The 224,576-nt window shown below is 43.6% G+C and overlaps 1 protein-coding gene across 1 annotated transcript; it reads right to left on the bottom strand.

Moving 5' to 3' along the window:
- Positions 1–22,575: 22,575 nt before the first annotated feature.
- Positions 22,576–179,016, bottom strand: DGKG (diacylglycerol kinase gamma). Its single transcript, XM_087439893.1, has 24 exons — positions 178,732–179,016; positions 166,172–166,248; positions 158,191–158,356; positions 157,538–157,600; positions 150,244–150,414; positions 146,536–146,585; positions 143,098–143,172; positions 142,275–142,397; positions 137,801–137,918; positions 136,140–136,228; positions 132,986–133,102; positions 131,885–131,977; positions 130,259–130,318; positions 127,698–127,777; positions 126,426–126,500; positions 123,828–123,913; positions 119,191–119,280; positions 116,940–117,100; positions 109,611–109,675; positions 80,531–80,621; positions 59,632–59,809; positions 38,217–38,337; positions 35,912–35,972; positions 22,576–25,412 (listed from the first exon to the last, which is right to left on the bottom strand). Exons 1-24 carry the CDS (start codon positions 178,796–178,798, stop codon positions 25,314–25,316), a joined length of 2,376 nt encoding a protein of 791 aa, XP_087296019.1. The 5' UTR covers positions 178,799–179,016; the 3' UTR covers positions 22,576–25,313.
- Positions 179,017–224,576: the final 45,560 nt, after the last annotated feature.

The following is a 224,576-nucleotide window of genomic DNA, read 5'->3' as shown; positions in this document are numbered from 1 at the left end:
ATACATCTCATAGGTGCTTAAAAACAATCAACCTGGGCCGGCCCCGTGGCTTAGTGGTTAATTGCGCGCGCTCTGCTACTGGCGGCCCCGGGTTCGGATTCCAGGCGCGCACCAATGCACCGCTTCTCCGGCCATGCTGAGGCCGTGTCCCACATACAGCAACTAGAAGGATGTGCAACTATGACATACAACTATCTACTGGGGCTTTGGGGAAAAAAAAAAAGGAGGAGGATTGGCAATAGATGTTAGCTCAGAGCCGGTCTTCCTCAGCAAAAAGAAGAGGATTAGCATGGATGTTAGCTCAGGGCTGATCTTCCTCACAAAAAAAAAAAAAAATCAACCTAAAGACAAAGACTGCTTTTAACATCATATCCTCTGTGATGCCTTCTATTAAAGCCTATATTACATCATTCCTGTGTTCTGGGCCAAACTCCTCTAATCGGGGCCCCCTTGGGTGCTTGTCTGAATTACCCAGCCTCAAGCACAGCACCTGGTCATCAAAGGATGAATGAATATGTGACTGAGCAGCAAGTGATTTCTACTACACAGCAAAGCACTGTGCTTGAGAAAGGGGGTGGCTGGGTTACCTTCTCCTTGTGGATTTGTTTTTATGCATGCCCAGCTTCTGCCTACCCACATGGTGGGAGAGGAATGAGGAGCTGGTAACCTGGCCTCTGCAAGAGCTCAGGGTATGAGCTGAGGGGAGTGCTTCATCTCCTTAGCAGCAATGCCTGAGTCCTCAGACACTGAGTTTCATTTCCATCAGATTTGGGATGGCATGGAGCTTGGTAAGTCCCTACAGCCTCATCTCAGCCCTTAGCAACCCAGAGGAATTCATACTGCCCCAAAATGCCCAAATCTCCCATTTCCACTTCAGAAATCCAACCCTGTTTAGAAGGAGGGGATCAGCTTTCTCATTGACTCATTCAACCCAGATCCTCCCCTACAGGTGCCCCCTTATCTACTGGGCTGGCAATCTTGAACAGGTTGGAAGAGCCGCTTTCCACTTCTCTTCTGGCCTACCTGGTCCCCCTAAACATGGCCAGCTCTGTGGGATAGACCCCAGTCCACCTGGAGGGTGCCCTTTAGGCAGCCAAGAAAGATAAACATTTCGGCCTGACCATCGAGGAATTATTTTCCACCAGGTAGCATTCTGGTTGGGAGAATTTTACATGCCCTTTGACTTGAACTACCTTTGAAATCTTTCCTCACTCTTGTTGCTCCTTTCTCCATAACCTAATTGCTTTGTATATTTATCTGGGTTTCATCTGGACTTTCCCACTTAGGAATGTTCATCTGGAACCTGGCAACTGACCTCAGGGCCTGTTCTGACAGAGTCGTCTCAGTCACAGTAGAATAGAAAAGCTAAATATGGTCTTCCTCTTCCTCCCTGTGTGTTAAACTGCCTTTAATGACAAGATGTAATTTTTCATTACAGGATCCCTGATTTACCCTTCCCAACTTGCACATTCCAGACTGGAATGCGGGTAGCGTTCATTTACAACTAAGTGTACACCTTGCAAATGTAAATGGTAACGAGGTAATCCATACGGTAATATGATAATAGCTCTATAGACTCATGTCTGGAAGAAGCTCTTTATTTATTCAAAGATCTTCAGTGGGTTAAACTACCTCCCCCTGCTTCCCAGATTCGCTGCCTTCTCTTGCAGCTACTGATTTATACCTGTGCTCCCTTGTGTGGTGAACAGAGGGTGAACCTGGAGCCAAAGCCTCTGTTCATATCTCAGCTCCAACACTACTAACTATGTCACTGTCAGTGCAGCCATTGCACTTCTCTGCACATCAGTCTCCCACCCGAAAAATGGGAATAATAACTCCTGCCTCACAGAGCTGTTTGACTATTCAGTGAAAGTGTATATAAAAATGTCTAGTGCCCCATAGGTGTGGGCAGTGAACCCAGGTTTCCATCATGGCTCTGCCCCTTGCTAAGTGGGTGAATTTAAGCAAATTTTACCTCTCTGAGCCTCAGTTTTATCATTTGTAAAATAGAGATAATAATGTAAACCTTAAGATTTCTGAGGAGGAGTAAATAGAATATTTGAAAAGCATCTAGCAGAGTGTCTGGCATAGAGTCGAAACGTAACACATCCTGCTCCCTCCTCTCTTCTCTGCATGAATTCAGGCACTAGGTGCTAACCTTTCATGACCACTACTGACCTGTTCAGTATTCCCTGGGATAAGTTAAAAAGTTCCCAACATCTTCCTTGTCAATGTGATGTTTCCTACCTTATAGATTTCACTTAGTATTTTCTTCTTAACTACTGTTCTCTGATGTCTAGTGTTTCTCTCTTCTTCATTGATTTCTGAAGGAACCAAAGGAGGTCTGTTGGATCTCAGGAGAGAGGGCAGACAGCCTTCATGGAGGATGTGCTATTCGAATGGGACCATACAGAATGTGGAGGTATTCTTTGGCAGAGAGGGGGGTGTGGAGATCACAGGCAGAACAGCATGAGAAAGGCACAAACATGCGTGAGTGTGTGGTATGTTGGGGGAAGAGAGGTGTCATGTGTCTGAAGCAAGGGTTTGCAAAGTCACTCAGGTGTCCTGGCTCATGGCTGTCATAATTTTCTTAGTAGACCATCAAGATTTTTTTTAAAACACTACCACAAAAGCATACGGTATATACTTCAGTCACATGAACCAAGCACAATTTTCTTAGTAGAAAAATGGGGATTTATTTTATGTGTATGTGTAAAACCGCAACCATGAGCACGTGTCTGTGAAATAAACAAGCTGTCGAAGACACGTGACGGGGTGTGCCTGAGGCTTTTCCGTGATTTTTACCAGAGACTTGTTTTTTCGCTTTGCCATCTGTGGGCTCTTGCTAGAGATAGGCAGAGCTGCTGGTGCCAAAGGTTTAACAACAGCTGATGGGAGAAAACTTAACATTGAGAAAATTGTATCTTTGAGCATAATTTGGACAAGACTCTATTATTCTATTTTAGTGAAGGAAGGAAGATTTCTTTGCAATTGATGGGACTTCTGAGGGCCACTGAAGTGCAGCTTGCGGGACAGACGTAGAGGGCTGGGCTGGATATGGGGTCGGGGGTAGGGAGGATGGGGGACTGGGGGGAGGTGTACAGCAGAGGAAGGTGAGTTTGGAGGGAGTTGGACTGTGTATTGGAGAGCTGAGGAATCTGGATCTGATTCTTTGAGCAAGAGGGAGCCAAGGTAAGTTCTGGAGTAGGGGTGGGTAGGAGAAATTTGGGGAAGACAAATCTAATGGGTGTGAAGGGTGGCTTGAAGGACATCAGAGCAGAGAGATAAGAGAAAAATAGTGCAGATTCCAGATGAAGAGATGGGGGATTGGAAAAGCATTCATTAGATGCCTTCTCATCCTGGACCAGAACACTCCAAAGTGCAAATGAACAGGATTGGGTCCATGGGAAGAATGGGGGAGGCTGTCCATGGGCTATTGGCACTCTGAGGGCCTCAGAATGATTGGAATTAACCCAGCATGTCCTGCTGCTGCTGCTTTCTGCCTCTGCGAGCTTACCTAGAGGAGGCAGAACAGAGTTCTAAATTCCTTCAGTGAGTAAATGACTAAGCTCACACCAGGCTGGGGAGGAGGCTCCAATTTGCTCACCCCCCTACCCCCCTTGCCCCCACACACCAGGGATCTCTTCCAAGAGCTGTTCATCAAGCCTGACCGTGAATGGTCGAGTCAGTTCAAGCCATTTTGAGCCCAAGTCCACGGTTGACAAGTAACAGAATTCTGCAGGCTGTTACATTTGTTATTTTAAAAGACTTGGTACTTGTAAGGGAGTAGGATCGTAAGTAGAAATTGTTCTTTCAACTGGCAGTCGTGTGAATCTATCATGATACTTTAAAAAGTTTTGAATTTATGGCCCAATTCTAATCAGAGAGCTTCTGATATTTAATAGTCTCACTTTTTTACAGTTTCCTGAAAATTAAGTTTTTTTTATTAGTCTTCTTCATTCACCCAAACTGGGAATTTCATCTTTGAAAAGTTTTAAAAACATTTCAAATTATAAAATCATTATATATCCATTGTATACAATTAGGGAAAAATGATTACAAATAAACTAACAGGCACCCATAATTCTAGAAATGAATACTGTTAACATTCAAGTATATTTCTTCCCTTTTTTCTTTGCTGTTTTACATAATGGAGATATATTTTTAATATTTAACTTTACATTTTGCCTAACATTATAGTGTAGGCATATCTGGGCATTAAATGCTCTCCATAAACTCCATTTGTAAGGTTTGCCTAATATGCCTTCATACAGCTGTAACATCATTTACTTAACTGTTTCTTTGCTGTTGGATATTGGTCTGTTTCCAATTTTTTGAGGTTAAAAATAACACTACCATGTATGTCTTTGTGTGTGTGTGTGTATGTTTCAGCACAGGTATGACTGTTGGAGATCTGGCCAGACTTGGTTGCCTATTTCAGATGAGGGTTGACCATCTCCTTCCCATTGTGAATGACAGCTGTCAGGCAAAAGGAGGGCTGCACCAGAGGCATCCGTCTGCTCCTGGGAGAGGCAATAACACTCAGAGCACAGGAGTGTAGCAAACACGCCAGAGAGATCTTGCAATCCTACTCTGTAATGGGGGAATCTAACAGACAATTCATTTTCAAAGCAAATGTAGAGATTTTCAAAAAGTCTTTTGAATTGATTGGGTTAGTATTGTATGGCTTTTCAATTACATTACATGTGTTTAAAAATAGAGGATATAATGAGATAGAGAGTAGCAGTTGCTTTGAATAACAAACTAGTAGGAATAAGCAGACATGGCTTCTGTGCAGGCTGGCTTCCTTGGTGAAGCAGTCCTCTGGGAAGGAGCTTTGGGGTCAGCAAATCAGAATTCTGACTCTAGCTGGGCTATCTTGGGCAAGTTGCTTGGCCTCTCTGAGCCTCAGATTCCCCACTTACAAAATGAGGTGATGATGACACCAATATTTTTCATCTGCAGTTTGTTGAGAGGCTTCAAACACCAAGTAAGGTTGAGTAAATGGCAGCTAAGACTGTGCCCTAAGGAGTAGCTGAGGCTTGTTCTTGACCCAGAATTCTAAATAGATGTGCCTGTCCTCAGGACAGCTCAGCCCGGAAGACTCGCACTTATAGAACATGGAAATGAAGGGGTGTCCTGGGTTGTATTTTCAGAATCCACTGCAGGGATCTTAAGTGATGTCTCTTCATGTGTTTAATAAATAGTTTAATTTGCATGCACTGGATTTCCATAACTGATAGTTCAATGCTGTGGGGTTTTTTTGGCCCAGCCTATAAGTAGGGACAGGGCTGGGCTAAGGGAACACTGAAACATTGCATTCCTCTGCCAGACGCTTCAAAACCCTGCAATCAAACCTGAGGCCATATTCGGAAACAACTGTATCCGATGACAGCTTATTATGGAAGGTTCTGAACTTCTAAGAATCCCATAGTAGGAAACAAACAAAATACAAAGATCTCTTCCTAATTTTCTGCCACTGGGAATTTTTGTCTTCGTGACTTCTCCAACCATTCTGCATGTTTGTTCAAATGTAGGCACACAGGTTGACGACACGTGATGCTTGGGTGGGCAGAAGGCTAGCTTTGGTGGGCCAGGGAGGTGGACGACGTTTGGTTCAACTCATTCACATTTCTGGGAGATGGACTTCTCCATCAGTTCACCATGGACATCAAGTAGATGTTTCTGGTGTGAGTGTGTCAGTATGCTTTCAAATCACAGGTTTGGCACTTCTGAATCTGTAGAACGATCGGAAAGAGAATCTTGTGATCACCTGTCATGTCTGGGATCCTGACAGGCCCACAGAAGGATCATTTGGAAATGTTCAGAGGGAAACTTGTCATGCGGTCTTCGTTTGCCCTTCTCTCTGGGAAGGAAAGAGTTACTCTCTTCCTGCCCCTGCTGTAGACATTTTATTTTCACAGTTCTTTGAAGTGCCCTCAGAGAGCTAAGCATCGGCTGAAGGCGGCTCTGTGTATCTTTGCAAGAGATTAGAACATATTCACATTTTATTTGCTCACAGAACAAATATTTCCCTGGGAATGAAACGGAGGCAGCAGAGAGCAGGATCAAGCAGGACAAGCCACCAAAGACGGCACGCTCAGCCCCCAGGGCCCGGCCGGGCTCGGGGCCTACATGATTACTGTTCTCCTCCATTTAGGCCCTATAGACCCATATTGATTGATTGATTGAGTCATTTATTCATTCATAAATAATTATTGAGCCCCAATCATGAACCAAGCACTGTGCAGGTTACAGAAATAAAAGAGAAACAGATTCTGTCCTCAAGGGGCTCATAGTCAAGTAGAGGAGATAAGAGATGTTTGTATATGAATGACTGTAGCCAAAGTGAGAAAGATAAGTCTTCAGAACTCAGGAAATCGAATGTTCTGAGGTGGGGAATTATTCTGTTTGTGTGTTGGGTGTGTGTAGGGGTGGGGGGTCTAGTAGAAGGTGTGTGGCACAGTCGGTCATGGTGGGTATGTGCTTCTATGTGTGTAGGGTATGTGTATGTGGGGGATGTGTGTGCGTGTGGTGTGTACATGTGTATGAGAGTAAGTGTATGTGTATGTAGTAAATGATAACAAATACGGGTGTCAGTGTGTGGTAGGGTGGTGATGTGTATGCATGTGTGTGATGGTGGTGAGTATGTATACGTATATTGTGACTGTATGTGTGTGTGTGTGTGTGGTGTGCATGTCTATTGGTCATGGTGGTGGTGGGACTGAGAGAGACAAGGCCTATTGGCACGTGAAGATGTGAAGTTGGGAGGAGTGGGACTGGTGGTGACAGGGGAGGAGGAGGCCCAGCAGCAGAGGAGCTGTGCCAGCAGAGGCATGGAGATGAGAAAAGTCTAGAGGGTGCGTGCAAGGAGAGGGTAAATGGTGGGAAGAAGGGAGGAGGGAGTGTTTAATTTTGATAAATACTTTCTGATCAAGACAATGGCAGTTTTGCACCCCTCAGCAGTCCCCTTCCTAAGCTCATGTGAGGAACCTGGGTTAAAGGAGCCGTTTCCTTCTCAGAGGATCAAACTCCAGCTGGGACTCAGGCCTCATGACTGAACCTCTGAGTGTTACCTAGGCCCCTTCTCCACCTGGGCTGCTGCACCAGGAACGGTTCTTAGAGTTTCTAGCCTCTCGAGCTCTCAGAATAGCAAAGGTGGATTCTACTGGGCTTGGGGCAGAGGAGGTTTAAATGCTAGAATCCCTGAGGCAGAGGTCAGAAGAGAGTGGACTGTGCATCTCCCTGCTGGCCAGTCAAGGCGATCTCTTGCACCCTCACACATCACGGGCTGCCCTGGCTAGATCTGCATTTTGTGGAGCTTCTTAAAGAACAAACAGGGAGGCAGATGGTAGGAGCTGGCTCCCTTTCTCAAATTTTGGTTTGCTTTTCATTACTTTCCCCTCTCTAGATAGGGTCAAAGCTGCTGCATGATTAAATCTTGGCCAGATAAGAATGATTTATTTCCATTTTACTGGACAAGGAAACGAGACTAACATTTGTAGAAAGTCTAATGTTTGCAAGATACATGTCATTTCCTAGTTATCTGGGAGGTAAATATTACCATCCCCATGTTACAGATGAGAAAATTAGCTGAGAGAGGTAAGGTAATAGCATAAGATCACTCTAATAACCTCTGTGCTGAGTTCCCCGTCCCTGGTCACCTAGCTGAAATTTGAACCCAAGTCTGTTTGGCGCTGAAGACTATGCTCTTTTCATAAAGCTTCCTGAAGTTTTGGAGGCAGCGTGATATAGTGAAGTGATGACGGGTTTCACCATCAGATAGACATAGGTTCAAACCCAAGCTCCTCCCTGTACTGGTCAGGTATGTGAGCTTGTATTCTTGCCTTCCTTGGCAAATGTTCAAGGTCCCATTATATCCATGTCTAGCACTGAGCTGGGAACTGGGAACATAATAGTTAACTCCACAGTCCCTGCCCTCCCAGAGCCCAAGTCTGATGGATGATGCCGACCATGAAACAGGCAATTACAATGTAGTTTGAGATGTACTATGAAGGGAAAGCACCAGAAGCACCAAGTGGGGGCTTCTTTGTCCACTACGGGAGCCACTGACCCCAGGCTAGTGCTATCAATATAAAATAAATACTGGATTTTGAAGACTTAGTACAAAGAAATAATGTTAAGTATCTCATTAATAATTTTAATATTTATTACATTATATTGAAATGATACTATTTGGGATATCTTGAGTTAAATAACATATTTTGTTAAAGTAAATTTCACCTGTTCCTTTTTACTTTTTTTTATGTGGCTACTAGAAAATTTAAATTTACAAACATGGCTCACATTATATTTCTATTGAACACCTCTGCTCTAGAAGAGTAAAAACAGGGGATGATATTTCCTATCTTAATGCAACGATCCAAGAACATTTATCATGTGACTTTCCCAGGAAGGCACACAAGAGATGCTTAATAAGTAGGAGTTTTTCTCCCTTCCCACATCATTTCAGTGGTCACTGGAGAGGGGGTTCCTCATTGTGGGACCTTCGGTCCCCTGATAATGTGGAGAAGGTATCAGGTGACAGCTGCAGAGCTTCTTGTCCAGCCCACTTGAGGAGATCTTAGTCTTTGGGTCCTTCATCTTGAGAAGTAGGTGTTGTAATCCTTTCTGCCCCTCCCTTCCAAAAAAACCAGGGCTAGCAATCAGATGAAATAAATATTGCTTATTGCCATGACCGTATTTGCTTTTCTTTATTTTAGCAAAAGAAAGTCATGTGAAATATTTTGAGTAAAGTCTGATGTTCAATATCTCATTAGATTAAAAGAGAAGAGGAACCATTGGATTAACCATAAGGTCTTTTCTACCTATTTGATTCACAAAACTGGGAAAGGTCTTGGGAAATTGACTGGTCTTACTCAGATGCCTCCTCCTCAGAAAGTGAGGCTCTGAGAGGCTAAGGGTCTTGCCTAGATTAACAGAGCCAGCCAAGGTAGATGGGGCCTGGAACCTGGTCTCCTGATCCCCCTATTCAATGTGCATCTCCCACACCACATTGTCCATTCTTTTCTGAGATGCTTCCTTCCCAGCTCCTCCTTTCCAAAGGCTCCCCCTGTTTGGTACTTAATCCTCTTCTGCTACCTTCTCTCTCTGACCCATTGTCTTCCCTTTATTGGAAGTCAAAAACATCTAGATAGATTAAAGGATGGGCAGAAATTAACAAGACAAAATGGAATAGGAGAAAAAAGATTTTGAATAGACACTAACAAATGAAGCCAGGGAGACTTTCTTGGCCTTAACAGAGGTTCAAGTGGAAAGACAACATGGTGTGTTTGCAGGAGCATGGATTTGAAATCACAGGCTCAGGGCTTTAGGCCTGACTATATGGGCTTGGAAAAACCTTAGCTCCCTCATCTTTAATCAACCTCACTGGGTTGTCATGAGGAGTAAATGAGACCATGTTTCTGAGAGGACTTTGTAATCTGTGAAGCACCATACCAATGGTATTATTAGCATTCATTAGAGGCTGGGAGATGTCGGCTGTGAGAGAAGGATGAACTAGCAGGGTGATACAGTTGCCAAAAAAAGCTAACGTGGCAGCCAGAGTGAGGGATGCCGCTCTGCACTTGTCCGCCCGTTTCTGGGGCACTGTGCTGTATTCTGTTGTGAGAATCGCATTTTAAGAGGGACCTTGGCAAACTGTTGTTGTTCCAGAGAAAGTTGCAAGAATAGCTTAGAGTCTGAGAGTCATGACATATAAGGGATGATTTAAGGATTTAGAGGCTGTTTAGTCTAGAGGGAAAAAAAAATAAAGACTTAGCTAGGACGAGGTAGCTGTTTCTAAATATTTGAAAGCTGTCCTGCAGAAGAAAGGTGAGATTTATTTTGTATTGCTAGAGGCCAAGCCAGGGCCCAGTGATGGGAGTTAATGGGAGGCAGATTTGGGTACAATGGGAGCCTATTTAAGGCTCAGAGAACTGCTCCCAAATGGGTATCCTGGGAAGGTAGTGGGCTCCTCACCCTTGGAAGCATCTTCAAATAGAGGTGGCTGCCCCTGGCCCAGGTGCTGCACCAGGGAGTCTTGCTCTGGCTGAGAGGGTATGCCGGGTGCTTACTCTCTGCGATTCCTTCCATTCTGAGACCACCATTATCTCCCGATCTTTCTGATCTTTCTTTCTAATCTACTTCCATTGCCATTTTTGCTGACCTTGACTTTCTGCTCCCTCTGTGAATGGCTTTAGGATTTTAGGTTCATAAATATTTCTGTAATAATTGATAGTCTGGTTTAATGGAAAGGAGGAAGGAAAGACATTTAAAAACAAAGGCAGCTTTGTTACTTTTAAGGGTATATTGTAACCCGTTAAGTGGAGGAAGGAGCAGGAACATGGTCATATGTGTTCGAAAATGTTGTAAATGCCACAGCAAATGGCTTATTCTTCACTATTGTTTAAAATTCAAACACAGCTGCCAAAGACCTTTGCTCTTAAATGGACCGGCATTTTCCTTCCTTATGCAATTCTTTTGTTAGCGACAGAGATTCAAGAAAATTCTCACCATAAGAGTTCTAGATCATAAACTTTCCAGATTCATAATTTAAGTGTTTTGCTGATCTTGTTATATCAAATTCTGTACAGGAGGTGTTTTCTTGATTTCTTGACTCCAGAAAAGCCATTTTCTTGAGGAAAATATTTTTCACGCATAGTTAGTGTTGCAGCTGGGAGGGTGAGAGGATGGCTGAATCTCCCCAGTTGAGTAGGCAGCTGAGCTATTTCCAGTATTTTGTTCTGCCCCCAAGTAGCAATTATGCATCTGTGTCACAGTGCCCCATCTCAGACATCCCAACCACCATTTCAGAAACCTCCACCTAGACTCTGAGGCACAAAATAGAACTCAGCAGATCCAGGTGGAAGGGGAGGGAATGGGTAGGAGTGAGTAACACTTTGGTTATGTTCTCTGAGGCCAGAGTCCTTGCCCATCGTTGAGGATGACAGCAGAGATGTGGAGAAGACAGGAATTCTGGGGAGGGGGGCCAGCCAACTCTAATGTGAAGTCCATTTGAGCTTTCATTCTAGACATTCTTCCTCTCCAGGTCTCTTCTGTCTAAGGATGCTCTTCTATAGGCTCTGTTTCTGAGTTGTTCTAAAGCCCTGGCTTGTCTCTGCCCTCCCAGAGTGGTCCTGCCAACCAGCAGGGTGAGGTGTAGTGGTTCTCAAACTTTCCTGGGCACAAGGATCTATCTACAGCCCCAGATTATAAAATAGGAGATTTCAGGGTCTCACTCTCAGAGATCATGATTCAGGAGGTCTGAGTGGGACCCAGGAATCTGGACCTCAGGTGTTTCTGATGTAGGCAGTCCATGCGCCACACCTGGAGGAACATAAGTTGAGAGGAGAGTATGATTGTTGAGGAATGAACGAGACAGAACTGAGTTACTTATTGTGTTACCTGTTGAGCAAGTTAATTTCCATTTCTGAGCCTTTGTTTCCTCATCTATAAAATGCTAACCACTTCGTAGGGGAGTTTTCAGATGTCAATGAGATGATATATATAAAATGTTTAGCAGGGGCTTGTTTAATAAGAGTTTTGGCTTTCTCTCCCTCTCCTTCAATATCAGAAAAGTGGCAATAGAGAGTTTCAATTCTTCCCAGTTCTGGCATATCAGTGGAACTCTCCCTGGCAGTGGGCAACTGTGGAAAGTCTACAGAATAGTCTAGAGGAGCATGCACATCTCCAGTGCTGTATGGCTGATCAGACAATCTGGATTTCTCAAGCAATGTCATGAAAAGAAACCGCCAGGAGGTCAGAGGTCAGCCATTGGCTGCCATTTTTATTTGCAGGAAACCACAGAGTCAGGACACACACACACAGTACGTTACAGAACAAGTCCATGGCACTCTGTGCAGGCAGACAGGCAGGCTCGAGCAGGCAGCCACCATTACAGAACGACACATCTATGGAGGGGAGGCAGTGGGGGTGGAGGAGCAGGGGAAGGCTCTGGACTCTGGCACTGTGCTAACTAGTTCCTGCCTCAGTCTCGGCTGGTAGAGTCTGCATTTATGAGCCACAGTGGTGGTGTGTTAGGACCTTTAGCCTCACCCTCAAAACCTGAGGTTTAGCTAAGTTCTCTAAGAGGAAGCAGTGCATTTCCATCAATGGGACTGAGTTCTCTCCCAACACACTTGCAATTAGAAAGGGTAAAATGGGTTTGATACACAGAAGAGAAAACGCTCACACTTCGGGGATTGGGTATGTCTGTTTGTATGTGTGTGTGTGAGTGTGTGTATTGATGGAGGGCTTATCCAAGAGTTTCCCTGTAGTGTTTTTTTCATGTTGGCCCCCCAAATCAGCTGATTTCTGAGGCTGATCAATCCTCAAGAGGGAAGGAAGGTAGATTCTTGGCTGAGGGGTTAGGAGTAGCCCTCCAGGGTCAGCAGGGCTGGGGGAAGCCTTGGGCCTGGTGGGAGACCCAAGAGAACAAGGACCCTGCCCTCTCTCCTATGGCCGTAGCATTTACCCTGGGTGAAGGCAAGATCATTGAAGATCGAAAGTCTTTGGAACTCCACTGTTTGATAGATGGAGAAAGAGAGGCCCTAAAAGGCTGAAGGCCACATCCAAGGCGGTGTGGCTGAGACAGGACTGTAGCCCCTGCCTATGTTGCTCTTGTTTCCCAGGCAAGGTTTCATCTCTCACACCATCATGGGACGTGGAATCACTCTCTTCCACAGCGGCCTCTATGGAACATTTGTCAGACTATTCCAAGGTAGAAGGGTCTCACTTGTTTTCTGCAGAGAGAAAAAAGCATCCATTAGAACCCCCTTAGCAGGTGGCTTCTTGGAATTATGATTACTTGCTAACAATAACACTTTCTCTGAGATATCTACCAAGCATTGAGGACAATGGTACAGGGAGGCACAAAAGGTTACTTCTTCCCATTCTATGGAAGAGGGCAGCTGTGCCGGAAGCTGGGTCAGCAACTTTCTGTAGGGACCTCTTCTCTTTAGTTGGGTCTCCTGCTTCTTGCCATCTGGAGAAGAAAGAATATGCTGCAGGTTTTGAAATCTGCCTCTTTGTCAGGTGACCTACCCACTAGACAACACTGCCTCTATCAAGACTGTAAGCTACCTTGGCAGGTTTGCACAGATCAAAAGGGGCAACATCTGGAGCATCAGACCCTGTCCACGTGTAGACCTGACTTGTCCCCTACCCAGGGGCCTGGGAAAATGGCTTTGGAGAAGAATTCTGTATATGGTGTTGTAAGAACCAATGCTGAATAACCACCATTCATTATTAAACTATGATCAACAGAGCACAGACATTATGCTATGCTGGCTACCCACTTGACATGAAAGGTTGGACTCGATGACATCTAAGGAAGGGCTTTTCTGACAATAGGGTCTATGATTCCAGAATTCCCTGTGCAATGGACTTTTCATATTAATTGTGATAGTCTATCAGAAACTGACTCCAGTAAGGTTATGCATGTGGGTTTTTGCTTGTTTGGTTTTCATTGATTTTACAGAAGCCAAACCCTCTTAATGCCATGGCCTCTAGTTTCTTCTTTGTTCCTGATTCTGTTGTTTTTACACTGAAACTAATATCCTTATGTTCTGGATGTTCAACTGTGTCATTTTAGGTTAAACCTCCCAACAATTCCGAACCCACAAAGGTTCTTTATGCCTGAGATGTGACTCAAAAGGTAAAGAGAAAAAGGAGAGTAGTATTGAACAGAGGAGTTTAAGTTAGACATTGAGGACAATTTCTTGATGGGAGAAGTTGTATGATGCTGGAATGCATCCTGAAATTGGGCTCTGGGCTGTGTCCTCTAATCTTTCCTGGGCCTTTGAAGCACAGACTTGCCTGGAGATAACAAAGTGGGCAGATATCCCCTTAAGATCCTTTTGATCCTCTGATTTTATGTATGAACACTCTAAAAATAGAATCATGGGGGATGGGGGAGAAATGAAGATAAATATCATGAGGATAAAAGAAAGAAGAAAAAGTGGAAGACACAGACACTGGGGGTGGGTGGAGGCTGAGAAAAGCAGAATGCAATGAGAAAAGATGGAGAAAAAGTAAGAGACCTGCACTGAAACATGTTATGAGGTTAGAATACAGAGCCTGGCAAATAGACATCGTTTAATAACAAAAGATTTATTGATGAGTAAATGAATAAATGCATTAATTATTCTTTCCAGCTCGATTTTGCATGTGGGAAAACTGGGATATAACATGACTTGCCCAAGTCCCTACTGCTAATTGGTGTCGGGGTGGGAAGTAGAGTTGGCCCCATGAGAGAAGGAGAGCAATGCTGAGCAGAAGGAGAAGAGTGCGTTTCCTCAGCTGATGCTGTGTGGGTAGGAGGTGCCCTTGGGTCGTGGCTGGTGATGCTCAGGAAGGAGAATGTGAACAGCCACAGGCTGAGACCCCAGTCTTCTCTGGGACTGCCTTGAGCTGCCCAGGCCTGGAGTAACTGAGGCAGCAGCGTGGAGCACATCCCTGCAAAGGCCTCACAGGTCCTCCCACTCCCTTTCCTTTCCTCAAGGGCAGGAGGAGAACCAAATGCTGGCCTAAGATCTTCCCCTCTCCTCTTGGGAACCATGTAAAACATCCACGGAATTTGAAGATCGGGATCAAGGCCTTCTCTTGCTTTCTTTGTCTCCTCACTTCTCTTCAAAATTCCTGAGTGCAGTAGCCAAAAGTTTCTTTGCTCCCTCAGGAAAATGGAGTCTAGGAAAGGACGGGAGTTCTTACCAAGTCAGTTGGAGGCAAGATCAAAGGCACATGACCTGTCTTGGAGAACATCTGACAGATTTCTATAAATGTCATTTTTCTCCCTTGGGGGAAGATAGGAATTCCCCTCTATTTTTTCTCTCCATCTGCCCTAGACCTTGCTCACAAACATCTCAGGAGGGACATTTGAGCTAGAGTCCTCTGAGATGTCAAGGAGGCTTTGACCTCTAATCCTATTTTATTTCTCTCATTGCTCCTCTGCAGTGGGACAAAGCACTGTGGCCCCATCATGGAAAAGAGCCGGGAAAAGGGGCAGTGCCACTGTGAAGGGGACTCAACACATGAAGTGAACTTTGTCTTTTGAATACTTATTTTCCCCCCTCAGGAAACTGCCAATTTTAATTACTGGGATATAGGAGGGAACATTGTGCTTCCTCTTTCCTGCTATGAAACGACTCATGAAGAGTAGTACAAATGGGCCTCTCTGTTCTGAGGAGATGGAGAAAAGGAAAATCACATTGCCTAGACAAGGCAGACACAAGTGCGCTCCTGGGAAGGGCTGCCAAGAGCTCTTATATAAGCTGCAGTGAGCTCATGTGTTTTCACGCCCATCAGCGGATCCTGGGCTTCAGGGCCAGGGGTTAGGCTGGAGGAGGGAGCTCAGAAGAGACTGTGTTCTTCCAAAGAGGGGGCGCTCTGGGAAGAAAACATCTTCCTACTCTGAGGATGATGAAAACAATTTGCATTTTCATGTCAGTCAACATAGACTTTCATTCCTCATGGCAGCAATGTCAGGAAAGGAAAAGGTGATGATGGTCTTATGAGCCCCATGGTGTGGGGGAAGGGGTTAAGGAGTCACAGGTATGCAGATGTGCACTGGGGGCATGGATAAGAGAGCTTTCTCTCCTGATGTGGGGGAAGCCAGATGGGTGCTCAGTTAGATCCATCAGCTACAGGCTGGGAATGAGGCCTCGGTTGCCAGTGGTTGCAGCTACCTAGGCTGTTCTTGAATAGGAACCTTATTTCATTTATTTGACTGAGACAGGCTCAATATTCTGGAAGCTTGTGTCACTTATTTCACCAGCTTCCCTTTTGTTTGGCAGAATCACTAAGCCGAGAGACTTTTGCAAGCAAACTAACCAACTACCTTGCCCGCCGTCTTGCCCAGAACATCTGCAGTCAGCCCGCTCTGACCCCAGCAGCTAAGCACAGAGCAAGTGGAGTGATACCTGCTTCTCTTACACTTTGCCTATTGAAAATGGTACCTCACCATGCATAAATGAGCCAACACGTCTCAACCAGATGTTCTCTCGGCAGTTGACACACTTCCAGTTCAGTTAAGCCCCAGTGGAGGCGGAGGATCTGTCTGTACATCTCAGCAGCCTGCCCCCTCCCTCAGTTAGCTTCACATTCTTCACATGGTGGGGGCAATAATTATAAGTGTTTTCTTTATATGATTAACTGAATCTGCGGAGATAATATTTTACCTGTCCAAAATAATACTGTGCCCAGCCTTTCTGTAAGTACTAATGCTTTAAACATTTTTATTTCAAAAATAAGAACATGCATTGTTCAGGTAAATTTCTAACTCCTCTAAGTGCTTTGCATTTTCTCTCTGGCATCATTAGTGCTTATAATACTTCCCCATTTTGTGTCTTTTGAGAATTTAGTGTCTTTTGAGAATTTAGTTAATGTGCTCTTTACCTTCCTCTTTCCAGATTAATCAGGAACATTTTGAATGCAACTAAGACCTTCCTTGGGTTCCACCCAAAACCTTCTCCTCATAAGTGTTAGAGTGATGTCTTGATTAACTTCTATTTGTGAAAACTGGATTCAGTCACTTGAGAAATGACTGTGCTCATATGTACAACACCCAGAAATCTTCTTCCAGCAATGTGGACTACCTTTAACATTTAAGAAATGATCCACCATAATGACGTATGCATAAGTATTTTGGTGTGAGATGTCATAACTTCTATAATTTACTTAAAAATATTTCAAGGAAAAAAAGATGAAACAGATATGGCAAAATGATAATTCTTGGATCAAAGTAATGGGTATATGGGTTCTCATTAGATTTAGGTCTCTACTCTTCTGTATGTTTGAAAATTTTCATAATAAAAAGAAATTATTCCAAGGTATTCTAATTCCAGGAAGTATATTTAACCTGGAGGAGGGTGGGGGAGCTTCAGGAGGCTGACAGGGAGAGGATGGGTGGTGGGAATTGCTTAATCCTCTTGGGTTTATTATCATTACCTTAATGCCTGGAGGTAGCAGAGTATGAGGATAACAAACCCCAAACAGCAATTAAATGACATCCTCTTTATTAACATCCTCCATGCACATATGTTTCTCTGAGTTAAAAGATCTAGTTCTCAATCCTTTTACTTCAAGGATATTGGGGAGATAGGATATATTCATCAGGAAAAATTTTCTTTTCTTGAAGATCATGTCATTTTCTGGTAACCAACTGGTACCAGTTTTCTTAAAAAAAAAAAAAGATAAAAAAATAAGTTCATTAATTACTTTGAAAGTACTGTTGTTTAATCCCTCAGCAGAAAATGCAGACTTTCTGGATTCTTCTAGATTGCCACTTACACTGTGCAGTTCATAAATTTATTTCCTTTTATATTGTCTAAGGTAAAAAGAAATTTCCAGGGTCCAGCCCGGTGGCTTAGTGATTAAGTGTGCGTGCTCTGCTACTGGCGGCCTGGGTTCGGATCCCGGGCGCGCACCAACGCACCGCTTCTCCGGCCATGCTGAAGCCGCGTCCCACATACAGCAACTAGAAGGATGTGCAACTATGACACACAACTATCTACTGGGGCTTTGGGGAAAAAAAGGAGGAGGATTGGCAATAGATATTAGCTCAGAGCCAGTCTTCCTCAGCAAAAAGAGGAGGATTAGCATGGATGTTAGCTCAGGGCTGATCTTCCTCACACACACACAAAAAATTTCCATTTTATTATCCCTCACCTTGTCATTCTTCCTAAGATTCCATTTTAAAAAGGATTTTTTTTTTTTTGGAAAGGAAAAAGTTCAATTTTTCCCATCATTCCAGAAGCAGTGTGTTTACCGCAAATTATGTTTCACCCAACAGACTTTTAAAAGGATACCTCGAATCTCCTTTCCACCTTTAGATATCAATTACTAAATTCTGATGTTTGAGTACCTGACCTCATCTCACTTGCACATGATCTTTAATATGGTCTCTGTATCTTTTACTATGATCTTTAATATTAGGTGAACACTCTGATCTCGTTGAGTCCTTCACCAGGTGTTCATTGTTGGCTGTTCTCTGAGTAGCATCTTAGGAGATGGGCCAGCTGGTACCTTGGAGAGAAGACCTAAGAAGGAGGGAGGTGTGTAAGGTGTATGTGGACTTTCTGCTGCCCAGACCTGCTCCTTCTCCTAATGTGCCTCTGCGCCCAGGCAAATGAATGCTCTTTCTCACTCTGGCTCTGTGAAAGAGGGAAGAGAGGGATTTGGATTTCCAGTTTGAGAAGGAATTAAGTCGTGGACAGGGAGTAGTAAATCCCTGTCACCATGCTTGAAGCTCAGAGGAATCAGTGATGGCATTGCAGGCATGGACAAGGGCTTTGAAGGCAGATACTGAAAGATCAGAATCCTGGATCTGCCGCCATGAGATTTGCTGTTTCTCCGTCCTCATTTGTCAAATGGGAACCATATAGCACCAACTTCATAACGTTTTTGTGAAGTTTAAAAGTGGTCATAAAAGTAATAAGCTTTGGACTGGACGATAAATGATAGTTGTTATTTAATAACAATTTTATTAATGCCTGGACATTTCCATTTTGCCATTAATTCAACTTTAAGCTTTTTATAAAAAAAGATTTCTCAGTCCTTTCTTCCATTTTTGGACTGTAGTGTTCAGCTCATCTCCCCGGCCCCAATACATCTGTTAAAAAATCCAGTTCTCTCTCTCTTTTCATCTCATGCATCTGTATCTTATTATGCTCATCTCTTACTGTAACTCCACTTCTGCGCTGCCTTTTTATTCTCTGTCAATTCTGACCTGATCTCTAAGAAGTAGATTGCAAATATTTCTGTCTTTCTGTCCAATTGAATTTCATATTTTCTGAATCATGAAGCTGCCCTCCATGTGACCTAGAAAGCCCTTTGATGATCCATATTTAGCTGTATCCATCACTCAACAGATGTCTGGATAGTTAAAGGCCCCTATGAGCTCCCTCTACGTCCTGTGGTTTCAAGTTCCTGAGTTGTTAGTTAAAAAACTTTCACCCCCTCTACCCTCCTTCCCCTACCCATTCCAGGGTAGAAGGACAGATACCCACATGAGCTATTCATTCATGCAACAAATATTTACTTATTACCTACTACATGCTTGATACTGGGTTAGATGTTATTCTCTTTGTTTCCAAATTGCATTTTCCTAATTCGACTCATTTAGAGTAGTCCTCCACGTTTTCTGATTATTTCTTCTAGGGAATGCAATGGATTTCGTTGAGCATCCAGTTAAATGGTCTCTTCTATCTGCAGTGTTTCCTGACTTGGAGGCTTAGCTGCAAACTCTAATGCCTTGCTATAATGCACCTGCCACTGCTTCCACAGATTTCAGGAAAACATAGGTTCATTGTGGGCTCCATTTAAGGGAGTTTAGTTAGCAGATGAGGCTGCAGAGTTCTGCTTGTGGTCCTGCACCATGGACATAAGGAAGGAAATGGTAGCAAAGGTGGAATGCCCAGCAAGGTAAGCAGCTAATTTTCAAAATCTCTTGGTTTTCTGTGTCCCTGGCTTCCCACAGAGATGCCCTTGGAAAACACACTTGGTTTTCTGTGTCCCTGGCTTCCCACAGAAAAGCAGGAAGGATGCCTCTCTGCTTTTTGAGCTCTCTGGATCTTCCCATTAGATAGCATCTCTTGGCATCTGAAAGGCAGCCTGCCATTCTGTTCTCTTGTGGAACACAGATGGCCCAGCCCACGCCTATCACTAATGAGGATCACATGCAGAGCCTTCTTGCTGGAGGCTCCCTGCAACAACCCTAGCCCTCCTTCCCCAAGCAGGTCAGTCACTGTTGACCATGGCATTTAAGTCTGAGAAGGCTGCTTGTGGCTCTCCCACTCACAGAGTTGAACAGAAAATCCATTAGGTAGGCCTGGGGAAATGAGTCCCATTCAGCTAGAATTTGAAATGTTGAGGATTAAGGGATGGTTGCCCATTTCATTGCAAGGGTGAGGTTTTAGGTTCCAGTTGTCCATGGAGGCTGTTGAGTTTTAATATGACCAAGCACTGGAAGTTCTTCACTAGGAACATGATTAGATGGCTATACCGAGGTTGACCAGATAGGAGACCGGTCTGTCAATACCATGTAATCTCACCCAGGATGATAGTAGGGTTGGAAATAGTTATATAATAATGTTAAAGGCACTAAAATATGGTAGAAAAAGCATAAATTTTGATGTGAGGCAGACGCATGTCAAGTCCTAGCTCTACCACTTGCAATGTGTTTGACTTTGGACAAGGTACTTCAACTTTCTATGCACCAATTCCTTTATCTGTGAAATAAGTGCAATACCCATATCACAGGCTGTTTTGAGGATTAAGTGGGACAGCACATGAAAAGACCTTGACACAGTGCCTTGCACCCAGTAAGCAATAAATGGGAATTCCCTTTCCTGTTTTCTCTCTATAGTAGAAAGTTGAACGATACATTCCAGTATGGTGGGACATGAAGGTGAGCTAAAACAATGGCCCCATGTGAAATTCTATACAATTCTGCTCTTTTGTTTGATCTAAAACTTGATTGAGATTTGAGATGTGAGATAGTTTCTTTTTCATTGTCATTGCGAGTCGGATGCAGGTCTGGTATTTGTGACTAGGAGAAGAATTCCAAACTGCTAATATGGACCTCAATAGAAATGCAAAATCTCTTTTGGTCTTGATACTGTAATCCATTCCTTTAACTCTCAGAGCCGCCGAGGAGAGATCACCACCACCAGTGATCTTGAGGGTGCCAATGAGTTTGGTCAATCCTGCCATGTATAAATGTGGTCTAACTCGTCAGTACCCACTGATTCAGAAATCTCTCTGGGAGTCATTATTCATTCCTTCAGAAAACAAGAGACGTTGTGGTATACGTTCAAAAGGAAGTAACAGACCTATTGATTTAACATGGATGCCTACAAAAATGCTTTCAATAGCTTTTTGGACAAGGTAGATCAAACACTGCTTGTTCCCCACCCAACCAGGTTAAGGCTTTTTCTGTAAGAGCAGATGGCTGTTCATTTCCCCACAAGGCAGCCCTTTCTATATTAGGCCAGCTCTAAGAGCAGATATTAGATTGAATAAAAATTGACCTCCCTACAACTGTGTTCTTTAGACCTGGTTCTGTTCTGTGGAGCTCCACAGATGAAGTCTGATCCCTGGCAGCTATCAGGTTTTCCCCTTAATTTTTCCCCAATCCCTTCCTCACTTAGGGGACAAGGAGTTCAGATCCTTAATTCTTGCTTGAAGATATGTAGAGGGGAGCAATGAAAGTCGTTAAACAATCACATAGAAGAAACTAGAAAGAATGTCTTAAGAATGAAACTCCTTATCCTAGAAAAGTACTTTTTGGAATATTATTGTAGAGGATGGTTACTTGCATGTTCCCATCTCCACTGAGAACAAAAAGAAGAAATGGTGGGTTTAAGGCAGTGTTTCTAATCTATAGATGTTGACAGACAAATAAAGGCTTGTGTGGTTCTTTACAGTGAGTTCTTAGAATTAAGCCTCTCTATATATATCGCCTAGTAGGGGATCTAGTACTTGACCACAGAACTCTGTTTTCATGGAGCACTTTATGGATACTAGTATTTTGTGAAACACATTTTAGGAAATTATGGTTTCAGATATGTTGTGGGGACTTAGACTAGACATTTGAAATAACTGATTATTGTTGGACCCTGGAACTGGTAGCCAAGGAACACCACATGCAGTTTCCTTCATTGGAGGATTGGTAGCCTCTTCCTCCCACTCCCCCTTCCCCCCACCTTCTAACATTAGCTTTAGGCACCCACCTGGCTGGGAGTGTTGAGGTGTAGGCCTGTGACAGCAGGAACCTGGGAGTCTAGATCCTTCCTAGCCCCATGATTCTATTTTTATGGATCCCAATTGTGGTAGTTCCACAGAAGGTACAGCCTAGCTGGGATAGGCAGTAACTGAGGGTTTTGGGCAAGAGGAGAGGGGGCTAGAGATGGGAAAAGTTGATGCAATTATTTTTGGCAGGAGTTGGAACCAAAGCAGCAGGAGAGAGTAAGTTTTAAGACTCTCTGGCAAAGTAACTTCCTAATCTGTCACTGAGTATGTGTAAAAAAGTGATTAGTGGGTCTCTATATTTATCATGATTACTCACAAATATGTAATTTACATAATATATACAGCACATTAAAGTACTATGTCACCTTATATAATGTGCATATGTATAATGTATATGCATGTTATGTAACGCCAGTCTGGAGGCTCTTCCAGATTCTGCCAAGTATTTCCTAATTTATTTGGCAATTTTAACATATCTTTTCCATCTGTGGAAAAACTCTCATGAGAGGAGTTGGTCTCTGACCTGAAATATAATCATCCTACTAAGTTTATCTCCATTCTCAACTCACTGGAGGAAACCCACAAAGACCAAGCCATAATGAGGCACAATTCCTAGCCCATTAGTCCAGGGACAACGTGATGTATCGAAGATTTCCTGTTTCATTCTTTTTATTGCTAGTGGGATAGAGGCATGGGGGCAGGTGAGAACACGTCTGTGGCATGGTCAGGATCAGAATAAGATGAGGAATAAGGGACTGGATTCTCCCCTGACTGCCTAACTGTGTGACTTCAAGAAGTCACTAAACCTTCTTAAGCCTGGTTTTCCTCATTATTAAGATCGGGATAGTAACACCTTCTCTGCCAACCTAGAGGTTGCTGAGAGGACCACTATGATGAGGTACTCTATAGGAAGAAACCACAGACACAGCAGTTAAAGGATGAGTTGCAAGGTCATATTAAACAACAACACTGGAGTCACTGAGGTTACCAAATTGCGAGTGCAGTTCCACCCAAGTTTGTTATGCTCTGTGGCTCTAATGAAGAGTTGGCACATGTCTCTCAAGCAACATTGCAAGTCCTGTGCACTGGAGCAGAGCAGGCAGGGGCCAGTCTCTGACTTGTGAATCTCTGAGAACCAGTTTCACCTGTTGATAGTGCCATGTCTCAACAGCTTCAATTTTGGGGATCAGGGCTGAAACACAGGCAAAAACGTCTGTAAAATGTCTCAGGATCAGTGACCCCAAACCTGAACCTGAGTTCATTTCAGAATCAAGTGACTTCCATGATAGTACCTGTTGTCATTCTGAAGCTTGTTGGTCCCATTGCCAAGGATCCCATCATTCAGGACATTCTTCCAGTGGCCTGATTTTCCCCTTGCCCAGTGTTTTGCACTGTTAGGTTGAGCAGGATGGTCCTAGATCTCTGTCCTAAATGTCCTAGATGACTGCTTCCTTCAGGGTTAGGATCAATTTGTACACACTATCTTAATTTTTCCTTCCTTATGCAGAGCTCCTGATGACCCAGTGCAAGGAGATTAGAGGGAGCTCAGTGGAGCGATGTTGAGTGGGCTCAGATTTCCTCTTGAGAAATCTCAGAGAGGATGGAGGCCTGAGGGAGCAAAGGCGCTGAGGCAAATGTTTCTTTCTACTAATGGAGCTCTACACAGTCTTGCCCATGGGAAAAGAAGGTAACGCTGGCACCAGCTGAATAAAGCCCACTGAGCTCTGCTGAGACCCCTCTGGATACTGGCTGGCAGCACCTTGTAGAAAGTACCTCAGTCCTCCTTGTGACTCTCCATTGAGTCATCCTTGCAGCCAGGGTGGTTTCCAGACTAAGAGGCTATGATGGCCATGATGAATTGACATGTGGAGAGTTTAATTTGATGATCTGTCTAGTGCCTTCAACCCCAGGCCAACTTCTCACCATTTCAGGCCAGACAGAATCTCTGGGAAGCATCATGAGGCCCTCATTTTCTCGCGTGGGCTTGTCCCATCCACACATGTGCTGCACATTCATTCTTCCCTGGCACCTGGATCCAAATAGAATCATTTCTCAGTGACCAGAAATGACCCTATTCCAAGATGTATGGGTTCTTGTCTCTATTAAATATCTTCTTAGTGGCACTTATTCCCAAACCACATTAGCCAAGATACCATGGACAAGTCTCTTAACTTTTCTGAGACTCTGTTTCTATATCTGACGAATGGGAGTGTAAATCCTGCCCAGCATATCTTTCATGGTTTTTTTTTTTTGAGAATCCAGAATAGGAATTCTCAGTCTCTTTATGATAAGAAGCTACTTTCATTTCCCTTAAATTCATCTCATGATCACCATGGGGAAATTTGTCTTGACAACGAAATGGTGAAATTGAGAGTAAGAACCTTCTTTTTCTTTCTCAATTTCTGTTCCTATACTACATAATTCTTTTTTCAATCAGGAAAAGTCCATCAGTAAATAAATATTTATATATATATAAATATATATGCTATATATATGTACACACACTTTAAGACCATCAGAAGGGCCTTCAGGTCATACTCTAAGAGTGGTGGGTGCAAAGAGCAGGAGGGAACCATCTGATGGTTTGTCTCCTGGTCTCCTTAGCAAAAAGCCCTTCCCTCCCATCTTCTCTGCCTTCAGGAATAGTCTGCCACCAGGGCTTGGAACTCAAACAGGAAACACGCTTTGGCTTGAAAAAGAAAGAAGCTGGGGGTGTTTTTTTTTTTCCTTCCCTTTTTACACAATATTATGACACCAATTTGAAAAATAAATCCCAGTTTTTCTGCTTTCCCTCCCAGGTGTTCACAGAACTAAGAAAATAAATACCACATCTAAGGTGTGCTGTGCAGGCAGCTCTGGGGGCTCTTGGAGCCGTCTCTAAACAAACACACAGCCACCAGGAGAAGGCTTCGGGAAAATAACAAGTGCCCACTGACAGAGCGGAGAACCAAGAATGGAAACACAGCCTTCCACAGCCCTTCTGCCTCCTCGGCAAGTTCAGAGAGAAACTGTCGCTCAAAGGACAACCAAGAAACCAACGTGCGCTTGCTGGGCCCTGCCAAGGGTGTTGCTCTGAGAGTCGGAGGCTGTTTTGTCTCTGTACAGAGGGACCTTTGTGCAAGTTCTCTGGAACAGGAGTTCTTTTCCTTGGGCACATCCGATCTCACCATAGGCAGGAAACCTGCAGCTTGCTTCTTGCGAGCGTTCATGAGGAAACTTGCAGGGCTGGTGGGAAGAAAGGGGGATTGCTCTTTCAGTCTCAGAAAGTCCCACTCAGGGCCTTCTGGGAATGCGGAGGTTGCTGCAGGAGCCAACCTCACCCTGGTGGGCCCTAAGTCCATTCAAAATGTTCTGTTGGCACTGGCTCTGTTGGGATGTGTCCATTGTTGAAATAGAACGTATGTCAGGGTGAAGGTTTCTTCCTAAAGGGTGGCTTTGCTTCCACTGGTTAGAGAAGAGTGTGTGTGTGTGTGTGTGTGTGTGTCTGTGTGTGTGTGTCTGTGTGTGTATGTACTACAGTTTCTTGTTTTATCTCTTGGTTTAACTGGCGTTTGACACATTGTCTAGTCTTTTGAACGGCTCTTCCTCCTCAGTGAAAAGAAGCTGCTCTTCTGGGGAGGCCCCATCATCATGGGCGCTTGGTTCTTGTGAGTAATTTTAATCTAAAAGCAAAGAGGTAGAAATGAATTAGTGGCATGCAAATCCCAGTAGCCTATGGAAGAGCGAGTTGCAGACAGAGGAAGGAAGGCCAACTTCGGGTTGGAAGGAGCCCCATGCAGAAGGACGACTGTCCTTGAACAGCTCAAAATTGGCAACTGGACCCTGACTGGGCCTGGAGTTTGGCACTGCTGGAAGTGAGGGGCGGAAACACTGGGGAGAGACAGGTGTGAGCTTCCCACGTGCTGATCAACTTGCACCTGTCTTGTGTCCTTGCTATTCATAGACTCTCAGAATGTCACAGCCAGAGGAGACCTCAGGGACCATCTCACTCAACCCCTCTGCATGATGGATAAAGGAACAGAGGCCCAAGGCTCTGTTGAGCCTTAGATTACCCTAAGGTCACACAGAGAAGGGCAGAACAGCTAGAGCCCAGTTCTTCGGATTCCCAACCTCCATCGCTCCTGGCCATTCCTGCTGAGGCAGTGCAGAGATGTCACCAGTAACTCAAAGTTGACCTAGAAGCTACAGTCTGACCTCTGACCCAAGCAACACCATGTGGAGAGTTTGCAAGTGAGTCTCTTAGATGTTTCCTCTTTTCTTAGCCTTCCAGGAAAGACCCAACTTTCTTTTAAAAGCATATACATTTTTCGAATTTAGGTTTTATGAGTATTTTCTCCTGCAAACTTTAAGTCAATTGGAAGTGAAAGACACTGGTGAATTCTCATTTTCGCCTTTCTTCCCAACCTTATCCCCAGGGCATGGCTTCAAGATGCTTAATCCCTATTTGAATGTGGCCTGGTGACACTGTCACATTAATAATCTGTATTACCAGTCCATCAACATTTATCAAGTATGACACATGTTCTGAGTAGGAAGATGGTGCTGGAACAAGAGGCACTTAGGATTCAAAGACCTGGGTTTGGGTCCTAGAACTCCCACTTCTTTGCTGTGAACCTTTGGACAAATCATTTAACCTTCAAAACCAGTGCTTGCTGAACTGCAAAGTGAGGATAATAACATTTGTCCTATTTTGCTCGCAAAGTTGTTGCGAAGTTTAAATGATAGTCAGTGAAAGCCCATTGTACAATGGAATATAACAGTTAAATAATTGTTATCTTATATTGGAGGAAGAGAAAGATGTATGTCGAAAGAAACAGAATCCATGAGCCCATTTTCATGGTTTTTACCAACTTCTTGGAACTGATAGTGTGACCACAGAGAACAACAGAACTCTTAAAGATAGAGACCCATCAACAAGTTTAAATTAATGGAGGATAAATCAAGTGGTGTCAAAAAGAGGTTAGGTAAGGAATGAGAAGAGTCTGAACGAAGCAATTGAGGAAGAATTTTAAGATTTGAAAGGAATGGAAGGAAATGTGTTGGTGAAATGAGAAAGAGAAAGCACTGCGTAGAAGGGCCACATATGAACTGGTTGGGTGTGGGGCAAAGGATGAGAAATGAGGGCAGGGATATCGGTGGGGCAGCTGGTGTAGGGCTTTAGAGGGGAGGTGGGAGAGATTGGGTTTAATGAGAGGTAATGGGGAACCATGATAACTTTTTAAGCTAGAGACTAACAGGATGAAAAAACGAGTTTGAGGGAAATTATTCAACAGCTGTTGTCAGGGCAAGCTGGAGTCAGGGTTAAGAGGGTACTAACTGCAAACTAGGTTTAAATTTATAAGGCCCCAGGATATGGAATGGAAAAGATGGGACCAAAAGACATTGTGGAAAATTAGCATAACCTGGGTGAGGAAGCTGAAAATGACTCTTTTCTTGGTTTCCACCAGCCTGGAGATCTAGAAAGGGAGTAAGTCTTTCTGTTTTGTGGTAGTCACCAGAGGAGCAAACCAAGAACCCATCAAGCACCATTTTGTGTTATGTGCCTTATTATGGGCATTATGTTTATTCTGGAACTCATGGAAGTGAGGCATAGACTGGGGACTCTGACAGCACTTATCTGTGGCATGTAACTTGGCACTATCTAATGACAGTGATTTGTGGCACATTTCCTTGGGGTAAGCCTTCTCTCACTGGAGCACATGAGCCCCCTGAGGGGAAGAACTTCATCTTAGTCACCCTGGTATTCCCTGAGCCAGTGCAGAGCCCATTCAGAGCACATGCTGTGGAAGTACTGACTGATTAGCACAACCAAGGAGAAAGAGAGAACGTCCTGGCAGTGGAGATGGCTGTGCTTGGGGCAGAGAGTGGCAGCTGGTGCGCTGAGTACATTTCCCGCTGATGGAGCCCATTTTTTTAGACGACAGAAGACCCTTGCTTCTCCTTTTTCTCCCTATAGCTGAGCGATTTATTTGCTTGTTAGCACCTCCAGGGCAAAGAGGAGGAAGTGAAACTCAAATCCCTCCCACTTGGTTTTTCAGCAGTTTTGACATAGGTCTTGATGGGGTGGAAGTTTGGAGCTCCCGGGTAACATGAGATTCTGATGTGGTTTGTGGATTCTAGTACTACAGATAACTGAGAGTTCACTGTATGTACATACATTGAAGGCAAGAAGTATGAGATCATATCCTCATTTTGAATCAAAGAGATGTCAGTCTCGTACCCCCAAATTAGGAAGGGCTAGTGGGTTAAATAGTTAAAATTCCATTTTAGTAAGTAATTGGATGTGGCTAAACCTGCCTTTTCAAATCCTGATGGAAAGAGAGCATCCCACATTTCTGTAGTTAGAACCCAAACTTCTCTGGTAATTGGGTAGGTCAGGCAATTAACTAAAGTCTCTATGATTTTCTTAGAAACCTTTCATAACATTTACAACTTATGACAAGCACTAAGGACAGCAGCCCCATGTTCTTCATTCTCTGCTCTATTACAAAGAGAATTGATACAGTAGACTGGTGTGTGGTAGCTCAAAATTCACAGAAGTACCGCAGCATATAATTTCTCCTTTAAAATGGAGTAAATTGTAAAATTTCACTAAGTGCTGGGGGTTGACTTTGTTTTGGGGGGCCAGTTCACGCAAACCAACACATTTTTATACTTTAAGAGAAGCAATAAACTGAGGGACTCCTTCCTCAAAGTTGCCCTCTCAGGGCAAATGATTCAGATTCTGCCCAGCAATATGGCCGATTACCATAAGTATGGACCCTTCCCAAATCATTCAGGAAGTGCCGAGTCTGCCCTAATTTCAGCTGGAGATAAATAGAACGGCACAGACCTGAAAGGTCCAACTAGTCTCAGTGATATCTTAAAAAGTTAAGGAAATACTCCTGCTTAAAATGAGCCTAGGGGAGGGCCGGCCCCGTGGCTTAGCGGTTAAGTGCGCGCGCTCCGCTGCTGGCGGCTCGGGTTCGGATCCCGGGCGCTCACCGACACACCGCTTCTTCAGCCGTGCTGAGGCGGCGTCCCACATACAGCAACTAGAAGGATGTGCAGCTATGACATACAACTATCTACTGGGGCTTTGGGGGAAAAAATAAATAAATAAAAAATTAAAAAAAAAAATGAGCCTGGGGAGAGGGATGGGGCTTGTGCAATCTTTCAGGTCTTAGCTATTTCTGGGTTCTCCAAGGTTTTAGGATGCCTTGCTTCATGAGAATGTTTCCTGCCATCAGAGGCTTGCAAATGTAGCTGGACAATTGGGTTTTGCTAGGGGTAGAGGAGAAGTCTGGGATTTATTGATAAATTAGGAAGTTTGCCTAGATTATTGGTTCTCCAAGTGTGGTCTCTAGACGAGCAGCATCAGCATCTCCTGGAAGCTTGTCAGAAATGCAAATTCTCAGGCATCCAGATGTACTGAATCAGAAACTCAATAATCTGTGTTTTAAAAGCTCTCCAGGTTATTTGGATCCATACTCAACTTTGGGAATCACTGGAGTAGATAACCAGAATCCCTTTCAACGTTGAGAGCCTACTATTATCATACTCTAGGAGAGGAAGATTCTTAATTTTAAGGCTCAAATTATGCCACCTAACTGCGGTGGTAAAGTGTGAGAGGGCATCTTACAGTGCTGCAAGCACAAGGCAAGTTTTCTTAATAATATATATTTTATATACATATATTTATAATTCTAAACAAATATATGCTCATTTTAGAGAATTTAGAAAATATTGAAAAATTTAAAAATCACCTAGAGGTAACTGCTATTAACTGTTTGGTATATATCTTTTCAGTTTGTTTCTATGCTTATATATTTTTAATAAAATTGAACTCAGCATCTTAATCTGCTATTTTCACTTAACATTATTTTATAAGTATTTCTGATGTCATTAAATATGATTTTCAATAGCTGAAAATTATTCCATTTGATAAATATCACATAGTTTATTTAACCTTTTCCCTAAATGTCGGGCTTTTCCGCTCACTTTTTTGCTACTATTGATAATATGGAAATTGACATTCTTATACATCAGTCTCTGTCTGTATTTCTGATAATCTATATTTTACTTAAAATTAATTTTTTAGAAGTATAATGAACAAAATTTTAAGGATCAAAGTAAATGAACTGGATCAATGTATATTAATATTTGTAAGGTTCTTCTTAATATGTGGCTCCAAATGCTTTCCAGAATGGCTGTACTAGTTTATACTCTTACCTCACTACACCCTTGACAGCAATGAATATTATCTTAAAAAGAGAAACAAATTGTACTAATTTGATAAGTGAAATGTGGCATGGCCTTCTCACTATTTTAATATGAAATTCTTTCCTCCCCTTGTTTCTTAACTTGTGATACTAAATAGTATTTCACAGCTTTATTAAGCCCATGGCATTTCTTCCTTGAATTGTCTGTGTACTACTGCACTGTTACTATTTTCTCCTGCTGGTTTCTAAGAGCTCTTTATACGTTATGGGAATTAACCTGTTCTTTGTGATTGCTATTGCAGACATCTTGTCCTTAGCCTTTTAAATATCTATAGTGATTCTTGATGTGTAGCATTTTAAATTTGTTACTAGTCAAATATATCACTTTTTCCTTAGAATCCATGCTCACAGTGTGATTATACTCATTTATTTTTCCTCCTACTAGTCACAATTATTTCATTGAATTGGAGTTTTTTTGTTTTTGTTTTTGGAGTATGGTTTGAGGTGAGAGGTTGGTACATAATGAGATTTTCCCAAACAGGCAATTCCTTGGATACCATATGTTAAACAGTCCATTCTTTTCAAATTAGTTTATGATCTTTCTTTCTTTCTTCATTAGTTTTTACGTGTACTAGGGTTTCTTAGGGCTGTCTTCTGTACTATTGATTTATCTATCCAATATTGTGCCACTTATTGTGGCTTTATAACTATTTTAATAACTTGTGGGAAGTCCTTCCTCACAGTTCTTTCATAAAATGCCTTAGCTATCGCATTGTTTCGTCAAGTTAAAAAAACAATTGCATTGGGATTTCTTTTGAGATCCCTATTTAGAAACAAATTCAAATCTCTTTTTATACTGGTTAAGTCTTACAGACATCACCTATTTTTCACAATTGAGTTTAGGATTTTGTTTTTGGTTGTTGCTATTATGATATCTCAACCTTTTTCTATTATATTCTTCTGATTGGTTATTGCTGGTATATACAAAGCTATTAACTTTTGTCTATTTATCTTTCTATAGGGCTTTACAGAAATAATTTAGTCTATGAGGTTTTCAGTTGGTTACATTAGCTTTCTATATACAGAATCACATTATCTGCAAAAAATGACAGTTTTGACTCTTTTCCAAATAGTTATATTTCTTTTCTGCTTCATGGATATTGCACTGGACAGAACTTCCAAACAATGTTAGCATACATGTCCATGATTTTAATGAGAATTCCTGTAGTGTTTTACTATTAAGTAAAATATTAGTTATTGGTTTAAGAGAGATATTTTTTTATTATTTTGAGGAAGTATTTTTCTGGTCTTAGTTTCCTAAGATTTTTTTTTTTAATCAGAATTGTTGAATATAATTGAATATTTTTGGGTCATCTATTCATATTATCATGTAATTTTTCTATGTAAACTAATATTAGAAGACTTCTTTGCATTCTTTTAATATGCTCTTCTTGAGGAGTGAATGATTCTTTTAATATATTGCTCAATTCTATCCATCAATTCTTCAATTAGAATTTTTGTATCACGTTCATATTTGAGATTGGTCTGTAGTTTTCTATTGTTAAGTATAATTTTTGTTAGGTTTTTGTATCTGTCTTAATTTCATGAAATGGATTGGGTAGCTTTCTATTTTGTTTATGCTATGGAACAGTTTACATAAATATTTATTTCCTAATGGTATGGAAGAACTCATCAGTAAGACCATCTGTTTTAAGATCACTTTGGATATAATTGTTTGAAAGCATTTTCCATTTCATTAATGGTTACCTAGGATTTTCATAAGATGTTCAAGTTTATCAGAATCAAGATGATCATATATTATACATCATATTATATAATGTCTTATAATTAAATAAAACCATTACCACATTTATATTTATAATTTATTACATTTATTATATATTTTTGCATTTTAATATCTCTGATCTCTGTTAGAAAAACAGATCTTCTAAAAATTAGGTTTTCAAACATTTGACACGTTTAAAGAACTAGTTCTAGATTTTCCTGTTTTTTAGTTATTTAATTTCTACTTTTATCTATATTATTTTCTTCCTTCTGCTTCTGCCAAGTTTGTTTTATTATTGTTCTTCTAATTTTGGAATTATTCATTATATTTTTTCCTTTTTAAATGCTGGAAATATATGACACTTTGAATTTACTTCCAAATATAGTTTAGGTTATATTATGTAAGTTTTGAATGAAAGTCTTCCAAGTTTTATTTTTTAAATAGTCAGTAATGGTGGTTTTGATCTCTTGAATCTACTGTTCTTAAGGAAAATTTGAAAATCTCTGAGTGATTGGATTTTGTTTGTTTATTCATTTACTCTTTTATTATTAATTTCTGGTTTTGTTGCTTTGTGGTCAAATAAAATAACCTTTATAATTTCTACTTCTGGATTTTATACAGGTTTTTTCTTTGTGAACTTTTTATGATTTATTTTAGTAAATATTCTGGATCCTTGAAAAAATGAGATATTTAATTTGTTTATAGGTTATAGAGTTATTTCATCCAAGTTTTATGATATTTATTTTTTTGCTTCTTGACCTCAAAGGCAGAAACAAATATTTTAAAGCCTCTCAATACTCATATATATATATATATATATATATATATATATATATGTATATTTTTTTTTGTGAGGAAGATTGGCCCTGAGCTAACATCTGCCAATCCTCCTCTTTTTGCTGAGGAAGACTGGCCCTGGGCTAACATCCATGCCCATCTTCCTCTACTTTATATGGGACGCCACCACAGCATGGCTCGACAAGCGGTGCGTCAGTGTGTGCCCGGGATCCGAACTGGCGAACCCCAGGCCACTGCAGCGGAGTGCGCGCTCTTAACCACCTGTGCCACCCAGCTGGCCCCAATACCTATCTTTTTGCCAACTTCTTATATATCTATTTTTTTCTCAGAATATATATTGATACTGTTTCTCACAGTACATATTTTGATTCTGTTATTAGGTACTAAAATTTTAGTATCTCATAATTGAGTGTGCTTTTTATCAAATAAAAAATGACCTTCTTTATTCTACTTTATGCTTTGGCATGTTGGAAGGTTAGTTTGCCTACAATTAACATAGTTAACAATATCATTTCTTACTTTTAATTTCTCTATGCTTGATGAAGAATAAAATTAAAAGATATATATATTCTTTTGTTTTATACATGTTTACATATACACTTTTTATACACCTGTTTATATATACACCTTTGTTTTAGGTATATCTCTTATAAGAAGTATAACCCTGGATTTTAATTTTTAACCCAATATGAGAGTACTGCTCCTTTATAGGGGACTTTAACACATTTACATTTTTTGTCATTATTGTCCATATATTTAGTCTTAACCTCTTTCATGTTGCTTCAAACTTTTTTTAAATGTTTATTTGCTTTCTGTCTTGTGCTATATTGAACAAATTTTAAATTTTCCCAGATTTGAAAGGTGTGTGCCTTGTTTTTAGTTTTACTAGTCGCTATCTAGTTACTAAAATTTTCTTCTGATTTATACTTTTTAATTATCAAAGTGAGGAAAGGCAATGAAAAATTTAGCATGTTTTTACTATTCCTTCAACAATGTCTCCCGTGTGCTTTCAGCCTTGGTTAACATAACGTTTGGTTGGGGATCTAGGTTACTAATGTTTACATTATATATCTTCTCATTCAGAGAATGATTTTCACCATTTGTATTCAGTCAACTCTATTTAACAGTTTTTGTTTTACTTCATTCTAATTTAACTGGTTTCAATTTTTACCAAAAGTTCTTTTGTGCTGTGATGTCCCGTCATTATGCCTTTAATTCTGAATCACTTCTTAGGTGGTGTGTGCCTCAGGAAAATGTTTCAACAAGGGTACTTTTGTTTTAACTCTTGCAAGTTTAAAGAATGACTTTCTCTTACTTTCTGTTATGGACTGAATTGTGTCTCCCCCAAATTCATATGTTGAAGCCCCAACCCCCAATGTGATTGCCTTTGGAGACAGGGCCTTTAAGGATGCAATTAAGGTTAAATAGAGCCCTAATCCAACTGGAGTGATGTCCTTATAAGAAGAAGAAGAAGAGACATCAGGACTGCTCATGCACAGAGAAAAAGCCACGTGAAGACACAGTGTGAAGATGGCTGTCTACAAGTAAGGAAGAAAGGCCTCACCAGAAAGCAACCCTGCCAGCACCTTAGTCTTGGATTTCCAGCCTCCAGAACTGTGAGAAAATAAATTTCTGTTGTTTAAGCCACCCAGTCTGTGTTATTTTGTTATGGCAGCCCAAGCAGACTAATACACCTTTACGTATGGTTTCCATGGACTATACACCATCAAGTCATTGGGTCACAAATTTTGTCATAATGAGTTGTAATCTCTGAAGGGTGGTGTAGAGAGAGGGTAGGGGTGGGGATAAGAGGAGTATTTGGCTATTTCAAAAACCAGTGCTTGGATTTAGAGGAATGGCAATCTGGTTTTCAGATATTACTGAACCAGGTGGGAGAGGGTTTGATTTCTTCCGACCTTTTTTTTAGGAGACAGGAGGAGCTTGGATAGCTTTTTCTCAATTCAGCTCCATCAAAATTATAAACAGTAGAAATTTCCTCCATCTTTCCTGATTCTAACAAGGTGGTAAGGTATTATTAGTTTTTGCTATAGTGTGTTTTCATCTTTTTCTTAGTCTTTGTAGAAGCCAGAAGATTGAGGTAAGACTTTGCAGAAAAATTTCTACTTTTGATAACCTTTATAGAAGACGCCATCTCTAGAGTTACTGTCTCTATAATTTGATTTATAATTTGTAGATGTTTTATAATTTTATAACTTTTATTATAATTTTATAATTTGCATAAGTTTTGTAATTTGTAGAAGTTACATGTTTTATAATTTGTAGAAATTACAGGGAACAAAGAGTCATAGAAATATACCTAGAATTTACACCTGGTAGAAATTTCATGAAAACCCTTTACCTGGTAGAAGAAAACCCGATGTTCTGAAGGGCACGAAATAGCCAGTGATTGAGATATCTGAATACTCCACCAGAGTGAGGAAGCTTAGAAACACTACTTTTGTCTTTTGAGATTTGCACATTCACGATGGTATTGAGGGTGTTGCTAATGTAACAACCCAGTGAACACCCTGGGGCCTGAACACCAGGACAGTGTGTCTCTTCACCACAGAGTTTTTAACTGGGTTTCTAACTGAGAAGGGACTAAGAAGAAAGGATACCTGACTCTTGGAGTAGTGCCAAATGGAGAGCTCACATAAGTATGGTGAGTCAGGGAATGGGGATGTTCCCTTTAGTTTTGTTTGTTCATTTGTTCTGTCCTTTACTCATTGTTCAACAAATATTACTATGCAACTGCTACAAACTAGGCGCCGTGCTGGTGCTGGGTGATAATGCCATAAACAAAATAGAGAACTTGTGTGGTTACCTTTTCAGTGGAGTTTTCAGGTAGGTCCCCGGGGCTGTGGGTGCATCTGTGGTGAAGTGTGTCTGTGCACTGTAGGAATTCTCCCCCAGGAGCTCCAGTGGTCACAGCCACTGGGTGGAAGCTCTAGGGTAAGTGTGCAGATTTGGCTTCTACATAAGGAAACACTTTCTAACAAATAGACTTGTCCATCAGCACAACAGTCTTCCTTTTGGGGTGGTAAGTTCCCTGCCACTTGAGAGCCCTGAAACCCTCAAAGATACTGTAGATAGAGTCTCAGAATTCTCCAACTAGAACTGTGAGCTCTTTGAAGATGAGTCTATGTCTCATTTCGTTTTGGAACTGGTGCCTCCCAGTGCCTGGCACATGGCAGGAATTCCATAAAAGCTTAGCAGGTAAATCAATGGATGGATGAATGAAGTGGAAGAGAGGCTGCACTAGATGATCTCCCAAAGCCCCTGCAGCTTTGAGATTCAGTGATTTCATATTGTCAGTGCCCAAAAAGGGCCAAAAATAAAACTTCTCACCCTCAGCTCAAAGACTGGCAAAACTTACCGTGCAAGGTGGCTGCATCCAGGGCTCTCCATCCACTTGCATCGGCAGCAGCTTGTTCGTCCTGGAACCCCGAGAACCGAGACAACACAGTTAGTTTCTCGGAGTCAGAGAATCAGAGTTGTCCCCACCAGGGAAACAGAAATGGGAAGACCTATCTGCCCGTCTAGGACTGGTTCTCTAAGACTCTCCTAGGGGGCTTGTTAAAAACAGATTTCTGAGCCCACCTCAGAGATTCTGACTCGGCATGTCTGGGGCCACGGCCAGGGGTCTGCATTTTAATAAGCACTATGGGTAATTCTGTTGCTTTGGACCTCAGATCCTACTTTGAGAAACACTGCCCTGGGTGAGCAGTGAAGTCCACAGAAATCTAGAAAACAGTGGCCAACAAGTATGGCACCACTGAGCAGACCCTCAGTCAAACAATCAGCCAGAGGGCCTGCAGATCATGCCAAAAACTCTACTGTGAAATGGGAAGGATTATGAAATGGGAAAAGGCCTGGTTTCTATGTTGAGTGAGAGGTTGCATCATGTCAATGAGGTAATGTCTCCAACCTATACAAGGTACAGCTCAGGTCTGAGTGTGTCTTGCCTTGCCCCCATCCTGACCAGCCCCTCTTTTATCTCTTGAACAACAGTACACTCTGTGGTTGAATGGACTGTGGACCTTGCTTAGCTGGGAAATGGGGTCATTGGGAATATTGTCCCTATGAGTAGGAGGAGAGGACAAGAGAAAGTGTTGCTTTCTTGCTTGGGACAAGGCTTCTCTGGCATATGGATTCTTAAAAGGAGAGAGATAAGGTCTTCTGACTTCCTTCCATAGAATAGTTGTGAATTCATAATACATTGTCTTTAGGAGAAAAGGCAGGTCCTCTGGAGGCCTCTGGTCTGGGCGAGCAGGGAACAGTTGCCACCCACTGGCCAGGAAGCCCTCACCTGGGTTTGGCGTCTGCCCTGTTTTTGAAATTATAAAAAAAGCAAGCTGTGTTTTGATGTAGATGATTCTCTGACTGACCCTGAGGATACTTAATAATGAAAAACAATAAACTTAATAATAAAACAAATACTGAGAGGAGAGAGTGGCATTATGGTTCTTGGGGCTGAGGAGAGTATCTGGGAAATGCCCAGGAGAATGGGGCTCCTGGCTCACTCCCTCTGTTTCTATCTGGAAATAGGTCTACTGAATATGAAGAAAAAGTCCTCCTTCTTATACATGGCTTTTTTGATTCCTCTGGGATCAAGATGTTATCTTCTCTGTGGTCTACATAAGTTATGGCTTAGATGTGCTAACAGACGGGGTCTACTCAGTGTTAGAGTCATGGAGAATGGACAGCGAAGGAAGTACAGAGATTAATCTGGAAAACAGGAGCCCCAGTACAACAGCCCAGAAAGAAAGAGGAGCAAAGCTTTGGGGAATAATAGAAAAGACAGAGAAGACACAGAGAGAGGATGAAGAAAAGGGGTTGGTGGGCTAGACCTTCAGTGAAGAGGCCACAGGGAACCAGCTCTGGGGACCTTTCTGAGGGATGCAGTGTAGTGCCAAGAGCAGAGTTTCCCTAAATGTGCTCTAAGGACACTTGCCCAAGAGGTTCTGGGAGAAAATGTTCTGTGGTCAAATAACTGCATGCTGTGGTCTCCTCTAGGAGATCCCTAAGGCACATTAATAGATTTGATCTGCAAAAATTGAATGGAAAAGGAAAGGAATAAAGACTTCTGAAATAATCGGGTGGAGAAGAAATCAGAGGATCCCTCCATTAGACTTCATCTCTCCCAGGAGCCTGTAGTGGCTGACATGTGTGGTCCATACTCTGAAAAATCATCAACTTCTTAGTCAATTAGGATAGATTTGCTGATGTTGATGGTTTAGCTCTACAAATGCATATAGGAAATAGTATTTCTAAGGCCACTATTCAAGAAAGAGCAGAACAGAGCAGAGAACCTGGTTTTTGTCAGAGTGTATCCTTTGGCATATATTTAACATTCTAATTTGTAGAGCTAAAAAAGGCAAAGAGTTGGATCTCTGATCCTCTGAACCTCATAATCTTAAACTCTTGTTTAGAGAATTTCACCAATTCATTCTAAGAGAACTGTAAACTGGTTGTGGTGGACCCTCTAGTTGAGGTGCTGGATGGCTGCAGTATATCCAATTTGGGAAATGGTCTCCAAAGACATTCTTTATAAACAGTATCAAGTTTCTGTCCCCTACTCTTCCTGCACTGAAATCCAAAGATGGCTTCCTAGCTGTTGTCTCTAAGAATATTAAGGGAGATGAGGAGAGTCGGAGGCTGCTGGATAATGAGAAGCATACCTGATAGTGACAGAAGAGCACTGGGCCAGCCTCTTGCCTGCACTCTTCAGGCCAGTGTAGATCTGCCCCATCTCCATGGCTCCCTCGAGCCCCACCACTTCAAGGAGCTGGTCACTGAGGTCTGCAGAGTGAGACAAGCAAAACCAGTGCATACACATCTCTCCGTTCCTCAGGCTGGTTCTGGCCAGAAGGTCTGGTCCTTAGATAGCCAACCTAGATCTGTTAATCTCCTTTCATCTCCCATCAAACAGCATTTTCATGCTCATTCTGAATAGGGAATTTCCCCAAAGGTCAATAAATGTACCTTTTCATGAACAGAAACCCAGTTCTAATGAAAAAAGTTTTTGATTCATATGATTAAAATGCATCCAATGAATAGGTTGGCATATCAAGAAACTTCTTCAAATGAAGAATAACATAAATGATGGACCAAAAATTTCTGAAATAATTTTCAACTCCCCAGCGCAGCTAAAGACACATTGGTTTGGGATTAGCAGAGGAAGGAATGTTGATGAAGGTCGTTATTCATAGCTGGATCAAGTTCCTCTTCTCTGAATGTCTGAATAACATCTTGGCCCCACTGATGATGACTGATAGTTAATTAACCTCAAATTTGGCATGTGGTAAGCCAGTGGCGAGCCAAGCTCCTTGGACATCCTTGGGGAAATCAGTGACCTCTTTCAGGACACCAGGTGCCTAATCCGAGCCAAGGAAAAGAATATTTCACCTACACCAGATTATTCTGGGTCCACAGTAGAAGAAGAGGAGCAGAAAATATGAGTCTCAGGCTCAGAGTCACATAGGATGGATGGCCTCCCACAGTGGCAGTTGCTTCTGAGTCAGCATCTAGAAGACGTCCTTTTTTTTGAGTTCCTGAGGCTTGGATTGTGCTGGCCCAATTTCTTGTGAAAGCAATGGCAGGATTAAGGTTTGATGTTGGGCCCAAGACTCACTTTTTTTGTTGTTATTGAGGAAGATTAGTCCTGAGCTAACATCTATTGCCAATCCTCCTCTTTTTGGTGAGGAAGATTGGCCCTGGGCTAACATTATGCCCATCTTCCTCTGCTTTATATGTGGGACGCCTGCCACAGCATGGCTTGATAAGCAACGCGTAGGTCCACGCCTGGGATCCGAACCTGTGAACCCTGGGCCGCTGAAGCGGAGCGCATGAACTTAACCACTACGCCACTGGGCCAGCCCCCCAAGACTCACTTTTACAACACAATTTTTATTTATTTAAAACAGTAGCAAAATTAAAAAGCAGATTTAAAGAAAACTTCCATTCATTCCTTTGCCTATCAAGGCAAAGGCACTTTTCTCATAGGTTGTGTTTAATCACTAACATCCTATTAATAGAATGTGTCTATGAAAATTAGACTAGAAAATTGTGTCTATGTTAATGCTTTTGTTTATTTAACAGATAGCTTCTGTCTTCTAAGGTGCCTCCTGGTATAGTGTAATAGTGCTTGTTAAGATTTGCAAGGAGATATTTGGGTTTGTCTTTACTTTTCTGTTTAGAAGACTAACTATTGTTTAAAAAACATTCTCTTGGTGGATGTATTTCTAATGAAGATAGCTAAACAAACCGTTGGGCTGACCACAAATGCACCAACATTGCTACAGTCTAACCTACTGATGATCACTGATGGACATCAGCTGCCCAGATACACAAATTGCATTAGTCTTTCTGTGACAGGCCCATAGCTTTCCCCCTCTACATCTGTCGACACTCCCAATCTCCTTCTCTGGTACTCCTTTTTTCACATCTGTGAATAGATATTGTCTCCTTAAACTCTCCATCTTATTTAGACTTGGAACAAGAAGCCACAGAAGGGCAATGTTTGTTTAGGAGAATGCTCCATGCTCTCTTAAGGAGTTTAGATCCAATAAACAACAAATGTCTAAACCTCTAGTCACTTAATTAGTTCCCTTCTTACCAAAGAGTGTTGAATCACCATTGGGTAGTCTTGGCTTACTGTGCCACTTTAACTGTGATATCAACGCAGGTTACGAATGAGAGAGAGAGAGAGAAAAGGAGAAGGAGGAGGAGGATAAGGAGCAGGAGGGGGAAAGACCGAGGGCAGGGAGGGGAAGGAGGAGGAGAAGAAGGGAGGAGAGAAATGTATAGAGTGTTTCTAGGGGTGAGGAGGATGGGGGAGTTACATTGGAGTAGGAGAAAGGAGGAGAAAAGAGAAGCAGAACTTTTTAGAAGTTTCTCTAGTGGCAGAGAGACAGATGTCTTGTAAAATGGTGCTCTTTGTACTAGACTTTGGTATCTGACAGTGCTGTGATAGTTCAATGTTTTCCCTCCTTGAAACATTCCCTGGTAACAAAATGTTCTGAGAAGCAAGGGACTTAATAGACTCAATGTTTCAGCTCTTACAATGTCTTGGTCTCTTAACAGATTTTCCTGTTGAATGGCTTTAACTTTAAAGTTGTTATCACTTCCCACACATTACCTTGCAGCTATCACTTCCCACACATTACCTTGCTTCCTGGCTCTAGAAGAGAAGTAATGAAGGCTGATCTCAACAGCATGGTGGGTGGGTGGGGGGCAGGGATTTACACAAATGTGGGACTGAGGAGATAAATGTAGGGGAAGAGGTTAGGATCTTGGTATACTTTTTACCATTCTGCTTTGAATTTGTATTCTGAATCTTCCCTAGCATAAAGAGGCTAGGATGACTCCTGTCTACTACTGCGGGAAGACTTGACTGCTCTTCTCTTTCTCTACCATTGCCTAACTGATTTTTTTTTCAACTTCCCAGAATGCCTTCCAGAAAGTCCTGAGGTAAAGAAACCTATTTAACTTTGTTTCCCAAATTTATTGGACCATGAGACTCTTCTTTTGTGTGATACCTATAAACAATCCACGGTAGTTTTCTTTGGAATGTACTTTGGGAAATTCTGGCATTAAATCCTTTTACTTGCTCTAGCACAGAGATACTTATGCACAAATTAAATTTGGAGTTAAAATGAAACAGAACAGAGTGTAAGTTAATGTCCAGGCACACAGAACAATCACTGTTCAGAACTTAGAATCCAGGATCAGGACATCTGGTATACCAGGTGTCTGTTTTACCTTAGGTACCAATGATTTAGAGTTTGGTTTTGGCAATTCATGTTAGCTCCATATTGTCTTTACACTATTCAACTCATTAGTATTTAAGATGGAATGTCTATGTACCTTAGTAAAACAGGAATTCATTCATTCACTCGTTCATTCATTCAACAATTATACTTAGTAAGCAACCAAGTGCCAGACACTGTGTTAAAAACTAGGGATACAAAAGAACTTGAAAACACCAATTTGCAAAGGTACATGCACCCCTGTGTTCATTGCAGCGTTATTCACAATAGCCAAGACTTGGAAGCAACCTAAGTGCCCATCAAGGGACGAATGGATAAAGAAGATGTGGTATATACACACAATGGAATACTACTCAGCCATAAGAAACGATGAAATCCAGGCATTTGTGACAACATGGATGGACATTGAGGGTATAATGCAAAGTGAAATAAGTCAGAGGGAGAAGGTCAAATACCGTATGATTTCCTTCATTAAGTAGTAGATAATAACAACAATAAACAAACACATAGGGACAGAGATTGGATTGGTGGTTAACAGAGCGGAAGGGGGGAGGGAGGAGGGGGTGAAAGGGATAATTCGGTACGGGTTGTAATTAGTATTTTGGTGGTGAACATGATGTAGTCCATGCAGAAATAGAAGTACAATGATGTACACCTGAAATTTTTACAATGTTATAAACCAATGTTACTGCAATAAACAAAAAATTAAAAAAAAAAAACAAAAAACAAAAAACTAGGGATACAAAATGTTCTACTCTTGAAGAATTCTTGGCCAAGAGGGAGAAACAGAGTTAGGTACAGAAAATGAATAACAAGAACAAGAAAGCTTGAGTAACTGATTCCAACTAGGCAAGGTATGGAAGGAAGGTGTCATAGACATTTAAAGAAGGTCTTGAAGGATGAATGCCAAGGTAATTTGCTGGGTTAAGAAGAAGGAGGAAGGACATTCAAGGGACAGAGATGATCATTGTAGGGTTGGATAGTCACAGGATGCAGAAAGAAATTAATTTAGCAATAAACCCACTTGGCAATTTCATTGGGAAATATAAAAAATATTTCTCCCTAAGGAGAATTACTGTTCAGAGACTCTTTTTTGACAGAACTATAAAAAAGAGGGTTTCTGTGGGGCTGGCCCCACAGCCTAGTAGTTAAGTTTGTACGCTCCGCTTCGGCAGCCTGGGTTTGTGGGTTCGGATCCCGGATGCAGACCTACACCACTCATCAGCCACACTGTGGTGGCAACCCACATACAAAATAGAGGAAGACTGGCACAGATGTTAGCTCAGAGAGAATCTTCCTCAAGCAAAAAGAGGAAGATTGGCAACAGATGTTAGCTCAGGGCGAATCTTTCTCAGCAAAAAAAAAAAAAAAAAAAAAAGAGAGGGTTTCTGGGCTGGGCTCAAGCTTGTTGCAACCACAGAGCTAGGCCTTTCAGCACTGCTCTTGGTAACAAGCCTTGTGCAGTGCTTTGTGTGCAGCGAACACTTAGCACACACTCTCCAAGAAAGAACAAAGATGAAGAATGGGAAAATGGAAACAGGAGAATGCGGAAGCAAAGGAGGAACAGCAAGGACAACAGTAGCAGTTCCAATCTGGCCCACTCAGTTCAGCCTCTAGTATGTGATTTTATAAATGCAACTCTTCTCATGTCATCCTCATACCAAAAATCTATCAGTGGCACCAATCATAATACCAAATGCTGGGAAAAGAAGATGAATGTGCATTCTTTCATACTTATGATGGGAGTGTAAACTGGCAGAAAACTTTTTGGAAAGAAATTTGGCAGTAAGAGTCTAAAACTTTCATACTGTTGATTCATTAATTTCTTCCTTGGTCTTGATCACAAGAAATCATTGACAGAATCTAAGTTCATACAAATATGAACATTGTGGTATCATTTATAATAGTGAAACCTCCTTCTCCCCCATTTCTACCTACATGAGAATAGTTAAATAAATTATATGGTATCCATACAATAGAATTTTATGCTGCCATTAAAACATTTACAAAATTTCAAAAACATTAAATATACATATGTTATAAAGTTAAGTGTGATGGAGGGATATAAACTTACTGATACAGCATGCTCTCAACTATATAAGAATATGCTTAGAAGAAAAGGGCAAATTCCCCTAAAATCTTAATAGTGGTGAATTCTGGGTAATTAGATTAAAGGTGATTGTTATTTTCTACTTTATGCTTTACTAGGTGTTTTGTATTTTCTGTAAGTACGTATTAATGTTAGAATTTAAAAGTCATTTTAAAAAAACCTATCAACTGCTCTTCATATTTGTAAAGATGATGTAAACACCCTGGCTTAATGCCCAAGGCCCATCCCCATCTGGCAAGAGGCTGCCTCTGCAGCTTTATTTCCTGACACGGTAGGGCCAGGTACCTGCTCCAAACACACACAACAACATGTGGTTCCCCAGGCAAATCCTATTGTCTCCTTCCTTAGTGCCTCTACGTATGCTGTAGCCCTGCTTGAAATGCCCTCTTCCACTTGTACCTGCCCAATAAAACTCAGCTCAAGTGTCATCAACTTCAAGAAGCCTCCCTGGACCTCCATGCCTGCAGTTTGATTTAGATCCTCTCCCTCCAACCTTCCCAGATAGAGATGGTCAAAGAAAGAACAAGGGGGTTGGTGTATTGGCTGCGGGCAAGACATGGTTGTAGTAAATTCTGTACCACAGTAATTTCTGTACCACAGTAATTTCTGTACCACCCTGTACCACAGGGTCTGGGTTGAATAGGGAAGGAGATGCAGGACTGGATGAAAAGGGAGAAGGCAGGTAAGAGACTTGATGAGTTCTAGAAGCAGGTGTTCTGAGACAGTGGGAGAAAGAGGGTTGGAAAGAAGTGCTGTGAGCAGCGCTAGTAGATGACAAGTTCCACTCATGGCCCCAGTGGTGGGCAGCTGAAGTAGAGGGTGGTGATGGGGATTACAGTCCAGAAGTGAGGCTAGGCCAGTGGTTCCTCAACTTTGCTGCATGTTAGAATTACCTGGGGAGGTTTTTCTTACAAATAATGATGCCCAAGATGCACCTATACCAGTTAAATCAGAATGTGTGGGCCTGGGGGCTAGGCATCAGTATTTGTTTTTAAAGATCCCCAGGTGATTCCGAAATGCAGCACAGTTTGGGAACTGCTGGGCTAGATTATTGGGCAGGTCATTCCCATAGGCCAATGGTTCTCAAAGTGTGGTCGTGGAGCAGCAGCATCAGCATCACTCGGAAACTTGTTAGAAACACAAATCCTCAGGCCCCACCCAGACCTACTGAGTCAGAAACTCTGGGGGTTGGGCCTGGCAGTCTGTGTTCTAACAAGCCCTCTGGAAGATTCTGAGGCATGCTCAAGTTTGAGAACTTGAGCCTTAGGCAATAAAACTGCCCAAAACATATGCAGGAGTTTGAGTGAAGAAGAATATAAACAAGTTACTTCCTGACTGCTTTGATCTAGAGCTTCTTCACTCGAACATTAAGAGTTAGGAATAATAATACTGACCTCAAAGTATGGTTATGAGATTAAACAGCAGAGTTGTATGTGAAAGTGCCTGGCACAGAATGGGCACTAAAAATGTGTTAGTTTCACTTTGCTTTTCTGCCACATTCACCCTGACAACTCCCAATAGTCTATCTACCTTCTTAGAGCTGTGTATGAGTCCCCAAACCATAAAATTTGGGCCAAAACATTTTTCGAAATCTTCAGTGTTCCTCGTAGTTTCACACCTCCACACAGAGGCCACAAATCCACATGAGCTTTAGATTAAGTGGGCATCCTGTTCAGTCTGTTTTTTTCTCCTTTAATTTCTCCCCTGACTCTGCTCCTTTTCCTCCTCCTCTGATCTCACAGCTGCATTTTGCTTTATTTCCTTAGTCCTGTCTGCTGTTGAGAGAAGGCGTTGGAGCTCAGTACCGACAGGTAAAGGCTGGCAGAGCATTCGTATTGAAGGGCACATCTGACCTGTCACTCCTCTCTTTGGACCCTTTGGTGGCTCTGGAAGCCCAAGGGACAACATCTTAGTTCCTTCGCCAGGCGTGCAAGATCATTTGCTTTCTAACCCTGTTCCCAGCACAGGTATCCCTCTGCCTGGAGAACTCCTGTGTACTCTGCTGGGATTCCCCAGGTACCATGCTTCTTCCTTCTCCTGTGCTCAGATAGTGCATCTCACCCAACAACAATTGTTTCTGTACATATCATTCTCCCAACTCCACTGAGAGTTGAAGGCAGGGTTGTGTTCTTGTTTTGTTTATCTTTGCATCCCTAGCAACTAGGCCAGCCCTTGGCATATAGAAGGCTCCCAATAAATGTTTGCTGGATAAACTGAATAAGATACATGCTTTAGTGCCAAAGACCTTGACAGGTTTGGCCTGGAAGAGGAAAAAAGATAATGATTAGTAATAATAATAATTACTTGCCTAGATTGAACTGGGTAACAGGCTTTCCGTGAATTAACAAATTTAATCTGCATATAACAGATAATGATGATCCAGTCTGGTTTTCGCTTCTCTCCCTTAATGCATAATTTTTACGTTCATTCTTATCCTGGCTGCTGGTTCACATTAATGAAAATTTAGTCATCTAAGATGCAAGGGAAACTCAGGATATATGGGTGTCCTGATTTGGGCTCCTCACTTGCGGGGTCCTGGGGAGGCATGGGAGATCCTCAGCCTAACAGGATGCCTTGCTACCCTCAACCCCACTCCCACCCCTTCTCCCCCTTCCATCAGCACTCCAGAATTTAGTGTCTGAGGGCTGCAAGGGGCCAGCCAGGGAATCAAGCAACCTTCAGTGGAGGTGCTGAAACCCTGACTATGTGATGGCACCCAGATAGTTTCGAACCATCCCACCATAGTGGTGAGGAAGCCCATACCCTAGGGCATCCATGTAATATGATAAAACGTGTGGGCACCATCCCTTTACCTGGTGACAGTGGCACAGGTGAACTGAGATGTCAGGTGTCATTGCTGTGGGCTGGAATCCTATTAGGTCAGTGGGTAACATTAGTCAGCTAATGTTGATCTGAAGCTCTTACTGGCAGGGGTATACGTCTGATTAATTAGAACTGCAAAAAGAAATTTGTCACTACTTAATAAATGGCCTCTGATAGACAAATCTAGAGTCACAGGGTTCAAGGAAAAAGCTGAGAAATTCTGCACAAGTTCTTGAGTTTGGGTTAACAGCTTACTCTCTGTGTCCATATCGGGCAGGTTATTTGTCTTCTCTGGGTCTGTTAGTTTGCTAGGCTTACTTTAACAAAATCCCACAGGCTGAGTGGCTTAAACAACACAAATTTATTTTCTCACAGTTCTGGTGGCTGGACGGCCAAGATCAAAGTGCAGGCAGGGCTGGTTTCCTCTGAGGCCTCTCTCCGTGGCTGCAGATGGTCACTCCCTTGCTGCCTCTTCACATGGTCTTTCCTCTGTGCATGTGCATCTGGTGTCTCTCTCTCTGTGTCCACATTTCCTCTTCTTATAAGGACACCAATCAGATTGGCTTAGGGCCCATCTTAACTGCCTCATTTTATCTTAATCCCCTCTTTATAGGCCTTATTTCCAAATACAGTCACATTCTGAGGTACTGGGGATTAGGGCTTCAACATATGAATTTTGGCTGGGAAAAAATTTCCCCCACGTCCCTGACCGTAACAGGGATAATAATAAAACCTACTTCATGAGTTATTTTGAGTACAAAAGAGAGAAAGAATGTGAAGGTGCTCTGTAAACAGTAATTAGAAACGTCCCTTATCACTGCTCCAGAGAAGCTGGCATGCACTGGGGGTGTGTGGGACCTGCTTCCTCTCCTCAGAAAGAAAGGACGCAAGCCCAGCTCTGCCTTGTGGTGCGGCCAGTTCAGTCCCCACAGTCTAGACAGGTGAGTGGTAGCTGGCAGGCCTCTCTCAGACTCAGCCTGCCAAGGCTGCGGCAGGCCTTACCTTGGGCTCCTCTCCTGCCTCGAAATTTCCATGGAGATGGGCCAGGTGCCCTTGGCGGCTCAGGCACCCAGAGCCCAACAAAGCCGGGCACTGATCAGCCCGTCTAAGCTTCCCACTGGGTCTGCTCTGCAGATGAAAGACTGCTCCCAGCTACAGAGCTTCAAAGCCTGCTTAGAAGCATGGCAGCCTGAAAATAGCCTGGGAGTGAGGAGATGGAGAGAATCCCAAAAGACTGTTTTCTGATCTTCTGCAGAGGAGGGGGCTTTGGGTTTCCTTGGACACAAAAGGGTGAGTAAGGAACGAAGGCTGTAACTGGGCAAACAGGATCTCAATCCCCCACGTTCCCACCTGGCCTCTCAAACACCAGGCCCTCAAGTATCCCAACACAACTAACCTGAAGAATGATCTTTGACCAATGCTTCCCCTAGAGACCCTGGCTCAGACATGGGCTGGGGGCAGAGGGTCCCTTGCCAGCAAACCAAACAGGCAGGAGGGCTCATTCCCTGGCATTCCATAAACCCAGCATAAAGAATGTGCTCCCGAGACAAGTTGTGAAGCACAGAGCGTGAGATTTTAGGGTGACTGCCCCTCCTGGCAAGTGAAGCATCCCTATTTCTACTTCTTTTACTCTAAAACAGGGAGGACACTCAGCTTTTTATTTGGAAATGAGTTCCTTTAGTTGCATTTGTGTGCCTGTGTGTGTGTGTGTGTGTGTGTGTGTGTGTGAGAGATACAGTCCTATGACGATCCAGGTTGCCTTTCCTTGTTCCTGAGCTGAGCAATGAGGGAGCAGAGTAGGATATGGAGATCTTTCAGGCATGGCTTTGACACCCCTGGTCCAGTGGGGCACCCCCTCTGAGGGGAGTTTCCTTTGTGTCCTGCCCCGACCACAGGTTTCTTCTATTCCCAGGAGTCTGTAAAGCCCCATCAGGGCATAAAGTGGCCAGAGGGATCAAGTGGTGGTCTTCAACTCTGGATAATCCAGATGGACGGGTAGAAAGGAGAAGCAGCTGAGAGCCACTACTTTCTGAGGAGGAGAGAGGCCGCAGGGTCAGATGGAGAGGGAATGTGTTGGCCCAGCAGGCAGGGGCTGGGAGTTTTGTCTCTGCTCGGGCTGTCTAGTTGTGTGACCTTGGGCAAGTCTCTAGCCTCTTCAGGGCCTCCATTTTCCCTTATTGGGGGTGGGGACATTCTATCCTTAAGTCTGTTTGAGCTCTTCCAACAAAGGTGGAGGCTGGATTTCCTGACTGTCTGGGTCAGGAGCAGATTGGCACCAGTCCTTGCCATTCCTCACATGGGGCAGAAGACAGAATGTTCCGCACAGCCCTACACTGAGGCAAGAGAAAGAGCAAGTGCGGGCTCACAATGGCCATTGTTGTTGGTTCCTGAAAGCCTGCTTGTATGGTGTGGTGGGGAGGGAAGAGCGGGGCCTCCATTCTGTGCGGCTTTCTCTTCCTGGGTTAGGCAGGGCTCGGATGAAGGCTCTGTACCTTGCAGGTAGGGGGCTTCTAAACCTTTCTGGGCATAAAGGTCAGGTGATTTAGCAGGGGAGACACAGTGTGCTGGCAGGGTTGTGTGGTGGGGAATTTCTCAGGAAGAAGTGACCTCCCGGAAATGGCTCTAAAGCGAGGGTCTGCCATCATCACGTGTCTAAGAGAATCCAAGGGTAAGAATGTCTTATAAGGCCTGGGAGGCAGTGGAGCTTCAGGTAAGCTTGACCTGGTGGTCCCAATGAGGACATGAAGAGAATGATCATTCCTGGGCACAGACTCTAGGCCAGGCCTAGAGCTTTACAAATGTTATTGCTTTTAATCCTTGTGGTGACTCTGTTAGGTAGAAACTATTAACCCAACATAAAAAAAAAAACAAAAAAAACCCCAAAAACCTTGAGGCTCAGAGAGGTTGAGGAACTTGCCTAATGTCATGAAGCTGGCATGTGGTAAAGCTGGAATTCAAACTAAGGCCTGTCTGACTCTAAAAATAAGCTCTGAATGAAAGACTCAAGGCAGAGACACAATATCTTGGAGTGATAGGGTGTCTGACGGCAGGGAAGTGAGCATGGAGTGGGGTGAGCCTCTTCTCAACTCCTCTCGGGTAAGACTTCTCGGCAACACAATCTTACTAAATGAAATGCTGAGCTTCTTGGCTCGAAGGTAAAATACTAGTTGGTGTATTATCTGGCATTACTTTGCCCACTGAGCTCAAGAAGCTTCAATTCCAGGTGCAGTGTATGTAATAAAATAAATCAATTAGGGGTGAGATTTTCCAGTTCATCTCAAACCTGATTCCCAGGCATGACACATACAAGGTACGTTGCAGACATCTACCCGGACCGAACCAATCACAGATCTGAGAGACACACACACCATCCCTGCCCCAGAAAGGCAAAACCAGAGGAAAATTGAGATCAGGAGGGACTTTTTCTGGTTGTTGAGTCAGGATTGGCCAGAAATGGGGAGGTGGGGGAGGGTATTGTGTTGTATATGGAAAGAATGCCATGTTTGGAACACTAGGACTTGGCTCTAGTCCCAGATCCACCAATTAGTGTGGTCTTGGACAGGTCAATTAACCTCCCCAGGCCTCATTTTTCTAATTATAAAGTATCTCTCAGGGGTGCTGTAGGGGATTAAAATGAGATAATGAATGTAAAATATTTCTAGCATCTAGTGCTAAATTCAAGTAGGTGCTTAACAAATGTGGGATGAATTGGCCTGAAAATGGGAAGAGATGGGTGCTGGCAGCACGCTGGAGATGGAAAAGACTTCAGTCCCTGCTTAAGGCATTCATTCTGCCAACAGAAGCCACTGGTAACGGGGAGGCGCTTGGGTGTGGAGGCAGACAGGAGAAGGCTGAGCTTGTGGGTAGAAGCTGGGATCCTGTTGAGTGGTTTATGTGGAGGGAGGAATCACCTATGTGGCAGCATCCCCTTTGTCTGTTCCTACTTCCTGTTGGCTTTTGCCCATTCTTCCTTTTGGGCCACTGACTCCCAATTCAAGGCCTTAGAGTTGTAAGCCTGTCTTCTGCATTAGCCTCCTAACTGGTCTCCTTGCTGCCAGTTCCTCTCCCTTTCCTCTAATCCAAATTGCACACTACTTTCACATCCTACTGCTGGTGGATTAAAACCCTTCATCTCTTCCTGTTATGCAAAGGATCACAAGCTCTGTGGCACAGTACTCAAGGGTCTCGATCTTTCCCGTCTTTCCTTTTCCTGGTGCTCTGGCCCATGTTCCCGTTGTCTCATTCACTGTCTTTTCAAATCCTTACCAGCTTCAAGTATTAGTACACACACATTCTATCTTGTCATTCATTCATTCATCAAATATTTATTGATCACCCAGTACATGCATGGCGCAGTGCTGGGCAGCTGCCCCTCCTCTTCTGGCTTCCCACACTCTTATGATACATTGTCTCTGCCACTCCATGGAGCTTGCCTATCATGCCAGTGTTAACATGACTGTTCTCCCTATATTTCTTATATGTTGACTGTGACCAACTGGAGGGCTGGACCATACCACACTCTTGCTTGCATCCTTTACAGCACCTGGAGCACCGTAGGTACTTGAAGGCAGGTCTGAATCCAGACTCTATCGTGTATTGTCTGTGTTCTTGGGCCAGTCACTTTACCCCATTAGCCTCAGTGGCCTCAGCCATAAAATGGATTAAATAATTAAATACGCAACAGGCTTGGCCCATAAGTAAGTGCTCAGTAAATAACAGCCCAATACATATGTATTGATTAATTAAGAAGAGGAAACATTTCTTGCACAAATTAGGAACAGATCAAGAAGAACACCCACATTCAGGCTGTGCAGAGTGTGTGGCCAGCATGGAGTTTTGCTGGGGGCTGGGGTCTTAGGAGGCACCTGATATTAAATGGCTGAAGAGTTGCTACAGGGGAACAGGGGCTGGTGTGTGGGCCAAGATGGGGCAAGCAGAAGAAGGAAAAACCTAAGATGTCTAGGCCTACCAAAGAGCCAGTCTGGAAGTTTCTTCTGTATGTGAAAAATGAAAGGTTCCTTGGCTCTGTGATTCTATTTTGAGCAGCAAATCTCCTAAGGCAGGAATTAAGTTAGAGTTTAACTCCAGCTTGAACCTGTGTGAGCAAGTTTCCCTCTGCAGATGCTGAGCAGCCTCCAGGGGCACAATTATACCTCGCAAGCCTCTCCCAGGCCTTGGGGAGGGGATGCGAGGGGAGGGGGCAGAGACACAGCAGGAGTCAGAGTCCTCTTGATTCAGAAGTCAGCTGAGGAAGAATGAAGGATTGCTTGAATTTCCAGTAATTTCCAGTGATTTCCAGTCAGGTCAGGGAAAGCCAGAAATGGGGAGGCTGGAGTGGTACTCTGGTGTGTACAGAAAGAAGTGCATATTTGAAATACTAGGACCTGGGCTCTAGCCCCAGATCCACCAATTCATGTGACCTTGGACAGTTCATTTAATCTGCCTGGGCTTCATTTTTCTAATCTATAAAGTTTCTTCTTGGCATTCTTAGGAGGAGCAGCCTGGCCCACCAGTGCAGTGCTCCTCAAACTTTAGTATGCACGCGACCACCAGGAGATCTTGTTGAAATGCAAATTCCGCATCAGCAGGTCTGGCCTGGGACTTGGGAGTCTGCGTTTCTGACACTCTCAGGGGATGCCCTTGCTGCTGGTGGTGGACCACATGAGGTTCTAGTGCAGAGATGGGCAAACCAGGGCTCCAGGGCCAAATTCAGCCCGCTGCTTGCTTGTGTGAATAAAGCTGCATTGGAACACAGCCATGCCCATTCTTTTATTATTGTCTATGGCTGCTTTCACGCTAAGTGGACAGAGTTGAGTAGTTGCATCAGAAACTGTATGGTCCCCAAGCCTAACTATTTTAATAGTTACTATGTGGCCCTTTACAGAGAAAGTTTGCCAACCCCTGCTCTAGGGGACTGGGGGCTGGCCTGTGTGAGCTAAAAGACCTGCATTTCAGTCGGGGTTTGACCAAGGGCAAGTAACTTCACCTTGTTGCTTCTCACTTTCCTTTTCTAGACGACAAAACGATCTCTAAATTTCTGAGAGACCTATGACTCTGGGATTTAAACACTACATAGAAAATATCATAGTTTCTACAGAAACAGGCATCCGAGAACCAGGCTGTGTGGCCTTCATCTGGAAGCTGCAAAAACATACCTGGCCTAACCTACAGAGTCCAGCAGGCAGCCCTGCCAGATGCCATGCGAGTGACTGCCTGATGCAGAGTCAGCTGGAAACAGACAAGCGCTTGGGAGAGGACAGGTGGCCGAGCTCCTGGATGTTGGCGTGGGGCCCTGGAACATTGCACACCAGCATCATACACACAAATTCCATTTTGCTGAGAGACCAACTCAAACACCATTCCTTAACTCACCGCTCCATGTGCCCCCGACTCTGGGTGCTTTTGGTCAACCAATATGAATAAGCCCTTTTGAGGTCTCAGAGACTGTGCCAGGCACAGGGATATAGAAGGGACTATGACATCTGGGACTCCCTGAGGAGCTCACAGTCAGGTGGAGAGACAAATAAATAATTATAGGAGAGTTGGAGGAGCCAGCAGTGAGGGGGAATGCATGACTCTGGGTCTCTAGCTTGGGCAACAGGTGATGCCTTTTACAAGGCAGGGAACATGGTGGGGGAGGGCAGTGAGCTTTAGGAGAGGGGGGGAGGATGTGTAAAGAGAGGGAAGATAATGCTTCATTTGGGGCATGTTGATTCCAATGTGGGCGCTTGAAGGACTGAATGAAAAAGCTGTGATTTCCTGTGAAAAGCAAAGCAGAATCTCTCTGTGGGCTTGCAACCATTTAAGAGGAATGACATGTATGTTGCTATGGTTACATCCCAGCACTGAAGGAAGTCCCAGTGTATCCCCCAGGCTCTTTAGGGGTCACCCACCTTGCTCTATCTCAGCCCCCAGGAGAGAGAATGGCCAGAGAGACCTCTGTGAAATGCACACTTTCTAGGAACATTTCTATCTTCTCTCAACCTGAATAAGCAGTAAGTGGCTGATTATTGCACACTATGACTGTCTTTCTGGTCAGATCTCCACTGAATAGGAAAAATGGGAACCTACAACCCTGGACAGCTCCTGAACCCGACAGGCCACTTGCTGTTATGGTTTCATACAAGTGAAAACAAAGTACCGAGGAGCAATGAACTCACGTGCTCACAATTATTTTGGTGTTCATCTGAGCTCTAGCTCACCACCGGGAGTGTGAGTCTGAGATGGCTAGAGGGAGTCCCATTCCCTTGCTTTGGGACTCAGGATATGGTCCATACAATTAGTGAAAACCCACACGGGCACAGTGCACAGGCAGATTGAACCACGTGTGCCCGGAAAGTAGTGGAGTCAACTGACTTTGAAGTGGGAGGGTTTTCCCCTTCCTAGGCATGACCTCAGTACCTGGGCAGCAGATTTGACGACTGTATTCATTTACCAGGAGGATGCCTGTGTGAGGGCCTGCTCAGTTGGTTTGAGTAACCAGGCTAGTGAGGTGTACCTGTGAGCTACATACTGGCCAGCTGGCCATGCTAGGGTCCTGGGTAGCCATGTGACTCTCCTTCTTAGCACTTATCATGGACCCTAATTTTATCCCTATCTGTGGGATTATTTTGTTAAGGGCTGGCTCCTGCCCTCTCTAATAACTACGGGACTATGTTTTTGCTCATCATTGTTCCCTGGTGCCTGGCACTTGGTATGTGCTTGTAAGTGTGTGTTGAATAAATGACAGAATGCCTGTCCCCACTGAGGGAAATTGCCTCAAAGTGTACATTCTACCAATGGTGTCTGTCTCCTTGTCTTTGTTTACCAGGAATTGCCAAAATTATCTAGCGAAAGTCTGGGGAGATTTTGTCCTCTCCGTTTAGAACCTTGTCTAGGGCACCCCATTTGTAGTTAAAATGGGATTGACTAAGAAATCACTGAGACGGATATTGCTTTAGTATCAGAGAGCCAGAGCAGCCAAGCTTGGTGACACAGCCTCAAGGCTGCAGCAGGCTCAAGGCTGAAGGCTGGATTGGGGCAGATAGGAGGCTCAGTGAAGAGTTTGAGAAAATGTATAGGATGCCCCTGCATTCATATCTAGAGTGGGGCCAAAGAGAAACAATGGCCGAGCTTCCCAGGGCTTTGCTTCCCAACCTCATGGGGACTGATCCAGCTCTGTGTCATGCCCCTGGTGCTTCACCTGGATTTGAGACTTGGCACCCTTTACCTTGATCTTGCTTCACTGGACAACCAGCTCAGGTACAAGCCCCACACTGGCAGCAATAGCCAAACACACTTAAGCACAGTGCCAACAAATAACCCTAGAATTACAAGTCGTTAGAGCCACAGGTAATTTAAAGATAATCTAGACCACATTCCCAAAGCAGAAGTCAAGGGAGTGAAATTCTAAATTTGGCCTATTTCTTATCATATACTAGATACATTCCACTTGTCACCTAACAATAATTCTGATTACTATTGATCAAGCGCTTACCATGTTCTAGGCACTCTGTGAAGTGCTCTACATGGAGGATCTCATTTAACCCTCAAAATGACACTGAGGGAGAGAGACTATAATTGTTTCCATTTTGGAAGGGTTAAAATGGAGGCTTGGAGAGGTTCAATGGCTCAACCAACATCACACGGTTGGTGGTGGGAAGGCCTGGGTCTTTTAACTTCTAGTTCAATGTGTCCCTTTCTCTACACTGACTCTCAACTACAAGTTCTCTGAGCTATATTTGAATTACTTATTTGAAGATAGCCAGCACATCTTACTTATCACATGAGTTTCTAATGGTTCTATGAAAGGAAATTCTCAGCCTTACAAATACTCACATTTAACTCTTTAGAAAACTACTTTTTCCAAGATTTTTCACTGAATGCCTGTTCCTGTCCAGCTCCAGAATCTACTGCCCACAGCACTGGCAGACAAAGGCAAGATTCCTTCCCCCTCTCTCCCTCCTTGTAACAAACATTTCTGTAGAACAATGTGAGCCAGATAGGATGTTAGGCTTCGAAGGGGACACAAAGATGAATATGTGCTCCTCACTTTCCAGGTACTGGCAGGAGAAAGACATGACAAAGATATACATGCCTATGAAACAGGGCAACCCATAATCAATGGACTTTCAAGACAGAAGGCAAAATTAAGTGCTCTAGGAATTCAGAGGATGGACTCACTTCCAGAGGGGTCACTGTAGGCTCCAGAAAGGAGATGGTCCTTGAAGTAGGCTTTCCAGGAGGAGCAGAATTTCAACAAGTATATGTGGAGCCTTTCCTTGGACTGGGTCCTAAACTTTCCCATTTTCTGAGTGCCTGGCTTGTGCAACACACAAGGTAGGAACTCCAATAAATTTTTAATTGGACATTAGCCACTCGGGGCTAGGCTAGGAAATGTGGACTTGATTCTGATGCCATCCCTGGACATAAATTGTGTAAGTCTTATCCCTTCTCTGGGCCTCTGTTTTTCCCCAAATATGAATTAGGGATATGGAGGGGAGTGGGTATAATCTTGCTCATGGGTTTCTGGTTAGGATTACATTAACTTAATACATGCAAAACTATTTGCAAACCAAAATGAAATATAAATACAAAAGACTATCTGTCACTATTCTTATTGGTGTTAAAAAAATGAAAAAAGAACCAGTGCCCAAATACTTCTCATTTATCAACAACCTTTTTTTGACAAACTACACTGGGTCAGGCGCTGGGGATACAAAGATGAATAACACCCAGCCTCCATCCTTGGAATCTGAAAGGTCTGGGAAAGGAGACAGTAAGTGCAATTGATGGTATATGTTTAATATGTTAGGACAAAGGCTGGGCTAGAGTTTGGCAGGAGCTCTGCCCTTTCTCAGTGATAATGCAGGTAGAAGGTAAAGCCAAAGATAAGAACTTCAAAATCAGGAATTCAGCTGGCATACTCCAGCATAAAATAGGATTAAAGGTGAGGAGAATTATGAAAAACAACAATGTTTGAGCTTAAACTATGTTCCAGGCACTTTCACATCTACAATCTTCATAACAAGCTAGGCATTATTATGCCCATTTTACAGATGAGGAAGCCGAGACTCAGGGAGTTTGGGTAACTTCCCAAGGTTTATAAAACTAGAAAGTATAAAGTCTAAATTTAAACCCAGGTCATTCAACTGCAAGCTTGGTGCTTTTCCCAGTACCCCTTATTGCTTTCTAATCAGCTAACGTTTTTATAGAACACATTCCATGCTAATCTTGAATGACCTTTTTTCTTGGATTGCTTTTTCAAGGAGAAAGACTGATCTGTGATGAGAGAGATTTGGCAGTAACCCCTTCTGTTGTCATTTCCTCTTACACTTCCTATGATAAATCCCTTCCCTCCTAACACTCTTTCCTGACTTCTTCACCTCCAATCCCAATGAAACCGCCTAGGAGTAAAGAATCCCAACAAATGAAGACCCTGCGGAAAGAGATTCCTACCTTCTCAGCCGCCAGCCCATAAATCGTGGGACAAAATACACTGAAAGAAGGAAGAAACTTGCCATACACTTCTGTTAAAGGTGTCCAACTAGAGCAAAACCTGCCATGCCTTAATTTTGTGAAGTTGGAAGGAACCTATGATCTTATAGGAACCTATATGATTGTCAGACTTGCCTATTTTACAGATAATGAAAACTGAAACCCAAGAAGGTGAAAGGACTTGCCCAACGTCACACACTAGTGAAAGGCAGAGTCTGGACTGGAACCCAGGTCTCCTGACTCCCGGGCCAATGCTTCTCCACTAAAATAGGTTGCCTCTTTAACTTTCTACCATTAACATCTCAACTTAAATGAGATCATGGCCCTTTCAAAAAGAAAGCTCAATGTTGGTGTCTCTGCAAAGCCCAGAAGCCAAGGCTTCCTTCTTGGCCTCCACTCTGATCAGCTCATGTCCTTCTCTAAAGAACAGGAAGTAGCTTCATTTTGGCTCTGAAAGCACATTCTGGGGGTGGGAAAGGGGGATTTGAGGAAGAAAGTTCCTGTACATGATGGTCAAGAGCGATCAGCAGACACATTACTCTTGCTTGAAGGGGAAGATATACGGTCAGACATGGAAGGGGAAGACGAAGGTTATCTTTGAGTCTTAACCAGAACATGTCCTCATCAAGAGCTTCCCCAAGAAGGAAATCATTCCTTCTCCATAGAAGGAAACTAAGCACCCTGATTTTGTTCTGATGGGGCTGGATGCCAGAGTGGGGGTTGGGGTAGGCGCACCAGGGTGGGAAAGTTTGCAGGAATTTTTTACAACCTCCAATGCTTCCCCCACCCTCTGCTAGCACCCACAACTTCCCTTGCCAAGGGAGGAAGGAGGAACACATTATTCGGTTTAATAATTTATACAAATTGAAAAGTTTACTGTGTGAAATAAAGGGGACTTAAGAGGGCAACAGAGAAATAAAAATTCCTGAGTCTTCTCTTAAGGGATGGAGGTATGGAGATGATGCCTCTTGATTACTTCGCCTTGGAATATAACAATCTGATTGTCTAATAATTGGGTCTGAAATAAGCAAAGAACCCCTCCCTTTGATGGCCAGCCAAGTTTTGTCTCCTTCTACTGGTGGGATCACATCCAATCTTAGCATTAACAGCCCGGGATATCAAAGAACACAGACCCAGAGTCATGGACACTTGTCTGTGTCAGTGGTTCTCAATCCTGGCAGCCCATCAGAATCGTCTGGGAAGCTCATTACACATTTAGATTCCCAGGCACCAAGCCAGAGATTGATTAGGCAGATCTGGGTTAGGGCTCAGGAATCTTCATTTTCAACAAGCAGTGATCTGATTCAACCCCATCCATTCAGCTATCAAAATTTTACATGAGATGCTGGTTTTACAACAAAAAAACCTGAGATGCTAAAAAAGTAGGTGAGTACCAGCACTCGGACTCGAACCCAGTCTCCTGCCTCCTAGTGTGGTGTCTTTGCCAATGTCCTCACATATGGCTTCTCTCCCCCAGCTCACCAGTCCATTGAGAACCCCTGAGGATCAGTGGGGGCCATTCATCCAGTCTGCAGAGAAATCAGAGCTGCCAACTCTGACTGAGTCCTCACTTGGTTCATTGGTGGAAAAGGCTAGTAAGGGGGTAGAGTGAAGGTAGTTTTAAGCGTACTCTTAGAGACCTGTAGCCTGGTGGGTTAAAAGGGGAAGGCCCAGCTGATGGCCTCTAAGGCACATGACCTGGTTGTTCCAGGCAGAAAGAATAGTGGTTCACGGAAGGAAACTGCTGTGTTAGACAAGCCAGGGTGGTGGACGTGGAGTGAGTGAGGGGGAGAGTAGTAGAGGATGAAATCTCAGAGGTGACAGGAGGCTGGATCATCTGGGGCCCTCCAGGCCACATGAAGTTCCTTGGCTTTTACTTTGAGCCACTGCAGGATTTTGAGCAGGAGAGTGGCATAATCTGACATTATTTTCCTAGGCGTACTCCAATACAGTGGTGAGAATAGACTATATAAAGCAGGGGTAGAAGCAGGGAATCCAGTTAGGAGGATTTGCAGTAATCCAGGGGACAGAAGATGGCGGCCCAGATCAAGGTGGTAGGAACACAGTGGTGAGAAGTCGTTGGATCCTGGATGTTTTTTAAAAGTAGAGCTGACAGATTTTCTGACGGATTCTATGTGAGAAGTGAGATAAAAGGAGGAGTCAAGCATGGTGCCAAGTTTTTTGGCTGGAGCAACGGGCAGGTTGGAGTTATCACCAACTGAGATGGAGAAGGCTGTGGGTGGAGAAGGGTTGGGGGAGGGACATCAGGAGTTCAGTTTTGGACATGCTGAGTCATCAGCACTCTTGTGGTATTTAAATAAAGTCTCAGGACTGGATGAGGTCATCCAGGGAGTGAATACAGACAGAAAAGGGAAGAGGGTCGAGGACCCTGCCTGGGAACCTGCCAACATCAATAGGTTAGAGAGAAGATTAGGAATTGGCAAAAGAGACTGAGAAGGAGTTACCAGTGGGGTAGGAGGAAAATTAGGGACGTGCAAAGTCCTAGATGCCAATGAACAGTGTTTCCAGGAAGAGGGAGTGACCAGTGGGTCAAATGCTGCTGATAGGTGAAGCAAGATCAAAGTTGAAAACTGACTATTGAATTTAGATATTGGAGGACACTGGTAACCTTGATAGGAGCAGCATTTGACTCTTGACCTCATGGAGTCCCACATTTTGACTAGTGACTCTCATTTAGGGCTCTGTTATTGTGAATGTTCTCTTCTCAATTAGGTTGTAAACTTCACAATATCAGGGATGATGAGTCAGCACATCTCCAGAGCACCAGGTCATTGTCAGGCTGTGAGGCCTCCTAGAGCCTGCTGTAGGCCCTGATACAGTTTGCTAACAGATCCACCTGACTGCCCTTCCCCATGCGGCACTGGCCTAGAGCAATTTTCCTCATGCCTGGCTTACCTTGGATGCAGAATTTCAGTTCCTTGGGGTCAGTGACGACCTTCCTGCTTTCCCGAATCACAGTGCGGTTCTTCTTGGTTTCTCCCCAGAGATTGGTGCCACCATACATGCTGGGAATGTTGAGAATGGCAATACCTTCAAGGAAGATGTTGCTCAGGTCCACCCCAACCCCGTCACACTGGGAGGTAGAGAGAAAAGGTCATCTGTTAGTGTGCTCAGTGTATCCCGACCCAAGGTGCTGTGTGTGTGTGTTTGTCGGGGGGGGTTCTCAGGAAGGATGTGACAGACCCTCAGCCACCAGCTTGCCTCTGTCAGAAGCTGAATCTTGGGCAAAGTCGCTCAGGCCTTTGACCACTTTGTGAGATGGGTCCAGGACCCTCTACAGATCTAGAAGTGCTTTAGGGATGGTTCACAAGGCAATTGGAAAACTGTTCTCCAGTCTAACCTCAATATCACCAATTCTGCCCCTTCTTAACCATTGTGAAGATTTGGTGGGACACTGAGTCCAGAACTGAACACGCAGTAGATTCTCAACAAATGACAGAAAAGTTTCATTCTACCTTCTCTTATTTTGTCCCTCCTGTGAGACATACGAGACTTTAAGATTTGGAAGGCTTTCAGATTTTGCCTGTCTCCCGTGTCTGTATCGTAAGTGCGATTTTGGCACATGCGCTTGCTGATGTAGCAGAATTTCTTTAGCCAGTCTCCACTCCCCGCATCCCCCGCCAGGTACAAAAGGCCTGAAGGCTTGAATTTGCCTGTCTCACATATCTATAAAGCCAGCCCTCTTTGGCATAGTGTTTACCAACGCAGCAAGAAATAAATTAGCTCTGATCCTTGTTCCTCAGGATCTTAGGTAGTTTACTTCATCTACAGAAGAAAAAACTGGACCCAGAGAGGTGAGCTAAGTTATCCAAGATTGCACAGCTGATAAATAACAGAGCAGGGATTCAAAATTAAGGAATCTAACTACAAAGCCTGACCTCTTTATCTTGCTTATTGTGAGGTAGGAAAAACCAAAAGCATGCAACAAAAATCCACTGTCTTCGAGGTTACCTACAAATCCAAACTTCTAGAGATTTCTCAACAGAGAAGGAATAGAAAGGTAGGGTTTGTTGCCATTCCTATTGGCTTAACAACCTGATTTCTTCGAAGCTCTTAATTGATGGTATCTTATCATTCCCGTGGCTCGTTTCCCCAACTACAAAACGGAACCGAGTGAGCTTCTCTGGTAACTGGGAACTAATTTCTTCACTGGGAAGTTCTGATTATTTGAAAGGTCTCTTTATGTTGAACCAGATTCTCTTTCTTCCTGCTTCCACCTATTGGTCCTATTCTCCTTTCTGAAGCCAGATGAATGACTCTCCGTCCTCCTCCATGGGGACAGCCCACCAGATACACGATGACAATCACCATCATCATTGTACATATGTATTAAGCATTGCCATTTACCAGGTAAGCTTTTATACACATCTCACTTATTACCTTCATCATAATCTTATAAATTAGTTACTATGACTACCCCCTCTTTACGTTTGGGGAAACAGAGGCACAGAGGTCGTTAAGTAACTTGCCCAAAGTCATACAACCTACTAATGGAAGTACACAGATTTGACAGCAGGCAGTCAGAGCCTAAGTCTTAACCACTCCTTTATTCTCTTCCCTCTCACACCACCACTTGGTTGTGCCTCCTCTGGGTTGAGCACTGTCAACTCTCTCAGCCTCCTCCTGCGGGACTTGGTTTTAAGACTTTCCCCATCCTGGGTGCCCTGTTCTGCACACACTACAGTTTGTTACTCTCCTTCTCTGTAAGACTCCCAGCATTGAAAACAACATCAACGACAGGATCTGATGGCGCAGGCAGCAACGGCACCAGCACGTCCTGCGCTGGGATCCTAGGACACTATCATGCCGCAGAAATGAGATAATGTGGGAAGCCCATGTAAGGACTCAGCACAAGTCACTATTATCATCATCTTTGTTGTTAAATATGATCAGAGTTGCACTACTCTTTTGTTAGCAGCTAGATAATGGCTGAATCGCTTCAGCTTGAATGGATGGTCATCTCAGTCATCCAGACCCTCATCCCATCATCTACTTCTCAGCCAGCTCTTCCCTACCCTGAGCTTGTGTAGGTATTTTTTTTAATAACTTAGACATAGAGCTTTACATTTATGTCAATTAACTTCATCTGGCTTTCAGCCTAGGCCTCCTCCAGTCCATCTAGTTTACTTTAAATTTTCATTCTATGACCCTTTGCCATAGCTCTCCTATCATTTGGGGATTAAGTCATTAATACAAGTATACAAAGGGCAAAAACAGGGACCAAGCCATCTCCTTGGTCAGTTTAACACACCAGATATCATGCATTAAACAGCCCTTGGGGTGTGGCTGCACTATCAGAGTTGCATCCTCTGGACTGGACTGTCACTCAGCCCACTTTTCATTACAAGGGGGGATCATGGAACTTACAGACGAGAGGGACCTAAGACAACATGCCCCATTTTCACAAATGAGGCCCAGTGAGGTTAAGGAACTCGCCTGTGGTCACCCAACTTATTAATGGTGGAGCCTGACTAGTACCCAGTTCTTTAAACCTCAATCCTGTGTTCTTTCCACTAAAATATAAGACATTGTGCTGAGATCAAATAGCATTTCCAAGGCTACACCCTACAACCTCGATCAGAAAAGGAATAAGAGAACTCATAATAAGTCACTAATATCTGTGTGTAAAGGGCAAATACTTGGTTAATAATCTATTCCAGAATCTTGCCAGGGATAGGATGAAGTGTATCAGTCTGTGGTTTCCAGAATGTACCCTTTTCTAATTTTTTGAAAACTGGAGCGTTTGTGTTTGCCTCTTATCGGATGGAACCTACTCTGTTTTCTAGATTTGTCCAAGTGGCCCCTGAATGACATCTATAGGCTTGTCCAGCAACTTGGATTCAAATGTGTGTGTTTCCCAAGGCCAGTTCTCCATTGATCTACCTTGGGCTCTGGTACTCACCTTTAGCATCTGTTCTTCCATTTTTAGTTAGAGCTGCTCTCTCTGGAAAAGATAAAAACTCTTTTGGAATGGCCAAGTCCTAACGAGTTATGCTTCCCATGTTCTTTTTTGCTTCAAACCCTGTCTTACATTCTGCTTAGTCTTCAGCTTGCCTGAAGCCAGGCTTGCAGGTGTGAGCTGCTTTTGTGCATTCATGCCTGGTTGCATGCCCACGCCCTGCCTTTGCGTGCATGTGTACAGTCCCCTGACAGCATGCGCGCCACTCAGAGCTCCCTGTTGCTATCACTGTGATTCTTTTTTTTTTGAAACTCTTTTTCTTTTTCTTCTCAATAGGATTAATGAATTGTTAGAAATTTATTTTGGAATGTCTTCCATCCTTTACACACATATTCTTATTTAGGGATTTAGGCTAGAATCCCACTGGTCAGACTTTTCTTTTCTCCAAACCCTCTGAAATGAGCTTTGCTCAACTCTGTGCCCAGCATTGTCTTCTCACATCCTTATCACCTCCTAGACAACACAGTCATTTTTCTTCTTGGTTGTAGTTACTTCCACCACATCACCTCAATTTATTTATTGTTAATCAAAATGCCCTCTCCCCTCTGAGAGGTAAAAATAATTATATTAGCTGCTCAAGCTTGGCAAGAGCTTCCTTGCACACTCGGCTGGTCCTTCACCTACACGGTCTCTTGGGGTCCTCATGAATGCGATGAGGGAGGCACTACTGCTACCCTCAACTGAGAGGGTCTCACAGGGGTTACCGTGCTTGCTCAAGGCTACACAACTTCCACTTTACAAGCTGGCAGAGGTAGGATGCAAACCCTGGCAGTCAGATGCCAGGTCCTACTTTGGAGACAAAAGTCAATGAGGCAAACTGGGACTTTTGCTGATGCTAGACTTATAGCAAAATTAAACTTCCAGCTGTGGTTTGAATAATTGAGATCTCCCACCATTACTCTGTCTTGTGGGGTACTTAGAGCAGTGCCTGGCACATCAATGTTGGATATCAGTGTTATTATTGCCTCTGTGCTAGCTTTGTGAAAAAAAATGTATACCGCTAGCAAAGCACAGTCCTTTGCACATAGTATTCAACAAATCACCTTTCTTCCCTAACACATTCTTATTTTTGCTAGGGAAGATTGGCCCTGAGCTAATGTCTGTGCCAATCTTTCTGTATTTTGTATGTGGGTCACTGCCACAGCATGGCTACTGACAAATGGTGCAGGTCCATGCCTGGATGGAACCAGGCAGAAGAAGCAGAGCGTGCCTAACTTAACCAGTAGGCCACATGGCTGGCCCCCCTACTGCAGTTTTAAGTGAACCCTGTCCCCTCCCTCTCCAGTCAAAACAAGCTAGGAGTGTTAGCTATTAACTTGGTAAGCTGTTAACCTCTCTCTCTGGAAGAGCAAACAATCCTCATTCTGCTTTCTGATAGATTGTCCCCTTCCCACATTATTTCATTGGGTGGTAAGCAGACTGGGACAAATAGAATAGAAAAAGTAGGGGGAGCCTGGAGACTGTTGGATGGAGATGCCCCCACCCTTGGAATGCACCTATTTGAAAACTGAGAGGCAACAGCAGTGTCTTGGAAAGAGCATGCCTGGGCTTGAAGACACAGAGATATGGGTTTAAATCTTAGCTCTGTCACTTGCCGGCTGTGTGATCCTGCGTTCGTTCCTTAACATTTTTGAGCTTTAATTTGTAAATTTTGATTCTACAAACGTTTACAGAATTTTAATTTTTTCATTTGTAAAATGAGGGTAGGGATGGGGGAATAACATCTACCTCAAGGTGTTGATTGGCCTCTGGAAAGCAGTAACATTCCATAGCTGTCTGCATTATTATTACCATTAGTAATAGTATTACCTGCTCCATGAGGCACATTTTGGCCTGAAATCATTCTCCCACTACCGAGACCTTGCATGAAGAGTTTTAATGGGCTCTCGGCCCGACCCATGCTAGTGAGAGCCTTGCCAGCCCACGCCTATGTGCCCATTCTCCGGGGTTCTTGGCCTAGCCATCACACACTGATTTCCTTCAGAACCCCAGGCCCGCTTAGGTCTCAGGAAAGGTGGAAAGTTGTCGTGCGGGTTTGGCAAAGTGGAGCCGAGAGTGTGGTACGCTGTCGGCTTAAATGGAACACCGGCCCCGGGACCGCTCCCGGGCGGGTTTCTGAGCTAAATCCTCCAGCAGTTCCATGACGTCATCCGGCCCCTTCCCACGGCTCCGACCCGGGGCTCCTGGGGAGAGCTCAAGGAGGGCGGCGGTTCCTGCGCGCACCATTAGCCATCCCTAACCTAGGACTGAGCTAGCAGGCTCCCCTCCAAGCCGAGGCTGCGCTGCAGCGGAACCCAGGTATTTATAGCCCGGTATGAGGCTGAAACAGAGAGCTCTTGTCCCGGGCAGCGAGCGCGCACACGCCCGGAATCCAGCTCACGGTGTGCGCGGGCGGCGAGGTGCCGGACGGCGGGCCGCCCGGGTCCGAGGCGGCGCTGCAGGCACCGGGTCGGGTGGGGTGCATCGGCATCAGCCCCGCTCCTGCCTCCTTGGAAGCTGTTCAGGAATCTGCCGGAGCCCAGGCCGGGAGCGGCCCGCGCCCGCCTCCTCCCAGGCCCCGCCGCGCCCGCCCGCAGCTGTCGGCAGCGTTCAACATTGGTCCCCCTTGCGAAGACAATACCCATAGTTCTGGTTTCTTTCTGAGCCAGGGTGGGTTGGTTGGTTTGGTGGAGGGCCGGGGCGTGGGTAACTAGAGACTGCGTCAAGCAGCCAAAGCGCATCCATGTGCAAATGAAACGCACTGGGAATTCGTATTCATCAACCCCCCACCCCCCAGCCGCATCTCTCGGATCCTTAAAATCCCCATAATTCTGGGCAGAACTAGGACCTGCCAAGCCCTCCGTGCTCCCTGAGACGGACAGAGAGCAGAGGAGGTGAGGGAGGGCATTGATGCTTCCCGGCCGCGGCTGCGGGCTTTTCCGCGCCCCGGTGCCGGCCGGCCTCGGTGACCTGAAAAAGGCGGCGGATCTGAACCTCCTCCCTCCCGAGCGAGGCCGCCTTCATTTCAGCCCTGTCGATCCTATTTCTGTAGGTCCTCAGAGAAGGAGATCCCGTAATTTATTTGATGACCTGTTTCAGTTTTTAGCAACTAGGAAATTCTCCCTTCTTCTAACCTCGATTCACGGTGCCACGGATTACGTTGATTTTCTCTGGTTTAGAACGCAGACGGTTTGGTTCATTCTGTCATTGGACTGTCTGCTCTCTGGAATGACCGCTTCCAGGCCAGATGGAAGGTGTAACCCAGGCCTCAATGACTCTGGGGGCATTCGTCCCCTTTCAGCTTGATATTTTCTCTCTTGGGTTCCCTGCCACTGTGTTATTTGATTCGTCCCTCCCATCTTTGATGACTCCTTCTTGGTCTTTCTTTTTAAATCTTTTTCTTATGGGTATTTCCAAATATATGGGAAAGTACAGAGAATAATAAATCCCATGTATGTCAAATTTCAGCTTCAGCAATTAGCAGCTTGCAGCTGATCTTGCCTTAACTCTACCCCAGTTTATTTCCCCACCTCCAGACTGAACTATTTTATAGTAAATCCCTGATATTCTGTCATTTCATCTATAAATACTTCTGTATGTATCCTTAAATGATAAGACTCTTAAAAAAGGAATTACTCCAATACTATTATCACTCTTTAAAAAGGTAATAATTCCTCAATATCAATAAATATCCAGTAATTGTTCAAATTTCCTCAATAGTCCCATTTTTAAAAATAATTGGTTTGTCTGACAGGTCTACAGATTGAATTTGGTTGGTATGTCTCTTAGATTTCTTTTGATCTATAAATTCCCCGAATTTTTTTCCTTGTCTTTTGATATTTATTGAAGGAAATGGGTCATTTGTCCTGTACAACAGTGCTTCTCCAACTTCAGTGTTCCTACAAATCACTTCAGGATTATTCAAATGCAGATTCTGACTCAGGAGGTCTGAGGTGGGGCCTGAGATTCTGCATTTCTACATGCTCCCTGGTGACAGTGAGGCGGTGTCTGTGATGGACCACACTTTGAGAAGTAAGGCTGTAGCCTTATTCCAGATTCTGGATTTTGCGAATTGCATCTCTGAGGTGTCTTTTAAACATATTCCCAGTCTATCTTGTATATTTTCACTAAATTGGTACTTTTAGATCTAGAGGCTTGATCAGATTCAGGGTTGACTTTTTGGCAAGAATTCTTTATCAGTGGGGCTATTTCCTATTGCATCTCATTAGGAGGCACATAGTGTGTTTGTCTCATTTTTTTCTGATGTTCAGATTGGTTAGTGGTTCAGGTGTTGTCAGTCTGAATCTTTCATTATAAAATTATTGATCGGTGGATGATGATCCTGTCTAGACCCATTATTACAGTCTCCTAGTGGTAGGAGACCCTGGAGGACACCCTAGCATCCTTTCTGTGCTTTTGTTCCAAATCTCTACACATGCCATTTTCTCCATGAATTCTTCCCTATCCGCTCTCCAAAAAGGATCTCTCTCTTTCTCTCTTCTCCTGATTTGTGTTCTCATGGAATCAAAGACCCGGAGAGTCTTGAAATGTTATTCAGTCCAATCACCTCATTTTATAGATGAGAAAAATAGAGGTTAAAGAGGTGAAAGGCATGGCCCAATGTCCCATAGCTAATCAGAGTCAGCAGATCTGGAATTAGACCTTTGGTCATTTGGATTGGCAACCATGAGGTTGTGAGTGATTTTCTAAAGACGCAGTTTGGCAGCTGAATGAGGGCCAAAGCACCGAATCTTAGAATGGTAAAGCCAGATGGAACATTAGATTTGGTAATCTCTAATTACCAAAATGAGAACCATGAGGCCTGGAGTTGGTAAGTGACCTTCCTGGATTACACAGCTATCTCTTGGAAGAGCTAGGGCTTAACTAGGGTTTCTAGGGTGAGTCGGGATGGTAGTGAAGGCAGAGTGAGAATAGCTATGTGATTAGGTGGCAAACGGGGCTGGAGAAAGAAGATAGGATCTAAAAGGGTAATACAAATGAGGAAAAGGTTTTTCATGGATGTTTAAGGCAGAGGAGATACTCAATGGATAGGGGGAAGGGGAAGTTGAGAATGCCTAGGATGAAAAGTAGATGGGTGGAGGAAAAGATGCTGAAGGTAGAGGCGGGACATTGGTCTGGGGATGATACTGGAGTCCTTTCTTTCCCTAGCGAGTGAGAACTGGGAGGGGGCATCTTTTGAAGAGGGGGGTAGGGAAATGCTGAGCAATGTCTAGAGAAAACAATATTTCAGTTACAGTGGGAGGAAGAGAGAGGGCTGAGGAAGAGGTGGACAACATCTGGACACACTTGAATAGGGGTTCTGATGGGCTGAGAGGGGGATGGGCAGGAGGAGAGGGTGGCCTCCCTTGATACCTAGGTTCCATGTCAAAGGCTCAGATATACACTCAAGGTCAGAGGGGTGGCTGACATAAAGACCTGGCCAAGATCCCTAGCCCTTTTTTGAGGGAACAGGAGGCTGATAGGCATTAGGTGAAGGGAAAGCACTGATATGCCACCCTGTACAACCACAGGGTCCTGTAGGGCCCAGGTAAGGATGGGAGTGGTAGTGCTCATTTATAGTTGGAGCATTTCTGCTTTGGTAAGTGGGGAGGATATTTTCTCTGTGAATTGGCCTGGCAAATTGGAATGTAAGTTAGATGATGGGGAAGCCTGGGCTGGTCCAAGGTACCCTTTGGTTTGGGAAGAAGAGAGTAGCTGAAGAAGAGGATTAGGTGGGCCCTAGCAAAAGCCAGCCGTGGTAGCCCGAATTGGTCTGCATATTGGCCACAGAGTTGGGCCTCCTTGCTTTTGTTCCTGCCTAAACTACCCATCAGCTCTTTTGTGCCTATTAAAATCCTACCCTTCCAACTCAAAAGCTCTCTCCTCTATGAGGCTTTTCCCAATGCTCTAGCTAGAAATTGATCTTCTCTTTCTCTGAATTTTCATGGCTTTGTTTTTCTCTCTTATATGGAATGTGTATTCTGCCATGTATTCTGCATATTCGCCTGTCCACAGGAGACTTTAGGCCCCCAGAGGGTAGGGGCCATATGTGGCACAGCTCTGTGTTATCCATAGTTCCTAGCAGGTCTTATCCATACCAGATGTCCAATATAACTATTTGTTAACTGAAAGAAAGAATGTGTGGAGAAATTCCAAAATGGAAACCAAGGTGTTCCTTAAAAAAACCGACAAGGTTTCCTTCCTTTCAGATGAATTCCCATAATGCCCCAGGATGAATATATTGACTGAATGAAGTGGACTGAATGTCCTGATTAGGGAGAGATATGGAGGGTTAATCCAAGTCTGCGAGAAGTGGTCCTCTGATAACAGCAAAGGGAAATCTATATGTGAACATCTGGTAACAAGAATAGGGCACATGGGGTACGACTTATATGAGAGAGACATTATAAGAGATGGAAGACAAAAGCATTCATTCATCTATCAAGAATGATGAGAACCTACTTACTCTGTGCTAGACCCTGGGGATGGAGCAGAAATGGGACACAGGGGCTGTCCTCAAGGTGCTCACAGCAGGTCAATGCTAGAGGCAGTAGTGTGCTGCTAAATGCTTAACAGCAGGATCTCCAGGAAAAAAAAAAAGAAAAAGAAAAAGGAAGCTCTGATTGTGGTGTTCCATGGTGTAAATACTTCCACTATGGCCAATTTTAAGCTACCGATGTGACATCACTGAAAGCGGAATTGGGAAGAGATGCACCAGCAAGCGAGCTGGTTCCAGCACACCACTGAGAAGGAAGTGGATATCTGCCCAGCGGCAGGGCCTAGGGCCAGGATCGAGAAACTTACTGGGAGTGAAAGAAAAGCAGCCAGGGCAAACAATGATGTCTATTTTCCCTAGAGAAGAACTAGAGAGAATGTTTTTAGTGTTAATAATCTGGTGTGTATCCTGAGGGAAGAAAAGGCGATAAATTGAGTGGTGTTGATGAGTGGTAATAGCATTATTGGAAAGACAGTCCAGTACTATCTACATGTACAAAAAAATTGGCCTTGCACATAGGTAAATCTTATAGGACAGTGGTTTCCTCTGTATTCAGAGGGGCTGTTTCATATCATTTTAGGAGCTGATGTCTGTCATGGGCAGTTAGATACTAATTTAATACACACAAATGTTATATGATAATATTAATATATATCATTTATTGAGTAACTATTATGAACAGGGCACTTCATATATTTTATGTCTAATCCTTACAACCCTGCAATGTTGGTATTTGTATCCTCATTTTTACAGGTGAGGAAACATTGACTCAGTGAAACTAAGGAAGGTCCTTCTTTTCCTAATTTATCTAGGTTCATGGTAGGCTTCATGAACCTTCAGCTTTCTTATATGAGATGTAAATGACAAGATCAAGAAGACAGTCCAACTTATAGAGCATGTACTTGATGCCTATTAATCTTGTTCTTTGTTACCTACAAGACCATTTATGGAGTATTCTAAATACAGGAGATTTCATTCTTCATTTTAAGGAAGACGCTGGAAAGAAATGGAGTCTATCAAGAGAAGAGTGGTCAAGATAGTCATGGGTCTGTACCCCAAGTGATATAAGGAACTAGGGATGTTCAGCTCAGTGAAGATCAATAGGGAACATGGAAGATAGATCTTCAGCCCTATGAGGGGCAGTCACATGAAGGAGCGAAAAGGCATGTTCTGTGTGCCCCCAAAGTGTGGAAATAGGCCCAATGGAAGGAGAATTCAGTCATGCATCCCACAAACACTTATCGTGCACTCATTTTTTCCCAAGCATTGTGCTAAGTGCTGATAAGGGAAGGATATGAAGAACATGCACCCCTGTTCAACATTGGGAAGAATTTTCTGAAAGTCAGAGCTGTCCAGCAATAGAGCAGGTTTCTTTTTTTTTTTTTTTTTGTAAGGAGATCAGCCCTGTGCTAACATCTGCCAATCTTCCTCTTTTTTTGCTGAGGAAGACCGGCCCTGGGCTAACATCCGTGGCCATCTTCCTCCACTTTATCTGGGACGCTGCCACAGCATGGCTTGCCAAGCTGTGCGTGGGTGCGCGCCCAGGATCCGAACCAGCGAACCCTGGGCCGCCGCAGTGGAGCGTGTGCACTTAACCGCTTGCACCACTGGGCCCGCCCCAGGAGTTTTTGGCAAAGTAGTGAACTTTCTATCCTTGGAGTATAGTCATGCGTCCCTTAATGACAGGGACATGTTCTGAGAAATGCATTGTTAGGTGATTTCATTGTTGTGCGAACATCATAGCAAGTACTTACACAAACCTAGATGGTATAGCCTACTACATGCCTAGACTATATGGTACTAATCTTAGGGGACCACTGTCATATATGCGGTCTGTCGTTGACTGAAACATTGTTATGCAGTGCATGACAGGAGGAGGCTGGATGTGCACTTACCAGAATGTGCCAGAATGAATCTTTCTGTTGAGTGTAAGTGGGACTAAATCTCCTTCCAGTTCAGAGATTCAGAGTCTATGTTCAGCCTTGCTTTGTCAGGGTAGAGTGCTGTACTGAAAAAGTGTCATCATGACCCCCCTCCCACCAGCCTCGCCCACCCCGTTGTGTACTCTGCATTCTCTGACAGTAAGCTGTGGTGGGCCAGTTAGACTGGAAAGGGGCTGCCATCTGTGACAGGGATGATGGAGTTTTGGCGGGTTTGTGTGGGCTCAAGGAATGCAGCATTGAAGCCATGTACACACAACCTGCTTAAGAACATCCCATGGGCAGAAAATGTTTTCTTCCTCTTCAGCCCTCCTCTGTTGCTGTGCCAGAAGGGCACAATGGTGCTTTTGAGAGGGGCAGCTGGAAGGGGGTGTTGGCAGGGAGGCTGGAAGTAGAGCATTGCAGTTGTGGGGGGGGGGGGCAAATTCATTTCCAGGAGCGAGCCTGCACTGGGTGCCAGGTTCCAAAACAAAACTGCTGTTTCTCAGAGCTCGTGGTGGTGGGTTGCCTCAGAGTTGGACAGAGGGCAAAGCCATTTCCTATCCGCTGCTCCACCTTCCCCAAGTTAAAAAAACCTGTTGAAGCATTCTTGCTCTGGGTGCAGATTAACAGGCTCTGCTGTCTGTCTGGGGAGCGCAGATCAACTTGGGGTGGATGGGGCTTTCTGAGGGGGCAAACTTTCCTGCAGATGGAGCAGGGCTGATGGCCATAGGGACTGGCAGGGCTCAAGGGCAGGTAGGCTTCTGGGCCATGAGAGAGGGCTCAGAATGGAGACCTCTTCTGCCTTTCAGGGCCACTTCCTCTGACCCTGTAGCCACCAGGCACCCTTGCTGCCATATGGGCTCTGCCCACTCAGTGTCTTAACTCTCGTCAGTGGGAAAGAGGTGGGAGAACTCTGGCATTTCCTGTCCTGGGTTCACAGTTGTCCCAGACCCTCTGCTGCTTTCAAAGGTCCCAGCAACAGCTCAGAGATGGGCGTGGGAGGTTTTCCCACTCACCGCACAGTTAGGAGAAGGCCTGAGTGCAGGGCTGCAAGCTCAGCCATCGCTCCCTTTGTGTCACAAATGGAGTAAGGGGGGTCTCTTTTACTGTGGAGGCTCCCAACAAAAAGGTATCACTTGAGGCTGGTCAAGTGGTAATTTCTATTAGTGTTCACTCATGATGGGATTTTTCACACTTCGGTTCAATTTTACAATTAACAACTATAGAGCAATTACTTCATTTTAGGCACTGTGTTAGGCCTGGGGGTACAGAATGAATAAGATAGAGTCCTTGCTTCAGACAGCTGACTGCCTAATAGATATGCCAAGTCCTGAATGGAAGCCCGCTGCCAACTCAATAGACACATGCATTAGGAGGAAAGCAGAAGTGTAATGCAGAGGCCATCTCCGACAGATGCTGTGGCATTGGGGGGCACGTGGGCTTAAAACTCATCTGATCTTGGAGTACTTACTTATTTTTAGGAGACTCAGTGTCCTTGTGTAAATTGTGGGAATAATACACACCATGCAGATTTTTTATGAGGATTAAGTAAGACAATGTATGAAAGTGCCAGTATAGAGCTTGTCACAAGATAGGTGCTCTGAAAGTGGCTGCTGTTGTCATTAATTTGTTGATCCTAATGGACTTGAGATAGAACATGTATGTATGCACAGTGGTATTTATCTGAGCCCTTGTTAGATTATATGCCCTTTCTAAAAGTCAATTCTTCTACCTTTTTAATTCCTCTTCTATAGAAGACTGGGATCAGCAAGTTGATGACCTCCCTGACTAAGAAAGATAAACAAAGACCTATCTACTATAGCCAACAGGACATATTGGTATATAATATTCTCTGTCTGTTTCATAACCCAGTTGTAGAAGCAGAAAAGGAATGGAATGGTTCTCTTCCCCAAGGTCCCTAAATCTCCTAAGTGTGGAGAGGAAGACCATGAATTCTTTTCAATATTCTAAAAAAATCTAAGAGAAATAATACATTTCCTACTGACAGGGCCTCACAGTTCCTTATTACCTAAAAGATGCATTTGTCTGGTAGACATTGCTTGGGGAAAGTTATTCTTTCACCAAAGGACATTGGTGGTAGAAAAGTTAAGCTCACTGGGGTAGAGGTTAGCCTAGAGAATCTTCCAGGAATCTGTCGTGAGGGTGCCTCGGTCTTCTGAGACCTCCTTGGGCCTCATCGATCCCATGTGCTGTGTATCTCTCCACTGCTTTGTGAAAATGTAAGCATGAGAATTCATCCTTAAAAGTGATTCCCAAGTCCTTGGAAGACACCAAGTATGTATAGCCAGGAGTCCGAAGACAAAGAAAATCAAATCAATTCACAAAGAACAAAGGAAATGGAAAAGAACAAGAAAATAAAATCATATGGATGAATGGAGGCTTGAAGTGCAAGATGGGGTACACATTTGTAGGAAGTAAAAATGAGGGTCATTTAAGAGAGAGAAAAAGTTACGTGTCAGAACTGCAAGCCAACAACAGGATTTTATTAGAGAAAATTGACAGAAACAATTTCTTCTTAGTAGGCCGAAAGATTTTAAGGATCAGTGAAGGAAACTTGTAGTCAGCGCATGGCTGAAAGAGGTAGAGAGATAGGGAGGCTGGAGCTGTGTTTAAAAATGGATAATGTAAGAAATCAAAGAATCACAGAGGTCCTCCAGAGGCCTGATTTTAAAGGAACAAGGGCTAATATTATTACAGGATTGAAACAAGGCTGTCATTATAACAGTGCTGATCCCTGGTTGGTGATATTGTGGATTACTTTTCTTTTCTTTTTGCCCTTCTATAGTTTAAAATGTTTTACCATGAATTTGGATTACTTTTATCATCAGGAAAAGGGTTTAGCGCACATAGTAGGAGGAAGCAGGAAGAACCTGAGGTAGGGGCGTCTGGAGCAGTGAGAACTGTAGGATGGGCAAGAAGAAGTCTGAAGCAGCAAGAGCTGCCCTGGTGGTCTCACAATGAGGATAACGCTGGAATGATGGACCCGCTGGACTTGCTGGAGGAAGGGAATACACTAGAAGGAGGATGTTTCTCTGAGGCCCACTCCAGCCTTCCTTTTGACTCTAGGGTTTGATGCATCATCAGGTTGCCACCTTTTGTTTTCCAAGAACTCAAAATCCCTCCCAGCTCTCTTCTCAAGTTTCCTTTCCTCATGAATATGTTTTCATTGCATCTCCTTCAGAATCTCTGTAGCTGGGTTGATGGGAGGAGCCTTTGGCCAGTTCCTACCTTCATTACTCCAAGCTTTCAAAGGCTCTACCTGCCCAAGCTGAGAAAGTTTAGGTGATGCCAGAGGAGGCCAAGGTGCTTGAAGATCTCTTCCCCTCCGATTTAAGAGTGTGCAATATCGTAGGTGGATACCAAGGCAGAATAAGAGAGCGCCCCTCAGTTGGAGCTTGAGGCCCATAGATTCTCTTCTGCCACTTACTGGCTGGGTGAACTTGGTCAATCAACTTAACCTGTAAAGTCCTTGATTTCTCTTTTTGAAAAATAATGGTACTCAGTTGGATTGGAGTAGCTAAGGGTATCTGCCCAATCTTAAAGTAATCTGATTCAAGTGTCTTTACATGCACATGGCTGTTCTAAATGTTAGTTTTAGAATTTGGGATTCTCATAGACAGGGCCCATAGCATGATATGGATTCAATATCCCTAGCACTGTGCCCAGCGCACTCCTTTTTGTAAAATTAAATTTTCAAAAATCGAGATGAAATTCACATAACACAAAAGTAAGCATTTTAAAGCATATAATTTTGTGGCATTTAGTACTTTCACTCACACTGTTTTTTTCAAGTGTTAGAATAACACAGTCATTTGGGTTGGTTCCATTTTGTTGTAATAAAAGAATGCTGCACTGCACGTCCGTGCTCATCCTCTCATGAGCTCACGTGCAGGAAATTCTCTAGGTCTGGGCTGCGAAGAACCTGCTGGGTCATATGGTCTACAAGTGCATCTTCAGTTCAGTGTCTATTGCCAGACTACTCTCCAAACTGGATTACCACTAATGTTCCCACTTCCAGTGTCTGAGAGTTCCCATTCCTGCTCCTCCTCACCCTCACGGGGGGGGGGGGGGTGTTCTTGGAGCACTACAGAGCAGTTAAAGGAATGAACTAGCTCTACGGACATCCCCACGGAGAGATCTCAAGAACATACTGGTGAGTGAGAAAGGCAAGTGGCAGAGCATGATGGGATTGTGGGGGAACTCACTTCATCTGTAATGTTTTATTTCTTTGATTTAAAAAAATACTTGAGGGGCTGGCATCGTGATGTAGTTCGGCGCGCTCTGCTTCAGTGGCCCTGGTGGCTTGGGTCCGCGGATTTGGATCCTGGGCGTGGACCTACACCACACGTCAGTCATGCTGTGGCTGTGACCCACATACAAAATAGAGGAAGACTGGCACAGATGTTAGCTCAGGGCTAATCTTCCTCAAGCAAAGAAAAGGAGGAAGATTGGCAACAGATGTTAGCTCAGGGCAAATCTTCCTCAGGCAAAAACAAAAACAAAAATACTTGAAGGGAATAAAACAAAATATTGACAAATATCGATTATAAGTGAGAGGGAAATGGGAATATTTGATATACTGTTCTCAAGACTTTTGTATTTTTTTAAAAAAATCCTCAATTAAAAGGGCGGAACTGATGAGCAGAGATTCCCAAGATATATTGGATAACAGATTTTTTTGAGCAGCTTCCAAATTTGGACTCACTGTTCCCCATGCAGAGGTTCATATTAGTGGAGTGGGCCAGCTTTCCCTTCTGAACATTGTTTTAAAGCAGATAAAATATCAAGGAATTTTGGAAGTTTTTATTTTTAGCTAGTAAAGTGAAAAATTTCCACAGCATGTAAAACAAGTGCTCGAGTTGAAGCCTGCCTGGTTTGCTCCACCTAACTGTGATCACTTCTAAAAACCTTTGCAAGGCTATTCTGGGCCTGGGGTGGGGGAAGTGACTCAGTGCACACCTCCCTCACCCCATCCCCCACCTGTTTATTTGAGTGAAATCAGATTAGAATGAACATCAAGGGTGGCTTTGGAAGGGAACAGAAGTCAGAGACTCCAAGAGATGCTGAGAGACTGCCTTAGACCAGGGATGATGACAGTCATGTGGGTGACATGCTGGCTTCTTTTTTTTTTTATTTGGTGAGGAAGATTGGCTCTCAGCTAACATCCATTGCCAATCTTCCTCTTTTTGCTTGAGGAAGATTGTCACTGAGCTAACATCTTGTGCCCATCTTCCTCTATTTGGTATGTGGGATGCCACCACAGCATGGCTCGATGAGCAGTGTGTAGGTCCAAACCTGGGATCCAGGCCCATGAACCACAGGCCGCCAAAGCAGAGCAGGCGAACTTAACCACTATGTCACTGGGCTGGCCCCACATGCTGGCTTCTTAATTGGAGTCAACCACGACTTACTGAGCACCCATTTTCCAGAAGAGCACTAGCTTTCACAGGTCTTCCCCTGTGTTCCTTAAAGGAAGCATTTAGAGCGAGCATTTGCAGTATTTTTTTAGGCTCTCTTCTTGATAAACGTAAAAATCTCATGCTATCTGAAATGTTAAATGGAAGTATGTGAATCAAAGCAGATCAGATATGCCCCATACATGGTTGAGAATCTATGCTCTAGACTGAAGAGCCAGTACTGCTCTGAAACTCCCAGGTTTGGGGTAAATCTGGATTTGAAGCCTGACCTAACCACTCCTAGGCTGTGGACCTCAGGTGAGCTTGCCTTCTTTCAGCTTCTGTCCCCTTCTTTGGAAAGGCAATTACGACACCTGCCACTTGGGGCTGCTTTGCAGATTCCATGAGGCACTTAGTATCATTGCCATTTACTTAAAAAAAACAGAAAACCTGAAAACTTGAATCTGAATAATAGCTTTGGTCAGGAGCCTAACCCCTCCCCATTTTATAGATGAGAATACTGAGGCCCAGACACACAGTTCAGCAAGTTACTTAACCTAATTGCAGAACAGGGCTAACCTCCAGGCCTTATGCATTCAGGCCAGGCCCCTTTTACTGTGCCAGCCCTGACTGCGTGTCTGCAGGTGAGCAGTAGATCTAGAGTCACCTTCTCCCCTACCTGAGTATCTGAGCCCCCCAAAACAGTGTCCAGTGTGATCTGGCTCCCATGGCTCCCCAGGACCCCTGGATCCAGTTTCCTTAGCACTAGTTAAGTGAGTACTATATTAACTAGATCTTGCGTGTTCTGTCGACTGGGCTATAAGCTTTATTTCAGAGAAGGGACCAAGTCTCCTAGTTCTTCTCAATAAGACACTGCCTCAGAGAAACAGGCTGTATTCCATGTGAGAGACTTTTAATGGACACCTTCCCTGCATTACCTCATTTTAGTTTTAAGTTTCACCATCCAACTTTTTACCAGCATCACACACACCTATACACACGAAGAAACTAAATAGACCTCCGTATCTGTTCCACTGAACCCTTACCTTTGTGCCCCTTCTCAAGTCGCTGAACCTCTCAGCCTCCGGTTCCTCACCCATAATGTGAGGAAATTAATATTTGCCCTGCGTGTTCTAAAATGCCATGCTGTGTGGGAAAACCTTTTGTAAGCTTTAAGGCAGTTTTTCTCTCTGACCCTCTCTCCTACCATCCATTTCTTCCTCAAATGAGCAGTAGGACTGTGTATTCTGTTCTTTTAAAGCATTTCTCAGCAGACCTGCCCAGCTGCCCTGGTTCCCAGCTGAAAGGGAACCAAATGGTCCCACATTCAATAAAGGAGGAAGAGATAGTGCATCCATGCTGAAGAATTCACTGGGTTCTAGCACTTGTTAGGCAAATCTCTATTTATTGGGTTCTAAGCTAAATTCATTCTGGGAGACCTAGAATCTTCCCTCTTACCAGTTTCCAGCAATGAAATCTTGGTAAAGTTACTTAATGTATCTGAGCCTCAGTTTCCTTGTTTAAAAAATGTGCTAATACTTGCCTCACTGGGTTACTGTGCCAAATGAGGACACGTTCTGGGAGGCAGTCAAAGCATGTGACTTTTTCCTCTTCCCTTTTTACTTTCTCTTCCTTCTGTTTACTCTGCTAAACCTCTGTGCCTCAGCTTGCTTTTCCATGAAACTGGGATAATAATACCTGGCCTACTTAGCTCACAGGGTTGTAGTGTGACTAGGGAACAAGGCTGCGGTGGGGCTTTGAGAACGGTGACATGTGGTATAAATACCTGTATGGAGTTATTCTCGGGATCGCTGACCTTGAACTGATGAGTGGGCTGGTCCTCAGAGGCCTGAGCTGTGGTGTGCAGTGGCCACATTTAGAAGGTCACTTAACGTGGCTGCCCTGCCTGCTCTTCCTGAGGCCCCTGATGCTCTCACATCTACTTGTGGTGCTCTGCTGCCTCCTAACACCTGTCACTCACATGTCTCACCCCCTTCTGTCTCTGTCTCCCTCTGGATCACAAAGCACAGGACCATCCACCCACTGCTCTCTGGATGCAAAAATGTGCCTGCCCCAATCCTGCGGCCTGTCAGAAGCTGCCTGTCACATGATCCCCCCCCTTACCCTCATGAATAAATACTAAAAAGACCCATTATGGGGAGAAGAGGGAAACAGGAAGTGCTCCAGAAAGCCCCCAACAACCTACAGTGTGAACAACCCATCCCCTCCAGACGCCACCAGCATCCTTAGCAATGAGGCCACCAGCCCCCTCTGCGGTTGAGGAAGAGCCTTTGCGTCTGGGACCAGAGGGGACCTTTGGCATGGCCGGCCTGGAGCCTGGAGCTGGGAGGGCGGGCCACAGAGGCAGGAGAGCTGAGCTGCTCTATTCTGGGCACAGTTTCAAGGCCAGCTGCAGGGAGAACAAGCAGCCGCTGTGTGCCTGCAGCTGGCAGTGGTTAGGCCAGGGCTGTCCCTCACTGGGGGTATATTTAAAGAGAGCCCACCAGAGGATCATGCCAACAGGAAAAACGCACACATATCTCTGTTAGCCTAGCTCTGTCTCCTGCCCAGCCCTCTCCTCCTCTCTGCAGCTCCCAGGCAGTGGATTTACCTATCAATAGAGGACAGCTGGCTCCTCAGCCCCTCCCAGGTGGGGGTGGTACCACCTGGGGACACATGCCCCTGGCTCCTGGGCCTCTCTGCTCTCTGACTGAGCTGGCCAAAAGTTCAGGGGATTAGCCAGGATCGGATCCTCCCACCCCGGGGTTGGTAACCCAGCAACCGACGGGGAGAGGCAGGCAGATGAGTCAAATAGAAGCACAGAATCTCTGGCTTTGTGTTCTGTTTGTGAAAACTCCCTGTGAGTGCAGGCTCCCTTCCGGCAGGGAGTGGTGGGGCTTTCCCACACTGCTTCAGGCCAAATGCTCCTCCTCAAAGGGATGCCCAGGCCCCACTTGACTGCTAATGCAGGCTTAGGGACAAAGCCGGTGGGCCAGGAGGAGCCCACCCTGGCTCAACTCTTCTCAAGTGAAAACAAGACTATGGCCCCAAATCCCACGGGAAGGTGGGTTTGTAGCTGAGAACTAAGGGAATTGATGGGCCTGAGGTCCTGCAGAGCAGAGACAGAGCTGGTGTGCGTGGCAGTGTGGGCTTTCAGGAGGCCAGAGGCCAAGGAGACCTTCTCACAGCAGTGAGAAGACTTCATGAGAGCAACTGAGCAGAAGTGGGGTGAGGGGTTGGGAAGTGGGCAGCTTATCAACCAGGGAAGGGAAGACAACAGGCAAACTGTCTGAGGCAGGCTGCTACAAGTGCCGGAAGAGGTAGTAAAACATGAGTGCACCAACAGGATCAGCTACATAATTGAGGGGCTCAGTTCAAAATGAAAATCCAGGGCCTTTGTTAAAAAATTATCAAGAATTTCAAGATGGTGACAGAAAAGCATTAGACGGAGGGCCCTTCTGAGTGACTGCACAGGCTGCACACCCACAAAGTCTACCTAGGTACCTATGAGTTGGCTCCTTGAAGCAGCTATGAAAGTGGAGGTGGGGTGAGCTGGGGGATGTCTAGTCACCTCTGGCCTCAATCCCCATACCCCTCACCCCTGCTACTGGCCATCAGTTCCCAGGCTTTTACCAGGCTTGGGACATGGCTTCTACCCAACAGCAGCTCCTCTCTCTGTGCTGGTGGCAACTAAGTCTTCGCCTCTCTGAAAAGAAGGAATTGTAAAGCTGTGGTGGGGGGAGGGCTGAGGGCAGGAATGGACTGTGGCCCTGGTCTTCTGGACCTCTAGGCCCCAGAACCCCAAGCACTCCCTGGACAGACCAAGAAAGGCAGGTCTAGCAATTGGAGCCTCCTCTGAGTGAGGTTGTAGAGGTGTTTGGGAACAGATTGGAGGTACAATAAATGGACTACACTCTGGATCACCTCTTAAAAACCCAAGGGGACATGTCCTGTGGGTGTATGTGACAGTCCAGGAGCAGAACCAAGATCCAGGAAACCTTCTCCTTACTTGGGAACTTACCTCCAACTCTATGTGGTCATGGAGTTTCTTGCAGGTGGCTGCAAAGGTCTCCGAGGTGCCAAATTCAAAGTACCACAGCTTGTTCTTCATCCTGGACCACAAAACAGAGAGATGGCTTAATAGTCTGTATCTGAAATGGTCGTGTAAAATAGCTATGCTACTGGGGCTGGGAGGCCCAAGTCCTCAGCATTCCCCAGTCTTATGTTTTCAGCACTTGTTAATCAGATGATTAGGGATGGAAATGTTTTACCAACTGTTCTTGCTATGAACTTAAAGAAAAATCCATTCATTTCTTAGACATCATGGCTACTCTGGGTGAACTGCCAATTGCCCTGTGAACTTGTTGGTCAGAGCAGAAGAGAGACCTGCTTGCCTCTGTATCTGGATCAAGGGAAGAGTTCCATGAAAATTAACCAGAGGTGGCAAGTGACAGCATGCTCTGGTCACTGTCCTTTCTACTACTAATGCAGCAGAGCCCTCTCTTGGATATAGTTAGGGTACAAAGGGAAGATCAGACAGCCTTTTGAGACTTAAGGGATGTACAGTCTTGGGACAGAAGAGGAATAGCCCTACACTAAACCAGCCAAAATATGTGCTACTTTGTGCTCTGATTAGGGGGAGCAGAGTGAAGAGAATTAGACACAGATTTGCAGGCAAGGTGGAAAGAGAAGAAAAAAAAGTGACTTGTTTGGTAGCAATAGTTCTCTCCACTGCTTTCTCAATTGTATTTGCTTAAGCCATGAGAATCCTTCATTTAGGGGTGGACCTTGTTGTATTTGCTTCAAAGTAAGAGTTCACCATTTTAAGTTTTAAAAATTTTCAACATTACCCTTAGCAGGGAAAAAAACAAACAATGGGGTTCCCATGTAGCTGGGGGCTTTGCAAGTCAGATGGTGTATCCCGACACTTGGTCATTTTGATCAGATGGTCTCACCAGGAAGTGTTTCTGAAGGTATTCCATTCCTTCCATCCCAACTGTTGTCCCATTATCAGGGGCTGGTGAAGAGAAGGGACACCTGTCCAGTTTATAAGCTGGCAGATTTTGCTAAGGAAGGATTAAACAAAATCACATTCTTCTTGGCACCTTCTTCAGGAGAAGGGAAGCCACCTTGCATATTGCTAATCCTGCGTCCTCAGATTTGTGGACTAAGAGGAAAGGAGCATTCCTCAGAAGGAAGAAGGCTCTTATTTCTTCCTAGTATTCTTTAGGCCGTAGCAGATGACTCTTCAAAATAACAGACACAACTTTTCTTTCTGCATTTCTGAAAGAGTCCACCTAGAGCTTGAAGATGAGACTGTGTTCTTCTATTGCAAGAAGATTTCTAAGATCTGGTTGATTGGGAAGTAGCCTTTCCGACTCTTAGTATACATGAAAAGAAATGATAAATGATGAAGGAAGTAAAAAGGAGCAAGATTTAGGGAGTTATGTCTTATGAAGAAAGTCAGAGGAACTGGGTGTTCTTTAAGTAGACCAGCGCTTCTCAACCAGTGCGCTGCGGCACTGGTATGCCTGAGACACCCACCTCCTCAGCCTTCATGGGGCCAGGCTGAACCCCGATGTCACAGCAGGCATTCTCACCTGTATGCCAGACAAATGGTATTGTTTTTTGTGCATGCCACAGTATGAAAAAATATCAGGAAACACTGTTCTAAATCACTGGTTCTCTGTGTGCACAGTAATGTGAAGACAAATTGCCTGGGGATTTCATTAAAATGCAAATTCTGATTTGGTAGTTCAGGATTGAGACCCAAGACTTCCTTGTTTTCTAACAAGCTGCTGATGCGGGTCCAGGGGTCACACTTGGAGTTGTGAGGATCTGGAGACTACATTTGTGCTTCTGAAACACTAGTGATCATAAGAATGACCTGGGGAATGTGATTAAAATGCTGCTTCCTGGGATTCAATCTGTAGAGATTCTATGTGATAGTTGTGGGATGGGGCCCGGGAATATGCATTTTATGAGTGACTAGGTGATCTTTATGTAGGTGGTCAGTTGTCAGGACTTTGAGAAACATTGCTCTAGATCCCAATGAAATGATAACCAAGGAAGAGGACAGACCGATTAAACTTGAAAGAGGATTTCTCAGGGAGGAAAGAATGAGGGTCAGTGCCTTTCAATAGACAATGATGGCAAAAGACCCAGTAACAGGAAAAACACAGATTGTCATAAATGTCAAGGCTGAGCATTCCTCTCCGGCAGTGAGAGCATTTCTGTAACCAGGAGACCTGCACTGTGATTCCATTTTCAAATATCACTGCTGGTCTGAATCATGACTTTTGAAAGTTATTGCCAGGAGATTTAGAGTTTTAATAAAAATTTCCGGAAGCCACAAGCTATTTTTGCCCAGAAGTGGCTCTTCTGATGATCTAATAAGGTTAAGAGGTCATGGTTAGGTCAGTTTCACAGAATGACTGAGAGTATCAAACAGACTACTTGTCCATTGCTGGCTGTGTAACCTTTGGCAAGTTTTTAAGTCTCAATTTGCTCCTCTGTAAAATGGAGATAATAAAAAGATCTGCTTCAAAGGGTAGTTAAGAAGATTAAATGAGATGATTGCAAAGCACTTATAATGTTTGCTGCATAGTAAGCTCACCAGGAATGTTAGCTACTTACATAGTAGCTATTATTTCAATGTCTTGAGTTGGCATATTTGGATAATGTCGTAAGGCAAAAATGACAGATCAGGTTGGGTAGCCGTAGATATTATATATTCAAATTTTTCTGGGACAGAAAAACGTGTGATCATATTTGTCAGATCATGTGTCTTGACTTTTGGTTAAAAACATATGTTCCCCACATTTCTAATCTAATAGACTTGCCCAGAGTCATAGACCACAGCCTAATCCTTGGTTAATTATCTTGTCTGGTCACACAATTGTCTAAAGATGTGATGTTGATTGCGAATATGCTTCTGAGAAAGTGCCTGTTTGGTGTGAGACAAAGTGTTCACCAATTCAAGAAACATTCATTGTGCCAGGATTAGATGGGGGTGTAATAGGTACAATGAAGAACAAAACACAGGACTCCATGAGCCAGGTATCTGCGGAGGACAGACAAAGAAACAGACCATAGTCTTGGGCTAAGGACTAAGCACTGGGAGTATCTAGGAGGAGGGACATCCAATTCTTAGTGGGCCAGGGGCAGTTAAAGAAGCATCCTAGGGAGGTGATGCCAGGCTTGAGTTCCGAAGGATGTGGAAGGGAACAGAGAAGGTGGAAGAAGAGCATCCCAGGCAGAGGAAGAAGCCCAAGCAACGGCACAAGGCAAGAAAGAACATAAACCTGCTGGAGGGGACCTGGAACTCAAGGGGGGTACGGATTGGCCAGGTAAGGCTGTAGAGGCAGACAGGAGCAAGATTATAAAGGCTAGGGATGCCATGCTTAGGTGTTTGGGCTTTATCTTAAAGTCTATAGTGTGTCATGGACCATCCTTAAGTGGGGGTGGTGGTAGGCAGGTGGCAGTAGTGACCTGATCAGATTTGTGCTTTTTAAAGATCACTCTGTCCCAAGTGTGGAGAGTGGATTGGAAGGAGTGGGTACAGACTGGAGGCCTGAAGAATAGTTTGGAGGTGGTGTAGAAATCCAAGAGAGAATTGGGAAGGGCCTGAACAAAGGTAGTGACAGTAGAGTTTGGGAAAAGAGAATGGATTCACAAGCTAAAATTTATGAGGTAGAACTGACAGGGTTGGTTGGTTGTAAGGAGTGAGTGAGAAGGAGCAGACAAAGTGACATGGAAGTTTTTGTCTTAGACTGCATGATAGATGACACGTGCCATTCGCTGAGAGAGGGGCACAGGAGATCAATTCTCCAGTGGCAGTCCTCTTTGTAATTTAAGGATAGCTCTTTTGTTTTTTGGCCCATCCATCCATCCATCCATCCATCCATCCATCCATCCATCCATCCATCCACCCATCCATCATTCTATCCATCCATCCATGCATTCATTCATCCATTCATCCATTGCTCCATCCACAGAATATCTACTGAGCCCTACTACGGGCAAGGCACTGCGTAGGGCCTGGAGATAAGTGATAAATATTAAAGGCAGGACCTGTGCCCTCATAAAGTTTACATACTTTTAATAGCTTTACCAAGGTGCTAACATTTGACCTCTGACCCACATGAGACTACGTGTTCAAAATCTAAGAACTTTTATTTCTTCTCTTTTACCTCAGCGACGTTTTAGTTAGAAGTGAATACATTCTATTCCCATGGCCCTTTAGTTTTGCACTCTGCTAAACATTTTGCATACATTATCTCTTTCAGTTCTCAGAAGAGCCGTATGAGGTAGGTACTGCTGCTACAAATAAGGAAACTAAGACTTGTGGAGGTTAAGTAACTTTCCTGAGGTTGCAGAGCAAGTAAATGCAGAGGGGGCACCCAACCCTGACTGTCTGACCTCAGAGCCTGTGCTCTGCTACCCTGCCACCCCATCATAGGATGTGTTTGCATATTGTATAGTGTGGTGTTGTGCACTCCTATTTCACTTACTAGACTGCTGTGGTTCTCCTTTGCCAGGTAGTTAAACGGATGCGCTTCGGGGCCTGGGATGTTAGTGGTTGCATCACATCCTAGGAAAGGCTGTCTGATGAAGATTGTCAGGCCCTCCCAGCTCCCAGTGGCTAGGGGAGTTCTAGAGGAGCGTGAATCAGATTTGTCACAGAAACTCCTGGTTTTGAATCTACACAGTTTCAGAGAGTCAGGAAGACTAGAGTTGATTCCTGGCAAAACCAGATGCTCCTAGGATGCCCTGTACCTTTTCTTCTCTCAGCTCACCCAGAAATGGGGCAGAAATTGTGCCCTTGAACCATTCCCAACATAGAGTGGAACAGGGAAAGCCGGGAGACAAACATAAATTGCACTTTAGGTACCTCCCACTTTAGGTTAAACATGGGCCATTTTCGGCCACTCATAATAAGACAGGGCAGTGTTGCCTAATGCAGAGACCCCAGAACAGAATCAAAGAGCCCTGGGTTCAATGATGAATGCCCTTATGGGTCGTGTAACTTTGAGCAAAGTTTTTACTTTTCTAAGCCTCTTTACCCATAAAATGGGCTAATACTTAACTCACAGAGTGTTGTAAAAATTAAATGAGATATGTAAAATCTTCTAGAACAGGTCTTGGTCTATAGAAAGCCCTCATCCCCTATACACATTAAAAATTTGTTGACTGAATGCTCCTGATGCCTTGTCAATAATCAAAATACTCTCTTCCTAATGAAGGTCACTTATCTGGTTACTCAGAAAAATAGCCACTAGCCTTTATTTGAGATAATATAAACGGGGATTATTTTGGTTGCCTATGTCCCAGCCACCAAAATGGTTGAATGTACAAAGGAGGGGCCATGAGGGTAGGGACAGAGACAGGAAGAGCTTCCTATTGGGATAAAGGCTGATCAGGTAAAGATGGCTCCCAGGGCCCTGCAGGACTGAGGTCAGCCATTAATGGTGGGCCCTGAGGTGGAGGTTGGCTTCAGGCCAAGCGACATAAGAGAAGATAAGACAGAACCTTTCTTTGTATATGTTGGGATGTTGTTGCCAAGGACCTCACTGACAGGCTGATCTGAGGCGAGGTTCCCTGCAGGTTACTGGCTGCCCGTTTTCTCAGCTGCTATGAGATCAGGAAGGAAACCATACTCCCAGCCTACTGTCATTGCATACCAAGACACCTGGGGAGCAGTAATCTGGAGTCTTTGTTCTGTCTACACTGGCAGAGCAGATCTGTATAGCAGGGAGTGCTGACAGGTTATTTATTGACCTGGAGGTAGAGAAAGCCTCTGTCAGGAAGGGTTTGGCCTTTTGGTTTTGCACTCTGCTAAACAGTTTACATATATTATCTCTTTCCACTCTCAGAAGAACCCCTATGAATAGCTACTGTTGCTACAAATAAGGAAATTCACAGATGCAAGTGAATTCTCCTCTGTCTCATGTTGCCTTTCCTCCTCTTCCTTTACTAGTACCAGCACCTTCCCAAAGCCTTTGGTAAGAGCCTATCGGCATGTGATACCTTATAATTTGAGGTGGGAGACGCAGCCCCCACTCTCTCTGCCAACCAGAGAGCGTGAATACCAGTGTTTCTTCTTTTTTGAGGATGTCTCTCCAGCCATTTTACTCTTAGCCCTTACTGGAGGATTGCTGCTGCTGCATGGACACTGACTGGCTTTTGTCTGTTTCACCTTCAGTTGTCCAAGAACATGGCATTCGCAATCTGAGAGGCTAGGGTTCATGCCTGGCTCTGCCACTTTCTGGCTTATTTAAGTTCTTTGAACCTTCATTTCTTCTTCTACAAAATGGGACTATTATTCTCTAACCAACAAAGTCGTAAAGCTCTAGTGGCAAAACGCAGAGCCCGGAGCAGGTGTTTCATGCATGGTAAGTGCTCACTAACTGTTCTTTCTTGTTGCTAGGAGACACAATCACTGGGAAGGAAACTCATCCCCCAGCGGCTCCAGGGGGTAGGGGCAGGAGCAGTGTGGGGGTCGATCCCAGGCAGCCAATATTTTTTGAAGAAACTAAAACCAACAATGTTTTAATGACTTCTGGAATGCTTTTTCTGCATCTCTCTTCCTGAGTTTTTTTTGGCCCACCATTTCTTTCCTTCTCATAATCACCTTTCAGCTGGAGATGACTAATCCTTAACCAGTTGTCTGAGGCTGATTTCCAGGTCCACGAAACTCCTAGGGTCACTGTCAGGCTCTACACTACCTAGGTGAACCCGTTCTTGAGGCAGAAGACCCTAATCTGGGCTCCAGGGGACTTTCAGTCACATGGAGGAGTGGCAAACAGCAGCAGTGACACGTGGGTTGACTCTATTTCTGGGTTTTCTCAATTTCCCTCTGCTTTATAAGAAAAATAACATCGATTGCACACTAGTTAGTTGAATCTTTTCATTTGACAGATGAGGGAAAAATGAGACTAATTAAAAATGTTCTTTTATATTTGTCAGCAAATTAGGGCTGGATTTAGTCATTATCCTGACAGCCTACAAATAGCCTGTTTTCAAGGATGTCCACAAGTAAAACCAAGCTAGCTGCTGGGCATTTTTACCAGCAAAGGCAACGAGCCTCTGATGGCCCTTTTTTGATACTCTAGAAGTTTTAAGAGTGATGGACTTTTGAAGTCATCAAAACATGAAACCATTTCATTGAGCTTAAAAGGCTCCAGAGAGGACACTACAGCTATTTCTAGAAATAGGAGCCCTTGAAGTGAAGGTATTCCTCTTTGTGGTTTGGACTTTGATAATCAGATTCTCTGAGTGGGTCATGACTCAAACAGTCAGGCTTCTGTGTCAGCCGGCGAAACAGATTCTACCCACAAGATGGTGTTCTGTGTTGTGCTGTGGAGGCAGAATTAAGTGGTGGAGGCCATGCTAGGCCAGCAGGCAGGAGACCTGCCTTCCAGCCCCAGTTCCTATACACACTAGCATGTGACACCATAAGTTACTTGGGGTCTCCTGGCTTCAATTTCCTCATCCTACATTGAAGGGCTCAGAACAGCTGATTTCTAAGGCTTCTTTAAGCTCCCTGAACAAGTGGAGATAACACAATACAGGACAGGGTGGGAGGGCCCATGTGCCCCACAACTGCCGCCAGGTAGAAGGATGGGCTTTTTTAGAGAGAAGCCAGAAATATGTGTTTTTATGTAAAATCTCCTGATTATTAGAGTTGGCAACTAATTCAACTTTTTAAAAGAACACTGTATTGGCCAAAAACTACACACCTGGGGAAAACTATGCTTAGCCAAAAGGCTACTTGGGTACATTAATTATAAATTTTCATAAGGTTCATCTCAACTGAAAAACAAAACAAATGATCTCACTCAAGACTCTTATGGGTTTGCTGGGTTAGTGGTAGTGTGATTGCTACTCCTGCTGAAGACAGTAGACTAGTGTCAGGTTACCAATGTAAATAATAATCTAGCAAAACCAAACAGGTATGATAGTAACGCAGGAAGGGCAAATGCTACTTGAGCTGAATTATAATTTAATGATCAATGTTAGTAATAACATTGAGAATACTTTCTCTGTTATCATTTTACATTATTTGAATCCCAAGTGCCTTTGGAAGTTTAGTAATTATGTTAACGGAAGTTTAGATCAAAGATTTAAGAAAGAAAAACAACAGCCAAGGCAGGTGGGCTTGGCTCTAAGGCCAGGATGTCGAGTCCTGTAAGGGGCCCGTGACCGTCACTCACAGGTGCTGCAGGGGCCATCTGTGTCACCCGCACACCCAGCTGCCCTGGCCCATCAGAGAGCTTGTCACCACATCTAATCTACCCTGCATGCCGTCCCCTGTTCTCACTGCTCATTGGAATGGGCACTCGGTGACCCTCAGGCACGGAGCTGTGGATGGAGGAATCTTTTCCAAGCAGGGGCAGTAGCCCCTTTGGTCAAGGGAAAGCGAACCCCCAGCGATCAGGAAGGAGGCTTTATAAATAGCTGTTTTTGTTCTCCGAGTGTGACTCTTGTGCCCGCTGTTCCTGCCAACAGATTTGTCTTGGCTCTGTGTATTTCAGCTTCAAGGGGCAAGGTATTCCCTGGCTTTTTTCCATACTCGAAACAAGACTGGTGTTCATGGCACTCAGAAAATCTAGGGTGGTGAATGGATGGAAGGACTCGAGACTAGAGAACAGGAGGGGGTGGGCAGAAACATGGGGAACAAAAGTGAGGGGAGAGCGCAAGAAGGGGCTAAAGAAAAAAAAAAGACCAAGAAAGGAGAGAGAAACCTGCCTAGGGGTATTTTATAGTATAAATATGGAATCCTCTTGATAACCTATGAAGGCACGTCTTAAGTCATTTTCATGTGTGAAAAATTACCTGTAAAATCGCAGATGACAGATTGTTTGCACTTAATGGGATTTTGGGGTCCAGGGATTCCCAGCCAGGGGATCACAGGTTCCAAGGAATCTTCCAAAGGATAAAAGTAGTCAACATTTCTTAATGTGGAATAGTATTTGTGCATTTACTCATAATAAAGACTGCATAGACTAACTAGTGGGTAAAACTTTTTTGACATGGAATGGAATTAAATCAATTACATTGGTTACCTTTTGGTAACCAGAGGCACTGGCTGAATGGCAAATGGATGTTGAATAATAAAAATGGCAAAACAAATTATTACTTAGAACAACTTTTTGGTTGACAGAAATCTTATTCAATATGGCACCCATGTGAGGGGTGATGAGGAATGAACAAAAACAGTGCACTATTTGATAGTAAAAGGGTGCATGCAGAACTACTACTCCGTGCCAGCTCCAGATGGTGGGTCTCTTCTAAGCCATAGCAGCCTTCTCACGGCACAGGTTGGGGAACTGACACCAGTCCTTGATGTGCTGGGAGGTGCAGAGCTGGAATTCAACCCCCAGCTCCCGACTTCCAGTCCTTAAACCTTACCTTCCCACTCCCTCTGGCCCCCATTGCTATGCCCCAGAGGCATCTGAGAGAAGTGGAAAAGTCAGCCAAAGCCACAAGAGTTAGTGACTGCAAAGCTGCCGGCCATTCTCGTTCATGCTTGTGGGCTGGGTTTGCTCACATCTACCACTCAGGCCACGGGCATGGCCACGAGATCCCAGCATGGCCACGAGACCCCGGCTCTGGCTGCTCAGCACCCTCTGGCACTCTTTGCAGTCTGTGGTTTGGGCCTCCCCATTGGTCTCTGGTCTCTACTCTTGCCCCAAAATAGCAAAGAGCCAAACCCACTGGCCTCATGTCCAGAGCAGCCTCTCCAACCCTTCCAGGGTAAGACTGGCTCCAAAGAATCTACTCCTTCTGAACAGGGACCCTTCTCTTCCACATAAGACAGTTTGTTTCTATGGACTGTGCACATATTCTCCTTTGATAGCTCTCCCGAATTCTGTCTGACCCTGACAATATCTCCTGCTAAGGGCAGGACTCCAGCACAAAGTCTGCCGAAGTCTGAAATCGGATCCTCCCCCACTGCAGCACCCGGGGACACACGTGTGCACCAGTGGGCACACACACAGCCTGAAACTGAGAGGCTTCTCTGATTCTCTTGAGCCACGGAAGCTAAGCGTGCTCACAGACACTGCCTATCTGTGGCCACGGGGTCTCTCTGAGGCCCCACAGCCCAACCTGAGAACTGCCGCAATGATGTGAATGCCACCACATGGTCCTGCCTCTTTGGGGGTGACCCTCAGGAGAGACAGCTGGTGAGGCAGCTCGAGTTTTCCTCTCCCGAGGGCCTGAGTCTCCAGGGTGTTTTTCTAGTCAGTATCTGTCCTTGCCAGAGAAAATATCTCCCTTCCCCCACCAAAAAAAAAAAAAAAAAAAAAAAATCTCACAGAGTTTGGCTGCTCCTTAGCAATCCTTTCTCCCTTTGAAGATTTACTCGTGGAAAGAAAATCCCCTTCAGGCCGATTCGGCTGAGGCTAGAGGGCCCTGAATAAGCTGGCTCTCACAGTTCTCAGACAGCCAAGTCAAACACGGGGACAAAAAGAAATCCCATGCTGGAGGGAGTGGGGCAGAGGCAGACGGGTATGTGTGTCTTCAGGTTCTGTAATGATTGCTTAGCTGTCGTGTAGGTTTTTGATTCTGAACTAGGCTTTCCCAGCATTCAGGCATCCATCAGCCCAGGAAGCTGGTATTTGAAGGCAGGCGGGGACCATTAAGGCCCAGGTGGGCGAGGACGGCTGATTAGATCATAAGCCCTGAATGCCTAGAGAAGGTGGGCCACTTTGCTGGAATTGAGCTCTTGCTGAGAAAGGCCACTTCCTGAGTTCTGACCAACCAAGCCTAGAAACTAGGAACTGTCTGGGTGAGCAGAGGCAACCCCAGAAGCAGGCCCACACTCTCCCCCTACTGTAATTGCCAAATGGGTCCCGAGAGAGCCGTCCCTCTCCCATCCCTCCCGCTCCAGCTCAGCCCCCAGCTATTGGGAATCATCTCAGTCCCCACTTATCCAATGTTTATTGTGTGCTGGAACTGCACTAGCTGCTTTATAAACCAAAGGGTCCCCCTCATGTGGTCCTCACATCTACCTTCTGTGGGAGGTACTACGGTGGTTATTTTGTAGTTGCATTTGAGACTGTTGTTCCTTGAAAATGCAAAGCTAGACTGGAATGGGATCATGACGTCTGAGGGGATGCAGGCTGAATGAGTCTCTCCCTCTCACAACCAGCCTTTCTGGGCATGAGGCAGCGCCCAATTTATGATAGGTCAGGTTACAAAAGTTCCTTGGTTAAGCCGGTTGTTGTCACTCTGAGCACATTTCCCCATAGAAACACTGTTATGTTGAGGTTGGATTCCCAGGCTAACCTCTAAGAGCCAACTAACCCATTATGTATCCAGTGTCTAGTTTTGGAGACAGCTTGGTGGAGCTGAAGAAGCTCTGGTTAGAAGTCAGAAAGGCCTGGGTTCAAGCCACAGGTCAGTCACTTACTTGCCATGTGGTCTTGGGCAAGTTATTTAGTCTCTGTCCCTTAGTTTCTTCATCTTTGAATTGGGATGATATTACCTACCTTGCAGGGGTTGTTGGGAATATAAATCGAAAATGTATGTACGGGTCATATGATATACACTCAAAGCATGGTGCAACAGATCTTCACTGCCATGTATAAAACTGGCTTTGTGGCCTCATAGATTCTGAGTTCCAACTTGAAATACAAGTGGCTTGTCTTTCCTGCTGAATTGAGATTGGGGAATCTTTGCTTTCCTCAACTTACTGGGAAATAAACATGGTGACTCTTTCCCCCTAAAATCCCTGATGGCCACCCTGAAGACTGGGCTGGAGTTCTTTTTTTTTGTGTGTGTGTGTGTGCTGAGGAAGATTTGCCCTGAGCTAACATCTGTTGCCAACCTTCCTCTTTTTTTTCATTGAGGAAGATTAGCCCTGAGCTAACACCTGTGCCAATCTTCCTCTATTTTGTATGTGGGTTGCCACCACAGCATGGCTGACAAGTGGTGTAGGTCTGTGCCCGGGATCCAAACCCGTGAACCCGGGCTGCCAAAGTGGAGCGCACTGAACTTAACCACTACACCACGGCACTGGCCTTGGAGTTCTTATTAGGATGGGACTGGAGGTGCCAGAGGCAGTGAGAAGTAGAGGTGGGAAGGGTAGTAAAGGGTACAGTGTAAGGATCCCTCATATTTCTTCCTTTTGCTATCATAAGACTACATGATGATCTGGTTAATTGCTTCTAAGTTTCCTGTGCCTTCCACACCATCAACCAGTTGGATGCCTCCTCATCAGAATTAATAGAGTAAGTCGTTCCCTCCATGCTTCTTCTACCTTTTAAGTCATGACATTGTTAGCGAGGCAAGTCAACAATTCATTAGATGGGGCAGATGCCTGGGTAAATACCCCCTTCCCATCCCTATTCCATCTTCTGCCTGTGCCAGTTTGAAAAATCTTAAATAGGAAAGCATCAGCCAGAGCCTCACTCTGCCTGAGAAGACTGTAGTAGACACCGCCAGCAAATCCTTTCTATTTTGCCCTTTTGAAAATCTCATCCATATGCTCTCGGCTTTGCTTCCACTCTGACGTCTGTGACTTCTTATCCTCGTGTATACACTCATAACACCCATTTCAGTGACTGCAATCATGTGACCTTGTTGCCCCCACCTAGCCTGGTATTTAGGTCATGGGTCTACCCCACGCAATCTCTGCTATCTCGGAGGTCGCTCTTTTCCCCTAATGAACACGACCTGTTCACTCTGCCCCCTCACTATGCAGTTGGCAAACATGTCCTCACTGTGGATGTGACCCTGCTGCTCCTCCCTGCCAGTTCTTTGGGAGAGCTGCCAGGCCTCTTATTTCTAGCTCACACCTGCTGCCCCTCCGTGGGCTGTGATTTTAGAATTTCATGTGAACATTCTACTTTATCCCCTTTAAACCTCACTTTAAAGCTCTCCTGTTTGGTCTTCAAGTCTCTGGCCAAAAATTTTCCTCTTGGTTTATTTGACAAGCTCCCAATGCCTTGCCAGGTGCCTGTCATTCCAGTACCGAAATCCATGGTCCAGAAGAACAGTCATTCTCAGATCAGCTACAGACCAACCAGCTCTGTGTTCCCCACATGTGCCTCTTTCTTCTAAAATTATGACTCATGGCGGAGGAAGAGACTAGAGCATTGCCTCTGCCCTACATCCCTTAGTTTCCTACCCAAGACACCAGAATTGCTGGAGATGCTCACCAGGATTCTCCTGGAGGTGTGACTTGCCCCCACACCCACAGCCAGAGGGAGAAATAGTTTATGGCTTATGAGTAAGTGCACTCCTTTTTGTCTCTAACGCAGGGGTTTTACCAATGTGAATTCAGCAAAATACTGGTCTCATAAGATGCTCTGGTGTAGGAGGATTCTGTGGTCAAGTAAATTTGGGAAACTAAATATTTACCCTGCTTTTTCAAGGTCTCAATAGGTTAGAATCTATATTAAAGGCTCTACAATATTGTACAAAAAAGAAATTTATTTAACTTGGACTTTCCCAAGTGTCTATAAATATTGAGTTCCTCCTCCTCCATCTTCCTGTGAATTTCTTTTTCACATCCCATGGAAGGCACTTTAACCAATGCTACTTTGATACATGCTTGAAGAAGACAACCTGGGCAGCTATCTCCATAGGCTCTCATCAAACCTTATGATGAGTCTGTTAGCTATTCTGCTTTCCCTTCTCCAGAAGGTCCAAATCTATCCTCCTTGGGTATAGTCTCATATTCTTATTTTTTCTCCCCAAACAGGGATTGGGCATTTCCTCTTTATTTTCATGTTATGTCTATTTATAAACCAGACTCTGACTTTGCTTTATGTTCTCTTTGACCTTCTGAGTCCCTTTTCATTCTGGATCATTTCTTTTAGGACATCTAGGAACCCTTCATCAACGCAAATACACTGGCCTCTTAAGTTTCCTCAAGCCGGCTCATTCTCAGCACCAATAATTTGTGACCAAGGTCAAGCAAGAAAAATAAATAATTGGCCCCCATCCCATCCCTAGGGTAATATTTCCTGGGCATTAGTGTGACAATTGGAGACCCACGGATCTTATGAGGCCTGGAAGTGTGTTTATTTGACTTGCACAGTGGTGTTTAAAATTGGAAGATTTTATGTACACACCTGGAGCCCAGCTTCTCTTGAGAATTTAGATCTGTTAATACTAGGTTGCTTTCCAACCTGGCAACAATTGGCTGGAGCTGAATATTGGCTGTTCCCATTACACAAGGCACATGCTCTCCACTTTGCTAGAGTCCCCACCACTCCTTAAAGCCTCATATCCACCCACTTCCCTTATTTACATTAACTGCCTGGCCTCTGCTAGCATTTGGATTTGTGACCTCTCATATAGACCTTTGTAATTCCCTCCTGGGAATTTTCCTAGACGCTGCCTCAAAAACGTTTCCCCACTTCCATCCCAATGTGATCCTTCCCACCTGAGCTGTTGGTACCTTTGATTGTGAGTCCTAATATGTGTTTGATTTCAAGGGCTGACCAGCTGCAGCAGGGTAAGAGCTGAAGCTGTTGCTATTTGCAAAGATCATGTGCACAGAAATAAAATATAGTCCCAAGTCCACATTTTCTGGGGAAAAATATTTTCAGTTTCTCTGTGTTTATAAATCAGGCACAACCTTGTAGGTTTATCAACTATTCAGCAATCATGGAACACCAAGTAATGAACTTGGAGAAGTAACTTAAGCTCATGTTTACCTTTCCTCTGAATTTTCCACTTTGCACTAACAGGTGCTTATTGTAAATGTTAACATTATACTATCAAGTCTTGATTATTAAGGGACAAATTATCCAGTCCTCAAATCTCTTCTTTTCTAACTCATCGACTTACTGTTGACTATTTCATGTTTCTTTAGTACACTCATCACCAGTTGGGTAGGGAATAAGATATAAGCACAAATCATGAACCAGGCCGTCAGCTCAAATCAGAGGGCATCCTGTTGTATTATCTTCACCCCAGCCCTTCACATGACTGCCAAAACCCTGAGTATGAGCAGCCTCCATCCCTCTCCCTGCCCAAGTTCAAGGGCAAGGTGATACAGAAAAGGAAAGGGAGAACTTGATTAATTAGAATGCTCTGTGTTGACAGCTCCAATAAAAGTTTCACTAAGACCAGCAGTTTGGGGTTTTAATTTATCCAAAACGTTTCTACCCCCTCTTGACCTGTGGTAACCCAAAGCTGGAGATCACACACACACTTTCAGCTCATTGAGTTCAAAGGCAAGGTAGGGTACTTGGCTTGATTGGCACTTTGAAATGCTCTCCAAAAAGGTCCACTTTCAAGATTAAAGAGACTCTTCATTCAACAGAATAGAAAACATTTTGTTACTAGACAGTGAGGAATTTCAATCTCAGTGTAGGTTCAATAAACATGAATATTCAGCAATTATGTAAGTCGCTGATGCTTTAGCAATTTGAGGGTTTAAGTACATTCTTGAAATGAAGAGAGCCCCTCTTTGATTCAAGAGCATTAAAAGATCCAGAAAATGCTTTCTTAGTAAAATGTAAAGTGGTAAGGGCAAAAAAAAAAAAAAAAAAAAAAAAATTTAAACAATTCCACAATCTTCAAAGTAGAGATTTCTAATCTTCAAAGTAGAGATTTGATGACCCCCCTCAGAGAGGTGTTTATAGAAGATATGCTTATACTGGGAAGGGGGCTGAAACCTAGAGGCCTGTCCAAAGGTAAGATTCTATAAGTTATTATTATAAATAAGAATCAACACTGTAGATTTAAATTAGAGATTCTACAACGTACTCACTCATACACTGCCGCATGTTCTCCTCACAAATTCCTGCAGTAATTAATAGCATGATACCAACATCTGAAACATTTCAAATCCATTTATCTACTCTAATACTCATGAGCATCTTGTGAGATCGTTGTAATTTCCATTTTACACACCAGAAAATTAAGAATCAGAGAAGTGAGTAACTTCCCCAAGGATACCAGTTAAGTAAGAGACAGGCTGGGAGCTGAAAGTCAGTTCTTCTGATTTCGAATGCATCGAAACCCAGGGATTAGTATCTACATTTCACATAAGGGTGACACAGCCTGACATAGGGAGTTGTAAAGCCATTTGCCCAGGGTTTCTTGAGAGATAATTCACTTATTTCACTAAAGAGAGTTACGAGTGTCCTGAAAAGTACAGCAAAAGACAGCTTTCAAACTTTGCTTTGGTGAAATAATAAGTGCATTAAAATTTTCTTTAGTAAGTGTTGATTTAAAAGAGGAATTAAAAGTAATCACTTGAATCTTTCTTGAGAATATCTACTACTCTTCCATCTTGCTTTTCAATCTCTTTTTAAGAAAACGTGCAAGTGTGAATAGTTTAAGGAAAATATATTGGAGTGAATATGCTAATCACATCAGCTCTAAATACAGAGCAGAACTCTGTTGTGTCACAAAAACGCCCCTATGCAAAAGGACAATAATTTCCCCAAGTCCTAATTAGTAAAGTACAATAGAGAGTTAACAAACTCTGATATTCTGTTCTCTGGAGCTAAAAACAACCAACCAACTAATCAACCAACCAACCAAACAAAAACCACGTTAAAGCTAAGTTTAAAAGCCACCTAAGTCAACTTCCGCATGAGAGAGTCTGAAATCGTGGCGACGAGGAAGAGAGAATGTCATGTGGATTTTTTTTTTCAACATGGATTTCTACTTCTACAACCAGATACCATGCATCAAAGCTCAGGGTTTGTAAGAAAGCTGTGTGGTTGGTTCCATAGTTTTTCTGGCCCTGGTATGTACTAACTCCCCCAGGCTGGCAGAGCTGGCTCTCCTTCTCTCTCTCCTGACATCGCCTCTCCTTTCTGTTTCCTCTTGGGAGTCACCTCTTTCCCTCTCTCCCTGGGTCTCTGTTCAACCTACACCTCGTACTATTCGAACACTCCAGCAAGGCTCAGTACGTAAAGGTCCTAGTGTTTCTAGGAGCCCTGAAATTTTGGCTCTGGAAATACTTTGAAAGATAATTCCTTCCTTCATCGATCTATTCCAAAACCATTTGCTAAGGGACTACCTCACTGTCCACTCACTCACCCATTGGAGAAAGTGCAAACTCTTGGGCAGAGGACCAAGAACTTGCTGTAGCTCCCTCCCACTCGCCTTTCTACCTCACCTTGGAACCGCTTGCCTTACTCTCACATCCAGCATGCTCTCACACTTCTGTCCTTTGCCCAGGCTGCTTCTTTCCTTGGTGAATTCCCATTCCTCTCTCAAGCTTGCTCTCAAATGTAAACTTCTTTCTGAAGTCTAATCCCATTTTCTCAGTTAGGTGCTCCCACAACACATTCACTATTCATGTCCCCTTATTAAAACAAAGCTCACCATATTATATTGTATTTCTTCCTTTGTGAGGGTCTGAGGGAGAGTTGGTGTTGTGGGTTGAATTGTGTCTTCCAAAAATTTATCTTGAAGTCCTAACCCTAGTACCTGTGAATGTGATTGTATTTGGAAATAGGGTCTTTGCAGATGTAATCAAGTTAAGATGAGATCATATTGGATTAAGGTGGGCCAAATCCAATGACTGGTGTCTTTATAAGAAGAGAGAAATTTGGACAGAGACAGAGAGACACAGAGGGAGAACACCATGTGAAGACGGAGGCAGAGATTGGAGCGAGGCAGCTACAAGTCAAGAAATGCCAAGGATTGCTGGCAACCACGAGAAGCAAGAAGAGAAGCATGGAACAGATTCTCCCTCAGAGCCTGGGGAAGGAATCAACCCTGCTGACACCTTGACTTCTAGTCTCCAGAACTGTGAAAGAATAAATTTCTGTTGTTTTAAGCCACTCAGATTGTGGTAATTTGTTACGGCAGCCCTAGGAAATTAATCCAGTTGATAATAGGTTCTGTACAAGCTCATCTTCCCAGCTAGAACCATGCACTTTTGGAAACAGGAGCTGTGGAAATCCGTATTTCCTCTCGGCTCTGACGTGACGCTAACACAAAATAGATGCTCAAAGTGTTTTGGTTGAATGAGGGAACACGCTCGGCACCACCCTTCTGGTTTTAGGTCGGTGGGTCCCAAACAGGGTTTGGACCCTTCTCTGAGTGAGCAAGGTTAAGAATGAGGTGGGGCGATCACAGTTTAGCACCAAAACAATGACTGTATAGAAGACAAAGACGAAAAATCAAAGTGGGAGAAAATATCTCAAAAACCTTGTAGCTGGATTCTAAGAGAAAATAGAGGCCAGGGCTGGGGTTGGTTGGGTAAGGAGTGTTCAGAATATTTTGGACCGCATTTTGCCACTAGTAATAGGTGATGATTAGGCCCCAGAAGGAGATATCATACTAGACTGAGGAGTTAAGGGCATGTGTGGGGGAGGTGAGAGTAATGGAGGAAGAAAATGATAAGACTGGATGGCGTTGGAGGAGGAGAATTTTATAAAGGGCGCTGAATGCAAAGCAGGTGACTTTAAATTCTATAAAATTTATACCTTGTGGCAGCAGGTTCTTGTGTGGCAGCAACAGGACAAAAAGCACAGACAGCTCCAGGTAGGGTGGCCCTGAGAGGGCAAAGCAGCAAGATGGGCCAGGGGGCTGCTGAGGACATCCTGAGGACAGGCCATCTTGGGGACCAGTTGGGAACTGAGGAACAAAGGAGGTAAGAGGTCTCATGGGGGACACCCAGTCAGTTGTGGGGAGAGAGGCAGAGGGCTCCCATTTGGTGGGTGCCCTGGGCTCACTCCTGGGCTTAGAGAAGATGATGTATTAGCCATCCCAGATGAATGAGGCCATCTTCTGTTTTTAGAAACCTTTGCAAGACATTCCATAACTTCTCTCAATAACTCATTTTAGCCTTAAATATGTCTCCAAGCCAGCAGATTCTTCCTCCCATCCCAAATGGCAATTCTTCACTGTAGAAGCACATTCCCCCTCTCATTCTTTCCTGAGCCCAGATGAAGCATAAGGAGGTGTGGTTACTATTTCCTGTTGTGAATCCTTCACACACTTGAGGCCCATTGCCAATACATTCTCTGCTCTCCTCTCCAGGAAAAAAAAATGATTTTTGTGTATTTAAAGTTTCCTCATGGGTCCCATTAATTTTCTCTGTGGCTCTTCTCTGGTCTCTTTCTTGGGTGCTTCTTTGGTCCCAGGGCACCAAACTGGGCATTCAGGGAGGCAGGGAAGTGTAGCAGGATGGGTGGAGGCTGTGGAGTCAGACAGACCTAGGTTTGAATAGCAGCTCCCCTGCTAACTAGTTGTATGTTCTTGAGCAAGTGGCATAATCTCTCTGAGCCTCAATTTTCTCATCTGTAAAATGGATCAATAATATTTATCTTATACTTAGAAAGTTGTGCCAGTTAAAAATAATGTACATGAGGATGTTAGCTCAGGGTGAATCGTCCTCAGCAAAAAAAAAAAAAAATGGGGGGGGGCGGCCCTATTTTTGGTGTAGTGGGTAAGTTCGTGCGTTCCGCTTTGGCGGCCCAGGGTTGACTGGTTTGGATCCTGGGCGGGGACCTACTCACTGCTCATCAAACCATGCTGAGGAAGCGTCCCACATAGAAGACCTAGAAGGACCTACAACTAGGATATACAACTATGTACTGGGGCTTGGGGGAGAAAAAAAGAAAAAGAGGAAGATTGGCAACAGATGTTAGCTCAGCACCAATCATCCTCAAGAGAAAAAAAAGTAATTCTCAAACTCAAAAAAAAAAAAATAATGTACATGAAATTCTTGAAAGCATTCAATAAATGATGGCTGCTATTGTTTGTATGAGTTGTAGCAATGCTGATTATATTGGGAATACCGCCTTTCTAAGCACTTGAATAAACACCCTGATAGTCGTGCTTGCTTAAAAAACTACGCCACTGCAGAGTTCAGATGGCAACTCTTGCTACCTCTGATGGTTACAAGAAACACAAACTGGTCTTTTTCAGATACAGCAAAACTATATACAGGACTGGGAACTGTGCTAAGAGAATCAAATCTTTCTATTTACTCTCCACAAAAGTAGAGCTACATAACATATCGAATAGTTATTTCACTTGCAAAGGGACTTGAGTAATGATATCTTTAAAACTCTCATACTGACTGAACAAAATCATTGGGATTTTTTTTTTTAATTGGAAAAGACTACTAAAACTCCCACTGCAGATAAACTTACTCCAGTCAGCTCCTTTATATCATTTGCCTTCCATAACCTGTAGTTGCTACTATGTTAATAATGTTTTACATCAGTGTATACACTGTGATCTCAAGCAAATAAAATTGTGCAGTGAAAGTGCTGAAGAAAAATACGTTATAATGCTAAAAGTGTTTATTTCTTGGGGGGACAATATGATTTACTTTTCTACAATAAGCCTTAATTACTTATATAAAGAAAAGTTGCTTAAAAATAGTACATACAACTTTATAAAAACATATTATCACAAATATTTTAAAATATGTATATCAAGAAACTGCTGAAATGCACCAAAATGGCAATATTGTGTTTCTGATAGGTCTAGGAGTGATTGGTTTTTCTTACTTTAACTTTTCTGAACTTTACAAATTATTTATAATGATATTGCAATATACTATGTAATCATACTGTATGATGATGTACTGTTAAATTATATAATGATAAATGTATTGGCATTTTATTGAAAAAGCTTTATTAGGATAAATGAAGAAAAAACATGCCATATATTGCTACATTGATGACTCATACCCTATTACCAATAGGTATTTATCTGTCCTCTTAGAGAATCATCAAATCTCAGAGTTTTAAGGGCCTTTGAGTCATCTAATACTACTGTTATCTGATGTAGGATCTGTCTTTGTAATAATAAGAATATTAATAATATTAATAATAATAGCTAGCAATGATGTGCCAAGCCTCTGTAACAAGCACTTTAAATGCATTATTTCACTGGATCTTCAAAATAACTCTACAAGGTAAGGTACTTGTGTAGGTAGAATACCGTCCTGAAGATGTCCATGTTCTAATCCCCGGAACCTGTGGATATGAAAATGTCAGGTTACATGGCAAAGGGCAATTGAGGCTGCAGATGGAGTTTAAATTGGCAGTCAGCTGACCTTGACATGGAGAGATTATCCTAGATTATCTGAGTGGGTCCAGTGTAATCACACGGGTCCTTTTAAGTGGAAGAGGGAGGCAGAAGAGAGACTGTCAGAAGGATGAAATGTGAGAAAGACTTGACAGGCCATTGCTGGCTTTAAAGAAGGAAGCGGGGCACAAGCCAAGGAATGTGGACAGCCTCTAGATGCAAGAAAGGGCAAGGAAATGGATTCTCCCGCAGAGTCCCAGACAGGAATGCAACCCTGATGATACCTTGATTTTAGCCCAGTGAGACCTATTTCAGACTTTTGACTTCCAAAACTGTAACCTAATAAATATGTGTTGTTTTAAGCCACTAAGTTGGTGGTAATTTGTTACAGCAGCCATAGGGAACTAATGTAGTATTTTATTCCCATTTTACAGGTGAGTAGACGGAGGTTTAGAAGAGTAACTTGGTCAAGGTCACACGTAAGTGGTTGGTAACAACTCCAGCATTTGAACCCAGGTTCTAATAAGAACGTGCACTCTTGGGCATTTGGCTCCACTGGAGCCTCAAATGATTGTCCAGACCTGCCTGAGCATAAAATGTGAAAACTCACCACCCCTTTCCCCCCAATAGCCCCTTGCACTGAGGATGGGTCTAATTGGTGGAATTGATGTCCTTTATTTGGGGCTCAAATTGGTCCATCCAGTCATTTTTCCCACTGACTTACCATGCAAAATAACCCAATCCCTCCTTTATGGAAACACTTTTCAAATATTTGAGGCCACTAATCATTTCTCCCTAAGTCTTTTCTTGGGAAACAATCCAAAACTCAGCCCTTCCTTAGAAGACATGGTTTCACGTTCCAGCACTTTCCCGATCTCTCCCTCCTGGAAAGCATCCAGACTGTCAACACCCATTTGAAGAACGAGCCAGCTCCTACCTCACTTTGAATTTGCCTTTTGATTTTCTTTCATGAGGTTATCATGCTGACCTTAACTCTTCTGAACTTGATTATATTCTACATCTTGAGCTCTTTGATGGAAGCAGTTCCAGAGATCAATCAATCAATAAATATTGATATCTGGCCTTATAAAGACTTAAAAACATAGCTTGCTTTCAAGTTCCTTCTGATAGTATCACAAACTGATTCCACTCTTTGTTGACATGAATCATATCGTTCTTGTTCTAGCCTGGCAGGGGCTAGAAAAAAAGGCCTGGTAAGCTACAGTAAGGAACACTTCTGGGGAAACATCAACTTTGTAGGGAGCCTTGAGATACAGGCTGCTTGTGTGTTTCAGTCTGAGAAGTTCGGCTGTCCATTCCAACATGGACTGGGGAGCCAGGAGGAAAATGAAGGAAATGTTAAGAGTCAATGTGATTTCATCATATTATTTAAAATATTGTGAATCTTTAAGGCAGAGAAACCTGCACATGAATATTAATAACAGCCTCCTAAAATCTTTGACCATCCACAGTTTTAAATGATTTGTGGTGCTGTTCCCTCGTTTCTGCAAATAATCAAGGGCTGACTGTAAACAAATAAGACAGCCAAAAAAAAACCTGGGCTTTGCAGTTGCGTAATGATGAACGCCTGGTGAAAAAAACATGAACCCATATTTCATTCATTTTATTCTTGCATCTCTCCCCAGTACGGGTGGGGAGGGTGAGGGATAAAACATTTTTGTGGGCTAGTATATAAACACTCAAGTAATTAAGTAAGTTGTTCTGTCAGAACTGACTTGAAGAGCCAGAGGTACTTGAACACAAAGCATAAGGTTTGCATTTCCTTTGTAAATACCTCAAGGAGTAAGAATAAAAATAGAAAATGCCACAATCAACTTCATTTGGGGCTTTTCTGAATTCCAAATATTTGAAAAAAATAGTTTGATATATAGAGGGAAACAGGTGCAGACAGCTTGGACGTCTGGGTACCTAGGAGTGCTGGGTGTTAGATGAGGAGAGGCAAAACCCAATTCAGGGCACAGAATGAAGACTCCAATGGCGAGGATTGTAACTCTCTGTATCTGCTGCTGTCATCCCTTTATGCTTTAGGAAAGTCAAACATCTGGGCTGTAACATTGGGCTACCTCACAGGGCTCCTGGAAAGAATAACTTAGAATGGTTTCATTTTTAGATTAAAAAAAAAGAAAATCTTATGTAAATGGTGATACCATTTATGCTGTGACTGCAGAACATACCACAGGTATTCAAGAGAGGAGGCCCTTTCATTTCCAGAATTGTATGATTTGATCTATTTCACCTCCTACAGAACATCTCTGTGTTCACCAAAAGTGGGGGAAGAGGTGTTGGGTGGGTGAGGGGAATGAGCATCAATGAAGGAGGGGTAGTCACATTTCCGCTGTCTGACTGTTCTGGGACACCCACCTACCCACCATTTGTGTACTCCATGGCCCTAGTTCCTCCCATTACCATGTCAGCTGGGGTCTGTGACCCCCTACTTCGATCCTGCCTCTACCCTCGACTTGGCATTTGGACTCAGACTCTCTGGTCTTCAGACTCCAAACCTCTGCCTCTTGGATACCCATGGAGCCAGTGACAGGAATTTTCTCTATAGCTCCAGTGCTATAGAATCTAACCCAATCCTGACTAATGGGTGCCATCCTCCCACCCCCTAAGAGACGGACTTGGACAGATTTAATGTATCATAGCTGGGGTCTTCTCCAACTTTCAGTTGCCCTCCAACTTTTCAGTTCAAGGGCCATGTCATGTCAATGAAGCAAAGACCCTACAATAACTGAATCCCACTTGCCACTCCATCAGAAAAGCCTTTTATTGGCAATTTAAGGCAATGCTTTCCTCATGCTTGTCATTCAACAACGTTCAATGACAAATGGTTATTGAGAACCTACTATGTGTCATGAACTTACATATGATCTCATTAAATACTTAGAGCAACCTTGCAAGATTTTCAGGGGAGGAAGCAAAGGATTAAAGAGATTAAGTAACTTGCCCAAGGTCACACAGCTAGTAAGTGGCAGAGCCAAGTTTTGATGCCAACTTAGACCATACCCTGCTGCCTCATACTATAAATATCTACTAAGTGCTTAGTTATTTGCAAGATGTATTTCCAATCTCTTAAGGACTCAGCCTACATTAGAGCTTCTGGGGAACCCCTCATCAGCTACTCTATGGGCCTGGCTCCAAGAAAGCTAACACTCCAGAGCCTGTAAATTACCCAAGGGCCTTTGGGAAAGGTGGTCAGCTTCTGGGAGGAATGAAGCACTGTTTCGGTCCCTTTGAATGGCCTAACAGGAAATATCTTGCCACAGCCTAAACTGCTGAGGGACATATTCAAGTGGATGGCACTCAACAGGTTTAGAATAACACATTCCTCAAGTGCTCTGAGTCTCTGACCAACAACGAAAAAATTCCATAGTTAGACTTCTCTTTCTGGACACTCACTAACAGTGACACTGGAATTAGATAGCTTTTATGTATATATTCCATATATACAAAAACCTTTACAGAGAGTTAATCCAGAAACTTCATGGAGGACTGGTTCTTGGGTATCTGGAAGACTTTAGTGGCATCCTCAGTTCATCTGCTAATGCTGACTACTACCCGTTTGGGGGACTGATAATTCCTCTCTTTCCTCCCCTAGTTGAAACACACTTTCCTCCATTCTTTCACCTTTACTGCAAACTCCCCACTTTATGAGCCCTGGCCAATGTGTCTTCTTTTTATTAACTCCTCTCTCCTTGCCAGATCACGGAAGCAAGATCTGTGTAGTTGCATGGGGTCCCACACCTAGAAGGGCCCTGGGCTTGGTTTAATGCTCTGCTGTCACCAACTTGAAATTCTTAATAATTTTTGAACAAGGGGCCCCACATTTGGCACTGGGCCATGCAAATCATGTAGCTGGTCTTGCTCCTTGCTGTGGACACTGAGATGGGGAGAAGAGTTGTACCACACAATGTAAGAGTGGGTGGTGTACCTGTGGTCCCCCTTTAGAACTCAGCAGGCATTTTCCCACAGAAACAATCCATAAAGGTGGATGAAGCTGATAAAAGCTCCACCCTCCTTAGTCTCAATGTCTTCATCTCTAAAATGGGGACAGTAGCACATACTCGTGCATGTTATTGTGAGCACTGAGTGAGATCATGTATAATAAGTACCCAAGAGAGTGTTTGATATACAATAGGTGTTTGCTAAATGAAATCTATGGGAGACAGTAGGTGCAGTAAACAGAGTTTGAATTCTGGAATTAGGACTAGATTAGAATCATATCAGACTTATTGTGGTGATCATTTCACAATATATACAAATATTGAATCATTATATTGTACACCTGAAACTAATATTTTATGTCAATTATATCTCAATTTAAAAAGAAAGAATCATATCAGCACCACTGCTTAAAAAGATGTATAACCTCGGTTAGGTGATTTGCCTTCTCCCAGCCTCAGTTCCTTTATCTGTAAAATGGAAATGCTAATATTTACCTTGTAGGGTGGTTTTGGGATTTAAATAATCCAATGTATTTAAAGAATGTAGTTTATCACCTGGCATGTAGAGGAGCTCAAAAAATAACAGTTCTTAGTTTGATTCCCTTATAACTATTTCTACACTCTTAACAATTCATTTACAAGCAATGTTGAGATACAACCATTAATAAGTGTCTTATACTATACAACTTTATGTACACTATATGACCCTCAAAATGTAACCTCTTTGTATGTGATATCATTTTGTAAAAAATATTTGAGGATTATTTTTCCTTCTTTGCTAAACTATGAATTCCTTGAAGTCAAGGACCATGTATTATTTACCCTTGTATCCTAGAACACTAACATGTTAGAATCTCAGTTGAATTAAATCTCTCTTCTGTTGTTTATGCCAACAATGAGATGATAATTTTCATAACATTCCTAAATTAGCAATTAATAATTAGCCTATCAATGATTAGGAAGTAGAATGTACCAAAAATAGCCCCATCTCTGCCATTAAAGGTCTTTCTTTTCTTGCCCATCACACTTGGCTCATCTTCCTGCATCCCTGGGTCTGGTTCCCGCTCCATTAACAAAGCCATTCCACCAGGGAACATAACTTAGTTTTGTGCAACCTTCCCTGGCAACAACCTGTGTAGAGAGGCCACTGGGAAAGAATTTCCTGAAACCCCAACAGTTGAGTCATAATTTGATGCCTCTTAGGACTCAAAGAGGCCTCAGAACTGTGACTTTTAACCATGTGAGGGTTATGAGTCCCTTCATGAACCTGACAGTTACAGACACTCTTTCTAGAAAAATATATTCAATATCTTACATATAATTTCAAGATGTTCTCAGAGCTCCTGCAGCCCTTGTACTTCAGGTTAAGAATTCTTGTTAGAACAGCTCAGAAAACTGAATGAGCAATGTGAAAGAATCAAGTTTCCTGATAAATTCTAGCCCTGACTAGTCACACTCCCTTGTTCAAAACAAAAGAAAACAAAACAGTTACAACTCCCTAGATTTAACCTCAGGGTTATCCCTAAGGGCCCCTTCCCGGGCATTAACGGTAAGGGCGTCCAGCCAAGCAGGGACTGCTCTTTGGAAAACCGAGTAAACCAAGGCCTTCTTTGATAATATCGTTTACATTTCCAAATCCCGGGTATCAAGCTTTCTTCCTATCCCTTGTGGCCCTTCCTAAGTTTAGCTGCTGGTGTAATGGGGTAACCATGGCAACAACCACCTGCTTATTTAAAACCATCTCCAAAGCTAAATAAGGAAGCCTGGAGAAAGTGGCTGCTTGCCTGCCTCTCAGTGGACAAATTGGGCACTCCTGGGTATTTTCAACATGAGCAAGCAGGCAGGGTAGAAGCAGTATGGATTCAAAGTTCTTAACAGGAAGTGTTCTGGGACGTTGTGAAACAGGGCCTACCTCTATGCCACTCTATCTTCACTTATTAGCAGGCACATGGATTTACATGCAAATCACTGTGTCTGTTATCCAGGCGACCACACTACCTTGACCTCAACCAGGTGAATGAAGGCTGAGGTGTGCATCTAACGGCAAAGAGTAGTCTTGTTAATGGGAACCGGAAGTGGGAAGGAACAACGGTCATTCAGATCACAGTGAATTTGTTCATACTTTGCACTGAAATGCACAATTACAACTTCTTTCTGACTGAGGTATCTTTCTGGTTATACTCAATCATGTGGATGATTGATGGTTGCTCTATGTATGTCATATGGTGAGCTGTCTATTGATTTTTGGAATATGGAGACATTTCTCTCTCCCTCTGCTTCCTTGCTGTCTACAAACGACAGAGTTTTCGCTTCTTTCTGTTCCAAGAGACCACACAAGGGACCTCACTGAAGAGCTTGCCCTTCCCCAAGCATGCTGCTCTTTCTCACTCCTTTGGATCTTTTTGTACGTTTGGTTCCTTCTCCCCGGGTTGCCCTTCTTTTTTTGTCAACCTGGAAAATATTTCTTTTCTGTGTCTTGGTTCGGGCGTCTCTGTAGTTGAAGACCCTCCACACCATGTTCCACGGCCTTGCTTTGTGTTCCCATAGGTCACCTCAAATCACATCACTCGATGCAAATCACTATGCACGTCTGCCTTCCTGTCTGTCTCCACCACTGGACTGTGAGCCCCCAACACATGTCTATCCAAAACACCTACACAGCTGTGCCTGGGATGTAGTAGGTTTTCAAAGGATACATTCACCGAATGAATGAACAGAACCCCCATGGATTTCACAAGCATATGGCATCTTAACAAGCATGTGTGCATGAGTATGCATAAGGGTACCTGTGTGAAAAGTCTGGAACGGATGGAAGAGGAGGAGGATTTTTTAAAAAGTGATTTTGTGTATATAAGGGAGTGAAATTGTGCGATTGTGAGAAGAGCATCAATTGATTTGTAAGTTTGTGACTACTGTAGGAGTAGTGACTGAAAGTACACATATTAATAGTGTTTTGTGAGTGTGCAAGTCTGTGTGTGAGAGAAAGACGGAATATGCCTGTGACAGAATGCACGTCCTAATAAGGTTAGTTCAGCTGCTATTAGATCCCACAGATCGCTTTTCCTGAAGCCGAAGCAGCTTCATTATGTTCAGTTTCTGATCCCTAAAAAGAGTTTCTTGTTCTCTGTTAACCTCCCAGGCGGGGCGGGGGGTGGGGGGGGGTCAGGGGCAAGGAGTAGGAATGAAACGATGGAGCTCTTCGGAGGTGCTGGCTTTAAATGAAAGCCTGCAGATAACAGAGACTTCTGCTTTGAAGAGAAGCAAACAAAGTCAAGTCCTTCAGGCTCACTCTGAGTGCAGATTAATATCCACTCTCCTCCCCACCTGCCTGAGGGTGGGGTGGGATCCAGTGATCACCTTGTAGTGGTATGACAAAGAGGAAAGAGAAAGGATGGAAATCAACCATGGAGAAGGAAAAAAGGAAGAAGGGAGAAAGGTAATTGAACAATCTCAGGGTTGGCTACATGCCAGTCACAACTCACATCTCACAAATTCCCTCCCGCCAGCAAGAAGGGTTTGATTTTGTTGCAATTGGTCTGGTTTTCTCTCTCCTTTCATTTTTGGACCTAACGTCCAGACTTCACCCAGGGTGCAGGCTGAGGCTGGGATCTGGTGGGCTCCGGGTCTCGCCGCCTCCGCAGGGGTCTCCCTCTGCTGCCCTCTGCTGTCGGGGGAGGCGGAGGCGACTCCCTGGCTCCGGAGCTGCCGCCCCCTCCCCTTTGAGACAGAGAAGCCGAGCCCGCTGCCGCCCTGCCTTCCTCTCCCCAGAGAAATCTCGGGGCTGGGAGTGGGGGAGCTGTACGTTTTGAGAAAGCGGCCGAGCCCTAGGAGGGGGTTCCAGTCAGCCAAGAACAGATGCCTCCCCCTCCACACAAGGCGGGTGCACCACGCCCTCCTTCCCGCCCCCACTCCCTCCTTCTGCACATCATCCTCTGGGAGGGGACAGGAGGCCCGGCGGCGGCAGGTTTCTGACATTGTTTTCTTCTTGGAAATGGAAGCCCTCCTTCCGGCAACGTGGCAGGAAAGCCAAGTCCCTGGGCGGCCCGGCCAAGAAGGCCAAGAACACTCGGGTGAGAGCAGGTGGAGGCCTCGCACTGGCCGGCCGCGCGGGGCGGGGCGGGCGGCAGGGCAGCTGGGGCTGCAGCCGCATGGCCTTCTTACCTGCTGTTGAATTTTTCAGGATGTTTCTCTCTCATCATGTGGAATCTGTGTGCAATGGAAGCATCCTGAAAGGGAAAGAGACAGAAAGCAGATCCCTGGTTAGCGGTCACGACTGTGGGATGTGGAAGGAAGGGAAGCACACTTTTCACTGAAATCCCCCAAACCCTGAGAGTCCATCTCACAGGGGAGAACAGGGAGGCTCCCACAGAGGCTGGATACAAGGTCCAAGGTTAGGGGCTAGTGCCACCAATGCTTGTAGAGCCTATGCCAGTTGACTCCTTGCAATATTCACTGTCTCCCAGGCCATAGCTCAGGGTGAGTGCAAGGCGACAGCCGCTGCCCTTTGAAGAAAGAGGGTGTCTGGGTCTGAGCAGTGACAGTGCAGAAGCCTGTGTGTGGAGCTGAATGTGTGTCTTTGGAAATGCCTCGCCATATTCACTCTTTTTAAAAAAAATACTTTTTATTTTGGAATATTTTAAGACTCACAAGAAGTTGCAAAAATAGTACAGAGAGTTCCTGTGTCCCTTTCAGCCAGCTTCCCCCAATGATAACATCTTACATAACTATAGTACATTGTCAAAACCAGAAAACTGACGTTGGTAGATGCTGTTATATATTAACTCTTAATCATCCGTAACAGTAGAAATAATTGGCAGCATTGGATAACATGCTTAGTAGATAATAAAAAATATATTTAAACTTCTGGCTTCTGCTTCTGGATCACTCCACTGGAAATGATTCTCCCCAAGTCAATGAGTCTCATGACCACATTCTATGGACACTTTGCTATCCTCCTGTCAGCACATCCCTTTGCTGCACTATTGGCTACCTGCTCCTCAGAACTCACAGTTAGAATGGCTCCCATGACACCATGCTCCTGGGCTCTCCATCCTCTGACAGAACTTCTTAGCCCTGAGTCCAGTCTGCAGCCTACACTTCACATCATGAGTTCCTTAGTTGTTACTAGCATCTAGAGGCTGATGTCTCCACAATGTATATCTTTAGAAGCAACCCTGAGTTTCAGACCTAAAACTGGACTCATCTTTCCTCCTCAAACTTGGTCGTGTAATGCCCCTTCCCCTCTCAGGCCCCATGCCAGTATTTTACGTGCAGGTGGTGGACTTTAGAAATAACCAGGCTAATTGGGCTGGGGTGGGGGGAGTGACAGAAACAAGGGAGCTGATTCAGATTTGTGCAGGGGGAAAAGAAAAACCCAGAAACTCACTTACTGGAATATGTGGCTAAAAGAGAACTGAAATTTCATACGGTGAATTTTCAGCTAGTGCATATTAATTCCTTTTCTTGATATGGAAACTCTACAAAAGAAAACTTATGAATTTTTTTTTTCAACATTAGGAGGTATAGTTCAGAGAAGAAGCTTGTTTTTGAGCATGTGCTGTGTATGGTGAGGAAAATATAAGCTAATGGTGGGGACAGAAAGTCCAGAAGCAAGTTACAGGGCAAAGAAGAGCTTCTGTAATATTTGCACTTGGCAGAGGAGTGAATCCAGTCAGCAGCCCGCTACTGAAAAGTAGAGAGCAAGTCAAGGATATGGGCTTACTCTACGGTTGGCAAGGACTCCCTGCTGAAATAATGTCTTGGGAATTTAACATTTAAACTCTAGTTGTGGATTTAGTTTTCAGTTTTTAGTTTAAGACATATTAAGGTTGAAGGTCTTGGTTAGGCACCCCTGTGGGGACACGGTGGGAGACATGCAGAACCTCAGAGGCCTCTGTCCCCTGGGCCTACACAGCCTGCACGGCTTCTCCAGGCAGAAGCGCTTCCTGCTCCCAGACTGCACCCACCTCCCTCTCTGAGCAAGTTTCAGAGAATCCTCTGAATAAGATTCATGTGACATCTGTCAAATGCTTCTTTAGAATTGAAGAAAACATTCCATCTACTTGTGTTCCTTTGAAGCACTAATTTTCTTCTGTCAGGAAAAAAAAAAGAAAAGAAAAAAAGCAATCACGTGTTGCTTGGCACGATTTGTACTTCACTATCTCCTCGTCACTCCCCCCCCATGCTGCTGTTACTGGCTCCTGGTTTTTTAATTCTCTGGGATATGTGCACAGGCCCTCTCCTCTGTACTTCTGATTATCTTTGATTTTTTCATAACCAGGTTTTGCAAAGCTTCTTTTCACAAAGACCAGCCTTTACAATTATTAGTTAAGCATGTGCTTCCTAATTTGACAATGTAATCCCTTGGGAAATACACAAAGGAGCAAGGGAGAGTTGAGAGTTCCTTTGCTGTTCAGTTTTGAAAAGGCAATGCTGGTAAAGACTCTGACCATGTGTCTCTACCTGGGAATTAAAAAGGGAGTCAAGATTCACCCTCTGCTATGCTTTTCTCTGTCAGGCACTGAGCTGAGTGTACTTAAATTCATTGGTTTATTTCATTTAAAGTTTGGAAACCAGTGCTACAATGGTTCAAACCCTTTCTTGGTAATAATTATGGCAAAATGAGTCTTCTGTTCTGAAGAGGGGGGTGGAGATGGGAATTGCAACCTCTGGAAGTGATGATGGCGTTTCTGACAGCCTCCCTCTTGGGGGTCCTTCCCATGAGGTGCGGGGTGAAGAGGAGATGATAGCAGTGTGGACACGTGGCTACTCTTTCCTGAACTAGAACTCTAAGAGCATAGTTGGACAAAAGATTTTTGTGCCCCTTCCACATATAAGCAGCAGTCATTTGGACTCTGAGATATTTGGATGTCTGGGCCAGTGCTATCTAATAGAAATCAATTGAAAATTTTCTAGTGGCCACATTAAAAAAGCAAAAAGAAACATGAAATTAATTTTAATAATATATTTAATTATTAATTAAATTAATTAATAATAATAATTAATATTATCGCTATAACATGTATTTAATAGAAAAACTATTAAGATGTTCTAAATTTTTTCATACTACATTTTTGAAATTTGGTGTGTATTTTACACTGACAGCATCTCTCAGTGTAGATTAGCACCACATCATGTGCACATGAGCCACATGTGGCTAATGGCTACCATATTAGATAATGCAGGTCTAAGTCACTTTGGCAGCTTATGGAGATAAAAAGACAGAGAGGAGACAATAAGACAGATTATTTGAAATTTGGATTGTTCTGAAAAATTATGGTAGATTGGGGAATTAAAAAGAGCGTAGGCCCCTTGTCCAAAACACATCTCAGTGACTCCCATTGTCTTAGTACCTCCATGGCTCTCACAGGGGACAGAGCCTGAGGCTGAGGGAATCCGAAAGGTTGCAGGGAAAATGATGACTTGTGGATACATTCCCTAATGGGTAGGAGGCTTATCATGGTGGAAACTTGGCTGGTGAAGTCTGATGAGTACACTCTGTGAGGTGGAAAATGGTACATGGGTTAGCGTGATGACTGTGGCCTCTCCTTGGCCCCTGGGTCCCTTACCATCAGAAATAGATTTCATTGAATCAAGGGATTAGCTGTTCACTCACCCCGTTAAGGCTCAGTGAAAGCAGAGCCTTTGAGGCGTTCAGAGTTACACATACCCCAGGAATTATTTTGCAGTCCCAAACTTCCTGTCACTGATACCTGGCCATCCTGACATTTCTGCAAATCCAAAAATAAAGAGCAGGGATGAGGAGGCCAGAGAAGTCAGAGGAAGTAGCATCCTGAATGACTATGTTTAAAATCTCCTGCCAATGGATGTTATCAGTTCGGGGGAATGAGAAGGCCAACTATCTCAACTCTTCACTGGTGGGAAGCTGGCGTGTATGTGGGTGATGGGAATGTGGTGGCAGTGATGCCATAGTCACTCCCTGGATAGGCTAGGAGAGTCTGCTCTGTTTACCCCTCCATCTAGTAAAAGGATTCTGCTGGCACCAAGGGGACAAACCCATCAGGGTAAATTCTTTACCTTCTAGGGGCACCACAGCAGCAGTCATTGTCATCACCTTCATAAATGCAAGGCAGGAGACATTTGATATCAATAAGATATTCCAGGTCCTTCAAAAGCAGCAAAGACTTGCAAAGCTCTCTTTGCCAAAGGAGTCCAACTCTAATCATCTTAAGGAAGTAAAACGGTGGGTTGGTTTACATACTTCTTCTCTTACAAAGTTTGGGAAGTCAAATAGGGAGCAAGAGCTTCTGCAAATGTCAGCCCCAGAGTCTGCTGGGGTCACGTATTGGCAACTTGTTTTCTCAAGAATTTCCCTTTCCAACTTTTAAAGAGCGAGCACACAAACCCTGCAAACATTTTGTTGAGAGTAGGCTAAGGGCACATCAAGGAGAAAAAACACAGTCCTGGTTCCTCGCTGCTTCGCAATGAAATATTAAACATGCCCAAGCCAAAGGGGTATAAAAAAACATGAGGAAGATACTGTGAAGTTCTTCATAATTTGAAAGATGAACAAAGTGGATTATTATAAGTCAGCCCAGGGCAAATAAATATCTTGACCACTGAGTGTGGTGGAGAATCTGTGTGTATGCATTTCCCTGGGGGGCAATTAACTGGTCTTCCTTCCTTCCTTCCTTCCGTCCATCTGTCCTTCCTTCCTCCCTCCCTCCCTCCCTTGTTTCCCACTTTTTTGCAAGAATGAATTAAAACTATGATCAGTCTTGGCTCTTGGGATTAGGCTTGGTTATCTAGTTGAGGGGACGTTGTCTGTTCCCTTTTAGTGTGTTCATCCATTTGGTCAGCTAATACTAAGCGAGTGCCTTTTTTTTTGTTTGCATATGGCACTGGGTAGAGATGGACAAAGAGGTGTCAGGAACCATATTGTTTTTGGCAGCCAGAGCCGGGTGTGTTCAGAAAGAGATTTGGGGCTGAAAACTCTGACGGCAGCTGTGGCTATAACCTGCTATCTAGAAGTTCTAGGCGGATCACCCAGACCTGCTGCTCAGCTCTCACTTGTGGCTGTCTTACCCCCCCCCCCCCTTTCCTCTCCTTCATCTATTTCAGTTCTGGTTTCTGCTCCTCTGAAGAACCACTTCCTTTGACCATTGTCTGCTGTAACGGGTTGTCTTCAGTCACTGAAGACTTGGACGGGACCATGGGCGTCAGAATTATCTCAGGGTCTTGTTAAAAATGCAAATTCCTAGAACTTGCCCAGACCAACTGAATCAGAATACAAATCAGGATCTGTCATCAGGGTGGAATTTTCATTTCTGACAAAGGGCATTAGTGAGCTATCACACTAAATTTTGAGACTCCCCCGCCCCCGCTAAATCCCACTGCGTTTGGCAGCATGAAGATGGAGGGGGCTGTGCAGAAGCTGCGTGGCTTATGGTCCACAGCTCAGTGGGCTCTGGAGCTCGACATTAGTGGCTCCTGGCTCTACCACTCACCAGCTTGGACTTGTCTCTGTATCTTTCTACAGTTCCTTCTAACAAAATGCAAAAGGATGATGACTACACGTCCTAGTAGGGAAACTCTGCCTGGTGTGTAATAGGGACTCAGTAAATGTTAGCAAGTTACACTCTAGTTATTATAGGCAAAAGACACGAGTTTTTGTAGAACTACAATAAAGAGAAGCCCATGCTCCAGAAACCCCTTGAACGCCAGACTGTCGATCATATCTGATTTGCAGGAGCTGAAGGCTGCATGTTCCTGTTGGGTGAAGCAGACCCTGAGCAGGTGGCCCAAAAAGGAGAGAGGCCATAGAGCCAAGAAGAGGAGGGAGGGGTCTGCCTAGGTCACTGGGGGCAGAGAAGCTGTAAGAAGCCTGGGAAAGAGGCTCCCCCGACTGAGGCCAGGGTTGCTGAGAAGATACACCATATCCGGGCACAGAGACCCCTGAATTTGCTCTCAGTCCAGTCCATCTTCTCAGAACCTGATCACGGTCCAGCAAGGCCTCTCTCTTCTGTTTTATTAATAGAAAAAGAGCACTGGATTAGGAGTCGGAAAATGGAGCCAAACCCCTTAATCTCACTGTTTCCTCGCCTATAAAATGGAGCTGATACTACAGCCCTTCAGTGTAGCTGTAAGAATCAAAACACCTGTAAATATGGTAAATTTTAAATCTTGTAAATATATGGTACTATTATTATTAATCCTTTCCTCTTCCATGGTTCTCCTTTTAGTCTTCTTATTAAAAAACAAACCCTTTCCTTAAACCTGCTCTTCCCTCAAGCCACCTATCATTTCTCCTTCTCTTTCCTTTTTTTAAACCACCAAAATTTTCAGAAGAGGCACAGGCGAAGATGGTTGAGGAGTGCAGGGTTCGCACAGTCTTTATCTGGAAGGACTCACATGTATATGAAACTGGGCAGCAAAATTCCCCAGACAGGGAAACAGAGGAAAGAACCTGGCTTCAGAGTAAGGCACAGTGTGCGTGTGCTAGTTCTCCCCCTTACTAGTCAAGTGTCCTGAGGTCCCATCTGTAAAATGGGGATAGTGGGGACAACGATACCTGCAGAATTGCTGTGAGGACCAGAATATATCAAGTCTGGCACAGTGGAGAGCATACAGTAGGTGCTCAATAAATGCTAGTGTCTTTGTTGTACCTCTCTCCCAAACCCCAGCTCTACTTATGGAAATGATCTATTCTTTTTCTCCCTCATCTTGTCTCCAACAGTTTGGGAAGCAGGGTACACCCTATCCTCTTTGGACAGAAGCTGAGTTCAGCGAAACAAACTAACTGAGCAGCACTAGATGTGCTGGGGGCTGTGAGAAGAAAGAGGAGCGTGGCACCATCCTTACACTGTGTGTGTGTGTGTGTGTGTGTGTGTGTATTCTGGGAGCAGGGGTGAGACAGGCACATTAAACCAATCCCTTCAATCTAATGCAGAGAGTGCACTGATGGGGTGAGCACAGAGGGCTATGGGAGCACCAAGGAGGAGACTGAGCTCAGCCCGAGGGGCCAGCATCGCCCAGAGATTTATGAGCACTTGGAGTGTAGGGAATGAGGATGAGATGAGGGGAAAGAACAGAAGAGAAGGAATTCTGAGAGCTAAGCCAGCTGAGCCAGCTGGGGACCACACGGTCCTCCCTGGAGGATCACAATTCCCAACTCCGGAAGCTCACATGAGAGTCTCCTCCTGACTTGGTTATTTCTTGGCATTGCTTTTCTTTAACTGCTTCAAATTATCCAAAGGGTAAATATGTCTTTTGAAAAATGTCCTGTCTTTTCTTGTGTTAGTTAAAATTATAGGGGAAAGAATTTCCTCCATAATCCAGGATGGCAGCTTGGTGCAATCGTGGTGTCCCCGCCCAGGCCACATGCAAAGATGCGTGGACCCAAGTCAAGGCTGGGGGCAGTCAGGACAGGTAAAGAGTAGGGACCCAGAGGGGACAATGGAAGACTAGAACCCTTCCGGCCCACCCAGGCATTTCTCTTCTAGGCAGAAAGGCAATCGCTGGCCAACTCACCACACCAATGGAGAAATAATTGTTCATGATGTTGTATGGGACCTGGTCCCCATTCTCCACCTCCTCTCTGGGGATGACTTCCAGGTGCCAGCGGTCCAGCATCACCAAGGCACTCTGCTCGATGTCCTTCAGGATTTTTGTCAGGCTGCCCCCTTCGTAACCTGTGGAGCACAGCATTGCATTTGCCCCCAGAGCAGGAAGGCTAAGTTGTTGCTGATGCATAGGTAGCTGTCAGGGCAGGGAACTCCATGGGCATCTGTGACCAGGAGACTCCCCAGTGTGTCTGTGGGCCAGAGACGCTTAGGTTCCCTGAGCCGCGGAGAAAGAGAGGACAATACGGAGTAATTAGAAGGAAGTTGGAGAGATTTGGAAGCCAGAGTAGCAGGGGTAGGAGTGAGTGTTGGCCAAAGATGGGCAGGCCTGTGTAGCTGAAGCAAGCCCTTAGAGAACTGGTGGACTGGGTGGTTGGGAAGCTGCACGTGGGGGAGGAAAGGATCTGTTGCAGAACCATGTCATTGCCATGCTGGAGATGGATAGTGTGGTAGGCAGGATTTTAAGATGGTCCCCACGATTCCTGACCCCGGTGTATACACCCTGCAACCCCCCCAGGATCTGTGAACAAGATGGGATGGTCACCATCATGATTAGGTATATTATATGGCACAGGTGACTTTAAGAAAGAGAGATTATTCTGGGTGGATCTGACCTAATCAGGTGAGTCCTTAGAAAGGACTGAGCTTTTCCTTAAGAAATAGAGCAGAAGCTTGAGAGGGATTCGATGTGAGGGAGATTCTCTGTGGCGGGCTTTGACGATGGAGGGATCCATCTGGCAAGGAATGTGGGCGGCCTCTAGGATCTGAGAGTGGTCCTGGCTGACAAACAGCAAGGAAACAGGGGCCTCAGTCCTACAATCACTAAGAACTGAATTCAGCCAACAACGTGAATAAACTTAGAAGCATATTCTTCCCCTACAGCCATGAGGGAGGAGCACAGCCTGTCCGGCACCCAGATTCCAGCCTGTGAGGCCCCAAGCAGAAAATCCGGTCACGCCATTCCAGGATTTCTGACCTACAGGACTGTGAGCTAATAAATGGATGTTTTAAGCCTCTACATTTACGATAAATTGTTATGTAGCAATAGGAAACTAAGATAGAAAGTGAAACGTTAAGGGATGGGAGGTTAATGAGAGAGACAGTCTTTTCTTTCAAATAACACTTCCAGGTTCCTGCTTACCTTTGGGGTAGGCTTGAAGAGTATTTTCATGTTGTCAAGGCTTTGGCCAGCTCCCTAGGGGATGCCTCACACTATAGCAATGGTAGCAACTATGTAGCTGAGGGCCTTGAGAGCACAGGCCTGGTTTTCCTGCAAGAAATTTGTGTTTCGCTAGGTTGCCTAGATGCCCAGAGCGTGGGGCCACTCTCTGCCTGTCCCTCTTGAACAGAGGGCTCTTTCCTAGCTTCAGTGTGTGGCTGAGGACCCTGGCAGCTCTTTCCATGCCTACTGACTTCCTTCTAGGGCTGGCTCCTGCTTGCTCTGCCCCTGCCCACCAAGCACATATCGATCTCTGAACACTGACCAGTGTCCTTCCCAGTCTTGAGTCATTCTCTGAGTTGATCAGCCATCTGGGGTCCTACCCCAGTTCTGCCTGCCAGACCGATCTGTCCATTCCATGCTGACCTGAAATTGCCCGCTCGCTAGAGCATGCCCAGCTCCACGGGGGCTGTTGCAGTTGGCACAGTTCTCCTTAGCTACTGCCCATTGTCCTGTAAGCTGATTACCACTCTGTGTTCCCCCTTAGGGGAATTTCAAAATGAAGGCCCATGGCCATGGGGGCCTAGGATGATCTGGATGTCCCTAGTAGCTGGTGATGTGGCTTTTTGGTCTGCATCCTGAGTCTTCATTCAGAAGAAGATCAGTAATTTGGAGAGAGGGAATTTCATGCAGAAATCACCTACATGGGCCCCTACTGGGATGAGCAGTGGGGAGGAGACAAATGAGACTGTACCCTAAAGTTGACTATGTTCAACTGGGGGAGGCAAGTGCTAAGCTGATAGTTTCAAGATGATCATAAATATAGAGAGGGGTAAGCACAGGCCTTGGCATGCAATGGAGGGCAGGGAAACAGTCATGGAGTAGATATTGACTCTGTGGAACGTGATCCCTAAAAGGGAAGTTCAGCCTAGCTCTGCAGAGCATCCCTATAGATTGCAGTGCTTGTCCCCAGGGTTGTGCCACTCACATGCAGACTCACCTCCTCCCCAGCGGAGACAGCGGGCCAGGTCATTTCCTGTTCCGAGAGGCAGGACAGCCACTGGTGGATGCTTTGCGCAGTTGGCCTTATCTGCAAACCATGCAGAAGAAGAGAGAACCATATGCCATGGGATTAAAGAATGTTTGGGTTATCTAGTTATCCCTGATCTGATGCTTGAACCACTCCAAAGCATTCTTTGTTTGAATAACTCCTATGATGGAGAACACACTACTTCCTAAAGCCATCTTTTCCGTCTGCAGTGTAACCACTACAAAGGATTCTTTCCTATTGAGCAAAATCTGTCTCCTTGTAGCTTACACCTCTTTATCCTCATTTCATCCTAATTCTTTCCTTTGGGGTGACAGCATATACCTCAAAACATTAGTTTGCACGGTTTTGATCCTTAATGATAACCAGCAGTTATTACATTTATCCCTCAGACCAAACCTGCAGGCTATTATCACTGTCCTCATCGATGAAGAAACAGAGGTTCATAGAGGGAAAGTAATTTCAGAGTCAGGATCCAAATCCAGATCTCTACACCTCCAAGTTCATGCTCCTCCTTTCTTTAGGGGCTAGGCAGGTGCACAGATAGTAAAACAGGTGGGTCTGAGATAGCAGAGGATGGTGGGCCATTTGGAAAACTGAACGTGCCTCACCTAAAGTCATTCAGATTCAAAGATTTAAAAATAACATTGTGTCTAACAAGCAAAACCTCCAGGTGTTATCTGGCACCCAGGTACCAGTTTGCCACTTCCAGCACCTCCCAGACTTGCAAATTCCTAATCTTATCTGACAGCTAGTTGTGAAGGAGCATCAGATTGAACCATCAGAGAAAGCACAACAGAATTTGTATGTTTTAATCTGGCTACAGATCTACAGCAGCATCTTGGCTGAGCCGGGGAAGCTGAAGGAGGCACAGGCATCCAATGGGCTCCAGGGGGCGCCATTTACATAAACCTCAGCACACTCGGTGCCGGAGGAATGTGAGCAATGTAACTGGGGAGTGCAGAGGGCAGGGTAATGCGGGAATCAGCATCCTGCGTGAGGCTCGTGCTAGGGCTGCCCCAGCAAAATGGGAGTTCATAGGTCCCCCAGGTTGTCTGACTCATGCCAGAAGTGGCTGAGCTCAGGCAAGACCCAGGGCTGAGATTAGCACCAGGAGGGTTGAAATGGAAGACAGAGCAAAGCAACGGACTCTCTCATCGTTCCAACTCTACATGTTAGAATTGGAGCCTGTGTTTATGCCTCCTTGCTTTTGTACATGCTGTGCCCTTTGCCTGGGAAGCCCTTGTTTCCTTAGGCCTGCTCCTTCTTCTGTGGCCCCCATGTCAGCAGGTCAACCATCCTCATGGTGTTAAGTCTAGACACCTGGCTGTCATCCTAGGTTTGCTCTCCCCTCACCCCGCATCCATTCACCCATCAATTTCCATGTGCTGTCTCCTTACTAGATCTCCAAACAATCTCTTCTCTCCATCCCCATGGCGACGCCTGAGTGCAGGTATGACATGATTCCTTCCCACTGGTATTACTGCAACAGCCTCCTCTCTGCCCTTTCAGCCTCCAGTCCACCCCCTACCTAGTGTGTCCTCCGCACTTCCACCAAGGAGGGCAATCCTTGAACCACTAGCCCAATCATATTAGCCCACTGCTTTCCCTTCTGTTGTGGTTCCCATCACCCTTTAGCATGGCATACTAGGCCCTTTAGGGTCCAGGCTCTGCCTTTCTCTCTAGCCTCATCCTTCTCACGTCCTACCTCCCACTCAACATGTCAACCACGCTGAAGTGTTTTCAGTGCTTAAATCACAAGCTATCTGTTGCTCAGTTCAGATGCCGCCTCTGGGAAGCCCTCCCTGGTTGCCCTAGTCTGGACCAGGTGCCTCTCCAGAGTGTTTCTTTAGCACCAGGGATGCTCTCAGCACACTCTTGTAATTGACTAATTATTTGTTCCCTGAGTGTACTGTAAACTCGCCGGGGAAACTATATCTCATTCACCACAGGATCTCCACATGTATTTACTGAAGGCCTACTATGTGCCAGATGCTGTGTTAGCTGCTGTGGCTCTAATAACAGGCAAAAAAGCTGTGGCTCAGGCTCTCATCGTTCCTATAGTGAAGAGGGAGAGACAAATATTAATGAAGTCTTCATTTAAATGAGGCATAATTTCAAATTCCTACTGGAAAGGAAAGGAGTGTGGTCCTATAATGAGGTGACTGAGGCTGGAGGGTATGTCAGGGAAGGTTCCCCTGAGGAAGCCACACTTTGGCTGAGATCTGAAGTAGAAACTGACCAAGCAAAGGCCAGACAGGAGGAACAACTTGTGCAAAGGCCCTGTGGTTGAAGGGAGACTGGTACATTCAAGGGTCTGAGAGAGGGACTGGGTGGCTGGAGTCTAGAGAGACAGGGATGGAGGTAGGAAATAAGGCTGGAAGGGTGGGCAGCTGCTAGGCCACCCAGAGCCCTGTAGATTATTTGAATGATTTTTGTCATTATCTTAAAAATAATGTGAAGCCACTGATGTGCTTTATGCACATCATGAACGCATTGACATTCAGGGAAGACCACTCTGGCTGTAGGGGGAGAACGGAGAGGGGATCAAAATGGGTGGCAGAGAATGCTGGACAAGTGCTTCGATATTTCTTGAATGAATGAATGAACATTTTGCAATTATTCCTTTTACCACTATTTTTTCTCTTTGGGCCACTAATCTGTCATAGCAGACAATCACACGTGACCTTCTTTCTTTCTTTCTGTTTTGAGCAGCTTCTATCACCTGTGTCCTCTGTAGATAAATTTTATAAAACTTTTCACCAAAGCCTACTTTCTTCTTCATGATGGAGAGGGAACCATGAGAGCAGCTCCCAGTCCTGCAGCCATCCACCCTCTGCTGATCAGCTTTTCCTTCCTCAGCTCCCAGAGGACGCTACCCTCCTCCCACAAACAACTCCAGAGCCCGAGGTGACAGGAGAGCGTGGGTGGCTGCTTGGCAGGGCTGTGTCCATGGAAACCAGAGCGCCTGTGGGGGAGCAGAAGGCGGCAGGTGTGCCGGGGCGCTGGTCCACCCCTCCAGGTGGTCTGCTTAGGACCCTGGAGACCCAGCCTTCTCTGCCCTGTTCAGGGTCTATTCTGACCCATCCTGGACTCCCCACTTCCCCTCATCTCCCACATCCACTCTGTCAGCAAATTTTGTTGGCTCCGCCTTCAAAAGAGATCCAGAATCCGACTACTTCTCACACCTCCTGTGTTTCTCCTGTGGTCCAAGCCACCGTCACCTCTCACTTGAGGCTCACTGCAGGAGCCTCCTAACTGGTCTCTCTGTTTCTGCCCTTTATTCATAATCTGTTGTGTCCCTTCTTTGCTTGAAACCATCCAGCATCTTGGGACTCTCCGAGTGTGAAAGCCGTATTCCATATAAAGTCCTACAAGTCCTAGTGGCCTGGCCCTGCATTATCTCTGCTTCATCCCCTGCCTCCCTCACTTCCCAGCACGCTCTGCAGCCTTCCTGCTGCCTTCCGCAGCCAGGTCTCCTCCCCCTGAAGGCCTTTGTATTTGCTGTTCTTTCTGCCTGAACTGCTCTTCCCTCAGCAATCCGCCTGGCTCTCCCCTCCTCCAGGACTCCATCCAAAGGTCATCTGCCCTGCAAGGTCTTCCCTGACCACTCGGTTTAGATTGCAACTCCCGCCCCACCACTGAGCTCCCTCTGCCCCTTCCCTGCTATATTTTCATCACTTTCTGACATACTGAATATTTTGCTTATTTCTTTATTTCCTGTCTCCTTCCTCTAGAGAGAAGCTCTATGAGGGTGCGATTTTTGTGTGTTTGTTCACTGCTGCAATGCCTGTGCCTCAAGGAGAGTGTGGCACATGGAGTATTTGTGGAATGAATGACGGAAAGACCAAAGCAGCCCTGGGCTCGTCTGGATCCAGACTCTGACTTTGATGACAGCTCTTGCCTTTCCTGTCCTTATGTTCCACATCCCTGTGTTTTCTGGGTTCTCCAGGGCTAGATCTTAAATATACCCCCCATCCAGAATTTCAGAGTCAGCCTCCATCATTTACTGGGGATGATGTGTCCAAGGACCCACAGATCCAGGTAGAGCTGGACTAAAACCCAGGCCTCCTAAGTCCCAACCTGGGCCCTCCCCACTGCCTTTTTGACCGAGGCATCCTGGACACAGCCCAATATGGCCTTTCTTTGCTTACACTGATCTGCACTTTCTAGATGTGCTTTCTGGGCTCAGGCTCCAAGGGTTCATCTCAAGGTGATTTGCCCTGGGCTATGCATCTGTGCTTAGTTCTCTGGCCTTTATCTACCACCCTGGATATGCCTGGAGGCTCCTCCTCCACCGCAACCCCCCAATCTGGCCTCCTGCCACTGCCCAAACTCTGGCCGTGTGAGATGTCTTTGAGGCAAGGCCTAAAACTAAACTGTTAGATCTGTACCTGCGCGAATCCTTCCATTGTCTTCTTTCTTTCCTTTTTTCCACCCAAAGTAGATATTTAGTCAAGCATTTGTCTGGGAGTAGAAACAAGGATGAACAAGACATGGCTCCATTTCTCTTTCTTTTTTATCACCTTCCTCTGACTTTAAATATACTCACTATAAATGAAAAAAAGGCCATCCCAGCCCATTCTTACCAATGCAATCCAAAATCCAGCCAACTGTCCCATCACCTCCACAGGCCAAAACACGGAAGTCTGGAGTATCACGGAAAAAGTTCAGTCTGGGAAGGAGAAGAAAGGCCAAACAGTCCCATTTACTAGGTTGTGGCTGACCTTGGACACTCCCAAGTCAGAGCTCCCCACCCTCCACCCCTTCCCTGAGAGGATGTTTTGACTTTGATTCTTTTTGGGATTGAAAGGGTTACAATGTTCTGAAGCCAGAACTTATGAAGCAATGCCAGTGAGTGTGAATCCCAGGGAGCATCCTAGTATAAGGAGAATCTGACTCACATTCAACACAGAAAATGGTTTTCTAGAAATTCTCTATTATTTGTGCAGAGGAATCCATAGTTTGCTTATTTTGGTCCCAATACAACTAACTCCCAACATTTTGACTCTCCTTTGGCTCTCCTGCCTGCTCTGTCCTTACAACATCCCCTTTACGTCACATGCACTGAACTAACTGGATCTTCATCCCGCTCTCCTGTGGGTCCAGACCCAGTGGGCTGGGCACCATCTCCCCTCGGGGGCCTTAACCCTTTAGTGCAGGGCTCTTAACCTGGGGTCTGTGACCCTCCAAGGGGTCTGTGGATAGAATCCAGAGGGCTATGAACTTGGAGAAGAAAATGTTACATTATCTTCCCTAAGCTCTAACTGAAATGTAGCATTTCCTTCAACCATGAAGGTAGGCAACAAATCACAGAGGTATTAACAATACCCATGACTTTGCGAGCAGTTGAAATCACAGGTATTTTAGCGTTTTATTACAGTTGTGGCAGATATCTCCTGCTATCATTTATGCTCATCGTTGCTTTCAATTTACAATAGTTATTAGACCTGCCTCTGAATTTGCTATATAATGTGTTAGTAAATTACATATATTCCCATATCACAAATTTGTTTTTTAATATTTTGATAGCTGTTTTTTCAATACAGTGAGCTTCCCTGGTAATCCTCTATATTTCATCTTATGCATTGAGAAATATTATTCTGAGACGGGGTCCATAGGCTTCATCAGATCGCCAAGTGCATTCCTGGCACACAAAGGTTAAAAACCTCTGCTTTAGAACAAATGTGACCTGTGGACACGTTGGGCTGGGACTTGGGAAGCTGAAGCTCAATATTTCCTCTTGCCCAGCCTGGGGTCTGAGAAGACCCCCTGGTGCTTACTGAGTCACTGATGCCTGTGCAGGCAGATTAACACTCTCTCTCTCCCCTCCTCTTGCAGAGCTCTGCTGTCCTACAGGCAGTGAGTTCTGAATGGAGGCTCTGCTCAGCTACACTTACGTCAAGATACTCAGGCACAGCAGCCCTTGAAGTAGCCACCCAGGGCAAAAATTTAGGATAGATAATGTTAAACTAGAGCACTGCATGCAAGTATCAAAATGCCCTAGAAAAGAGTGGGCTGGAAAAGGTGTTTGTGGGCTGCTGCTCAGTCTCAAATCACAATAGAGCAGGACTTGGGAATCATGGTGACAGTGGTAGCACCCACAGCGGTATAGGTGGGCTCTGTTTTGAAGTTAGTTTTACAGGTAAATCGTGGCAGAGAGGCTGAATCAGCACCCATGTTTCTTTCTCCTTTTAACTGGGTCTTGCACGACCACTACCATAAATAATGGCTTCGTGTCAAACAGCCAAGGACAGGAACAAATTCCCTTTTTAGAGTCCTTACTCCAGTCCCTCTGAGGGTCTTGCTGAACCCAGAGTAGAAGTGTGGGTTAGGATGTTGGGCAAAGCGGCTGTGTGCTGGAAAGCCCAGCCCAGCGTGCACATATCTGAGGACCTGGCACCAAGACAGCCTCAGGGCTGGCCAGCAGATGTCTCTAGTGCACTGGCTCTGTCTGGTAAGAAGCTCAGTCTTTGGGTGATTTCCAGCCCAGATGCTAGAGGGGCCTCTGATTACAGGGACCTGCAGCTCATCATGTTAGCCACTAACACGAGGACCAGCTCCTCCCACTAGGCCTTCAGTCCAGCTGCAAAGGGGCTGCCTTGTCTCCTCTCATTGCTCTCCCTCTCTTCAACCCTTTGCTAACGAGTGGTGAAACAGCCAATAGGCAAATGACAGGAGGAGAAGAGCCAGGGGGAGCTTAACAACCTCTGAATTGGTTAATCGAAAAAAAAGTGATTTCATTGAATAACCAATTGTCTTGATCCTAAAATGCCCCCAAAACAGAACATGCAGCAGAACTGACTGGCAGTGATAAGAAAACTCTTTGCTCCTCCCTGATGATTCAGTATGAAGATACCAGCTAACATAGCCTTGAAAATAAGTTAAAATAATTTACCCACCCACCCTTCCTGTCAATCAAATGAATAGCATATGTGGTTTTCCCCTCTTATAAAATCAACAACTTTTTCTGGGATAAAGTATGGGAGGCTACTTCCCAGAGTTAGCCATACGGGTGTATCTGAGTATCTCCAGGAGGAAGGAAAAGTAGATGTGAAGAAAAGAAGACAAAAGTAGTAAAATGGGAGGAAAGACAAATCCACAGATGAAAGAGACAAAAAAGGTATCTTTTTTCAGAGCTTAAAGGGGGAGGGGAGAAACAAGAAGTAAAGATTGTATCTCCATACCCTGGAGTAGGCCCCCCATTTTCCAGGTTGAAAACTTGTTTGGGGTTGAGCAGATAGTGGAATTTCCGAAGAATTCTATGGAAAAAAAAGAAAGAGAGAGAGAGAGACAGAGAAGGAGAATGTCATCGTGAGAAGTCACAGTAGGGCAGACATCTCTGGAGCCCATTGATGGTTGGGAATGCCGGTCCATTTAAACACGAGAGGGGAGAAAACTGAATACAGGCTCTACAGACCCTGAAGTCCCAGGTTCAGCCGGCATCACCCACACCCTCCCATCTGGTTCAAGGCCTCCCCACCATCCGAGACTCTAGCCCTCAACCCCAGGAGTATCACCCCTTACAGAGAGGACATGGCAGAGAAACCCAGAGAACAGAACTTCCATTCTGCTAAAGCTTTTTCCTTCATGGAGACTTGCTTCCAAATGTTCTGTATGTTCTAGGTAGAGCAATGCTGCTCTTTGTCGGCTATACAAAGGCATCAAGGGACCATCTATGGAAAGGAACCCCAAATCCTGGGATCAGAAGGAAACTCAGGAGGTAGGGTTGGGGCAGAGGAGGGCTGGGGCAGTGGCCACATCTAGGCTTGGTTTCAAGGCTCCAGCTCGAGACTAATCAGGTCAATTCAGGATGGGCGCTCTGCCCCTTGGACTGGGTGGAGGTTCTCATAGTTCTTGCTCACACCCTACTTATTATTTTTTTAACCTGGATTCCAGATCAGCATGCCATCTGTTTATTCCCCCAGAGCTGAACAGGACTGGAAGGCAGGGCTGCTTTGCCCATTCTCCCTCTCTCCTCCTACTCTCTTAGTGCTTCCAGCAAACTGAGTATTTCCTTCACTAATGAGGCAGGTGCCCTGCTTTCTCAGAGGTTAGATAGGCCAGAAGGTCCCAATCAGGTGAGTCCTGCCACATCTCTTAAATTAAGAAAAGACTTGGGAGGCTAGGAAGGAAACAAGCATCTCAGAATTTGGTCTCACTCTGGGAGCCATAATAATGGCTCATGTGACAGGCCCTAGGCTAAGCACTGTGTCTATTTTAATCCTCACAACAACCCTATGAGATGAGAAATTATTATCATCTCCATTTTACAGAGGAGAAAACCATAGCACAGGGATGTTAAGTCACTTGAACCAGGTCATCAAGTGGTAAGTGGTAGGGCTGGGATTTGAACCCAGGTTTGAATCCACAGTCCACTCTGTTACAGAGACTGTGGGAAAAAAGGACCTGAGGGAGGCTGTCCCAGCTTCTCTACTTTGAAAAAGAAGAGAACATACCTTTCTCCTTGTCTCCCTCCACTCTTGGGGTTCACCAAGACCAGCAGGGGGTGAGTACCCGGGGTGGGGATGATCTTATACTTAAAAAGTAAAAAAAAATGAAATTAGCTCTGTTTCAGCCAATAGGGGGAATGAGATGAGAGTTGATGCTATGACAGCTGTGGGGAGAAGTGGATGGGCAGCAGTTTCAGATGTGGAGGAGAGGTGGTGGGTGATAGGTCTCTGTCCATTGGCTGAGTTTTCTCAGGAGTTAAGCAACTGAGTGTCTCCAGCTTGAGTGGCCTTCAAGTAGTGTTAATGGCGACAAGAGTTTGCGATCAGGACCAGAGATGGGGCAATGGCACCATAGCTTAGAATCATTCAACAATGGTGTGGCATTGTGACCACAGCACAAGATTATATTTTGTGAGGGATACAATTGAATATAATCTTAGAAGGTATACCCATCTTGTCATACACATAAATAAAATAACACTCATGGATTTAACTATCACTTGCACCCTGGCATCTTCCAAACCCACCTTTCCAGCCCTAATTTTTCCCCTGAGCCCTGCTTCCACAGTTCTCATTGTCCAGTGGGTACCTTCAACCAGATGTCTCACCATCAGTGCAAACCCAACATGCCCCAAACCTGACCTATTTTCTTTCTCCATAAAACTGGTCCTGTCTCCTGGCTCCCTGTTTCTGTTAAAGGTCCTATTTGTGTTCATCCAGTCATCCAGGGAAGACCCCGTCCCATCAGTTCTTTCCTTGGGATGTTCCTTTATCTCTGGCAGCAGTACCCACACTGCTCAGGCCTCTCCCACCTCAGGTAAGTTCTGTGCGCTGCCCCTATGGAGTTCCTTCCCAGGAGAACACATTAGTCATGCTACTCCAGCTCAAAAACCTTAACCACACCTTGTTGCCCAGAGGATCAACTCCAAATCTCACCTGGCACCCAAGGTCTTTCAGCGTAGCCCCATTCTACCTCTTAATTACTCTCACCCTAACTGCAGATCCAGCCAAGCCTGGCTCTTACTCTCTAGTGAGTGTGTCTCCTGCATTCCCACCCCGTGAGTCTGCTCACACTGGTTTCTTCTCCTCTTCGATGCCCTGAAATGCCTACTTCCTTCTTTGCAATCTCTTAAAAAAACTTCTCACTCTCAGGGCCCAATTTAACAGCTCGTTCCTCTGTGAAGTTTCCCTTGATTATTGCAATGAAAACTATTGCCCTTGAAGCACGTAATATCATCTGGGTTTCTTTTGCTGTTGTTCATTTGTATATATATATATTTTTTATTTTCTTAGGTAAATGTCTCAAAGTATCAACTGGATTTTAAATGCCTCGGGAGCATAGTGCGTATGTGTATAACCGTCCTACCAAGGACCCCACAACACCAGATACAAGAGTGGGTACTCAATATACTTGCGGATTCAGCTGAAGGACAGATGGATATGGAGACGTGGCTCTGCTCTATATTCAATATCTCATGTCTATTTTTCTAGATATCAAACTAAAAATTCAGCCAACACAGTGCCATGTTCTTTGAAATGGACAGCAGCATTCTTTACGATTTTTAAGAATTTTCTTATCTACCTAGGTGACTACTTGTGTGACACCCAGAAAGATCTTGGAGCCTGAGGAGTAATTCTTTACCACTGGAGGTGACATTAAAAATATTTAACAACTTGTACAGCATGGGCACTGCCAATCTGAACAAATGCAGGATAACCAGATGGATGCCAGCTGTAAACAACTGGTATGCCTGCACTGTGTGTCTGTGTGTGTGTGTATGTGTGTGTGTGTGTGTGTGTGTGTGTGTGTATGTGTCTGCTCCACCTGGTTTTCCGCCCTTCTAGGTGTCTGGAGCTTTCCCACATATTAAGATTCCCCCATCATTATTGCTTAAGTCTTAATTTTCAAAACATGCTAATCTGCATGTTCTCATTTAATCTTAGAGCATCTCTGGGAGGTGGGCAGTGCAGGCATTGCTATGCCCCTTTTTCAAACAAGGAAACTTAAGGCTCAGAGGCAGAAAAGGAGGCTTTAGTTTCTATTTCCTTTTCTGGTTTTCTTTGTACTTCGGCAGGCTGCCTTTCCTGCATTCCCTGGAACTTTGTGGAATGTACAAAGAGAAGACGTTCATTGGTGAACCCAAGTGAAAAATGAGCTCTTAAATATACATTTAAGGATGAAGAAGAACTTTTGGATCTGGTTAGCTTTGTTTTGGCAAATCACATTCTGGAGACAGCTTGGCAGTCTTGGAAAACCCACTGTCTATTTTTAGGCCACACTCTTGTTATTATTTAGGAGGTGTGCATATTGAAGGTTTATGTAACTTGTTCCTAAAAAGGTGATAAAGCCAATTTAGCCAGCAATGGGATCAATCAACCTCCCTTCTCACCACTTGCCTAGTGTGGTGGTCAAAGGTAATCCCAGGGGCTGGAAATAAAGTGTCCTCCTGTGTGATATAATCGATCAAATGTTGAGATATGTTTCTCTAGAACCCAACCTTGTCCTTCCCTCCATAGCCTTAGGCCAACTTAGAATGAGCGATCAGACTCGGGGCTTGCTGAGGTACCTGCATCACCAGTTCACCCTTGGCCGACATGCTGCCATCAGACTTCCCACCTTGCCTGTCCTGTGAGAAGAGAGGAAAGACAAGCACCTTTTGAAAAAAAAAATTCCCTAATATAAAAAAAGAGATCAGAAGAAAAACAAATGTTTAGTAGAAAGAAAGAGAAAACTAGTACAGTGTGGGGAGATTTTCAAAGTGGGGCATTGTACCTAGAAAAGAAATGCTCCCCTATGGGTTTCTCTTGGCCTCTCCAGGCCTCTGTCATCGCTTGCTCTGACTTGAACTTGGAGACATGGGAAGGGAGGCAGGGAGAGGAAGCAGTGAAATTGGCAGAAATCTACTTTGTTGATTTCGAAGCTTGAGCTCAGAGGAGCCAGGTCTTAGATCTGGCTTCCTTGCTCAGCACTATCTAAATGATGTGATATTAAGTCATTTTCTTAGTTTTGTCTGTCCTCTTTCGTTTGCTCATTTTTCAATGTTTATTATTTATTTTATTGAGGTTTATTTTACATATAGTAAAATACTGAAATCTAAGTCTACAGCTATATGAATTTCGGCATACATATATATACATGCCCTTGTAACTACTGCCTCTTCAGGCATCACTCTATTGTGACTCCTGATTCCATGTTGGTTTTGCCTGGCTTTTGAATTTCGTACAAATGGAATTATACAGCATGTCTTTTTTTGAGTCTAGCTTCTTTTGTTCAGCGTTATACCTTTGAGATTATCCATGTTTTAGCATCTCAGCATAGTTCTTTCCCATTGCAATGTAATATTCCATTCTATGAATATGCCTCAACGTATTTATCTATTCTGTCAATGGCCCATTTAGCTTGTCTTTAGTTTTTGACTGTTATGAATAAAGTTGATACGAGCATTCTTGTACATGTCTTTTGGTGGAATAAATGCTCGTATTTCTCAGATAGATCCACAGGAGGGGACTCGTTGGGTCATAGAGTTTGTGTATTTCCAACTTAGTAAATACTGCCACCAGTTTTCCAAAGTAGTAGTTTTTCTTTGGTTTTTAATAAAGTAGCTGGTCAACTCCAGGGTGAGATGTGAGGAATCAATGAGACTCAGCAACATCTTTAAGATGGGAAGGGAACAGTTCAAGTGTTTGATACTTGGTTTGAAAGAAGAGTCTTCAACACAGGAGACAGAGAACGTTTCAGATGGGGATAAACAGAGTTTAATTTTGCTGCTTTCGTTTCCAAAGAGGGCTGAGAGACCCCGGTGGAAATCCTCAAGGCAGAGGGAGGTCCATGTTTAGACATAGTAGGGAGGTTGACAGGGAAAAGGGGGTCCTGGGAGGCCTAGCCACGCACAGGTGGTGATTGAGGCTCCTCCAGCTGTGTGCTGCCTGCAAGGTGCTTAGATTGAACGTGCTTTCCTTGATGGGCCAGTTCAGAGCATTCTGGGTGGCCCGCAGTTGGAACCAGTTTAGTCAGAGGAGTTTTCTCTTACAATCTGATGGGTGTGACACTGACCTCTTTTAAACTTGTACTGAAAACACAAACCCCAAGAGTTGTCGAGGAAGCCCTTGGAGGGAGGTGAATGTCTGCATGCTGCCTACATCTGAAATGTGAACCAGGGAAGCCAGAGGCCTGGCGGGGCAGCAGCACTTACCCGGGTGATGGGGCATATCGAGGTGGGCAGCAAAATATGGTCTCTGAGTTCCCCGCCATCACACAACGTTGATAATTCACATTTGCGGTGAAACTGGAGGAAACAGTAAAGATGAGAGTGAGTGAAAGTGATCAAGGAGATGTCAAGTATGAGGGTTTAGAGGTTTGCTGGGGAGGCAAGCTGTCTGGTGCTCCCCGAAATCCTGATGCACTTCTGGCTTTGGCAGTACAGCCAAGTGTGAGTGTGAATACGTGTGTGTGTGTGTGTGCGTGTGGTGTGGTCAGGGTTGCCAAGTCTGCCATGGGCAGAGGAGAAAGGAAAAAGGAGACCAAGTGCTGCCCATGACTGCTGGAGCAGGCCTACGACCCTTCAGCGTGGCACCCCCATGTGGATTCCAGAGCCCCCCTTGGGTATTTGCTCCCCAGGCTCTGAGACTCTGGAAGGAAGGAGATCTTGTTGAATAAACATAAGAGACTGGAAGTAAACCCCATGACTCAACCTCTATATTCTAAGAGTTCTGCAGTCTGATTTGGAGACACGTCCTTTTTGAGGCTGATACCTTGTCAAGGGGACAAGACACGGCACTGAGTTTGCTTTGGCCAGGGGGTCGGGCAGCTCCAGGTATCCAGAGCCGATGTGGACGTTTGCTGTTGCTGGCAGCAGCAGGTGCAGGCCTCTGGCCCAGACAGTGGGGCAGCTGTAAGGAGTGTGCCTTCCTTTGATGTCTTGAGGAGCAGGGATTCTGGTGTCTAATTCCACTCGCACTCTGTCAGTGCCCCCGGCCCCAGATGACACCCAGAAGGAGCACGTTAATGGTCCCGCCTGCTGTTCACAGCTGCCTGGCCACATAGGCTGTGATTGGCCAGCTTCTTCTTAAGCAGCCCTTGCTACCCTTTGTGGGGCTGCCCTCTTTCTGGGCAGCTTGGTGATTCACTGAAGGCACTGTTAGATTTAGGGCATTGAATGGGGGCTCTAGGCCCCACAGCCTTGCTCCCCTGGCTCTGCTTACGCCCTCTTGTGGGACGGCCACTGCTCCCTGGCCGTAGCTTGAGCAAATAACCACACTGACAAGAAGCAGCGCCACCCGGGGCACCAACCCACCGTCATCCGGCACCACACGCAGTGCCGCGCAGTGACACTCTGGTAGCACTTGATACTTTTGTGGCACCGGTCACACTTGACGGAGGAGTTCCCTTCCACCCACGCGTGCTGCATCACCTGCAGGAGGGAAGGGAAGGATAGCAGGGAAGGCTGCAGAACCACGCCCCGGCCCTGGGCCTGAGGACAAGGGTCTGGGGGAGCAGAGGAAGCGGGAGGCCAGAGGGGGTGGCTTCCTCTTTAGTGAATGCATTTATTGGAGGCCGGGCTGCCTTCCCGAACTGCACCGATGTGGTTCCTCCCTGCCTAATCACCATCACGCTAATCAAGGTAGATGAAAAACCACCTTGCTTGTGCTTTGAATAGCTCCTTCACCCTGGCAGGCAAGCCTCTGAGCAGCAACTTGTCTGGCAGACCATCTGTCTGCCTTGCAGAACTCCTTGCACAGTGACATGCTTGTGTGCGCCCTCTTCTGGAAGGCAGCGCGATGCAGGGAAACACCAGAGGGCTTGGGCTGCAGACAAAACTGGTTGGAGTCATTGATCTTCCACTTTGCAGCAGGGTGACCTTTGGCCAGTTCCTGGACCTCTCTGAGTCTCAGGTCCCTCGTCTGTAGAAATTGGCATAATAAGCTTCACCTCTGAGTTTGCTGGGAGGATTAAATGAGATAGCACACTTGGAAGGGCTTCCTTGGCATAGTCCTGGCCCTTTGGAGGTGCCCACTGATGGATAACTCCCCTCCCCCTCCCGTCTTCTATAGGCTCTCAGCCTTAGCTGCCCATTAGAACCACCAGGGAGCTTCTAGAAGTCCTCATGCCCAGCCCTCCCTCCAGACCAAACAAATTAGAGTCTCTGGGGATGGGACCCATCATTAGTACGTTTTAAAGCAGGCTGATTGATTATAATGTGCAGCCAAGGTCGAGAAGAAGCATTCTAGAAGGAAGTTGGAGAAAACGTCCAACGAAATTAGCGTGAGTCAGTAGCCAGTGGCTTTCACATCTGTTTCCCGGAGAGCTGGTTGTACCTGCTCCCTGGCCAGGAAATGCCACCAGGGCAGCCCAGAAACTTGGGAAGCAGGTGGGAAAGTGTGTGTGTGTAAGCGCAACCAAAGTGACCCAGGACCAAATTCTGGGAGCCTAAGCCCTCAGTTATCTACTCCAGGAATTCTACAGAACTTCTTAAAGTTTTCCACAAAACAGCAGCAGAAGGAAGTAGATATGGACTCTGGGGAAATGTTGGGGCATAGCCTGAAGTGCCAACTACAAGCACAATATTAAAAACACATGGAATATTTGTATGATACCATCCATGTTTGTATTAAATAAAAGTTTTAAATTACTTATCAATTAAGTTACTATGTCCTCCCCCCAAAAGGTTTTTGATAAAATTGTTGCTCTAGAAGATATGTCACATTTATTTTGAAGCTTCTCACCTTCTGCCATGCACCCCCAAAGGGTATAAAGGACCCAGTTTGCTAATAAATTTGTCATCTAGATGGTCACATTGAATTTGCTATGAGATTATTACTGTTACTTCCATTCTGCAGAGAAAAAAAAATGAGGCTTCAGAGAAGTTAAGCGACCGGCCCTAGGTTCCAAGGCTGGTAAGTGGTGAAGCAGGGACTCATTGCCAGGTCTTCTGACTCCAAGCCCACGGTTGTCTCCCGACACTACATTGCCTTCTCCATCCTCTTCTGGGATGGGAAGAGATGGTGAAGGACTTGACTTGCCCCTGGAGACACAGAAGGTCGGGTATGTGCCCTCCTGGCCCCTCAGTGGCTTTCCTCTGTTCCAAATGGCTTAGGGCCTGAGCCCAGGAGCTACACCGTGAGTCCTGGTGAAAGGCATGGACATGGAAAGGTGTGTGTATGGGCCTGGTGCAGAAGGAGTAAACAAAAGGCCATGCAGTGTCTCATGGGGCATGCATGGGTGTCCTTGGAGGTGCCCTTCTCTCTTGGAGTCCTTTTAGGGAGGGCTGGATATCACTCCCACCTGCTAACCATCTCCTGACTCGGATTCAATGGAATCTTCCCTCTGCAGGAACTCAGAGTGCCCTTCTCCTGAGAAGTCTAAGGAGAGTCTATTTCCAGACTTTCTGAGTGGCACCACCAAATGGCCAAGTTAGAAACTTGAAAGCCATTCCCGACCTCTTCCACTCTCTCATCCCCTATATCCCCAACACCAAGTCCTGATAGTGCTACCTCCAAGTTATCTCTCAAACTTTCCCTTTGTATCCTCTACCTTAGCCAATGGGACAGTCAAAATACTCAACACTCGGCATGGCGGAGGGACACCCAGCACAGACACAGCCATCACTGTGCTGCTGTGGATGTATGAGAGCATAGCGGGTGAGTGCAGACCCCACTGCAGTGGGGCCCTCAATGCAGCACAACCTCTTGTCTGAACTGTTGGAAGAGATTTTTCCCCTTCTGATCTCTCTCCTGCATTATGATCAGAGCAATTAACCTAATTCTCAAACCCAATCATCTCTCCATGTGCTCTTCAGTGGCCCCTTAGGTGCATAGGAAACTCCTTCCCAACTCCTCAGCTGGCCTCACAAGATCTTCCTAGGCTGCATCTCACCACTTTTGGAGCACAGCTCCTGCCACTTCCCTTGAAGCATCTTCCGTCCCAGTCACACCAAACTAAGTACAGATCCCAGGATAAGCCGTGTCTCCATGCCTTTGCACACAAGGCTCCTTCTGCCTGGGGTGCCTTCTCCTTCTCGATGCCTTGTGATGTCCTCCTGATTTGGGTTCAAGACACAACTCAAATGCCACCTCCTTTGTGAAACCTTCCCTGGCCTCCTCCTTGGTGCCTCAACTGTATGTCCCATATAGCCCTATTGTCATCACGTATCTCACTACTTTGAAATTTGCTTACACGTCCGTCTCTCCCACTAGACTACACAGTTCTCCAGCAGGCTGGGGACTGTCTTCTAACCTGTGTACCCCCTAGCACAGTGCTTGGCACACAGTGGGCACCAGGCAGATGCTGAATGGTTTGATGGATGAACGGGATGGTTTAAGGGTGGTTCTTGAGGCAGAGAAGAGACTGGATAAAGCTCCCAAAGCCCCTTCCTGCCCAGGAATCTGTAGTGATGGACATGTTGCCCAGGATGCAGCATGCGGTAGAACAAGGCAATAGGTGTCACCAACCTCGCCGCCCCTTTTCGTTTTTGAGTATGTTTTGACACATCCAGGAATGTTTTTGGATACACAGCGTTCGTGAACAGTATATTTACAGTCTGAAAAAAAAATAAGAAAAGTTTTTCTGAGTGACCACCTAGAAATGTCCAGCCATCCCCTCACCCCTACTCCAACCAAGGCCTGTGCCTCGCATTGGGTGGTCAGTCAGGGGCAGGGGACACAAGGAGCTGGCCTTGCCTAATGGAAATTTAAAACAGTCTCCAGTTCTTCACTGAGAAGAGAGTCCCCAGTTATCTCCCAGACGTGCTTCTGCATCCTCCACCCCACCATGCTGCCTTCCACTGGGGCAGCGAACATGGCAGGAAAACATCCCCAGAAAGGCATGTTCTACTTACGGGGGACGTGAAGGTCATCCTCCTCACTATGCCAGTGCCACACGACTGTATGTCGGGGATGTTGGGGAGTGGATAGAAAGGCCCGGGGTCTTCCTAACTCTGGAGTTAGGCAGGCCTGAGCCTGAACTCTGCCTCTGCCATGGGAGCTACCAACATGAATAAGTTGGTAAGTTGCTTCACGTCTCTGAAATTCAGGGTTTTCTACAAAATGGGAATAAAATTGCATCTTTCTCTTTGCAGGGCTTTTGTAGCATTAAATGAGATAATTTGCATAAAGCACCACATGTCTGGGTCAGAATAGCTACTCCACAAATTATGACTGTTGTTGTTGTTGTTACTACTTATTACTACGCAAACAGTAAAGGCCCACAGGCCGAGAGCCTAATAGGAATGAGACTGGGTCTATAAAAAGCGGGTGAGCCTCAGATTTGAGTGGGTGCTGGAAAGACTGGTGGCCCCTTCTTTAGCCTGCTGATGCTTGCTCTTGGTGGACACCAGGCCCAGCTCTGCTCAGATGACTTTTGTGGCCGAGGTCGCTTCCTGACTAGCTCACGTGTGCATCTTCGATGAAACACTTGGGTGACCTGGACCATACCTGAGGGCCCTCTCTGCAGGAGCAGCTGCCCGGTCTCTGGTGGTTCAGGCTGAGTGTTTACTGTCTGTATCGTGAGGTGGTTGGCAGGACTCTGCCCCCACATAGCTCGCCCCTACAAAGGCTCTGCTCCCTGTCTCCATTCTCTTTCCTATAGCACTCCTCTCTCTTCCTTCCCCTTCATCTCTTTCTCTTGTTCTCCTTTCCAGTCTCCCTCCCTCCTTTTTCCTGTGTGTTTTTTTCTCCTCTCCTGTCTGACTTTACTAAATGGATTATAAAGTGAAACAAATGGGTAGTTTTGATTTCCATCACATTTACATATATAGTTTTATGTTGCTTATGAATAAGAACCCAGGTTCTTCTGACCACCCAAAATAAACATTCACAAGAAAAACCCAACTAAAATTAGTATGAGATGCTTTTCAATTATGCATGAACCTCAACTTTTTTCTAGGGAGTCAGTGGCCCATGACAGGACTCCAACAACAGGACAATACTTGTCCATTTGGCTGGGGTAGAACAAAAATAGGACACGGAAGTCTTGCTTTATTTCCTGCTATTGGAACAGAATGGGTGATCCCTTAAGCTAGGAAGCAGAAATGCCTAGACTTTCCTTGGAATGGCTCAACCACGTGCAGAACAAGATAGCTCTTACGGAAAAGGTTTGAAGGAAGTTTACTTACAAATGCAGCACAGGCCTTGCTTCCGAACGCCCATCAGCATGATGTGGCAGAAGTTGCAGTAGGTGGGTTTCTTGAAGTGTTTCATGGTCCAGGCGTGCCTCCCGTCCCCCTTGGAGCCCTGCAGGGACGGCGAGGGAAGGAGATGCTGAGCAGGAGCTCCACGCTAGGTTTTTCTTTTTCCTAAAAAGACTTTCTTCTCATATTTGGAAGACAAGATGTTCATTTATTTAACTGTTTTAAGGACTCTTTCAGAAGAAACACAAATCAAAACAAAGTCCTTTGTGTGTGTATGTGTTTTCCAAACTTAGCAAATATTAAAAATTAGGAATATCTGAGTAGGAGTACGTGTGTGGGCGATAAAATAAGCCCTCTCCTACCCGGCTGGTGGAAGTGTAAATCAGAGCAAACTTTCTATTAATCTTTCTATCTGTCTATTTATCTATTTATCATCTATCTATCATCTACCTATCTACCATCTATCTATCTATATATCTATCTATCTATCCATCCATCTATCATCTGTTATCTATCTATCTATCTATCTATCTATCTATCTATCTATCTATCTATCTATCTAATCTACCTATCTAAGGACCCTTTACATGTTTACAACTTTGACTTACAAATTTCCTCTCTTGGATTCTATCCTAAAGAAACAATTTTTGAAAGCCAAATGAATCTTTTTGTGCTCTGTCAGATGTTTAACCCAGAATTACTTAAAATAATGAAAAACTGGAAATATCCTAAAGGTCTTAAAATTACCAAAAGATTAGTTGTGGCACATCCATGCTATTTAATGTTAAGTGGTCATCAAAAAGATATTTATAAGAATATCTAATGCTATGGGAATGTGCTTATGATATAATGCTAAGTGAGAAAAACAGAATGCAAATTTGATGATATATTGTGATCTCATTTTTATATAAGATCTTTGATGGGAAGAAATGTCACTAAACTGTTAACAGAGGTTAGCTATAGTCAGCAGTATTACGGATTTATTTTATTCTCTAATTTCTCCTTTCTTTTGTGTTTTCCAAATTTTCTACAATGAGCATGTACTAGTTTTATAATTAGGAAAAAATAGTTTAGTAAAAACAATGTACTCCTCTCATCAACTTTCTATATACTGATACAATAGTAAAGAGACAGAGAGAAAGTTAAGCCATTTCCTCCTGACTTGGCTCAGAAGTGAAGTCATCCTTATCCACCAGATAAGCCAAGCCTCACATAATCACACACCTTCTCTGGATACCAAAACCCCCACCTTTGAGCCCCTGGGAGCACAACTCGCTGGAGGCTGTGGCTTCAGGAACATCCCTCCATGTATGATGTCCCTGAACCTTTCTCACAGGCTCCATCAAAAGAGTAACACTCTCGGGCTGGTCTTAAGGGTAGTAAACTACTGTAGTGAGATGGTGAGGATTGACAGTCAGGTACATAGAGGCCAATGTGCTGGATTCAAACCCAGTTCCTACTTCTGGGTGCCTCTGGTTTGGGCTGGTCATGGCAGCCAGACCCATTCCTGTACCTGACTCTTCTGCGTGCTCTCTAGAGGAGTCCATATCCTTTTCCAAATGCTGGTCTCCTCCTGGGGCCAGGATAAGCCCTTTTCTTCTCACCACCTCAAAACCCTGCTTCTTCCAAGACCTGAGTTTTATAGAATTAAAGCCTTTTTTATCTAATGGTTTCTACTATAGTAAATAGGTTCACTAATTGATTAAATGATTCATTAAAAGATTGATTCATTCATTCCTTTGCCAACATCCACCTCAAGGGATTTTTGTAAGAATTAAATGAAATAATATAAGTAAAGCTCCTAATCCATTGCCTGACACATTGTAAATTAAAACTTTTATTAAGTTCCTACTCTGTGCTAGACAGTAAGGGACACAAAAATAAGTAGAGTGTTTTCTTATGTGTAAGGAGGTAGATTTATACCTATTCTAGAAATGAAGAAACAGAGACTCAGAGAGGTTATGTAAATAGCCCAGGACCACAAAAATAATAAGTGACTGAGCCAGTAGTCAAACTGGGGGCTCTTGCTGGCCTGAGAGCCCATGTTCGTTCCATCCTTCTCCTTTACCTCCACAAACCAGGGTTTTCCTTCACGGACAGAAGAGAAATTACAGCACTCTTCAGCAGATACGGCTGCTTCTTCACACAGCCCAAAGGACTGTCATTTTATCTGAAACTATCTTTATTAGCTGAATTAGCTGACTCTCCTTTTCCCAGGCACTAGTTTCATAGATACAGAGTTAAGAAGCAAAATGACTCTGACTCGGGATAAAGTAACATTTCCACTTGGGATATAGCACCATCATGTGGCTCTTTCCTGGCTGTACATTAGAGGGTGCAGGATGTGGGAGAAACCTTCCTCCCGCATCCAGGTTTTACGCTGCTGCTGCCGTTTCTCTGGGAGACAGATTGTTTCTCATATATCCCATTCAGAGACCCCCAGACTTTTCAGTGGCCATATGTGGGTTTTGAAAAAGCCAAACAAGCAATGTGACTTTTAAGAATTGAGGAATGCTTTCTCTAGAACCCCAAATATTAAATGTTAAAACTTACAATTTAGTGCATATTTAAAAATAAATGCATAGAACTTTTGCCACTGATGTAAAGTATGGTTTTCTACAAGGCTGATTTGGCATTGTGAGGAGACACTGGGGAGAATGTTGAAGAAATAGTCTGTCTCTCCATCCTCCAGCCGTCAATCAGTGGATCCCGTCCACACAGAGTTGGTGGCACTTTGGACTCAGCAAGTCCAAAATAAGAAATGGAAAATAGAAATTGGTTCCTTAGGATTAAAATGTCTCATCTCTATTCCCATGTTTCAGAGAAAAAACAGGTATGCTGGAACTTCACCCAAGCAGAACTTCCACTTTGATGTATTTGAGTATAAACTTGAGTAATCTTGAGTATTGAAGGCAGAAAGTATTCTTACTTATCTGAGCACCCCCAGGTCCTAGCTCATGTGGGTTCAGAGATCCCCATGATCTCTGAACACCAGGCTCTTGGTAAGGGATCATTGAATGAGGGGTCTACTGTTCTGAATACAAAAGATGGCCTCTGGTACTAACCAGGTGTGTGTCCGTGGGCAAGTCCCTCTACCTCTCTGGCCTTCAGTTTGTAAAATGCAGGAGATAGACCAGGGATCACCAAGGTCTTTTCCAGTTCTAACTTTCTAGGCTTCTAAGGAGTAAGAAGGGAGTTGTGTAGATCCTGGTTCCTTGATTTCTATTAGCACTTGGAAAGAACTGGACACACCGTGAGATGATTGCAGGATTCTTGTTCTTGAGTGTTGGAAATGAAGGCTCAGCTTTAGTCCTGAATTGCTGAACTGTCAGACGGAGACATTATAGGCAACAACAGTCAGCTAGAGGCTAACCCAGCTGAACTTCCTGTTCCGTTCCTCTCTCTGACATTTCAGTAATCTCCAAGAGGTGTTTTCACACGACCTGTGTGACTGTCTTGGTAAATGCTTAATCTCACCATTTGTCCTTCTAGTTCTAATCTTCACTACCTTGTGTATGGAAGTTACTTCACTCGGTAAATAAGCAGACTAGGTGAGATGCTGGCATAGATAACCACTGATTTCACATTAAGCCTCTACATGTATCCCCTACTCTGATCAAACTGGGAGGTTTCTCTAATACACCCTAAACTTTCTTTCATTTGGGTCTTTGAACAAGCTATTCTCCTGGCCACAAACTCTCTCTTCTACCAGCCGAATCATACTTATCCTTGAGAGCCAGATCAAACATCCTCCTAGGTCCTTCCACTTGATCTTTATCCCAAGAATGGCATATCAAAGTCCCACCATCCTTCAGGGCCAGGGCAGATACCCTCCAGGTTTCTTCCCACTGGTCTTACTTCTAAGTGTGAGACATTAGCAAGTGCAGGATCTTTGGAGTCAAGTACAAATAAATTCTGGCTCCTTCTTTTGCTTCTTAGGCTCAGAATCTCAGTTTTCCATCTCTACAAATTGGGAAAAAAATATCTACCTTATCTGGTTGTTTTGTTTGTTAAATAAGATACTATCATGAAAGCCCTCCACCCCACAACAAATCAGTATTTTTTCCTTCCCTTCCTTCTTTCCTTCCTTCCTTCCCTGACTCCCTTAGCATTTTTTAACTTAATTTGTGGAAAAGATAGAATTCTTCCTTGAATTTTTTTTTCTTTGCCTGGTTGAGTATAAGTTTCTGGTGGGTGAATATTGTACCTGTGTCTCCTCACAGTGCTCAGAACAGTGTCTTTATTTTGTAATAATTTAGTAAATGTCTGTCAAATGAATGAATATATTTCTGGCACTAAGAGGTAAAAAGAGAGGACTTTTGGGCCAGTCTAGAGCATATGGTGTGTCCATTGGGAAGTCCAGGGCAGAAGTTAAGGCGATATGTAGATATTAACTTCCATATGGAGCCCGGTGTTCCTGAAAGGCAAGAGATCTATGAACTCAGGTTTGCTTACTTACAGAGTCATCCATGCCCAGGAGGACCAGCAATGGGATGGTGGTCATCCCTCCGTGGACCCATTCCTGTAGAGACACAAAGCCGTCCCGGTCGTAGTCCATCCCTTGCAACATCTCCTTCAATATCTGCGGAATCCATAGAGCAACAACTGTCCACTTCCATCCTCGACTTCAATGCCTCCCTCTGCCCTCCTCACTCTCTTTTGTTCTGCATGGTCTGGCTTGTGTTTACGCCTTTCCCCTCCAATTCACAGTGAGTAGAGCAGTGAGGGAGCAAATGGGGTGAGGAGACCATGGTTCCAGGCCTGGCTCTGCCCCAACGGGACTGAGTGGCATTGGGCAAGCCACCCTGACTCTCTGCGTTCTGCTTTGCTCATCTGTAAAGTGGAAATAAGATTGCTATGTCTGCAGCACTGTGGTGAGGATTAGAGAAAATGTGTATAAAATCTCTAACATAATACCTGACTCATAGGAGACCCCAAATGTAATGATTATTTTTAATATTATCTGGTGATTGATAAAAATCTTTACAGTCCTTCCTAGCTCTAAATTCTTTGATCTATGAACTCCTGTTATAAAAATTTAGCTCTGGTGAAAAGGTTAGGGGGAATTATTATTTGAATTATGTCAACACTTTTCTCTGCTGCCTACAATTTTTCCTATCAGAGAAGTGGGAGGTGAAGGTGTAGGACCCCAGAGAAGCCGCCTGTAAGAGGACGAGTCTGGGAGAGCCTGCACAGTAAACATTTGCATCCAAGTCCTGAGCGTGTCCCACTCTCATCGTGGAAGCTCACTTGGAAGCCACCCCATGCTTCTGGAAACTCACAGGCCTTAGCTCCGTGGGATCCCACTTGAGATACTGGGCAATGTGTAGCATTTGGTTAACGATACGATCCATCTCCTAGAAGACAGCAAGGTGAGAAACCAACTGAAGATGTGTTTTCAAGAGCACAACTCAAAATCAAACCTCCTGAGAAGGTGGGCAGGGCAGACCGTGAGAAGCAGCCAGTGCAATAAACCGGCATTCCATGAGGAGTTCACCATTTGTGTCTGCTCTTTATTTCTGCCTTGACCACGAAGCTCAGTGGAGAGTAGATGCTCACAAGAAGCACAGAACATGGATAAACCAGAGGAATAGAGAAAGATCACCAAACACCGACCTCCTCCTGGACCCACCTGGACTCACTTTCCTTCCCATATCTTGTGCTTTGACTTAGCATAGAAAGCACTCTTGTTTTCTCCTTTTTTATGATCATAGCTCCCTCAAACACTTACAAACCAAGGCAGTTCTCTCCTCCCTCTTTTATCTTTCTTCATTCCCACAGCTTCAACAACTTGGGCTCCATCTATACACCTAGGCGTCAGTTTCAGTTGGATGTAGGGCCCCTGTGTTGGTCCTAGCTCAGGCACTATGATTTAGATTCCTTTGGCATCTCCTCTGTTTCCTTTGTAACCTCTCCAGCCCTGAGCCCAGGACTCTGTGGACAGAAAATACCTGAGGGGTACATTTGTCTGATAAGTGAGTCTTTGTTTGGTACCGAGGCCAGGCTCCATCTAAGACCTCAGAGAATTGTTGGATGCTAATGAATCAGTGCACCAAGAGTCCCACTGAAACACCGAGGGCTGAGGAGGAGGCATTCGCGTCTCTTGGGTACTAAGATGCTCGTTCTAAGACTGATTTGGGGAGACACGTTGGTGAACTGAAACAAGGTTCAAATGTGTTACCTCTACCCGGTAGAATGCTGGGTCAAAACAAGCAAGCTAAAGCCCAACAGGGATTTAAAACATTCTATTTCATTTAAACTAAAAAATAAGCCATTGCAAAACTGCAGATGAGGCGGTAGATGGGGATAAGGAAGTGGGCAGAAAGGTGGGGACGGGGCTCAGCAGAAATTTTAAAGGAAAAGAGCTTATGAATCTAGTTGGGTCCAAGATTCAATGAGAAAACAATGTGATTCAGGAGCTGAGAATTAGACTCAGTCTTGGGCTGTGTAAATGGGTGGGCATTTTCAGGAAGCAGAGTGGGCAGATTTCAGGAAGAACTAGTTCCCCTTATGTCTACCCTGGTCAGGCCACATGTGGGTACTTAAAGAGTCATGGAGGGGTGGGTTCAGTTCTGTGCCATATGTTAAGAATGGCATTGACAAATCAGAGCTTGACCAGAGTGGATATGTAAGCCTGCCTTATGAGAAACAGTGTAGGAACTGGGAAGTTTGATTAAAGCAGATTTTAGGGGAGATTTAGGGGAGATGTGATAGTACCTTCAAATACTTGAAGGCCTACTGTGTAGGTCAGTATTCCACTGGTCAGCTGTCTTGGTCAGCTACAGAGGGCAGAAGTAAGCCACGGAGGGATGCCGGGAGGGAGGAGTTGATGGTTGGCCTATTTTGGCCTCGCCACTGGGTTAGGGGAGAGGGAGGGAGAGCAGAATCAGGTTTTGTGTTGAAAATTTCCTTTGTGCGGGAAGGAAGCCCTCTCTAACAGTCATGGCCAGCAGTGGAGCGGCTGTTTAAGGGAGTGGGTGACCTCTCCATTACTGGGAGTGTTCAAAAAGATGCTAGGAGTCCAACTGCCAGGGATTCTTGGTGGAAAGTTGAATCAGATAACTCTTTTGAGACTCGCTTCAGTCCACTGAGTTAGCTTGCAAATATATCAGGAATTGAACCATTTCTTACCACCTGCAATGCTTCTACCCTGGTGCAAGTCAACATTATTGCTTGTCTTGCTTATCTCAATAGCCTCCTAACTGGTACCCCTGCCTGCACCCCTACAGTCTAGGCTCAACACAGCAGCCAGAGTGGTCCTGTTAAAACCTAAGTCAATCATGCCACCTTCTGCTCAAAATCTCCACTGGTTCTCCATTTCTTCAGAGTAAAAGACAAACCCTTTCAATCACCTGTAAGGCTTGATGATGCTTTGCAAATGCCCCTCCCCCATTACGTCTCTGATCTCATCTCTTATTACTTACTCATTCCGACCTTTTCTGTTCCTCATTCTGCTCCAGTCACTCTGGGCTCCTAGTTAACCCGCTAACATTCCAGGGACCCCTCAGGTCCTTTGCACTTGCTGATCCTTCTGGCTGGAAGGGGCTTCCCCTAGATATCCCCATGACTTACTCCCTCACCTCCTGCAAGTCTCTGTTCAGATGTCCCTTCCTCAGGGAGACCTTCCTCGGCTCCTCTGGCTGAAACTGCAGCTCCCTCTAACTCTTCCTTTCTGTCCTTTATTTTTCTTCTCACACACATCTCTATCTAACACATATTTTATTATGCTTTTTAGTGTGTGTGTTTGCACTGGAATGAAAGCTTCATGAGGGCATGGATTTTTGTCAATTGGCTCACTGATGTATCCCCAGTGCTTTGAATAGTGCCTGATGTATTGCTGACACTCAATAAATATGTGTTGACTAAATTCTTGAGAGTCTGTGATTCTCTGGTTGTTCCCTCGCATGACCCAAACCACAGCACTGCAGTGTGGCTGTAGGGATCCCATAGGGACACTCTGGTGCTTAGACAGAATTGGAATGATTTAGTTGGTCTAGGGGACTTGTTCCCTTTCTTCTTCCGGTCTGACTCAGCCCCATGCTCCTCAACCTCAGAGTCTTTCCATGAATGAGTCCCATCTCTGACATTGCCAGTTAGGAAGACAAGGCCTGTCTGACTCTATTTGTCTTCTCCCCTGTCTGCCTTCTTCCTCTTCCACCCTTCCTCTCGCTCCATGATCCCTGACCTATCCCTGCCTATACCTGAGGGGAGTTGGGGGCGAGTCTCAGGCTTTCCCAGGTGCAAAGGGATGGGATCGTGTCCCCAGAGCAGACAGAACCAGACTCCTAGAGCTAGTGTCCTGGAGTATGAGAAGAAGGCCAGGGTGATGCCAGAGCATACTAGCAGTTAACCTCCTGTCCTCCTGTCCTGGTCTTGCTGCCTGCCCCCCTCCTCCTCCTCTCTGCCCCTAGGATCCAGCAGGAATTGCAGGGGGAATTTCTGAACCCATTGGGAGGTAAAACTAGATGAGATACTAAAGCATCTCCCCATTCTGAGATTTTGTGATCCTGGGCTTCTGGAATAAAAGGCAAGTTGGAATTCACTCTCTTCCAGGCTGGCTCTTTGGAAGTAGAAGTTGGGAGGTTCTATTCATTTCTGCAGCCCATATTGACACATTGCTATTCCTATAAGGACGGAACTGACAGTTCAGACTCTTCCTCCACCTGCTCCCCTCTCCCCCAGCCTTTCTCATATTCAGGAGGGATATTTGGAGAGCTTACCGCTTGGTCCAGGAGACCGTTCTCATCCGAATCATAGAGACGAAACATGACTGCAAGAAACACAAAGGTGAGGCTTGAGGTAGCCTCCAGGCACCAGGCTGGGCTGAGGCTTTGTTGCTGACAGTTTTTAGAACAGTTCTGACCATCAGTGGGATGAAGGCTGTTGCAACCAGCTCACCCACCCTCCAAGGCACAGAATCTGACTTCCTTACAGAGAGCGTGGGAAGAGGGAGGAGAACCAAGCCACCTGGCTTCTGGGACTGTCTAAGCAATAACTCTGTGGCTGATGAGCTCAGGTCACGAGTGTGATTCCCTGTAGAGCATTCACACCTCTCAGCATCACTGGAATACAACTCAAAGCAAACGCCCAGCTGGTGGTGGAGCAGAGACACCAGAATTAGAGACGGGACACTGCTTCTATTGCACATAGAAAGGGTGTGGAGTTAGGTAGATTCAAATCTTGGCCCTTCCGTACCACCTCTAGGGCGTCAAACAAGTTGTTTAACTTCTTTAGGCTCAGTTTCTTCATCTGCAAGATGGAGATTATAATAGTTTCTTTCTCCTAGGTTCTTTTCTTTTAAATGAGGATTAATACGTAAATAATAAGCCAAATCTACAGTGCTTGGAATGTAGAATGCACTCAACAGATGTTATTTATTTTTATTTTCTTTCATTAATGAACATTTATATATGGCATTTAATATGTACAATGTACAGTCCTATGCACGTTATTACTTAATCCTCAATAATTCTATGAGGTAGTTACTATTATAGAAGCTATTACATTTCTTTTTCTAAAATCCATATGCTATTCAGAAACACCCTCTATCACGTTCGAGCTGCAGGGAGGTGATATCGGATTAGGAAAATCTGGGAAAGAAATTTGGGCAAATGACTAAATGTTCATTTATGGGACCTGGAAACCTGCATTTCGTTCAACTAAAAGGTAGAGATTCTGTCTGTGGTCTCAGAAGTAAGCAGGGTAGGGAGCAGAGCTGAACACGTCTTCATTTTCCTCCCATTCTTTAAAACGCTTCATCATGCTGCCTTGTCTGCGGAGCATCCCCTGACTGACCCTTCCTTCCCCCAGGCAACCACTCTGAGTCTCTCAGCACACACCCACAGGGTCACAGCATTCCTGTTAAGTTACCCTTGTGTTGTCACTTCCTTCTACATGTTTTAACATCTCTGCACCTTGTGTTTTGTTCAGTGGTGCGTTCCTGGTTGGAGTTCAAGTTATTTAAAAGTAGAGTCATGGGCTTCCGATTCTTTCTTTCTTTTTTTTGCTGAGGAAGATTAGCCCTGAACTAACATCTGATGCCAATCCTCCTCTATATGCTGAGGAAGATTGGCCCTGGGCTAACATCCATGCTCATCTTCCTCTACTTTATATGGGATGCCGCCACAGCATGGCATGATAAGCAGTGCGTCCAGTCGCGCCCAGGGTCGGGGCCTGCGAACCCTGGGGCCACCGAGTTTGAGTGCGCACTTAACCGCTATGACACTGTGCCAGCCAATTCTTTGTGACTCCTCAGAATGTCCTGGTCGGAGACACTCAGCATATGAAGCTGACTTACCAAACATGGTTGAATGATGTAAAGAACGACAGACCTTCCCAATAGTGTTGTTCCCAGACCCTGGACCCAGGCGACTCTCTAACATGGAGCTCTCTTTGGTCCTACTGTGCATGAAGAGTAAAACTAGAAAATACAAGCATTCTATTTTTAAGGAGCATGGCCTTGGGCAAGTCATTTAACCTTTCTGTTCTTTCTTACATGTAAAATGAGAATAGTCATATCAACATTCTAGGTTATCGTGAGGTTAAAATGAGATAATGCGTTTAGCTTAGCAAATATAAGGTGTTCAGTGATGACAGTTATTATTCTAATTATTGCATTGGCGATAGGTGGGATTTCAGGCTATTATTTCCAAAAAGATGCATGTTTGGTTTTTAAAAAGAAAAGCTTAACTTGTTTTCAATCGTTAAAATCAGAGGAGGACTTGAATTTATTTGGTTTAATTAAAAAAAAACCAAGATGAAAACTCTACAGGACAAATGACCAAGTTTCTGCAACAAAAAATTGCAAGGAAAAAAATAAGCAAAAGATTGAGACTGAAGAGATATAACAACCAATGGCAATGTATGGACCTTATATGGATCCTGATTCAAACAAACAATTAAAAATATATGAGGTGACTGGGAAAATGTGAATGATGACTGAATATTTGATAATAGCAAGGAATCATTTTCTTTAGATGTGATAATGGTGTTGTGATTATATTTAAGAAAAAGTCATATTTTAGAGATACATACTGAAATATTTACAGATGAAATTATACGATGTTTGGAATTTGCTTCATAATAATCTGGGTCAGAGGGGATGAGTGGGAGGTATAAATAAAACATGATTCACCATAATCTGGTAATGTTGAAGGTGGCTGATGCGTACGTGGAAGTTCATTGTACTCTCTACTTTTATCTACGTTTGAAATTTTCTATAATAAAAAGTTTTTTAAAATGCAGTTTCTTTTTACTGCCATTACAAGACTCAGTCTGAGAGTCACTATTATGAAGAATCTGTCACATCCTCTCTGGTAATTATTAACAAATATAATGCCTGAAACTCAAAATCCAGCTGAATATTGGAAATAATTTGACATTTCACTTTTCACATTAGCTAGAAGTAACAAATATCTGCTACATGTGCTTCCAAATTGGTACTCAAGACTTGCAATTATTAACACCTCAAATCTATGGGGGAGATTTTTAAGCTCAGCTAATGAGCAACTGTTTCATTTTGTTTTTGGCAAGGGTTAACGTTTGCCAGACTTTTCTTTGCTAATGTTTAAGTTCTACTGAGTAGTCTTATTATTACCTGGAATTTTGACTTTTGCTATAATGTGTACATTTTTCCCTTAATGGCTACTAAGATCCAAAGAGAAGCCAAAACAATACATATTTTTTAATAAGGTCCTATCATTTCCTGTTTTAAGACTTTGCCTGTAGATTCACAGAGGCCAGCAAGACCATCCCTGGAGGGAGTCATTTATGAGATTGCAGGCTGTTTTAGCCACTGTGGGCTTTCCTTTCTGCCACCAGCTATTACTCTCCTCCCGAAGATATGTTTTTGAAACCAACTTTAGTAGCACCGTGAAACCTAGCTCAACTCCTTTAATGAACTAGCCCTCTTTCTCCAAGGCCGAAAAACTTGCGGGGGGAATGGATGAAGAAATGGAAATAAGCTTTAACAAGACAGAGGTTGATTAGATCTCAGGAAAAAAAATTCCTTGTTGTTCAAGAGTTGTTTGGGCATGGAATAGGGGAGGGAAGACTGATGTTGAATATCTTTCCTTGAAAAATCTACTAAGAGGAGGCAGCAGCTTTCTGATGGTAGGCTTTCAGGAAGTCCTGCCAGCAAAGGAAGGGAGTCTTCACCCCGGTGCAGAGACCCCTTCTCTTTCCAAATCCTGGTTCTCAATACCAAGATTTCAGATGTACTTCCCACTCTCTCTACAATGGGTACTGTGTCCCAGGGTGGATTCTAAGAAATGGTCATATCATTGTTGGTGACAGGAAGACCTTCCTCAAGGAGGCAGGACCCATACTCATGATCCCAGATCAATCTCCAGCATATTTAGAATGATGGACAGGACACTAGCTCCTCCTCTAGGAGAAAGTTGAAGCCCCTTGACAGGGCGAGTACTTACATTCTAGCTTATCCTGAGGTCTCCCCATCTCCAGCAGGGACAGGTAACACACGACATCCTTCAGGTACACTATGGGGGATTCTGAGCCTGAAGATTGAGCAACAGGGTTTCCTAGAGGGGTTGCAGCCACTTGGTCTTTAGCTGGCACTTGCTTCTCGGTGAGTTTTGATTCTGTGATAGGCAAAAAGAAAGCATCCAAGGACACTTAATGTTTAGTAAATATTAAATCCCTTTTGTTGCCCCATCCTTTTCATGGTGGAGGCAAGAATTTTATACAAGTGTCTTCAAAAGCTTTGGTTACATAGATACGATCCAATAAATGGCCCTAGAAATCCAGTTTGTGGAGTTCACACTCTCTGAATGGACACTATTCTGACCCTTTTAGAGTTTATATCCATGTAAGAAATCCATCTATATTCTGAATTTTCAGGAAAAAATGGTAGTGATTTTTAGCAATATCAATAGTCAACAGGTAAATGTCAATTAATCTAATTTCTTTGGAACACACTCAATTTGTAGAGGTAGTTTTGGCTGAGATTCCAAAATCCAGACTATTGATTATTTACCAATACACTCTTTCACAATTTTCTTCTAAAACACATTTAAAGATAAATGAAAAGATGAATATTCAAAAGAAAAAACTGGGATTTAAAATCAACTAATTTCCAGAGACTGGGAAGAATTTTGACTAACTGCAAGCCTAATCAGTTGGATTAAGAAAATGCAGAAAGCAGCTGATCATAGCACAGGGATAGAGTAAGGTTTCCCTCTGAAATTTTCCTTCTCACAGGTAGGCAAAATCTCTGTCTTTTCCACACTTTTGTCCTCTGGTTCAGAAATATAAGGTTATTGCTAACAAGAAAACCAGGTACCTATATTTTACTGTGTGAATTTTACGTTTTTGAGGCACTTTGAGTGCTATCTGTCTTCCCCCAGCCTCTCTATATCTATGACCATCAGAAACGATCTCTTAATATCCAGTAAGAGTTTGCAACTCACAGAAAATACAGGAAAAAGTAAAAGGAAGATTGGCAGTGAAAAATCCAACGTAGGTGTTGTAATACCATCAAGAAATAGAATGCTGGAGGCACAGGCAGAGGGAGAGAGAGCCTTGATAAATAACCTGGATAGCTTATTAAAGTAGTTGAATTTATAGCGTAAAAAAACTTGCCATAAAGAAAACGCCTGGCCTAGATGGCCTCATTGGAGAATTCTACCAAACATTTGAGGAAGAGATAATATGGATGCTACACAAATTCTCCCAGAAAATTTAAGAAAAGGGAATCCCACCCAACTAATTTTATGAGACCAGCATTACTCTAAAACAAAAACCAGACAAAGATATTACAAGAAAAGAACATGCATACAAATATCCTTCATGAACACAGATACAAAAGTTCTTAACAAAATTTTAGCAAATTGAACCTAATAGTATAAAAAAGGAATTAAATAAGACCTAAATAAATAGAGAAGTATACTCTGTTTAAGGATAGGAAGACCCAATATTATTAAGATGTTAGTTCTCCCCAAATTGATTCATAAATTCAATGCAATCCTGATCAAAATCCCAGCACATTTTCTGTAGAAAATGACAAGCTGATTCTAAAGCTCACATAGAAGTACAAAAGACCTAAAATAGCCTAAACTACTCTGAGAAAGCATGAAGTTGAAAGACCTGACTTCAAGACTTATGAAAGCCACAGTAATCAAGACAGTGTGATATTGGCATCAAGATAGATAAATAGGTCAATGAAAGAAAATAGAGTCCAGACATAGACCCAGACATACACAGTAAATTGATTTTTGATAAAGGTGCCAAAGCAAGTCAGAGGAGAAACTCTATTCAACAAATAGTGCTGGGGAGGCTAGATATCCACATGAAAAAAAAAAAAAGAAAAAAGGAACTTTAATCTATACCTCATAGCATACACAAAAATCAACTCAAAATGGATTGTAGATCTAAATGTAAAACTTAAAACTATAAAACTTACAGAAGAGCATAGGGGAAAAATCTTTGTGATCTTGAGTTATGCAAAAATTTCTAAGATACAATAATACTAAAAACTCAATCTATAAAAGAAAAAAGTGATGAGTTGGGCTTTATCAAGATTAAGAAATTTTGCCCTTCAAAAGACACTGTTAGAGGGGCCGGCCCCATGGCTTAGACGTTAAGTGCGCACGTTCAGCTGCTGGCGGCCCAGGTTTGGATCCCTGCCGTGCACCGATGCACCGCTTGCCAGACCATGCTATGGCCGTGTCCCATATAAAGTGGAGGAAGATGGACACAGATGTTAGCTCAGGGCCAGTTTTCCTCATAAAAAAAGAAAAAAAAAATAAGACACTGTTAGAGAATGAAAAGGCTAGTCACAGACAGGAAGAAAATATTTACAAGTAACATATCTAATGAAGGATTTGTACACAGAATATATAAAGAACTCTCAAAATTCAATAAGAAAGCCAACAACTCAATTAAAAAATGGGCAAAAGATTTGAACAGACACTTTTCTAAAGAAGATATACAAATGAGAATTAAGCACAGGATAAGATACTCAGCACCATTACTCATTAGGGAAATGTAAATTAAAACCACAGGAAATACTACTCTACACCAATTAGAATGGCTAGATATGAAAAGCTTGTCATGCCAAGTGTTGGTGAGGATACAAAGCAATGGGAACTTGCCTACACTGCTGGTGAGTATGTAAAATGGTCTAACCACTTTGGGGAAAATTTTGGCAGTTTCTTATAAAGTTAAATATATATCTATCATATTATACCTAGTCATTCCACTCCTAGATCTTTACCCAAAAGGAATGAAAGCTGTCCATACAAAGACTTGTATAAGAATGCTCATGTTTTATTTGTAATAGCCCAAACTGGAAACAACCCAAATGTCCACTAAAAGGTGAATGAATTAAACAAATTGTGGAATATCTATCTAAGTTTTGGAATACTAATCAGCAATAAAAGTATATTAATTATCGATACACAAAACAACATGGATGAATTTCAACATTACTATGCTGAGTGAAAGAAGCCACGCCAAAAAGAGTCCATACTGTATGATTCTATTTATATAAAATCTAGAAAATGTCGTCTAACCTATAGTGACAGGAAGCAGATCAGTGGTTGTAAAGAGATGGGGGTGGGTGGGTAGGAGGGTGGGGGAAAGGAATTACAAAGGAAACTTTTGGCAGTGATGGATATCTTCATTATATTGATGTGGTGCTGATTTTAAAAGTGCATACATATGTAAAACTTACTTATTGTACACTTTAAACATGTGCAATTCATTTTATGCCAATTATACCTCAACAAAGCTCTTTTAAAATATTATTAGAGGCTTTTCCAAAGATCATTGGATTACCAGAGCGGTAATCCGACCTTGAGCCATTGTTCTAGTCTTCGTTGAGGTCTATGGTGTTCTTCCTCCTCATGCTGCCTTACGTGACATACCACCAACTACACCCATCTGAGCACATCCCTCAGGTACCACCATAATAAAAGACTAACACCCTCTTCCAGATTACAGAGGTTCTGTCCTGGTGCCATGTCACAAACTCTTTCACATGAGGGTTCTTGGGCAGACCTGACTTGTTCCACCTTCTCTCTTAGTCTCTGTATTACTTGTTGCCTTCCAGTTGGGCAGTGTGGCATAGTGGAAAGAGCACCAAGCTAGAGGCAGAAGACTGGGACTCTAGCACTGGGTTTGTGCTAAATGGTGTGTGATCTTGCACAAGAAGGCTTACTCCCTCACCTCAGTTTTCTCATCTGTAAAAGAGGGACTTGCATTAACATTGATGTTTACCCAAAGTCTTAAATAATGTGAGAAATGTTTGGGAATATAATGTTAAATGGAAAATAAGGCTGGATCCAAAATTATATACACAGTCTGATCTCAGTCGTGCAAAAAAAATTTACACAAAAAAAACCCTACAAGGATGTGTGTGTGTGTGTGTGTGTGTGTGTGTGTGTGTGTAATTGCATTGGTAGGATTATGGGTGATTTTGTTGTTTCTTTAGCTTTTTTTTGTACTCTTCAAATTTTCTACAATGTGAGCATGTTACTTTTATAATTGGGAAAAACTAAGAAAAAAAATTAAGGGACTTTCCTTGAGACTCCAATATTCTGAGTTGTTGAAACATCACAACAGCCTGAGAAACTAAATAAAGACCAAGAGACTGAAGTTCACTTTGCTTATCCCATTTAGTCCCGGGCATTCGGGAAAGGGTGAATTCAGCCTTTCCTCAGCTGACATCCTGACAATGGCAGATTGCTCAGGGCTCTGATCTGACGTCTGGACTCAGCAAAAGCCCCTCTCTGCTGTGATTATGGACACAATCATGCACCTACCTGGCTCTGGGAATGAAAAACTTGAAGTGGGTTGTTCTAGATCTGAGTTTGGAGATTGATCCAATAGGCCTAAATAGGCCATATCAAATGAGGATCTAGTTTCTTTCTCTGGCTTCTGCTTGGGCAAGAGGAAAAGGGTGAAATTTTCAACAGATGGCCTGATCTAAGGTGATTCCACAACTTGGCTGTTTCTTGCTGGCAGAGGCCCCTCTCTGTGGTGTCTGCCTGGCCCTATGTTCTTGTTTCTGGTGAACAGGGGCATCTAATTAAGACATCTGTGAAAGGTGGCCTAACAAGAAAAGGATTTTCTACTTTAAATCTTGAGTCAGAAAAGGAGATGAAAAAATGCTATACACTTCCCTGGGCCAGCAGTCAGTTAATTGCCCTTTCATGATTTGACCACAGGAGACTGATATTCCCCATAGACCAGGAAAATGGTGCATCACAAACCACTTCTCCAGGAGGAAATCTCTGTAAGTTTTCTCAGACCCAGGATAATGTAGACATGACAAATAAGCATGGTGGTCAAATAAATTAGCCAACTTCCATTATCGTCCTCAATTATCTTTTCTCAAATATCACCTGATAATAGCATCCCCACTAATTCCTTCCTTGGTATCTCAGAAACTTCAGCCACTAAAACAAACCCTGCCCAGACAATTTGGAACCTCAGCAAATGTAGTATAACTTCTCTCAGGTTCCCCTTGAAGTCCCAGATACTTGGACTGAGAAAGTTCTGAGTAAAGAATTTGGGGCCAGATGCTTTTCACTGTTGATTTTCTTGCCGAGAGTTTAGACTCTCAAAGCTTCCAGTTCCACCCTTTCTTTTCTACTGTGAAAATGATTTATGTCATAATATGTCTCTACTATTCCACACAAGATTTAAGATTTATTTATGACTCAAATCCTTTTAACCAAGGGGCCATGGACCTAGCATGGCTGGATGGGATGCTAGCAGGGGGGTGGGTGAGCCCATGCTTTGTAGAGTCTTGCCCTGCTGCTGTCCCTGAAGGCCTTGGGAAGGCATTGATGCTCTTAAGCCTTGCTTTCTGGAGCTCCATGAACAGCTGGAATTTGCTGAGTTTGTGGTCCAGAGACAACTCTTCTTTTCCAACCATGCTCTGCTTTCCATCCATAGTGAATTTTTGATCTCACCAGTCCTTCAGTTAAACATAATCCTTCTAGTTGCCCTTTTTACTGTGACTGACAAAAAGATTAGAACTACATCTAGTATCCACTGGGAGAAACTCTCTTGTCCTGGGTCCCTGTTAACAATTAGTTCTCATTCAGTTGTATTATCTCTTATCTATCCTGCTTTGTATATATTTGAAAGATACAATAAAACTGCATTCTTTATCCCCTGGGCACACCCCAAGAACTGGAATTCACCAGTGTGTATCATATCAATCCTTTCCAGACAATAATGCAAACACAATAAAGTCCGACTCTGAGTCTTTGTATTTGAAGCTCCAAGAGCAACCCAGGAGAAAAGAGTCCCTGAGGGTCCTTCTATGAGAATAGGATGCTCAACTGGCACACTTGGAGACTGAGGGCACTGACTGAAGGAGATCTTGACAGACCATGACAAGTTAAGAATAGAGTGTGCTTGGGGAGGGTGGCCTGAATAATAATTGCTAATATTTATTGAACATTTACTATGTTTCAGGCAGGTTCTAAGCATTTTACACATACAACTCACTTAAACTTCGTATCAACACCTATTATCATTTTATATTACCAATGGGGAAACTGAGGCACAGAGACTTTGTTCCAATATACTCAAGGTTACAGAACTAGGTAGTATCAGAGCTGGGCATCAAGTCCAGGCAGTCTGTCTCTGAAATCCAGATTCTTAACCAACATGCTTATTGCCTGCCCAAATTGGGTTGATAGTGTCCAGGAAATTTGTATCGGACCTGAGAACAGGGGTCAAGGAAGATAATCTTTGCTCTTTCCAGTTTTCCTAGGAGCTTCTGCCCTAAGGCCTGTGCCTGTTAACAGCCTGTCAACAGAGGAATGGCTTCCCATGGATAAATGTGCCAGGGAAGATTCTACATCAGTCAAGGCCCAGGAGTGGACCCACAAACAGCCAGGTACCATGATGGCAGCTGCACTGAGAGTGCAGCCTTGGTCATCCCATTGGGAACTAACCAAACTGGTGCCCGTATGTGGAGGCAAACCTTAGTTCAGGCACCTCAAGAGAGACCACTGCTTCCTCTCTTGGTGTAGGAGTGAACAGGAGATTTGAGGTTGGATAATTCTGGATTGAATCCTCAGCTCCACAGGTCACATGATGGTATATGATCTCTTAAAGCCTCAGTTCTTCAATGTGTAAAGTGGTGCAATTGTGAAGGCCAAGTGAAATATGTAGTAAAGCAGGTGCCTGGCAAATAGATCTTCAGGACAATGTAAGCCAGCTCCCCCTTGCTCTTTCTCCCAGCATGTTCAAACCAGAGCATGTGAATGTTGTTGGAAGTCAACCAGAGCACTCTCTTACCCTCTTGCCTTCCTGTCTCCAGCCATCCACTGGCAGAGTCATCTGTACCTCAGCCCTAGAGTCATCTCTTTACATTTCTCTCTCTCTCTCTCTCTCTCTCTCTCTCTCACACACACACAAAGTCAAACACCCATCATACACTTTCTCCTGAGAAGGTTCCCCTTTTCCCCTCTCTGGCCAGGCAGACCCATCAGAACCAAACATTTAATGAGCTGTCCTGAGTCTGGATCTGCCCTGTTTCAGGGCAAGTGAAGCAAGAATCTTCATCCAGCCTCAGAATCCCAGTACATTTGAGTGGTGGGGACCCCAGAGATGAAGGCAGACAAGATCTGCTCAAGGGCATACAATTACATGGAGACTAAACTGCTGGTTAGGTTTTCCCCCTCCTCCCAAGGGCGAGCTATTCCCCACTCCTCCCCCAAATCTTGTATTCTAAAGACTCACCCATATCAGGGGCACAGGCCTCATCTGCTTTGGCAGCATTATCTGCATTCTGAATGTTGGAATCTGAGGAACAAAAAGAAGATTTAAAGACCAGCCCACGCCCTCCACCTTCTTAGAGGGGCAGGTAGGGGACCTTCCCCAAAGGTCTGAATCACTTAGGTTGTATCTGTGTCTCTGAGTGTCAGCTGGGTCCATGCTCACTTATTGGGGTTGACTGTGTCTCCCTCATTATAGCCCGAGCTCCGGGAAACAGTGGCCACACCCTACCCTTCCTCTGACACTCCCAGGCTAGTCCCAGCATGGGTAATTGAGCTGAATGTGCTCCATCCATGGACTGGCAGCCTTGGTAGGAGGCTCTCTTCCCCCCACCATTCGTTAGTTTGTGCCTCCTCTTTCCCCTATTCTCCTCTCTGATCTTGAGTGGCAGGAATTATGCTCCTCTTTATTCCTCTTACTGAGAGATCCATCAGACAAGACTTCCTGTGAGGCCTTATGAGGAAAGGTGTCCTGGTCCCCTGGTCCCCATTTCCCTATACACCCTATACAGAAGTTACTCTGCTCATGGGACCCTCTAGGAGTACAGCCACGCCTGTGGCAAGTGGGTTAGAGCTGCAAAATCTCCCTTCCACCTTGGGGAACTCTGGTCTATGTACCTGGGCCACTGGCCTCACTGTTGCTGGCTTCCTCCTTTGGGTGGTCAGCGGTCTCCCATCTGGGCTTCTGGCTGAAGGCCAGGAAGAGATGTGTGCTCAGTGGCTGAGGAAGGTCCACCTCCAGATATGCTCTCATGAACAACTTGAAGACATCATAGCTAATTGGCTGAGAAGGGACAAAGAGGGAAAAGTCAATGGAGGGAAGCAAAGAGACAGAAGAGGGAGATAAGGAAAAGGAATTGGGAAGCTGGCAGGTGAGAGAAATGGAAAGGGAAGCAGAAGGAAGCGGAGTGATTGGTGGGGCAGGAATGAGAAGGCCAGGAATGTGATAGAGAACGACAGGTACAGGGAGCAGAGGGTAAGATGTAAGAAAGAGAAAACACTGGTGGTTGCATGTGGGGGCTTGGTGGGGCATGGAGCCACGGGAGGCTTTTGGAACAAGACATGTCTAAATTTAAGTAGAAAAGGGGTGAGGGAGAGTGAGCTCTGGGGAGGAGGTCACAGTGGAGGGCTCTGCCTGAATCCAGGCCCATGAGACGGACTTGTCTCTAATGAGCAGGACTAGGTCAGTGCCCCAGAATTCTAGTTAAGATGAAGAAGGATGTGGTTGAAAACACGATGGAAAGAAACAGCTTTTCTGTGGTATCTTGATTTTGTGCTTGTGCTGTGAGGGATGTGATTCCTGAGTATTCCGGTCTCAGAAAATAGGAAAGACCTGGAAGAGAAAAGGACAGGCTCTATCCTTCATTACTTTCATAACTGACCTTCCCTGGACAAACCTCAAGATAACAGGGGAGGGTGTGTGGCTCAGCTGCTCTCAAAACACGTCCTTGTGAAGGTTTTAGGCACCAGGAGAAGAGCAGGAAGCCAAGGACAGAAGGTAGAACCAAGAAACATGCCAAAAAACTAGAACCTCTCCCTGCTGTCTCTCTCCCAGTGCTGCCTGGCTTCTGGTCCCAGGCTGGGAGCGACCATGCCGGGAAGGGCTGCTTCACTCAGCAAACACTCAACAACAACAGTTTGCAGTGAGTCATCACCGGCTTGTGCTTTGATGGCATCAGATTCTTCATCAAATCAGCAGATGCTCCTGGAAATCATTTGAGGAAGCACTAGTCCAAGATCTGCTGTGCAGGCTTTTGTGAATAATCACAGGCATGAGAATAAAATCCTTTCTGGGAGCCTGCTTGGCTCTCCTTCCAAAATGTTATAGCATTTAACTTCTTGTCTCTTCAGGAAGATCCAGGAGCCTACCCAGAATGAGGAGCTGGCTGGCACGTGTACAATCAGGTTTGGAATACAAAGTCTTGGCCCTAAAAACAAGTGATGCCCTCCTGACCCCACTGGGAGGGAGCTCACAGGCAGTTTCTACTTAGCCCCAGGCTGGTCTGTTCTATACCTCTCCTCTGCAGAGTGGAGGAAGCCTAATTTGTTTGGGCAGAGGATAATGCACGCCCTTACCAGATTAAGGGATCTCTAAGCAAATGGTGGACTCACATTTCTTGTGACAGCTACCAATCTCTCTGTCTCTACCTCTCTCTCTTTTCTGTTCCCAAGTCTCTGTGTCTCTCTCTTTCATACACTTGCTGTCCCTCTCTCTCTGTTGCCACAGCCTCATCACCTCAGAATGTCTCTTCCTCACACATCCTCTTCCTGTTTCCCAGTATGGAAGAGGAAAGTCTTTTCCTCCTACTTTCCAAAGGGAATCCGTCACTTTGACCCTTGATTCCACCCTCTCTGTCTCTGATGGCATCTCCCAATATCTGCTTCTCTTCTACCTACAGGCATGTTCTAGGTCACTATTCCAAAGAAATTGCTGGCTACTCAAAGCTACTAGCCTGTCCTTCTCTTCCCCTTCAAATTTCTCCAAACAGACCACATTAGCCTCCTCATCACCTTAATCCCACTCAGTTTGGATTCTAGCCCATCACTTCTGAACTCGCTCTCTTGAAGGTCATAAATTCAATTGTCTCTTTTTAGATTTTCTCATCTCTGGCTTCTCTGCAGCATCCCAATCTCTCTTCTTGAAACTCTCTATTTTCCACGGTATTGTGCTATTTTGGATCACTTCTACTTTGATTTGACTAAGTATTTGCTGATGGCACTGTAATGTTACTTTAAAAGTTCTTTTTGCATTGTCTTTTCCTTTGCACTATTCTAATTGACACGTACTGTTTCATGACATAGTTTTGAGTTCCAAAATGTCCTGTTAACCTTTTTTAGTTAGCATTAAATTGAAAACCATCAGCATAAAACATTTCTGGAAAACAGATTGTACTAAATATTTAATAAAAAGAAAGTTCAGTTAAACAAAGTCTAACACAATGCTCTTAAAAAACCAAAGTAGAAAGATCATCAAACAAGATCAGTGTGAAATTCAGGAGACCTTGTGACTGGTCTCAGCTCTACCATATTTTCCCCCTTTTATGAACCTCAGTTTATTCTTCAGCAAATTGTGAGTGCTGGACTAGAAGATCTCAGGTTCTAAACTTCTATTAGCTTCCTCTCTAAACCAGCTCCTCTTCCTGACCCTGCAGTTTCTGTAATGTCTCTGGCATCGTTATTCTCCCAACATTCCAGGCTCAGATTTGAACTCTCACTCATCTGAAACTAGTTCTTGTTTCTTCCTTCCGTTCACTGTTCTTTTGCAACGTCTGTCACATCCAGGTCTTTTTTGTGTATTGCCCATCTGCCACCACCCTGACAAGGGAGCTATCGAAGTCCTCAAAGTTCCTGGTTTCAGACTTCTGTTTCATGTATCCTACCCAGACCAGTGCAATACCTCTTAAAGGTCTTCCCTGTCTCCACCTCCATCTGTTGGTCCTCCCATCTTATCCATCCTTGCCAGGTTGATCTTCCCAAAGTACAACTCTGATCAGATTGCTTCCCTACTCAAAAACCTTCCACGGCTTCTAATTGCCCATGGGAGAGTTAATATCAGTTGTCTCCAAACTTTTAAAATCAGTGCCCTCTATGACATTTTTGAGCGTGCATTCCCATTTATCTTCACTTATATACTATAAACATGTACTACTATGCTCCTCTACTAGACATTATAAAACACACAAAAAAAGAAATTAGAAAATAGAAATTAGATGAGATAAAAATCAGTGTAAATAGAAGGTCTAATACATAGTGTTTCTACAGTCCGATGGATTATCTTGTGCACTCTCTGAGTCCTCTGGGATTCACAGCTCTTCCATAATCCCACTCCAACCTAGATTTGTATCTACTTCAAGGTCTGAGACCATTGTGGTCTTTTCTCCTACTATTCCCTATGTACACCTCCATACTCTGTCCACACTGACTTCTGTGTTCTTTCCTGGCCAAGCTTCCATGCACTTTACATGAACTGCTTCCTTCTCTACCTGTTAAAATTCTCGCTGTCCTTTAAGCCCCAACCCAGCTGCCACCTCCTCCAGGAAACCTCATATGATCTCCTGTGCCTGAATTGTTATACTTTTCCACCTCAATTCCTGTCTTGGGACACTCATATCTGCTGCCCTCTATTAATATATAGTTGTTTGTGACATACCTTAGTTCCTCAACCAGATCTAGAGCTCCTGGAACGTAGTGAAATGTCTTATTTCATCTTTGTATCCCTTACACCATGTATCATAGTGTTTTCTGATAAGCATTTTAATGGATGTTGGGTTTCTAATTGGTACACTTGGCTGTCATCAATTATTTTGGGGTCTGTTCAGTCAACATATATGTACTGAGTCTCCTAGGTACAAGATGCAGTGCTAAGCACCAATGGGGAACACACCGGTGAATTAGGCATGGGTCCATACCTTCAAGAGACTCAGTGGTATATATACATATATATATATAGTAAAGGTATTGAAATAATTCTAATACAGGGTCAGCAGTGGTAAGTGCCATAGGAAAAGAACTGAGACACTGTTATGGAAGACTTAGGAAACAATGATGATTGAACACATGTCCAACCACACATGTCCCTATCCTGGGGAACAGGATGGCATAGAATGCGCCCAGAAACACAGGGCATTCACATCAGAAGAGCTCAGAGGGGACTAGATCTCCTTATGTCGCTGAGACTCTGGGAGTTCAGTGATTTGTCCAAGTCAGCTAGTAGCAGAGTAAAACCAGAAACCCAGTCTGACTCCTAGTCCAATGCTCCTGCTACTGTATCTGTCTCACGTCCCAGTGCTGACATCATGCTCCCTGCCACTCCTCCTAAGCACCCCAAGTTCAGCAGGCAAAGAAATGTGACTGTGTGCTACTCTCAAAGTGATATCTGGGTTATGAGAGAGTAAGTCTTTATGAGCACAGGCCAGGCTCAGAGTAGCTGCTTAGTAAATGTGTGATGGGTAGGGAGGGGCTGGGTACTATGCCCAAACCAGATGACCAACCACTATGAGACATGTTAGCAATTCTCTGAGCCCTGGAGTAACACCCTAGGCACTGCCATTGTTCAGGCTTGTTTGTTTCCCAGAAACTGCAACTTTCATGCAAGAACTAGCTGGGCAATTGCTATTGCTGCCACCTGTTTAAAGAGAGTGTGTTAATTGTTACCCAGGTCAAGAAGGGAGGAGAACAAGATGGAGAGCTTACCATGCATCAGGCACTTTACAAATGTGATCTCACTTAAGTCTCAAAATAACAATGTGAGATGGGACTGTTGTTACTGCTATTTTGTGGATGAAAAAAAATTCTGAGAACATAAATAACTTGCTCAAAGTCATAAAGCAAGTGGCAGAGCTGGGCTTTATGCTTAGGTGTGTCTGAGTCTAAGATCATGATGCCACCAAGCCACTCTGCCCCTTCCGCTCCTGTGTTCTTGCCCACCACCTTCTGGCTGTCTTCAGCTGTGCTCTATTCTCCAGAGAATCAGTCGGTGCTGATAAGTAAGGGCATGCTTGTCACGGCCAGATGCAGCCCTGCTACTCTGCAAATTTTTATGCCCAGCCTCGCTTTTCTAACAACCTGCCCCTTCCCACAGCTAACTCATTTCTTGTTGAGACATTTTAGCAGCAGTAAGCGATCAAGCTCAAGAGAATTAAACCCTTGTTGTTTCCCCAGCCCCCTGCTGGGACATTACACCTACTAGAAGCCAGCCACACTGTGAGAGAGAATGAAATCAGAGTGACAGAGCTCCCCTGGGACACAGCAGTGCCAGGCATACAAAGAGTGGGGGCCAGCCTGATGGAGGCGGGGGCGGCAGCATGCTCATAACAGCCAAGCTGCTCCCTGCTTCTGAAAGCTCCTATGGCCTTCACACCCTCGGTGGCCTTGACCAAATTGTTCCCCTCCCACTCATCAGCCCCAGGGCGGACAGGCTGATTAGCAGCCCCCCGCCAGTCTTTATTCCTGTGTTTTTGGAGCTGGGGGTGGAGGGGGAGGGGGCAGCGAGTTCTTTGCGGGCTCTGCCATCTTCTCTGCGTGGCTTCTCTTCAGGAATGTTCTTTGAAACGGTACATTCTCAATCTGGCTCCTGTTCTGACAACCTTCCTCCTGCTTCGTTCTCCCAGTGATTGGTGCATTTTATCCAAAGCCCCTCTCAGGTGTACTTTGAGGGCACGGGCTCTGTTGATTCACTCCTAGTGCCCAGCAGAGAAGGAAGCGACTCAAGGTTTGTTGAAAGGATGACAATATGAATAATAGGTGGCCAGCCTCATCCCAAGTTTGTCCTGCTGATCAGTCACTTTTCTGCAATTAGCTCTCATAAAAGGACCCAGGAACAGGGAAAATGGAGTTGAGTTTAAAACATGCTGGGGAAAGGGGAATAATAATGAGTACCATTTTTAAGTGTCTTGTAAAGTGTTAGACACTTTGCAAAAATTATCTCATTGAATCCACTCATCTGTAAACTTCAAGGTCTGTTTTTGGTTGTTGTTATCTTCAGGTAACAGATGAGGAAATTGAGGCTCAGAGAGGTGAAATATTATTCAAGGCCACACTGCTGGTTGGCGGGTAGGAGTCTAACCTAAGACCATATGACTCCAGGGTCATGGCTCTTAAACTTGACCCCACCAGTAGGAAATAAGTTCCAGAGGGCAGGAATTGTGCTTCTTCATCTTTATATCATCTACAGTGCCCAGCACAGTGCCTGGATACTCAAGAAACATGAGATGAGTTGAATTTGAAAGTAAGGGAGGTTTTGCATTCATTTATTCATTCAAAAAATATTTGTTGAGTGCCTGCTACAAGCCAGATACTCTTCTGGGCACTGGGGATACAGCAGTGAACAAAAATATTCTAGTGAGAGAGATAGACAATTAACTAAGTAAGTTATATAGCATGACAGATGGTGAGAAGTACTAAGGAGGAAAATAAAGCAGAGCAGAGGGACAGGCAGTGTCAGGAAAAAGAGCTTAACATTTTAGATAGAGAAGGTGACATTCACTGAGAAGGTGATTTGAGCAAACACTTGAAGGAGGTGAGGGAACGAACAATGTGGATATCTGGGGGAGGAACATTCCAGGAAGAGGCAAAAGCAAATGCAAAGGTGCTGAGGTTAGAGCAAACTTGGCTGTTTGACAGCATCAAGAAGGCTAATATGGCTGGAAAGGAATGAGGAGAAGGAGAGTAGAAGAGATGAGGTGAGAGTAGGGGAAGGTACAGATTGTAATGATTTTGATTTTGACCCAGAGTAGGGGTTGGCGGCACCATGAGAGATGTTGAGCAGAGCGGTCACTTGATCTGACTTAAGTTTTAACAGATTGCTCAGGATGTGTGTGAAGAGCAGAAACAGGGAGCCCAGTTAGGAAACTATTGCAATAATTTGGGAAAAATATAGTGGTGCCTCAGGTCAGGGTGGAAGCAGTGTAGGTGATGAGATGTGGCTAGATTTGGGATATATTTAGAAGGTGGGAGTCATAGGGTTTGCCGATGAATTTGAAGTGCGATGTGAGAGAAAGAGAGAAGTCCATGATGACTCCATAGTTTTAGGTTGAATAACTTGAAGGATGGAGTTGTCATTCAATGAAATGGGAAAGACTCCTGGAAAACCAGATTTCATAGGAGAAGATCAAGGAGCTCAGTTTAGCCCATGTTAAGTTTGAGATGCCTCTCTGATTTTTTAAGTGGAATTGTCAGGTAGAAGGGTAAGAGGAAAATCAGAGAGTGTAGTGTCCTGAAAACCAAGTGAAAAGTGTAGAAGAGGATTTGACCAACTGTGTCCAGTGCTATTGAGTAAAATGGCTATTGAGTTTAGTCACATGGAGGTCCTTGGCTATCTTGACTAGTGGTTTTAGCGGAGGAGTGCAGGTTACACTCTGATTGAAGGGCTTTCAAGAAAGTGGGAAGAAGAGAAATTGGAGGCAATGAGTATAGACAAATCTTTTGCACAGCTTTCCTACAAAGGACAGGAAAGAAATGAGGTGGTACCTGGAGGGAGAAGGGAAGTGAGGAGAATGATTTTTAATGTAGGAGAAATAACAATATGTTTATATGTTGATCAGAAAAATCTAATATCTGAGACAAAGCTGATGTGAAGGAGATAGAGAGAGATAGGGAATTAGAGAGATAGAGTTAGAGACAGAGAGATAGATTTAGAGAGGAACGCATTGCTGAAGCAATGCCTATCAAGAGACCAAAAGAGAATGGGACTGAATGCACAAGTGGATGGTTGGACTTAAATGCATGGAGAGTTCATCCTTAGTTATAGGAGAAAATGTACGTAGGTGGATGAGGATCTTGTGGAAGATCTCTTCTGATTGTTTCTATATTCTCAGTGAAGAAGAAAACGCAGTTGATAACTGAGAATGAGGTGGAGAGGAGGAGTGAGAGATTTGAGGAGATAGGAGAAGGTATCACATAGTCGTCTAGGACAGTGAGAGGGTGAATGGAGGTGGGAAACATACCACTCCAGGTAGCACCAATGGCTCACTTGAAACTTAGGAGAAAATAGGTTGAGAAGCAAGTTCTTCAAAGTGAGCTAAACTTCCAAGAGGGGAACAAATTATGGAAAGGCTGGAACATGGAGTTTTTTAAAGGCATGAAATGGAAATGTTCTTACCTCCCGTGGGTCATATTGTTTGAGGCTCCCACCCTCATTAAATTCAGCCAAGACATCCTTTATCTTCTTGGAAGAATCTGGAGAGACATAATACACACGTGAAACATTGGTGAACAGCTAATGGGAGCTGGGCCAAGTAAATCCTCTCTGTCTAACCTTGCTTCTGATGGAGTAGCACCTCATTCCCAGGACCATATGGAGAAATGTCACCCTTATCTGCCTTCTCATTTCTTTTTTTCAGTATATTCTCTTTCCTGCTGTATGAACTATCTTTCTAAAACAAAAATATGATCAGATCATGTGCCTGCTCAAAACCCTTCAATGGTTCTCAATTTTCCCAAGATAAAGCCTAACCCCCTTAGTGTGGTTTTCAAGTACTTGGCGATCTGATCTAGCCTATTCTTCATCTCTTACCTTAACCTTCCATTCACCCCACTTTTCAGCCTCATCAAATCACATTTCCAGAAACCTCTGAATATACTGCATACTCTTTCTTAGAGTCTCTTCTCTGTATTGTGAACTTCACTCAATTCTCAGTACCCAGCTCAAATGTCAACTCCTTGGTAAAGCCTTCCTTTACCAGTCAGAGTTAATTATGCCTTCCCCTGGCTCCCACATGACTTGTACATAACTCTTGTCATATAGTATTATAATTATTTATTAACTTGCCTCTTGTTTATCTCCTGCCTTAGTTCTACCTTGAGAGCTGTAACTGTAATTCAAAAAGCGAGTCTTTGTATATATACCAAGGTTTGACATTTAACTAGTGTTCATAAAAGCAATATATTAGATGCTTGAATAAACATCTGAGCAGAAATTTTAAAATATTAAAAACTTTGTTAATTAAATAGGATGGGTGGGCATCAAGCCTGGCGAGGCTCTGTCCTTGGTGCTGAAGCAGAGACTCAGAGGATTCGTGAAGCATGGTGGTTTAGAAAATTCTGCTTTCCACAAAAAATAATGCAGAAACTACCTGGAGAGCATGGTGGCTTCTTTTTTTTTTTTTTGTAGTTTTATAAGGGAGCTGGGAGTCAGGAAAAGGGAGTCAACAATTGTCATTATAAACACATCCTGAGTGCATCCTGCGTAGTTACCAGCACTCTAGACATCAAAGAAAACGAGGGTTTCTGTGCTCTCTCTGTCTTGCAGTATTGTGGATAATTAAGAGCTTCCTAAGCTCCATTATTGACACTATTTAAACATCTAAGCAAAGAGTGAGGTTGTTAAAAGCTGACATAATGTTCCTTTGTGTTCAGGTTCTCTGTACAGACAGCTAAGCTCTCTTAGGCCTATGTAAAGTAGATGTGCTCATGGGCTGGGATGTTCTCCATGGCTTTGCTGACTTGGATTCAATCAAGCCCAAGTTGTAATCATTTCAGGATTGAGACATTCTGAAATGCCACAGGAAAATGCTGCTGTTGCCTAAAAATGGACATTTCTTTCTGAAATTCAAAACAGATGTTGAAAAACTAATAGCTCAGTGAGATCCAGGCAGCAGATGCCATCAATCTGGGCTGCTTCCATTCAATTCAGAAAACACTCTGGAGGGTAAGATGCTGCAAGGTACTGTTAATGAACTAGTAGGGGAGATGATCTGAATCATTGTGGTAGAATCAATAGCTACCCCTTACTGGGGACCTTTACTGCATATTCTTATATACTCTCCCCTACCAATCCATGCAAATTTGGTAATATTTTCTTCAGTTTATAGATGAAGAAGTTGAAATTCAGAAAAATTAAATGACTCGCCTAAGAATCAGGGTTTTAACTCAAGTCTAGTCTGGCTCATAAGTCTGTATTACTTTCCCTTAAGCACTATTCACTATTACTTCACAAACATTTGCTAACACGAGGAAAAGTGTAATTAATGCTGTGGCAATGATATGAAGCTCTAGGAAGCACAGAGCAGGGAAGAAGTAAAATGAACAGGGAAAAAGTAAAATTAGCATGAGAGTGGTGTTGGGGTGGGGACTGGGGATGCCCTATGAAGGAGGTAGAATTTGAGCTGTGATGTAAAGAATGGGTAAGGTTTCTGGGCCGGCCCCGTGGCTTAGCAGTTAAGTGCGCGCGCTCCGCTGCTGGCGGCCTGGGTTCAGATCTCGGGCGAGCACCGACACACTGCTTCTCTGGCCATGCTGAGGCCGCGTCCCACATACAGCAACTAGAAGGATGTGCAACTACGACATACAACTATCTACTGGGGCTTTGGGAGGAAAATAAATAAATAAAATCTTAAAAAAAAAAAAAAAAGACAAGAAGTGGAAAGGGTATTCAGAAGGGACCGGGTGAACAAAGATGTGGAGATGGGCACCACAGGGCGTTTAGGAAAAGTTAAAACCAGAGAGTGGTTTGTGGCCAAATTTGAACATCAAGTTAAGAACACTGATTTGAAATTGTTAAAGATTTTTTGAGTGGTGGAGTAACATAACCAGGTCTCTGTTTTCTAAAGGCCATTCTGGTAACAGAATGAGAGTTTAGAATTACTAAGCAGAGCTCAGTTAATGTCACACATAAATTATATTCAAATTATTCTATAAGCAGCTTAATTATTTAGAAAAAAATCTATATTTTAGAATCTATATTACTGGGAGATTTTCAGCTCAGAAAGAGTGGCCAAATTAGAAAAAGATGCAAATTTTGGAGCATGGGTACTCCTGGTGCAGCTTCTGCAAGAGTAATGTAGAGCCAGCATTTTGGTTGAGAATCAGTAGAGTGATTTCATTGGGTTTATAAGTTTTTGATGTTATTGTCACGTTTTGGAGATTTCACAGTTCAATCTAGCAGAAATCCTTTGGTTCTAAAGTGCAACTGATCTAATCCTGCTTTATATTTAAATGTATAATATATATATATTTATACACACATGTATGTGTACATATATAAACATATATATGTACCCATATGCACATATATTAATCATATGTTCACATTCAAGTAAACAGGTTTTAAAAAAGAAAAAATAGAGAAGGCATTTATTTTAAAATTTCTGATTAATAGCCTAAAATTAAATAGAAAACAACAAATCCAAGAGATTTCTGGCTCCTAGATTTCCACGAAGGGTGCTCCTCACCACATATTTACTTCAATTTGTTTCATGGGTTTTTATGAGCTCATAGCATCAATACATTTCCCTTTTCAAAAAAGGAAACTATCTAATTCTCAAATTTGATACCTGTTACTTTCTCCTTGGAGGTCCTTTGATACTTTATCACAGTTTTCTTCTCAACAGATTTCTGGGCTGGGTTTCTCTTTCCCTGAGGAGTAAGCAGGTGCTGCTTCATTCTGTTTCGTCTTGAGACAGTTAAGAACAATGAGGGCTTCTTCAGAGCATTTCCTGATCTTTCTTCAGGCTCCATCTGTGAGCCCAATAGCACAGCCTCAGTAGACAACACCCTGTCAAAGCCTGTATCGTAACACCACCACCAGACTCCGAGGAGACAGAGTTCCATTTCTAAGTGTACAAAGTAGGGTCCTGTCCACAGTTCTTCGCAACAATTTTGTTGAGTGCTTACTATATGCTAAGCACTGTGCGAGTCACCTTATATAATTTAATTAAATCTCCACAACCACCCTCTTATGTAATAATTGTCCCCATTTTAGAGAAGGGGAAACTGAGGTATATGGAATTTAAATGATTCTTTCAAGGATACACAGCTAGTGAGGGGTCACTCTCATTTTGAACATATCTAATAACATGACATAGCTATTAGACTCATTGGATACTGGAACAGTGGTAACTCAGAAGATAAGGCCCTTCCTCTATGACAGTGGCTCTCCAACCTGGCTGCACATTAGAATCACCTAATGACCTCTACGCACATTGAAACCCAGGCCTCATCCCAGACCAGTTAATTCAGTCTCTCTTGGGGAACCCAGGAATCAGTATATTTTGAAGATTCCTGTGGGTTCAAATGTATAGTCAAGGTTGAGAACTGCTGTTCTATGATGTGATTTTATTGTTAGAAATGAAGACTGTCTTAAGAAGTAGCTGAACTTGTTGGATAATTATTGCAAAAGGAAAAAAGTTTATAATTCTGCTAAACCTAAAATCACTGTGCTTGGCAAACATTCCCCATTGCTTAAGTGGACAGTGCTATAGAACTCCAACCAACAGGTCAACTTATTCAGCTGCCTGGCAAGGTAGGAGTACTTTTTGCATTAGCTGAGACTGCAGGACTATCAGCATACAGTTTTACCCCAAATTAGGAGTTTAGAAGGCTCTTCTCTGTGATCAAGGTTGTGAGTGGTAACAACTGTCCTAAGTTTCAATCCAAAATTGTCTCTTTAGGCTTTATGTGCCAAGAATTCTGGGACCTTAACCAAGCACTTGCTTCTAGTGTTTGAGCGAATCCAAAGCCTTTTTAAGGAGAAAATTTGGCCCTACTCACAGGCATTTCTGCTGCCACATTTGTGTGGGACAGAGATGCCCTCTGTCTGAACAAGCAAGCAAATCAGGAGCTTCAGTGTTTACAGCAGGACGCCAGCTGCCTGAACTAGAATCCAAAGTTTATGGACCATCTTCTAGGTAAGAACACTGAGTATTTGAGCAGTAGTCAGACTGTTAAACTTTGAAATAACTATAAATCAACATTTTCAAAAGTGAATCTGAAAACCATAGAGGAGAGTGAAATTCTCATCTAAGGTACATACATGATCACTCTCCATTCCTCAAAGTTCCCTAAGAGTGTCTCAAACTGTAACATGCCTATGAATTGCCTGGGGATCAGGTTTAAATGCAGATTCTTCTTCAGTAGGTCCAGGTCAGGCCCTGAGATTCGGTATTTCAAATAAGATCGTAGGTGACACCAATTATGCAGGTCCATGGACCTCACTTTTGATGAGCAGGCCTTAGGCAACATTCTTGTATATCTGTGTCTAACAAGTAAGGCTTGCCTGTCACAGCACAGAAAAAAACATGATGCTGAGGCTAGAGGAACATGTTCCACAGATTAGGAAGACCATGAATGACTCTCAACCCAAAGACACAGATAGGGGAGAAGAGAAAGTTGGCATGTGAGGAAAAAGAAAACAACCTAAATTAGATTTTCCTTCTTCCGATGAAGGCTGGGATGTATGAATAAGTTTTCTAAGTACTCTGGGGAGTCAAGAACACAGTGAGATGCACAAAAGCGAGAATGGAGTTTTCCAAGGGTCCTGGAAATACAGACGATGATGATGGAATAGAGATGCCAGGGCCAGGAGCACTGCATCAAAAGGCCCACCTTTCAGCCAGGAGGAATCAGGCCCCAGAGCGGAATGTGGGAAGCACATGGAAGAAGTCCAGCTTCGTAAGCATTGACACCTTCTCCTAGTTACACTTCTTTTCCTGTTCACTCTGTATCCCCAGCATATGACCCACTGCCTGGCATAAAATCGATGTTCCATAAAGATTTCTGGAATAAAGGAGAGCTAGAAAAGGAATTGGGCTTGTCACGCTTGTCCCTTATGTCTTATATTCCCAGGGGCATAGGGAGTCAAGGTAGACCTGTGGTTCTCAACCTTGGCGGCATGTTGGAATCACTTGAGGAGTTTTAAAAACTGCTGATGCCTGGGTCCCACGCCTACAGATTATGATTAAATGGTCCAGGGGTGGTTGTGTGTGGGCAGGGCACTGGAAGTGTTCAAAACCTCCCAGGTGATTCCAGTGTTTAGCCAAGGCTGAGGACCACTGAGGCCCACCAAGCTAACTACAGGGGGGAACCTGTGGAAGTGACGACTCTGCCACAGTGTTACATAAAGAATAAGAGAAAAAGACTTTGCCGTGAAACAGAGGGAATTTTGGCTGATATAAGAAAACCCTCTTTAGGATACTAAGATTTTCTGATTCATCATATTGATCTGAATGACTGACTGGTATGGCTTATTCGTATAAGTAAAATTCGTATTGCTAGCAAGATTTCCCACTTTTTCTCCAAATAATTTTGCCTTATCAATAATATTTCAAGTGGAGGTGGAGCAAGGGATCAGACAACCTGTACCTTTTGGCAACTAGAAGTGTGGGTCCTAGAGTAGCAGCATCAGCATTACCTGGGAGCGTTACAAATGCAGACTCTCAGAACTGCCCCAGACCTACTGATATGGAATCTACATTTTGACAAGATCACCAGGAGATTCATGTGCACGTTCAAATTTGAGAGCCATTGTTCCATAGAAGTTTCTCCCTATCTATAGATTCTGTGACTGCTTGTGGGCAGAGTCGCAGTCATCACTAATGAGAAGAAGTCCAGTTGTGCTGAAAGAGATGTGAGTGAGAAATAGCTGTGGTTATCCCTTCCCAGATGGAAACAACTAGGTGTGATTCTGTATGTGCTCAGGACTTCATGAACATTTAACTAACTCGCACTCTACTGGCCAATATAAATAACAAGGTTTCAATGAAACTTACTTAAAGCCTTACAGCCCTAAACATTTTCTCTGAGTCCGATATTAACACTGACAGGTTTGAATGTTGAGCTGTAAATTACCTACATCTTAAAGTCAGAAACTTTGCCTTGATCTGATTCTACTGAAATGTACTTCTGAATAGCACAATTTACTGATTCTTTCTCTTTAAATGTATTTTAAAATTTTGCTCTACTATAATTTAATTGACATATATTTAACCAGTGTGTGGTTGAAAGGTTGACCTCCAGTGCGTACTTTTTGTTTAACGTCTTGGAACCGAATTAAAGCAAATTGATTTGACCTGGACTTGAGAACTTTGGCTCTAATTCTTATTCTGCTACTGACCTTCTGTGTGACCTTGCGCAAGTCACTAAACTCTTCTGAACTCAGTGTTCTCATTTGCAAAATGGGTAGGAGTTGGATTTGATGATGATTAACATCTCTCTCAGCTTTAAGAAGTCTACAAAATCAAGCAAACACTGGCTGATGCAGGAAATGTTTGGTTTAATTTCTTAGAGAATTGAAAATCAAAATTGATGCTTCATCAATTTTTCTCCTTTTTTCTCTTTCTGAATAAGCTGATAGTTTCCATCCTTGATAAATCATGGAAAAAATTAGGCAAAAAAATCCCCTCCCCCCAAATGTCAGGATCAGAAGGACAACAAGTCAATTGTATCTCTGTTTGAAGCTGTTAGGGGGAGGGTCAGTAGGAGGCATCCTCACATGCTCATGTCCTCTGAGGTTGGAAAGAAATCCGTTTAAATATAGAAACTAAGTATGGAAGGGCTAATGAAGGTCATTTAGTCAACCAGACATCTGATGCTCTAATCTCCCCTATAGTCATCTCAGCCAACTCTGCCCAGACAGTTCCAGGGAAAGAAAACTCAGTTGCTTTAAATCAATTCTGTTCCATCTAGGGCAAGTTTGACCACTAGGAATTAATCTATTCCCTATTTTAAACTAAAATCTTTCTTCTGTTGATTTCCTCCCATTAGTCCTAGGTTTAATTGAAAATTAATTTGAAGTCATTCAAAATTAACTTAACACCTCCTCTGACAATAGCACTGTAGCTATTTTAACACAACTAGCTCTCCCTCACCTTCCCTGAGTTTTTCCTTCTCTGGCAAATATGCATAGTGTTTTCAGCCATTTCTTTATAACCAGGCTGCGAGGTCATTTACCATGCTGGTGGCACTTCTCAAACAAGTTCCAGTTGGTCCATATCCACTGTAAACTGTAGTCCACAGAAATAAGTTCAGTTTTCTAGACAAGTCTGATCAGAGTTGGATAGAATGTGGGTATCAGTTTGCCTTACTAGACATTATTCGTCTACTAACACAGCCTAAGATGACAATCAGTGGTTTGGTTAAATAAAATAGTGTATATGTATTCAGAAGAAATCTCTGCAACCATTGAAAACCATGCTTCTTCTAAGTATTGAATGATAGAGAACACCTCATGATATATCGTGTGCTAGCTACTCTCCAAGGACGGCTGTCATCAGTCTTCTCCTCCCTGTGTGAGATGTGGAGTCCATTCCCCCGCCCCACTGAACCTGGGCCAGGCCTGTGACTGCTTTGACCAATGGAATGTGGACAGAGTTCCACTCTAGGACCTCTTAGCCCAGGTGTTAACAAGGCCTGGCAGCTGCTGCTTTTCTGCTTTTGGAGCCCTGAGCCACATGTAAGAAGTCCAGGCTACTTTACTGGAAAGAGAAGCCACTTAGAGCGGCCCTGGGAGACGATAAAGCGCTTAGAGTACGAGGCCCCACGGAGGGACACTGAGGTGCCATCACGTAAGCAAACAAGCCATGCTGGATCACGTGAGCCATCCCGCCTGAAGCCCTGAACATTGTGGAGCAGGGACTAGTCACCCCTGCTGTGCCCTGGCCAGATTCCTGAGGCACAGAATTGTGGGAAAAAACAAAATGGTTGTTTTAACCCACCAAGTTTTGAAGTTGTTTTGACGTATCAATAGATAATGAAACATACTGTCAGGGTGAAGAAAACAGCATGCAAAACAGTCCAACATATTTGCTTTTTAAATATATATGTATATGTATACATGTATGTATATTTCAATATTTATATTTACACATAAACATACCAGTAGTGGTTATCACTGGGAGATAGGATCACGGGTAGCTTTAAATTTCATCTTTCTGTTTTTCAAAATTTTTACGCTTATTTTTATTTTGTAACAAAAAATTTCTTAATATCTCATTATCTTTTTTGACAAGTATTTTACACTATTGATTCACATTAAGGTTACTGTCAACTATATATACATATTTACATACATATGTGTATATGCATGTACATATAAGTGTAAAATAAATATACCTGTCTCTGAGGGCAGTTTTAACATGGCTTCTCTCCAAATAAAAGGCCACCAGAGAAGGTGCAGGGTTTGTGCTATGTAAACAGAACACACCAAGAGCCTCTTGTCTTGATATTCTTGGCCTCTCCTACCTGGTAATCCCGCTGGAGAAAGTTTTCAATTCTCAGGCTGTACACTTCAGTTATTCTGCTATTGTAAAGATCCTGTTTGTGTGGTTATGGAAGAGTGGTTGCTATGGCAATGCAATCTGACTGAATACCAGAATGTGTCTAAAATTGGTAGAAGTGCCTTTTTCAGGGTTTCCTCTGAGGCTTATCATTTTCCAAGAATTGTGTCTTTTTTCCCTCTCTTGTTAGAACAACAGTGCCAGTGTATCTCGTCCAGTCCTGGGACATGGACAAAATGAGGAAGGGTCAGAGAAGAAAAAAGCTGATGGTTGGAAAAAAAACCCGAACCACATAAGAGCTATTTCCTAGCAAACACTCTGGTTTCTTTTCACCCCCTGCCTCCTTGACTGCACTGCCACATTTGGACCCCTCCATTCCTTAGCTCCCTAGACTCCGTACTGTTTTTTCCCTAGTTGTCTTTCTGGTTCTTTTCTCTGTGTCTTCTTCTGACTCCTTCTCTTTCTCTGACCCCAAACTGTAGGCAACACTAAGTCCCATTCTCCATCCTCTCATTTCTCTTCTCATATTCTTGCTCTCTGAAGTGGCTTCATTCCTAGTTTTTCTTTCCTTGCTGTCTCCACACAAGGATTCCCAAGTCAGAGCTGGAGCCTAACCCCTCATTCCCACCCATATCCCACCACCTACCCTCCTGGGGCCCACATGATGTCTCACTTGGAAAGCAGCATCCTTCAGGATGGGGTCCTACTCGTCTTTTCACTTCTTGCCTCGACTTCCCCCATGCCACCAACATGTGCTCCAGGCTCCCAGCCTGGGAACTGCTTGCGGTTCTCAGAAGCTGCCTTGATGACTTTCTCACCTCCCTGCCTTGCCCAAGCCACTTCCTCTGCCTGGAATGCCTTCTCCCTCCTCCCTCTTTCCAGTGTTTCTGGAGTCTGGAAACAACACCTGCATTAGGAAGTCTCCCACAAGCCTGGGCTAGGTCTCCTCCTCTGTGCTCCCCACTCCTGAGCACCTGTCATACTGAGCTTCATTGTTTGAGTCCTTCTTGTCTTTCTTCACTAGGCTGTGAGCTCTTTGAGGGCAGGGATTGTGTCATTCATGCTGGTTCCCTGGGGTCTGGCATATGTGAATGCATAAGTGGACGTGTCATCACCATCTCAAAATCAACATTCCCAAACTGTCCCCACCAGCCCTGCATCCTAATGTTGTCATTTTCCACAGATTCACAGGCTTTGAGGTATCTTTGCTGGCTTCCTTTTGTTCCATAAGTTTTGATGATACTTCCACCATAGTTTTCCACAAATTAGCATTTGTTCATTGCCACATGCACCATCTTAGCTCTGGCCCTCAGCTCAGACTAGATTTCATCCAAAGGACCCTACCTGGCCTCCCTGATCTGGCAGCTTCCTCATGCAGGCCACTCTGCACACAGCCACCAGATTCATGGCTCTAAATTTTGTCACCTTGGCCCAAAGGCCACGCCTTGACATTCAGAGCCCAAGACACTTGGGTCCTGAACGATATAGAAGCCAAATCAGCACATGTCCTCCTCCTCATCCTCCTGCTCCTTCTCTCCATCTAGCCCAGAAGTTCTCCTTACCACCCTATACACACCCTCTCCCTTCTTGCCCCTCTACTGTTGCTTCCGTTGTTTCTATACCCCTCCTCCACCACCTGCTGCTCATATTTTAAACTTCTTTTGTTCATAAAGTTCATCCAGATAAATCCTCTGTGATAGGCTAAGTTATATCCCCCCCAAATTCATATGTTGAAGTCCTAACCCCTAGTACCTGAGAATGTGACCTTATTTGGAAATAGGGTCATTGCAGAGGTAATTAGTTAAGATGAGGTCAAAATGGAGTAGGGTGGGTCCAATCCAATATAACTGTGTCCATATAAAAAGGGAAATTTGGACACTGAGACATGCATACAGGGAGAATGTCATGTGAAGACACATGGGGAGAAGACAGCCATCTATAAGCCAAGGAGACAGGCCTGGAGCAGATCCTCCTCTCACGGCCGTCGGAAGGAACCAACCCTGCTGACACCTTGATTTTGGACTTCTAGCCTCCAGAACTCTGAGATACTTTCTGTTGTTCTAAGCCACCCAGGTTGTGGTACTTTGTCACAATAGCCCAGCAAACTAATACACCTTCCCACATCAATTTCCCCAGCTTTAAATTCCCTTCTCGTTTACGGCTCAGTTTAGCCAGCTCTGCCAGAGGTGTTTGCCCACTGCCTTGAAGCTCTGCTTGTGTCACAGGCGCATTTCTGACTCCCTAACAAGATTCCGATTCCTCAAGGGCAAACCTTTTCTTTGTGCTTCTTTTTCATCCCTGACAGGGCCTGGTACTTTGCTGACTACAGAGCAGGCTGAATTAAATGGAGTTTACCCTGAAGGGTGATTCCTTGCTCATTGTCTGTACATTACAGAGTATCTCTAAACCCACTGTGGTCAGACAAGAGGCCACGGGCTTGAGGGTACCAGGGGAGAGACTGACCAGTAGCCCTAGGGGGCCCCTGTTGACACTGGGGAGCACACTGAGTCATGAGATCTGGAAGAGATCACAGGGAGACATCATCTAGTCCAACCCTCTCATTTTGCAGAGAGGACACTGAGGTTCTGGAGGGTGAAGTGCTGTCATATCACAGAGAGCAGGAGCCAGAGCTGATACTTAAGCCCAATCCCTTGACTCCCGGACCAGTGCTGTGGACAAGGGCTGCCTGCCCTGGGGAAGGGGGCAGGCTGCCTAAAGGGCATTTGGAGGATGACCTGGGAAAGCTCTATCGGGCAGGTCAACACACGACAGGCCTAGTGATTTACAAAAAGCACCTGTACAATTAACATGAAGGGAGAGGGACTAGAACAAAGGGTGGGGCCGGAGAGCTCTGCAAGACAAATGGCTCTGTAAAAAGTCAGAGCCACTGCACCATCAGGATGATCACTCTGTGTGTGCAGAGTGCAGCGGTCAGTTGGTGTTCCTCCACAGCCCGGGCAGATTCTCCTCACCAGTCAGGGTTAGGAGTGGCCTGTGTGGGGCACAGCTGTGTGAACGTGGGCCTCGCCACTACTGTGTCTTGATGCACTGAAATTGTTCTTGGGGGTAACTAATGAAACCGGGAGCCTCAAGTGAAAGCCCTGGCTTTTCTAGAACAAACTCAAGAAGGAGAGGAGACACACATCAGAATTCTGTATCTTACTGAAAGACGGTGTTGGGTCCAAACACAAGAGTATATACAGTAAATGATTGAGTAACATTGTAACTATGCAGCCTGGAGCCCTTCAAAAATTATCCTATAAAGAGATTTTAATGACCTGAGAAAATACTTACAATATTATGGTAGGTGGAAAACTCAGGCTAAAATAAAAAAGGTGTATTTAGGAACTCAACCATGTAGAGTGATATGCACAGAAGGAGAGTGTTCCAAAATGTTCACAGAGGTTAGCTGTGACTTTTAACCTACTCTATATTTTTTTCTCCTGTATATCCCAAATTTCTATGGCGAGCATGTATCATTTACAGAGTGTAAAGATAATTGTGTTTTTATGTTTAAAGGCACTAATTGTGTGTTTATAAGGAAATATAAGCTGTCGGGTCCGATCTCCTTCTCTGTGGCTTTGCAACGATCATATTGCTTGGCTCTCCAGAAATGCTCTCCCCAACCGAGACGAAATCCCATCCCAGATGGGTCAATCCATTTACTCACATTCTGAATACTTCTGGAGTTGGTCAAATTCTTCCGGAGTGAGGGAGACCCAGCGATCTTCACTCATCTTTGAGCTGGGTGGAGCGCTTGAGGCCAGGGACGGAGTTTTGTTCACCAGGGTAAAGCTGAGGCCCGGCCCACGGTCTGGCTCATTGCAGGTGTGCGGTGGACAGGCCCTTCGGGAGGCGTCTCGAGGACCCAGGCGTCTATGGCAGCAGCGGGCACCTCTCAGCACATGAGAGAAGACCTCTGCTATTCCTCAGGCCACATCCTTCTACCTATAGTCAAGGTAAATTCGGAAATCCTTGCTCTTCCTGGGCAGAAGTAGAAAAGACATTGTGAATGAGAGTGTTAGAATACATAAGCCATCTTTTTTATGTTAAAAAATATCCCCAAATGTTCTTCGCTGAAAGATCTACAGGAGGCAATGGTTCTCAAGGTGGGGACGTCCCCTCAGGGATGTCTGAAGAGGGCATAGAGATCAGACCAGCACATGTTCAGACAGCTGTCTGGCTGGAGTGGGGGTTGAGTGGTATGAATAGGTAGCTGTCCTCCTAAACTCTGGGAAATTTTAAATGTCTCACATTAGAGGTGGTAGTAGGGCCACGTAAGGGCATCCTCAAGGCAGGAAAAATGCCTCAGGCTGTTGGATGCCTCATGAGTAAGTACAGGGACATAAACCTTTGTGGCGTGATTTGAAAGGTGAGCTACTCTCTCCTCCGCTGATTTCTAAATTCCACCGTTAGAGCTGCTTACCTTCCTCTGATGAGTCACTCTGGAAATTCAAATACCCCCCAAGGCTGGCTAACATCCTAGTGACTGAAGCAGTTCTCTTCCTCTCAGAACCATAAAAAAGCGATTAGAGGGAAGGTCTGCCGGCCGGCCCCCAGTGCAGAGGAGCCTGAGAGAGGGAAGGGGGATGGATTTAGACAAACACTTAGCATCTTTTCCTTGGAGCCACTCCTAGCACGGTGGCCCCGTTACTCATACTGTCAGTCATTAAATCAGTTTAGCGGGTTGTGTAATTAATGCAGTGGGCCAAGACCGGCATTTAAAAACATGAAATAGAAGAGGATAGAATGGAGCAAAATGGAGTTGAAAACAAGAGTGCATCTCCTTTCAGTTATACATACATACATGTGTATACTCATCATAATGTAAAATGTATTTCTTATTCTGTGTTGAGGTTAAAATAATGTTGGAAAGCCACCGATCTAATAGGAGAAGAAATAAAGACTGATGTTACCAAAGAGCAAGCCCAGTTTCAATAAAACAGGATCCATTGTGGAGAGCCAGACTTCAAGGCAAGTTTGGGGGGCCTGGAGCATATGAGGAATGATGGAGGCACTGGATGCGACAACCCAGTGAGGAGGCAGATTTGGACAGCTCTCTGCAGGAGCATGTAGACTTGGTTGGTGTGGACCTGGAGGGCTGAACTAGAGCTGAGGGAAGATGCTGGAGGGAGGGAGATTCTGGCTCTGTAAGGAAGACCTTCCACCAATCAGAGCTCTCCAACAGCAGTTGGGGATGCACGGCAAGGGAGTAAGGTGCCTGCATCCCTGGGAGCATCCAAGTTCTAGTTTCTCTCCTTAAAAAGTCTAATTCTTTCCTTAATCCATTGGCCATCTGGATTCTGCTCCTCAGCACCTGCTCTTGCCAAGGTCCCCAGTGACCTAACTGTCAAATCCAACGGGCACTTTCAGGCCTTCCTTGTTTCATTTGCTCTCTCTGCAGCCTTTGCCATGGCAGGAAACAACCACCCTGAAAGTGTCTTATCTTTCTAAGTATTCTTCCTCAGTCTCCTTCTGCCTCTTCTTTTGCCATCATTAAATACTGGTGTTTCCAAAAACCTATCCTGAGCTCTCTCCTCACTCTACATCCCTTCCCTGAGGGATCTCATCCACCTCTACAGCCTCTGTAACTCCCAGACATGCCGCTCCAGCCCTGCGCTCCCTCAGTCCAGATCTGAATATCCAATTGTCTACTGTGACTCCCTTGGATGTCCCAAATCACTCCAAATCGGCACCTTCCCATGCCCCCAGCCTGCCTCTCCTCTGCATTCTGGTTGTGCCCTGAGAGAAACCAATACCCAGCCAGAGACCTGATGCTCAGCCTAAGCTCGTCCCCCTTTCTCTCCTGCCAAACCCAGGCACCAGGCCAGGAGTGTGACTGTCCATTGTGTGTTCCCTCCTCTCTGTCCCGCCAGCGGGTTCATTAACTCAGACCCTCATCTTCTCTTGGCGGGTCTCTGACAACAGGTTCCTGCTGGTCTCCCTGTCTTGGGTTTTGCTCTCCTCCCCTTAGTCCGCTCTAAACTGTCAACCAGATCACATAGCTCCCGGTAATAAAATTCTTCAGCAGTTTCTATTGCCTATAGAATAAGATGTAATCTTCTTTTCATGATACACAAAGCTCTTTATGATCTGGCCTCTGATTATCCATTCAGTCCAAAAGCGAGGGGTGACCTTTAGAAACATTTTCCTTCATACCAGGGAATTCAACAATACAACTGGTATCACCACTCTGCTGCTACCATTTAGCGGACACTTATTTTACACTGTGCTATATGCTTTACGTATATTATCTGATTTAGTCCTCATAGCGACCATGTAAATTAAGCATTGCCTTCCCTACTTTTAGATGAGGAAAATGAGGCAAGATGTTTAGTAAATGTGGTGAGGAGAAAGAGGGAACCCTCAGTGCTCTCCTTTGAGAACGCCTCTCTGACCATATCATTCTGCATCCTTTCAGAAGCACAGAGCTCTAAAGGAACCCAGAGATACACGACATGACAGAACACCACTGAACTCGAAGTCAGAAGGCAGGGGACTGGAATCCTGGCTCTGCCTCTTATCAGCTCTTTGACTTTAGACAGATTTTTCATTGCTTGAAACTTGGTTTCTTCATCTCAAAAATGGGGATTCTAATAAAAAACCTCACTGAGTTAGTGTCAGGGTTAAGTGAGTTAATATATGTAACAAACAAAAAACCCAAACCCCACAAAGCACAATGTCTATCACACGGTGTTACTCAATAAATAATTATTGTTATCATCCTATTGCAAATAAATCACTTAGCAATATGACTTAAACAATCAGCTGACAGCAGTTGGGTGCAAAGTCTGTGTGTTGTGTCATAGATTTCTGAACTTGACCTTATCCTGCTTCAGGTGGTTGTAATTTTGTAATTACTCATCAAACTTTTATCCACTAGTTTTAGCACCACAGATGATTCTTGCTTGGATTAATTATTACTATGATAGTGAACTTCTAATTCCATAATGCCTTCTATATTTATTAGTTGGGATTCTACTGTAAGAAAGAGGTTTCTCTTCTTTATTTTATTGTATCAGTTTATTTATATATATTTATTTATACTATAAATACTATATATACTATAAATATATAAAATATAAATGAATACTATAAATATATATAAAATATTTATATAAACAAGTATAAACGAGCATTACATTTATATATAATATATATTTATTTATATTCATGGATTCTTATTTTATTCAGTGAGTTATAACCCATTACATCATTATTTGTTTTGATTCTCAAATTGTTCCAGATTTGGCCAGTGTAAGCTCACTCAAGGTGAGCTCCTGTTCTTTAGACATATTCCCATCATTCTTTGAGCACATCTTTATTTTCTGGTACTATAAAATGTTTCAGGCTCATCTTGTACTTCCTCAGTCCTAGTCCTGAAATCAGTCATTTCTCCAAAGCTCTGATTCCTTTTAATGGAATTGCTACTGGGGTGTCATTGCTTCTAGGCGCTACCAGGACAGAGGTAGGAAATATATTCACGTATACACATACGTCATCTCCGTCTGGCTGTCTATCTACCTATCTATCTTTCCATCCATCCATTCAGCCTTCCATCCATCATCCTTCCATCTATCCATGTTAAAAAACCCCGAGCTCATACTCATACCTCCAACTGCAGCCCAGCACAGTGTCAATTGTAGTCTCCTCTCACTCCATATTTTTAAACTCCCTTCTCCAATAAACTTTGTTTCCATTATCTACAATGTAATTTGCTCAATCCTAAAATACACAGAAAGTAGTTTCAGAATTGCTAGCCACATCTCTCTGAAAAACAAAATAGAGTTCAAGATTTGTTTACAGTTCTTTTGTCTTCAGCCAACAGCATATCCTCAAAACATCATTTTCAAAAGTTACTTAGGTTAGTTCTTTCCAACTCTCTTTCATTTCTGTTTGTATTTCAATGTAGGATTTTTTCCTCCATTCCCATTGATTCCTTTTTAGTATGGTTTCAAAAGTCAGAAATATATAAATAAGTATATTCAGAGAAGCCTGGCTTTCTCTCATTCCTTTTACTCTGTTTCCATCCCCCTCCTTTCCATCTTATTCCCACTCACCCCTTTTAGTTTCTAGTTTAGCCTTCCTGTTTATTTTGGCACCAGTGAGCAGATACATGGATATTTTCTTATTTTCCTTTTTATTACGTAAAAGGCAGCACATTATGGATTATACTTTGCACTTTGTTTTTTTCATTTAACAATATATCCCATGAATCATCCCATATCTCTTCATAGAGACCTTCCTCATTTAGAACCAAATTTGACTCCAATACTTACTTGCTTAAAACCCTTTAGAGCCCTTCTTGGCCTCCAGGATAAAAGGCAGGCTCATCAGCCAGTTCCAGAAGATCCTTTACCTGTGGTACAACTCATCTCTCTACCCTCACTCCAATTACCTCCTGCCCCACATGCTCCATGATCCAGCCATATTAACCTACTGTCTACTTCTAGCACCTAGCAAAGTACCTCACATGGTAGGATCTTATAAACATTAGCTAATGGACAAACACACCAAGCCTTGAATCTACCTGGAACGCCCTTCACTCCTTTCTTCCCATAATAAACCTCTACTCACATGTCTGGTTCCAGATAAAAAGGTCACTTCTTTTCTACAGCTTTTCTGAACTCTTTGAGCAAGCTAAGCCATTCTCCTAGCTGTGTTCCCATAGAACACATGGATCCTCTATATTTCGCTGTAGTGGTAGCTGATGGTCCTGTGTGGGAGACAGATACCCAAACAGATAATTAACACACAAGCTGGTAAGAGTAGTCATCCAGATATATCTAGGGGGTCATCTAATGTATCTGTAGCAGGCACCGGGGGGTAGAAAGAGATTCCTGAAGGAGCTGGGGGAGGGAGGAGTAACAAGGTAAAGAGGTATATGTTGCAATAACTCAACAAATACTCATATTATTATCATTGTTGTTCCATTGTAGCTCAGTGCTTGGCTTCTTGGTGGAAGAAGCTGCACCATCCTTTATTTCCATCAGGAAAAGTTAGGGACCTGAAACATGGCCTGACTCTCCAGATGGTAACTCCTGACCATGGCCCCACATGACGGCCCCCACTGGTTTTCTGTCCTCCAATAGAGATGACCGCTACCACCCAAGAGGGCTTGCTCCAGCCAACATCACTTGGCATTTCTTTTACAGCAGCCTGCCGAGTCACTCCCCTCTCAGAGGCCCTTTACAGTATGAATAATCTTCTTATTACCACCCTGAACAGCTTCCCTGACAGAAAAAAATGTAATAGGGTTGTCTAAATAACACTCAGATTGGATATTGTCAGGCTTGGATGGGAGAAGTGTGGAGTGTGTCCCCACAGCTATGCCATTCTGAGCTCTTGCTTCAGCTCCCTGGGCCTCAGTTTCCTTGTCTGTAAAATGAAGGGGTGGGAATAATGGTTTCCAATGCATTTTCTAGCTCTGCAATTTCATATACTGGATCAAACTCTATTTGTTCTGTGCAGATGTCAGCATGGAAATCACAAGTCAGAAGGAAGATGGCAAATTCACTGAGTATTGAATTGCACCCCAGGTCTCTCTATTCATTTGAATGAATCAGCCATAGCCAATTATCCAGGAACAAACACCTCTTCAGCTCCTCTTTGCTCTCATAAAAACATTAATTCATGAATATGGCATCAGATCGGGGGAGCTTATTTATATGCATCTGATGATTTATCACAAACCCATAATAAGTATAATTTTATAAGGGAAGAATGACTAAAAGCTAGAAGGATAAGAACCTCTGTCTCTTTCTAGACTTGTGACAAGTCACATCTTGATAAGTGCCCCATCTCTAAGCTTCTGCTCCTCTGGTATTTCTTCAACTCTGTAATGCCTATGCAGCCTTTGGAGTTCAGTTCAAGCATCATCTACTCTAAGAAGCTCCCTTTAATTGCCTGGACTGGGGTGGGCACATCATCTCTGCTCTCCAATAGCTCCTTGGGCTTTTCTCCATTATGGCACTTACCACACTGCAGTATACTTGCCAATTCTTCCCTGTGAGACTCTGAGCTCCTTCAGGGCAGAAACAATGTCTTGCTCACTTTGTAGCTCTAGCTATGACAAGATTTTGAGGGGTTCATTTCTTGACTGCTAACAAAGTGGTTCTCAATTTTTTTGACTGAGACCACTCGTGTAGAGCAAAAGATCCTCCACATCTGTTTGCACTTCCCAGCAGGAAAAGAACTGGGTGATAACAAAGAATTGGAGAGGAACAGAAGACACAAGTTGGCATAAAATTGTTGATAATATCATTTATGAGTCACTACGTTATAAATAAAAACATGACTCAGTGCACACATTTTAATATTAAAATAATGACCTATATATTATAACTGTAATCTATAAACTTATAAAAGTCATTTTACTATGCTTAACCTGATAGTATGTTAGGAGTTATTTAAGTTGCTTGAATTCATCAATGAACTGTCACTATTGTAGTAGTCTGATATATTGGTGGTCCCTACAAAACCAGACCCTCTGATATTCATGCCCTTTGTAGTCCCCTCCCCTTGAGTCTGGGCTGTGCCTGTGACTTGCTTTAACCAAGAGAATGCAGTAGAAGTCATGCTGTGCCAGTGTCAGGCCTAAGACTTCAGAAGCCCTGGCAGCTTCCACTTTTGTGTTCCTGGGAGCACTGACTTGCCATGCCAGAAATTCAGCCTCCTTGCTCTCTGTGAGTAGTCCCTCACAGAAAGTCCACCCGGACAGAGGGAGGCTTAACATTACATGGAGGAGAACTGAGCGACCCAGCTGATGATGAAAACCGAAGCCCCCTCTGTAAGATCCCAGCCAAGCCATTCTAGCCAGCACGCAGTCATTTAAGCCATCCTAGCTGTGGTGACGGACATGGAAGACAAGAAGCCATTTTGGATTTTACAAGCTTAGTAGGCATGATGTGGAGCAGAGATAAGCTGTCCTTGCTGAGCCCTGCCTGAATTCCTGATGCACAGAATCATGCAGAATAATAAAATGATTGCTGAGCCACTAAATTTTGGGGTAGTCAGTTATGCGGTCATAGATAATCAAAACAACTACACTAGCACTTTTGGGTTCAGATTACATATGTATCTGTTTAGCAAGAGGATATGCATGATTCATGTTTGAACTGCAACTTGTTCATGTCTTAAAATCTAGTAACTGGAAAATTATGGGCCTAAAATACCTCTGATGCAAATATGTATCACTGCATGCTGTCGGGCTAACTGAATATCCTCCACAAACTAATATGATAACGATGAAGTTAAATGAACTATAGTTTCTAATTAAAAAGCAAGAAGAGCAGTAGCTGAACACTAGAGCCAACTCAAAACAAGTGTGCCACTGCAATGACAACACTGTGACATCCCCCCAGGTCACAGGATTCTAACCATCTGGCTGAACGAGGAGGCAATAGTTGCTGAGCATTTAGAAGCAGCCTGACTTCACAGATTACCGAATTAGAGCCCCCTGGGGAACCTAGTAATGAGCTAATTTGAGTTCATGAATAGCAAATATGAGTAATCCCTAATAACTCATTTAATAAATTACCAGCACATAGTCCTTATACAAACATAAAAATAAAAGTCTTGGAATTGTGTGCTACCCATGAGAATTCAGGGAGGACTTGTATTTGAGGACTTGGCGTCTCATTAGCAGCCTCAGAGTGAACATAAGAATCCCTGCTCTGGGAGATGTGTGAAAATGTCATGCTGAACTGAGGTGCTCAGGGGCGGGGATGCTGGTACCCAGGAGAGGTGTGCAGGCTCCTGGGAGAAGCTGAGACCTGCTACTTGAGGAGACTGCCTTTGGCACAGGCAGGAGGTGTCAGGTTGGGGAGTGTTTACAGCCCAGGGGCATCACAGCTTGAATGTGGGTCATTCATTCATTTATTTATTCATCTGCTCAACAAAGCGTTATAATAACCAGCCATAGCGGCAACCTTCGTTTAGAGGCAACCACACATCTGGTGCTTTGAATACTTCATCTGTAATAGTCACCAAACCCTGTGAGGAAGATATTTTCTACACCCATTTTATAGCCGTAAAAACAGCCCCAGAGTGTTTATCCCAAGTTCAACCACTATTAAGTGACAGAACTGGTGTTTTGAACCAAAGTCTGTTTCGTTCCAAAGCCCATGGTCTTTCCTTTCACCATAACCCCTCTGGATGAATAAGTACTGAGTACCTAAGGGCCAGGCCCTGTGCTAGGTGCTGATACTATCAATAAGCCAACTGTGGCGATCCTAAACCCTCATTCTCTCACTGAAAGGTAAATTGGAAGCCAGAGGAAAAACCATGGCATGCTCCTGGAAAACTAGTATTATTTGAGGGGGGAAAAATCTACATTATATTAAACATGAACAGAATGGAATAGAATGCAAAATATGCAGGAAATTGGAGGTAAAACATGAGACTTCCAAAAAAACTTGCTCTTGCCCTGGGGCCACCTCTAACTGTTCTTGAATCATGGGAGACTGTTCACTTGGCTTTGCTACTAGCGACGCTGCAGTGGAAACACTAAAGAAGTGGAATTGTAAATAGCAACTCCAAGATCTGATTCTGAACTCCAGAGCTGAGGGTCTGATACGCGGAAACGATCCTTCACAAAATTACTACCTGGGGATAATAACTCATATACAGTGTCAGGGAGCCTTCTGCCCAAAGCATCAAGCGCAAGTCTGGTGTTGGAATTAGAGAGACCAGAGTTCAAATCTTGGCTGTACCACTTATGTGATGTGACATTAAACAAGTTGTTCTTCATCTCTAAATGGGAATAATACTAATAATACATATTTCCCAGGGTTGTTATGAGAATTATTTGTATAATGTTTATGAAAGTCATAGCAAGTAAAATTTCCTGTCACTGGTTCTTAAAGTGTGGTCCTCAGACCAGCAGAAAGGCATCGCCTGGGAACATGTAAGAAAAGCAAATTCTCAGAACCCATTCCTGGAGATTCTGATGCATGCCAGTGTTTTGTAACCACTGCTTTACATGAATGTAAGGGACAGGACTAAGGAGAGAAGCTTGGACTACCTAGAGCTATTCCTTCTCTGTAAGGGGACCCTAACTCAGATTCTGGATCTCTCGAGTCAGTTCCACTTCCCTGAGGCAAGAAAACATTATAGGGAAGCCAGAGCCCCATGATCACCAGATGCCTGTCATCTTGCCCAGCTCCTAAAAATCTCATGTCATGACATATTCCCTGCAGAATTTTCCTTTCTTTACAATCTGGATCTATGTTTCCTACTCCTCCTGTGACATTTTGTGCCAAATATATAATCTGGAGAGGGCACAGAGCAGATAACAGGAGTTTCCTACCATAAAGTGAAGAGTAAAAGCCAACAAACAGGCGAGCCTGAGAGCATGAGAAAATGCCAGTTCAGTTCACGCCACAGCTCATGCCTGTGTCAGAAATGGGCCTGTCAGGGAAGAGACACAGCAAGGCACGAGTATGGGGCTCGGGCAGGTCTAGAAAGAGACGGCACTGTAAAAATACCAGGTATTGTGGTGGCAGTGGTGTAGTGTGGTGTGTGCGCGTGTGTGTGCGTTAACAATAACCACAAGGAAACCAAACCAAAGAGACAACATTCAAGTTTGGAACAGTTTGTGAAACCACATTGAGCTTGGAAAGTTCCCCTGGCCCAGGAGGAACTTGTGGTGAGCAGGCCCATGATCATTCTCCGCTTCATGAACCTCCTGTGGTCTCCCTCCCCTCCCTCGTCTGCTACCCCTCCAATTCCCATTCTCTAATTCTCCTTTCCTTTTCCTTCTTCCCACTTCCTGCTTCCCATAACAATTGAAACAATAGCTACTATTTATTGAGACTATACTGCCTGTTCTACATGAATATAATCCTCAAAATAATCTTTCAAGGTGAGTATCATTATGCCACTGTAGGTAGGATCAGACTCTTTCCAGGCAGCTGGGCCATCAGTCAAGCCGACGTTTACCTGAATGCAAAGCCCATACTACTCACAGCATCCATGTTGGTTTTCAGACCTAGGAAGATTATTAATATCATCTCTGGATTGTAAGCTGACCTTAGGATCAATTTTATATCTCATTTCAGGAGCCCAGGATTTAGTTTATAGGAGGCTCTGGACAGTCAAGTGCCTCTTCCTCCACCTACTCCATAGAACCACAATGTCTGTACGGGCCATCATGCAATAACGATTCAGCACCACTGACAACAGCCCTCAGGGTGCCTACACCTCACTCTGACCCCAGACAATAGGTCCCTGGATGGCCCTCTCCATCCTAGAAGTGGCTAGGCCCCAGTTTGAAAAACACCTCGATACTAATAGCTAACCTGTACAACACACCAGACTGTCCTAAGCAATTTACACGAATCATCTGGTTAACTACTCATAACAACCCTATGAGGTAGATACAAATACTATGCCCATTTTAAAGATGAGGAAACTGAAGCACAGAGGGTTAAGTAACTTGTCCTAGGTCATGTAGCTATTAACTGGTGGATTCAGGATTCAAATCCAGATAATCTGACTCTGGAGGTGGTTCTTCACCACTATGCCATGTGACACCAAGATAACAGGGGCTCCGAAATCACATGGCCTTACTTGGTATAAGATAGTCATCAAGAAAATACAAATATATTTATAATCATTTTTAAATATTCTGATTTGAATAAAGCACAGAATGTAAACTATTTCATAGAGGGCTCTTGAATTCCAGTTTCAGAAACACCACAGCTTGATGGAGTTTTGGAAACTGAGAAGAAAGACACATTCATTTCCCCAGCAAATCAGAGAAGGTAGAGCGGTGTAATAGAGCCCTTGAGTCTAACCCTGGTTCTGATCTTTATAGCGAGGTGACTTTGAGCAAGTCCCTTCTACTCTCTAGACCTCAAGTTTCTCATCTGATAATTGCAGAGAGTGGAGTAAGTAATATTTAGGGTTCCTTCTAACAGCAACTCCATTTTCCGTCCAGAAATGTTAGACATCAACTCTTTGCTCTTGTCACATAGTATCTGGTGCCATCATTTTAGGCTGGGAAATGTCATTTGTTTTTATACTCATTTAAATCATACTTCATTGGATAGAAACAATAGTAAGATATTATTGCCACCTTATCAGATTGGTAGCAATTAAAAAGTAGATAATATCTTTGTTGGCAAGAAAGCAAGGAAACAGAAACTCTCCAACACTGCTGGTGTGGAAGTAAATCAGCCAAAATAGCACTATATATCAATAGCCTCAAAATGTACATTTCCATGTAATTTTACTTCTATAAGCTTATCCTAAGAAAGTAACTATGGATAATAATAACAGCACTACCTCTGTGACTACTATAACTAATTCTACAAGATTTCAACTCCAAGGATATTTGTGCAGTATTGTTTATAATAGCAAAAAGCTCCAAACAATTGAAACGTCTCACAATATGGGATTGCTAAATACATTTTGGTACATGTATCTAATTAAATACTCTGAAGTCACTGAAACTCAGTAAAAAAAATTATTCAAATCCACGGGGAAATGTCTTATACAGACTAAACGTTAACAGCTAACAGTTAGTTAAAATATTAAACTATAGGGGCTGGCCTGGTGGCGTAGTGGTTAAGTTCGCACGCTCTGCTTCAGCAGCCTGGGGTTTGCAGGTTCGGATCCCGGGTGCGGACCTACACACCACTTATCAAGCCATGCTTTATATGAGCCATCCTCATATAAAGTAGAGGAAGATGGGCATGGATGTTAGCCCAGGGCCAATCTTCCTCAGCAAAAAGAGGAGGATTGGCAATAGATGTTAGCTCAGGGCTAATCTTGCTCACCAAAAAAAAAAAATATTAAACTATAAATATGTGTAGTAGGTACTGAGGTGCCAACCAGACCCCCTTTTGGAAAGAAGGATGTATCCCCCAGCTGCTTGGGAGTGCTGCTGGCAGACAGCTCTCAGTTCTCACCTGTTCAGGAATTGCCTTAGCTGGAAAGAGCTGCCTTGCCCAAGGTCATGCCCCCTTCCTGGGCAACCCACATCTGCATACTGAATGATACAAAAGGGGAGAGAAAAAGGCCTGGTCCTCCACCCCAACTAGGAACACTCAGCAGGGCCATCCCAGCCCAACTTCTCCCTTGACCAAATCCTGTTCTGTCCCTTCCCTTCCACAAGTGGTGATCCCAAGAGCACTCCCTCACAAAACTAACATTGGGAACGTTGGGTTTATTCAGCCATAAAAAAAGACAATAGGGATAGACCTCGAGAGCATTATATGAAGTGAAATAAGTCAGATAGAGAAAGACAAGTACCATATGTGGTATCTAAAAAAAAAAATGTGGAATCTATATGTGGAATCTAAAAAAAAAAATTAATTAATTGGAAAAAAAATCAAGTTCATTGATACAGAAAACAGATTGTTGGTCGCTGAGGGGGAGTGAGGAGTGAAGAGTGGGAGAAGAAATGGGTGAACTGTTTTTGTTTGTTTTTTTAGTTTCAATAAATTGATTTATTTAAAAAAATATAATTAAGTGCCTACCTTCTGCCAACCATTTTGCTAGGTGATTGACTTATATTATCCTTGGCCAGATAATTTTTATAACACTCTAAGAGGTAAATATTATTTTCCCAATTTTAAAGATGATCTTCAGAAAGGCTCACAACAGCTGAAAGTGGTGGAATAAAGATGGCAGCCTAATCCGGAGCCCACGTCTGTAGCTACCGCATAATACCTACAAACCAACAACTAGGTATATTTTTGGAAAACATTCTATATGAAACATTTATGTAAAATGAATAAAAATAAAGAAAGAAAAAAATTAAAACTGATAACACTCCTGCAATGCAGTCTCCATTTCAGACTCTGCTTCCTAGGAAATCTGATCTGTAACAAAGTGGAAATAAAGAAAAAAACCCACAGATTCTTAAGTAACTTCTCGTTTAAAAAGAAAGTGAAAATCTGGAAGTGTTGTATATCAATTTAATTGATGTGCAATTTGGTTATAGCGATATTAAAGGACACTTTAGCCTTAAATGAATTTCTCAGAAAACAAGGAAAAAATTGAACCAAGCCTCAACTCAAGAAGCTAGAAAAGGGAGAAAAGAAATAGAAACAAAGCTGAGGAGGGCAGAACTAAAGAAAAAGGCAGAAAGTAATGAGCTAGCACCCAAAATAAAACAAAACGACTGGGCAGTTAGTAAATATGCCCAAAAGCTCTTTTTGTTGTTGTTGATAAAAAATCAATTAAATAGACAATTCTTTGGCAGAGACAGAGAAAGAGAAGAAGAAGGAGAAGGAGGAGAACCAGCAATATTAGGAATGAAAAAGGGGGCATAACTATAAATGAAGAGATTTTATTAAATTATGAGAGAATAAGATATTTAACTTTATAGCACTACATTTGAAAAACTAGGTGAAATGGGAAAATTTGAGAAAATATAAATTATCAAAAATGGCTCAGGAAGTAGAAAAGCCTGACTAGTCCAATAAAAACAGATGAAATTGAATCAATACTCCAAAGTCTAATATCCAGGAGTCTTCCCCATCCTCCTGGTCCCAACGGTATTATGGGCAAATTCTAAGAATCATCAAGGAACAGATAATTCTCCTCTTACTGAATAAATTGTTCCAGAGAATAGAAAAAGATGTTAAGTTAGAATTTATTTAATGAGGCCAGCATAACCCAGTTACAAAAGCTGAATAAGGAGAGCACAAATAAAAACAAATTATAGACCAATGTTTTTATTACATTAAAGCAAAGTCTTCCATTACATAGCAAAATCCAGTATAATATTAAAAGAACAATATATAGAGTTGATTCCAGGAAAAGAAAGATGGATCAAGATTATAAAATTTATCAATATAATTCACTATATTAACAGAATAAAAGAGATTGATATGACTATCTCAATATATTCAGGAAAAAAATCGATAAAATTCAACACCCGAGTATAATGCAAAAGCAAACACCCCTCTAAGCACATTAGAAGGTAAATGGAACATCCTTTATGTCATAATGACTATCTACCAAAACCCCACAGCAACCTTCGTACTTAAATGGCAATATATTACTAGGCACGTAATGTACAACATGATGACTATAGTTAACACAGCTGGATGGTATATTTGAAAGTTGTTAAGAGAGTAGATCCTAAGAGTTTTAATCACAAGGAAAAAAACATTTCTTTCTTTTTTTTTGTATGTATATGAGATGACAGAGGCTAACTAAACTTATTGTGGTAATCATTTCACAATACTATTTGTAAGTCAAACCATTATGCTGTACACATTAAACTTATACAGTGCTATATGTAAATTACATCTCAATAAAACTGGAAAAAATAAAATTAAAAAAAGATAAAAAAAACAACAAGATACTCTGCTGGGAAATAATAATGTATATTTATTTGAAAAATAAATAAATGGCAAAATATTAGAAGCATTACCATTAAAATCAAGGACAAGATAAGGATGTGGGTTAAGATCTCTACTATTCAACAATCTCCTAGAGGTCTTAGGCAATGTAACTAAATGAGAAGAAGAAATCAGAAGTGTACATATTAGAATAGAAAAGATAAAACTGTCACAATTTTTAAATGATATGATAATATGCCTATAAAAACCAAGAGAATAAAATAACAAGGTATTGAGGAATGTTAGCAAAGTGATGTGATGATATACAAAATTAATATTAAAAAATGATTTGCTTTCCCTTATACAAGCAATAGCCAATTAGGAAATATAGCATAATAACAAAAGATCTCTTTCAAAATTTTTTTTTTAAAATTTTTTGTTTATTGCAGTAACATTGGTTTATAACATTGTAAAAATTTCAGGTGTACATCATTGTACTTCTATTTCTGCATAGATTACATCATGTTCACCACCAAAATACTAATTACAACCCATCACCACACACATGTACCGAATTATCCCTTTCACCCTCCTCCCTCCCCCCTTCCCCTCTGGTAACCACCAATCCAATCTCTGTCCCTATGTGTTTGTTTATTGTTGTTATTATCTACTACTTAATGAAGGAAATCATGTGGTATTTGACCTTCTCCCTCTGACTTATTTCACTTTGCATTATACCCTCAATGTCCATCCACGATGTCACAAATGGCTGGATTTCATCGTTTCTTATGGCTGAGTAGTATTCCATTGTGTATATATACCACAGCTTCTTTATCCATTCGTCCCTTGATGGGCACTTAGGTTGCTTCCAAGTCTTGGCTATTGTGAATAACGCTGCAATGAACACAGGGGTGCATGTACCTTTACAAATTGGTGTTTTCAAGTTCTTTGGATAAATACCCAGCAGTGGGATGGCTGGATCATATGGTAGTTCTATCGTTGATTTTTTGAGGAATCTCCATACTGTTTTCCATAGTGGCTGCACCAGTTTGCACTCCCACCAGCAGTGTATGAGAGTTCCCTTCTCTCCACATCCTCTCCAACACATGTTGTTTCCTGTCTTGTTAATTATAGCCATTCTGACGGGCGTCAGGTGATATCTCATTGTAGTTTTGATTTGCATTTCCCTGATAGTTAATGATTTTGAACATCTTTTCATGTGTCTGTTGGCCATCTGTATATCTTCTTTGGAGAAATGTCTGTTCAGGTCCTTTGCCCATTTTTTAATTGGGTTGGTAGTTTTTTTGTTGGTAAGATGCATGAGTTCTTTATATATTTTGGAGATTAAGCCCTTATCAGAAATATGGTTTGCAAATATCTTCTCCCAATTGTTAGGTTGTCTTTTCGTTTTGTTGATGGTTTCCTTTGCTGTGCAGAAGCTTTTTAGGTTGATGTAGTCCCATTTGTTTATTTTTTCTATTGTTTCTCTTGCCCGGTCAGACGTGGCGTTTGAGAAGATGTTGCTAAGACTGATGTCGAAGAGCGTAGTGCCTATGTTTTCTTCTAGAAGTTTCACAGTTTCAGGTCTTACGTTCAAGTCTTTAATCCATTTGGAGTTAATTTTTGTGTATGGTGTAAGGTAAGGGTCTACTTTCATTTTTTTGCATATGGCTATCCAGTTTTCCCAACACCATTTGTTGAAGAGACTTTCTTTTCCCCATTGTATGTTCTTGGCTCCTTTGTCAAAGATTAGCTGTCCATAGATGTGTGGGTTTATTTCTGGGCTTTCGATTCTATTCCATTGATCTGTGTGTCTGTTTTTGTGCCAGTACCATGCTGTTTTGGTTACTACAGCTTTGTAGTATATTTTGAAATCAGGGAGTGTGATACCTCCAGCTTTGTTCTTTTTTCTCAGGATTCCTTTAGCTATTCGGGGTCTTTTGTTGTTTCATATAAATTTTAGGATTCTTTGTTCTATTTCTGTGAAAAATGTTGTTGGAACTTTGATAGGGATTGCATTGAATCTGTAGATTGCTTTAGGAAGTATGGACATCTTAACTATGTTAATTCTTCCAATCCAAGAGCACGGAATATCTTTCCATTTCTTTGTGTCTTCTTCAATTTCTTTCAGAAATGTTTTATAGTTTTCGGTGTACAGATCTTTCACCTCTTTGGTTAAGTTTATTCCTAGGTATTTTATTCTTTTTGTTGCAATTGTAAATGGGATGGTATTCTTAATTTCTCTTTCTGCTACTTCGTTGTTAGTGTACAGAAATGCAACTGATTTTTGTATGTTGATTTTGTATCCTGCAACTTTACCATATTCGTTTATTACTTCTAAAAGTTTTCTGGTGGATTCTTTGGGGTTTTCTATACATAAAATCATGTCATCTGCAAATAGTGACAGTTTCACTTCTTCCTTTCCAATTTGGATCCCTTTTATTTCTTTCTCTTGCCTGATTGCTCTGGCTAGGACTTCCAGTACTATGCTAAATAAGAGCGGTGAGAGTGAGCATCCTTGTCTGGTTCCTGTTCTTAGAGGGACAGCTTTCAGTTTTGTACACTGGAATAAATCTAACAAGAAATATGCAAGACCTTTGTAGAGAAATCTATAAAAATTTACTGAAAGACATAAAGAAAAATCTAAATAAATGGAAAAATATCTTATTTATGGAAAGGAAGGCTCAGTTTAGTTCTGGTACTTACTAGCTATGAGACCTCACGAAAATTTTAAAATCTTTATCTGAGCCCTAGTGTCATCATTTGTAAAATGAGAATAATGGAATCTCTCTCGTGCAGTTATTGTGACTATTAGAACTAGTAGAAGTAAATGGCGTTTTTTGGTTTTGTTTTGGTTTTTAAAATTTTATGTATTTATTTATTTATTTTTCCCCAAAGCCCCAGTAGATAGTTGTATGTCATAGCTGCACATCTTTCTAGGTGCTGTATGTGGGATGCGGCCTCAGCATGGCCAGAGAAGCGGTAGTCAGTGCACGCCCGGGATCCGAACCCGGGCCACCAGCAGTGGAGCACGCGCACTTAACCGCTAAGACACGGGGCTGGCCCTGGCGTTTTTTTAAAAACTCAAAATTATGTGCAATATTTATAATGGTGCAAATATATGTATACCACTCCAAAAAAGAGAGATATGAAAGGATGCATGCAAAATATCACGATTGTTACCTCCAAGGAACACATAAAAATTAGAAGTTGAAGTTCCATTATCCATAATGTTTTAATTCCTTTTAAAAAGGGAAACATATTATTTAATTAATTTAAAAAATATAACAGAAATTCCTTATTTTCACCATCTTGGTCTGCTTCTTTCTATTTTTTTCTGGCATAACCCAAAGCAATCTTCTCAAAGTTTACCGACATTGGTTAGAGATTGAGCCTTATAGAACATTGACTTGAAGGCAGATATACTTGAAGGTATTCACACTACATATGAACATGTGTACTGTGTGTGGACTTACAGTATGAACAATGTGCATTATGTCTTTTTGTACTTGCTGAGTATTATATGTGTACATGTGAATTTCAGCATTTGTGAACTATGCATAAATGTATGCCATAGTTAAATAAATGAATTATCTACACCTGAAATTCTCCTACACCAGATTGTTATTTTGTACATCATAGTGGACTTTTTCTAACTTGAAAATCCTATTCTATCTTCTATTTATCCTATTTTTTCTTGTAAAATTTGGTTAAAATAACGATATTCAAATGGCAATTATGCTTGCACATTTACCCACCTCTTAGTATGTGTAGAATACTCTCCTAGGAGCTATGGGGGATACAGGGATAAATTATGACTGACTTGAGCCCTCAGTGAACTGACAGTTCACTGGGGATGCCATAGAGCTTCCATAAAAGCTGTAGTACCGGGCTGTGTGTGCTAAGTGCTGGGGAGCTCTGAGAAAGGAGAGCTCAGTGTGCAATGATGCTCATATGGTTGATTCAGATGAAAGGGCAGAGGAGAGAAAAGACCCTTGTTTACTAAGTGTACCCGACATGCTGGCACTGGAGGGAGGAACTGCTGAAATCAAAGCTTGAAGACTCCTAAATTGGGTCTAATTTAAAAGACTTTCTTGGGCTGGCCTCATGGCTTAACGGTTAAGTGTGCGCGCTCCACTACTGGCGGCCGGGGTTCGGATCCCCGGGCGCGCACCAACGCACCGCTTCTCTGGCCATGCTGAGGTCACGTCCCACATACAGCAACTAGAAGGATGTGCAACTATGACATACAACTATCTACTGGGGCTTTGGGGGAAAAAAAAGAGGAGGATTGGCATGGATGTTAGCTCAGGGCTGATCTTCCTCACAAAAAATAAAAAAATAAAAAAAAATAGACTTTCTTCATGCCATGGGATTATTTCTTGTATTTCCAATTTCAATAAAAATTATAGCTAAGGGATTCCTCAGTCCAAACTAATAAGGAGTGTGCCATTTCATTTCCCCCAAATCTTCCATACTCATGAGCCCTGTTCACTCAAGGTTGTGTAGGGGTTGGGAGGAGTGAGATGTCAAGAGGTCCATACGCTGGGGCCCGTGAGGTGTAAAGGGCTTCTCCTCCAGCGCTTGTTTGTACCACTGGTTTCTGACGTGGAGAAAAACACGCCAACCGTATCCTGCACCTGAAAATCTACATCTGTCAGAAAACAGAAAAGAGTATAACCCTGGAGTCTAACAAACCTGCGTCCACATCTCATCCATGACATTGCTTAGATTTGTGGTCTTGAGCACATCACTTATTCTTACTTAATCTCTCTGATCCCAGGTTTCCTCAGTTGGAAAGATCCTACAGAGCAGGATTAGACATAATGAACTCAGATTTCCTAGCACAGTGCCTGGCACTTATGCTAATTGCCTTCCCTTCTTCTTTATTAAGTATAGGTAAATGTGCCAAGATTCCCTGATACCTTGAGTGCCCACGTATAAAGGGGACAGGGGTTTAAGAAGAGAGAAGCTTTGAATTTAGGGAAGAAAAATCTTAGACCTCAGTTTAAGGAAGAGGATGGAAGGGAAAGATGATGCTTTTCAGAACCAGCTGTAAAAGATGGAAACGTACATTTTCATCTTCACTCCTAGAAGCAATTAATGAATAAAGCAGAAAACTATGACATGGAAACTTTGTGGCAACTTCTGCTTGCAGGGGTTAACAGTGGCTGGATGCGTGAGCTAGATTAGGACACTGGAGGATTTGGGAGATGAGCACAGAGTTAGTCATTTGGCTGAATGTGTTTAATCAATTACAGTCCAATTGGAGAGACTGGCTTCTCTGGGTGAATCACTTTGAGCTAGACAAAAACACCCAACAGAAAACAGCCCCTGCTGAAAAAGAAGAAGAAAGAAAAAAATCTTTTGATTTGATTGACTGACACCATTTTGATCAGAGCTTGAAGTCACAGGCTGAGTTTAGTTTGGTCAGAAAGACATCCTGTTGCTGATCGAATCACATGCATTTATGCAGTTCTGCAACTATTTACTAGGTGTGACTTTTAAATATATAAATAGATCTACTCTCAAACTTATCTTCTTCCCACCTCCACCTACAAAACTAAATAACACAGATTTTTCTCAGTTTTTTAATGGAAATGTCATTCTCTACATTCAGTGGGCTTGATAATTGTTATTATTTACCTTCAAAATTTCAATACCAAATCAGAAACCAACTTTCCAAGTGTTGTTTTATATTATCTCTCAGCTCTGTCCCTTTCTCTTCATTTCATTCCGTGTGACAGCACCCCTAGTTTCCGAGTGACAGCCTCCTAATCGGCCGCAGCATCTGCCTCTAGTCTTTATAATTGCCTCACTCCATTTCAGTCTGCTCTGCATGTGAGCACTTTACAAAATCCACTAGTTTCAAGTATTTTCTTTCTCAAGAACCAACAATTGCTTCTTATTGACTATCAGTTTGTGTCCAATTCCTTTTCCAGGCATTCAAGGTTGTTTATCATCTAGTCTGACCCCATCTCCCATTAGTTTTGAGCAAGACAGTGAAAACTTGGAAATAGAGATGATGCTGTGATTTAGCCATTCTGCTGACAGATGGGATTCTGGGATAAAAAGGAAGCAAACAGTGTCAATACTGAATGTAGCTTTCTGGGTCATGGTATACCATAGCCTGAAAGGGAGAGTTCTGTCTAGTAGTGAAAGGCTTGCGTCTCATGAGCATGGGGCACATGTATTTGCCTAGAGGCTAATGGGAAAGAGGATCAAAAAACTGGAACAACAACATGAATCTATCCAAAGTGTACACTGCTGGTAACACAAAGACAAACATGAGCGGGCAGGTGCCTGGTGACACATACAAATATACACACTTGTATACATGATTACAAAGAGTACTGGAAACTATTTCTGGGCGGACATGTCTTCATGGCAACATGGCTTTGGACGTAAAATTGGTTTATGACAGGAATTCGTGACCCTAAAGATAGAGCACCTAAAATATCTCATGAGTGAGCAGAAAAGGGTGAGCAACATGTGTGATATCATCGTGAGCATTTTCTACAGGCCACAGGGAGGAAATGGAAGGTGCATTCCTCACCACTACCATTCCGGCACAAGGGAAGTTGGAGCAGTGCAAGAGAACTTGTTTGAATAAACGTTTGCAGAAAGCCTCATTTGGCTAAAAGTAGAGCACCAAGACAAGTGTTTTTATTTCCTTTGTTGACTTGGAGTAAAGACGCTTAACTGGATGAACTCCTCTGGACCTCATTCTGACCAAGAGAGAGACCCCGCTTGGTGAAGCAGGCATAAGAGACATCTTAGGAGAAAGAAGCCACTCCAGCTCAGAGGTCACGATCATAAACAAGGAGATGCCAGCTGTAATAAACCGCCAGGAACTCTAGATTTAGGCAGACACAAGAGGAAAAAGGAATGGTCCTTAAAAAAAAAGTGCCTGCAGGACTAACCCATGAATTCATATCCAAGAAGGACATTTAGAAACAAAGCAAAGGAAAGGAACACAATCAAGGAATATATAGGAAGTAGCACAAACTTATATGGATTATATCATGAAAAAAATAGTTCAAAATGATCTGAAAATAGTCAGTGGCAAAAAACCCACTATTGGCCAAAAAAAAAAAAAAATGATTGGGGGAAGTTTGGGAAGCGGGCTGGTTAATTTTAGGGCAAGAAGAGCAAAGAAAACTGCTTGTTCTCCTGTTTGGGGACAAGGATGACCAGGAGAACTTCCAGTGGAGGTTATGAACACTTTCTTTGATCTTTGAAGAATTTTGGAGAACAACAACAAAAAGCCACAGGGCTAGAAACAAGCAATCTAATCTTATTTTCATTATCAAAAAAATGGAAGAATATAGATTCTACAAACTATAAACAGTGTGAACATGATAATCATCTTAGCCAAGAATCCAAATCATATTTTAAAATGATTTTAAAATAAAAAGCACATATAATCTCACCAACTATAACCACAATTAACATTTTGCTATAAAGTCTTGCTAGAATTTTTCCATGTATAGATGCATGCATTTCTTTTTTTTAAAATTTTGAACTACTTTTGATATCTTTTTGACGTTTTTTTACTTAACAGTATATGGTGACCATTATTTGATGTTATTAAACGTTCTTCTACATACAATATTGTTTTCCATGGCTACATAGTATTTTATTGTATAAATGGACCACAATTTATTACCTGTCCCCCATGTTGTTATTTTTTCTTATTCATTTCTAATGGTTAGAAACTCTGACCTTTACTATTTCTGTTTTGAGGAACTTGCTGAGGTTCTATTGGTAACCTAATACAGAATTAATTTTTGTACATGACCCATGAGCCCTGGAAAAGAAATTTCATTCTCTGTATTTCAGGTATTATGCAACATATATTTTTTCAGTCGTATTCATTATATTATACAATTCCTGTATTTATGTTATTTCGTGTTTGTTTATGGGATATATGAAAGAGAAAGAATGGCATTTTGAAATTCCCACTATTGTGTTTTGGATGCAACATTAGTTTTGCATCAACATTTATTGATGCATATATTTCCACGACAGTATATCTTCACTGTAAAACAACTCCCGTTGTCTAATGGTATTTGTCTTGAATTGCATGTTGTCTTATATTAATATCATGATTTCTGCTTTAATGTTTGTTGCATCTGCCTGCTATGCCTTTTCTCACCATTTTTCTTTTTAATCTTTGCACATCATTTTGTTTTAGGGATGACTATGGTAAACAACATATGGTTGAATTTTTGTTTTGAAACTGATATGAAGACCTTTATTAAAAATGGGTCATTTCGTTCATTTTTGTTAATTGTTATAACCAAGGTATTTGATCTCATCACTTTCATGCTCCTTTTAAATTTTTTTAATGCTTCCTTGCCATCTCCTTTATTTTCTGTCGTTTGCCATATGGAGTATGTTTTGTTAGACCCCTTGGTTTGGAAGATATATTAGTGGAAAAGGAATTCCATAACTATTATTTTCTAAATTTAAATGTCAAGAATGAAATGACTCATGGGGCTGGCCCCCGTGGCATAGTGGTTAAGTGCACGCACTCTGCTGCTGGTGGCCCCAGGGTTCAGATCCCGGGTGCGCATCCATGCACCGCTTGTCAGGCCATGCTGTGGCGGCGTCCCATATAAAGTGGAGGAAGATAGGCACAGATGTTAGCTCAGGGCCAGTCTTCCTCAGCAAAAAGAGGAGGATTGGCATGGATGTTAGCTCAGGGCTGATCTTCCACACACACACAAAAAAGAATGAAATGACTCTGTCATAGATGAACCAATGAATTCAGAGCATTTTATCTTCACTGTCCCATCCTTTCCTATAGACTCCAGACAAGCACCAGTCTTTTCAGGCTTTTAAAAATGTAATCTGGGGTTTTAAATCCAGATTTGTTGTTTCATAGTTTTTTGTAACAATGCATATCTTCTCTTTGAATTTATTTTACTTTTGTGTACTGTTTTGAAACTGGATTTACATTAATTATTTAGACATCTCTTTTTAAATTGACTTCAGTACTAATTGCCTATCCTTGCTGACATTACTTCTTCCACCTACTTAATTTGCTTTTATAGAATAAACTCTGCTCATTATTTCCATCTAATAGATTTTAATTCTGTTATTGTGTTTTAGTTTCCTTGTAATCTATCCATATCTCATTCACGTCTTTGCGTACCATATTTCAATTTCTTCTCAGCCTATTCTCATTCTCTTCCGCTTTGTTAAGGTCGACTTCTTGCTCTCTTAAGAGGATTCCAGTCTCCTAAAATGTTCCTTTAGGTCCAGCCAGAGGAGCTCATTCACCTTCATTCTGTAGGCTATTCTTTACTCCCTTATCCTGCACTTTCCTTAGCTCCTGTTTTACTCTTTACTCATTCTTAAAGAAGGAAGTATTCTATAGACTTGATGCCTGTCAAATAACAGGTCTTGGGTCTTATTGTCCTTGAATGCTGAATTAATAGTGGCAGGTGGATGTGCATATGTCCCAGGCTACATCAAGTTTCTAGAATATATTATCCCAGAGTAACTCTACTTCAGTTTTATTTTTCCGTTACTGCCAGAACAACTTCTGCTTGTTGGAAAGTATGACAATTTTCTTTACAATGTGATCAAAATTTCTCAGCATTTCATAAGTAATTTAACAGATATATTTTCTTTTATTCTTGAAGGTGAAGTTAGATATATGTCCATTGCATCAAGTTCCTTATATCCTTGAAATTCTCTATATACCCATTTGTTTTTGTCGCTCAATATGTTGAAGGCTGATAGAAATACATTGTTTCCCCCTGTGATTGTGTTTTGACAATTTTATTTTATATATTTTGATATTTATGTTATTCAGAATCAAAATATTCATGGATGTTATGTCTTCTAATGGATTATATCTTTTAGCCACATTTGATGCATCATTTAATGTTTCCTGCATTAAATGCTACTTTGTCTAATATTAATATTGCTCTCCCTTCCCTCTTTGGTTGCATTTTCCTGGTGTATATATACTCTTTTCTTCTTTTCCCCCTTTCTCTCCCATTTTGTTTAAAACAGCATATATTTAGAATTAGCTTTTGCCCAATCCATGTCTCTTTGTCTTTTAATAGAAACAATAAAGACATTCACACTTAATGTGATAATATGTTTGACCTCACTTCTATCATCTTATTTTATACTTTCTTTTTTTATGTTCCCTTGCTATTTTCTTTATTAGTTTTTAATCTTGGCTATAACCAAATCTTCCTCCTAATTTTGAAGTTAAATGTGACATTTCTAGTTTTATGTTCATCTACTCTCTTTCTTATTTAAAAATGTATTTAAATTTATATTTATCTTTGTCAACAATGTAACAATATTCAATGTCTCTCACAGTATAAAATGAGAAATTTAGCACTTCAAGGGTTTTTTTCTGGAGTAATCTTAGTTTTTAGACCCAGATTATTATCTATGTTTGACTGGCTTCATTGCTCACCTCCTATCTTTTATATCACATCTGCTCCATTCCCAAATTTTAATGCTCATTAATATCCCTGTAGACCAGAATATTTTGAGTAAATATTTTTTTCAGTAAAGGATTTCAGAAATCTATTTTCTGGCTACTTTTCTTGTCTGAGAATATCTTTCCTTTTTTCTCACATGTTACTGAACACACAATTTTATTACCTGAAAATTTTAGAGCCATATATCAACTTTCTTTTGACATTTAGTATTATAGGAAGTCTGATACATGCTTTTTTTAAATAAAACATTATTTTTATGATTGTATACCAATAGATTTTTTTTATTCTTATAAATTAATACTTTCACCAGAAAATACCTTTAATTTTCCCTGGTACACATGAACTATTTTGAACTGAAACCAGGAAAATATTTTTCTTTATTTTTTATTGCAACTTATCTTCCATTTCCTCTTCCCCTGAAAAATTCTGTATTTTATATTTAATGTGTTGAATTGTAGCCTCCATTTTTCACTCATTATTTCATTCCTTTATGTGTTTTCTATCAGTACTGTGAGAATTCACATTCATCTTTAGCTTTCTACTAATTGTTCTAATGTTCTAATGTTCATGCTTCCATTGCAGGATTTTAATTCTGCAAAATATTTTTCATTTTAAAGGAGGCAGTATCCTAATCTCAGATTTCTCCCTTTGAATAGTTCTTTCTATGTTCTCTTAAATCTCTGTAAATATAACTTGGAGATTTTTTTTTAAATGTTTCTCTTTTTGTTTTATGGTGTCTATTCTATAGGGAGACATTAGTTTTACATTCTTAGATATCCCCCTTCTTTTGAACTACTAAATATTGTTTTCATGAACTCTCAGTATGTGTTAACTGCGAGTAAGTCCCACGGTCCATTGTCATGTATGCTGGCTGGAGCACGTCCAAGGAGGCACTAATGCAATTGAAATGTTTTGCCCATCACCTACCCGCCTAGCACTTCTAGAACTCCTGCCACTTCAATATGTATATGTAATACATATGTATATATTTTTTACTTTTTTAAATGGTGGTAAAATATATATAACATAAAATTTACCATTTTAACCAATTTTAAGTGTATAGTTCAGTGGCATTAAGTACATTCACATCGTTGTGCAACCACCATCACCATCCATCCACAGAACTTTTTTCATCTTGCATAACTGAAACTCTGTACCGCTAAATAACATCCCATTCTCCACTCCCTCTAGCCCCTTGCAATTATCATTTTACCTTCTGTCTCTATGAATTTGACTATTGTAAATACCTCATATGAGTGGAATCATACAATACTTGTCCTTTTGTGACTGGCTTATTTCACTCAGCATGATGTTTACAAGGTTATTCATGGAGTAGCATGTGCTAGGATTTCATTCCTTTTTAAGGCTGAATAATATTCCATTGTATGCATATACCACATTTTGTTTATCCATTTATTTTATCTATGGACACTCGGGTTGCTTCTACCTTTTGGCTATTGTGAATAATGCTGCTATGAACGTGGGTGTGCAAATATCTTTTCATGTCCTTGCTTTCAATTCTTTTGGGTATATATCCAGAAATGGAATTGCTGGATATATCATATGGTATTATATTTTTAATTTTTTAAGGAACTGTGATACTGTTTTCCATCATGGTTGCACCATTTTACAATCCCACCAACAGTGCACAAGTGTCCCAATTTCTCTACATCCTCAGCAACATTTGTTATTTTCAGTTTTTTTGATAATAGCTATCCTCATGAATATGAAGTGGTATCTCATTGTGGTTTTGATTTGCATTTTCCTAATGATTAGTGATGTTGAGCATCTTTTCATGCGCTTATTGGCCATTTGTGTATCTTCTTTGGAGAAATGTTTTTCAAATCTTTTGCCCATTTTTGAATCAAATTGTTTGTTTTACTGTTGAGTTTTGCAAGTTCTCTATATATTCTGAACATCAATCTCCTTTCAGATATTTGATTTGCAAATATTTTCTCCCATTCTTTGCTGCCCTGCCACCTTAACTTAGAGATGCTAGTGAAGTTCTTCTAGAAGTCCCTTCCTTTTCATCTCCAGGCTAACTTTTCCTTCCACTCTGATGACTTATGGCTTGGTTGGGCTTTGCTGCACTTCACTCTTGTGTACGCCCTTTATCATGGAATGTCAAAATTTCTTAAACGTGGATTACATTGGGATCCTCTTTTGGTTTTCAGTACTATAATAAATATCCTCAAATATTTATATACCAATTTGGTTATTTCAATAAAAATTAGGGGAGTAGGTATGAGTTAAATGTGTATTCTTCATTTTCCATTTTTAAGGCCGTATTTCTTAAAGGTGGTATGCCTGCATCAGAGTCACCCTAGGTACTGGTTAAAAATGCTGGTTCTGGTCCCCCACCCCACACCTCTGAATCAGAATTTCTGAGAGGAGAGTCTCCAGGCAATTCTAATGTAAAAGAAAATTCGAGAACCGCTGGGTTGAATGCTGCCTTGTGAGCACTTAGAAGAGAAAGCAATGATCCCTTGGAACTAACCAAGGTTCACTCAGAAGTCATAGCAGGTGATTCTTCATATTTTGGCAATATTAGGTATATTAGGTATATTAGTTATGTAACTCAGAGAAACACGGCAGACAGTGGTTGTTAAGCACAGGATATTTGACAAAGTTTCCCAGGAGCCTTGCAGGCATGAGGGAGAAATACTTGCTGAATGCAAAGACAGGGATGATGTGCAAGCAAGACCATGGCTAGAGTGCAGAGTAGGTTTGTCCAGTGTAGGTTCTGATACTTTAAAGATTTTTATAGAAATTGTAATAGAGTCATAGGAGATTTGCCAGAGGAGCTAAGGAATTAACAATCCTGTAATTTGAGGAATCACTGAGGGAAATTCTTGTTTAGCAACGGTTCTTAACTCTGCTGAACATTTGTGTCACTTGGGGACCTTTAGAAAAATACTCAGGCCCAGACCCTGACCCCAGACCAATTAAATTAGCATCTCGTGGGTTGGGCCCACACCTGGTATGTTTGCAAAGCTCCTCAGGTGATTTTAATGTTTAATCAGTGTTGAGAACCACTGGTCTAGAGAAAAGGACCATGTTTACAGATGTGTGAACCTCTATTGTGGAAGAGGAATACAAGTGTTTCTCTAAAAACCCTCATGCTTGACCATTCACCTGGCAGAAGTGGACGCTGGTCTAGCTGAGTCAGCAAATGGCTGTTGGCACAGCTTGCCTGTCAAGCCCAGACCCTCTATGCTGTGAGAAGTTTCCTCCCCTTGTTAAAGAGGCATGAATCTCCTTGACATGGATCTTTCAGATACTGGCAATACATGTATCAAGATAAATGAAAATTGACTCTCCCATGATCTCATCAGCTCTTGTGGTTTCACCTACCACTTATACTGATGACTCCCTAATCTGGGTCTCTGGCCACATAGCTCATCTATCAACCACATCTCCATCTGGATCTCTCCCTGACACCACAAATTTAGCATGCCCTGAATTGAACTCATTATCTAACCCCACTCTGGCTCCTGTTCCTTGATTTTCTTGGTTGATGGAACCACTATCCTCTCAGGTGCACAAAGTAGAAGCCTGGGAACTACCCTTGGTTCCTCTGCCTCTCTCTCTACCCTCACATCCACTTAATTACCAGTTCTTTCCTGATTCTGTCCCTCCCTCCAACTGTACTACCGTGTTCAGCCTCCCAATGAGCAGCCTTGCTTCTGGTTTTCTCTCCTCCCAGCATTGCAGCTAGAGGGATTGCTCTAATGTTAAAATCGGACCATGTCAGTTCCCACTTAAAATTTCTCAGTGGCCCTCTACTGTCTATGAGAAAAGATCCACATGCTTTAACTTGACAGACAAGACCCTCCTACTCACATTTCCAGACTTATCCCCCATCCCCTCTTGAGTCACAGTTTTTGCTCCAGTAACACTGAAATGTAGCCAACCCTGTGGTCCAGTGGTTAAGATTCGTCGCTCTCACTGCCACATCCTGGATTTGTTTCCTGGTCAGGGAACCACATCACCCCTCTGTCAGTTGTCACACTGTGGCAGCTGTGTGTTGCTGTGATGCTGAAAGCTATGCCACCAGTATTTCAAATACCAGCAGGCTCACCTGTGGTGGACAGGTTTCAGCGGAGCTTCCAGACTAGATAGACTAGGAAGACAGACCTGGCCACCCCCCTCCGAAAAAATTGGCAATGAAAACTCTACGAATAGCAGTGGAGTATTGTCTGATATAGCACTGGAAGGTGAGAAAATGGACCCAAAAGACTGGGCAGGGTTCACCTCTGCTGGCTACAGGGTTGCTAGGAGCCAATTACAACTCCACAGCACTAACAACAATAACATTGAACCATAGACAAGAACTGCCTCTGAGCCTTTGTTTACACTGTTCCTTCTACCTAGAATGTAATACCCACAGTCACTTCTTCATTTAACTTCCATCCATCTTAAATTTGAGGACACCTTGGGATGGGGAGTGTGGAGAACTGGATGAGAGGACCCATTTTGCATAGCTCTCAAGGATTCTGGAAGGAACATTCTGGGCCTCTGGGAAATTGAGAGAGCTTTCTCTAGCTCTTTCACTTTAATTGAAAGGCAGGGACATGGAGGCAGCTGGTAAAGTGCTCTAGGCTGCTGTCCCAGAGCAGAGAGGTGGAGAATTGCAGCAAGGAATGAAAATATTTGGGCCAAAACATTTTAAGCATTTCAGCATCTAAGGGTCTAAGTGGCTTTGCTGACCTCGGTCACTTGGAACTTTCACACCAAATCAGCCATCAGGAATGGGAAAACTCGGTTCCTGTGTAGATGACACTGTTCATGCCTTAAGCGAGGAGAAAACTTTCCATGCAGACCACACAGAGAGGAGTCATGGGCCCAAATGGTTAGTTGGGCAGGTAGGTCTGGGGGTTGTCAGCAGCTGTGTGGCCACTGAGTTTTATCTTTCATTCTATTCTTGCCATAGTAGAGTCTTCTAGATCACAGCGTCTGCTTTGGCAAAATTACACTAGTGCAATGAGGCCGGTGACATCCATGCTGCCTGTCACACCTATGATTGGAATCAGGAGAGATTATGGAAATGAATACAGTGTTATCTCCTAAGTGTGGTACATGTGCATAGGATAGTTATTATTATTGTGATTTTTATTATTTTTAAAAAAGTCTTTTCTTACTTGCACCTTTCCTCTCTGTGCCCCTGTCCTGCCTTAGAGAACTCTTGGCTCCATTTCCCACTTGGAAAATAAGCTCTCCTTTCAAATAATGATGCCAGGAAAGAGTCTTTAATTTCCACTGCGGCATCAATGACTTAAGAGGCTAATTCCAAGAGAACAAATGGACATTTCTGCAGAAAACAAAGGCTTCTTCAGGATCGAAGATGAAAAGGAGGAGTTATGCCCTAGGGAAAGCACCGGGGAAGAACGGGAGAACTTGGTTCCTGTCCTGGCTGTGTGACCCCAGGCAAGGCACTTCCTTTTTAGATGGAGGATTCCTCATTTTGAAGAGGGAGGCTGGGTACCAGATGCTCTCTTGGATCCTTCCCTGATCTCATTTTCAATGATGCTAAGGACGCTTAGATCTGCCTCTAATTAATACAAGTCTTTTGGCCTAATTGAACAATATCCCAGGGTGCTAAGAAAACATGCAATTGAGATCACTAGAGATCTCCTTAATTTGTTCAGAATCATGGAGTAAGGAAGCCACTACCACCATTACCATTATCATCACCATTATCACCACCACCACCATCACCACCACCACCACCATCACTACCAACCATCACCACCACCACCACAATCACTACTGCCACTATCACCACCACCACCATCACCACTACCACCACTACCACTAACCCACCACCAACACCACCATCACAACCAACAATCACCATCATCACCAACTATCACCACCACCACCATCACCACCAATCACTACTACCACCATTGCCACCAACTACCACTATCAGCATCACCACTATCACCACCAACAATCACCATCATCACCAACTGTCACTACCAACCATCACCACCACTAACACCACCACCACAATCACCACCAACAATCACTGTCATCACCAACTATCACCACCACCACCACTACCACCACCAATCACCACTACCACCATTACCACCAACTACCACCATCACCACCACCACCATCACTACCATTACCACCACCACTACCACCACTATCACTATCACCACTATACCACCAGTACACCACAACCATCACCATTACCACTATCACCACGATCACCATCACCACCACCACCATGATCACCATTACCACTATGATCGCCACCATCACCACCATCCACTATTACCACCACCCATCACCACCACCACCCTCACCACAACCATCACTATCACCATTATCACCATCATCATCACTACACTACCACCATCATCCTCATGGCAAATACACAAAAGTTCTACTTTTGTGTGTGTGTGTGTGAGGAAGATTAGCCCTGAGCTAACATCCATTGCCAATTCTCCTCTTTTTGCTGAGGAAGATTGGCCCTGGGCTAACATCCGTGCCCATCTTCTTCTTATATGGGATGCTGCCACAGCATGGCTTGACAAGTGGTATGTTTGTCTGTGCCCAGGATCCGAACCTGTGAACCCCAGGCCGCCAAAGTGGAGCACATGAACTTAACCGCTATGCCACCAGGCCAGCTCTACAGTTCTACTTTTAAAAATGGGAAAAATAACTTACTTAACCTGAGGGGTTGATGTTAATCCTAGGAATCATCCTGGAATAGGATATTGAGCTTTTAGGACTGAAGTTGTGATCTTTAGGAACCGACATGGGTTAATTGAAAGTAGTTTATGTCAGAGTAACAAAATTACTTCTTTTTTGTAATAAAAACATTATTGGACAGGCAAATCAGGGAAATACCAGTGACAAAGAGTATCTGGACTTTATCAAGAACTTTGATAAGATTCATCTGATAGGTTTTTGAAAAAGATGAAGAAATATGGGTTGAATGATAGTATAAGAAGTTGAATAAATTTTCTGAAAGAGTGCTGTTTAGTTATTGAATTAACATCTATCTTTCAGGAGCATATAGTAGAATGCTGCAAAATCCTGTAATGTTTATCATTTTTATTGATGACTTAGTTGAAGAGGTCATGCTCATCAGATTTGGGGATGACAGGAAGCCAGCCGGAAGAGAGAGTATATATCCTGGATAACAGAACCAAAGCCAATAATATCTGGGCAAGCTGGCAAGATAGGCTGAATTGAACAAGATAAAATTAGGAATAAATGTAAGGGCTCTGTTTATTTGGGTTCCAGGTAGAATCTGCACAAGCACGGAGGGGGGTGGGTAGGCGATACAGCTCAAGAGCAAGTTTAAAAGAGAGCTGGGGTGCCCTTCAGTTGATACTAAACTCAACAGGTGTTAGTAGTAGAGATTCCTAATTCTTTACACGTTTTTAACAGAAATATGAAATATGAACGAAGGAAGTGATCATCTCACTTTACTTGGTATTGATCAGGCCTCCCTTGAAATTTTGCATTGTATGCATTAAGAATAAAGAAATTAGAGAAAACTGGGGCAAGAGTGATAATGATAGTGAGGACACTGGAGCCAATGGCCTATGAGGCAGGATGCAGCAGTGGAAAGGGCACTGGCCAGGGAGTCGGGAGCCAGGTTATGCCATTAATTGGCTGTGAAATCCTAACTTAGCCAGTACTTCTCTCTGAAGCTGATGACAGGCCTCCCCGAGAAGCAGGATTGCGGTGGCTGGCTGGCCTGTTCTCCTAGGTTTTGGTCTTCCACTTAGGTCACACTATGGGTGGGTTCCTTTCTCTCCACCTCACCTATCTAGGGACAAGGCCTCTTGAGCCTCCAAGGAAAATTTTATATTCTTGATGTGCCATTAACATTCGCAAATTATACCAATTATTTCCTTTGAGAAGCCTTCAAAAGTACCTGACTTTCTCTGACTTCCTGGGGAGCCAAGATGATGGCAAGTCACATAGACACTGCCACACACAACATAGGCCTAAGCGAATAGGCTTTGAATCCATAGGGTCCTGAGTTAAAACTCAGCCACTCCTACGAGCTTTGCAACCACTTACTTCAACTTTCTGAAACACAGTTTCCTTGTCTGTGAAATAAAGTTAATACCAGGCTCATAGCGATGTGAATATTAAGTGAGACAATGCATGTACAAAATATAGCACAAGGTGAGGCACAAAGTAGGTGCCTAATAAATGGTATAGCTAATGTTACTACTACATTTACTACCACCATCCCTCCTCTTTCTTTCTCCCCCTTTCTGCAATGATGGAAATGTTCTACATGTGCATGCTCCAATATGGTAGCCAGAGCCATATGTGGCATCTAAGAACTAGAAATGTGACTAGCGTGACTGAGGAACTGAATTTTAAATTTTATTTAATTTTAATGAATTAAATGAAAATGGAAATAGTCCCGTTTGGAAATAGACAGCACAGCTCTAGATACCTTCAGGTACATTTTTGAGACTGACCAGTCTGAGAGAATAAAAATGCATCAAAAGAGAAATGCACATAAGGCACGCAGTATAGCACCTGGAAAATTCTCTTATTTGTTTATTCATCACATTTAATTGTCTACTGTGCATTGTCTACTGTGTCTAATTGTGCATAAGTACTGTCTTAGGTGCTGGCGTACAGTGCCAGCTATAGCTTCAGGGAGCTCACAGTTTAGCGGGGGATACGCTGACAAGTGATTTCACCAAGGCAAGGTAAGTGTATCCACAGGTGCTATGGGTGCGGCTGAAAGAGGTCTCTAACCCAGATGAGCAGCAGGGGAAGTTTTCCCAGAAGGACGTTTTAAGACCAGAGAAGAATCGTGAATAAGTGGGTCTCATGGTGGGAGATCAATTGGTACTTATTCCATTTACAACAATAGATTATATTCCAGGGCTACTAAACCCACTGCTGGTGGCAGAGGTGCCTATGAGGCAAACACGGCCCAGGGAAAGCTCATAGCTAGGGCCAACACGTTTTCTATGAAAATTTCTGCTTTTTGTATTGCCTAGTTCAATTTCTCTTCTGTGGCCACATTTTCTTCACCTGAGGACATTTTTTGGATAATGTTTATAACCTTATTTTTATTGTTTTACTAGTAGTCACTAACCATGAGTGATTTTTGTGTGTGTGTGTGGGCGGGGGCAGATGAACTCTGTAACATATAAGGTGACATCAGCTCCCACTGTAAACAAACAGCTCCGTGAATAAGTTCAGTATGTGAAGAAGCTCTTGCTGATTGTTTGGGCTGGCTGAATCTGCCTGAGAGTGATGCACATTCATAGGAGGGGGGGCTGTTCTAATTACTTGTGTGGAGAAGTGGGATGTTATGCCCATTTATATATTTTATACAATAGCTTGATTTGTTCAAAGTGAATACATGACATCCAGCCAGAGAATTCTGCAACTGACACTTGGTCACATAAAAACAGGTACAGCTTTATACTGTACGGTTTCCATAATCACACTTGTGTGTATAAAGCTGGATGATAGGTGTGATTCCTTCTCCCGTGAGGCCAGGGGGATGTTCAAGGGGTCTAGCTTGGTTGTGTGAGGCCCTGGTCCATTTGAGTCCATAGAGGTCACCTGCTTTGACTGTGACAGAGTTGCCTCTGGTGGACGGAAGTGTAAATTAGTGTATTCTTTTCAAAAAGCGGCTTGGCATATATATCAGGAGACTTAAAACATTCACGCCCTTTGGCCCAGTGATTCTACTTCTGGGAATCTATCCAAAGGAAGTATTTGGAAATGTGTGCAGCACAGGGATGTTGTGCAGAGTTATTTGTGGTTGCTAAAGACAGGAAGCAACATCAATGACTAACAGTGTAATAACAGGCAGCCATGAAAATGATGTTCATGAAGGACTTTTGCTGCAATACCAATTAAGAAACAAAAGCAAAGAAGCAATAGCTACATAGGCTAAGCAACCACTCAGGAGTCAGACAGCCTGTGTTTGAATCCCAGCTCTGCCACTTACCAGCTCTGTGACTTGTGCAAGTCACCTGAACTCTGTGGGGTTGATAATAATACTTGCCTCAGAAGGACTTCTGAAGATTAAAGGACACAGTGAATATAAAATACTTAACACCTGCAAACTATTCATTAGGTACCCAATAAATGTTGGCTATGGATTGTAGATTTCAAGGCATAAAAATAGATGGAAAGGAAATACTCCAATATTCTATTAACAGTGTGGAATCTGGGTGGAGGAATTGTGGGTGGTTGAATTGTGGGTGGTTTGTTTCATTCTTTGAACTTTTCAACTTCCCAGATCTTCTGCATTCAACATGAATTACTTTTATACTAAAGGAGTATATCATAATGATGTAATACAATAAGATAATTTTTAAAAAGAGTTTTACCACAACGAAAGGGTACTTCTCTTCTCTCTTCCCCTTTCCCTTCCAGGGGAGGAGCTGTGGGCAGCCTCCACCTCCGAGGTCAGCAGGAGAGGGAAGAGCTGCTGCTTTATGGGTTCTTTCCCGAGCAGAGCCTCACACGTGCACAGCTGGGACCTCTGGGAGTACATGGTTGGCGGGATCCTCCGCCACCTGTTGAAGGTGCTCTGCTGGGAGTCCGAACGTGTGTTCTTAACAATTTCTCCTGTCTCTGAGAGTCTAGATTCCAAGACGCTCTGATGTTATATCAGCCCCATGTCTTGGTTGATCTGAATCCAACACTGACATAAAATTGTAAGATGGGAAAGACTCATGTACTTGCTCCCCATCCCCAGACTCCTAGGAAAATGCCTGAATTAACATCTCAGCGCTCTACATAAACGTAAAGGGTGATTGGCAGAGAAAAGGCAGATCGGGTACAGGGAAGTTAGCTTAGTTGCAGTCGCTTTATCTAATGAGTATAATTTATATTCGGAAGGGGAATCTCTGGCAAATACAACCCTTTTTAAAACGACAAATGGTGAAGTCCCTTCCCACGTTAGGACATATCCCTGGAATAAGAGAGGCATAAAGCACAAAGGCAGGTGTGTGTGTGTGTGTGTTTACATGTCTGTGTTTAAGTGACCAAACAGCGATGACATTTGCCCCCTATGATCTAATGTCCTTCATCCACAACGAGGGTGCCCTGTGCTCCAGCAAGTGACTCTGCGGGCTGTATTTTAAACAAAGAATCCCAGGCACCGAAATAACGAGGTCGTTCCCCCGGTTCGAATCCGAGGGCCAGTTCCCAGCCGTGTGTCCTGACTGCTGCCCCTCATCAGTGACCCCCGCTGGTCCACACCTCCAGACCCCAGGTGCGTTCCCCCAAGCCTCTGAAATGAAAGAATGACAAACAGCCCTCTCAGGCCCTCCTCCGGACAGCGAGGTCATCGTATGCTAATGAGGCCGGAGGAGACAGCCGCGCAGCCCTGCCCGCGAGCGCGTTGGTGGGTTCGCAGCTCTCCCGCGCTCCACTGCGGCGCGGCCACAAATCCCCGCGTGCTGCCGCAGACCCCACTGCCTGGGAGGGGGAGGGGGATGGAGGAGGGTCTTGCCCACCACTCTGAGTTTGCCAGCTGGATCGCTCACATCTGGGAGATGCCTCCGCGCTCCGGTCCCATGCCTTCCACTGCAGAGATGGCGGGGAGGGGGGCGGCGCATTAGAATCACCTGTAGGGCTTTTTCCGAACTCCACAGCCCCCTCCCCAAATTCTAGCCACTCGTCCAGAGGAAGAGAATCTCAGAATATGGAGGGTGAGGTGGATTGGTGGAGTTTTCGAAAGACTCACAGGCGATACTAGATGCGCGCCCCTCAAGATATAAACACACACGCGCATGGACACACATCTTGGGACTCCGAGACTAAACAGGTCAGCTTTATATTCTCTCCCTGACCCTCCTCTCCTTCTCTAGCTTACGTTTGTCAAGGTGTCCGCTTTCTCGTCAGCTTCCCTTTAAGCTCCCCTAGCCCAGCGGCTTTGTGGAGTGCCCCAAAGTCCTGGAACCCTGGAGGATGGTCAGAGGCTTCGGAAGCCAGACGTTAAGAAAAGTGTCCCCCTCTCCTTGCCGCCCTGGTGCACCCTGGAGAGCCAACTAGACACCAAGTCGCCAAGGTAAGTCTAGAAGGGGAGAAATCTGACCAGTTGCTTCAACAAACTGCCTGGAGCAAGGCTGCCTCCCGCCCGCACACCTTTGAGGTTTGGAAGGTCCCCCCAATCGAAGAAGGGGCCGGTGCCCCACCCTGTGCCTCTCCCCGTGCCCTCACCCTTCCAGCACAGGATCTCCTCCTGCAGGGGCTTTGCGGCAGGTGGCACCGTGAGGGTGGGCGCAGCGGCCTCGGCTGCAGCTCCTTCCCCTGGCCATGGGACTGGTTCCCGCTTTGCCCTCTTTTGCCAAGTTACTGCAGCCCGCGCCCCCGAGCCCCAGACCCTCTCCGCTGCGCCGGCGGCTGTCTTACCTCACCATGCAACACTTGGTTGCGCGGTTCCCCGGAGCGCTCCTTCCTCGGGGCTTATTCCCTTACTTGGGAGGAAAGAGGAACCGAGAGACAGAAAGGGGACCGAAGTTGGCCTCTGGGCGTCTTCCCGCCCGCGCAGCCCTCTCAGGGAGGGGGATGGCAGCCCGAGTCGGCGCCGCGGAGCTCGGGCGGCCGGGCTGGGGTTAGGCAGCGCCGGGGTCTTCCGCTTGCTCGGGTACCCGCGGCTCCAAAGCAGTCTGTCTCGGCTGCCCGCTACTACGGCACTGCGGCGCCCTGCCGGTGGCAGTTTGGTAAGTCCAGCTGCCACTCTCACCGCGGAGCCCTGCCCCTGGGCGCAGAGCCCGCCCCGCCACACACCCGCGCGCGCGCATACACACGCGCCACACACAAACACGCGCGCGCACACACGCACGCACACACACGAATGCAGATCGGCTCCGTGGGAACCCGCGCCCCTTTGGTGCAACTTGGGCGCAGGCATCGTTGGGGCAGTTCTCTCTGTTAGGGCTTCGGTTTCGGAGGAGGAGTTAGAGGCTTAGCGGTTTGGAGAGGATGCGGCAGTAGTGGGCTCTGCAGGGCGCCAGAGGCCAGCTGACTCCGGGGACGGAGGACAGCTGTTTGACAGATAAAATACCCACTGGGCATTTCCACATCTTAGCCAGGCCTAGGCTGACTTAATATCTCGACCAAATCAGAGAAAAAAATAAAAATAAAAAATCAACAAGTTCTCTCTGTTACCCAGGAACTCAATGTCTCTAGCCTCCAAATCACTGCCCCTGCCCAGGGGCAGATTTCTGACAGCTCTGACCCTGGTGCAGGGAACTGGTGGCTGTTCAATCTGAAAAGATTTCGCCTTGCGCAGGTATGGTGGGGACCATAGCAACCTGCCAGAGCTGGGCTGTGATCTCCCGGATCAGGTCTCAGGAATGAAGGTTGTTAATTCCCTGTCTCCTTTGCATTTAGGTGACTGTGGACTGTTTTCCTGCAGAGCAAACAGACCACTTCTTATTTCAAAAATGTAAATAAGCACAGAAAAGGGCCTCGGGGTGAGGGGTAAGGGATGCGGAACAGCATTGGCCAAGGCACTGTGACTTGTTACTGCTTCTCTTTCCATGATGTGCATGTCCTCATGGGGTGGTGGTGGTAGTAGTGACACTATCTCAGGCATGTTACACCAGCAGGATGACTTCTGTCCATTTCACACCACATTTAGAGTTTGGGCTCTCTTCTGTAAAATATGTGGAGTTTACCATTTTCCACAGCTGAGAATTCTTTTCTGCCAGCAGGCAGTGAAGGTCCCTGGGTCAGGACTGCAGCCAAGAAAAGCTTTCTGCAGATGCAGAGGCGCCAGGGGGTCCCTGGGTGTCTGGGCATTTGGGGAAGAAGCCTCAAACATGTATGTCAAGCAGCTCAGAGGACACTGATGGTCAGTGTCCATATTGGGCCATCTGCAGGCAGGCTGATGGAACAGAGGAGGAACTGAAGCTCAGAGATTTCTCCAAGCTTCCATGTGGCAATGAACACAGGGCGAGTACCAGAATCCCGTGTTCACACTTAATCCTACCATTCACCATTCACACTTCATTCTTTCACACTGGATTGGTTCTCAAAGTTCCCTTCAGTTGGACTAAAATCATCCTGGTGAGGGTATCTCAAAGGTCTTCTTGTGTCTTTTCTTGTTTCTCTTTCACTCGCTGACTCATTCAATTCACAACTATCTATTAAGCTCCTACTATGTTTTCAGGCATTTTTCCCTGACTCGAGTCCTGGGCATTACTTGGGAAGAAAGAGGAACTGAAAGACAGAAAGGGCTTAGAATTGTCCTGTCCTTGGTAGAGGACAAGGCTGCTCACAGGCTTACTGGATGTATTTTCACTGTGCTAGGTTGGGTGGATGTGGAAGACACAATCCTTGCCTTCTGAACCATATTCTCTATGGAGGAAAACACACTCACTTACACGTCACAAGAAAAACGTTCTTCCTCTGTCTATCTCTGACTCCTTCTAAAGAAGATGAAACTGAGGGAAAGCTTATATTTGGCTGAGTATCATGATGGGTTTGGGGATGCATGCTTGCAGGTAGGGGTTGGGGCAACATTGGGTTGTTCTGCCTGTTAGAACAGGAAGGAAATAAGTTGGATGGGAGGAGTGGGAAGACATGCAGAGGTAGACTGGAGACTCAACTTGCCTGGGAGGCATAGAGGAAGAGTAACAAGAGAGAAACTCCCAGGACAGTGCTATCAAGCAAGGATTTGGAGAATGGAGTACTTGCAAAATTGGTAAATAGTTTACTGTGGGGTGAGCTATGAAGTCCCCGCTCTTCACCTTTCCTATGAAATAAATTATTTGTAAAGGCTATATTGTTCCCCAGTTTGTTTGTGAGTGGATTCCTTTGGGGACTCAAGGTGGTGCTGAGTTCAGCATCTGGGTTGATGCAGGGTGAGTACAGAGAAGCCTGTGTGGACAGAGGGCTTAAAAATAGCTGGTCACTGGGTTAGATGCTAATGACATGTGGGAATAGGGTTGTGATAGAGGTCGAAGCAATATGGAAGGCAGGGAGGGCTGGGGTAGGAAGAAGCACTAAGAAGAACAGTTGTGTTGATTGAGACATCATGGAAGAGGTAAGGTCTGGAATGAGATTCAAAAGGGGGAATTGGGATCTGAGGCTGGGCTGTGTCTGCCTGGAGGAAGGGACGCCTTTTCTCTAATTTGCACAGAGGCTTGGCGTGGGCTGACAGAGGCCCTGGCTGCTCAACTCTGTCTTTGAATAGGCTGCAGCCACAGTGAAACAAGTGAGGATTTATTGAGCATTTGCTGTATGTGCACATGCAAGGTAAGGAAGGCATCTGAAGTGAGGAGCAGCTGTGAGCCTGAGTATGTCTCTGTTCTTTGGTGACTCTCTGAGAGATGCACTATACGGTAGAGGAGGAACTTCCTTCCTCCCTCCAGAGCATTTGCAATCCGTCTCAGCTGTAAAACAAACACTCAAAACAGTTAAGAAGCAATAAAAGACAATATAAAATCAAGTGCCAAACTGTATAGAACAAATTCTCCGGGCTTGAACAGCCAAGGAAGGTTTCAGGGAGGAGGAGGTCTGGGCTTCCGAGTGGAGTGTGTGTTGGCTTTAGGTTGGAGAGGAGAGCTGTGAGCAATGGGCTGGAGGCTTCTAAGCGTGGGTTTCTAGCCCCCATGGCCACTCTAATGCCATTCCCAGCCACAGCCCAAGCACTCTGATGAGTCACCCTTGTTTCTGAGAGACAGGGCATTTTTGGATGTTTAACTGGCTCAATACTTTACATTCCCTGAGACTTCAAAGTTGGCAGCTCGCACTCGCTATGTTGCTCCCAGAACACATCATCCAAGGCAGCAGCTGATGCCTGATCTCCGCTGAGGCAGAGCCAGGGCTGAGTCAGGTACCTGCGTCTGGAAATGTTTAAGTCCGACTGTCTCTGACAAGCTGGGTGAACAGCTTGGGACCCTGTATGCACAGCTGAGGTCGTGGAGGTGAGGTCAATGACTGGGGACCAGGAGACCTGGGTTCAAGTCCTTGCTCTGGGGGCTCAGTTTGCCTTTCTGGCTCTCACTTTTCTCACTTACAAAATCAAAGGATGACCCCAGATATCTCCAAGCTGCCTTCCACCTAATATTTCATGATTTCATAATTAATAGGATCTTTCCATTTTATCAAACAAGTGCAGGATGGGAACTGATGCTACCCAAGTCCTGACCTTAACTTTCCTCTTTGTTTTGATTGTGAAGGTTGTGCTTGAGAGAGATTGTCAGACTGTGGGATGCAGACAGAAGAACCAGGAGGCTCTGCTCCTGGTCACAGTTCTGCCACAAAAGGCATTCATGGATCCAGCCCTGGGAATGTAGGCAGGTCAGCCCCTCTGTGGGCCTCAGTTTTCCTATTGATGATTTAAGGAAGTTGGAAATGTTCTCCACAACTCTTCTCTGATACTCTGTTAAGTACGTCAACTGAACAACTTTTAAGTACTGCCCTCATCACCGGGGTAGGACATTCCACAAGGCAAGCAGGCAAAATTCCCACAATACCAACTGATAAGCTTGGAAAAAAAGCACGAAAGAGAAGCCATGAGGTTCAAAGTAATAAACAGATCATTTAGATGGAGTTGGAAGATCTAGGTCCGTGTTTCTAAGTCTCAATTTCCTCTTCTGTAAGATGGGGATAATAATACCTGCACCACTGGGTGGAGTAATGATTAAATGAAGAAGCATATATGAGAATGCTTTGTATATTTAGAAATGCTATGCAAAAAATGTATAGTATTAAAGATAGTCTGTTCCCCTAAGATGGTCTGTTAAAAAAAAAAAGCCTCAATTATATTACTTACTTGTCTGCTTCCTAGGAAGCAACAATTTGGGTCAGCAACTGTCTCCACACTCCTAAGGATAGTAATATTTTAACATGCAGACTTAATAAGGGAGTTGGCTGACTTCAGGACTGACTAAGGGGCTGCAATCTGCCCCCTGCCTAGAATTCTGCAACATCACTCATGTTGCTCATGGTGGATTTCTCAGGAACTTTGATTGGATTCACTTGAAAATGAAGGAGCCAACCACCCATCCAAGATCCTGCCTCAATTTTTGCCTGTCAGGAGAGGGATGGTGGAAAGATGGAAAGGGAAGTATGAGTAAGTTGGGAGAAAAAGAGAAAAACTTTTCGCCTTTCTATTGTATTTTGGGCAATGGATGCTAAACTTTGTGCTTTAATGAGCTTGCAAAGAGGCTAATTTTGGTTCACTCACATTACTCTGGGTCTGTTTTCTGCTCTGCCTGGTCAGGAGACACCGCTGTGGAATTCTTCACTGTTGTCCCTGGAGGGGAAGCTTTCATGGGGGCCCCTGGGAAGAACCTCAGGGAAGAAAAGGTTCTAGTTCCATAAATGACCATATGCTTCAAAGCCTGCCCAACTTACAAAACTTTTGAGAGGATCAGTCCATTTTTAGAAATATCAGCCACTTCTTTACCTCTTGTTAACCAATTTAGGAGGACAAAATGTCACAATATGTTAGAAATTAAGGGAGCCCCTAAGTGCTGGTACTTCTCTCATCCATTCTTCCCATTTGCTGCTGCCAGAATTCCTTTCTGAAAGTATAAACCCCAGAGCCCTCCCTTTGCTTAAAAGCCTTCAAGGCCTCAGATTCCTCATCCGTAAAATGGACTTTATAATACTTATATGCATAAGTTTTTGCAGAGTTTAGAAGAAATACTTATAAAAAGTTTAGTACAGCGTTGGTTCCATAGTAAATTCTTAACAAATGGAATTATTGTTATTATTGCTTTAGAATAGAGTTACTATTCCCTAAAATGGCGTTCAAGGCCCTCCATGATGTGGTCCCAGCTTACTCAACCACTTACACTTCCGGACATGGTACTCACGTTGACTGGCTTCATCATTCAAACAGCCCTCTCTGTATTCCACTCAGGCTACTCCCTTCGCTGGAAGTGCTGCCTTTTTTCTCTCTCTTGTTCTTTCTATAGTGTAACCTCTTAAACCCACCCTACTAAAGTTAATTATCCTTTCTCCTATACTCCCACTGAAATTTGTTTATAATTTATTCCAGTACTTACAACAGGCTGCCTCGTAGTATGGTTACTTGCATGTGCTCATACTCGCTGCCTTGCCCCATCTCTGGGACAGTAATTGATCTTCCTTAGACTACATTTTAACAGTCTTCCTATCACCCACACAGTATTGTTCATAGCAGGGGATCAATAATATTGGATTGAATTTAAAGAAGGCGGTTAAACATCCTTGTTGGCCCTGAGATTCCTCCATTGAGAGAAGGTTTATTCCCACTTTCAAATTTTCTAAAGAGTTCCCACACTCTGAGCACCTACCAGGCACTGTCTACCAGGCACTGTGTGGACTTGTATGTTAACCCTGCCAAGAGCCATGTAGGGAGAACACTATCAGCCTCACTACACAGACGTTGATTGCTCAAGGTCTCCCAGCCAGTAAGCGGTAGACCTGGTGTTAGAAACCAGAAGCCTCAGTGTGTACAGTTTCCACTTCCTCTAAGAGAGCTTCTCCCATCCTGAGCTTGCCTGAATTTTCATTCTACAGACTTGGGCACAAATTGAACTGTATCATATAAAACTGGTTTATTGCTGCCTGGCTATATTTTTTGATGTCTTTGTCTTGTTCTCCAAGTACTTGTTGAGCAATATAATAATAGATATAAATAATCATTTATTAAGCACTTATGTATTTAGTACTTTATACACACACATTAATTCTACAAAGCTGTTATTAATTTCATTCTTCAGAGAATTTAATTGGGGCGGCTACTGGCAGGGGAGTCCTGGACGGGGGGGGGGGGGGGGGGGGGTGGTTATACTCAGGGCAGAGGCTATTTTCCATCTGGTATGAAGGTTTTTGTTATTTTAATCACCAGCATACCAGCTGAGTCTCAGCCCTCAATGTTTATTGAATGAGTGATGGAATTTCTTTCATCTCTCTGACCTCGGCTCTTAACCCTAAATCCATATGTATCCTGTGGAGTGGGAGGTAATCTCTTGCCCCCTTCTCCCACCACTGAAAGAACGTGCGAGGAGAAAAGGAGGGGCATGGAGCTGCACCAAACAGACAGAGAAAGTCCCAGGAGATGAGATTTCAACCCAGTGGAAGTGACGTGGCTTCCTCTCTGGCTGACATTTCTCTAGATGTGGTCCTCAAGTCGCCTGGGTCAGACTCTCCGAATGCTTCTTGAAATGTATATTCCTGGGCTCTACCCCAGACCCACTGAGTCTGCCTCCCTGGGAGCAGAGGCCGGATATCTGCATTTTAAACAAGTGGGCAGGTGACTCACTGAGACCCTGAATTCTGAGCACCACAGCCTGTGCTAAGCTCCTTTCAGGGGTCCCCTTTCAACTGCAACTGTTCCAAACAAAACTATTTTTTTCCCAAGTATCAGAATCCATGATAAATAAAAGGAGACCATTTAAAATTTCACTTTATTGCTTCCCAGTATTGCCCCTTGTCCAAAGGCTACTGTGTAGTTTGACAGATTCCATATGTCTATTTTATGATGCTTAGAAGAAACAGTTGTCTTCACAGTATAGCTTTATTGCTCCCTATTATTTTCCTTTTCAACTATCTCGAGTTAGAGCTACATTGTCAGTTACTTTTCTTAACATGGTTCTATGAGAAAGTGTATTCTGAGTTCAAACGACAATTTCATAAATAGAATTTCAGAACACAACATGTTCCTAAGTAAAGAACTGTCTGTATTTATAAGTTTTTGTAGCTATTTGTCTCTGAGAAAAAGATTTTTACGGTTGGTCCTAGGAGGATGTGCAATAGGAGACTCTGAGTTTTCCCAAATTGCCGTCTGACAGAACTCTGGCTAGCTTCGTAGTTTACTTGATCTGCAAATTGTTTCTAGGTGTTCCTGGGAGTTGTGCCAATTTGGGACATATAAAGTAAAGGCATAAAAAAAAGGATTTTTTTTTTCTCATTTGTGAATTTGTTCGTTGAACAAATGCTTCTTGGGCACTTCCACTGTACCAGATGCTGTGCTAGGCACAGGGGATTCAGACAGGAGTCTGGCTCTCTGCCCCTGGGGGTTCCAGGTCTGGTAGGTGGAGCAAAAGTTACAGACCACACGGAAGGAGTTGGTGGTGAGAAGGGTGCTGTGGGGTTAAGGTCTAAAGGGGAGAGGGTCAAACAGTTGGTGGAGGAAGGTAGAGAGAGAAATCCTGAGCATCCACCAGGAGTTTTTTTATTTACTCATATACTGGGAGGAGATACTCAGGACTGTGACCTCCATTACTTCAAGTGACCCCAACCTCTGTTGGGCTAGGCATGCACACCACAGATACTCCTTCAATATATGTGACAACATATTCCCTGTGCTGGGGTGTGGGGGTAGGGCTGGAGGCAGGGGGAATAGATGGGGGACATTTTTCAAATGGGTGAGGGGCAGGAGATGCTAACTGAGAGGTGAAAGATAGAGAGGACCCTGCATTCTTTTGTTTTGTAGGGGCTAGGAACTCTATTTTTTCAAAGAGACCCTAAAGCTGCTTACCTGCCACTTCCTCTTTTAGTCCTGGTACTGCCCACCGTATCCATAAGAAAAAAACACATCCCTTTTTCATAAGATGCGTGATGGCAGCTTCTACCTTCCACCTCCTCTTCTCTCCGGAACATTCACTCATCCTTCATTCCGGTGTCCATCCAATAAACATTTATTTGTCAAATGTTCTTCACATGCCTACTTTTCCTAGGCATTCTTTTAGGGATATGGAAATGAAGATAGGCCTTGTGTTTACTGGGAGGGCTAGTGTATGAACAAATGATGACACCATGGCCTC

Source organism: Ceratotherium simum, chromosome 15 (assembly GCF_057802395.1).
Source record: "Ceratotherium simum simum isolate JZ-2026a chromosome 15, ASM5780239v1, whole genome shotgun sequence".
In the NCBI taxonomy this organism is placed as follows: Eukaryota; Metazoa; Chordata; class Mammalia; order Perissodactyla; family Rhinocerotidae; genus Ceratotherium; species Ceratotherium simum.
The sequence above is the reverse complement of the archived record's forward strand: the minus strand, read 5'-3'. Positions and strand labels throughout refer to the sequence as shown.

Bases quoted from the DNA above. Each gene is read 5' to 3' on its own strand.
- DGKG (XM_087439893.1), bottom strand. From the start codon at position 178,798: ATGAGTGAAGATCGCTGGGTCTCCCTCACTCCGGAAGAATTTGACCAA. The intron at 157,601-158,190 runs GTACATAGACCA...TTTGTTCCTCAG, and splicing joins CAGTGAGGCCAGTGGCCCAG to ATTCCAACATTCAGAATGCA. The intron at 35,973-38,216 runs GTATGCTTCTCA...TCGGGGTTCCAG, and splicing joins TGCTCTTCTGTCACTATCAG to GACGAACAAGCTGCTGCCGA.